At 37.2% G+C, this 288,358-nt stretch overlaps 1 protein-coding gene and 1 pseudogene across 3 annotated transcripts; one reads left to right on the plus strand and one right to left on the minus strand.

Annotated features, from left to right (window-relative positions):
• The first annotated feature begins 34,750 nt into the window (after window positions 1-34,750).
• Window positions 34,751-235,570, plus strand: NEK7 (NIMA related kinase 7). 3 transcript variants are annotated; one of them, XM_036756146.1, is made up of 11 exons: window positions 34,847-35,120; window positions 57,376-57,430; window positions 105,399-105,483; window positions 146,152-146,292; window positions 158,534-158,596; window positions 168,102-168,212; window positions 191,706-191,814; window positions 192,788-192,895; window positions 211,313-211,407; window positions 215,546-215,659; window positions 232,535-235,570. In XM_036756146.1, the coding sequence occupies exons 3-11, from the start codon at window positions 105,427-105,429 to the stop codon at window positions 232,643-232,645; spliced, it is 909 nt and encodes a 302-aa protein (XP_036612041.1). In that variant the 5' UTR covers window positions 34,847-35,120; window positions 57,376-57,430; window positions 105,399-105,426; the 3' UTR covers window positions 232,646-235,570. The 3 variants fall into 3 exon arrangements, with proteins under 3 accessions (XP_036612040.1, XP_036612041.1, XP_036612042.1); XM_036756145.1 differs by lacking the exon at window positions 57,376-57,430 and having other exon boundaries at window positions 34,751-35,120; XM_036756147.1 differs by lacking the exons at window positions 57,376-57,430; window positions 168,102-168,212.
• Window positions 235,571-273,755: 38,185 nt separating this feature from the next.
• LOC118849019 lies at window positions 273,756-274,195 on the minus strand (annotated as a pseudogene).
• Between the last annotated feature and the right edge of the window lie 14,163 nt (window positions 274,196-288,358).

Genomic DNA, 288,358 nt, shown 5'->3' on the forward strand with positions numbered 1-288,358 from the left:
ATGCACTGCTGGTGAAGTTGTGGACTAATCTAACCCTTCTGGAGAGCAATTTGGAACTATGCACAAAGGGCAACCAAACTATGTGTACCCTTTGATCCAGCAATGCCACTACTAGGTCCGTATCCCAAAGAGATCATAAAAAAGGGGAAAGAACCTACATGTACAAAAATATCTATAGCAGCCCTTTTTGTGGTGGCAGAATATTAGAAATTGAGGGGATGCCCATCAATTGGGGAATGGCTGAACAAGCTGTGGTACATGAATGTAATGGAATACTATTGTGCAATTAAAAATGATGAACAGTCAGATTTCAGAAAAACCTGGAAAGTCTTGTATGAACTGATGCAAAGTGAAATGAGCAGAACCAGCAAAACACTATACACAGTATCAGCAACATTGTGTGATGATCAACTATGAATGATTCAGCAACTCTCAACAACACAATGATCCATGACAAGTTACAAAGGACTCACGAAGGAAAATAATTTCCACATCCAGATAAAGAACTGATGGACTCTGAATGCAGGTCAAAGCATATTTTTTTCACTTACTTTATTCTTTTCTGTGCTTTTTTTTCCTTTTTGATCTGTTTCTTCTTTCACAACTACGACTAATATGAAAATATGTTTAGAGGATAGCACATTTATAACCTATATCAAAATGCCTACTGTTTTTGGAAGAGAGGAGCCAATAAGGGTGCTCTTACCATCTCTCGATCAGGATCATAAGAATTTGTAAAAAATAATACAAGAGAGAATAAGTTACATAAGAACATAGAGAAGAGACCATTTCTAAGTAGGAATCAGTTAAGAATTCAGAGTAGTGGCATTTGAAGGTTAGTTAAGCTCATGAAAGCAAGAAAGAGAGAGGCTATCGCAAAGAGTAAAGAACAGTATAAACTACTTGTGGTATAGCAAAAAGGGGACTGGCATTGGAGTCAAAAGATACCTGCTGTGTGCCCAAGAACCTACTAGAAGCAGCAAGACAGAGTAGATACAGTGCTGGTCTTGATGCCAGAAATAACTAGATTCAAGTCCTTCCTCTGATACTGACTGTGTGATCTTAGGAGAAGTCACTTAATCCCTCAGTTTTCTAGGCAACTATCCAAAACTACAGAGTGACCCAAAAGTTTGAGTCCATAACTAAGTTTTAATAGTTTAAATGGTTCTGACAGCTTAAAACACTAAGACTTTCGGCACATGCCATATAAATTGCAAAGATGGTGATGAACTCTATTGATAGAAGGAGTTTCTTCACTTGGAAGTTCTATGAATGAAATCACAGGTATAGTCTAAATTCCTTTTATGCAACACTTATATAGATTTTAACTATTTCCTAAAGACAGCTAATAGATGTAAATCAGTCATCATAATAAGAACAAAAAAAAATTTAAGAACTGCTTTAGAAAGCAAACACTTGACCTCTTTGACAAGTAGAGATATATGACATCCAAAGGCTACATAAGCTTAGAATATAAATCATTTCTAAAATGTTGTGGAGAAAAATGATGGGAGATTACAAGTAGTACTTGTACAACAGAAAGAAGCAGCAGAGAGGAAAAATTAATTTATAGAAACTTTAGTGGTCTGACTTAGTCATCAAAAGTTTTTTTAAGGATGAAACTGGAAAGAGGACAATAAAGGAACAAAATATGGAAAAGATTTATAGTTTAATAAAAGTTGCTTTCACTATAAAGAAAAAGAAAAGCTAAACTACCACACTGAGACTCTAATATAGTCTTAGATATGCTCCCCAAGGAGAAGGAAATGTCACGAAAGAAAATACAACTGGGAAAAGCAGAAGAGGTTGGTGGCAACACAATTGAGAGGGTATAAAGCGATTGATTTTCAAGCTATCTGAAAGAGAGGAAGATACCAATGTCACAAAACTAGACTTATTTGCAAAAAGTGACCTAGGTTATATAATAACCACATCTATATCACTGGTATCATTGCTGACTCTATGTGAAGGGAATAATTAGGTTTGGTAAACCAATGCAGCTGGTTGGTACAGTAGATAGAATACTGGTTCTGGAATTAGGAACACCTGAGGTCAAATTCATCCTCTGACATGGACTAGCAGTGTGACCCTGGACAAGTCACTTAATCTCTGTTTACCTCAATTTCCTTATCTAAAAATAGTACCCACCTCCTAGGGTTGTAGTAAGGATCAAGTGAAATAACATTTGTAAAGCACTTTGCAAACCTTAAAACCCTATATAAATGCCAATTGTTATCACAGCCACATGTTTATATATTATTGATTGACTGAAAGTTGTGGGAAGTACAGGAATCAAAAAAAAGTAGTGGCATCACTGTGCTTACTGTGTGTTGACTCTAAGAAAACATTTGATTCAGTAGAAACCCCATGTTAAATATTCTCCCCCAAGGTGTCTCCCATGCATAAGCCTATTAAGATTCCTTGAAAGGTATAATAGCAGACAATATTATTTGATAATCCTCTGATTATTAATATCAAATGAGGCAGAAAATAAGGGGACATATGTTCACCAAAGCATTTTGCCATTGTCATGGAAGATGTGCAACCGAGAGTCCAAATCAAAAAGACAGATCTACCACAGGTCTTCCTGAGGCTGCTGTTGGCATGTGGTATTGTGCTGATTGTATCAAGCCCCAGAACATGGCAGTGTCTCCTAGATTTGATCCATAATGACTCAAAAGCCTTTGACCTGCAGCAGCTCTCCCCACAGGAAAGAACAAAGTGGATGAAGAATGCCTACTACCTCAAGTTTCTTTCCTCTTCTATCTATCCTCCACCCAGCTTTTACAATGATTTTCCTAATGGTCAAATGTGGCCATGTCATTCTTCTACCCAAAAACTCCTCGTCAATGGCTGACTCTCTATTGCCTCTAGGATCAAATATAAGATGCTTCATTTAGCTGTTAAGGAGCTTTACGAGCTAGACTCAACCCTCTCCAACCTTGTCATTTATTATTCTACTTCCTGCATTTTATGGTCTGGCCAAACTGGTCTTCTCACAATTCCTCACACTCAAAACTTCATCTCCCATCTCTCCACTTTTGCAATGGCTGTCTTATATCCCTGCAATGCATTCCCACCTCACCCCTGCCTCTTAGAATCCCTTGTTTCCTTTAACACCTACAAAAAGCCTTTCCTATCCCCCTAAGTGCAAATGCCTTCTCCTCCCCCACCAACTTACCTAGCAATACTTTTCCTAAGGGTAACCTTGAGGAGTTGAGGTTTCTAGTGCTCTATCTCTTTATTCCCTATCTGATGTCCTTTCTGTTATCAATTGGAATCAGTTGAACTACTAGCTTTTACAAATGGAATTTACTGAGGAGGTATAACAAGAATAGTTAAATATAAAGCAAGTCCTCCTCTTCCAGAGGGTGCATTCTCTTCTTGCACACACAAGGTATCTGGACAGAATAGGCTCTAACTTAAAATACAAAAGCAGTCAGGTACAGAAAACACATGGGGCTGAGGGCTAGCTTGGGACTCCTGGACTCCTGGCCTTGGAAGTCCTTTTCTCCCTTTGTGGGGTCCTCATGATATTGCCCCTTAGTTGTAGCTGTCAACTAGGCTCTGAGGATGGATGTCTTTTTAGAATTCACAGCCAGCACTTTTTTCATGAAGGATCAAAATCCCTGATACTGCTGCCATCTTCCAGAGACTATCTTGCTACCCCTGTCTTAGGAACTTCCTCCGTTGTTGGCCACTGTTGCTCCAGAGATCTCTACTGCCTATTCTGGTTTCCAATGGAATTTCTGATGGTTCTAATGGATTTCCTGGTCACCTGGAAACCTCTTTTCCCACTGCTTATTCATCTAAAATCAGGAAAGGACAATCTCAAAAGAAAAAAAAAGAGGTGCCATATGTTTATGAACAAATGGTGCTAAGCTCAAGTGTGCAGTTTGTTGTCACTCCCTCACTTGGCGTCTTACCCAAATTCTGCTTTACTCATCTCCAGGAAGTACAAATGTAAAGAGCCAATGGGGGAATCACTTCTCTTGTATGCAGACCCAGTTTCAGCTCAACAACTCCTTGATCAAGAATTCTGCTAGCTCCTCAGCCTACTAGAAGACTCTGTCACCACACAGTACCAGCCCTCTAGTTATTCATGGTTGGAGGAAAGCTCATCAAATTGTTGATTTGGAAGTTGAATTGGAAGTAAGAAGAGAATATCTGTCTATCCTCAAAGTATTGAAACCAGGGCATATTTACCCCTTCTTCAAGGACTGGCCTACCATTGGCCAATTAACTATTATACTTTATTTTGTATATAATTATTTAGGTACAGGCTATTTCCCTGATAGTAAGCTCCCTGAAGACAGGGACTATCATATTTTTGGTTTTGTTTTAGCACAGTGCCTGGTAGATTGTAGACACTTTATAAGTGCTTGTTTGATTGATTGTCTAACCCCAGTAGTCTTCAAAGTGGAACCCTAGGGGGATGCAGCATGACCCAAATTGGTGCATGATCAAACAGCTGGAGGGTGGGAAGATGGGTTATATACCTTTATCATAACAGCCAATTGCACAGCTTGTCAGCACAACTATACCCACACTCCACACCCTTCACTCATTATTGCCTATTACTCCACTGCTCCACACTCTCCTACTGCTTGCCTCCTGTGGCTGGGCAAGCTCCTAACTTCTTCCCTTCTTCATCTGATAGTCCTTCAGGGTGACTACAATCTAATCATAAACCAGGCATACAGCCATGCAAACAAAATTCCTCCCAACCTCTAATCCATACTCACACCGTACAGATTACTTTATGGCTATATCCCTCAGAGGCGTGGATTCTATGCTCTGATTCAGTGTATGGTAAAAGCAATACCTTCCCCCTTTTAGTTTTTGATGAACCTGTCATGCAGGATGAGCATCCATGGATAGGTTGCAATCTGCATCACAGATCTCATTATTTTATCTTTTCCCCTAAACCAATTGCATTTTCATTTCTTTTGAGGGCCTCACCACTCTTCCAATCTCTCAGATTCTAAACCTTGGCTTTTTCCCTGACTACTCACTCAGTTACCCCAAACATTCAACCAGTTGCCAGAACTTATTTCTACCTTCACAATATCTCTTTCCTCTGTTTCCTCTTCTCTATTAACACAACCATCACTCTAGTTCAAACTCTCATTAACTCTTGTCTAGACTATAGCAATAGTCTACTAATTGGTCTTCCTGCCTTATCTCTTTCCAGTTCAATCCATCCTTCACACAACTGCCAAGCAGGTTTTCCAAAAGTGCAGATCTGAACACATCAATCTCCCACTCAACAAACTTCAGTGAATTCTTATTGTCTCTAAGATGAAATATTATCTCATTTTAAAGTTCTATTTTGTGTAAGTTTTATAATGTATATACACTTTCTAGTACAGTAGAACACACACAAAATTAACAGATGAGTAATCTCTCTCTACAAACAGGGTGGTCCCAAAAGTCTTAGGCAGTTTTGCACTTTAATAGTTTAAAACTACACTAAGACTTTTGGTATACTCTCTATGTATGTATGTATGTACGTATATATGCATATACATATATATATATATATACACATATATGCAGAGAGAGAGAGAGGAAGGATACTTTTAACTTTTTTTTCTTATTAATAAGGAATGGATGTGTGATCAAAAAAGTTTGTAGACCACTGGTCTATATTATAATATGTTAGACCCATAACCCATAGAGTTCAACCATCAGACATTGCAAGTAGGCATTAATTTGTACTGAAAATTCAATTGGAAGAAAGTAGGTTGAATTGACTTTGGGAAATTGCCCAAATTTTTTGGCTTCTCCTAAAAAAGAGTTATCTATTTAACATTAATATTCTTCTGATGCTAATATGACTGTGAGTCATGGAATACCAATCTCTGAAGAATTAAAGTTGTGGGTCACCCAGAGGGCAACAGAAAGGCATATGGAGGGCATGAATAGTCAGCAATATATTACTAGTGAAGAAATACACAGAAAAACTAATGCTAAGAATGCAATCACAGAAATGTATGGATCAGTAAAGTCAGGAGAGTGAGGGGTAACAGCCCACGAGCTTTATAAGCCTCCCTGCAATGTTAAGAGAACTTGAGGAGGGCCTCCACTATTTGGAGTGGACCAGCTATGGCAGAATTACAAGAGAACATAGACAAAATTTGTATGGGATGGGCAGGCATAGATGTGTTGAGGTTGGCATTGTTGGAAATAGTAGGAATATCAGTGAAATTTGTTATTCTTCATTCTCATGATATGACTGACCCATACATTTCTGTGACAACATCCTTAACAATGCTTTTTCCTTGTACAATTTTTTTTATTTGTAATAGAACATTTGGAACACAGAAGTACTTGTTGAATTTTTTCATAACATGATGAATTTGTCATTGAAACCATATTCAGTGGAATACTGATAAATTAACAACCAACTCTCTGAAAGAAAGAAAAGTGTATATGACACACTTCTAATTTCAACTTACATTATTAATATTTTCTCCATTACTTTCTTAAGTCTAGACAATCAGCAAAACAATAAATCAAGATCTGGTTTCTAACAAACTTTTGAGGCATAAATGCTCATGCTGAAAATTTAACAATTGGCTCTTGCAAGCCTATGTGAGCTGGGTCTACAACATACCACTACATATAAGCATTTGTCCAGTGACAAAAAATTAGAAGAAAAAAAGTTAGGCAACAATCCAAAGAGAAATACTTTCCAGTTTGTTTTTTTACATTCCTATTTGTAGGAAAATTTATTTTTCTGTGCTACTTTGTTTTAGGCATATGCTTGTGTTTTCATAAATCGTTTGTGTACAAAACAGTAGGAGATAGTAATGGCAACCAAAGAACTACTGGTAATTGTGAATGGGAAAAAATACAAATTAATGATCTAGGGAGGGCGCAATTTGTGGCCCTAAAGGTTTTTGTTGTTTTAAATGATTTCCCTATAGAGATAGTAGTCAGTGGATATGAGATAATAGCGAATTGTTAGTCATCTAGCTTAAAATTATGCCCAATTTTTTTAAAAAAAACTTGATAACATAAATATGTTATTAAGCATTTCATTGTATAGTAAAACCTAATGCAATCAATGGCCATGAATTGAAATTCTATTAAACATAACTTCTACATATTTGTGGTACAAATGTAATCTGGGGAAACTTTTGCTTCCTATTCTCTGCTTTTTCTGCATCAAGGACCTGGTCAATTGAGAGGGTGGAACAAGAAAGGTAGGTTCTGGGGCATTTCTACTGTTAAAGAGAACTGCCCAGAGAATCATGCTAATGCCCCCTATAACAAAGGACATTATGAAAAGAAGGATGGATTTGATTTATAGCAAGGTTTTTAGGGGGTAGAGAGGTCAACATGCCTTCAGGAGGTCAAGATGACAGCAGGACTGCAGGGCAGAACCCTGCCTCATGGGAAAAGATGTGTAGATCAGACATTACCCAGGGCTTGTTGAGAATTGTGAACAGCTGCAAGGAGTTCTGTCTAATGGTTGACTAGCATCAAACTATATGAGACCATAGAGATTTTGCTGCTCTTCCACCTTTCTTTCATTTGGGAATGCTTCTGGCATTACCTTACCACTGCCACCATCTCCAAATCACCCAGTCACTAGGCATTAAGAAGATTAGTCATAATGGTGTGAAGGGAGATTTGCAAGGAGGAGAAGGCATGAGTTAGTAGGCTATTGCAATATTCATTGAATTCTAGAGTTAGAAGGAACCTCAGAGATTATCTAGGCAAGAATTAATAAAGGTCTGAATTAGAGTTGTGGCAGTAGAAAGAGAAAAGAGGCATTTAAAAAAACCCTCCAGCACAAAAGAATGAGTAGGGGTGAAACAAAGCTAGAGAAAGATGTGCTTATTTCAGCTAGAGTCTTTTTTGGCCTTCTGGGAGTAGGAGAATGTGCTTGTTTTAATTTCATATTTAGTTCAACTCAAAATGTAATAACCTCTATATTGCTTGCCTGAATACTCTGTGGTTACAAAGTGAGATAAATTGAGAAAAAAGAATATGCCAAGGGAAATGGGTGGGGAGGAGTGCTGAACAAAGGCAATTGAAGCTTTTACTATGTTTATATTTTATTAATCATCCTTTAGATATTGAATTCAAGAAGTAGCTGCCATCGAGCAGAATAATTTAGATGTTAAACACCCTTTAATAGACAGAGGGGATACTATGACTCATTGAAAGACTGAGAGCCTTGGATATGTATAAATCAGGGAGGGAACTTCTCAAGCAGAGTACCCCCAGTGAGTCACTGCAATCCCCCTTAGCTAGACATTCACCCATCTAAGAATAGTTTCCTTGTAGCTTTAAGGGAGGTAGCACCAAGTTGTGTCATGTAGTGATGGTGTTTATTCATTCATTCATTCATTTATTCAACCAGCATTTAAATGACTATGCAATCTAAAAATGTGACGTGAGAAACTGTGGTGCTATAAGCCTAAGATAATACATGAGTCTTGCTCTCAAAGAGCTTATAGTACTCTATAGCAATGAAGTTAATACATATAGATAAATAACTTGAAAACAAAATGGAACATAAGTGCATAAAGGAAGTACAAAGTGCTTCTGAGACCAGAGTTATAATTTCTGACTAGGGGAAGGGGTCAAAGAAGACTTCAGAGATGAGTTGCAAGATAGTTCAATGTCTTGAAGGATAAGTAGAATCTCAGTAGTTGCAGATGGAGAATGGAGAAGGCAGAGGAATATGAAGAAACACACAATCAAAGTTACAGAAGAGGAAAACTGAAATGTAGTAATGGAATAGCAATGGATGTAACCAGTTTGACTGAATAATATGAATGCAGAGGGATAGAGTAAGGGATAAGGCTGAAAAGCCAATTTGGAGACAGACAATGGAAAACTTCAAAATCCAGTTTAAGGCATTTGGATTTGATTTAACAGAAAATAGAGAGGCATAAAATAGATTTTGAGTATTAAAGTTATAATCAGATCCAGCCATTAAGAAGATTAGTCTTGTAATGGTGTGAAGGGAGGTTTGCAAGGAAAAGAGGACATGAGTTAGTAGACTATTGCAATATTCATTGAATTCCATAGTTGGAAGGAACCTCAGAGATTATCTAGGCAAGAATTAATGAAGGTCTGAAGTAGGAATAGAAAAGAGATGATTTTTTTGTTTTAGAAATAGATTATCTTTTAGATGCTCTATTCTTAAGACCTTTATTTCTATTTCAAATTTAAGTAGAAAATCTGGGTGGCAATCTACACTAGGCCATTGGAAAATCCAAGAATGGAGCTCAGAATCAGACACAGAAATTTGGTACTGGTATAGGAGTAATAGTTGACACTGTAAAAATGAATGAGAATGCTGAGAGTGAATATAGAAAGAGAAGAGAAGAGAACCTTGAGGAGTACCTGCAACCTAAATTAAGGGGGCTGGAAGTAGAAGAAGAGTCAGGGATGGAGACAGAGGAGTTTAACAGAGATCCAAGAAAGAAAGAGTAGCAAGTAGGAGGGGTGATCAACAGAGTAAAATGTTGCACAGAAAAAAAGGAGAGTAAGGATTGAAGAAAGGCTATTAAATTTGGCAAATAGTCCCTGGTGACATTTGGGATGATTTTCAGTGGAGCTATAGAAAGCCAAATTGCAACAGGTTGAGAAACGAACGAATTAGTAAGTGAAGACATCACAGAAGAATTCTTTCTTAAAGAATAATTAGTACCCCTACTACAGAAATTATTCTCAAAAAGTGTTAGCATATAACTATATATAATATGAATAATAAATTTTATTAATCTTTTCAAGGAACTAGCTTTTCAGGTTTCTCTGTCACCATCTCCTTCATGAACATAATAGTATTCCATTACATTCACATACCATAATTCATTCAGTCATTCTTCAATTGATGGGTATCCCTTTCAAGAAGTTTTATGCAAAAATTAATAAACAAAGTGCAACAGAGTCTTGGTGAAGTCTTTTGTTTTCAAGGATAGGGAAGAAATAAGCATATTTGTAGGTAGAAGCAAAAGTATAAAAAAATACCCCAGGCCGGAAGAAAATACAACCTTCATAGCTGTACCTTTTACCACCCTTCCTGAGTAATTCTCTTATTGCAATGATCTGTGGTTTCTTCAGAATGGCTTTCCCTCCCTATGGGCATAGATCACAACTCTTCAACCATTAAATATTGAATATTGGAGAATTATTGTAGCTGAGGCATTCCTTACTTCTATTAGGCTTATGCCTAATAACAGTATTGGGTGGAAACGTTAAGCCACAATCCTTGCCTGTTCTCCAGGATGTTCCTTCTCCATATTTCTTGGACTAGGCATTTTTCCCATAGGTTCATCCAAGATTAACCTCTAGCTGGAGGGAATTTCGCTGACAGAAACAAGATGTCTCTAATCAGCTATACTTCTGCCTAACTTGAAAAGTAAGTTTTAAATACAGTAAATTCTGCTTCATCTACATTCATTTTTAAGGGGAAAAATTCTATGTTTTGTTTTGACACAACAGACCTCTCCCAATAAAATAACCAAATACTGCCTCGTTAGGCAGTTAGTTGATTGATTAGTGAAAAGGAGGGCTATGTACTTTAGTTTTGGTAATAAGACACTGACATTGATCATTGAATTTGACCAGAGTTTTAATAGTTATCAGTGTTAACATTATTTGCATGGTTGTAGTAATTGTATCTATAGTTCTTTTGGCTCAACTTTCTTGTCTTTGTATCATTTTATAGAAGTCTTTCTAAGTTTTTTCCCCTGAATTCTATATATTAATAATTCCTTATGACACAGAAATGTTCTACTACACTCATCAATAATTTGTCAGCCATTTCTCAACTGTTGGGCAAATATTTGGTTTCGAGCTTTTCATTATTACAAATAATGTTTTGAGCAATTTTGTATATAGGTCTTATCTTCCAGTATTAGATTGTAAGCTCACTCTAAATGGATATATGACCTAGACATAAAAGATTACATCATAAACAAATTAGAAGCAAGGAAGAAATTGCCTTTCCAATCCATGGACAGGGGAAGAGCTCATGACTAAACAAGGGATAAAGGAGATCATAGAATATAAAATGGACAATTTTGATTACTTAAAATTAAAAAGATCTTTTTTGCACAAACAAATCCAAAGTAACTAAGATTAGAAGAGAATCGACTGGGAAAAAATTTATAGTACTTTTCTCTGATAAAGGCATCATTTATTAGAAATATAATAGAAATGATTCACATTCATAAATGTATCATTCCTTAATTGCTAAATGGGCAGAGGATGTAAATAGTCAGTTTCTAGAGGAAGAAATCCAAGCCATTGCATTGATAACTAAGGTGGGACTTTCTTACTGTTTTAGAATGATAAATTAATTAAGTCCCTTTGATTGAGCCTTACTAGGTGCTAAGCCTACGTGGGCATGAAGCCCTCAGGGTCCTAAGGGGAGTTGCTAAGAACAGAGCCTACAGTAGGAGCCTAAGTTCTGGTCTCTCAGATGACATTTGATGGCAGCTAAAGAGCATATAAAAAAAGGGAACAGAGCTATTTGCTCAGGGCTCTGAGCCACAGGAGTAGTGGTTCATGACTCTGGGCCAACCATTGTTATGAGCCTCTCTGCTCATGCAGATGTTGATGGTTTCTTGGTAACTACAAATTGTATTTGGTCTGTTTATAATGTATGTTTGTAATTTGTTTGTATTTGCTCTGAAGTTCAGGGTGCTGGCTTTTCCCCCTGAACTAAGTGAATGATATATGTATATGTTGGATTAAAGTAAAATTGTTAACCCCTTAACATTACTTTCCTTAGTAAAGCAGATGAAAAGAACCTGTACTGGCAGCGTTCTTGTTATTGGGTTTCTGTTGGTCTTTCACTCCCACAGCAGCTGCTAGCCGGATTGTTGCAACAGCCATCTATAGCCATATGAAAAAATGCTCCATCACTAATTATGAGAGGAACACAAATTAAAGTAACTCTAAGATTCCACTTTATATGTATAAGATTGGCAAAATAGACCAATAAAAGAAAATGGCAAATGTTGGAGAAGTTGTGGTATCTGATAACAGGTACATTAACGCAATGCAACTTTGAATTGGTCCAGTTATTCTGGAAAGAAATTTAGAACTCTCTTTGTTTTATGGTGGCAAAGAACTGGAAATTAAAGGGGTACTAATCAATTGAAGAATGACTGAAGAATTATGGTTACAGAAAAACGTCAGAAGTTTTTTTTCCACACTTTATAATTTAATATTTTTTTAGTTTTCAGCATTGATTTCCACAAGATTTTGAGTTACAAATTTTCTCCCCATTTCTACCCTCCCCCCCACTCTAAGATGGCATATATTCTGATTGCCCCATTCCCTAGTCAGCCCTCCCTTCTGTCTCCCCACTACCCCTCCCCCCTCCATTTTCCCCTTACTTTCTTGTATGGCAAGATAGATTTCTATGCCCCATTGCCTGTATATCTTATTTCCCAGTTGCATGAAAAAACAACTTTTTTTGATCATCTGCTTTTAAAACTTTGAGTTCCAAATTCTCTCCCCTCTTCCTTCCCCACCCACTCTCCCTAAGAAGGCAAGCAATTCAACATAGGCCACACATATTATTATGCAAAACACTTTCATAAATAGTCATGTTGTGAAAGGCTATCTTTCCCTCCATCCTATCCTGTCCCCCTTTATTCAATGTTCTCCCTTGACCCTGTCCCTTTACAAAAGTGTTTGCTTTTGATCATTTCTTCTCCCATCTGCCCTCCCTTCTATTGTCCCCCTTTTTTATCCCCTTCCCCCTACTTTCATGTGGGGTAAGATACCCAATTGAGTGTGTATGTTATTCCCTCTTCAAGTCAAATCTGATGACAGCAAGATTCACTCATTCCCCCTCACCTGCCCCTCTTCCCTTCCAATGAACTACTTTTTCTTGCCACTTTTATGTGAGATAATTTAACCCATTCTATTTCTCCCTTTCTCTATCTCTCTCAATATATTCCTCTCTCATCCCTTAATTTTATTTTATTATTATTTTTTAGATATCATCCCTTCATATTCAACTCACCCTGTGTCCTCTGTGTGTGTGTGTGTATGTATGTATGTATGTATATTCCCTTCAACTACCTTAATCCTAACAAAGGTCTCATAAATTACACACATCATCTTTCCATGTAGGAATGTAAGCAAAACGGTTCCATTTTAGTAAGTCCCTTATGATTTCTCTTTCTTGTTTACCTTTTCATGCTTCTCTTGATTCTTGTGTTTGAAAGTCAAATTTTCTATTCAGCTCTGGTCTTTTCACTGAGAAAACTTGAAAGTCCTCTATTTTATTGAAAATCCATATTTTTCCGTGGAGCATTATACTCAGTTTTGCTGGGTAGGTGATTCTTGGTTTTAATTCTAACTTCTTTGACCTCCAGAATATCAAGCCCTTTGATCCCTTAATGTAGAAGCTGCTAGATCTTGTATTATCCTGATTATGTTTCCACAATACTCAAATTGTTTCTTTCTGGCTGCTTGCAGTATTTTCTCCTTGATCTGGAAACTCTGGAATTTGGTGACAATATTCCTAGGAATTTTCTTTTTCAGATCTTTTTAAAGAGGTGATCATTAGATTCTTTCAATTTCTATTTTACCCTCTTGCTCTAGAATATCAGGGCAATTTTCCTCAATAATTTCTTGAAAGATGATGTCTAGGCTCTTTTTTTGATCATGGCTTTCAGGTAGTCCAATAATTTTTAAATTATCTCTCCTGGATCTATTTTCCAGGTCAGTGGTTTTTCCAATGAGATATTTCACATTGTCTTCCATTTTTTCATTACCTTGGTTCTGTTTTATAATATCTTGATTTCTCATAAAGTCACTAGCTTCCAGTTGCTCCAATCTAATTTTAAAAGTAGTATTTTCTTCAGTGGTCTTTTGGACCTCTTTTTCCATTTGGCTAATTCTGCCTTTCAAGGCATTCTTCTCCTCATTGGCTTTTTGGAGCTCTTTTGCCATTTGAGTTAGTCTATTTTTTAAGGTTTTCTTCAGTATATTTTTTTCAGTGTTTTTTTTGGGTTTCCTTTAGCAAGTCATTGACTTGTTTTTCATGGTTTTCTCGCATCACTCTCATTTCTCCTCCCAATTTTTCCTCTACTTCTCTAACTTGCTTTTCCAAATCCTTTTTGAGCTCTTCCATGGCCTGAGACCAGTTCATGTATTTCTTGGAGACTTTTGATGTAGCTCTTTGACTTTGTTGACTTCTTCTGGCTGTATGTTTTGATCTTCTTTCTCACCAAAAAAAATTCCAAAGTCTGAGTCTGAATCTGAGTCTGCATTCTTTTTCGCTGCCCGGCCAACTACTTGACCCTTGAGCTTTCTGTCAGTGTATGACTGCTTTATAGATTAGAGAGTACTTTGTCCCAAACTTTAGGGGCCAAGCACTGCTCTTCTCAGAGCTACTTCTACACACCAAACTCTACCACACCAGCACTCCTCCTCCCCCAAGAACCACTAACCTGGATTGCAACCTAGATCCACTGCACTGCCACTGTGATCCACCACTTAATTCCTCCCACCAGGTGGGCCTGGGTCCAGCAGCAATCACAGCTGGTGCTCTGGAAGCAGCCCCAGAGCTGCACCACTTCTTCGCCCCTGGGGCTGGGGCCGGGGCTGACCACACACTCTATTTACTCCTTTCCAGTAGTCTTTCTGCTAACCTGCTCTGTTGCCTTTGGTGTCTGTGGGTTGAGAAGTCTGGTAACTGCCACAGCTCACTGATATAGGGCGCTATGCCCTGTTCCGGCCGGCTCCTGGTCTGGTTGGTCCTGGCACAGCCCACATTGTGCTCTGCTCTGCCCCCAGCTTCCGTCAATAGACCCTTCCCAGTGACCATCTAGGCTTTCCTGGGCTGCAGCCTTGCTTCCCTCTGCTATTTTGTGGGTTCTGAAGCTCTAGAATTTGTTCAGATCCATTTTTATAGGTGTTTGGAGGGATCTGGGGGCCAGCTTAAGCAACTCCCTGCTTTCCAGCTGCCATCTTGGCTCCGCCCCCCTGAGAAGTTATTTTTTTTAAAAAAGATTAATAACATTTATTATTTACATTATGCATAGTTATAGGTTAACAGTTTTTAAGAATAATTTCTGTTGTAAGGGTACTAATTGTTCTTTAAGATAGAATTCTCCTATAAATCTATGAGGACCAGGAGTTGTTTTGTTTTGCAGCACCTTCATAGCTAGTGCTATTTCTTTTCTATTGGTTTATTTAAGATCTCTGTCTGTTTTTTTTTTATCAGTTTGTGTATTTATATTTTTAAGGTATTCCTCTATTTCTTTTATATATTTAGGTTTCTTAGCATAGAACTAAGTATAATGTGTATAATAAAGTCTAATTAATTAGTGTTTTTTGTTTCATTGTGATTTCACCTTGCTCATTTGCTAGCTCACTGATTTGATTGCCTTATTTTCAATCAGATTAGTTGAAGGTTTATTAATTTTACTAGTCTTTTCAAATAACTAGCTGTTATTTATATTTATCATTTCTATAGTTTATGTATTTGTCCTCTGATTTTTAATATCACTTCTTTTGTGCTTATTTTAGGTTTGTTTGTTAGCTTTCTTATTTTTAAAAATGAATATATAGTTTGTTAATCCTCTCTTCTTTCTTTTTGTTAATGTATTTTTGTATGTTAATGTATGTTTTTCCCAAGCAGTACATTAGCAGTATCCCAGATATTTTGTATGTTGTTTCAACATTACCATTTTGTTTTGCATGACTATTAATTATTTCTAGTTTTTGTTCTTTGACTCATTCATTATTTAGTATTTCATTGCTAATTTTCTATTTGGGTCTGTGTACAGTTCGTAGTTCCTGAACAAATGAATATTTTGTTTATATTATGATCTGTAAATGATGAACTTAAAATTTCTGCCCTTTTCACATTTATTTGCAATGTCTTTGTGCCCTAATACATGTCCAACTTTTGCCCAAGTTCCATGTGTACTGTGAAATATTTGTGAGTGTATGTGTGTGTATGTGTATTTTGCACTCCCATTTAGAAGATGCTTAACTCTTTTAGCTCTAATTTCTCTGTAATTTGATCAGGTCTATATTTCCATTTGATTATCTTTTGTTAGACCTGTCTACAACTGAGAGATATTGAAAGCTGTCACAATTGTGTTACTCTGTATTCTTATACCTCATTTAATGTTTCCTTTATGAATTTCAATGCTAGGGCTTATGGAGCATATAAATTTAATATTGATATTGGTTTATTATCTGTGGTCCCTTTCAGCATAATGTAGTTTCCTTGTTTATCCCTCTTATTGTTTCGAATGTTTGTTTTTGGTTTGTCTGATAGCATGATTGCTGCTCTTGCTTTTAAAAAAAAATTTACTGAGGCATAGTACATTTTGTTTCTAGTCCCTCATTTTTATTCTATTTATGTGTTTGTTTTTAAATTGAGTTTCTTGTAAGCAACAGACTTCTTTTAAAAAGATCCAATCTGTTGCTCTTTTTTACTTCATTGAATTGTAGGGGAAGGGTATAAATATATATTTGCCAAGCACTGGGCTAAGATCTTTACAAATATTATCTCTTTGTATCCTTATAACTACCCTGTGAGGTAGATGCTATTACTAACCCTATTTTACAGTTGAAGAAACTGAGACAAATAGAGTTTAAGTGACTTACCCAGGGTTATACACCTGGTAAGTGACTGAGGCCACATTTGAGCTCAGGTCTTCCTGAATTCCAGGCCCAGTGCCACCAAGCTGCTTCGTTTGTTGACTACATTCTCATTTAGTTATAAGAGTTAGATTTATATTTTACTCTATTTCTCCCTAATATTGGTCCCCATCCCTGGAAATTCATGATTTTTCCCCCTCTTCCACTATAAACACAATATCATATCTCTTCAGTAATTTTAGCTTAATCTTATTTAAAGTGGTCCTATTCCTACTGGCTCTCTTCCTCTTACCCTCTTACCCTCCCTCCAACTTATTGCCCCTTTCCCCAGTTTTGGAGTTTGCTTGTTTTTGCTTGCTTTTATCTGGTTATTTAATTCTTCCCCTCTTTTTTCTCCTCCCTTTCAATTTGTTTCCTTTATTAGTTTTAAATATTTTTCTTTGCTCTTTTCAAGAAAGGATTTCTTTTACTCTCTTCATTAGTTGTCTTCCTTTTCTGTCTATTCTATACTTTTATTCTTTGGTTCATGGCCCTTATACTTTTGAAGTCCCTACATGGGGTTCTCTTTTCTAAAAAGTTTCTCTCATTGTCTTGTAGAGCTTGCCCCTGGTCCCTTTTCTGTTGTGCCTCTCACACTTAGAAAAATTCTAATTTCTGTAGATGATAGGATACTGATGCTTGGTAGGATTCTTTCTATGTCCCTGATGGGGTAGTTTATGATTATGTAGTAGACAGAATACTGATCCTGGAGTCTGGAAGACCTAAGTTCAAATCTGGCCTCAAATACTATCCGTGTGACCCTGGGCAAGTCACATAACCTATTTTTTTCTTCTTTCCCAACTGTAAAATGGGGGTAATAATAGCACCTACATACCAGGGTTGTTGTGAGGATCAAATGAGATAATATTTGTACAGTAACTGGTACATAGTACATGCTATGTAAATGTTGTTATTACTGTTATTGTTACTAACCTCTGTACTCTTCTTGGTCATTCTCTCCCCACCCCCACCCCCCCACCATTTGCCTAAAAATCTTTTCCCTGGGTCCATGCCCTCCCACTCTTCTGGTTATTGGTTGCTCCCAGGAGATTTGATGCTCTTTCTCCTGAGACAGCATGAGTGAACTCTGTAAGCATCAAATCTCTGTAGATAATATCCATTGTCAGGTCCCCATTTGCCTTTATGAAATATCTCTTTTTCCCACAGGGCATTCATCAGTGATAACGTCTTCCACCGCTGAAACAATGTTTTACCATTGCTTGTCCCATTTTTGAATCCCTACCTTTGCCTCCTTGCCCATTTTCCTGAAAGCACTCTTCTTCCAAAGAGAATATAGAAGTTATTTTCTCTTCATTGTCAACCTTTGACTTGATTAGGGTACCTCACACATTCCTCTCTGTCTTCTTCCCTTTCCCTTTCTCCTTTCCCTTTTTATGCTTGCTTCCATATTGTAATTTACTCCTGCAAAAAGAAAAAATACTGATTTACCTGTATATGGGAATTTGTGAGACTTGTTTCTTCCTCATCACTTCTGTCACTTCTGCTTTCATTCTTGTCTCCTCATGCGTCTTTAAAAAGAAGTCTAAATTGTCACTCTGTTGTTATTTCGTCATTGTTGTTGTCCTTGGTTGCTGTGTTTGTTTGTCCTTCTTGAATTTCTGTTGTCAGTGGCATTTGAAGAATAAATAATCTCTTCAGGTCAAGTTTTTTTCTAAGAATATTTTAATGCTTTTTTATGGTTAGGCTCAGATTTGCAGAGTAGATCATGTTAGTCTGCATCATGAGCTTCATTTCTCTTTGGGACCCAATATTCCATTCCTTTCTATATTTTCTGGTGGGTACAGAATAATCTGATATTAGTAAACTTTCCTTTTTTTTTAATATTTGAAAGTTTTTCTCCTGGTTGCTTGCAGAACTTGTTTCTTAATGGAATTTTGAAATTTAACCACTATATACATTGGAGTATGCAGACTTGTATTTTTTTTTCCCTGAAGGTAATCCATGGATTCTTTCAAATGACACTTTGTTTTCTGTGTTCAGAAGTTCTGGGAAGCTTTGTTGTATTATTTCTTGCATTGTGGTGTTCAGGTGTTTTGACTTGTCACGTTCTTCTGGGAGACCTATAATCCTTAAATTGTCTTTATACATCCTGTCTTTGAGATCATTATGTTTTGTTTCTATGGAGAACATGCATTCTCTTAATGCTATGGCTATATTTTTTTGCTTTCTTTTCTTTCAGATTGTCCTTCACTTCTGTGTAATTGCATTTGCAATCACTTATCCTCTCTTTTGCCACCATGGATTCATGTTTTTCTGTTTTGCCAATTATTTCTGCTGTGAAGGTCCTAAATTCCAATCTTATAATTCTTATTTCTCTTTTAAACCATTCAAGAACAGTATGGTTCCCTTCTCCTCAAAACCCACAGAGTTGTCTACCTCATCAAATATTGAATCATTTTCGTTTGTTTTGCAGTATTATTCATAAATTCATAAGCTCTTTAAGTTGATCTGGCAGTTATATTTCCTTCTACTGCTAATGTCTTTGCTGTTGGCTTTGAGTTTTCTTTCTATGAGATCTTTGGGTATTTCAGTCTTTACTCCCTCCTCCCTATTTCCCTCTATTCATTACTTTCTGACTCTTTCGCTTCTCACAATAAATTCTCTGTGGTCTGAATCTCAAAGGGTCTCAGCCTCCTCCTACACTGAGCAATTTGTTGTTTTCTAGCCTAGATCTCTGCCTTAAAGGACTTGGGGTGGGGGGAGAGCAAACTGGCTTCAGCTAGATGCTGGGTTCTTTCCCTCAGGCTTAGCAGAGTGAGGCAGTGTTTCTGATCCCATCATTCATCTAAAACTTCTTTCTGTAAGGTTACTAATAATCCCTTAACAGTTAGATTAAGTGGCCTCTCTTAGTCCTCCAGAGCTTCATTCAGCTTTTGATATTTCCCACAATTTATTCCTCCTGGATACTCTTCCTGCCCTTGACTTCTGTGACACTGCTGTGTCTTGATACTCCTCTTATATGTCTGAGTACTTCTTAGGCTCCTTCCTGGATCATCATCCATTGCCCACCTGGGCAGAGCTGTCCCCCCAAAACTCTATCTTAGTCCTCTTCTCTTTATATCCTGTCTTGTTGCTATCACCAACTTCCATGTGTTCAGTGATCATTTCTAGATATACAACTCACAAATCTATACCTCTAGCTTAGTGTCTCTTCTGAACTATTTTCTCATCCTGCAAATTGCCTGCTAGACATTTCTCTCTGTGACGGGTAATGGACCCTGGGAACTTCCCCCCACCCCCAACTCTGAACTTTCCTTGAACTTTCCCACATGGCCTAGTCTCTGGTGTTCACCTGAGGCTTTGACCCATCCCAGTAATCCTTTCACCTGGCCTTTCTTTGTGGCCTACACCCAGATCTCCAATTCTCTCTTAACTCTAACCTTGCCCAGCCCTTCAAGGTCTGGATGGCCCCCAGGTCAATTCCCACCCTTAATTCCTTCTAGACTCCTTCCACATGGCCACCCATCCTAGGTATTTGCCCGGGGTACCTGGCCCTTCCTGGTCCTTTTCTGTTACCTCCCAGTCACCCCAGCCAACTGGCCACTCCCGTCCAGATCTTTCCACAAAACTTTTTTCTATAAAAAGAGTTAGTCTCATCTACAAAAGGGTGGATTCTTAAAATCTCACCCAACCAAAGGTTGTTCTAATAAAACCTATCTCTGGCTGAAAGAAGGCTTGAGTCAAATTCATTGGAGGCAGGACCTGCATTGCATGCCCTTGAATTTGGGGGTCCCAGCGCCATTACACCTCAACATCTGGATGTTTTATTTACACCTCAAACTCAATATGTATATAAAATAGAACTCATTACATTTCCTCTCTAACCCATCCTTCATCACAACTTCCCCCTTCTACTGAAAACACATCTATCCTTCTAGGTCTGAAAACTCAGTCATTCTCTCCACTCTTCCTCTCCAGATCCAGTCAATACCAAATATTTTAGATTCTACTTTTATGATATCTCTTGCATCCATCTCCTTCTCTCCACTCACATACTCATAATGGTAATTCATATCTTCATCACCTAATCCATTACCTGGACTACTGCACTTTCTTCTTGTCTTCTCAGCTTCTAGTCTTCTCTTTCTCACTTTTATTTTTCTTTGTTGGTTGATTGATTCATCCTTCACATACTAATATTCCTAAAACTATTTTGCATAAAATTAATTAATATTCCTAAAAACAGATCTGCTAAAAAAAAAAACTTCAATGGCTCATCACTTCTTTTAAGATAAAATACGCACTATTCACCTGGCACTTATATCCTGACACAACTTGATTCCTACCTCCCTTTCTAGATTTTTTTTTCATATTACTTCCTTTCATGCATACTTGCTCTTGTCAAATTGCTCTACTGGTTGGTCTCTGAACTCAATATGCCATCTCCCATCTTCATACTTTTGAAGAGGCTGTGCCCCATGCCTAGAACATTTTTCTGTCCTCTCCTTTTCTTAGAATCTCAGACTTCCTTTAAAGCTTACCTTATGTCACATGTAGCCTTTCATGATCCCCCAGTTTATTAGTGCTCTCTCCTGAATTTGCTTTATATTTAGTTATTGGTGTGCTTATTGTATTTCCAAGAACCATGAGAATGGGGACTGTTTCATTTTTGTCTTTGTGCTTCTACTGCCTTGAACAATGTGCCTTCTACATAGCTAATGTTTAATAAATATTTGTTGAATTGAATTTAAACTTGAAATCTTCTAAGCTTCAAATGTATAGGACATCAGATACAATGTGTTGTCACATGGCTGAATTCAAACTGACAGCTGTTTTGTACCTGCTCACTGCTGAAAGGAACTATTAGTGGGGGGAGAGTGCAAAAGACACATTATATAATAAGATCAAAGGAAAAAAAGTAATGTTTGTACTTGAGATACGTGCCTCCTGGTTTCATACGTAGTTTTAGCATCAAAGTTGAGAAATACAAACATATCAGATTATGACTTGGTCCAAGTTTACCAATATACATCAATTAGTTTGTAGTGTACATATACTGCCTAAAAATAATTACTGATTATATCTATTTAAAATCACTCATGTTTCCCTTGGAGCCAGATTTTTTTCTTTCTTCAATGGAGATGGAAAACAGCTGTTAGTCTATGAGCTCTAGTCTCCACTTGGTGTCTGGGAGGGCAGTAACTTGGAAGTGTTCAGGGGCCCAGGGCCTTTGATACAGCTGCTGCCCTAGAAGGAGGGGAATACCTCAGTCAGTGTCTTCACACACATGGTAGACAGCTGAGTATGTAGCCACTTTTATTGCCCTAGGTCCCTGGATTGAGCACTTCTGCAGTTTTGGAAAGACAAGATCATTGATGAATCCTGGCAACTACTCTTCACAGGGATCAAAGACTAGGCATAATCCCTGCGAGGCCAGTTGAACGTAGCTCTCAGGATCTTGCTTCCAGCAAGTACAGAGGGGAAAGAGTTTCCAAGAGAACTGGGTAATGTGTATGGTGGGAAGTTGGAGGGGGAATGGTAGTCTTTCTGCCAAAGTGGAGTAACTTCTATCTAAGGTCTAAGTGTTAACCAGTGCATGTCATAAGAGAGAAGGCAAAGTGACTCAAAGAACATCTCTGTACTCTCCAGATTATCATGGAAATGAGGTACTTGTTCCTTAAAAAAAATGAGGAAGGGCCTCAAGGGAAAAAATTTAAAAGTAAAGGATGTGACAAGGCAAGAGTGAATCCAGGGTACTGGCAAATGGAAGAATTTGACACAGAGGTGAAGGTCCACTGAACGCTTGGAGTTAAGTATTAGATATGAGGCTTTTGCCACAGAGGGGTAACTGAACCCTCTGGAAACGAAGCAGGTGCTTATGCACTAAGGAAAAAAGGTCCTGGGGCAGTTATTTGCTGCCTGACATTAACAACAGATCTTTTGTCTTCTTGGGGCCGGTATCCTACAGGTGAAGGATAACCTCCCCAAACCTGTCAAAAGTGATCATTTGCTTTTATTGATTTGTATGGGGATAAATGACACTTACTCAAAGAATCTAGAAAGCATTGTTAGGGATCATGAAGCTCTAAGAAATTGAAGGCTTTAGGGACGTTGTGCTACCTAGCCATCTCATGGATATAGTTTGTAGGTAAATGCAAGAGAAAAATTTGTAGCACCATATGTTTCAAAATCTTATTGTGTGAGAAAATTGAGCACCTATTTGTTACTGTTAAGAACCTGGCTATTTCCCCTGAGGGTGATGTTAAGAGTAGTAACTAGAAATTCTGGCACCTGAGGAAAGCTTTACAAAACATGCCTAGGAAAAGCAGCCTGAAAGGCCAATTGACTTTTAAAGACAAATCCAGCCGAACTGTGTGTAAAAAAGACCATGGAACACAAAGCCTCATTATAGGTAGAGACCAGAATCATAACTAAAAAGTTTTTCATTTGTGGCAAATTGGAGGCTGGGGTTTGGAGTGGAAGCAGCATTCACCTCTGGGGTGGCCTGGGGTGAATAGGAAGCACAATTTGAGTCACCTTTAATTTCTACCTTCTTGAGAATGTGGCTGCCTAGATGCATATTGCAACTACCAGGGTATTTTTGGGAAGGAGAAGGATGGAGGTGGATCAGGTTGAAAGTGAGGCAGACAGGACTGTCCCTATTAGGGAGAGGGATGGGAGAGAATATAAAGGGTTGCCAGTGCTTTGCCACTACCAGGAGCTCTGCTGCCACCACCAGGAGCAGGGTGAGCACTCTAAAGAAGGTGATACCTATACAATCAAATTACCTGTTCTGGGGCAAAGCCTTGGCTTCCCTGCTCTGGGAGAAGGAGAGGGAGAGGGAGAGAAACTGCTACTAGAGAAGATATTGGTTGAAGGTTGGGGAGGGGCAGTGCCTGGACATGTCAGATCAGGAAGGCCTGGACCACGATAGCTGGCGGATGGTAGGAAAGCTTATCATCTGTCAGCTTCCAATTGCAACTAATTATTTGTGTTAAGTAAGTACTAAACTCAGTAGTTTTTATGTGAAAGGAGTATAAGCTCCGTCAGTGTCCTCTAAATTGTGGCACCCTAGGGCAAAATTCTAGTTATACCAAGCCCTAGTTACCTCTCTAATGTTATTGTTCATAGTGATGGTGAACTTTCTAGCTGATGCTTTTTTTTTTCTTCCAGAGAGCTGAAAGGCTAAGTAATTGTTTCCTGCCTGGCCCTAAAAAAACCATATCCCATGAGATCTTGACTGATACCAATGGTCTTGGACTTATTGAAACTCAAACCAGCACTTAACAGCACATAACACACAGTAGGCACTTAATAAATGTGTGTCTCGCCCCTCCTCAGTCTCTTGATATCTTAACTTTCTGCTTATGTGAGAAGATGTGAGTTAACATCCCAGCTTTGTCATTTTATCTGTGCCATCGTGGGCAAGTCATTTTGCCTTCTTGGACCTCACTTTACTCACATGCAAAAAGATGGGGTTGGTTGAGGGATCCTCTGAGATCACCTTTAGCACTAAATCTATGACTTGAACCAAGTGTTTTCATTTCTTCCCTGATCATTGTAATGCTCTGGTATTGACTCAAACTTTTGATACAGATCCCTGCTCCCTGTCTCTAGCTCCTTGATTTACTATCACATCTCTGCTAACCTGCCCTGATGTTTTGTGACCCAAACTGGGTTTTCTCCAGCTCATTTTACAGATGGGGAAACTTAGGCAAACAGGGTTAAATGATTTACTCAGGATCAGGATAGTGTCTGAGGTCACATCGGAACTCTGGTCTTTCTGACTCCAGGCCCAGCACCCTATCCAGTGTGTCACCTTTCATCACCTAGCTGACCCCCACATAACTAGCCTCTGCCCCAAAAGGCATTCTCCTGGTAGTGGCTTTTCCCAGTATTTTGAAATAGGTGGAATATATTCTGTTGAGATTTCTAACATGAACATTTGTAGCTAATCAAAAAACTATTAGAAAGATGAAACTATTTGAAAATATTCACAGACTTGAGAATAGCAGGAAAGGATAGGAAGTTAAAAAAAATACCATGAGTGATTTCTCAGCTCCTTTATTAACTTTATTCAATAGTGTTCATGTATGACTTAGTGCCAGTCTCTTACCTCAACTAAGGGAAAGTATTAAGGTTTTGTTCCTTTGATTTTGTCTTCCCTAGGAAAGGTATGATTATTTTTTTTTAAAAAGATGATCCCTCTGCTTAGACTTGAGATTATATGGTAAATTCTTAGCATGGACTAGGGAATAGGGAGGAAGAGGGTGGGAACAGATTAAAGAAATTGGGAAATATCTTTATAGCTGTTCATATTTTTTTCACAGAACAGGTTCCATATTTGAAGTAGCTATGAATTGTCAGAATGAGACAAGTTCTTAGGCAAATAAAAATGTAAGGGAGAGGATCCCCTCTGCTTCAGTTTCAAGAGTGATATGGTATGGTATGGTATGATATGACATAATATGGGTATGGTATGGTATAATAGAGTATACTTTAAAATGCTATTGATATAAAAGTAGAAGGTCCATAATGTAGTCACAAGGTACTGATGAGATGTTAAACTAACTGTAGAGATGTTATTAACTGCACTGCATTCCACCCCCCCCCCACCCCCATCCCTTTATGAGGTAACTTGACTCTGTGATTAAGTTAAAAAGGGAACAACTTTATTGGTTAAACGAACAAATTATCCAATTATCTGGCAGTATTGAATAGCTAGGCCCTGAGGATCTACAGGAAGTCAAGAAGCAGTTGAGTGAAAGCCCTCTAGGAAGGGAAAAGGTGTTTTTTTTTTCCTCTCTTTTCCCTTCTACACCAGACATATAGCTTTGAAGGGGACTACTAGATCAGTAGGTGATACTGTATCCAACAGGGAGCAGAGAGACACATTCCACATAGATATGGATGCAGAGAGGAAGGGGAGGAAGCAGCTTCAAGGGAAGGATTCCTTGGTAGTAGAGAAAAGAGTCAGAAGAGCAGACCCTTGGAACCCAGCATGAGGATGCTACGAAGTTAAAAAATGTCTTCCAGGCTCTGTAGTGCCAGGACTTGCAAGTTGCTTTTGCTACACATGAATCCTATATGGATTATCACTATTATTGATACAGTATCTTAGAGATCCTGTATTTGTGTCAGAGTGTGGCCCAAGTTTATGATGGGAATGTTTTCTAGACTCTTCTTATCATTTCATTTCAGTAAATACTGTAGCACAGAGTAATTGTATCTATTGGATGATTGTTATTGGGAAGTACATGATGGGGGCTCATGACTTATAGTGATAGTAGGAGTGTAGGCCATAGGTTACTTTTACAACCTGAGGTAGCAAGTTTCCCCACCCCTCCTTCCCTGAGGACCTAACCCACCAGTGTGAGGATACCTCTGAGGTGCTGCAACATAGACATGTTTAAAAAATTTCAGAATCACATATACCTGTTCAGATTGTTTTAGACTCTTATCGTGACTACTCCTGATTAGTTTGCAGCATTGAGACTTACCTAAATAAAAAGCTGAAGAAAGTAAACATAGGTAAAACACATCCAATCTATAGTATCTATAGCTAAGAGGAAGCTTAGAGAAATCCAATTCCTTCATTTTAAAGAAAGTAAACCTTTGCTCAGAGATGTTAAGTGATGGCCCAAGGTCACATAGTCAGTCAGTATCAGAGCTAAGATTTGCACTCTGTCCTCAGCTTCACAAACTCTTGGAATCCCCGGTTTTCTTCAAGACTTCTCTGAATGAGGCTGTCCTCAGTTTCCTCAGTTGCTAGTCTTTCCCTATACCCACTAGGTTACCTTGTATCTGCTTACATTTGTGCATGCAATTTATTCCATTAAAATATGTCAGGGACTCTCACTTTTTTCTTTGGATGCCCAGAGCTCAATACAGTGCCTACTAGAAGTACTTAATTAATGACTGTTGATTAATTGATTGAACACAGGTCTTCTGACTCTCCATCAAGCCAGGCAAACTTATAGTATAGTATGTGTTATTCATGTACCTGAACTGAAAAACAATGCCTTGAAAAATTTTTATTTTCAAACAATTTTATAACTAGTCCAAAAAGTGATATTTCTTGATATATCATTTTAAAGGAAATAGCAAAGTTATGACTACGTTACCATGCTTAGGTAGTGAAAAGTGTCCTTTGAAAAGAGTTAACTGCAACTAGGAAAGTAATGAGGCAGTGTGAGGCAGTGTGACATTAAAAGATTTGATGTAAAAAGCTTATTCATGTTGAATTTCCTGCTTTGTAAACTAACTTTTGTGATTCATAAAAGAAATAAAGGCAAATTCCTATTCCATGTATGACAGAATAACTTATTAGTGTTCCTCTTAAGCATTTTCAAAATTCAAGATTTATTTTCTAATACTGTTCATTGATCACAGTCAGAGCCAGGCTAAAATGATAACCTTCTAACTGTCCACAGGCTACATTTTGGCTTCTTTCTCTTGACTCAGTTCAGGCTAGACATTTCAATAACTTTACAGAACTCTATTGCTGTAAGCTGCTGCCAACCTCAATGACTTGCCAATAGCAGAAGCAGCTTCTTAAATACACAGTTGCCAGTTTCCTATGTTTAAATCAACAGAAATGGACTCTTCCTTCTCACCATAGCACTTAGGATTCTTTTCAAAGAGTTATCTTTAAAAGTACTTATTTTACCAGGGTACATGATTTTCCAATAAGATTTCTCATTCTAAATGCCATTTAAAGTTCTAGGAGTAGGTAAATGATTTTTTTTTTCACTAGAAAAGGTCTTGTCTAAGGTGATACAAAGAGGAAAAATGTGGGTAATCAGTATTCTCCACAATATTTTTAAAGCTGTAAGTTTGCAAGTATGTTATCTGGACATCATACTACGAGGACTTAAGCATATATGAGTAGTAGTATTCTAAACTTACAAAAAAGGTATCTAATATCATGTACAAACCTATTATATGACAGCTAGGAACAAATAAATTATAAGCATTTCAGGGGTGGCTAGAGGGGGAATTAGGGTGGGAATTTGGCAGGTAGGTGGACAGGTCATACTAGCTATGTAACTCTAGGCAAGTCACTTAATTTCTGTTTGCCTCAGTTTCCTCATCTGTAAAATAGGAATAATAATAATAGCATTTACCTGTGAAGGTTGAGATATTTGTAAATACATATCCGTAAAGTGCTTAGCACAGTGCTTGGCACATGGTAGGTGTTATATAAATGCTCGTTCTCTCTCTTCTTTTCCCTTTCGTTTGATATTTTTTGTGGCCAGGTCACACTGTTGCCTTATTTTGAGCTTGTAGTACACTACAACCCCCATGTCAAGTCTTCCCCCCCACTCCCCCATCCCCAATGTAAGAAAAAATTGAGGAAGAATCCCTAACTTAGAAGGTACCACTAAAGTTAGAAGAAAAGCATGCATAAGCCAAGAAGCCAGTTGAGACTGTTTTCTGGGTATCCTATAGAATAAAGAAATCCAAATGACTAAGATGAGTAGGAAAGTTACTTTAACCATCTAGCATCATGAATTTTAGCTTGCCTATACTACTCATACAGTACTTGCCACTTTACCTTGCCTTCCATTTCTATGCCTTTGCATAAGCCATCCCTCATTTCTGGAATGCTCTTCCTCTTCCCTTCTACTCCTTTGAATTCTCTTCTTTCAAAGTTCAGCTCAAGTGCTATCTTCCATGATGGCTTTTTGTCTCCAGCTTTTTAGTGTCTCATCTAAATTATTATTTACTTAATATGTAATTTGATTTTACTTGTATGCATGTTTTTCTTTTGTAGGCACTAAGCTGTTTTAGGGGAAAAACTTTTATTTTTGTCTTTGTCCTCAGTTCTTGGCACATAAGAAGTACGTAATAAATGCTTGTTGATTGATTTATCTTCAGTTAGCTATTTCTCTTCTATAAATGTCTTTTAAAAATCTAAGAAATACATCCCAAAGAGATCCAAAAAAGAGGGAAAAGACCCATAGGTATATAAATATTTATAGGTGCTCTTTTCATAGAAGACCAAAACTGGAAACCAAGGGGGGGTCCACTTATTGGGAAAAGTCTAAACAAATTGTGGCATAAGAATGTACTGGAATACTATTGTGCCATAAGAAATGATGAAATGCAGTTTCACAGAAAACTGGGAAGATCTCAGTGAATTGATGCAGACTGAAGTGAGCAGAACTAGAATAATTTACACAGTGACATCATAGAAAAAAAATTTATACTCTGGAACTGAATAATGAGATAATAAATCATGTATTCAGAGGACTGAAGATGAATCCTGCTATCCACTTCCCGCCAGAGAGGTGATGAACTTCAATCTAGGAGACATGCATTTTAAAATTTATTTTCCCTAATTACATGTATTTGTTGTGTGGACTTTGTTTTTCTTTTTTTATTGTTCAACGAGGGGTAATAAGCGGTAGAGATGATAAATGCTTAGGGAAAAAATCTATGGAGAGGTGGCATGGTGTAATACAGTGGTTTGCATCCTTTGAGTGTAAGTGCCATTTTTAATTAAAAAAAAATTAACAGACCACATTCCTTCATAATAGTAGCAGTTAATTGTAGCAGTTCTTGGTTCTCCCACCTTTTATTTTCCTCTTTTTGCAAAAGCCCTGGCTTTCTTTAGGATTATACCTTTTAAAAACAAGATGTTCCGCCTATAGTTTATTTAAACCCACCCACCCCACTCCCCACTCTAATAACACGAGCTTGGATATTAATTCAATTAGTTCAGGGTTGTGAGGAGAATCCTCGCTAAACTTTAAAAGTGGTAAAATGAATAATAAACTTAAGGGTGTTTTCAGGAATTGGTCTTTGGGAAAAGCTCCCAAAATTTGATAATGGGGCAATCTGAGCTGACGCCAAAGAAACCAGGGTACCTAGCAGGAGCAGCTGAGTGTCCCTGTCTCTAAACCATACTCCACGCAGGAGTCTTTACACTAGGTCAGTTTCTTTAGTTTACCCTACTGATGAGGGCACAGTCTCTGGGAACCCCTTGAACCCTTGAACTCTCCTTGAATCTTCCCACTCTACCTGGCCTTGGCCTGAGGCTATAACCATTAAGCCCAAATGCCTACCTTGCCCAGTCCTCTATTGTCAGCTGTTTCCCACCCTTAATCCTGTTTCCCATCCTTAATCCTGATCAAAATATCTATACCCTAGCTCTGCTACCCCAGCCCTTGATGGGTTGTCATTTCCATATAGCCTTCAGCTATTTCCCCCACCCTGCAGTCTGACCTCATCCTTAAGTCCCTCCCTAGACCCCTCTTCTGGTCACCCCAGACCACCCCTCAATCCCTCCCACAACCTTTGTGTATATAATCTCCATCTTGCCTCCATGAAGGTGGTCAGATCCAATCTAGCTCAGATTGGTCTGGCCCGCTTTCCTTACAGGCGTCGCAAGGGATGGGATCTCTGGGGGCAGGCCTATGTGGCTAACTCTTAATAAACTTTCTTTTCCCTTGGCTGAGAAGGCTTGAGTCGAATTCTTTCGGCAGGACCCGGTGTTTCTGTACTTTGGGGTGTCGAGCACCTCTCACCCCAAACCCTCATCATTTATGGTTCCCTGAACCGGGAAGCACTGCTAATCTCAAGTTCTTCTCCAGCCAAGACTGAAGGTATGTGAGCCTCCCCCTCTCACAATCCCCCTCCTCGCTCTCCAAACATTTTGGATGTGCTTCTCGGGCCTGACCTCAGCAGGTCCCAGTGGGTTGGACAGCTTGGTCCAGTGGTCTCAGTGAGTCGGACAGTCACGCTGTCCTGGTCAACCTGACGCTATCAGGTGGTTCTCGGTCCAGTCGGACAGCTCGGTCCAGTGGTCTCAGTGGGTCGGACAGTCACGCTGTCCTGGTCAACCTGATGCTATCAGGTGGTTCTCGGTCCAGTCGGACAGCTCGGTCCAGTGGTCTCAGTGGGTCGGACAGTCACGCTGTCCTGGTCAACCTGACGCTATCAGGTGGTTCTCGGTGGGTCGGACAGCTTGGTCCAATGGTCTCAGTGAGTCGGACAGCCACGCTGTCCTGGTCAACCTGACGCTATCAGGTGGTTCTTGGTCCAGTCGGACAGCTCAGTCCAGTGGTCTCAGTGGGTTGGACAGCCACGCTGTCCTGGTCAACTCAACCTGACACTATCAGGTGGTTCTCCGTCCAGTGGTCATGTCGAAGGACATGGACGGATGCCCCATCTGGAAGCATGTGCCAGATCCTTTCAATTGTTTCGGCGCTGGGAATTTGGGAAAGTTTCAGGTATCTTCTGTATATTTTGTCTTCTTGTTTATTTTGTTTGTCCCCCGACAATTACTCCCAACTTCTCCTTTACTAAGGAGGAAGGAATTTCCAGCCTCGGGCCCTGCCCCCACGGCAATATCTCCTCCTCTAGCCCCTCTCTCTGAGGTAGCACCCACTTGGGTCTCTGGGGTATCTTCCCCTCTGACCTCTACCCCTCCTCAGGTACTAGCTGATCTCCCTTGCCAGGCAGATGCCCTGGCCTTGCAGTCTAATCTACCTCAGCCCCAAGCTCCAGGTCCCACAGCGCCTTCAAGGCTTTTTCCCCTGAGGGAAATGCCTGCCTCCCCTGCTGGGACAAGGAGAGTGCATGTTCCATTCTACATTTCAGATCTCATCCAAATCAAAGAAAAACTGGGGAGATACTCAGAAGATCCAACTAAGTTTACTGAGGGTTTTAGGGATCTGTTCCTGCAATTTGAACTTTCTTGGTGTGATTTGCATATCCTCTTCTCTACCTGTTGTACCACTGAGGAGAAGAGGAGAATATGGGAACACGCTCAAAAATTTGGGGACAGTTTGGCTAGCAATAACCCCATAAAATATCCCCCAGGAACAGCTGCTGTTCCCACTAGTGACCCAGGATGGAATTATCAAAGGAGTGAGGCTAGAGAAAAGAGAGACCATATGGTAATTTGCCTGTTAGAAGGCCTAAGAACTGCATTTCAAAAGCAAATAAATTTTCAAAAAATTAGGGAGATTACTCAGGGAGAAAAAGAAAACCTTGCCCTTTTCCAAGCCCGGCTAGTAGAAGCTATTAAGAAGTATACAAATTTAGATCCTGATTCTATTGAAGGGACGGCAATAGTTAACATGTATTTCATTAATCAGTCTGCCCCAGATATTAGGAGGAAACTGCAGAAATTGGCCATGGGACCCCAAGCACCTCAGGTCCAATTGCCGGAGATGGCCTTTGGAGTTTTCGACAATAGAGACCTGGTTGCAGCAGAGGAAAGAAAATGCAAGGGAAGAGCTAGAGGCAGAGAACACACTCAATTCTTAGCTGGTACCATGCCCAGGAAAAGACCCAAGGAGCGCCCCTCCAGGGAGCCCCCTTGGAAGCCCATTGGCTTGGGCAGTGGGGAAACCTGCTTTCGATGCCACAAGGAGGGTCACTGGTCTAAGGAGTGCCCCTCTAGGGCGCCCCCCTGGAAGAAGCCTCCGGGATCCAGGCCTCTAGGACTGTGTGCAGCATGTAACCAGGAGGGACATTGGAGGTGTCCCCGAGGCTGGAAAAGTGGTAGAGCCTCCTCCCAGCACCCTGTCCTCCAGTCTTCTCAAGACTCGGAAGGAGGGGAAAGCCTGGGACTTGGCTGTGCTCCCACTTTCTCCACCTCTCTCGTGGAGCCCTGGGCAAAATCGAGGCAGAAGGTAAGGTTACCCACTTTATCATGGCTATGTTCTCTTGCTTTAACTAGTGGCTCTGGCCCCACATGCCCCTCGACCTATCAGGTCATGGGCATCAAGGATCTGTTGTCTGAACACTCCTTCTCTGGCCCTGCCCCCTTGGGAAGGGACCTGATGGTGAAATTGGGAAGCCAATTTTCTATAGTTGAACCTCCCATCTCCCTTCTCCCCCTGCTTAGCAGGCCTCCCCACGTTCCTCCAGAAGTGTGGGAGACGGTCAAGCCAATTGCTTGGGATCAGGGAATTCCCAGGAAAGCTACTCATGCCACCCCAGTCCTTATTCGCCTTAGAGACCCTAATGTGTTTCCCAACCGAGGTCCATATCCAATTAAGCCTGAGGCTTGGGAAGGACTACAACCACTAATTGAAAAATTCCTTAAGCATGAGATCCCGCCCCTATTAAAGGAAGTTATACTTCGTTTTGGCTTACCTGGTTCCTTAAGGAGTGACAATGGCCCAGCTTTTATTTCACAGATAACACAGGCTGTGGCAAGGACACTTAAAATCACTTATCACCTCCACTCAGCCTGGAATCCAAAATCCTCAGGTAAAGTAGAGAAGATGAATCATACCCTTCAATGGGTCCTTACTAAGCTGTGCATAGAAACTCAAGAAGATTGGATTAAGAATCTTCCAATTGGCCTTCTCAGAGTGCGTATCATGCCTCGGGAAAATATCAAGCTTAGTCCTTTCGAACTTCTCTATGGGAGGCCCTTTCTAACCTCTGACATCCTCGTAGACCCAGAACAGCATTTAATCACCCAATTTGCAACTCAGTTAGGGGCTGTCAGGAATGCTCTAACCGAACATACCAAGAAGTGTCTTCCGAGACCTGAGGACAATGAAAAAGAGTGTCCTGCTACAGTACAACCAGGAGATTGGGTTTATTTAAAATCATGGAAAACCCAAAAGGGAGAACAGCTAGATGTCTCCTGGAAGGGACCCTACCTAGTCATATTCACCACTCCCACAGCAGTAAAACTCGAAGGCCTCCCCAGCTGGACTCATAATTCTAGGATTAAACCAATGTCACCTCTTGCCTTTCCTCCAGAAACTCCAGAATATACTTGTGAGCCCTTGGAGGACCTCAAGCTACTGTTTCAAAAAGACTCCAGCACCCTCCAGGGAAAGGGAGATAAAAGGAGACTCCAAGCCATCAACTTCCAGAAGACTGCCCAGCCCCTGTACCCCTTGAATGGAACCCATCCAGATAGGGACAGCTCTACGCCCCTTTGCCAGCAGGAAGCAATTTCAGAAGCTGAGACCTTCGTCCCTGACCCCAAAAGAATTTGGGTCCCATTTGTTTGAGGGGGGAATGATGAGGGCACAGTCTCTGGGAACCCCTTGAACCCTTGAACTCTCCTTGAATCTTCCCACTCTACCTGGCCTTGGCCTGAGGCTATAACCATTAAGCCCAAATGCCTACCTTGCCCAGTCCTCTATTGTCAGCTGTTTCCCACCCTTAATCCTGATCAAAATATCTATACCCTAGCTCTGCTACCCCAGCCCTTGATGGGTTGTCATTTCCATATAGCCTTCAGCTATTTCCCCCACCCTGCAGTCTGACCTCATCCTTAAGTCCCTCCCTAGACCCCTCTTCTGGTCACCCCAGACCACCCCTCAATCCCTCCCACAACCTTTGTGTATATAATCTCCATCTTGCCTCCATGAAGGTGGTCAGATCCAATCTAGCTCAGATTGGTCTGGCCCGCTTTCCTTACAGGCGTTGCAAGGGGTGGGATCTCTCGGGGCAGGCTTATTTGGCTAACTCTTAATAAACTTTATCCCTTCCCTTGGCTGAGAAGGCTTGAGTCGAATTCTTTCGGCAGGACCCGGCGTGTCGGTACTTTGGGGTGTTGAGCACCTCTCACCCCAAACCCTCATCACTACCCTTGGAAGGCTGCTCTCTATCCCTTCTTTCCCAGCGGAAATATCAACTCAGGAGGTGTAGCTTAACCAGCCCAGTAAAAGGTCCATGGTTCTGTAAAGGAAAGGGTGTGCCGCCAACTCGGTTTACCTCAAGTAAGCTGTGGGGAATTTAAATGAAAACGATGAAAACCCCAAGTCTTAAGACGCAGCCCGTCCGTAATGCAGTGGGGAACTGACTAGCCTTCAGCAAATTGAGGGTATCCAAGCGCACAGGAACAAGCGTCCGGCGCCTGTGTGGAGCGAAGTTAGAAAAGTTGTTGCAGGTTTCCTGAACTCCATCCCTCGTTTGATTTTCTCGTTCGTACGAGCAGGGAGAGACTGAGGGTGGGGTGGGGACAAGCTTAAACGAAGATGGGTGCTGTGGCTGGCATCCGGAGTGCAGCACCCCATCCGGCCCTTGCCCCCAGTGCTGTCCCAGCTTCTGCAGGTGGGGCACGTGAGCCAGATGGACCCAGGTTGGATTAGGGTACCGAGGTGAGGCGCGTGCGCGCGCGGGGATCCTGCGAAGCGGGGCGGGGCGCGCGCGGGGGGAGGGGCGGGGATCCCGCGGCCTCGAGGGGCGGTGGGGAGGAGGGGCCGAAGCGCCGGCCCCGCCTCTCTCCTCGGGGATGCCGGGATGTTTACACTGCTGACAGCGGCAGCAGGGGCAGGACGAGGGAGATGGGCCGCCGCTAGTCTCGCCCTCGGGACGCTTCTCTCGGTGTGCCGGGCGGGTGCCCCAGCCTGCAGCATCCAGAAGGGGCCGGCGGGGAGTGAGGAGGCGGATCGGCTCCGGAACTCGCAGCCACAGCCCCCGGCCCCAGCGGGCCCTTCTCGGGCCGCACCCCGCAGAGCCGCCGCCACCCACTGGTGTCGGGTCCCACACAGGTGGGAGGAGGGAAAACTCTGAACTTACTGGTAAGAGAGCGGCGAGGGAGCGAGGAGGCCCGGGCCCGGGAGGGGAAGGGCTGAAGCCGGGGGCAGAGGGGATAATAGGACACGGCCCCCTCACGCCGGGGCGGGGCGCGACCACCCCCCTCTGGGGGCTGCCTCTTTTTTTTTTTTTGTGAGGGCCACGGGAGGAGGAGTTGTGGGCCTCGGTAACGGTCACGGACCTCGGAGGCAGCCGCCGTAACCAAGAAACTTCGCGGCTGCCGCAGCTGCAGAGGAGGCGGTGGCAGCGACGGCCGCAACAGGTCGATTGGTTTCCAGACCGAAGGAACTTGAGCGAGGTCCCGCCTCCCGCCACTCAGCCGGCCTCCTCTCATTGGCCGCATCGCTTATGTTTCCTTCGCGGATTGGTTAGAGCCAGCTGTCAGGGTTTCGCCGCAGCCAAGTCTTGAAAGTGAAGTTTGTTGGCGGGGGAGGGGAGGGGGGCGGCCTGCGGGGGAGGAGAGTGGAAGACGAGAGAGAGAACTCGGGCTCCGGGTGAGGGGAGAGAGGGGCCGCGAGGGTTAAAGTAGTGGTGGGTTCTGGACTCCAAGTATAAGTTAGGTGTGGGAGAGGGGCAAAAGAGGGGGAGGTGGAAGGGCAAAGGCGGAGCTGAGGCCCCAGCCTGAGGGATAGAGGAGGGCCAGGAGCCGGACCAAAACTGGACGCACTCGGGATCTAGGGCTGGTTCAGAAATAGGGGGTACGTAGCCCGGAGGAGGCGGCCCAGAGGTGGGTCCCTCCCTGCCACCCACTGCCAGCACCTTCTTCCTTCGTACAGTACTTTTGGAGTTCCAGATGTAGAAGCAGTTCTTTTCTTTGTTATAAATATAGCAAGGCTATATTTAATATATAGAAGTGTGTGTATGTACATATATACATACATATATACATATATAAGAATTCATATAATTCCTGTATAGGAAGAATATGTATTCCTATATATATGAAGAATATCCCCCCTCTGAATATATAGGAATATACATTTCTGTGTATATGAAGAATTCCTTATATAATACATATATATAGGCATACTAGGGAGAATGTGTATTCCTAATATTTCTAATATGGAGGCCATATTCCTATAGCCTATGTCAGGGTGGAAAGGTTAAACATATTCTCTTTCTGTAAAGCCATGTTTCCAGCTGCTTTTCCAAACCTCACTGATTTCAAGATATATTGGTGATTAAGGGTTAGGAATGTCCTAGAGAAATGAAAAGGTGGTTGGTTATTCAAGTTCTGAGAAGACTTCTATGAAGGGTTCAAATGCCCATTCATATGTAGAGGATTATATAGGGTGGCCTCCAAATCTTAGTGTACTTTTAAGCTTTAATAACCCAAGAATCGAAATTTCAAGTGTTAATGGCCCCAAAGTCTTTATTGTAGTTTTAGGTTATAGTAACTTAGGCTTTATTAGTTTAAAATGCCATGAGTCTTTTGGGGCATCCTGTGTAAGCTATTAAAACCTAGAACTGCCATGAGACTCTTGGGCCACCCTGTGTACACAACGAGCCTGCAAAGACCTTTCATTTTAGAGGAGGCAGCATATTGTGGTAGGTGTAGAGGGCAAGGTATCTTGTTTGGATGACTGTAGGGGTAATAAGTGTAAAGTACTGAATGTAAATCATGTATGTTTTTAAAAGCATATAAATTGATCAATAAATATGCCACTTTATGTTGTGTAAGGCAGTGTTTTCCATACTTTATGAGATACAGAGACTGATCGATGAATTCAGGCATCTGAACCAATTTAGTCGAAGAGCACAATGCCCTCCCTGTACGTAGTAGGCACTTTAGTAGATACTTTATAAATCTATATTGAATTGATCAGACAAACGTGCAAAATGTTAAATATTATGAGATTAAAGCCCTGCTAGTTTAGTTCAAGCTAATAAATGACACAAGTTATAAATATTCAGTTGAATTGAATAAAAGAATTGCTATAATCTTCTTGACTTAAGAGGAAGGAAAGGGGAAGGACACAGTGTGTCCGAGGAGAGGACCTATCAGGGAGTTAGGGGGAGGTGTTACTAAAAAATATGGGAACAATTGACCATGCAAAACCGAAGTTAATTTGTGTCTTCCGGGTCGAAGGGACCCCCCCCCCTTTCTGTCTCCAGTGGGCTCCAAAGAATGCATAGTTTCTCTTTCAGTTCTCTAAATAGGGCATCTCCTATTTAATATAAATCTCATTGTATATTGGGGTACATGTGGGAAGTATGATTCAGCAGCTTGGAGGGGAGAGGAAAGGAGGGACACACGTCTAAAGAGTCCAAGAAATCCCATTCTGAAAATGTTTCCTTGCTTTGCGGAAGAGCAAGTCAGTAGGACTACATCTCCCACAGACCCCTGGGGCTGTCTGGTATTGGCTCCACCTATCTTTAGCATTGACGGGTTTTGCAGTCAGAGAAACCAAAACTAAGATGTAACAATGTAAAAGGCCTGAAACTTTCTGGTTTAGGGGGAAAAAAATGGGATAGATGGCATGCCCTAAAAGGTTCCTTAGGATGACCTGATGTATAGCTGAAGACCTGATAGAGACCTAAAAACAAATTGAAAAGAGAGGATAGGACCACCTAGGGAGTCAGTCATTTTGTCCGTGCTTTTTATCATGGTACATTAACTTCCTATGGTTGCATTAAAACAAAATTGAGGTTTTTTTTTTTTCTGTTAAGAAAAATAGTCTACTGTATAGTCCGTATACCATATTTATGTATGATTAAAGTTATCATTTTAAAAAATGACATAAGCAGAATGTTAGAGTGTATATCCCAATTGTATTTTGTATGTTTAAGAAACTTACTTTTAAATATGACTTTAAGAAAACCAATGTTTTGTTTTAAAGCAGGATATAGGTTCATGTGAAATAGTTTAAAATGATCTTGAATAATCATCAAATTTCATTTTTATTTGCATTTTAAAACAAAATCTGAATTACTCTTTTGATTTGTTCAATTCACGCAGTTTCTGAACCCTTTCCCTCTCTCCCCATTTTTCTCCTTTACCCATTATCCAGGATGGTGAATTTTAAATACCTTTCCCCCCCATCTCAATAAAATAACTTTTGCTACAAGAATAAGCAAAGCATCTCTGGTACCCATAGTGGCAGGGAGCTGTGGGGGAGGATCTAGAGACTGAATTGGACTAATTTATGAACTTGTTTGTCCTTAGTGCCTTTTATATAGTATTACATTTTTGAATGTATATTTTAATATTTGAGCCAAACTGTTGTTACCATTTAACTGTATGATTCCCTCTCCCCCTACCCCCTTGGTTCAGTTGGCAACACTGAGTGCAACCAAAGACCAACCTTTATACAGATGATGAAACTAAGGGTCAGAGAAATTGGTTTGCTCAAAGTCATTATAGGTAGGGAGTCATACAGCCAGAATTTGTAGTCAGATCCTTGGATGTTTGATGTGGGCACTCTTTCTCTATACTATATATACTATATCACTAGTCAGTAATTTGTAATAATAGCAAAATATTACTACTAGTAGAACTTCTTGTCTTTTGCCATTATATATTTTCTGAGAAGGAGATAGATACTTGAGTAATGTGATCAGAGATCAGGATGTTTGTGGGTTAGGAAGGTTTTACTATGTTTCCACTGCAAAATAAAGTTTTTTTTGCTATTCTGTAGTGTTGGGAACTGCCACTTTTTACTAGGATGAATCCTTCCAAATTTTTTGTTCTTGTTTTAAATAAATACTGTTATTTTCCTGGAAAATAATTTCTTATTATAAAGATGTGCTAGAAGAGATAAAAGTGATTATTATATTGATTGAAATATAGGAGTGTAGCAACAATTCCACTAGCCCCTGTTGTGGGGGTGAAAGACCAACACAAGCCCAACAACAAGAACTCTGTCAGCACAGGTTCTTTTGATCTGCTTTACTAAGGAAAGTAATGTTAAGGGGTTAGCAGTCTCACTTTAATCCAACATACAAATATCATTCACTTAGTTCAGGAGGAATAGTCAGCAACCTGAACTTCAGAGCAAATACAAACAAATTATAAACATACACAATCTAAACAGACCAAATCACAATTCGTAGTTACCAAAAAGGATCAACATCAGAGTTCATGAGCTGGGGAGCTCTTAACAAGGCTGGCCCAGAGTGAGGCACCACTCCTACAGTGGCTCAGAGCCCCAAGCAAACAACTCTCTTCTCTCTTTTTATACAGTCTTTGGAAGTCATCAAATGTCATCTGAGGGACCAGAATTTAGGCTCATACTATTGGCTGTGGTCTTAGCAACTCTCCTTAGGGCCCTGGGGGCTTCCTGCCTCTCTCAAACTAGTGAACTAGTTTGCTAACCAGTCTGGGGCTTTGCACCTAGTAAGACTCAATCAAAGACAATTAATTTAGCATTCTAAAACTGTAAGAAAGTCCCACCTTAATTACCAATACAGAAGGCTCTGAATAGAAGCCATAATACTAACATTCTGTCTCTTTAAATGGGGAAAAATACTGAAAAAATGGGGATTGGTACAGAGCCTGTGATTTTATTGATATTCCAGATGAAGAAACTCCTACCAATGCAGAGCAACATGTTCTCTGCAATTTAAGTTCAGTGACTTGCCTTGGGTCAGAAAGCCACTATGCATTCAAGACAGCATTTGAATCTAGGTGTTCCAGGTTTGAAAGGCAGTTCCCTATCTAGTATGCCATAATGTCTCTAACTGAAAAAAAAATTATACAGTATTAAAATATGTAAAGTAAAAATTTTTGTACTTCTTTCCATTAAAAATGTTTTCATTATCATTGCCTGCTTCATATTCCTACTTTTGTCTTTTTGTTCTTGTTCAGTCTTTTAGTCTTGTCCTGTTCTTTATGATCTTGTGGACTATAGCATGCCAGGCCCTTCTATCCTCCAAGCTCTCCAAGTCTGTCCAAGTTCATGTGTGTTGGTTCTACGATGCTCTCCATCAATCTCATCCTCTGCCATCCCCTTTTCCTTTTGCTTTCAGTTTTTCCCAGCATTAGGGTCTTTTCTAGTGAGTCCTATCTTTTTCTTATGTGGCCAAAGTATTTAAGCTTTAGCTTCAGTATTTGACTTTCCATTAGCCTGAATACTCTGAACTAATTTCTTTAAGTATTGACCCATGTGATCTCTTTGCTGTCCAAGGGACTCTCAAAAATCTTTTCCAGCACCATGATTCCAAAATGTCTGTTCTGTGGTGCTCAGTTTTCCTTATAGTCCAACTTTTGCAGCCATACACTGCTGCTGGAAAAACCATAGTTTTGACTATATGGACCTTATTTTTAGCAGGGTGTCATCTTTGCTTTCTAGTATGCAGTCCAGATTTGCCACAGTTTTCCTTCCAAGGAGCAAACATCTTTTACTTTCATGGCCTGTAATCACCATCTCCAGTGAACTTTGAGGCTAAGAATGTAAAGTCTGACTACTGTTTCCACTTCTCCCCCTGTTTGCCAGGAAGTGATGGAAGCAGTTGTTAAGACCTTAGTTTTTTTTCTTTTAGTATACTTTTGAAAAGGAATTTTCAGTGTAATGTAAATTTATGACTCTAGCCCTTTCAGTTTCTGTAGAAGTCAGATTTAGGTTTAAAAAAAAAGTAGTCTAAATTCTGATCAATTACAGTAGTCACTTCGGAAGCAAGCTTGTCAAAATGGTTCCCGAATTTCTTTCAGGCTTTGTTCCTCTTGATTGTTTTTAGCTTTTGCTATTTCAAAAATGTAGAGTGTAACTACAGCTGCCCAAAGCTGCACAAACATCTTGTCAGCCCTCCCACTTTTATCCAACTCCAAATATTTATCCCTTGGAATATCAATTTTACAAAACAGGTTGTGTTTAAATTTGCTACATCAGATATTCTTAATATTTCTTTAGTGTGATACTAAAATGAGGTTGCAAACAGTATATAATATTATAACATGTTTTATAAATGAGATGTATGACTAGAGTTCAGCCTGAATTGATTTCTCATTGATTCCTTTTGGTTTTACAGAGTAGATGCTTTTGAGCAGGCACCAACTACCATACTCTGCCAGTAAAATTTCTCCAAAACAGTTAAGCAAAATTACCCACGATAATTGTGAGTTTGTACTGATTGTTTTTGGAAAAGAAGAATTGTGTCATAACTTCAGTTATTTGATACCAGCATTGACTTGTATTTGACCTGAGTTTTTGCCTTTTAATGCATGTTGAAATTTATAAATTATTTTTTCTGGCTCTGCTTTATTCACTCTGCCTTACATCATATTAGACTTACTCTGTTTCCCTGAATTTTTAATACTCTTCTTTCCTTGTGGCACAATAATATTTCCATTATATTCATATTCAACATTTTGTTCCATTCCCCAATCTTTGGGCACATTTTTCTTGTAATAGTGTTTTAGTATTATAAATAATATTATGAATTTTTTTTTATGCTTTCATTAAACTCTTTTAGCGGGTGAGCCCAGGTAAGCAGGGTCTCTTGGTCTAAGGGTATGATTTAGTATCTTTCCTCGAATACTAAAATTTAAAAATCAGTATTTCTGCAAAAATATTATATTTGTATAATATTTTGTATTATATTCTTAAATAATATTTGCCATGTTTTAAGAATTAGTTTTTTTTAGGATACATTAAATTTCTGTATTATTCATCTCATTTTTTTCTTTAGGATGTTTGAATGAAATGAATCAGATTATGTGTACTTTATCTGATTGACCCTCTTGCAGACTAAAGGTATAGATTAGAATTAAAAATTTAGTATAGAACAGCTCAATTCACAGTATCACAACTATGGCACTACTAAAACTCTGAGAACTGCTTAATCTGCTTGAGGTGATTGTCATCCTCAAGCATTTTTCATCTTTCATATTCATTCATTCAGTTATTTCTGATTCAAAGAGGGTACTTTGAATGTAGAGAATATATTTCATGAATGTTAGTTGGGGAGAGTACAAATGGCCAAGAAGTATCCCTTAATTTTTAAGCAGTTTGACTTTTTTTCTCTTTGTGGTAAATCAAAGCTCCCTGCCACAAACTGTTTATGTAGTCAGATTAGAAAATTTTTGCCTTTGCAGCAATCTAAAATGTTAAGTACTGCAGTTTGTAAGTGAATAAAACAGAATTTAAGCACTTTATCTTTAGGTAAATCTTAATTTCCTATCTTCTAATGGAAAGTGCCTTTTCATAATGCTATTAGTTTTCATGTGACTTTTAATAAAAATTAGTTGTTGGGGTTTACTTCCAAATACTAGTAATAAAACAGTAACAGGTCTAAATATCTTCCTCTTTGGTGTTTGACTTTACTTAGGGTCTGTAGTCTTTCTTGGGGCAGCTGGGCCTGGAGTCTGGAGGACAAGTTCAAATCTGGCCTAGGCACTTAACTAGCTGTGTGACTCTGGGCAAGTCACTTAACCCTGTTTGTCTCAGTTTCCTCATTTGCAAAATGAGCTGAAGGAAATGGCAAGCCATTCCAGTATCTTTGCCAAGAAAACCCTAAATGTTGAAAAGTCAAAGAAAACTTGAAAAAATAGGCTTTCTTTCTTTCTTTTTCTTTTGTTAAATAAGGACTTTATAGAGCTCTGTTCCTAAAAGTAGAACTAATCATTGCCAAGAGAACTGAGTTTAGAAGAAGGGATTAGATTCGTTTCTGGTGCAACATTGTGCATGCTATTCGCCATTTTTAACCACTTTCCTTCTACTTTCCTGATTTTGGCAATTTATCAATGTAGTCACTCAAGATCATTAGTTATCTAGTTTCTTTTGTTTACAAGCTATTTAAATATTGGTTGAAGTTAGTTATAGAAAATCAGGATGAATATCATCCTGGATATTTAAAGCTTAGAGACAAGTTTATGAAGTAAAATTCATCATTCCTGGTGTCCTACCTATTCTCTGTTTTTAAAATGATTGTAGTACCTAATTTGTCTTTAGTCATCTAGTAATATTATGATTCCTTAATTTACAAATCATCTGAGGAAGAATCTTTGTTACAGCAGTTTAAAAACCACCTCCCCAATCATGATGACTTTGCCTCCCCCCAGCCCCAACCATTTTAAAATTACATTGAGGTGGTGATGAATTCATTATACAACACCATGGCAGTGGCCTTACCAAACGATATGTTTATTCACTGTACAGAAATACCGCTCTCCACAGTTTCTATTATTTGAGCACAGTTGAAGATAAATTGTACCTATCATTCACAAAATTTTAAAATTCATAGGATCATAAATTTAGAGCTGGAGGGGACCTTCAAGGCTAACTACCTCATTTTACAGTTGACTGAGACATAGAGAGGTTAAGTGACTTGCTTAGGGGGTCACACAGCTAAGTGAGTATCTGAGGCAGGATTCAACTGAGGTCTTCCAGACTCCAGATCCAGTGCCCTACCTACAGATGGTCTTTCAGCTTCCCTGTCCTTCTCTTTTTCTCCTCATTCATGTATAATTGCATACTTTGATCCCCTTCCCTTTTTCAGGGACCCAAATGCCTCACTGATAAACACATGCTGTCAAAATAAGAAGGGGCCTGGTATCAATACTCATTTGAATGCTTGTACTCTACTATGAATAAGTTTCGGTCTATATTCTACTTTAGTTATTTGCATTTTAAGCTTTCTCTCTCTACTGTAATGGAAAGCTTTGTTTAATGTTCAAAGATTATTGATTTTTCAGTACTAACTGGTAAGTCTCTCTTTTTGGGGGGGTATGGGTGGGGGGAGTACAGTAATAATTTGCTTACTTTTAAGACCAAAGGTGAGCTGATGGTTAGGGAAGGAGAGTCAAAATGGACATTTGTAGGTCTCCAGAGTCTCTCTTTACTGAAGGCCTTCTGGCTTCCCTGGAAATTGGTGGTGGTTGAGGGTTGAAGAAATAGGCAGGAGTTGAGTGGCTGGACTACTAGTCTCTGGAGATGCTGGGGAATGAAAAATCTTTTGTTGTGTTAACAGCTGCCTATTGCATAATTTACATCACTCACCTTGTCTCAGGTAGGTTAGCATAGGCTAATTCTTGGAGGACCTTCTCTTGCCCCTTTTTCCCTCCCTGAGCAGAGGACAGGGGAGGGTGGGGATGGGGTGGGGGAACCTCTTGTAACCCTTTCTGCCTCTCTGCTCCAGGATTCAGATGCACAATTTGATGTTTTCTGATACATTTGAAATTATTTTAGCTAGTACTTAATATATTCTTCTTCTTCCTTGGAGAACAACCTCTTTATCTTCTAAATCATTTTCACCTCCTGATTCACAGTTTCTGAAAGTCTATCATTGGAACACAGCCTCTTCGTTAATAAAGTTCCTTCCACATCTGTTTCACATTAAATTATAGTATGTTTCAAAATACCCTTTTTATTCTGTAAGATATTTCTCACCCCCACCCCCACTCACTAAATATTTAGTCTGACTGGTAATGTGTTAAATTCTGTGAAGGATTTGATGGACTTAGGAGGAAGCAGCATGTTACAGTGTAAGTGGCACCTCCCATCCCTCTTTCCCGCTACACACTATTGCCTAATGTCTTGAGACAAAATCTCTACCAATGATGAATCTCTATGTACAATGATAACCTACCGGAACTTATTTGTCAATGATTAACATTAACATATTGCCCCACCCCCCCACAATTTTTTTTCTCTCCCTATCTAGGTGATTTTGAACACCTGGCAGACGTTATTCAAACTCCCTTCTTGGCAATTACACTGAACATTCCCTCTTTTTCCCATCCCCTTTTAACTCATCCCTACGAATATCTCACTTCAAAGCTATCTACCATTTCCACTGTACTCTTTGGAGTGCTTGGTCCATGAATAGCTAGCTTTCATCTTAAACTTTTTCCTTTTTTGTTTTTTGCATCTTATATTTACTGAGACCTGCTCACTTCTGATGATAATGCACTGTACTTGGAGTCAGGGAGGCCTCAGTTCAATAGCAACCCCAGGCACTTACTAGCTGTGTGCCCATGGGCAAATGACTTAACCTCTGTCTGCCTCAGTTTCTTCAACTGTAAAATGGGGATAATGGTATCTACCCCCTAGGGTTGTGCTGGGGAATCAAATAAGATAATATTTGTGAAGTACTTGGCACAGCACATGGCCCATGGTATGATGCTTATTAAATCTTTTCCTTTATTCCTTCCTTTTCTTCCTCTCTTCTCTTTTTCTGTCTCTCCCTTCCTTCCCTATCCTTTCTAGTATTTTCACTCTTGTTTTTCACTCTTAACCCCACATTGGTCCTGATGGGGGAGTTGAACTACCTCCTTGCTTCTTGTTGCCATTTTCAGTCTCTCCCTCTACCACCATCTTCCATTAACCTCTCTTCCTCTGAGGTTCATACAATCCATACTTATCATGATTCTGGTAGCTGCTGTCTACTTATCTAATGAGTTCATTGCCTAGCTCACAGTCATTCTCTCTTTCCCACTTCTTGCCCTGATGCTAGGGGACTTTACTATACTCCTTCAAACATCATAACTATACTCCCTCAAAGGTCATAACTTCCTAGTTCCTCAACTTGGTCATTTCCCACAACCAATATATTCCTCCACCTCAGCTATACACAGAGAGTCATACTCCTTATATTTGTGTTGTCCACAAATGTTTCAGCTCCATGTTTATAAACTTTGAAATTCCTTTATTAGATCACAGTCTTGTCATTTTATCTCTCCCTCTGGCTTGTAACCCTCAAAACTATTTTTCATCCTCATCATGATCACCAATAGACCAAACACCTTAGTTCTTTCCCAGGCCATCACTTCTGCATTGGCTACATTCTCTTCCCTTCTCTATCTTAGCACCTTAGTGAACCAGTTCAGTGCTTCTTCCTTTGAATCCCTTGTCCCCTTATCCCATTGAGGAATTTACCCTGCCAAGGTTCAGCTATACATCACTCCTACCATCCATTGCCTTCACTCTTATGCATACACTGCTGAATAAAGCTAGAGAAAATCACAAAATTATGTTGACTTGATCCACTGAAAATTTGTTTCATAATCTCAACCAGGCTTGCTGCAAGGCAATTTTTTTTCATCTCCCTAATTGACTCACTATTCCACTCACTGCAGCTGTTATTACAAACCTGTTTATCCCTCTTTAAACTTTCCACAGCTTCCTGTCCCCTCACGTCTCAGCTGAGAACCTTGCCTCATACTTCACTGAAAAAATTGATGCCATTGATTGAGAGCAGTCTCTTCCCTTCTCCACATATCATGTTTCCCAGATGCCTTCTGCAACTTTCTCCTTTACCCCTGTTTCACATAAAGTGGTGGCCCTACTCCTTACTAAGGCAAACCACTCTATAACAGATTTTCCCCTCTGTAATCCCTACTACATTCCTTAACTTCAATTATCCCTGACTACTGGCTGATTCCCTACTGCCTACAAATATGCCTATTTCTCCTTCATCCTCAAAAATCTTTACTTAATCCATCTGTCCTCCCTAGCTAGAGTATTTCTCCCTTTTTGGGCTAACTTTCTTGAGAAGATCATCTATAATCAATGATTCCACTTTTCCTTTTATTCTCTTAAAACTCTCTTCAGTCTGGCTTCTGATCTCATAATTTAACTGAAACAACTCACTCTAAAGTTATCAGTGATCTCTTAATTGCCAAATCTAGCAGCTTTTTCTCAATCCTCATCCTTATGACTCTTTTGCAACCTTTGACAGTATTGATTTTCCTCTTTTCCTTGATACTTTTTTCTATCTGGGTTCTCATGATGCTATTGTCTTCTGATTCTTCTGTCAGAGCACTCTTCATTTTCCTTTGCTAAATCTTTTTCTAGGTCACATCTGATAAGTATGGCTATCCTACAGGACTCTTCTTCTTCTGTACTATTTTGATGATCCAACTTCCATGGATTCATCTATGTGAATGATTCTCATTTTCTTTTTCCAGTCCTAATTTCTCTCCTGACCACCAGATTTGGACTGCAATTTTCTGTCTGACTTTGAGGAAGTTACTCCTCCCTGGCCTCATTTTGCCCATATGTAAAATGAAGGGGTTGGACTAAATGACCTCTAAGATTCTTTACAGCTGTAACTTTATTATCCTAATATCCTATTAATTTGAAAATTATTTTTGTTTTTAAGTGACAAACCCACAAATTTAGTATTATTTTTGACACCCTTGTTAAGTCAGAATCAGTCCATTCATTTCAAAGTTTTTGTGAAATAAAGAGAAGAAACTGCTACTGCTACTAGCTAACATGCCAGACACTTGTGCATTTTACATTTATCTCATTGAATTCTCACAACAACCCTGGGAGGGATAGGTGCTAGTATTTTATTATTTTACAGTTGAGGAAGCTGAGGCAAACAGAGATTAAGTGATTTGCACACAGCTAGTTAGTGTCAAAGTCTGGACCGAGGCCAGATTTTAATTTCAGTCTCTCTGAATTCAGGCCTGGTCCTCTATTCACTGAAGTACCTAGCTAGCAATAAAAAGCTGAGTTGTTGAGTTAGAAATTTGATGCAAAATTATTTCCCTTATTTGATCCTAGATTGATTGTAGTAACAATAAATATTAGGAGTAAATAAAATCCACAGATAACTTGAATAAAGGGAATGATAACAGTTTCATTCTTTTATCACAACATAGATAAATGAGGAATATTAATGTATTCGAGATTATTTCCTTTTTCTTTCTGTGCATAGGTACCTAATAGGTGTTGAAATATTTTAAAAGCTGTGCAATGAAAAGTCATTGGCATGGTCCCTGAGTAATTGACTTTTACATTGTTTATTGTAATAAAAGTTGATTATAAGTCTGTATCAGCAAATTTTTATGGTTTAGGTAATAATATTTAATTTTCACTTTTCTGGAAATGGATTTTTTTGCTTTGTAAATAATCAGTATTCCAATTATTCTAGATTTTAAAAAACCCTTCATATGTAGATTAGACTAAGTAGTGATACTGTCAGTTATATCTCTTGAATTTTAGGACCTTTTTGTGTATTTTATTTGTATACATTGCCATATCTGTTATTGCCTAATATTATCATAAGGAGAAATTTATTTATTTAGGATTTTATTTTTTCACAGTTACACGTAAAAACGATTTTAACATCCATTTTTAAAACTTCGAGCTCCAAATTTTCTCCCTTCTTCCCTCTCCACCCCCTCTCATTGCAAAGGCAAGTAATTCCATATAGGTTATACATGTGTAGCTGCTCAAAACATTTTCATAATAGTCATGTTGTGAAAGAAAACATAGACCAAAAAAAAACCCTCAAGAAAAATAAAGTAAAAACATATGATTCAATCTGTATTCAGACTCCATCAGTTCTTTCTCTTGGGATGAATAGCATTTTTCATCATAAGTCCTTCAGAGTTGTCTTGGATCATTGTATTGCTGAAAATAGCTAAGCCAATCATCTTACAGTATTGCTGTTACTTTGTACACAGTATTTCACTTTATACATACATACATATATACACATATACACACAAATATGTATATACACACATACATCTACATATACTTAGAGACATATACAGTCATATGCATCTATGTAAGACTATACTATACTTATTTGTCCTCTGTTTCTCTGAGGGAAGATAATCTCTTCCTTCATCAGTCTGAGTCTTTCCCTATTTTTCTAAGTCCACCAGCTCAATGTTTCCTACACCACAGCAATATTCCAACATTATACTGTCTAAAAGAGTATTGATTAATATGGCTGATATAGAGTGTAGTCGACCGTACATTTCACTTTGCATCAGCTTATGTAAGTCTTTCAAGGTTTTTCTGAGACTATCGTGCTCAGCATTTCTTATAGCATAATAGTATTCTATGACAACCACATACCACAGTTTGTCATGCCACTCCCCAATTGATGGGCATCCTCTCAATTTGCAGTTCTTTGCCCTCCAGAAAAGAGCTGCTATAAATATTTTTGTATATATAGGTCCTTTTCCTTTTTATTTTATTTTTTATGTCTTTTGGGATACAGACCTAGTAGTGATATTGCTAGGTAAAAGGGTATATATATATGGTTTTATAGTCCTTCGGGCATAGTTCCAAATTATACAGAATGGTTGAAACAGTTCAAAGCTCCACCAACAGTGCATTAATGTCTCATTTTTCCCACATTCTCTGGAACATTTGTCATTTACCTTTTCTGTCCTACTAGCCAATCTGATAGGTATTAAGTTGTACCTCAGAATTGTTTTAACTTGAATTTCTTCAATCAGTAGTGAGTTAGGGCATTTTTTTCATATGGCTATAGATAGCTTTGATTATCTGAAAATTGTTCATTTTTTGATCATCTATCAATTCAAGAATGGCTCTTATTTTTATAAATTTGACTCAGTTCTCTATATGTTTAAGAAATGAGGCCTTTATGAGAGAAACATCAAAAATTTTTTTTTCAGTTATTATCACTGACTGTATTTTCCTTGATTCTATCTCCCCCTTCCTCCCATTTATTCTATTCTCTCTTTTCTTTTACTCTGTCCCTCCTCAAAAGTGTTTTACTTCTGACTATCCACTCCCCCAATCTGTCCTCCTTTCTATGGCACCCTCCCCCCTTCTCTTATCCTCTTCCCCTCCTACTTTCCTGTAAGGTAAGATAGATTTCTATACCTAGTTGAGTGTGTATGTAGAGATATAAAGAAGAATTTAAATTGATTATTTCAGATGGTGATCTTGCAGTCAGCCCTTTCTGCTCTGACCTACGCTTTCATAAAGATATTACTGAGTAGTTTGAAGAATGGTTTGTTTTGTGGAGAGAGACATTTTAGAACATGTGCTATTTTTAGCTTACTTTTTTTCTTTGTGTTAAATTAAGCTCCCTCCATCTTTGTGTTTTTACAGATCCTTTATATACCCCATGTCAAGTGTAAATAATTTAATTGCCAAATATTGCTTGAGTGTCTGCTATGCATAAGGCATGGAAGGAGAACACTTAGATAAGATAAGCCTTGACTTTAGTGACATTTATAGTCTGGTAAGGGAAAATGATAAATACAGAAATAGATATAGAATAATATGTGGTCTGTATAGAAAAAAGTTATTACCAAAGTGTGCTATGTGAAATTTCAGAAGAAACTGCTTCTGGTGCCTGGTTACCAATAGGCACTGAGGATACAAAGAAAGGCAAGAACAAGGAACTTGGATTCTAATGGGGGAGATAATGACATAATTAGGGGTGAATATACATATATATATATGTATATATATATATATATAAATATATATGTGTGTGCATATATATAATATATAGAAAGTAATCTCAGAGGGAAAGACACTAGCAGCTGCAGAATTGGAAAAGAATTTTTGTGGAAGGAAGCAAAGCAAACCAAGAGGTGGAAATTGGAGGGAAGATACTGCAGACCTTAGAGACAGCCAGTGCAGAGGCATGTGTGAGAACAGCAAGCAGACCCTTGTAGCTAGATTGTAGTGTTGAAGGAAGTAAAGTGGAAGTCTGGAAAGGTAGGACCAGAGCAGGTTGTGAAGAGATTGCAGGTCCTGAAACAAGACTTTATATTTGGTCCTGGAAATAAGAGTGAGCCACCAAATTGATAAGTTTGGAAAGGTATTTTGGTATCAGATAGTGGAGGGCCTTGGATGCCAGTCTGAGTTAGAACTTTTAATGTTATTATTATTTTTAGCTAGTATTTACATAATGTTTTAAGCCTTTCAAAGCACTTTATAAATATTATTCTGTTTGATTTTCACAACAACCCTGGGAGGTAGGTGCTATTAATATCTACATTTTGCAGATGAGGAAACTGAAGCAATGAGAAGTTAAGTGACTTGACCAGGGTCACACAGCTTGTAAATGCTTGAAGCAGAATTCAAACTCAGAGCTTACTAACTCCAGGCCAGTGTGCTGTCTATTCTGCTACCTAGCTGCCATATGAATAACTGATAGGCAATAGGGAGCAACTGAAGGGTTTTGAACAGAGGACCACCATGACCTAATCTGAACATAAAGAATGTTTTTCTGGCAGTGTTATAAAGGGTGGTTTGGAAGGCGGAGAGACTAAAGGTTGGAGAATTTGTTAGTTGGTTGTAGCAGCTGCCTAAATGGGTGATAATGAAGGCTTTTTCTACAGTGTTGGTAGTGGGAATAGAGGAAGGTGTGAGAGATGTTGCAGAGATGGAATTCATAGGGTTTAGTAATTGATTAGACATGAGAGTTAAGAGAGCATGAAGAGTCAGTTACCACCAAGATTTTCAATTCTGAACACTCTTTAAATGGTATTATAGAGTTGAGAGGAGGAATCAAATTCAAGAATAAGATTTTATTAGACTAGAGTAACCATTGAAAGCCTAAAGGAGAGGTGGGTTATGGGTAAGACCTTGATAGATGATTATGCTTTCCTTAAGTGGGGAAATGGCTTTCAAGTCAGGGACTGTAGTTTGAACGAAAGGACATTGGTGGGAAAATACAAGGGGTGTTTGAGGAGTGTGAGTAAATTGTAGTCTATAATACTTGGTTATCCTAGGTCATTAGTGGTGTATAAAGCTAGAAATCTGCCTTCGGAAAAAACAGTACTTTTTGTTCTAGGCTAAGATCATGCTTGAGATTCTGTAAGCTAGCCTTCGGCAATATGTAAATTGAGAATTATCAGAAAAGCAGGCTAATTTTCAAAAAGAGAGACTGCACTGCCAACATTTGCTGGATTATGGAGAAAGCAAGGGAGCTCCAGAAAAACACCTACTTCTGCTTCCTTGACTGTAGTAAAAGCCTTGGATGTTGTGGATCACAACAAAATGTGTCAAGTCCTCAAAGAGATGGAAATACCAGATCATCTTACATATCTGAGGAACATGTATGTGGGCCAAGAAGTAACAGAACTAAACATGGAACAACTGATTGGTTTAAGATTGGAAAAGGGGTACAAGGCTGTATATTGTCACCTCATTTATTAAACTTATATGCAGAGTACGGCATGTGAAATCCCAGGCTGGATGAGTAAAAAGCTGGAAGTAAGGTTGCTGGGAGAAATAACAACAATCTCAGATATTCAGATAAGACCCCTTTGATGGCAAAAAGTAAAGAATTAAGAAGCTTCTTGACAAGGGTGAAGAGGAGAGTATAAAAGCTGGCTTGAGGATTATCATCAAAAAAACTAAGATCCTGTCAACTGGTCCCATCACTTCCTGGCAAATAGAGGGAGAAGAAATGGAAGCAGTGTCCGATTTTATATTCTTGGGCTCAAAGATCATTGCAGGTGGCAACTGCAGCCATGAAATTAAAAGACACTTGCTCCTTGGAAGGAAAGCTATGACAAATCTAAATAGTATACTAAAAAGCAGAGACAGCAGAGACCGCAGAGACCTGAATAAGGTCCATATAGTCAAAACTACGGTTTTTCCAGTAGCAATGTATGGCTGTGAGAGGTGGACTATAAGGAAAGCTGAGCACCACAGAATTGTTGCTTTGGAGTCATGGTGCAAGAGAAGAGTTTTGAGAGTCCTCTGGGCAGCAAGGAAATCAAATCAATCAATACTTAAAGAAATTATTTCAGACTTTTGGAAGGTTAAATATTGAAGCTGAAGCTTAAATACTTTGGCCACATAAGAAGAAGATGAGACCCACTGGAAAAGACCCTAATGTTGGGAAAAATTGAAGGCAAAAGGAAAAGGGGTTGGCAGAGGATGGTATTGATAGAGTGTGTCAGGGAAACAACAAACATGAACTTGGACAGACTTGAAGAGCTAGTGGAGGATAGAAGGGCCTGGCATGCTATGGATCATGATACCACCTCCTGCGGGGTGCTGGAACAATTCAGGGGATTGGTAGTAATTTGAAATGATGCAAATTAAAAAAAACAAACAACTCTGAAAGGGTAAAAGAAAGTAGATTTCCAGGGAGGTGCCAAGTAATTTTTTTTCTTTAGAAAAGACCATAGGCCAAAAAAGTTTGGGAACCTCTGCAAGTATGGACCATGGGTTCATAAAGAGTTGGACATAACTGAATGACTGAACAATAACAACTGTGTTCCATGAAAAGTGGGCTAGGAAACTCTTTTGAAAAAAGGACTGACAAAAAAGAGTGTTCAGGAAGATGAATCAGAATTGTGAAATTGTCTTAAGGAATAATGGCTGTCTTAGTGTTTGTCTAATAAACAATTTGGTATCATATGACCATATCTTAATTACATTAATTCTACTTTCCAAGTAGATTGTAATGTGCTTGAGGACATAGTTTAGGTTTTTTTTTTTAATGTTAACTTCAGTGCCTCAGACACAGTAGGCATTTAGTGAATATTTATTTTATTCTTGAACTTTTTAGTGATCATTAATTAAACACATGAAAAGCAGACCCTCAAATGAGAGTTTATGCATGATTGGATATTTGTAAACTGCTCATTTCATTACCATTTAGCAATTATTGATTTTCCACACTTTGATAAATGCTGCCATATTATATGCTGGATATTTCGGGCAATTTTCACAGGTCAAGATGCTGTAAATCTGTGTGTGTGTGTATTATTTCCATAAATATATTATTTGCGATTCCATTTATTCTTTGATTATTGCCTTTCTTTGAAGAAATAGACCTGAAAGTAATTTATGGTCCTGAATTTTTTCTTCAGGTGTTATTGAAATATATTATGTTAGTGTATTTGGCTAAAATGTGAATTTTATATGTTTTTTGTCTTGGTGGAAAATTCAGAAGTATTTTTCATTTTAAATAGCCAACCTTTATATTTTTCCTTATTTTCCTACATTATCTTAAATCTCAAACTGGTTCTCCTTATAACTTAAGGTTTCTTAAATTAGATTTAGTTCATGATTAAAAAAGGATTATTCGCTTGCCATTTGAAAGAAATACAAATCACCCTTTTCATCACTAGAAATTAAATAAGTGAATGTGTAAAATATAAAATAACATAAAATATAAAATAAGAGGAATCCTTACTAGTTCTGGGAAAGTGCCCTTAGAAAAGCTATCTTAGAAGTTGATAGAAAGGTAAATTTGCATTGAAAACCATGTCCTAATTATTAGCTTTGCTGAATGCAAACAACCTGGGTAACATTGACACAGAAGGCATTGTTGTCAAATATATTTTACTTCATCAAATATACCTTTACTTTCCACTGCAGGTTGACTAATGTTATCCTTCAGCATAATTTTGGCTAGTGACTTTTTCCTACTTCCTCCCATGGCTAATGAAAACTGACATTTCTCTTCTTCCTTTTTGTAACCTCTTAATTTGATGGCTCTCAAGGATCATAAGAAAAGAGCTGGCAGAGATCTCAGGGACCATTTGGTCCAGTCTCATCATTTTACATATGAGAAATGAATACCAGGGAAGTTGTGCCTTGATCAGAGTCACACAGGTAATAAGCCAGTGAAAGGATTTAATCTTAAATCCTTTAATTCCAGTTATTGTGCTTTCCACTCTACCATACTCCCTATCCATCCTGAGCCTTTCCTTGCCTCTTTTGGTGATTTTATTCACTTGTGAAGTTTTAGGTATCACCTCCTTGATCACAGTTTCTAAAACTACATCTGTAGTGCTGAATTCTCCCTCCCACTCCAGATTTGTATTTCAAATTGCCTACTTGATGAATGTATCTTTTCCACCATAAATGGTAGGTGAGTAACTCTTCAGAACTGTTTAGGTATAAACTAACTTTTATTTAAGAATCTTAAGTTGTAGGGAGAAATAGTTCAAAACACTGAAGAGGATACAGGAAAAAAGAACATGTTTTAAATTTGGCTATTGAAAATGAAAATATTTCTAATTTTTCTTCTAACAAAAGAGAAAAATAACATAAAATTTGTCTTTTGTCACTCGGAAAGATAAGTTTCAGGACTATAAAGTGCTTTCAGTGTTTCTTCAAGGAATAGAAAGTAATCAGAACCCTTGGCTAAAATGTAAAGTCATACCCTAATTTAAAGTATATTCAAAATTGAGATCATTGTTTTTCTCCTAAATCATGTCTTGACTTCCGTAACTCTGTCAGTGGTACTGTAATTCTTTCTAGTCATCAATGTGCTCTTAACATGGGAGTCATCCTTCTTGATTTCTCTGTAGCTGTTGACCTGCTCTCTTCATCTGGATACACTCTTTGTCCTGGGTTTTGATTATATTTCTGTCATGGTTTCCTGTCTGCCTACCTGACCAGTCTTTCTGAGTCTTCTTTGTAGGATCATTATCCATGTCCTGCTCCCTGTTATTGATACATTTCTTAAGGTGCTTTCCAGAACCTTCTCCTTTCTGAATACTCTAATTAGCTCCCATGAATTCAACCTTCATCTCAATGTAGCTGATTTCCAAATCTACATAGAGTTCATGAGAACTCTAGTCCTACATTTCTAGCTGTTTATTGGACATCAGTACTTGGATGCTTCACACATAATTCTAGACACAACATGTCCAAGACTTGGCATCTTTCCCCTTAAATCTTCCCTCTTTTCCCTTACCCCCACTACATTGAGTGTCACTCAGGTCCATGACCATTCATCTTTGACTTCATTCCAGCTCATCTTTCTTATCCAATCACTTGTCAGTTCTTTTTAATTCTGCTTCCTCAACATCTTTCACATCCTTCTACTTTTGTTTACTCATGGCACAACCATTCAAGTTCAGGTGCTCTTCCTTTACTATTAAAATAGCCTCCTAATTTGGCTCCCTGAATCCAGGCTTTATCCCTTCTCCATTCTGTCCTCTATTCAATTGCCAAACTGACATTCCTAAAAAGCAGGTATGAACATGTTATTTTACTCCTTAAAAAATGTCAGTTGCTCATTCTTGCCTCTAAGATACAATGAAAATGTTAGTTTTGTATTTTAAGCCCTTCACAATCTGGCTCCAGTTTATCTTTCAAGCTGATTATATATTACTCCTCGTGTTCTGTATGCTATAATCAAATTGCCTTCCTCTTTTACACATTTCATTTCTTGTCTACTTGCCTTTGTAGCATTTATCTTTCGTATCTCTAATGCTCATTGTCCTCACTTCTATCTTTTAAAACCCTTAGGTTTTTTCAAGGCTTAGCTCAAGGCTGCCTTCTTCAAGAAACCTTTACTGATTCTCCCAGTTATTAGTTACCCTTCCTCTTCTCAAACCTCATCACTGTGTATGTGTGTATCTATATATATTTCATATTTACTGACCTGTGGACATAATTGTATTCCCCATGTAAGCTCATTAAGCATGCTATCTCACTTTTGCTTTTATATTTCTATTACCTTGCTTACAGTAGGCCCTTAAATGCTTATTGATTGATGGAGCATTAACTTCTCCTTTCTCCTTGTTCAAATATAGTTTATGGTACTTCTTCAATCTCTGGAATTATCTCCTCTCATAAAAACATATATATAAATATATATATATATATGCACATATGTATATATTTACATATATACAGATATATACACACATACATATATATGTATAGAATATCGATTTAGGTCTAGTTTTTATTTTAAATTTACTCTTTGTTCCCACTTAGTATCTGATAAAGGTCTTATTTTAAAGATATATAAGGGTTTGCATTTTCACAATTCACATTTATAAGAATAAGAGCCATTTTCGAAATGATAAATGCTCTAAGACTATGAATAGGCAGTTTTTCAAGGAAAGTATCAAATTGCTAATATTTATAGAAATGCAAACTAACACAATTCTGAAGTTTCATCTCATACCTATTAGATTGAAAATATGACAAAGAAAGAAATGACAAGTGTTCAAAGGGCTGTGGGAAAACTGGAACATTGATGCATTGTTGGTGTATCTAAAATTTGTATTTTTGTTATCACTTGGAAAGAGAGAAGTTTCAGGACTATAAAATGCTTTCAGGTCTGTTTCTTCAAGGAATAGAGAGTCATCAAAACGCTTGGCTAAAATGTAAAGTCATACCTTAAGTCAGAGTATGTCCAAAATTGAGATCATTGTTTTTCTTTTGTTTACTGCTTTTTGCAGTGGCATTATGGATGTTTTCTTAGCTGTGGGAATAGTTTTTGTTTTTGGTGTAGATATAACAGCAGAACATAACCCTTACAAAGCTTGCTTTTTTGTCTTTGTCTTAAATACTTTAATATCTTTTAAAATTGATACTTAGCTAATTTGAAAGCAGAAATATTCTTTCCAAGATCATTTCCATGCTAGTAAAGATGTTGGAACAAAGTTGGTTGTTCATGTCACTTAAAATATACTATGAATATAACCATTTTGGAAAGCCATCTGGAATCATATGCAAAAAAGTTACTAACATTGCTTGCCCTTTGACCATTGCTAGGACTTTACCAAAAAAGGGATTAAAGAAAGAGGGAGGGGTGCTAAATGTATAGAAATATTTACAGTAGTGCTTTTTGTGATTACAGAAAACCTGGAAAGAAAGAGTTGCTTATCAGTTGTGGAATGGATGAACAACTCATGGTCTGTAAATGTGATGGAATACTACTGTGCTATAAGAAATAAGGAAACAGGTGATTTCAAAGGAACATGGGAAAATTTGTATGAACTGATGCAGGGTGAAATAAGCAGAGCCAGGAGAACAATTTATATTATAACAAAAGTATTAGAAAAATGAAAACAAATGGAAGGCTTTTGCGAATGGATAAAAAATGAAAGGAGCAGAACCAGGGAAAAAAATTATATGGTAACAACATTGTAAAGACAAACATCTTAGAAAGCATTTAAGAACTATGATCACACAGTGACCATATCTGTGAGAGACCAATGATAAATCATGTCACTCCACTCGATAGGTGGTGGATTTAGCATTCAGAATGAGACATATGTTTTTGGAACACAACCCAATGAGGGAATTTGTTTTGCTTGACTGCATATTTGTTGATTTGTTTTCTTTTTTCTTTTTTTCTCCCAATGGGGCAGGAAGTAGGAGAGAGAGAGAGAACAGATTTCTATTAAATAAAAAAGTTTTCCACATAGCAGAAACTAATGGTTTTTAAACATCAAAGGGAATCATTATATAATGTAAGAATTATTGCATCAATAGATCAAATTTAGAACATTACAAAAAAATTTGTGTGTAAGTCAGGTCAGTCAAAACTATGTGAATCTTAAATACTCAGACACTATGACAAAATTATATGTACTTCAGAGTCATGATAGTCAGTACTTCAATATTCTTTAATGCTACTTTCTTAATTTCAATAATTCACTTAAATTAAACTGATCATCAGGCATTTTCTTAGTTTTAGCTGTCATTCTTCTTGTCTTTAATGGTCTTGAAACCTGTCTTGACCTGTTAAAAGTTTGTGTAGATAAGAGCATTCCCCCTCTAGTCTTGGGGCTATTGGTTTTTATTATCTGTAATTTTGCTTTCTTTGGGGGGGAGGGTCACATTATATTTGGAATTTGAAACTAACATGATGACTGACTTTGGTTCGTTTTCCTCTTGGCAAACATTGATTTTTATTCTGTTTTTCTAATGGGTTTGAAATAAATAGCTTTTGTTTGCTGCTTTTTGCAGTGGCATTATGGATGTTTTCTTAGCTGTGGGATTAGCTTTTGTTGTTGCAGTAGATATAAAGGCAGAACATATCCTTACAAAGCTTGCGTTTTTGTTTTTGTCTTAAACGAGTGCTTTAATATCTTTTAAAATTGATACTCAGCTAATTTGAAAGCAGAAATATTCTTTCCAAGATCATTTCCATGCTAGTAAAGATGCTGGAACAAAGTTGGTTGTTCATGTTACTTAAATATACTATTCAGTGATACATACTTAAAAATAAATTAGTGTCAGTGCATGTACTTTCTTTTGTTCTTATGTTGAGACTGATTCTAAGAGAATGTAACCTGTCTTTTTGACCATGGAGTGTCACCCAAGAGGAATAGTCTTAGAAAGTTATGAGTGTGATAAATAGATACTTGTTTATGATATTCTGAGTTACAATGCTGAATTCTGAACCTTATATGATATCTCCTAAAAAATCAGTTACAACTGGTGAGGGAGTAAAAAATTGGATGAAAAAGCTGTGGTGCATAGTGCTTTTATCAGGGATCCAAATAGTTCATTATATATTGATCTGGGTCAAATGAAAAGGGAATACTTGTTTAGTTTAATCGGTGTTTTTTGGGGGGAGTGGGTGGGAGGGTAATGGGAATAGTTGTCCTCTACTTTTGTAACTTCTCTTTAAATTTGTCTCTGAAGCTCCAGCAGCTAATATGTGCAAGGCACTCTGCTGGACTCTAGGGATCCAAAGACAAAAATAAGAGTCCTTGCCCTTGAGTTTATGTTCTTCTAGGGTTGAATACAATATATACACAGCTGGGTACATTTCCAAGAAAATTTAGGAAGGCAAAAGAACTACTACTAGGTTGATCAGCAAGGTTTCCTAGAAAAAGTGGAACCTGAATTGAGCCTTGAAAGAAGTTGTGAATTCTGAGAGGCATTTTAGACAAGGTGTTGGCTGTGGGAAAATTCAGGATATAAGGTATTGAGTTCAGAGAATGACTAATAGTGCAGAAATCTCATTTATATTGTTAATTTTCTTAGCAAATAGATTGGTAGTGAACTTTTGACTAGTTTATGTATGAGTTGTTACAGTGTTTGAATTAGTGGAATATAAATTAGTAAGGTCTTAGTGCACTGAATTCATCAGAAAAAGAAAGTTAAAAGAAGTGAATTGGTCAAGTCAAGAGAATTACTTGTTGGTCCTGGATGTAACATTATAGTATCCAGACAAGTTGGTCAGGCTTTCCATTATTAATCCTTCTTTTGTTGTTTATACCTTTGGCTGGAAATTGTTTCCAGGGAACAATTTGTACACAACTTTTCAGCCTGGGAAAGAACACCCCTTTCCCTACACCCCTACGCCCTCACACCCTTTCTAGCTGTTGAATGAATGGCTGGCATTTTCTTACTTTATATTCAGCATACTTTCACTATATTACTCTGCCTTAATTATTGTATTTAATGACTCATGTATAAAATATTATATAAATGCAAGATATTAGAAGCAGCTGGTGGTTACAGTAGATAAAGTACTGGGCCTGGAGTCAGGAAGACCTGAGTTCAAATTTAACTTTAAATAGTTAGTAGCAATGTGACTCTAGGCAAATCACTCAACCTCTGTTTGCCTCAAATTCCCTCAACTATAAAATGGAAATACTAATAGCACCTACCTCCTAGGGTTGTGAGGATCAAATGAGATAATATTTGTAAAAAGTGCTTAGCACAATGCCTGGCACGTAGTAGGCATTATATAAATGCTTATTTCCCCCTTCTCACTCCTTCCCAAACCCATCAGGCCAACGTGTACATTTATTATATTTTTAAAATTGTCAGTATAGTTGGTTAGATTTCATTTGTAGACTACTGTATCAATGTTTGATTATAGAAATCTAACGGACTTTTTAATGCTGTCTTAGCACTTGATAGTAATGTTTTTTTAAAAAAAAATAACGTTTTTAGGTTAGCATTTTCCATATAGTGCTTTAAAAATAATAGACTTAGAAAGCATAAATAGCCTTTATAATTATTTTAAGTTGTGAGTTCCCAAAATATGTAATTGCAAAACAATTACATGTTTTGGGAACTCACAGCTTAAAATAAACATTACAGTGTTTCAAAACATTTATGATACATAAAATTCACCCTTCTCCCTTTGAAAACGCCCAATGTAATTTTATTTTGAAAACATAGGGCTTTTTTTGGGGGGGGGCTTTCTTATTACTGAAAGTTTATAAAAATTGGCACTTTAGCCAAATGAGTTTTTTTGAAGATACATTAAATACAGTACAAAACATGATAAGGTAGTGGTACTAGACCTCTGATTAGGAACTCTCTGGGGCGTATATCCCCCCAAAGCAGATCAGTATCTTTTCTACCATTCAACACCTTAGAGAGTTGTTGCACAGCTGTTACTTGTCAGAGGTGGACTTGAACCCAGATCTTCTGCTTTTGAGGTCAGCTCAGTAAGTACTGCCACTCTTTAGAAATTCATTTCAGTCTAGTTTGCCTTATTTGTGTATTTGTACTATTTGAAATGTACAAATTTATAGTGCATTTTTATAGTAGTATTCCTTTAAAGAACAAATTATGGAAGCTACTTGTAGTTATTTTTTATTCCTGGAAGAGTTTCTTTTTAAATTATTCATTCACTCATTTGCAGTAGATTAGTTAATTTATTCATTTGTTTGCCAATGGAATAACCAAAAGAGAGGGCTGATGAGAATTTTGTTGCTTTCTTTTAATGTATGGGATGGATGATCTAGCACATGTAGTTCTAACTTAATTTTCTCTTGACTGTTAAGCAGTTTCTTTAATGGAGAGGTTTTATAATTGGGACCATGGATTTTAAATTTTTTATGACATTATTTTTGGTGTCTTTAATTCTGTTATTGACTCATAATTTAATTTTTTACACTGTCACATTTTGAAATGCTATGAGGTAACCATTTATAACAGCAGGCTCTGGGGATTGGCATGTGTGCTTTTCATCCCATTGCTACCACCTGTTGTTTCTGATCTGTATTTCTCACATTCTGTGGCCCACTATAGAACAGGAGGAAGTCTAACAGCTTCTTCCCTACTCTCCTGTCTCTGAAGCAAACACAATTTAAAAAAAAATTATTATTACTAGTAACAAAGGAAGAACCAAGGGGACTAGGAAGAGGGAGGAGGCCTCATATCTTGATTCTTTACTTCTCCTCTTCTCTTTTTATTCTGCCTTGGGAAAGATAGATTTTTCTCAAAGGTGATGATGGTTGAATCTTTATACAAAAAAGGATTGAGTATATATTTCAGAAGAAAAACAGATTTCGGTTTCTTTAATCCTCACTGTTACTAATTGTCTTATAATTTTGAAGAAGTTGATGCTTCTTTTCCTAACACCTTATGACTGAAGACTTGATTGTGGATTGGAATCTTCATGTTCCTCTGGTGATTTGACTTGACTTGAAGGAACAAGGATTACTTAGCCTGTAGAAGAGAAAATTTAGGAAGGGTATGATTTCTATCATGAAGTATTTGAATGGGTATCATATAGAAGAGAGATTAGACTTCTTTTGCTTATCCTCAGAGGGTAATAGAATCAGGAGTAATGGGTGGAAGTGGAGAGAGGCAAATTTCGGTTTAATGGAAGGAAAAATTTCCTAACATTAGAGTTATCCAAAAGTTGGTTGAATTGTTATGGTTGATGGTGGATTATCTTTACTGGACTGTACTAAATAACCACCTTTCAGGCTGGGTATTATGTAGAAGGGATTCTTGATTAGGTACAGTGTGTTGTATAGACTCCAAAATCCTTTCTAACTCTTTAAGATTCTGTGGTTAACTGTTGCCAGGTGTTTTGAAAGTTTGTGTGTAAATTATATTTTAGTAAATCTTAAATAAATTAGAACTGAGTACTGTTTTATAGATGTTAAATCTGTGGATGGTGCCATAGAAGGTGCCCTATCCTTTCTGTTTCCCCTTCTGGAGAGGATAAAGCTTACCTTACTCTGGCAAACCAACCTGCCTCCCTTCCTTTCTAATGGAGGATAGAAATTTAATCCGGCACACTCTGTTTCAACAATTAGCTTACTTTAAGCCTAGAGGTAATATAATGACTCTCACTGAGTTCCTTTCTTTGCTATTTTATGGAGTTGGTATCAGATGATTTTTATTAATCACAATAGCTTGGAGGCCCTGGTTGGGAATATTCTGAACACTTGAATAGAAAGTTTGGCCATCTTGCCCTAATTTAAAATTTGTGTTATTTACTGATAACCTAGGTCTTTATATTTGATGCAAAATCAGGATATAGGAAACACTTAGAAGCACAAATGCTATTATTAGACAGGTATGAGAAGAGGAAATTGAGGAAAGTGTAGGCATTTTGAAACTTTCTTCAATCCTTGATGAGGCAATTATAACTGGCAGCTTCCATCTGAATTCTCTGTTTCAAGATAACCATAGGAGTTAGACAGTACCCCTTGGTCTCTTCTCTTGTCTGCCAAAGTTCAACTCTTTTTGCAAATTTTCCTTTCAACAGCCCACCTAACTCCTCTTGCTGCTAATATTTTCCATTTAAGTGCTGGGTAGGGCAATTGACTTTGTTTCTCCACTGTTGCTGCTGCTCAGCTTGTGCAGTCCCTATTCCATCCTTTCAATATGCTTTTTGGAGACTGTATATCTCTTTAAAAACTCTCAGTCATGAAGTTTGTCTTCTGGAGCCAAGATTTTGATAGTCCAAAATCATTCTCAGGCCTGTGAGGGTATTCTTGTCCATTATAAGCTACAAATCCAAGATGCCTGTCAGTTCTCAAATGCCTATTGACATATATGTATGTGTGTGTACAAGATATACACACATAGGTATATACATGTATGTATGTGTATACATAGACATATGTAATGTATATGTATATATTACACTATATTTATACTTTAGTTCACATCATCATCTCTTTTCTGGATTATTGCAAGTCTCATAATTTTTCTTTCTGCCTCTAGTCTCTCTCTATTCCAATCCATCCTTCAAATAGCTGCCGAAGTGATTGTCTTAAACTGTATGTCTAACTATTTAAGCCCCTTATCCAGTAAACTCCAGGGAACCTTGTTACCTCTAGGATTAAATATGCACCCCTCTGTTTGGCACATCCTGTCTTCTTACAGATTATCTTCCCTATGCTTTCCAGTTTCATACTCACAGTGCTCCATTTTCTTAGGTCTTTTGTCTTTGCACTGGCTGTTCTCTATGTCTAGAATCCAATTACTTCTCACTTTGTCCTCTTAAAGGCTTCCTTCAGGACAGCTTAAGCACCTTGTTCTATAAGCTTTTTGTTCCACCTGCCCCCCCCCCCCCCCCAGCCATATTAATGCCTTCTGCTCTAAGGTTGCCTTTATTTTCTTTGTACATATCCTATATATACCGATTTTTATTTTTTTTTCTAAACCGTTACAATGTAAGCTTCTTGGGGTAAGGGATTGTTTTCTCTTTTTCTTTTTATCTCCAAGGCTTCGATCATCACCTAAAAAACAATAGGTGCTTAATAAATTCTTATATGTATACAATGTTATCTTATTCTATAGATAAACTATACATATTATAATGTAGCATCTTTATCTTTGTCAAGTAGTCTGTATTACTTTTCCAACAATTAAATGTATATGTTAATTATTCCAATTTAGTGAATAATTTTTCTCTTTGAGCAGTTGGGTTCTTCACTTCCTGCCAAAGCAGTGAACCAAAAATCCAGAGTATGACTAACATATTTTGGACATAGCCAGTGTAGGAATTTTATTTATTTATTTTTGCGATGCTTGTGTGTATTATCGTGATGGTTTCTTTTTTCTAAACAATTTCTGTTTTGGGGTCATTGGAAAGAAGAGATAATAAAAGTCTGTAAAAATAGATTAAAAAGAAACTTTAAAAAGCTTTCTTTAAAATTTTTGTTTTAAACTATATTTTTAAAAATAATCAATGTATTGTGATAATATTAGGCCACTGTAAGTTTTAACAGCTGGTTCCAGTTGCTAGAACTATAGTAATTTTGAAACCAGCAAAATCATGGGCCCTGATCTGGGAAAAAAAATTTGGTAAAATATTAGATGTGATAAATTTACAAAGTTCTGGAGAGAATTGCTTTAGAAGGAGGTCATTAAAGAGACTTTTAATGAAGAGAACTGGCAAAATACTGTTGATTGAACTAATTGAATATTACACTTCAATTTAAATATATGCTTTCAATTCAAAATAAACATTAGTTTGAAAAGAAACTGTGTATGTGTATACATATGTATGTACTTAAATACATAAAACAGGATCTTTTCATATTCTTGCAGTAAGCATTCATCAAGCATCTACAGTGTACTGGGCACTATGGTAGGAGCTTGAGATTACAAGGACAAAAATGAAATAATTCCCACTTAAAAGGAGCTTCCAGTCTTGGGGAAGAGACATTATAAATACAGATAAATAGAAAATACATTCAAAGTAAATGCAAACTCATTCCTAAATGGTTAAGATACTCCCATGACATCATGCTGACCCCATCCCAATGATTCTATACCTCTGCTATTATTGTATAGACGTAATTTCCCATCCCCCTGTCTGTTCCCTTATTTTCATTCCTCCATGTCCAACTCACAAAATATCCTACCCCAGATCAACCTGCTTCTTCTGCAGTGCCCTCTGAATTGCCTGTTCCATAGTCAACAAATTTACTTTCATATTATATCTTGACTTTTTCTACTTTCTTCACCATCTGGTTCTCACTGATACCTGGCTCCCTGATGACACCACATCCCTGGTGACCTTTCCAGTTACTGGTTGTACTTTTACTCATAACCTTTGACTCTAGTTAGGGTGGTGAAGTCAAAATACTTGTTCCCGATTTCCACTTATACACTCTCCATCATCACTATCACTCAGGAACCTCTCCTAGTGTTTTCCAGGCAGGGACTGGTGAGAGGAAAGGAGCAAGCCTTTGTAGACACTGACACCTACTATGTGCTGAATCACTGTGCTAAGCATCTGACAGATATTATCTCATTTGGTCCTCTCCTTCCTCTCTTCGAGTAGTTCAGTTCCTGACTCATGGTCTTTCTTTCCACCCCATTTCCTCCCTTTATACTAAGAGACTTCCACATGCATATTGATATTCTCTCAAAAAAAAAAAAAACCTAACTGTAACTCTAACTCACCTTCCTGAGTTCAAATTTAGCCTCAGACACTTATTATCTATGTGACTCTGGACAAGTCACTTACCCTTCCTTTGCCCCAGGCTCCTTATCTGTAAAATGAGCTGGAGAAGAAAATGGCAAGCCACTATAGGATGTTTGCCTAGAAAACCCCAAATGGGATCACGAAGATTCAGACATGGATGAAAATGACAACAAAATCTTTCATCATTCTATTTTTCCCTCATCCTTATGACACTTAAACCTGTTCTTCATCCTTACTGTGATTTCCAATTCTTCCACCCTTTAATTGTTTCTCAGACTATCACCCCTGCATTGGCTACCCTCTACACCATATCGTAACTCATTGGTGAACCAACTCTATTCTACGTCGTCCTCCACACTCGAGTCCCTTTCTCCTTTATCCTATCCCTGATCATCCCTTCTCACTATCTGCCTTCACTTCTATTTATTTGCTGAACAAAGCTGGTGAAAGTCACCAAACCATGCTGACTAGGTTAGCTATGTTACATAATCTTACTGTAGTAAGGCAGTCTTTTTACAACTTCCTGATAATTCACTATCCACACAGCAGCTATTGCAAACCTTTTCATCCTTCCTCAGGCCTCCCAAGGCACATTTTCCCCTGCCCTGTCTGAGAAACTTGCATAGTACTTCACTGAAAAAATTGAGGCCATTTCCTGAGAGTTTCCTCTCCGCCCTCTAATCTCATATCACTTTGATGTCTTCCCTATCTCTTTCTCCACCTCTGTCTCACATGTAGATGTGGCTCCTCTTGCCAAAACAAACCCCTCTACATTCAACCTTGATACCATCCTCTATTTCAGCAGATCCCCACTCAGTTACCTAGTAATCCCCACTCTCACCTAGTAATCTAATTTCTCCTTATCTACTAGCTGCTTCCCTGCTGCCTAGAAACATGCTTATGCCTTGCCATCCTTAAAAACCCTGACTTGAACTGACCATCCCTGTTACCTGTCTTCCTATATCTATCCTCTATTTTTTGGCTAAATTCTTTCAGAAAACCATCTATAATCTGTGCCTCTACTTCCTCTCTTCTCACTTTCTTCTAAATTCTAAGCAGTCTGGCCTCTATCCTCATCATTTAACTGAAACTATCTCCAGAGATACCTGTGATCTCTTAAACTCTCGTATCTTTTCTCAATCTTCAGTCTTTTTTTTTTTTTTAAACTCTGCAACCATTACACTGTTGATCACCCACTTCTAGATATTTTCTCATCTCTAGGCTTTTTGTAAAACTGCTTTCCTTTGGTTTCTTTTTTACCTTTCTTACCATTCTTAGTCTCCTTTGCTGAATATTTATCTAGGCCACACCCACTAACAATGTATGTCATTCAAAGCTGTATCCTTGGTCCTCTTCTTTTTGCCCTCTATACCATCTCACTTGACAATCTTATTAGCTCTCATGGACTCAATTATAATTTCTCTGTAGGTTATTCTTAGATCTGTTAGTCCAGCTCTAACCTCTCCTCTGACCTCCAGTTTCACATCTTTAGCTGCCTATTGGACTTCTGCAACTGGATGTCTCGTAGGTATCTTAACCTTAACATTTCCAAAACTAAACTCATTATCCCAAGCCTTGCTGTCTTGTATACTTTCCTATTATTCTTCGGGACACCATCATCCTCCCAAGCACCCAAGATTCAGAACCTAGGTGTCATACTAGACTCCTCATTCACCCCATATATCCAGTCTCTTGTTAAGTGTCATTGTTTTTATCTTCAAAACATCCCTTGTGTTCATCCTGTTCTCTCCTCTGAAACAGTTGTGACCCTGGTACGGATCTTAATCACTTTTTGCCTAGACTATTGCAATAGCCTTCTAGTTGGTTTCCCTGCTTCAATTCTCTCCCTACTCTAGGCCAGCCTCTACGCAGCTACCAAAGTGATCTTAAAGTGGATGACCATGCCAAACCTCTACTCAGTTAATGACAGTGCTCTGAATTACTTTCAGAATAATTATAAAATCCTCTGTTTAGCTTTTAAATCCCTTCACAATCCGACCTCTTTCTGTCTTTCCTATCTTCTTAAACTTAACTCTCTTCTAGGTACTCTTACCATTCAGGTAGGTCGTATCCTACACATCTCAGTGATCCTGAACTTCTGTAGGCTATCAATACGAATCTCATTCCTTATCCCTCAGTACCAAATTCATTATTCCTGTCCCCTTGAGCCCACTTAACCCAAAGTTCCAACTAGGTGCTTCCCATCCCTTCCACTGTACCCTCTGAAATGCCTGTTCCATGGACAACAAACTTACTTTCATCTTAAGTCTTCTCCTTTCCCAGTCTAGCTTCTGGATCTTACTGACACCTGACTCCTCCCTGATTACACAGCTGCCCTGGCCACCCTTTCTAGCACTGGCTGTACTTTCAGTCTTTCACTTCTACTCAGTCGTTGAGGTGGGGAGGTTGAAATATTCTGTCCTCCCCATTGTGACTTTTAAGCTCTCCTCTGCTGGAATGTTCTCTGCTCCCCATTGTGGCTTCCAGACTCTCCTCTATACCATCATTCAAGAACCTCTCCTCCTTTGAGGTCCATACAACCTATATCTTTCATCCAATCAAAATCTTTGTAGCTTTTGTCTATAGACCTCTAGGAAACTCCCTTTCCCTAATGAATTTAGTACCTGGCTTATAATCTTTGTTGCCTAACTCCTGCCTTTATACTAGGGGGCTTCAGTATATATATCTACATATCTATATACATATAGATATAGATATATACACACATATATATACACACATATACATATATATATATTTGTGTGTATATGTATATATATGTGTGTGTATATGTGTATACATATATATATAAATATATATAAAATATCATCTCAAACATCCCTAACCTCCTGGTTCCTTAACTAAATCATTTCCCATTGAACTACCACACCTCAGTCACACAAAAAGATATTAATACCTTTGATTTTGTTGTCACCCACAAATGTACCACCTCTGTGTTCCAGAACTCTGAAATTCCCTCATCTAATGATAAACTTTTGGCTTCTTGCCTCCCCTTTTGCTTTCCTATACCAAACCCTGCTCTTTGTTCACATAGTGACTGCCATTACCTTGACCCTTCAGTTCTTTCAAAGGCCATCACTCCTTCACCCTCTTCCCCTTTCTCCATCTTGACCCATACATGATCTAGTTCACACCTACCCTGCCTTTTGTCTTGAGTCCCTAATCCCCTCATCATATTGCCATTTGCACCCTGCCAAGCATTAGCCATTATTCATCACCTTTGCCCCTTTACACGTGCTGCTGACCTGAGGTGGAGAAAAATCACACAACTGTTATGATGGGGTTCCCTACAAATTTATGTTACATAATGTCAACTGGGCTATCATTGTGGCAGGGCACTCTTTTTATACTTCTCTTATTGATATGCTATCCTACTGTCCAGAGCAACTCTTCTGAACCTTTTTATCCTTCCTCAAACCTCCCATGGCTCCTTATCCCCCAACTCACTCAGCTGAGAACTTTGCCTCATATTTTACTGAAAGAATTTAGGTCACTTGCCCTGAGCTTCCTCTCCTCCCCTCCTCGTCTCATGTCACTCAGGTACCTTCTGCCATGATTTTCTCCGTCGTCTTCATGTGAAGAAGTGGCTGTACTCCTTGCCAAGGCTAATCCTTCTACCCTCGCAAGTTGTTCCATTCTGTGGCCTTTCTGCAACAGGTTGCCTCCTTTGTTGTCCACACTTTTCGCTTATCTTCAATCTTTTCTTGTAAACTGGCTGTTTCTCAACTGCCTACAAACATAGCCATGTCTCCTAAAAAAAAACCTCACTTTTTCTTTGATCCATGCTAGCTGCTGTCTTATCTCTCTTCTGCCTGCCTTTTGTAGTTTAAACACTTTGAGCAGTCATTATACAAATAGGTGTTTCTACTTCCTCTCCTTTCACTGTGCTTTCCACAGTCTGGCTTCTGAACCTCACCATTTAAAGTTACTAATGTCTTTTAATTGCCAAACCTAGTAGATGTCTTAAACTCAAGAGGGCCAAAATTAAACTCATTCTCTCTTTCCTTCCCCCAAATCCTTCCCTCTTCCAAACTCTGTATTACTAATGAGGGCACCACCATTCTCCCAGTCTCCCAGGCTTACAACTCAGATGCCATCCTTGACTCCTCACTATTTCTTACCTCCTGTGCCCAATCTTTTGCCAAGGCCTGTCGATTTCACCCTTGCAACATCACTTGAAAACACCCCTTTCTCTCCTCTAATATTGCTGCTACTGTGGTGCAGAACCTCATCTCCTCATGCCTGGATTATTGTAGAGGCCTGCTGATTGGTCTTCTAACCGTAAGTATCTCCCCTCTCTAGTCCATCTTCTATTCATAACCACCAAAATGATAATCCTAAAGCATAGGTCTATGTCATTCCCCTCTCCCCTCCACTAAACACTAGTGACTCTCCATGACATACAGGATCAAATACAAATTCTTCTGTTTGACATTCAAAGCCCTTCATAATGTCCCTCCTCCCTTTACCTTTCTAATCTTCTTAGACCTTATACTATCTTCCCTTTTTCTCCTGCTCCTCCAACCTCCTATACTCTGTAATCCAATGACACTGACCTAGAACAAGACATTTTATCTCTAGGCTTTGGATGTTTTCTCTGGCAGTCCTCCATGCTCTCCCTTCTCATCTATGCCTCCTGGCTTCCTTCAAGTCCCAGCTAAGGGCGTACTTTCTACTGGAAACCTTTCCTAATCCTTCTTTATTCTAGCCTTCTGTCTATTGATTATTTGCTATTTATCTTGTATGTAACTTGTTTGTGCATATTTGCATGTTGTCTTCCCCAGTAGATTGGGAGTTCCTTGAGGGAAGAGACTAACTTTTTCCTCTTTTTGTATCCTCCATGCTTAGCACAGTGCCTGCCACTTTGTTCAGTCCTGTCTACTCTTCATGACCTCATGGATCATAGTGTGCTGCTATTGTCCATGGGGTTTTCTTGGCAAAGAGCATGCAGTGGTTTGCCATTTCCTTCTTCTACAGGAAGCTTTCTTGATCTCTGTTGTTGTTATTGTTCTTCCCCACCTCAAATTATCTTGTATGTATTTATCTGCTTAGGGCTCTTTTCCACCCAAAGTTATCACCAATACATACATCAAAAATCAAGTTCTTTGAAAGATTTGACATAAACAACCCTGTTAAATGACCTGACCATAAACATCAAATGAAGCATGAAACAGATGGTTTAGTATGCTCATCAAAGGTGATTACCTCTATGGTGATAAAGATGAAGTGTAAAGTTCAGGGTGAAGACACATTCCCTGTGAATGATGAGATAGACCTTCCAGAAGCTTTTGTTTGCAGATGAGCTGTTTGTATCAAGACACATGTTTAGGGATATTCGCAGTTAGTGGTTCTAGAACAGATGACGATGATGATGGTAGCTGGCGTTTATATAGCATTTTAAGATTTGTAAAGCTTTATCCATAAAGACCTTTGGGGAAAAAAAGAATAATCGGAGATGACAAGGAGAGATTAGTGTTAAGATGGAACTAAGGAAGAAAGGAACCAAGCATTTATTAAATGTTTACTGTGTGCCAGGCACTGTGTTAAGCACCTTACAAATTTATCTCATTTGATCCTCAAAACAATGCTGGGAGGTAGGTGCCATTATTATTTACATTTTGCAGTTGAGGAAACTGAGGCAGACAAGTTGAGTGACTTTCTCAGGGTCACACAGCCAATAAGTTTCTAAAGACAGATTTGAACTCAGATCTTCCTCATTCCAGGCCCAGCACTCTTATCTACTGTACTACCTGGCTGCCTGGATGCCAAGGGAGGAAAGTGTGTCCAGGAAGTTAACAGTTTCAGAAGCTGCAGATAGATCATGTAGAATGAGTACTGAGAAAGGGCCTCTGTTTGACTTTTATAGATTTCTTCCCAACCTGGTGTCTTCCTACCTATCTAGTGTTTTTACGCTTTATTCCTGCCACATAATTTATGGTCCAGCGACACTAGCCTCTCTGTGTTTCCTCTCACATGACATTATTTCTCCCAACTCCAGGCCTTTTCACTGGTTGTTTTTATGCTTGGAATGCTGTCCCTTCTTGCTTATGCTTCCTGGCTTCCTTCAAGGCTCAGTTTAGATCTTACCTTTTCTAAGAGACCTTTCCTGGTTTCTCTTCCTCTCTTTCTCTCCTCTCCATGCCTTTCTTCTGAGACTGCCTCTGAGATGAATGAAAAGGCCAAGAGACAGAGTTTCTTGATAATTAATAATCAGTTTATTAGTTAGACTAACAAATAATAAATTGATGATCAGTGGTTTCTCTCAGCAACTGAAGACAAAACCATGGAGATTCCTGAATGCTTAAATATCTTTGTAAAAGGAGGGGTGCCCCTGACAGGTGAAAATCAATCCTGATTGGTGAAAAATTAATGAGGGGGTAGACTTTCAAATGAGGAGGTGGGCTAAACTTCAGTTCCTCTTGCTGAGAATGTGGTTTGATCATGAGACTCAGATGCCTTCAGCAATCTGGACAAAAGATCCACCTCTATCCAGACCACTCTGGTTGGTTTTCTACTTTACAAGCTACGTTCCCCTAGACTCTAATAGAGGGCCATAGACTTATTTCCTAAGGTCAAGAATTCACCTAGATTAGATTCTGTTTGTAAGGTCTTCTAGTTGAGTGGGGTCCTGCCCAAGATTGCATGTACCCAGAGCATTTGGGCAATCTCATCTATCAGCAGTGTCTTTCTGAACTGACTGACTGATCTTCGGGCACTGGTCCCTGAATGAAGAAAGAAAGGGAAAAACCTTAATCCTAATTAAACAATTGGTTATCAATTTATTAGAAAACAATAATTTCTCTCACCACCCATTTATGTTTTATCTGTGTCTATATATCTCTATCTCTAGATCATATATATATACATATATGTATATATATGTATATAGTTGGTTGCATGTTTCTTCCCTATTTGAATGTCAGTTCCTTGAGAGCAGGTTTTTGCCTTTTGACCTCATGCAAATGTAAGCTCCTTGAGGATCACATTTTTTGCCTTTTTTTGTATCCCCCACGTTTAGCACAGTGCCTGGCACTTAATAAATGCTTGTTGATTGACAGGCTTTTAGATTTAGCAGTGAGGAGATCTAGAGAACCTTGGTGACCTTCAACCGAGTCATTTAAGTAGGATGGTGGGATCATAAACCAGGTTACAAGGGATCTAGAAGGAAAGTGGCAAGTAAGCAAATGGAGGCAGAGAATATAGATAATTCTTTCTAGATTATTTGGCTGTCAGAATAAGAAGAGAAATAGGATAATGGCTTGAGAGGATCAAAAGTCAAATGAAAGATTTTGAAGGATGGTGGAGACTTGTTCACATTGATTATTGCTTGTCCTTTGCTTTTGAAGAAGACCAATGACATCACAATGTAGGAACCTGTACTCTGTGTTCAGCTGTAGCTGATCAGTCCATTATGAGTTTGGGAGACACTATTACAGACTGGGCACAGGTGGTCCATTAGAACATTTAGACTGGAAGTGTCCTGGCAGGTGGCCTTTACTTTCATTATGCAACTGGAGAGGGGAGGGATAATCCTCTCCTTAGTGGGAGGGGGCAAGAGTAGAGGTAGAAAGTTTGAGAAGAGAGATTTGAAATTAATTGCTGAGCAGAGTACAATAGAAAGCCAATTAGGGAAGAATAAAAGGATTGCCTAGTAGCTGTTTATCTAGTTGAGATTAGGTAACAGGAATTTGTAGTGTTGATTTTCTGCAGAAGCAATTATCAGCCTGAGTAGGAGCTGCTAAGGTGGATATGGAGGTAACCCTAGGTTAGTATTTTGCAAGGTATAACTAGAAAGAGGCCAAAGCAGGAAAGTAGCTTATACTATAGGTTGAATTGTTCAACCATGAGTTAAAGCTGTGAGTAGAAGGAAGTGAGCCCCGAGTAGGGGTAATGGACTAGAATAACAGGTATGCTTAGAGGTTATGGTGAGGATTAAGAATAGATTTAGGAGAAATTAAATAGTGAGAGATACTGAATGATAGGACTTTGTGATAGGAGAGAAGAATTTCTGAGTTCTGTATCATAGAGGCAGAAGAATTATGGGTGAGGGAATCAATGTATCACCATCTTAATAGGTACTGTACTTCAGGGAAGAAGGAAAGAAGGGAGGGAGGAAGAAAAAAAAGGTAGGAAACAAGTATTTATTAAGCTCCTACTGTATGCTAGACACTGTGCCAAGCACTTTACAAATATTATCTCATTATATCCTCATCATACCCCTAGGAGGTAGTTTTTATTCTCATTTTGTAGTTGAGGAAACTGATAGTTAAGTGACTTGTGCAGGGTCACATAGGTAATAAATATCTAAGGTCAGATTTGAACTTAGGTCTTCCTCATTCCAGGACCACCTATCTGCCACCTAGCTGCCTCCAGTCGAGAGATAATGTATGTTATGGAAATCTTTTTGTAATAAGTTTCTTTTTTTGTTTGTTTTTTTAATTTTATTTTAGACTCAAGGGCCAGAACACAAATACAGGATAGAGAAAAGAAACAAAAACATATCATAAACTTAAATATTGGAACTTAAATACAAAGTAAAAAAGAAAAAAAAAGCATGTCATGTGCATAGCATAAGAGAGGATTCAATATATGTAACAATAAATTTTCATTTCAAGAAAGCCTGTAAGATAGATAATATACCTGGTGTTGAGAATTGTCCATCTTTTCTTTGCTTCATTGTGAGTTTTCTTTTGTTCTCTGCTGTGCACTTTTTTACTTTGTTCTTTTTTTCTACTTCCCCTGCCCACCCTGGAGGCTACAATATAGTTTAGATATGTTTCTCGATAGCTATATATAATACATACACATGTAGACATATGTTTTCCCAAACATACTCTACTCCTGATCTTTATTTTTATATTTGTTGATATTTCTTGTTTTCTATCCCTCCTGCCTCCTCTACTTTACTTGTACCTGTTACCTTGCCCTCCTATTACTTGCCTACCCTCCTCTTCTACTAACTGCCTTACCCTCTTATTACTTGCCTCCTCCCTCCAAGTATCTCTTCCCTATCCTCCCATTCCTGTATCCCTAAACATCCTTTTATACTCCTGTTTTACTTAATCCCTCATTCTCCCTTCTAAATATCCCTCCCTTGCCCTCTTCCCCCTCTTCTATGCCCCTACCATTTTATTTCTTCTAAATTTAGAAGACTTTTATATTCTTCTAAATATATACGTATTGTTCCCTCTTAAACCCATTCCTGATGAAAGTAGGTTACCAGAACTACCAGCCCTCCTCCCCCTTCTAATTCCTCTGTACCTTTCTTCCTCTTGCATCTCATTTGTATAAAATTACTCTTTTTAGATGTTCCTAAATGGTTTTACTTTTTAAATTCATATCATAGTCAGGTTTACCCCAATCTTTCTTATGAGCTCACCAGTTATTAATAAGAATCTTAGACATACATTTCATATTATATAAAAGGTAAACCGTCTGTCCTCATGAATCCCTTATAATCAGTCTTTGGTATATACTTTATGTTTCTGTTGGTTCTTGTATGTCGAATCTTTTATTAAGTTCAGAATTTTTTTTTTTTGCAAAGCCTTGAAAGTCTGAGAGTTTATCAAATGTCCATTTTTTTCATTCAAAATAATATTTAACTTTGCAGGGTTTGATTTTTCAGCCCGAGCTCCAGGTCTTTTGCTGTTCGATAAATTGTGTTCTAAGACCTGTTGTCCTTGCTGTCTCTGCTGCTAGCTCTTGTGTAATTCTAATTGTGGCACCCTCATATTTAAGTTGTTTTAATCTTGATGCTTTTAATATTTCATTCTTGAGCTGGGGGTTTTGGGATTTAACTATGATATTCCTATAAGTTTTCTTCATAGGATCTCTTTTAAGTAGTGTTTGATGGATTTTTTCTATTTCTACTTCCCTGCCTTGTTCTAATGCTTCAGGACAATTTTCTTTAACTATTTCTTGTATTATTGTATCAAGGTTCTTTTTTTGATCATGACTTTCAGTTAGTCTGATTATTTTTATATTTTCTCTTCTTGATCTATTTTCCAAATCTGTTGTTTTTCTTAAAAGATGTTTTACTTTCTCTTCTATTTTTTCATTTTTCATGTTTTGTTTAATTATTTCTTGATGTCTTATAATTTTGCTGGCTTCACTTTGCCCAATTCTAATTTTCAAGGTATCATTTTCCTCCTTTAAATTCTGGATCTCCTTTTCTAATTGGCTAACTTTTCTTTCATAACCTTGTTTTTCTTGGATTATTCTCATTTTTTTTTTTAGTTTTTCCTCCATCTCATTTGATTTTTAAGGTCTTTTTTAAACATCTTCTATAAATTCTTTTTGGGCAAGTGTAACAACAGTGCTGCTAACAGCTGCTGTCGGGGTGTAAGAACCAACAAGACCAGCAACAAGAGCTGCCAGGACAGGTTCTTTGATCTGCTTTTCTAAGGAAAGCAACTTCAAGGGGTTAACAATCTCACTTTAATTAAACATCTGTATATATATATATATATATATATGTATATATATATATATATGTATACACACACACACACACACACACACGCACACACACACACATATATATATGTATGTATGTATACACACCATCCACTTAGTTTAGGGGGAAAAGCCAGCATCCTGAACTTCAGAGCAAATATAAATAAAAATCATAAACAGAAAATATTGACAGATCAAATAACACAATTCAACAGATAGGCTTTGTCTGATCAAGACATCACATACATAGTTACCAAAAAGAGAAGCACCAACATCTGGGTTTTTTTCAAAGCCAGCAGTCTCCAGGGGCTACCCAGTCTCCACATCAACACTCTTCCAGTGAGTGAGAGCCCCACACAAAATGCTAACCTCAGAGTTTATATACCCTTTTTCCGGGCCTGAAGGGTTCACATCTAATCAGCAAAAGGGTGTGAGCCTGGGGCTTTAAACCTAGTAAGGCTTAATCAAAGGCACTTGATTACTTTAGCATTCTATTTTTTTCCTTTTTTTTTTTAAGAGGAGGGAAAGCAGGGCAATCGGGGTCAAGTGACTTGCCCAAGGGTCACACAGCTAGTAAGTGTGTCAAGTGTCTGAGGCTAGCTTTGAACTCAGGTCCTCCTGACTCCAGGGCCAGTTCTCTACTCACTGTGCTACCTAGCTGCCCCCTACTTTGGTATTCTGAAAGAGAAAACAGTAAAAAAAAAAAAAAAAAAGTCCCACCTTAATTAATATTACAGCAAGTGACCATTTGACTCTTTGGAGGTTTCTTTACTTCAACATCCTCCTCTGAAGATGAACTCCGATCATCCCTATTCCTGTAATAGTTTTCTATGGTTGTATTCTTTCTCTTTTGCCTGTGCATTTTTTTGTGGTAATAGCTTGATTTTTGTAATCACCTCTAACCCTGGGATATGGGAAATGGTGTCTCTTGCCCCAGATCTTCAGTTCTCCCCTCTAGCCTGGAACCAAAGCCAAACCTCCAACCTCCTGTAAGTGCTCACAGCCAGGCGCTTTCTGCACCACTGCTTCTGCACTCACCAGGAGAGCACTGGTTCCTTCTTGCCCCCTCCGCTCTTCAAAGCACAGCTGAGTCTATTGTTCCTCATCAGCAGAGGTTTCTTCAATCTTCCCTGCTTCAAACACTCAACTCCCCTCACTATCCCAGGGTGAAAAGTTCCTGTGTCTGGGACCAAGGCAGCCTCTCAAACCAAGTTGTTAAGCTGCTTGCCTCTAGTTGTTAAAAGGAATCTAGCCTGGAGGGAAGTAGCCTAGTCTTGGGATTTTTCTTTGCATCTTCTCAAGTTGTCCCAGAAAGACCCTGGTTGTGCCCTTATTCTTCTTTGTCTCCACACACACATTTTTCGCCCTAAGGTGCTATTTTAACTCTTGTGGGGGAAAATCTTGAGAGCTTGGAATTTTCTGACCTGCTCTGCCATCTACTCAGAATCCTCTTCTTTGTTTTGGAAATTTAAGAGGTTGGTGAAATGAGAGATGATGGTGTTTGAAGGGACATCAATGCACTGGAGCGCACACGCAAACTTGCACACTATGCATACTCTTATATTGAAGTCCACAAGTAGTAGAGAGGAAGACTTAACAAGGAGAAAGAATGAGATTGATCTGGATATTAGTAGATGATTGTGATGCAGTGGATAAAGAGAGTTGAATTTGTTCTCAGAGGAGAACTTCAGAATCACTGAGTGGTAAAGTCAGAAAGACAGTTGGAAGTGAGAAAGAAGAGCAAGGAGAAAGCCTTCTGGCTTGGCATGTTGAAAGGAATAAGAGAAAGAAAAAACAACTAGTACTAGAGAGGGAGGCCATGGATAGTTTTATTTGAGGAGAGCCAGGCTTCTGTTAGCACAGGAAAGTAGAAAAAGTGTGAAGTAAAAGGATTCAGTCTTAAAGGGAAGTTTGTTAAGAATAAAGGCATAGTAGAAATGGGGGTGCAGGACTGTAACCAGTTGTGGAGAAGTGTAGGGCTGAGGTGGATAGGGAAAGAGTATGCAGAGAGATAGCTGGGAAAGGGGTTTTTTGCATCAGCAAATATTGACTCTTAGTCATGGTGAATTGTGTGGAATACTGGTATTCTATGTAGTAAGAATATAAATATTATGAGAGAATTTAAATGATGCCAAAATTTTCCCTAGAAATAATATATATGAATTTTTATGAAGATTGTTCATGTTTACAACTTTATACTGTCTTATCAGATCAACCAGAGTTTAGTTTTAGTGGCTATTAATTCTTACGAGATTGTATGGACAAGACATTAAATTTAGCCAAAGCCTTCTACACCTTGCAGGAACGTTGTAGAAATTGCTCTCCTCTGTTGTGGTCCTCCTGTTTGCTCCTTCTTGCTGACTCTTACAGTTCTTCTGCTAAATTTCTTTATTGAATTTTCCTGCTGCTGCCCCTGATCTCAAACACTGCCCCCAAACTCCCCCTTTTGGGTTGAGAGCAGATGCTTCAGTGTAGGCATGTACTTTAGATTCACTTTATTCTGCAGTATTCCTTTTCTTAACCTCTAGCAGTACCTATTCATTATTTTCTTCTTCTGAAGTATATTTCCTCCTTTCTACCCTATTCCCAGAAACCAATAATCACTTCTTTGTGTTGTATGTTTATCCTTTGTTCTCAAAGAGGACCATGACATCAGGGAAATGATGACACGACTTGCAGTTGACTTTGATTTGAGTGAGGGAGGGCTATGCAAGGTCACCAGCCTCACATTCTCCTCCAGAGCCATCTGGGTCCAGTGGCCTGATATTCACCAGGAAGACTGGAGATGGCCCAGGATGCATTGGGAGACCCAGGCCCTTTCAGGCTCAGATCTTTACTGGTTCTCACTTTGAGTGATGTAATGCCCATTCAGTGAATAGGCCTCTTTAAGAAGTTAATCAAGGGATGGCCCCTTTAATCAAAACTCAAGGAAAAAAAAATCAAACTGGGAGGGGAAGACCCTCAGGGTTCCTGGCCAAAAGAGAAACAGTTACTATTTGGTATTTACATTCACTCTGTGCTAGGAGTGCTGGGACTAATTGTCCAATCTATGAGCTCCAGATTTCTTTCTCAAAAAAATCACTTCCTAGAATGTTGTCATATCACTATCAATTCAGCTTGAGGAAAAGAGTCTCATGTTTTCCCTCTAGCAACCAAATTTGTTAATACTCTTGTATCCTTGCATCTGAACTGATTTTTGCCTGGGTCTCTCTTGCCAATTCTGGCCTTCTAACCAGTTTAATTCCTTGGCTACCAAAAGAAATTATTCAGTTACTCAAAATACTTATTATAGCATTTTTGGAGGTATGAACAAAGAATGTCTTCTACTCCATTTAGCCCAAAAGTAGTTTCTCCCTTTCAAAGTTAAACTTCTCACTCCTCCTTTCCTCCCAAAACCTATTAGATTCCTTCACCAGAAGTAAGGTTTTACTCCTTTCACCACATACCTACCAGAAATATTTCCATAATGCCATTCGTTGCAAATGCTCTGTGTTATAACTAATTGTTGCCCTCATCAGTTCCTTTCTCTCACTTTAAAAATTGCAAAAAACATAGTTCTTTGCTAAATTGCCTGCTTATTCTCAGGGATAGACCAACTCTGTGTTCATTTTATTCTTTCACATTTAATATCTGGTGTGCTCCCATATGATAGGGGCATTAATAAGTAGACATTTATCAATGAGTTTTAAAATTAATTTTCAATTTAACACTTTTAAAATTTCTACTTTGTGCAAGGTATTATGCTAGATAGTAGAGACAAAGACAAAAATGAATATATAGGTGATATATGCAAAGCAAACACAAAGTAATTTTGGTAGGGAGTGCATTGGAAATGTGTGTATGTGTATGTGGGAATCAGGAAAGACTCCATGGAGAAGGGGGTGCTTTAGCTGAATCTTGAAGGAAATCCAAGAGGTTCAGTTGAGGAGAAGGTATATTTTAGGCATGGTGAGATAGCCAATGCCAAGGCAGGGAGATGGGAGATAAAGTGTTGTGTGCTCAGAACAGCAATAAAGCAAGTGTGGCTGGGCTGCAGAGGACAAGGAAGGTAGCCATGTAGAAAAAGACAAGAAAGGTCCCATGTCCTAGGAAGTGGCAAACTCAAGAATCTGCAGGAAAAGTTAAAGGGAGTAGGTATGGCTTCACTATTTTAAAAAGAGTTCTGTTTTTCTAGGTAGAAGGAGTCTGTAGAAATGTGTCCTACTGTTTGAGATTTCATTAACTATGTATGTCTATTCTAAGGCATGATTTAAAGGTAGAAGGGACCTCAGAGACCATTTTGTCGAACCCTTTCAATTTATAGATTATCAAACAGAGATGCAGAATATGTGACCTACCCAAGGTCACACAAGTAGTAATTTTAAGAGGTAGGATTTGAACTTATTTAGGTACTTTGCTACTAAAAGTTAGTATTCTCTCTTTTATACTAATTGACATCTTACAGTATTTGGGAACCTATTTGCCTGCCAGCATCTACCGGTACTGTGAACAGAAGAGGACTTAAGCAGCTTCCTATGGAATCTACAAAGTGACATCTATCATCAAGAAGCCAGGGGAATGAAAATGTCCTTATAGTTTGTGTTTCTGTCCTGAGTTATTGTTATCTTCAGTTATTCCTCTGACTTTCTCTATTCCAAGAGAGCAATAATTCCTTTTTTTGTAGAAACCACAACTTAATGAAACTATGTATTTTCCCCCCAATGTGCATACAGGTACAAAGTATAGTCACCTTTTTAGACAGGTGTTTCAAGAGCTTAAAATAACAAGTAGATAGGAGGAAAAAGAATAATGCCAACTTTTGACACCTGTTCTTTCCTTTTTCTTCTCTCTTTACCTTGGGAGAAAGGCACTGTATCACATAGGGAAATCATTTCAAACTATGATAATCTGAGAAAAAGGAGAAATAAATTTATCAAGTAAAAATGCTTTGAAAAGTTCAAAATACAGTGTGGGATGATATTAGTCCTTTATAAATTTCTTTAGTTTGAGTGAAGTCTATAAGCTTACCTTCTCCTCCCTTCATTCCCCCACAAGTACAAGGTTGTTGAAATACTAAAACTTATTTATATAGTGCTTTAATATGTATACAACTCCTTTTCCTCCAACTATGCCCTAAGGTAGGTAGTATACCTATTTTGATTGAAAAAGAAAATGAGGCTGTGGAAATAAATGATTTTCCCATATTCACACATCTAGTAAAGTGTCAGAGCTGGCATAGTCTCCTGCTGATCAGTCCAGTGTCAATGCTGCATCCTGCCTCTCTGATGGAGAGCAGTCTTCTAACCAGATCTTACTACTTTCTCACCAAAGTCTTACTCAAAAACTAGCAAAGGAAGTTTTGATAATTCCTTCAAAAAGGAAAGATAGCTGTAGAATATGCTCTCACCTGTGTTCTACCCAATTAACAGGGACGATTTTTATAATTAATTTGTTTTTGTTTGGATTTGTGATTTCAAGATAGGGAACTGCCTGTGAGGAAATTCCCTCCACCCATACTTATGAGCAACTGTTCTGCCACTTGAAGCTTTTGAGAATTGCCTAAGGCCCTGCTAAATGAGGGTATTAATGCCTACCTCCCCAGGTTGTCTGGGAGATCAAAGAATATAATGGCTGTGAAAGTTCTTTGAAAAATTAAAGCTCTATAGCAACGTAAGGTAGTATATTGAAAAGGTAAACTTGAGATTTTGACAGATTTAGAAGGATAAGCTCTGAATTATCTCACTATTTAAAAGAGCTTGAAAAAAATTTCTTTTACACTTCTTTAAAAGTTGAATTCCTTTCTCCCTTTATGTACCCTCCTTCCCCTGGCCAGATGTAGAAGAAAGAGTGGTGACCCTGGATTCTCAAGTCCGAAGATCTGGGTTCCAGTCCCATCTCTGGTGCTCACTACATGTGTGATGTGGGGCAAATCAAAGAACCTTTCTGGTTCTCATTTTGCTCATCAATAAAATGAGGGGCTCAGACTAGATGACCTTTGAAGTCCCCTCCATCTCTTAATCTGTGATCCTAAGGAAAGATAGGCAGAGAGGGGAGTAATTTTTAATAATATTTTCCGACATTGATTTTGGAAACAAAGATGTTAGCTTGCCTTTTTGTTTTGAGTAGTGGTTATGTGTAGTTTCATCACTGAATTAGTGACAAAGTACTGAAATTCAAGTCTAAAATGGACTATAGCAGATGTTCATTGATTAGTGGGTCCAAGTTGCATTCTTTGGTTTTCATGTTGGTATCATTTCTCTGAAGGGCCAGTGATTTTACTAAAACGATGTATACTTTAGCCAAATTCCTATTAGGGATGGGGGGGATTTCTTCCCCAAATTTTCAAAACAGATGCATTTGAAAACCCTTGAGCCTCCCAAATGTTATAAAAGCTATTATCTTCAAAACAGAGCCCAACTACTGAATTGTTGCCATGTAGAGATGAGAAAATCACTAGAGTTTTTTAGTGATAAGAGAGTGATAATGGTTTCTGGACTTAAAGATTTCTGAAAGAGGTTACTGTATTTGATTTGGTCTATAGGAATCTGAGGGGATTTTATGGCACCTGATAATTAGTATATGTACATTTCATATTATCACTGAAGTCATAGTAAATAAGCAGTATTGCTGATGTCAGAATAATTGGTACTACTTTTATATGTCGTAATTCAAAAAGTCTTTGAGAGAAAAAAACAATTAACAGCAGAGTCAGAGAACCTGTCTTAGTGTCCTAGCTCTGTTGTCTAATAATACCTTTGTGACTTTGGATAGGTCAATTAATTTAATGAACCTGAATTTCCTAATTGGGGGGTTGGACTTGAATGCTCTCTTAGGCTCCTTTCAATTCTGTGTTTGAGGAAGGCTTTGAATCTTAATCAGTAGTATTCCTTTGTTTATGAATTAAAGAATTCATCTGTTTACCTAATGACTTTGTTTTGACAATTTCTAGATAGTCCTCTATCAAACTTGTGATAGCATCCTAGTAATTATAATTTTACTATTGTTGCCAGGTGGTACTATTATAAAGAAAATTACTAATCAGATGAGCCAGCTTCGGATTGTTAGTTGTTCTATTTTTCCCATGAATATTCCAAATGTTGTATATTTTGGCCTCTTAATAATCTTTACTAATTAAGTGATAGAGAATTAATATAAGTAATAGATTTTAGTACAAATTTTTTTTATGGTAACATTTTGTATTTTAGTGGAATGTGTTGCAATTTAGAGCCAGACAAATATAAGGCTGTCTTTTGGGGAAATCTCATGAAAGTGTCTGACTCTTTATTGCAAACTTTTATCAGGGTGACCCCAAAAGGAGCCTTTCATGTTTCTTCCTTACTAAGGAAACATCTTGATACTTTGAGTGTAGTGAGGTGCTCCTTTTGATTCATTGATTTATTCATTTGATTCAGCAAAACATTTACACTGTGTAAGACACTATGCCAGGTGTTGGGCAACATTGAATGATAAAAGAGGTGTCGTCTCTGTCACCAGTAGTCAATATATTCTGCTACAGATGGGTAAAAAACTTAAATTTTAAATTGATTGAATATGTAATTTCATTGGTTATAGAGAACTCCCTGTGAGGAACCTCCTGCTACTAATGCATATTGGCAACTACTTTGTAATTTATGACCTTGCCTGGGGGGCACTGAACAGTTAAGTGATTTGTCTAAGTCACAAAGCCATTATGTATAAGAAGAGAAACTTGAACCCCTATCTTCTTTGGAGGCCAGCTTTTTATCCAGTGCTCCTCACTGCCTCTCACATACATTTGGAATAAGGATGTGACCAGAGAGTAATGAATGATCAAGTTTCAATGGCAGAAAACAAATCAATGAATGTCTTCCATCCGATCTAGTAAGATTGAAATGTTGCAGGGGCAAACGTAAGGCCTTATACTTGGATTAAAACAATTTCACAGATTTAAGGTGGGGAAGGAAAGTGAGGATGCAAAAGCTTTTATTTATTTATTTTTAAAACTTTAATACCTTATTTTCCCCCAGTTACGTGCAAAAACAGTTTATAACGTTCATTCTTAAAATGTTGAGTTCCAAATTCTCTCCCTTCCTGCTTCCCCCCTCCCCCCATTCTGTATAGGTTATACATGTGTAGTCATTCAAAACACTTCCATAAAGTCATGTTGTGAAAAAAAAAAGATAAAAAACCCAAACCTCAAGAAAAAGTCAAAAAAAGTATGTTTCAGTCTGCATTCAAACACCATCAGATCTTTGTCTGGGGATGGATAGCATTTTTCATCATAAGTCCTTCAAAACTGTCTTGGATCATTGTATTGCTGAAAATAGTTCACTTATTCACAGCTGATCATCCTACAATATTGCTGTTACTTTGTACACAATACATTTCACTTTGTATCAGCTTATAAAAGTCTTTCCAGGTTTCTCTGAGAAGCATCCTGATCATCATTTCCTATAGTACAAAAGTATTCCATCATAATCACAGTGTGGTCAGCCATTCCCCCAATTGATGGGCATCACCTTAATTTATAATTCTAGAAGAGAGGTGCTATAAATATTTTTGTATATATAGGTCCTTTTCTTTTTTTTTAAACGCCTTTTGGGATACAGACCTAGTAGTGGTATTGCTAGCTCAAAGGGTATGCATGGTTTTATATCCCTTTGGGCATAGTTCCAAACTGCTCTCCAGAATGGTTGAATCAGTACACAACTCCACCAGCAGTGCATTAATATCTCATTTTCCCCACATCCCCTTCAACATTTGTCATTTGCCTTTTCTGTCCTATTAGCCAGTCTAATAGGTATGAAGTAGTACCTCAGAATTGTTTTAATTTGCATTTCTCTAATCAGTAGTGAGAGTATTTTTTTCATATGTCTATGATAACTTTGATTACTTTATCTGAAAACTGATCATATCTTTTGATCATTTATCAGTTGGGGAATGGCTCTCATTTTTATAAATTTGACTCAGTTCTCTATGTGTTTGAGAAATGAGGCCTTGATCAGAGAAACCTGCCTCAAAATTTTTTCTGTTGCTATTGTTAACTGTATTTCCCTCCATCTTATCCCTCCCCTACCCCATTTATTCTGTTCTTCTCTCCTTTCACCCTGTCCCTCCTCCAAAGTGTTTTATCTCTGACTACTCCCTCCCTGAGTCTGCCCTCCTTCCCCCCCCACTTCTCTTATCACTTTCCCTTCCTACTTTCTGTAGGGTAAGATAGATTTCTATAACCAATTGAGTATGTATATCATTCTGTCTTTGAGCCGATTCTGATTAGAGTAAGGTTCACTCACTACACCTCACATCCTCCACTATGAAAGCTTTTTTTTTTTTGCCTCTTGAAACAAGCTTTTATTAAGAACCTGCTGTGCCAGGCACTGTTTTATGTACTTTACAGATATGCTCTCATTTGATCCTTTCAACAATCCTCTGAGGTGAGTATATCATTATCCTGTTTTACAGATGAGGAAACTGAAGCAGGCAAAGGTTAAATGATTTGCCCAGGGTCATACAGCTAGTTAATGTCTGAGGCTAGATTTAGGTCTTCTAGGCTCAGTACTCTGAGACACCTAACAGATGAGTCTACAAAGCTGTACCACTGAAAAAGATATGGGAGATTTAGTAAACTGTTAACTTTAAGTGAGTAAGCTTTTTGATAGGGCAGTCAAGAAAATTTGTGTATTTCTAGGCTGCATTAAGAGAGACAGAGTATCTCAGGACTAGTGGGGATATAATACCACTGTATCATGCCTTAGTCAGATCATATCTGGTATATTGTAGTCTCTTTTGGCACCACATTTTTTAGGAAGAAATTATTTCAGTAAGCTAGAGGAACAACCAGGATATTGAAGGGATTTGAATTCTTGTCAGGTGAGAATTGTTAGAAGGAACGGAGGATACTTAGGCTACAGGAGAAAAGTCACCTCTATTTTTCTTTTTAAAATTTTTATTCATTTTGAACTTAAATATAAAAAGACAAAAGAAGAACATTTCTGTCTACACAGCACAAATAAAAAGAGCTTACAATATAAAACCATGAATTTCCATTTCACTCCATTTACTTTTTTTCCTTTTGAAAACTATATAATAGTTTGCCTCATTTTCAAAGCTACCCTGCTTTTCTGTGCTTTCTTCTAAGTTTTCTTTTGTTCTCTGCTGTGTACTTTTTATTTTTATTCTTTCCCTCCTCACCCTGCCCCAGAGAAGGGTACCATTAGATGTGTGTGTGTGTGTTTGGGTACAGACCTGTTTTCCTGTGTGTGTAAAACAATACATGCTTACTTTAATATCAGGTGTTTCTTTGGATGTGGATAGCATCTTCCTTCACAGGTCCCTTGTAGTTGTATAATTTATATTTTGTATATAATTTTGTAGTATTTATAATACTAAAAATGACTTAATCATTCAAAGTTGTTCTTAGAACAATATTGTTGTTACTGTGTACAGCATTCTCTTGTTTCTGCTCATTTAACTCTTCATTATTTCATGCAAGTCCTTCCATGTTTTCTAAAATCAGCCAGCTCATCATTTATTGTAACACAGTAGTATTCCATCACAATCATATACCACAGCTTATTTAGCCATTCCCAAATTGACAGGCATTCCCCCAAATTCTAGTTCTTTGTCACCACAGAGAGAGTTGTTAACTACATTTTAGAACATTTCTTTTTTCCCTAATCAACTTGAGAAACAGATCTAATAGTGGTATTGCTGGGTCAAAGAGTATAGGGAGTTTTATACCTCTTTGGGCATAATTCCAGGTTGCTCTACAAAATAGTTGGATCAGTTCACCAACGGTGAATTAATGTCCTAATTTTTCCATACCCCTTCCAACATTTGTAGCTTTACCTTCCATCATTTTAACCAGTCTGATAGGTGCAATATCTTAAAGTTGTTTTAATTTGCTTTTCTCTCATCAATAGTGATTTAGAGCACTTTTTCATATGACTGTAGTTTTGGTTTCTTTATCAAAAAACTGTCTTCATATATCCTTTGACGATTTATCAATTAGGGAATCAGACATATTCTTATACATTTGACAGAGTTCTTTATATGTTTGAGATATGCGACCTTTATCTGAGAAACTCTCTATAAAATTTTTCTCCCAATTTTAAAGTTTTTATTCCCAAATTTATGGTCAGCTTTTACAAAGATAACATGTACCTCTGAGAAAAAGGAGGTGTATTTATTTTTGCTCTCAATTTTCTCCAGATATCTATCATATCCAGCTAATCTAAGATTCAATTCACCTCCCTACTTCTTTCTAATTTGTTTTTTTTGGTTAGATTTATCTAATTCTGAGAGGGGAAGGTTAAAGTCCCATACTAACATAGAATTTTTATTTATTTCCACCTGTAATTCATTTAACTTTTCTTTTAAAAATTTTGATGCTATAGCATTTGGTGTATATAGGTTTAATATTGATATTGCTTCATTTTTATGGTATCTTTCATGATAATATAGTTTCCCTGTTTATCTCTTCCCTTACCCTATTATTCCTTAATCTGTCCTCGCCTCTATGAATCCCTCATTTATCCTCTCCCTCTTTCCTCCTTTTTGATCTACATACCCTTCTAAAAGGCCCTCCCTTATCCTGTCCCCTCACTTTCTTACTTCTTTATAAATTTAGAAGACTTTTAAACCTGTCTAGATGTATATATTATTCCCCCTTTAACCTAGTTCCAATGAGAATCAGTTTCTAGCCCTATAGGCACTCCACCCCCACTTGCTTCCACTGTAACAATTTTTCCATTCTTGCCTCATTTGTTGAGATGATTGTCCTATTTTTCCACCCCCCCCACCCAGTTTTATTTTTTAGACTCATCCCATCATACTCAATTCAACTCCAAGTCTTTTATCTTTAAAACATTCTTAAGAGTACAGATAACATTTTCCTGTGTAAGAAGTGAAGAGACCTATTGAGTCCTTTATAGTTTGTCTTTAATGTTTACCTTATATTTCTCCTGTATCTTATATGTCAGATTTTCCATTGAGTTCTGGACTTTTTGTCACGAATTCCTGAAAGCCGATTCATTGAATGCCCATTTTTTTTTCCATTCAAGATTATACTCAGCTTTGCTGGGTAAATTATTCTTGATTGCAAATCCAGTTTCTTTGATCTTTGAAGTAGAATTTTCTAAGCCTTTCGGTCTTTTAATGTAGAACTTGCTATATCTTTGTTGTCCTGACCCTAACTCCACAGTATTTAAATTGTTTTTTTCTTGTGGAATATAATATTTTTTCCTTAACCTGGGAGCTTCAAAACTTGGCTATGATATTCCTGTGATTTTTCATCTTTGGTTCTCTTTCAGATGGTGATAGATGGATTTTTTTTTCTATTTCTATTTTACTCTCTTATACTTGAAATTCAGGAGAGTTTTCCTTAATGATTTCTTGTAATATCATATCGAGACTATTTTTTTGTATCATAACTTTCAGGTAGTCCAATAATTCTGCGGGATCCCAATTGGGGAAAAGCTATAAAATATAGTAATGAGTGAAAAGCCATAAAAACTTAAACTCTGTGAAAGGTAGAAGCCTGAACATGGTGACCTATTAACAAATCATAACTTAGATACTGAATATACTGAGTCTTAACTTAAGATATTATGACCTGTGAAAGCCGTAACAAAAACATTGTGAGCAGCACATGATCAATATACAAACTCATGTTTGGATTTAACGTTGACATAATGCCCAAGCTCATTAATAAGCAGAAAACCAAAAATATCCACCATTCAGTTGTGATGTACTCTCTACCTCCTCCTCCATTTGTATGTTTTCTATAATTACCATGGGGATTTTTGGGGTTCTGAGCAGAGATCCTCTAAACACTCTGGCCACCAACCCAGACTGAATATTGCCTTATTTGTAAGTATTCATAATGATTGGTTAAACTACCACCTATAATCAGTCTGGGGATACTTGGCCTCTTCCTTTGGTATCAAAAGAACAGCCCATGGTTATGGGGGAGGTACAGGGCTCCCCAGCCAAGGGAATTCTGGACCTTACAAATTCGTATATTGTTTCCCCTTGATCTATTTTCATTATCAGTTGCTTTTCTAATGAGATGTTTCACATTCTCTTCTATTTTTCCACTTTTGATTTTGTTTTATTATTTCTTGGTGTCTTATAATGTCATTAGCTTCCCCTTGCCCAATTCTAGTTTTAAAGGAGTTATTTTCTTAAGTTTTTTGATCTTTTTGTCCCAATTGGTTGTTTTTCTTTTCATAATTTTCTTGGATTGCTCTTATTTTTTTCCCCTAATTTTTCCTCAACCTCTCTTATTTGATTTTTAAATTCCTTTTTAAGCTCTTCCAAGAACTTTTTGGATTTGTGACCATTTGACATTTTTCTTTAAAGTAGGAGTGGCTTTTAAAACTTTACTCTCATCTTTTGAGTATAAACTCAGATCTTCTCTATCCCCATAGTAACTATCAATTGTTGGGTTCTTTCTCCTTTGCTTACTCATCATCCTTATTTATTTTTTTTAGCAGCTTATTATTATAGGCAGATTCTAGTCCCTGAGGTGTGGGGGATGCTGTGCCTCAGGCTTCAGGTTTTTCTTACTGTTTTTTTCTAACCACTGTCTAGGGGCCCCACCTTGGGTCCTTCTCTCTGCCCCTGAGTCATGGCTAGGGCCCCCCGGCAAGCTGTCACTGCAAACATTCTTGTTCTCTGCCGTCCCTCTGATGACTGCAGACTTCTGCTCACCCCCCTGCCCTGGAACTGAAATCAGGTACTCTCCTCTCCTGCAGTTGCCCACAGCCAGTAAGGTCCCTGATCCTCTGCCACAGCACTCACTGAGCATGTGGTTACTCCTCCTTAGCCACAGAGCAGCCTGGGCCCATGTCTGGTTAGTACAACTGGACTTGGCATTTTGTGACAAGAAGGTCCTTCAGTCTTCCCCTACTCAGCTCTCTGACTCCCATACTTTCTGTGAGGTGAAAGTTCCTGAAGCCGGGGAGGGGGGGTGGGGGGGCCAGGGGGCCGGGTGTTGCTGCGCAAAACCATCTGCCTCCAGGGCTTGTTGATTGTTAATTCAGGGGATTCTGCCTGGAGATGTTTGCCCCTCAGTCAAGCCAAATCTCTGCCTTGGGTGGTAAGGTCTTTCCTAAGGTCCTACCAAGTTCTCTTAGAAAGACAATTGCTTTCCCCTAACTTTTAATTATTTCCGGTAGTCCAAGTTCACTTTGAGTTGTTGGTTTATCTTGTTCAAGGGAGAAATTTGGAGAGCTTGATATTTCCTATCTTATCCTGCCATCATTCCAGAATCCTCTCTGTACTTTTCTTAGCATCATAGGATCATATTTTAAGATTTTGAAGGGACTTCAAAGGCCATCTAGTCCAACCCTCATTTTACAGAAGAGGAAACTGAGGCTCAAGGAGATTAAGTGATTTGCCCAAGGTCATGCATTTAGTGAACACCAGAGGTTGGACTTGCATCCAGATCCTTTGACTGCAGACTGCAGAGCTAACATTTTTTCTTTCTACTGGACTGTTCTGCCTCTCTTAGTCTGGCCATGTTGTGGGGAGGAGAAGGAGAGGGAGAAAGAATGAGAATGAATATATAATACAACTTGTAGTAGAGTGCTGCTTCCTTAAAAAGACAACTACTGTCATTAATCCAATTCTTCTACGTCAGAAGAAGAGAAGGGGAAAGACCAGTACTGTTAGGCAGATAATATCTGGACCAGATCATAAATCATTATTGAACTGCAAATCGTGGAATACTTATTAAAGGATCAGATCCCAGTAAATATATCTTGGTAGAATCACAATTAATCATATAATCATTAAGTCCCATTAGGGTGAGGGTGGGGAGGAATCCTGACTGTGACAGTTGCTCACCAGTATGACCCTAAGCAAAATCACTTACTTGCCCAGGCTTCAGTTTCCTCATTTCTAAAATGAAGAGGTTGCTCTGGTCACTGAAGTCTATTCCTACTCTATATCTATTCTCCCATGAGATAAAGATAAAAACATTCTTACTCTCAAGATCTGTACAGAATAAATATTTTTTATGCTTGTAAATGAATTTCTCTTTTGAATAGTTTGACCAACTTAGCAAAAAATGTAATTTCAAGATTCCAGAAAGGGAGTTCAACTTAAAAATTCAATCCATTGAACATTTATTTAGTGCCAGCTATGAATAAAAAATGGAAAACATCCAGGTTTTTAATCTAATGGTGGGAAGGGGGTGAGGAGGGGAGGACAAGAGATGTGATATAGGGGCCAGTGTGATAACTGCAGAGGAGGGTCCAGGTAGTGGAGGATGTGCAATTCAAGGAGTCCCTAAACACTGAGTTCACTGTCCTGGAAGCCAGTGGCAAAGAGAAAAGCAAGAATTAAGACTGAGTGGGGCTGTTAGGTGGTACAGTGAATAGAGCACCAGCCCTGAAGTCAGGAGGACCTTAGTTCAAATGCAACCTCAGGCACTTACAAGCTGTGTGACCCTGGGCTAGTCACATAACCCCAATTGCCTCCAAAAAAAAAAAGGGAATTAGAATTGATGCATCATGGTAGATGCTATACAGAGGTCCAGGGAGGATGAAGACCTGAAAATGTGATTATATTTAGTGGGGGGTCTTGGTGACCTTGGAGAGAATAGTTTTAGTAGACTGGTATGTAGTAGCCAAATCAATGACTCAAGGGAGTCATTTAGATATTTTTTAGAGTGAATCACAGTGTACATTGCTAAATAGATTCATTTTCCTGTGAAGCATTCAGTGGAATTACCTCAAAACCATTGTTTTCAGCAGAAATCAGTGAACAAGGAAATAATTTATGTAAACCAGTTTCTTAAAATATTCTTGTTTAATTTCTGGGTTATAGGTGTTTGAAATAAAGACTATGGATTTTCTGTGATACGCCAAAACCTTTTCTATCCTATTATTAATAAGCATAATAAACTCTGACTTTAGTAAAGATAAAACTAAACCAGCAGGTGTCAGCAAGAACCATAGTAAGATTAATAGTCTTGATAATCTCAACCTTGTTTGTTACTCTCATACAATGCTTCAATTTGAACAACTTAAAAAAAAAGGTTAGATTGCAGTGGACATTTCTCTTCTAGATTAGAATTCTTCTTTCACAGCATGTTTCTTTAAAAGGAAGAGATCAGATGTTTAGGAGATCGTGTCTAAAGTATTGGAATAGCTCTAAAAAAGAATCTATTAGGAAGAATTTTAGTTCAAAGCAAATGTTTGCCATCTGTTATCTACTTTTTTTCCTTTTCTTACCTTAACACTGGCTCTCCCACCAATATACCTACATAACTAAAAAATTCATGTTCAACAGTAAATATTTTTCTGGTTACAAGAATATTTTCACAAAAGGATGTCTAATCTTAAATTAACAAGTTAATTCAGTCTCATACACATAAGAAATTTAGTTAATTTTGATTTTTAAAACAATGTAGGTTTGTGCTTTCGGTTTAATTTTACTAACATCTATTCATCTCCTACTATGTGCAAGACACTTTTAAGAAATAGATTAATTCTATTGGTGGAACAATAAGGTAGTCATTTGCTTTCAGGGAATTAACTATGATGACAGTAATCTTTTTTATAAATAACCTTTACTAGCTCAAGAAAGTGGGCAAGAAAAAATAATTCATGTCTTTCTATTAAATTGATTAGGACTATTGTGTACTACATATTACTGGATAATTGTTATAGTTAGGTAGTAGTTCATAATGTTTAGAAATCCTTATGTTTTAGTTTCTCCTTTCCTTGTGAATTGATTGAAATGTAGACTCTAAAATCTTTGGATAAAGTTGGATTGATGACAAACATTTTAAGGAGGAGGTAAAGAAAAGATTGAAGAGACAAACTAGTGTGATGCTGTGGGAGGGTTCTAGTTTCAAATTTGGTATTTTATTTATGCTAAGTAAAAAGCTTCCATTTCCATAGTGTTCAAACAGACCAAATTATGTAGATAACTGGTGATGGTGTCAGTTCAGATTTGGATTGAAGAAGAAGTCAAATTAAGGAGAAAAACCAGAGACCCAAGAGCCTTTTTTTTAAATGGAGAACTCCAATTTTCAAAAGACTACTTATTTTAGTGGAAAAAAATATCTATATAAGATATTGCAACATATAAAATTAAGGTGGATAAAATCTTATTTAAACTCTACCACAACCCCCTGTGGGGTATTACAAATATTATTATCCCCATTTTACAAATGAGGAAACAGAATTTGAGAAAGGTTGTAGTATGCTTATATGTCATAACAGCTAATAAGTGGCAGATTTTATTTTCAGGTTGTTTTCTCACTGACTTTAAATGTCAGATGTCTCAGTAGATGTATTGCTAGACTTGGAAGCAGGAAGACCTAAGTTCAGATTCTGCCTCAGACATTAACTGGTTATGAGATCTTGTGCAAATCAGAAAACCTCTCTGGGCTTGTTTCCATGTCTCTAAAATTACAGGATTGGACCTGACGGCTTCCAAAGTCCTTTCCAGCTCTAAACCTATAATCCTGTGGTCTCACTGACTTCATCTTTCTTTTCCATGACATTGCAGTATGACATGATCTATGTTTCTATGACATTGATTTAAGGAAGTGCTAATGTGACTTTAGTCTTTAGACTTTTTTTAAGTTTCTGAAATAGGTTCTGTTATATTACAATTTACAGAACAGTCTTATTTGGTCTGTTTGGCTCAAGAAAGAATTTTCCCCATTTTAAAAAAGAATTAATAGTCAAATATTAGTTTACTGATGATGTTGTATTTATCAGTTTAGTAAAAGATTCAGCCATTGTATTGCTTATGTATTTAAACTGTGATTAGAATTATAAATGTTGTTTCTTTATTTGTGTACTATTTGGTATATAAAGGAAGATGTTGATTTTTGGGGTTCTTAAAATATGATGCAATGGATAGTGATAAAAACATTGAACTCTGTCTTCCAAATACAAAGTTTTTATGTTACTAGGTGTCAGATAATTATAAAATGTTATGCTATGAAATAGTATTAAGCCTTATTTACAATAATTTTCTGCTGGGAGTGATTACATAGCATCTGATTGTTTTTCAAAACAAACAAACAAACAAACAAAAAACTTGATTCAGCCTAAGTGTATGTGGAGGTGTTTAGTTTTGTATATGGAATATATTCCTTACCCAAACCATTTTGAACAAGGAATATTCTACTAGGGTAAGAAGCAGCAGGAAAATAGGAGTAGTTTCTCATTTGCTTTTTCTCAGGTAACCTAAGTTAGAATAATCATGAAGATTCCTGGATTGTGGTTATGATTAGACAGTTTTAAAAAACAAGAATGCTATAGGAGGTAATCAGTCTTTGGTAAAAAAAACTTTGGTAAAGGGATTTTGCTTGTTTATATGCTAACCTTGCCCTAGTATAACTCATTCTCCTTAAATAAAATACACATTTTCCACAGAAAGATATTAGGGGAATGTATGCACAAGTTTTCATTGTTTCTGCCTCCCCTTGTCTTCCATAATGAATATAGCTTGATGGAGGATGTACAAAAGATGTTACAGATCTTAAGAGAGTTCCTAGTGTTGGCCTTATCAGGCTTCCTAATAAACAAGGTCTGACTGCCAAGTGTTTTGGAACAAATAGCAGCTGTAGCATTTTCCCAGTTTTATTCCCATAGTGATAACATTTTTAGAAATCTTTATAATTTTGCAATGTTTTCTCCTGGCCCTAGGCCAGAGTTACCTATAACATTTTAGATAAAATGGTAAAGACTTGATCACTGACCTAGTCTTCTCCTAGCAATTTTTACTTGATATCTAAGGTGTTCCATATTTAAAAGGTGGAAACTTTTATTTTTTTCTTTCCTTTTTTTAAAGGGATGATCATATTGACTTATTTAGCCAACTGTAGAAACTCATTAATAATGTTGTAGAAGTACAATTTCATTAAGCATTTTTGTTTAAATTTTTTGAGTTTTCATTTATGGAAATGTTGTCATCTATAGGTGGATGTTGGGGAAATACTGGCTGACTCAGTCATGTAGACATGAGGGTGAGGTCAGGAACATATCATTCCTCCTGGACTACTTTAGGGCCAAGAATAATGTTTAATTTTGCTCTTGAGATTTCAGATTTTGCCAAGTATCAGTCACCTTAGACTTAGCATAGTTTCCTTTCATTTTCTTAGGAATATACATATGCATGTAGCTGAGCTAGTGTCTTCTATTTGATTAATGACTAGTATCTTTCTATTAAAATAGCAGTCTCTTCTTTCTCTCTTATCCTTTGTAGACTTTAATTGCATGACCAACAAAAGATACCTGGTTTAGTTTGAGGTAAAAGTTCTCTAGCAGAACTAAAATTGAATCCTTTATAAAGACCTTTAAGAATAATAAGTATTTTTGAGAATACAGAAAGGACTGCATCCCTCCCCACCTCCTGCTCCTTTCAAAAAAGGAATCAGCTAGAATTGGATTAACTTCTAAACATTTCATATTTTACCCCCAAAATAGTTTCTCATATTGTCTATATGTCATCTAGTATGTTTCTTTTCTTTTAAAATGTTTTATCTTTTGTTTCTACATCTTGTTTACATCTTTTTTTATATGCCCTGTTACATTTTTGTTTTGTTGTCTTAATTTCCAAATATACCTTGACCTCCTCCCCTTTCCAATGAGCAAAGAATTGTAAAAATGTGGGGTGGGAGGTCAGCTCCAAACCTAACCAATATATCAATGACATCTGACCCCAGAGGTGGGGAGCCTATGGCCTCAAGGCCACATGTGGCCCTCTAGGTCCTCAAGTGCAGCCCTTTGACTGAATCCAAACTTCACAGAACAAATTTTGATTCATTCAAAGGGCCACACTTGGGTATATAGCATTTTATCAGTACTGACGAGTACAAGAAGTTATGTAGAAGATAGGTTAGTTCATATGTGTACATGCCTGTGGCAAGTTCTGCAGACAGCTTGGGTCCAGAACTAAATACCAGAAGGAGGTTGAGCTGGATCATGTTTAAGAAAGTGTGAAATCCTTTTAATGATCCTAAATTGCTTGCTGTTGTATTAAGCCCATCTTTTGAAAACCAGCATTCTCCCAGTCTTTCTATATGCCTATGAATTGTTGTAACACCATAATTTTAGAAGGAATATAAGCACAGGTTGTTTGGAGGATAATAGAAAGGTGCATCTTGGGTATATAGCATTTTATCAGTACTGACAAGTACAGGAAGTGATGTAGAAGAGATGGACATCTAGGACAAGAAAAGGAGATGAACCAGTCTTATAGGGAGAGTGAGAGAAAATAGGCAGTCCAAATGCTATACTAGTACACCTGAAAATAGTAAAAGAACTGCAGTTAGAACCACTAACAAGCAGGGTGGATCCTCTGGAGGACTTATGTGAAGTCATGGATGAGATGTTGCAAAAGATAGATGTAGGCTGTTGGTGATCTCTCTTGTAGAGGGAATATGTCAATAATGAAATTCATGTATGTTCAATTAACATATTTCAATTTAGCTTCTTTATTAGATAGATTTGGTATATTGAGGAGAAAAAACACTTGATTTGAAGTCAGAGATTCTGCTTCTGCCACCACCATTATAATCTTATTAAAGTCTTTTCACCTCTCTCCTTATTTAAGAAAAAGGGAGTGTTGGATTAGCTGTCCTCTGAGGACCCTTCCCATTATAAAAAAGAGCATGATTTTCATCATTCAAGACCCTTTACAATCTGGTTCCAGTCAGTAGATCAAATAAGATATTTGTAAAGCATATGACATATAAAGGAACTTTGAGTCAGAAGATGAGGACTTGGGATCAAATTCCAACTCTACCAGGTCTTGAATGCCTAAATTTATATTCTTTTATAATGAGAAGGGTCCTATAATGAGAAGAGGTCCTTTAGTGTAACACTCCCCTTTTGCTGACTAAATAAACATATAGGGGAAGAGACTTGACTAAGATTATAATGGCAGAGAGTCACTGACTTCCAATCAAGTGTTCTTTCTCCGCATGATACCATATCTGCATGTCTACATCTTCACATCTTTTAATGTCTCTGGAGTTTAGTTTCTTTCTCTGTTAAATGAAGTTGGACAGATGGTATCTCTAAGGTATCTTGCAACTCTGTAGTTGCAAGATACAATTGATTCTGTGTTGATCCAGTTGATTCTGTGTTGATTCTCTGTTGATACAGTTGATTCTGTGAACTTCCTTTTCCAGCCTTGTGCAACACCATTTTTTGTTACATTACATTTCAGCTAAATTGTATAACTTGATGTCTGATCTTTTCTTGCCTCCATATTATTAGAATTGAGGGTCATTACTAACTAAAAAAGAGTCAAATACAGACAGAGGTTGCCATTTGGCATAATGGAAAGGACACTGGATTTTTATTTATCATTTATGAGAAAGTAAAAAACTCATGTAGTCTCTTTTAGTCTGTTTTCTTATCTATAAAATATGGATATAAATCCCTGTACTTCCTGTCTCATAGTTTGTTGTTCTTAAGAGAGTGCTTTGCAAACCTCAAAGGTCTATCTCAACATGAGTTATTTTAGTAACTCTGGTGACATACGGACCAGAAATAGGATAGCTACAAAGTGACTGGACAGTGATATCCAGGATGTAAGCTAAGAAAGATATTTTGTAATATGCATGTTAGAGTTTATATCTAGTCTTACCTCACCATTACATGTATTTGTGATTTCATTACTATGGATACTCCCACCACCAATGTGGATTTAGAGTGATTAATGTCAATGCAATACCTGTCTTAACAATACTTTTGGTAAAGTAAAATCGATGACGGTGGATATAGAAGATGTTCAAAAAAACTCCTTGCTGTTCAGTCATTTTTCAGTTGTATCTGACTCTTCATGACCCCATTTGGGATTTTCTTGACAAAGATACTGGAATGGTTTGCCATTTCCTTCTCCAGCTCATTTTACAGATGAAAAAACTGAGTTAAACATAATTAAGTGACTTGTCCAGGGTCACACAGGCATTTCTGGGCTGGATTTGAACTCAGATTTTCCTGAGTCCAGGCCTGGCACTTTATCCATTGTGACACCTAGCTGCCCAAAACCCCCAATACAAATGTTAATGAAATGTGGGACTCATCACAAGACACCTTTGGAAAGATTTACACTTCCTCAACAAAAGGACAGAAGAAGATTGATAGATATTCTCACAGAACAGCTTGAAATTTACAGAAATACTTTTGGAACTAACATCTCCCTTCACAAAGTAAAGGATTCCAAAGAATGCCATTATTTATCTGTTTGTATCTGACCCCTCATCAAAAAAAGAGGATAGACCCCTATCATTATTATAGTGGGAGGGAGGATGGGCAAACTTGATCTGTGATTTCATAGCTTTAGGAAGCTCCCTGCTGAAGAAACTCCCTCTACCAATGAAGATCCCTGGGTGCAGAGAAAGGTTAAGTAACTTGCCTGGGGTCATATGTGCCAGAAGCAGCATTTGAACCAAGATCTTCTTGATTCCAAGTTTGGCCTTTTCCCCCATCATGCTGTATCTCCTGTCAGGGCAGTGTTAAGATATTAAATAAGTACTTTTTTTTTTTTTACTGACACTTTGGCATATTTCTTGATACTGTTCATATGTTTGATTTTCTAATTTGTAAAGGAATAGAGAAAGAGCAAAATATTTTTATCTTGGTCCTTAAAAGATGCTTTAAAAATAGTATAGAATTATATCAACTATTAAAATAGTCTCATAATAAAATAGTTTTTATTAAATATGGTTCTAAAAAAATCTAGTCCTGTTTTTCTAAGGATGCAGAAGTTCATCACCGACAGACACTTAGTAATGAATTCTTTGACTTTTTCAACCCATTGTAAAAAAATGTCCTTTGGTCCTGTGTGACCCATTTCTGCTTCTGCAGTGGTAGTTAAGGAATGGTGCAACAGAAGAGACTAAGAATATCTACAAACATTAATGTAACTGATGGTAATCTCAGTATGAATCAGCATGACATAGAGGAGAAAGAGCACTGGACTTCTTCTAATCAGGAAGAACTGAGTTCAAATCCTGCCCCAAACATTTATTAACTGTGTGACCCTGGCAAATCACCTAACATCTCCTAGCCTCAGTTTCCTCATCTGTAAAATGGGGAGAGTAATAGTATCTACTCTGTGGAGTTATGAGGATCAAATGTGCTTTACAAATCTTAAAGTATTATTTCGATAACTATTAGCTGTTTCTGTCTAGTGGCCAATTAGTGGGCATACTAAAGAAACTGGATCATATCAGTTTCACTGTGAATGAAATCAGAGGCAAAAGGAACTTGCAGATAAATTGAAAGATTACTCATCAGATTCTCCTTCAAAATGCAAATAAAGGAGTTGGTCACTTCTTTTTTTCACATATTCAAGGGTACCAAACATAGTTCCTAGGTTATCTCCTATTATCGTAAGCATTTGCAGAAAGACTACCATGAAAATGATTGCAACTTATGCAGCATCTGGTACAGAAGATCAGGAGGTAGATTTTTAAAAATTTATATTTTTATTGAGATCTTCTGTTTTTACATCTCTGTCATTTCCTAACATGCCTCTCTCCTTTCCCTCTCCCGGAGAGACATTCCTTATGACAAAGACTAAGAGAAGAAACACATTTCAGCAAAACTAGCCAATATATCAATCAAATCTACCCTAAGCTACATTCTGTAGTCATAATTTCCCCATCTCTGCAAAGAAGGGATGGAGGTGCATATTTTCTTTGAGCTTAAGTTTGGTGATTATATTTTCACAGTATGTAGTTTCTGGCATTTATTTCTGGTGGTAGGCATTTGCATTTTCATTGCTGTAATGGTGTGTATTATTCCTGGCTCTGCTTTTTTTCATTTTGAATTAGTTCATGCAAATCTTTCTTTGCTTCCCTCTGTTTGTCATATTTACCATTTTTTACTGCTCAGTAATCTGTTACACAGCATTCCTCTACCACAGTTTATTTAGTCATTCCCAAGTCATAGGATCATAGATAATAGAGTCTGCCCCTCTCATTCTACAGAAGAGTAAACTAAAGCACAGAGAGTTTAAAGTCATAGCAATGAGCTGCATTGCTTTTGAGAAATTTCTCAGTTCTTGATTACCTGAAGTTTCTCCCTGAAACTAAGGCCTATCTTTAAACAACATTCTTCTGTTTATACTGTGTGGCTGCAAGTCATGGAATTACTAGTTGACTTGTTCAGTGTCACACAAGGATTAAGTAGCACAGTTGGGATTCTAACCCAGGTGGTCTGACTCTAAATCCTAGTATTCTTTCCACTACCCAACACCACTACTTTGTTTCTAGTTCACTGCTACTTTAAGATGTGATGCTGTCAGTATTTTATTTATGTAGAATTATCTGTATGAAAATCAAGAACATCTTTGTCGAGAAATGAGGAAAGAATGGGTAGTTTTTTGCAAATGATATTCTGTTGCAGACTATATCTTCAGTTGCATAATTGATTGGAAGTTGTAAAGAATAAAAGAACCCACTGTACTTATTGTTTGTTGCGTATTTTTAAAAATAACATTTATTTCAGTAAAAATAGAGCTTTAAAAGTTCTCTTCCATAAGTTGTTTGCCATGCATAAATCAGAATCACTCAAGATTCTTTAATACACATAACAGAGATGATTTTATTCCATAACTCTCTGATTATGACTATCAAGGAAGGCATAAAATATGGTGACTTATGTTGTGAAAGTATTTGCTGCTATTGTGGAGGGTAATCAGTGAAAGAGTTCAAGTAGAAGAATTTTTATGGATGATGAGAACTTCCAGATGATCCTGTTTGTAGATGACATTGTGCTGACTGCAATAAGCCCTAGGTGTTGTAACACTCCTTAAATCAGTTTCATAATCACTCAAGCATTTGATCTAACTATATTGGACAGAGAATATTTGGTGTTCCTACTCTAATATACAGTTATATGCTCACATTGTGAAGTTGATCAGTATGTAGATAGTGAGCAGGAGGAGGAAAAGAGGAAGAGAATAAGCTGCATTGCTTTTGAGAAATTTCTCAGTTCTTGATTACATGAAGCTTCTCCCTGAACCAAAGGACTGTCTTTAAACAACAGTTTTCTATTTATACTGTGTGGCTTCAAGTCATAGAATTACTACAGTTTCTTTTTTTTTAAATTATTTGTTTTTAGTTTTCAACATTCACTTCCATAAGTTTTAAATTTTCTACATCTCCTTCCTTTCCCCAAGACAGTGTGCAATCTGATATAGGCTCTACATATACATTCTTATTAAATATTTTCACATCAGTCATGTTGTATAGAAGAATTAGAATGAATGGGAGGAACCGGGAGAAAGAAAAAACAAAACAAATAAAAAAAGAGAGCAAATAGTATGCTTCGATCTGCATTCAGACTCTATATTTCTTTCTCTGGATGTGGATGGCATTTTCCATCATGAGTCTTTTGGAGTTGTTAGGTCCTTGCATTGCTGAGAAGAGCTAAATCTATCAAAGTAAGTCATCATACAATGTTGCTGTTACTGTGTACAGTGTTCTCCTGGTCGTGCTCACTTCACTCAGCATCAGTTCATGTAAGTCTTGCCAGGTTTTTCCGAAGTCTGCCTGCTCATCATTTCTTATAGCACAATAGTATTCCATTACATTCATATACCATAGCTTATTAGCCACTCACCAATTGATGGGCATCCCTTCAATTTCCAGTTCTTGACCACCACAAAAAGAGCTGCTCTAAATATTTTTGTACATGTGGGTCCTTTTCCCATTTTTATGATATCTTTTGGATACAGCCCTAGAAGCAGTATTGCTGGGTCAAAGGGTATAGCCTTTTGGGCATATTTAAATTATTGCAGTTTCTAAAGAATTAAAGTTAACGTTCACTCAGAGGACAATGTAAAGGCAAAGGTGACCATGAGTAGACATATATATGTATATGTGTGTGTGTATGTGTATATATGTATGTGTGTACACACACACACACACACACACACACACACACACACACGCACGCACATTATCAACCAAGAACTGAAGAGAATTCAGTTCACTATGTTTCTTTAGCATCTTCTTTGTTCTGGTAACTGTGTTAGGTTTTGTTGATACACACAAATGAAATATATACTTTGTATATATCCTCCAGGAGCTGACATTCTGCTGGATGGATACAATAGAATGCATACAAAGTAACTCATAACAATTTCAACAGAGAAAGAGCACAGTTGAGGAGATCCTGGAAGAGACTGTGTACTAGGTGGAATTTAAGTCTTGAAGACAGCTGAAGCTTTTTTGAGGTGGAAGGAAGGAGGAGAGAGTGTTACAGATATGGAGTATCACCTGTGCAAAGGAATGGAGACAGGAGATGATTCCTGTGGAAGAAGAGCTAATGGTCTAGTTTGGTAGAGAGATGGCTTCAAGACTATCACCCCAAAGATAATTCCTGGAAAATAAGATGAGCCAGTCAGGTGGCAAAGATGGAAGCCTCGTTGTTGTCTAGGCAACATTAGGTAATAGAGGAATGTCCCCAGGATATTAGTTGAGGAGATGAAGGAAACTTATATGGCTTTATAGAGAAGACTTTTACTGGGTGAGAAAGCATGGATAAGTTGCTTTTTGCACTGTTAGTGGGGGAGTGCTTATCAATTAATCAGTAAATATTTATTAAGTTTCTCCTGTATTCCAAGCACTATGATAAGTGAGGATAGGAAATATAAACAAGCTAAATATAGGATAAATAGGAAATAATTAATAGAGGGAAGGCACTAGAATTAGGAGGGATTGGGAAAGGTTTCCTTTATAAAATATGAGATTTTAATTGGGAATTAAAGGCAGCCAGAGATGTGAGGAGGGGTGGTGTTCCAGGTATGGGTCTGAGGGGACAGCCAGAGAAAATGCCCAGAGCTGGTGTCTATGACAGTGACATCCTAAATCCATAGAAGGATTACCATATGTTACCTACTTTCCCGTTGTACTTAATTTTGCTGTGTCAGGTTCCACGCAAGGAGAACTTTTTAGATCTGCCCCCCGTACCCCACCACCAAACTTACTAAGCTGTAGGTAGTATGATAATTTTGTAGAAATTTTAACGTCATCAATGTTAGGCAGCATAATGCAGGGGAAAGTGTACTCAATTTGGAGTTAGAACACTTGGGTTCCATTCCTTAATCTGCCACTTACTTGTTGTGTGGTGTTTGGCAAATTAATTAACTTCTTTAGTCCTCACTTTCATTATCTGTAAAATGAAGGAATTTAGAATAGTTTTGAATCTATGAGCTAATGCTTCATTGAAAGCCTCAGCCTTGGATCATTCCTACCATCCTTTGCCTTTCTTCCTACACGTGTACTGCTGCATGAAGGAAAAAATTATGCGACTATTCTGACTGGGTCCATTATAAATTTATGCTACATGACCTCAACTAGGCCCTCACTGCTGCTAGGCAGTCCTTCTACACTTCTCACCCCCAGTGGTGCTTCTAAACCTTTTCATCCTTCTTAAAACCTCCCTTGCCTTCCCCTACCCTTGCCTTTTCTGCTGAGAACCTTGCCTCTTATTTTATTGAAAAAATTGAGGCCATTTGTCAAAGGCTCCCTGTTGTCTACGCTTCCTCATTTTATATCACTCGACTACTATCTTCTCCTTTACTTTTCTTACTCCTCCTTTATCCCTGCTAAATCCAATCGCATTTTTTCCCAGATCTCAGCTGATCTCTCAGTACCCTTTGACAGTGACCATCACTTTTTTCTCCTTGATAACTCTCTTCTCTCTCAGTTTTGATTGCACTACTCTCTCCTCATCTCCTCATCTCCTCACACCTAGACTGTTGTAATGGCCTACTGGTTGGTCTGCAGGACATGAATCTCTTCTCGCTCTAGTCCATCCTCCATTTAGGCATCAAAGTGATTTTCCTGAAGTATATATAGCTTGTTTGTACATAGCCGTTTGCATGTTGTTCCCCATTATTAGATTGTTAGGTCCTTGAGGGCAGGGACTGTATTTTGTCTTTCTTTGTATTCCCCAGAGCTTAGCACAATGCCTGGCACATAGTATGTGCTTAATAAATGTTTATTGACTGATTCTGTATTTAGATTAGATTAGATGATCTCTAATATTTCTTTGTGGTGTGACGTGTTTCTTCTCTCTTCTATCTTACCTTGCTGTTAAAAGCATATATGCTTATATGAATACATGTATGCATGTGGTGAAACCACTTTTATTGCTGTTTAAAAACCTTATTATGTGCACTTTATTATGTTTGTAAAATTATATTTTGGTAAACAGTTTCATGCTAGTAAGTGTAAGATGCACCTTGGGATCTTTTTCCTTTTTGTTTGGCTTTTACTAGAAGGATGAAGTATCTCATAGTCTTCAGTGTTAGTTGGAAAGCAATTCTTAGTTTAGAAATAGTCAGCTTTCTCTTACTAGAAGTGATTAAAAGCTGAAGAAAAGCTTCTGGTAGAAGAGGAAACTTGCTTGCCTTAACTTGACCAGGTCTTTGGGGATATGAATTATTCCAAGATAGTTTTAACTTTAAGTTTAGAGATTTAAGATGAGCTATAGCAATGCTCTGTAATAGCTTGTAAATATTGATAGATGAGAGTTATGTTTCGGTAAAAAGGAATGTTTATAACTAGCTGTTTATATTTCCATAAATCTTATTGTAATTGCATAATTAAAAAATAGCAACTAATAACTGATTCATGCTTGTTTTAATGAGTTCTATTTTTAAGTCATAATTTAGTATTTCCAACATTTCTCCTTCAGTCAAGCATAGCTCTGGTTGGACTGACTTTTTGAACTATCAGGCCGCAGCCATGTCAGACTAGTGGCACGGTATCCTAATTGAAGTTTTAAATACTTGAGAAAATAAACAGTTTCATTATGGCAATCCTTTGAACCTAAAGTTATGAAATGACAAATGTTACACAAAATATTACACAAATTCTTAAAGACAGATAAACAAAAACATGAAAGTAGTATGTTAGTGTTGGTGTCTGAATCATATTCTCATATATAGAAGACCTTCATGGGGAAATTCCACAAAAGGTTACCATTGATTCTTTTGTTTAGTAAGACTTAATCTAGAGTAGGTGGAGTTTCATTAAGGGGTTGATTAGACTGGAGAATGACTTTACCGAGAATAAGGAAGTTGAATGAAAAAGAATGATGTGCCTGAAATTAGAGGATCTAGGGGATAGGAAAGGATGAAGGTTAGATTTTCTGGGATTCCTTAGTGAAAATTCTCTGAAGCCCAGGATGAAACTCTTTCACTTAAATCCACACTTTAAATGTATTTCTGAATTATAGTATAATCAGTGAATGAATATAGCAATTTAATCTTTCTATTTTTTTCCTCAGAATTTCAAACTTCTTTTTACTTTGTACAATGGATGAACAGTCACAAAGCATGCAAGGGCCTCCTGTTCCACAGTTTCAGCCACAGGTAATAGGGGAGGGATTAAATATTAAATATAAGAAGTACATTTACTTTTGTTTTTACTAACATAAAGCAGCCTAAGCCATTATTTATTGTTACTTTTGCTTGTAATTTTAAAGATTTATTGTCCATATTTAATTTCTATGTAGAGGCATGAGAAAATGTTAATTTTCAGGAAATGCTGGTGTTATTTCATAAATAAAAAATAAAATAAAAAAATTTTAAAAAGAAAAATAAGTAGACTTAGAGAGGCTTTTAAAGATGCTTTTAGAAATTTTTAAAAGGGGTTAGGGTTATATCCTGTGATTCACAATGCTTTAAGAATTTATTTCTCCTTTGATTGCTGTTGTGGTCAAAAGGGTATACTTGCCTTATGTTTCTCCTTTTGCAGTCTTGCATTGCTTTCGTTTTTTCTTCCAACATAAAATATCCCTTGCCCATTTAAGTTGTAGATTGCAAAAAATCATGAGAAAGTCACTTGGCTTTAATCAGTATTGCCTTTTTTGTACAGAAAAACTTGAGGGTACAGAAGAGAGTATTTAGTATCTTATATTCAAGGTGCCTCTTAAAGGTGTAAATATACCAGTTCAAAGTAGCATTTTTGCCCTCAGTAGGGCTTGACCCTTCATTTTTTTTTTTTTTTTTTTGCTAAATTCAGATCATATGGAACTAGGGACTCTTTAAAGTTTGTAAAAACAAGATAACACTTGAACCATTTTCTACGTCTAGTATTTTACCTAGTATATATAGTTTTTTTTTTTAAACTGAGGGAAAGGGCAGCATAAATCTCTAGTTTTAAATAGAGCCAGTATTTGAAATTAAACATGATTTATTTATTTTTAACATGAAATTTCCATTTTGTGTCACCATCATGAGTGATGCCATTGGCATTATCCTATATTATTGTATCCATCAGACAGAAACAGATTTCTGTGCTTGCCATTTGAGGCCATTGGTGTTTTGGACATTCCATTGCTTCATGGGACTGTTTAGTAGAACGTAATGGAAAAGGAAACCATAACAATTATGTAGTTGATGTTATGATTTTTTGAAATTCACAGTTTTTCACAGCCCTATGTTTCAAAGGAAAAAAACCACTTTCATTTTTGCCTCCTACTGACTCACCACCTGGGAAAGGTCGGAGAGGCAGTAGGGGGCAAAAATGAAAGTAATTGTTTTCCTGTGAGACAGTGGGCTGCCACACACTCTACATTTCACAATTAGAGGAGCAGCTCTGCATTTCTTTTTCCACTGTTCCTTTGGTTTGCACCCCCTGCTGTTGCTCCTGTGCGGGTAGGCCTAGTTCCCTGTTGGAGATAGGCAAGTGTCATCCTAGGCTCTAGCTGCCCTCTGGCAAGTGGGGGAGGGAGGAGGAGTCTCAGCCCTTCAGTGTTCATGCTGATGGTAGGAGACTGTGAAAGAAAGATTTCCTGACAAGAGATACTGGAGTTATTTTTATTATGTCTTTGAAAAATGTTACTGTCCTCAGTAGCATTATTTTAAAAGCCCATGACAGAACAGCCTCTGCTCTTGGTTGACAATCATCTCTCGTTTTGTTCCACACCATTGGCCTGAATAATGGAGGTGATGTGGCAACATATGGTTAGCTGAGTGACTTTTTTCACTTTTGTAATGTGAATATATCTGACCATAAACAGAAAACTAAGAAAAGAATTGTATTTTAAGTATCAAACATCAGTTGTTTGCTGTGATAATGAGTGATGTGTATTTTGGTGTATCCTTTATTTTTCTTATTCCAAGATCTAGTAATTCTGTCACTCTATACATAACGTAGGTAACCTAATCTGTAATGAAGACCTAGAGTTTCACTTCTGCCACATTTAGAAAGTGAGATTTATTTACCTATCCTAGCATTTTCCCTGCATTGTCTTGAATTTAACTTATGAAGAGTTCATCTTGGAACATACACAAACACACACACACACACACACACACAGACACAAATATACACATATATAAAATTTAAGAATTTACTATAGATAGACTATCTTGACTGATTTTTTTTTTGTTTTTGTTTTCAAACCTTAAAGCCAGGTGTACACTAAAGCCAACTCATGCTGGCTCTTTGTTAAATTTTTAGTGTGAGCACTTACACCTTGGAAATAGGCAAATGCTACGAATCAGGATTTGATTCAATATTTTGTTCACTGTCTGGAAGAAAATGTTAGTAATGCAGATTAAACTTAAAAGGGTACTCTCCCCCTTCGCCCCCCCCCCCCCACCCCAGTTAAGCATTTACTAGCATACTGCTTTAAGTTCTATATAAATGCTAGTTACTCCTACACACCACACACACAAACACACACACACACACACACACACACACACACACACACACACCATGTGCCACCCCATTACCTTAGGAATACTTATTTGTGGAATCATGACTTCAGTGGTACTTGCCCTGCTTAGCAAACAAATGCTCAAATACATTTTTGGAGACATTTTTTACTGTTTGGAGTCAAGATTTTTGAATTAGGAGTACTATTTCACAATCTTTATCCTAACAAAATTTTTTGTTTTGACTAGCCAGGTGATTTCATTGGTGGAGGGAGTTCCAATGCAAATAAGTTACTTGTTTACTATTTCTAGTCTTAGAAAATTGCCCAAGGCACTAAGAGGTTAAGTGACTTGTCCAGAGGCAGAACTTGAATCCAGGTCATAGAGTTCACTTTTTAGTTGAAATAACTGAGTCCCATAGAGATTAGGTAATTTACCTGTAATCACTTTCATAGTCAATCCGTATCCAAACCTGAGAGCCCTGAGATTCTGTGAAGCTAGCTTCCTATCCATTATCACATTCTTCCTTTAACATAATGCTAAATTTAATATAACTCTCAACTTCCTTTAACTCGCTTCTAAATATTTTATAACTATAATCTAAGTGCTATTAAAAGAAATTTATATGAATGGATTGGAGAATTCTTATTTTTTTTTTAAATTAGAGACTTTGATTAAGCTGTCTCATTAGAGCTTGGGATATTTTATCATTATGCTAGTTTCCTGGAGTGAAGGCAGTATCCCAGAGCAGTGCACAGATAATATTTCCTACTATTTACTATATCTTTCTCCAAAATTTCTTCAGAATTTAGAAGTAGTGAGAATCCTATCCTTTCCCTTACCCCATGAAGCTTTCGGTTGCTGTGAACAGCATTAAGTTCAAAGAAGCAGAGGCCCTACTCTCTCTCTGCTTTCATACACCTCTAAAGCATACGAAGGGGGAGGGCCAGAAATATGGCACTCATTTCATGTCTTATATATTGTGTAAGAAAACAGAGCCCTAAAGTCAGTCAGGAGACATTTAGTTTGCACCTGCTAAGTATCAGGTACTGAAGTAAATTCTGGGGTTACAAAGAAAGGTAAAAGATAGTTCCTGCCCTCAAGGATCACATGGTCTAATGGGGAGACAACGTGTAAACACTAAGTATAAACAAGATGTGAAGGATAAATAAGAAATAATCAACAGAGGGAAGACACTAGAATTAACAGGTATTGGGAAATGTTTCCTGTAGAAGATAGGAATTTAGCTGGAACCTGAAGGAAGACAGAGAAGCCATGAGGCAGAGATGAGGAAGGAAGACATTCCAGACATGGAGGAATGGAGGATAGCCAGTGAAAATGCTTAGAGTTGGGAAGGAGTTTCTTGTTCAAGGAATAGCAAGGAGGCCAGCGTCGCTGGATCAAAGAGTGTGAGTGTGTGTGTGTGTGCCTGTGTCTGTGTGTATCTGTGTCTGTCTGTTCTGTCTGTGTCTGTGTCTGTGTCAGGGCCAGGGCAGGGTAGTATAAGAAGATATAAGAAATTGGAAAGTTAGGAAGGGGCCATTTTATAAAGGACTTTGAATGCCAAATATTTGATCTTGGGGGTGATAAGGAGCCACTGAAGTTTATTGAATAGCAAGGGTGACATGGTCAGACCTGTACTTTAGGAAGATCACTTTGGCAGCTGAGGCAAAGATGAACTGGAAAGGTGGAAAGATTTGTGGCAGGTAGACCAAGCAGCAGGCTACTGAAGTAGTTCAGGAGTGAGCTGGTGAGGGCCTGCACCTGGTAGAAGCAGTATCAGAGGAAAGAAGGGGACACATGCAAGAGATGTTGCAAAGACAGAACTGACAGGTCTTAGCAACAGATTGGATATGGGGAGTGAGAGAGTGAGGAGTCGAGGATGACATTGAGTTTGCAAGCCTGGGGGTAGGATGGTGGAGTCTTTTACAGTAATAGAGAAGTTTGGAAGGGAAGAGAATTTGGGAGGAAAGATAATGAGTTTTGGAGTTTTGGACATCTTGAATATAATAATGTTTATGTGATAAGTTGTTTGAGATGTCCAATAGACAGTTGGAAATGTGAGACTGCAGGTCAGCAAAGAGGTTAGGGCTGGATAGGTAGATTTGAGAATCAGCAGCATTTAGATGATCATTGAATCCATGGGAGTTGAGATTACCAAATATATATGTAATATAGAAGGAGAAGAGAAGAGGCCAGGTCAGAGCTATGTGGGACACTCATGGTTAGTAGATATGACTTAGATGAAGATCTAGCAAAGGAGATGCAGAAGCATAATCACATAGGTAGGAAGAGAACCAGGATATAGTAGTTTCACAAACACTTAGAGAAAAGTGAATACTAGGAAGTATTGATAGTATAAATGCAAAGAGGTACAGTAGAATTAGAACTGAGGAAAGGCCATTGGGTTTGGCAGTTAAGAGATCAGTGTTAACTTTGGAGAGATCTGTTTTGGTTAAATGACAAATGTTGCTTGCCATACTAGAGGAAGGTGGTGGTGAAAGGAAAGGAAGTGGAGGCCCCTGTTGTAAAAGGCTTTCTCAAGGAGTTTAGTCACAAAAGGGAAGAGAGATATGAGATGATGGTAGGTTTGTGTGGAGTAAGTGAAGTTATTTTGAGAATGGAGGAGACACAGGCATTTTTACAGTCAGTAGGAAAGTGAGAGAGTGGGGGTGATAGAGGATTCAATCTTCTGCAAAGGACAGGAGGGGTTGGGGTCACTTGTATATGTAAGAGGGTTTACTTTGGCAAGGAGAAAGTCTTCCTCTTCATGCGAGACAGGGATAAAGGTGGAAATAATAGGCATCTGGAACAATGTGAGGTGAAGAGGAGGGAAAATGATGGAGCTGCTGCAAATGGCCTAAATTTTTTGAATAAAATATGAGACAAGTTTCTCAGCTGAAAAAGGAATTATGGGAGGTTTTGGAAGGATAAAAAGGTTTGGAAAAGCCACTTTGGTAAGTGGGATAGAATTAATTGAGGAGGTATAAAAGGATTGCCTTGCAGCAGTGAAGGCCTAGTTGAGGTTATCTAACATAAATTTGTAGTGGACCCAGTCAGTTTGATTTTGTGATTTTACAGCTGCCTTCCGCAGCATGTGTGTTGAAGTGAAGACACGGATGGTGGGAGTGAGCAATTGGCTGAGGCTTGCAAGGCAAGATTGGCAGTATGATAAAGGAGCAGGGATCTTAGAGAAGAGGACAGTATAGAGTGGAAATGTATCTCCAAGGGTTCAGGAGGGTCAAAATAGGAGAGTGTAGCTAGTGAAGGAGTGAGATCCTGGGAAAGACCTGATAGGTTGAGGAATTGAAGGTCATAGTGTGGATGAAGAGCAGAGTTTGGAGTTGTAAGACAAGAGGGTGACATAGATTGCAATCTGCTTAAGGAGATTTTTGGAGTTTGTGAACGTAGTAGTGGTTTACTTGTGATTGTTGGACAGAGTATGGCCATATTGGTATGTGACTGATATGAAGTTAATAAGCTGAACATTGAAGTTAGGGTATTTGAGGAATTATTGGTACCTTTGTTACTAAGGATGAAAGCATTGAGAAAGAAAGGGGAGTATCCTGGAGATGCATAAATACCAACTACCAGTATCATCAGCTGAGTGATGATAGTGAGGGGAGAACTTGGAAGTCACAGTGGGAGTCACACAACTGAATACTGTACCTGGTAGAATGCTAAATAGAACAGAAAAAAAATTGAAGGTAAAACCCATGCCATTTGTCTCCTTTACTCTTATTTATACACTATTGAACAGAACTGGAGGGCAAGCAGACTGGGTCCACTATAAATTTGTTAAATAATCTCACCTAAGCTGGTGTTCTAGGACTTTTCCAAATCTCCCACATGACCATGGAGTTGTGTGAAATGAGTGAAAGTACAGAGAATGTTAGAAAGGGTGACCAAGGTGGGTTTTACTTGGGAGGGAGCCAGGGCTCAGTGAGATCTAGAGATTCCTTCTTCTGACACATACTAGCTCCAAGTCCTGAGGCAATTTAATTAACCTCTCAGTGCCTTAGTCAACTAAAACCTTAAGTTGCTCAACAGATACCAATTTGCATTGGTAGCTGGAGTTTTCTCATTCTGGAGATCTGTTTACCAGTGAGATCACAGTTCCAAATAAGCCATCATTATTTGAAACTCTTACTATGCACTAGGCCCTATGGCAAAAGCTAGGTTTACAAATATAAGCAAAAAGAAAGGCCCTGCCCTCAAATTGCTTAATTCTAATGGGGGAACACAACACATAAAAGAGACTAAAAAGTATGGAGTCTGTGGGGTATGAAGGGAGTACATCTGTGTGAGGGCATAGTGACAAGGTTTGGAAGGTCAGAAAAGCCAGGAGAGGAATGAAGAGTGGCTGCCTTGGGCCTCTTACCAAAATGAAAATCCAGGGAGAAACTCATCCAGAGGAGAAGGGGGCCACAAGGACAGAAGTATGTTCTGAAATGGGAAGCCCACAGAACCTGAAAGGCAGGTCCAGGGTGAGAAGGAAACTGTGTTGTGGTGATGAAATCTGGAGTCACAAGCAGAGCCAGAAGAGAAACAAGGGTCCAGTCCCAATTTCCTTTTATAAAATAATTTTGAAAATAAGAACGAAAACGAACCAGCTTACTTACATTTTCTCTAAGTGTTGTATCTCCTGGAGGTTGTCCAGATTCCTTTGAACTTAAACCACTGGATTTAATTTCCTGGATATTTTAAGGCAAGGCTCTTAAGTGTGACTTTGTGATACTCTTCGATAATATAATTAATGGAAGAAGGCTGTATTTCTTTATTTGCTTCCTGTCTCTCTCTCTCTCTCTCACCATATTGGAAAATTGCAGTTTTGGAAATTTGCTCAAATGCCCTCTAAATTACTATAATTCTGGAGATTAATAAAGTTAAAATGAAATCTTCTTTCATTTTTTTCCAGCCAACTACAGAGGAACTTTTATATATAATACCATTAACTACTGATTATAATGTTGCTCTGCTATTTAGATCTCATATATGGAAATTTAGGTACTTTTGAACCAAAAGGACTTATTTACAAGGTTGTCTTACTTTTATTCCGTAGTAGGTAGAGATACAGTATAGTGGAGGGAAGTGAGTGTCAGACTTAAGGATACTTGGGTTTGTATCCAACCTCTGGCACTGCCTGTGTGACCATGAATAAATTATCTAACCTTTCTGAAACTTAGATTCCTTACTTGTAAAATGAAGATTGTAGTACTTACCTCAAGAGGATCAAAAGAAATAATGTATATAAAACACTTTGTAAGCCTTAAAGCCCTATAAAAAGTCTACTATGGCATGACTTCAGAGAAAATATAATAAGGGTAATGTGTATTTGGAAATGTATCCTTACAAATAGTTCAAAATATCTACTGCCTCACAAAAATTTTTAAATTTCCTCAATTGTTTCTTTACTGGATTTCACTTTGCTATCAAAGCCAGTATTCTCCTAGTGAAGAAATCAAAATTTATGAAGCATCTATTATACAATATTGGATGCTAAGAAAATATAAAAATACCTCTCATCTCAAGGAACTTAAAATCTAGTTGGATGATGATACATATAGAAATAACTATTGTACACAGTAGAATACAAAAGAGAAGAAAATCAAAGGTAAAAACCCATGCTGTCTCCTTCACCTCTATCACATACTATTGAATAGAACTTGGAGGGAATCATAAAACTATGCTGACTAGGTCCACTACATATTTGTTAGGTAGTCTCAACTAAGTCCTCATGACAGCAAGACAGTACTTTTGCACCTCCCTAATTAATTTGCCATCCCATTCACACGAGCCCCCTCCATAGCACCCTCTAGCCTCACCTTTTCAGCTGAGGATCTCACTTCATATTGTATCTCCCACTGCATCTCCCACTCCCTCTTCCTTCTCCTGTCTCACATGATGAGGTGACCCTTCTTGCCAAGGCAAACTTTTCAGCATGAACCCTTGATCCCATCCCCTCCTGTCTGCTCTAGTAGATGGCCCCCTCTGTCATCCCCATTTTATTCTTCAGTCTCTTCTTATCTACCAGCTACTTCCCTGCTGCCTAAAAGTACACCTATGTCTTTCCCATATTCAAAAACTCCTCACTAGATTCATACATTCACACTTCTAGCATCCTTTATCTCTCCTTTCTTTTGTAGCTCAACTCCTTGAGGTTCTCAATGATAGATGCCACGGTTAACTCTGTTATAAAGCCTCTGAGTCTAGCTTCCTACCTCATTATTAAATTGAAACTGCTCTCTTTGAAGTTACCAGTGATCTCTTAATGCTCAAATCTAATGGCCTTTTCTCAGTCCTGGTCCACCTTGATCTCTCTGCAGCATTGAACATCTTCTTCATGCACTTTTCTTTTGATTTTCATCACTGCTCTTTTGCAGTAAGTCTTTCAGTAAGCTAGCATTTATTAAATGCCTGCTACGTATCAGGCATTGTGCTAAGGGTTAGGGATACAAAGAATCTGCTTCTTCATGGTCTCTTTCGCTGGTTCTTTATCCTGGGCACACCCACCAACCTTGGGTTAGTTTGAGTTCTCCCAAATCTCCATCCTGGGCCTTTTTCTCCTAATATGTGGTTTTACTTGCTGATCTCCTCAAGTCCTATGAATTCAGTTATCATTACCATATAATTATTTCCCAGATGAACGTTTACAACCCCAGTCTTTTTCCTTGCCTCCAGCCATGTGTCATCAATTGCCTTTTGGATATCTCAAACTTAACCTGTAAAAAACAGAATTAATTTTCTCTCTCCCAAAATCCTCCATTCTTCCCAATTTTCTAATATTATCTGAGGTATCACTGTTCTTGGATAATTGAACCTTTTTTTCTTCTCTAAAGGCCTAAAGTCTTCCCCACCATTCCTTCCCCATCAGTCTTTATCCTGAGAACCTCATCAAGTTACCAAAAAAATTGAGATGGTTTGCTGAGAGCTCTTTATTTTCCCTTCCTCATCTCATATTCCTCTGATAGTATTCCCTGTCATTTTCTCCTCATTCTAGTCTCTAATGATGAAGTGGCTTGTCTGTTTGCCAGGGTAAATCCCTTTATGCTTACAATTCATTCCTATCCTTTCCAGGAGATTTCCCCTGCCAATATCCCTACTCTTATTGTCATTTTCATCTGATATCCTGGCTCCTTTCCTGCTTTCTACAAAATTTCCCTTATCCTTAGAAAAACCCTCACTAGCTACTTCCGTGACTATTAGTTATAAGCCTATATCTTTCCTTCTCTCCTCAGCTAAACTCCAAATCCACAATTAATGCCTCCACTTCCTCTCCTCTTGTTGTCTTCTAAACCTTCATCCTTTTGCCTGATGATCTTATTCAGCTAGTCTTGTCAGTTGCCAAAGATCTAATAGCCAAATATGATGGCTTCTCATCCTTCATTCTTTTAGATCTGTCTACAGCATTTGATACAGTTGATCATCTTCTTTTGGATACTCTATTTTCCCTGAGTTTTTCCAACACTTTTCGGTTTTCCTGCCTCCCTGAGCATTCCTTTTCATTCTCTTTTGGTGGTTCTTCATCCAGGTAATACTGCTAACCATAAGTATCCCCTAAAGCTCTGTCCTGGGCTTTCTTCTCTTTTCCCTCTATATTAACTCACTTGGGATCTCATCAGCTCCTGTGGGTTCAGTATCACCATGCAGGTAATCCCCAAATCTATTTATCTGGCCTATATACTTCTGAACTCTGCTCTGGTTTCCTGTCATTGATTGTCTGTTGGGCATTTTGAATTAGATACCTTAAATGCATCTCAGACTCATCACTTCTAAAAACAGGACTTAATATTGCCCCTCCCCTGCCCTGGCCCAAGAGTCTCCTTCCCTTCTCTGAACTAACCTATTATTTTCCAAGGTACCACTATCTTCCCAGTTATCCAGGCTTGAAATCTTGGTATCATTCTTGATTCCTCGCTTGCACTGTTGTTTTACAGTTGAGGAAACTGAGGGTCAGAGAGGTTAATTTACACCACTGGAGGCAATATACGTATTGATGAGATCACAAATTCACTGAAGTATTGAAGTCTATAAAGTATTAAGCTGATTTTATTGAGGAGTTTATAAACTGAGTTCTTAGAAGAGTCATTCCAAAAGTGTTGCAAATGATGAAAGCATCACTGAGATAAGCTTATATAGCTCATAGTTTTTGATGCCAGACTTGTATTTTCTTAGAGTACTATATTTGTTTTTTAGGTATATATATGTATATATATATGCATATATATTCCTTTTAAAATTTAATTAGGATATTTCCTATAGTTATGACTTTATAAGTCACATAGGTTCTAATTTTAATAATCATAAAATAAAGAGCCATTGTGAAAAAATACTAGTGTTGTATTTTATCAGATGTCTAATCTAGTACTCTTGATTTTACAGATGAAGAAACCAAGGCATAAAGAAGTGCGTTTTCCATTTTAGTTAATGCCATAGATAGTACATGAGCTCAAGTTTACTGATTCTTTATCTGTTTCACTATCATAAAAAAACTTTCTCCACATTTTAAATTATGATAAATGTTCCATGAAATTTTTTTCTTTGCTGTGAAATACCCTAAGGTGAATACCATAGGATCATAGATTAAGAACTGTTATCTTAGCGACCATCTTGTCCAGTTTCTCTATTTTAGAGATGGAAAAACTCCACCAGAGAAGTGACATGACTCACCCAAAGTTGCACAGGTATTAAGAGACAGATCTGGAATTAGAATCCAGGTCCTCTGATTGCAAATCCAGTTGTTTTGTCCCTCTCTATGGCAAACTTTTTCTTTACACACTCTATCTTTTGTCAGAGTCTTGATTCCCTACCCTGCCCTAAGATTTTCCATTTGAAAGAGAGAGTTGGTGGAATGGGACTTAGTAATAAAGAGAGTTTCATGCCCCTAGAGCCTGGAGAACTCTACTCTGAAAGTGTCCTCTGCCTTCTGACTCAGAGTCCTCTTAAGGAAAGGAAGCTGAAGATGCCACTGTAAACCTTTTAAGACCAAGGCTGATCTCTTATGTACCAGTATTCCTGGAGCAAAACTGCAGCTGGTCAGAAATCAGTTTAATAGATATACTTCCCAGAGAGAGTTAGAAAATATAACTTATCCTCCTCTGTGGTGGTCTTCCAGCTACTGGAAGGATCTATTGGCACTCCTTGCTACTTTCTGCTTATTTGCTCATTATTGAGCTTGCTGACCAGACAGAACACTGACAGTAACTTGGAATCAACATTGATGATGATGAACTTGTTTCGGCCTTGTCTCACCATAGATCTGTCTGTACTTCTCCAGAGCACCAGTCCCATATTTCTAACAGTTTACTAGATATCTTGGATATCTCAGCGCCTCACTTCAACATGTTTAAAATTTAACTTATCATTTTACTCTCACCCGAAACCTGCTCCTGCACCTGGCCTTCCTGTATATGTTAATAGCATCATCATCTTCCCACTCTCCTAAATTAATAATCCTGGTTGGAGTTATTCATGCCTCTTCCCTTCTTGCTGAGTCCTAGTATTCAAACTTTGACCATGTAACATGTCTTATATATAAGCCTCTTTTTTCCCCACTCCTTCTGCATCTACCCTAGTTCAGATACTCATCTTTTCCCACCTAGAATATCTTAGCGTCATCTCTAGTCTTCCTACTTTCTAAGTCTTCCTTCATGTGCCTGACTGAATAATTTACCTAATACGATGGCTGTTCCATTTTTCTACTCACAAACCTTATTGGCTTCCTTTTTTTCTCCTTTGTATTTACATCCTTCCACAATCTGACACCTGTTTACCTAGCCAAGTTCACTTTATACTAATCCCTTTCATGTCTTTTCTGCTCTCATCTTGTGTTTTACTCATGTATTCAGGTTTGCTGATTAAATGAGTCAGGACCCCAGAAATTATTGACAGGAAAGAATGCTGGGCCTCTGGTTTATTATGGTTAAATATAAAAAATCTTATACTTGCTCAGAAAAACCTTTATGTACAAGAAGAGGGAAGAATAGCTAGATTCTATTCTGAAAAAGATGGAGAAGTTTTAGTGTGTGGCTAATATGTTGTGGTAGCCAAAAAGATAATGAAATTTTAGACTCTATTAAGAAAGGCATGATGTACAGGAATTAGGGAGCTGACAGTCCTGTACATACTTTGTCATTATTTGACCACATAAGAATATTATGTTTTGGGACACCATATTTTAGGAAGGAGATTGCCCAGACTGAGGGCAATCATGATGGTGAAGGGCCATGCCGTCTGAGAATTAGTTGAATGAATTTGAGCCTCAGTAAGAGCTTATTTGGGAGTGGTAGTAATCTATAGTGGATATCTTCAGATTTCTTTGGACGGGTTGTCATATGAAAGAGAGGATAGAAGAGACTTGGTCTTTTTGTCCCCAAAAGTAAGAACCAGGAACAATGAGTAAAAGTTTCAGGCACTAATTTATTAGTAGTTAGAGTTATCTAAAAGTTAAGTGGAGTCCCATATAGAGATCTTAAGTTAAGGCTCAGCCCTTACTTTTTGGATCTCTTTTAGACGGGGTTCCTGTACAGGTGTGCTCTTGGTGGGATGGAATCTGATGACTCTTCTAATTCTGAGATTATGGTATTTTGAATTCCATTTTTTTTGTAATCTGTTCTATTGCCAGGTTCTTATTCAATACCTGATCATAGTGATTCAGGACCACAAAATTATAGATTTAGAGTATAAATGAATTTAGAAGCTATCAAATACAACTGCCTCATTTTACAGATGAAGAAACTTGAGATCCAGAGAGGTTGATTGAGTGACATGCTCAATTATATAACTAGTAAGTGTTTGATGTAGGATTTGAACTCAGGTCTTCTTGACTCCAAGACCAATGCCATATGCATTATACCATCCTATTTCAGAGAGTAGGATAGGAATATCAGATTGGGAAGGAAGTATGCTTTGGTGCTCCTGAGGTTAGACATTTAATTCTGCCTGTCACAGCCACTAAATGGGGTACTGCAGTTTCTTTGTGATGTATGCTATGTATATACATTTTTCTCACTCCTTTTCCACAAGTTCGAATTGTCAATTGGATTCTTATGAATGCATCCCTATGGCTAAGCAGAATTACTGATCATGTAAGAGAAGTCGTTTATTCCAGGTGGCAACAACTTACTTATTGAACTTACTTTTCTTCCACATTAACCACCTGTACTCTGCTTTTTCCCAGGCTGCTTGCTTTTATCACCACATTCCATATTATCAGCATTATCACCTTGTTCTTTTGCTATTTAGTCAGTTACTATTCCCTTTCCAACACCTTAGAAATTATGTGTTTTTATTTTGGTGGAGGAATGTTGTAGGAATCTGTCAAGGGTAAGGGAATAGTGATCAGGAGATATCTCTACATCTATGTATCTATACATATCTATATAACATACATATATGTATGGGTATGTATGTTTTTTGAAAACTACTGCTTTCTATGATTATATCTGAAAAAACTTCTGAGACTTCAGGCATCATTCCTGCAACAAACTTTTACCCAAATAAAGATATAAAATAGGCTTGGGACACCTAGCCATGACTATATTTAAAAAAAAAAGTAAACCTTACCTATTTATTGATTCAGCTCCTATCATTCATTGTCTTCCTCATACAAATTAAAAATACCATTAAAACATTACATGGGATGAATGAGTTTAAATAGCTATGAGACAAAAGTGCTAAAGTGGAAATTGTTTCCAAAGCATTTATTAATTTTCTGGTGCTTATTATATTTAGAAACTGCTCTAAAAAGTTCTGACTACTATACAATTTCCATCTTAAAAGATAACAATAATAATTCAGTTCAACAACTAGAAAAGTGGGATGTAAACTTCTTCAGGGTGGGGACTGGTTCATTTTTGTCTTTGTATCCCTAGTACATAACAGTAACTGGTGTAGAGTAGGCACTTAATGCATGTTTGTTCAATTGTATTAAATGCTTATTATACAATACACTATGCTAGGCATACAAAAATGAAAATGATAGTCATAATGATAGTAAATGATGATGATGGTGAAGAAGAAAAGATATTTATGAAGGAATTTACATTTACATAGTGGTTTAAGTATTACAAAGCCCTTGACATTATCTCCTTTGTTCACTGCAACAACCCTTTGAGTTAAGTATAGGTTTTAGTATACCCATTTTATAGTAGAAGAAACTGAGAGGATTTAAAGGATTTAGTGAAAGTTGTGCAATTAGGGGCCAAATTTGAACCCAGGACTCCATCCAGCACACTATACTGCCTCCTATTCCCTTCAGGAAGCTTATTAGAAAGGGTTGAGGCTTGTATATAGTTGATTATAAGTGAGAATTTGATAAATAACTTAGGAATATCAAATAGGGATAAGAAACTGGGGAGGGAAGGGTCACATTTAGCTGTTGGAATTAGGAGAGGCTTCATGAAGGAGGAGGTGCTTGAATTGAGAATTCAAGGAAAAAATGTTTTTTTTAACTTTGCATTTAATTTTTTTCTCAATTACATGTAAACAAAAATTTTAAACATTTGTTTTTTAAGTTTTAAGTTCCAAATTCTCTGCCTCCTTCCTTCCTCTTACTTGTCCTTAAGAAGACAAGCAGTTTGATAGAGATTATCCATGTGCAGCCATGCACAACATTTCCATGTTAGCCACGTTACAAAAGAAAATGTAGACCAAAAGAAACAAGAATAATAAAGGAAAAAAAAATTATGTTTTGGTCTGCATTCAGACTCCATCAGTTCTTTCTGTGGAGGTGGGTAGCATTTTTCCTTATAACTTCTTCATAATTATTTTGGATCATGGTATTGCTGAGAATAGCTAAGTTATTCACAATTGATCAACATGCAATATTGTTGTTACTGTGTACATTGTTCTCCTGATTATGCTTATTTCACTTTGCATCAGTCCATGTAAGTCCTGGTTTTGAAAGCTATGCCACTAATGCCTATAAGTTTAGCATTAATATTATTTCATTGTCTCTGGTACCTTTTAGGAAAATGTAGTTTACCTGTTTATTTTTTAAATTAGGTCTATTTTTGCATTTGCCTTGTCTGAGTTCATGATTGCTACCCCTCCTTTTTTCCCTCCTCAGTTAAAGCATGATAGAGTTGACTTGAGCCCCTTATTTTTGCTCTTTGTGTTTCTTTCTGTTACAATGTTTCAAGTGTGTTTCTTGTAAAGAACATGTTGTTGGATTCTGGTTTTTGATCCATTCTGCCATTTCCATTTTATGGGTAAGTTTCTTGAAATTTAGTCTCTGCCCACCTAGGACCAGTAACTGTTGAAGTTTCATAATGTATTGTGGTAGAACCATCTCAAAGAATTCAGTCAGACCACCTCTAATCCAAGTATAGGCATTTATTGAGATTGACACCTCTCATGGAACCACCTAAGTTCCAAGAGGAACCAGCAGCCACAGAGAAAGCAAGATGTATTTTTATAGGGTAAAGATGCAATTACATAACAGAAATTTACATAGAATACAGGAATATGATTAATATTAAGAAGGCAGGAGGAGTTTGTTAAGTGATTAGCTAATGGAGGAGGGGTCCTAGCCTCAATAGGGTGGGCCCCTTCTGCTGTTTGGTGGTCAAGCATCCTGGTCATGCCACCCTCCAATTGGCTAGCTATTGAGGTCTAGATAGTTGATGTGATTGTGATTGCACACACCTGTTTCATGGGATGGATCTGTGGGACAATGCTGGGTTTCTGTTTCTGTGGGAACTAAAAGTTCAGGGACATAACCTGTTGTTCTAGTGAGCAGTGAGGCATAAGTTAGGATGTTGTGTGTGTGGGGCCTGAGTGGCTAGGTACAGTGGGGAATGAAGTTAGAATATTGGGGCTGGGGGCAGCTCTATTAGGACTCCATCAAGTTTATCTTGTTTACATTCACAGTTATGATTATTAATTATGTATTACCATCCATCTTATTTTTTTCCCTGTTAATCTTTCTCTCCCTCTCTGAAAGTTTTCTAATAGAGCTGTGGAAATAGTCTCTTTCAGGAATTGAAGATGGGCTTAAAAATGATAGTGATAACAATAATAACAGCATTTATATCATACTTTAAGATTTGTGAAATGCTTTATAAGTATATGATTCTCACCACAAAATGGGCATAGGTGCTATTATTATCCTTATTACAGATGAGGAAACTGAGACAGATAAAGGCTGCCTTGCCTGGGATCACACAGGTAGTGAGTTTCTAGAAAGCATGATTTGAACTCAAGTATTCCTGATTCCAGGTTCAGCCCTCTATCCATTCCACTACCTGTCTTAGCAATTCATGGAGTATAGGAGAAAACAAGCCAAGATTGAGGGAATGGCTAGTAGTATAGTATTGTATTGAAGGGACACTATTATTAAATGTGACTAGAAAGTCAAGATGAAGATAAATAAGGCCTTGAGATGTAGGATAAAGCATTAAAAAAATTCTGTATATAGTGGGAAACAATTAAAGGTCTTTGAGAAGTAGAATGATATGAATAGACCTGTATATTTAGTGTGATATGAAAATGGATTTAAGAGAAGTAAGAACTGGAAGTACGAAAGTCCGTAATAATCCATGTGAGGTATACCCTGGGCATAAGAGAGGCTGAAGGGATGGGAACACTTCCTGTTTGTGAATTTCAGAGTAGAAATAAGGCTTCAAAATGAAGAGTTAGATTTGTAGGAGTCTCAACAAATACATTCTTACCAACCCTTGATGCTGTCCTATTCAGGCTGTATTCGAGAATTATAAATTTTGTTCTTAAAAACCATCTTCATGGAGAGGAAATATAATTGTGGAGGGTGTTCGTTTTGGAGTCAAAGGACCTATGCTTGAATCCTAGCTCAGACACTTGTTGCTTATGTGACTTGGGCAAGTCTAGGCCTTAGTTTTCCCATTTGTCAATTAAAGGAGCTTTAGCTTGCTTTCAAGTGTGCCTTCAATTCTTAATTTATGGATCCTAAGTTGGGGATCAGGAAAGAAAATGTAGAAATTACTGCTTAGCTGCATCTTGAAGGAATAGAAGAATTCTATGAGGCAGAAGTAAGGAGGAAGTACATTTCAGGCATGTTGAATGGCCAGTCCAAAGACCTTAAGAGACGAGGTCAAGTACAGTATATCAGGAATAGAGAGTTTACTTTGGCTGCATTGCAGGGTATAGCAGGGGTATTGATGTACAATGAAACGAGAAAGATAAGTTGGGGCCAGGTTGTGAAGGGCTTTATTATTTTATTTTTTAAATACATTTTTATTGATTTTTTTTATATATCACCTATATTTCCCCATGTATACCACCCCCCATCATGAAGAGTAAGTAGAGGAAAAAAGGGAAAAAAAGTTCATTAAGGCTAACTGAGACACTGAAAAGAGCCTGATGTTACATATGCACCATTCTACAACCATAGCGTACTACCTCTGCAATTAAGCAAGGAAATGTACTTTGTGAAAGGCTTTAGAAATTACATAAAGAGGGTATATATTTTACCTCAGAATCGGGCATTAGGGAACCACTAGAGGTTATTGAAGAAAGAATCACATGGTCAGAACTTCCCTTAAGGAAAATCACCTTGCTTGCTTTGGGAAAGATGGACTAATGTGGAGAGAGACCAGTTAGAAGGTCATTGCAATATTCTAGACAAGAAATCATAAGGGTCTGATTTCAATTGGTGGCTGTGTGAATGGGTGCAAAGGGTTCGATGTGAGAGTTATTGTGGAGGTAGAAATAGCCAGATTTGCAACTGGTTGATATGTGGGGTGAGGGAGCATGAAGAGTTGAGAATAATACTAAAGTTACAAACTTGGGAGACTAAAAATATGATGGTAACTTTGAACAAAAATAGGGAAGTTTGGAAGAGTGGGTGAGTTGTGGTGAGCTCTGTTTTGGACATGTTAAGTTTAAGATATTTCCAGGATGTTTAGTTTGTCAGGCCCTATAGGTGGTTGGCAATATAGGACTGAAGCTCTTGATCGAGAAGCTCTTGATTGAGATTATGTTAGATCTTTGAGTCATCAACATCAAGATGTTGGGTGTTAATGAGGTCACCAAGAGAAAGAATACAGAGAAGAGAAGGGAAGACCAGACTAGACCAAGGGCAGAGTCTTAGGGAACATCTTCAATTGGGGGCCATGATATGGATGATGATTCAGCAAAAGAGGCTATGGAGGAGTACTCAGAGAGGAGGAGAACCAAAAGTGAGTATTGTCATTAAAACTCAGAGTGGAGATATTATCCCGAAGGAGAGGGTGGTCAACAGAATCAAATGCTATGAGAGGTTAAGAAGGATGAGGACTATAAAAAGGCCATCAAATTTGCCTATTATTTATATCTTTGGAGAGAGCAATTTAAGCTGAAATGAGGTAAGAAGCCAGATTACAAAGGACTAAGTAATGAAAAGAAAGGAACTAGATTTGATGGAAGTAGACACATTTTCCCCCTAGGAGTTTGTCTGAGAAAGGGAAGAGAAATGTAGAATAGTAGCATGAGGGATTGGTGAGTTTGAGATTTTGTAAGGATAGAGGAGGCTTGAGCATGTTTGAAGGCAGTAGGTAAAGAACCTGTACATAAAGAGACATGAAAGGAATGAGATGCAAGTAGATGGAAGGAATATGAGAGGAACAGGTTTAGAATATAGGTAAGTTGGGGGTGGGGGGGAGAGCCAAGATAGTAGCTGGAAAGCAGGGACTTGCTTAAGTTCTCCCCCAGGTCCTTCCGAACACCTGTGAAAAATGGCTCTGAACAAATTCTATAGCTGCAGAACTGTCGAAATAGCAGAGGGAAGCAGGGCTCCAGCCCAGGAAAGCCTGGATGGTGGCTGGGAAGGGTCTATTGCATGAAGCTGGGAGTGGAGCAGAGCACAGCCCAGTGTGGGCTGTACAAAGACCAACAAGACCAGGAGTCGGGCGGAAGAGATGGTAGGACCCTGAATCATTGAGCTGTGGCAGTTACCAGACTTCTCAACCTGCAAACACCAAAGAGAAGGTTAGAAGGAAAAACTGCTGGATGGAAGTGAAAGGAGTGTGTGGTCGAACCCAGCCCCAGGGGCACAGAAGTGGTGCAGCTCTGGGGCTGCTTCCAGAGCTCCAGCTACAGTCGCTTCTGGCCCCAGTCCCACTCGGTGGGAGGAATTGAGTGGGGGATCAGAGCGGGAGGGCAGAGCCTGCTTGGATCTGGGTCACGATCCAGGTTAGTGGTTCTTGGGGGAGGAGGAGCGTTAGTGTGGCAGAGCTTGCTGTGTAGAAGTAGCTATGAAAACAGCAGTGCAGCCCCAAAAGCTTGAGACAAAGTACGCTCTACTCTACAAGCAGGCATACACTGACAAAAAACTCAAGGGTCAAGTAGTTGTCTGGGAACCTGAACAGGCAGCAAAAACAGACTCAGATTCAGACGCAGACTTTGGAATCTTTCTTTGGTGACAAAGAAGAGCAAAACATACACCCAGAAGAAGTCAACAAAGTCAAAGAGCCTATGTCAAAAGCCTCCAATAAAAATATGAATTGGTCTCAGGCCGTGGAAGAGCTCAAAAAGGATTTGGAAAAGCAAGTAAGAAAGTAGAGGAAAAATTGGGAAGAGAAATGAGAGTGATAGGAGAAAACCATGAAAAAAAAGACAATGACTTGCTAAAGGAGACCCAAAAAAATACTGAAGAAAATAACACCTTAAAAAATAGACTAACTCAAATGGCAAAAGAGCTCCAAAAAGCCAATGAGGAGAGGAATGCCTTGAAAGGCAGAATTAGCCAAATGGAAAAGGAGGTCCAAAAGACCACTGAAGAAAATACTACCTTAAAAATTAGATTGGAGCAAGTGGAAGCTAGCGACTTGATGAGAAATCAAGATATTATAAAACAGAACCAAAGCAATGAAAAAAATGGAAGGCAGTGTGAATTATCCCACTGGAAAAACCACTGACCTAGAGAATAGATCCAGGAGAGATAACTTAAAAATTATTGGACTACCTGAAAGCCACGATCAAAAAAGAGCCTACACATCATCTTTCAAGAAATTATCAAGGAAAATTGCCCTGATATTCTAGAGCCAGAGGGTAAAATAGAAATTGAAAGAATCCACCAATCGCCTCCTGAAAAAGACCCCAAAAAGAAAACTTCTAGGAATATTGTTGCTAAATTCCAGTATTCCCAGGTCAAGGAGAAAATACCACAAGCATCCAGAAGGAAACAATTTGAGTATTGTGGAAACATAATCAGGATAATACAAGATCTAGCAGTTTCTGCATTAAGGGATCGAAGGGCTTGATATTCTGGAGGTCAAAGAAATTAGAATTAAAACCAAGAATCACCTACCCAGAAAAACTGAGTATAATGCTCCAAGGCAAAATATGGATTTTTAACAAAATAGAGGACTTCCAAGCTTTCTCAGTGAAAAGACCAGAACTGAATAGAAAATTTGACTTTCAAACACAAGAATCAAGAGAAGCATGAAAAGGTAAACAAGAAAGAGAAATCATAAGGGACTTACTAAAGTGGAACTGTTTTGCTTACATTCCTACATAGAAAGATGATGTGTGTAATAAATGAGACCTTTCTCAGTATTTGGGTAGTTGAAGGGAATATGTATATACATAGGCAGAGGGCAAAGGGTGACTTGAATATGAAGGGATGGCATCTAAAAAAATAAAGTAAAATTAAGGGATGAGAGAGGAATACTTTGAGAGAGGGAGAAAGGGAGAGATAGTAAAGGGATAAATTATCTCACATAAAAGTGGCAAGAAAAAGCAGTTCATTGGAAGGGAAGAAGGGGCAGGTGAGGGGGAATGAGTGAATCTTGCTCTTACCTGATTTGATGTGAGGAGGGAATAACATACACATCCAATTGGGTATCTTACCCCACATGAAAGTAGGGGGAAGGGGATAAAAAAAAGGGGACAATAGAAGGGAGGGCAAATGGGGGAAGAAGTAATCAAAAGCAAACACTTTTGTTTTTTGAAGGGGGAGGGCAGGGCAACTGGGGTTAAGTGACTTGTCTGAGTTCACTAGTACATGTGTCAAGTGTCTGAGGCGGCATTTGAACTAAGGTCCTCCTGACTCCAGGGCCAGTGCTCTACTGACTGCACCACCTAGCTGCCCTGAAAGCACACATTTGAAAGGGAAAGGGTCGAGGGAGAAAATTGAATAAAGGGGGACAGGATAGGAGGGAGGGAAATATAGTTAGTCTTTCACAACATGACCACTTATGGGAATGTTTTGCATAATGATACATGTGTGACCTGTGTTGAATTGCTTGCCTTCTTAGGGAGAGTAGGTGGGGAGGGAAGAAGGGAGAGAATTTGTAACTCAAAATTTTAAAGGCAGATGCTGAAAAAAAAAGTTGTTTTTGCGTGCAACTGGGAAATAAGATATACAGGCAATGGGGCATAGAAATCTATCTTGCCCTACAAGAAAGTAAGGGGTTGATAGAAGGGAGGGCTGACTGGGGAACGAGGCAATCAGAATATATGCCATATTGGAGTGGGGGGAGGGTAGAAATGGGGAGAAAATTTGTAACTCAAAATCTTGTGGAAATCAGTGCTGAAAACTAAAAAATATCAAATAATAAAGTATGGAAAAAAAGAATATAGATAAGTTTGGAGAGACATTGTAGAGAGCACAATTGAAGAGATGAACAGAGTTAGAGACAAGGTTGGGGATAATTTATTCCTTGGCAGCTGGTGATGAATTAACACAGGGGTAGGGATCATTTCCACCTTCTTGTGTTTTCGATCTTGTCCTATGACTATTTACAAAGTATGATGTACTATGTAAATGTGACCTTTGAAGTCTTTTTATTCAAATTATTATTCCTCTCTACTGGCTAAATACACACACACACATATACACACACATATATATGTATACATATATATATTGAGAGAGAGAGAGAGACAGACAGACAGACACATACACAGGTATATACCCAGTACTTTATTTTTTAAAAAGTCTTTTATTTTTTCCCCCAATTACATGTCAAAACAATTTTTAACAATCATTTTTACAAGTTTTTGAGTTCCAAATTTTTCTCTTTCCTTCCCCTCCCCTCTTGTGAGAATGGTAGAAAATTTAATATAGGTTACACATGTTCTATCATGTAAAACATTTCCATATTAGTCAGTTGTGAAAGATGAAACAGATCAAAAGAAAAAAATACTATGGAAAAGAATAAAGTAAGTGAAAAAAATATGCTTTGATCTGCATTCAGAGTCCATCAGTTCTTTATCTGGATGTGGATTGCATTTGGATCATTGTGTTGCTGAGAAGAGCTGAGCCATTTAGTTGGTCATTGCTCAGTGTTGCTGGCACTGTGTGAAGTGTTTTCCTGGTTCTGCTCATTTCACTTTCCATCAGTTAGTACTAATCTTTCCAGGCTTTTCTGAAATCTGCCTGTTCATCATTTCTTAGCGCACTATCATATTACATATACCACAGCTTGTTCAGCCATTGCCCAATTGATGGGTATCCCCTTAATTCCAGTATTTTGCCACCATGAAAAGAACTACTATAAATATTTTTGCACGTGTAGGTCCTTTTCTTTTTTTTTTTTTAATGATCTCTTTGGGATACAGACCTAGTAGTGATGTTGCTGGATCAAAGAGTATGCACAGCTTGGTTGTCTTTTGGGTATAGTTCCAAACTACTCTCCAGAATGGTTGGATCAGTTCACAACTCCACCAGCAGTGCATTAGTGTCCCAATTTTCCCATATCCTGTCCGACATTTATCATTTTTGTTTTTTGTCATATTGGCCAATCTCATAGGTGGTACCTCAGAGTTGTTTTAATTTGCATCATTTGCCTATAGATCTCTTTGATTTTTTTTTTATCTGAAAACTGTCCATATCCTTTGACCATTTGTCAGTTGGGGAATGGCTTATATTCTTTCAATTTTGACTCAGTTTTCTATGTATTTGAGAAATGAGGCCTTTATCAGGGACACTTGCTATAAAGATTGTTTACCAGTTTTCTGTTTTCCTTTTAATCTTGGTTACATTGGTTTTGTTTGTACAAAAGCTTTTTAATTTAATATAATCAAAAGTATCTATTTTACATTTCCTAATACTCTCTCTTGTTTGGTCATGAATGTTTCCTTTCCCCTTAAATCTGACAAGTAGACAATTCCTTGTTCTTCTGATTTGCTTATGGTGTCACCCTTTATGTCTAAATCATGTACCTGTTTTGACCTTATCTTATTATGTAGTGTGAGATGTTGATCTATACCTAGTTTGTGTCCTGTTGTTTTCCAGTTTTCCCAGCGGTTTTTGTCAAATAGTGAGTTCTTTTCTGAAAGCCTGGGGTCTTTGGGTTTATCAAACACTAGGTTACTATGGTCATCGACTACTATGTCTCATGTATCTAATCTATTCCACTGACCCACCACTCTATTTCATAGCCAGTACCAGAAAGTTTTGATGATTACTGCTTTATACTCTAATTTGAGATCTGGTATTGCTAGGCTACCTTCCTATGCAGTTTTTTCCATTAATTTCCTTTATATTCTTGACCTTTTGTTCTTTCAGATGAATTTTGTTGTTATTTTTTCTAGCTCTATCAGATAATTTTTTTGGTAGTTTGATATGGCACTGAATTAGTTTAGGCAGAATTGTCAATTTTATATATTGGTTTGGCCTACCTATGAGCCAACTGTTATTTTTCCAGTGTGAAAAGTGTTTTCTAATTGTGTTTAGACTCCCAAGTATTTTATATTGTTTACAGTTATTTTTTTTTTTTTTTTGCTTTTTGGCAGGGCAATCGGGGTTAAGTGACTTGCCCAAGGTCACACAGCTAGTACATGTGTCAAGTGTCTGAGGCCGGATTTGAACTCAGGTCCTCCTGACTTCAGGGCCGGTGCTCTACTCATTGCGCCACCTAGCTGCCCCTATTACAGTTATTTTAAATGCAAGTTCTCTTTCTGTCTCTTGCTGCTGGGCTTTGTTGGTTCTACAAAGAAATGCTGATGATTTATGTGGGTTTTCTTATATCCTGCAACTTTGCTCAAGTTGTTAATTATTTCAAGTAGTTTTTTAGTTGATTCTCTAGAGTTCTCTAAGTATATCATATCAACTGCAAAGCGTGATAGTTTTGTTTCCTCATTGCCTATTCTAATTCCTTCAACTTCTTTTTCTTCTATTGCTATAGCTAACATTTCTGCTACTATATTGAACAATATTTTATACCCAGCACTTCAAGAAAAAAAAGTTTCCCTCAATAATTATGTCTCTTAGCACTTTACTAAAAGTATCCTGTGATTACCTTTGACTTTCTTAGAAACAAGTCTCTTCATCTTAGTTGTCATAGTTCTTAGCCTCTCTTGCCTTTAATGCTGTTAACTACTTCCTGCTACATTGTTTCTTTTTCCTTGGATCCTATGGTTGGTTACTCTTGTACTGAATTTCATCCTGAGGTTGTTAAAAGGGTTCTCTTCCTACTATTTTACTGATGCTTTTTCTTTCTACAGCTGTTTTAAGCAAAGGAACTTTTAGTCATAGGATTATTACATTTAAAATAGTACTGACAGTGAAATTGAGGATGAGATTTCGAGGTGATATTTTTAAAACTAACATTAATCATTAGGTCTTTATGGAAAGTTTGATGGTCTTGGGTTTGTAAGGAAGGCTGATGCAACAATTAAATCTAAGGGAATATAGTACCGGATATTGCCACAAATCCTATACTGTCTAGTTTTTAAATTGCATTTTACCATATTTAAAGCAAATGGCCTATATTTTGATTGCTCAACAAATTACAGAATAAATTGGAGACTTTTAAAAAATTGTTGTTAAAATTTGCCAAACTAATATCAATTTTTACAAAGATCTAGTGAATGAAAAGAATAGGTAACATGAAAATTATACTTAAAATAGGTCAGTAAATGAATTAAAATCCTATTAATATTAATTTTATAGGCAGAGCACAGCTTACTGTAATATACCTAGGAATCATCAGGACAGAATTTTATCTCTGTATATCCTGTTGATATAGTGTTATGACTTTCTTATAATTTCCCCAAGGAGAATTTCATTATACCATTACCCTGAATTATTTTATTGCTCTGTAATAAATGTCCTTAACATTCAGATTTAAAACAAATTGCTTGTTAATTTAGTCATGGGAAATTGTTAATCATTTTAAGAAATTTTCAGTTATAAGAATATGGAGCATTACGATAATAATGAAATTTTAATCTAATTATCAAAAAGTGCTTAGGGTTAATAGAATAAGAAAAAGAGATGACCTGTGGAATTTAGTCCTAATTAATCTGAACTCCTTCAGATTAACTTGTTGATGAGTTAATGCTGCATAATCCTTAGGATATCATATGAAAGACTTAAGTTCCTAGAATTTGATTTCTCAATGTGGCCATAATCATATTCAATTAAAAAGCATTTATTAAGCATCTACCATATACAGGGCTCTGGGCTGAAATCTGATGATAGAAAGACAAGAAGTAGAACACTCATAGTCATATTCTACTAGGGAGAATCAATGTGTTATGAGGTGAGTGTCAGAGAAGAGAATGAGCATTTATCTAGTGCGTGCTATGTGTTGGGCATTGTGCTAAGCACTTTACAGATATTATGACATTTGATCATCACAACAACTCTTCAAGGTAAGTACTGTATTTTACAGTTGAGGAAACTGAGGGAAACAAACAGAGGTTAAGTGACCTGCACAAGATCATACAGCTGATAAGTTAATGAGGCTAGTTTGAACTCAGTTCTTCCTGAATCCAGGCCCAATGCTTTATCCACTGTACCACCTAGCAGCCTCTAGGTAAGGAGATTAAAAGTAGAGAGAAACAGGGCAAGGGGGAGATCAGACAAAGTTCTCTAAGGAACTTTAAGAGAGGAAGAGCACTAGCAGTGGAGGAAGGTAAATTAAGACTCCACAGAGGCATTAGCATCTGAGGTGAGTTTTGAAGGTGCCCCTAAGGATTTTGAAATGTAGAGATGAGGAAGGAATGCATTTTAAGCCTGTAGTTAAATCTTTGCCATGTTTATTAACAGCTTTATTTCAAAGATAATAATGTGAAAAAGCCTGCAAATATGTATAGAGGCAGATGATGTCCCCTTGGGTTCAAGGAGCTGTCTTTCCTAGTCACCCAGGTTTATAAACTTGGTGACCTGGGTGACTTGGGGGAGGGTGGTTACATTAAAAATGTTAGGAAAATTTATAAACTTTAAAACCTTGGTTTCTAACCTTGATAATCTCAGTTCTTCCCTCTCTGACTTTTGATAGTTGATTATACTTGTATATCCTTACTTCTGTTACATAGCCATCACCTCAGTTAAAGTCTTCATTTACCTCTTATCAGAACAACTCGAAAAGCTTCCTAATGGGTCTCCCTGCTTCCATGTTTTCTCCTACTCCAATCTGTCTCTACTCAACTGCACAAATCAGCTTCGTAATACCCTGCTCTGAACATGTCTCCTTTTCTCAAAAGCTCCATAGTCTGTAGCATAAGATACAATCTTCTCATCTTGAAGTTTCAGACTTTCCACAGTCTGGCTCTGTCCTTCATTATCTCACAGTCTTCTCCTTCAACTCATTCTGTCTTCCAGCCAAACTGGACTACAGCAAGAATATAAAACTGCATTTTGAGGTAATCAGATTGATCTCATCTAAGAAATTATTATTGTTCTTATAGTTAACCATCACCCTCTTCAAATAAACAGCCTAGCTTATTCAACTTTTAGCTATTTTTCCTGTGTTTTTTAGACATGAATTTGTTTCTTAAAAGCCCATTTTGCAGGTAAAGGAACTGGGCAGTGAAGTTTAACACTAAAACATGGGACAAAATTGAGAGATTTGTTTTAGTGTCATGTTGGATTTCTGAAAGGACAGAATCTTCAGCATTCTTTGGTAATGGTCTACTACTACTAGGTTGGACTTTATTAGCAGAACTCAAAGCCTTACCTTGTAAATCTTTAAATATTATACTTTCCTTTCTGCCATTTGCTAGGATTTCTCTCAGGGAAATAAGTGTGCTCAGAAGCAGCACCCTCTTTGCTGTGTAACAGACCAGTTGGTAATCTAGCTCCCCATGTAGCTAATCACAATGAAATGAAAAAGCTTTTTATTTTCAAAGTTTAACAATCTTCTGCATCCTTAGGGTGTTCAATAAATATTGACAACTGACTCTGGAAGAAAATCTGGAATAATGTGCTAGCAAATACTACCTGTCACTACTGACATTTTTTAAAGTTTCTGTCAAATACAATGTCATAGTGACAGTCCTGGCCATTGATACTGTAACAAAGGCAGTGAATCCCTCAGCATTGTCCCTATAGTGGAAGAGAGTATGCATGAAGTTGTTGATCAGAAATGGATTCTTTCGCTGGGAGAGGCTAAAGTTGGTAGATTGTTTGAGGTCAGGATTTCTGAGCTGCAATAAGACAAAGCCAATCAAGTATCTACACTAAGGGCAGTGTCAAGGTGATATGCCCTGGGAGTAGAAGACCACCACTTGAAGGTCGTCTTGGGCTACATACATATGGAACCAGGTTGTGTCTTGTGACTAATAGCAACACCCACTTTCCTTCCTTTGATGCTGGTGCTGATATTGCCCTCTTTGACCATTTTGTCAAACTCATTTCCTGGTTTGTAGATCTCATGATCTAAATGGTCTCCAAGAACTAAGGTAGAAAGTCATGGATCTTCATTCCCAGCAAAAAGAGAAGTTCTTCCATTGGGGAGCTCATATCCCTCACATCTTCCCCTGTACTGAGGAGTCTCATACTCTACACACAGTCTTTACCTCAGGTACACTTGTAACAGAAGAGAGAATCATAAACTCCTATAAAATGTATAATCAATAAAGTTGTCATATTCAGTGCAAAAAATCCTCAACTGTTTTAAAAAAAAGTTTATACAGGGTAAGTGTCTTCCTTGGGTTGAAACCAGCCTCCTTCCTTCCTTCCTTCCTTCCTTCATCCCTCCCTTCCTTCCTTCTTTCCTTCCTTTCCTTCCTCCCTCCCTTTCCCTCCCTCCCTTCTTTCCTTCTGTACTAGAATATGATTATTTGGTCTCTTGATCCACTACAACATGATTCTTCTCTTAACTCCTATTCTACTTGCATTCTGCCTAATTGCTACTAAAAACTGAAACCTTGTGAGTATATGAATGTAATGACAGTGATAATGATATTTATATAATGCTTTGAGTTTTGCAAAGCACATTATGTATGTTATCTCATTAGAGCTTCACAACAACCCTGTAAGGTATATTCTACAGGTAATATTATCTCCTTTTTATAGTTGAGGAAACTGAAGCTCAGAGATATTAAGGGACTTACCTTTGGTCACATACCTAGTCAAAGGTAGGACTCAAACTCAGGTCATGCCTAGCCCTTCATCTCCTACAGAAAGCTGTCTTCATCTATAAAAATAAAGGTAAATACAAACCCAGCCTAAGAAAAATCTGTTTTAGTAAAAGAACAAATTTCCTATTACATCTTACTATTCAAGAGAATAGTCTAGGTACAAGTGACATTGATGAGGAAGAATTCAAATTTAGTGATATTATTTGGTTTATATTTGACGTTAGAGTTTGACTATTTCTTTACTTTATCCTATCTGTTATAGTAAAGTGTTGCTTGTGAGAAGCTTAAAAAATTAAAAACACTTGAAAGTTGAAACTACTTATAAATAGAAAATTACTCATTTGTGATTTCTTGCTAAGTTCTTCTAAATTGATTAGGGATTTTATCTACCTTTATCAGCTTTAAACGAAGTGCTTGTATATAAACTAAATCTTCAGAATCAAATACTACATTGCATAAGGCTTAATGTAATCATTGTTAAAATGTTTGTAAAACCTCTCTGATGGTTTCAAATTAAGGGAGATCCTTACCCTTTACAAGCTTTTTTTTTTTTTAACAGTATGGTAGATAGGCCTGGTAGTAGTTGGAGATGTGCAGCTATGCTACTTCTCATGTCATCTCTCCACATCTAAATTGTGTGACAGAACAAGGGAGCAGATGAGACAAGCTGTCACTCATCCACACTGCCCCTTGAAGAAAGGCTATGGGGGGGGGAAAGGTGCCGCAAATGGGCTGTGAAGTTTACATACACTGCCCACTGTTAAACAGATTATGTCTAATGAAGTGTCTAATGCTCAGGCCATATCAACCTAATCCTTGGTGGCAGTTCATCCCTCAACTGCCAAAAAATACCGCCTTCTGGCCCTCTCTGGCCACTCTGGCCGCCAAACACAGGGAGGTGCCCAGTCTTAATAAACCAAGACAGTGTGTGATCTGACATGCAAATGTAGGTCATTGCATATGTAAATGTGTGATTACAAACCTGAATGCCAAAACACATTAGTGAGACTTTGCTCTCAGCATGTGGTTGTCACACTGCCTTAGTAGTTCACGCTAATATTTGTCAAGTTATTGTACAGATAGTAGATAATTCTCAATTCATATTGAAAATATATGGAACTTATATAAATTATTTGAGAGCTGTATTTTATTTTTTAAATTGACAAGTCACAATCTAAAGAATGTCTTTTAAGTCTTGAGTACTTAGTATGTGAAAAGATATCATTGCTTATGTGCTTATCTTGTTGAGTAAGTTGTGGCTTCTGAAGCTACTGGTCCAGTCTACCAAATTTTAAATATTTAATTTTCTTTTAATAGTTAAAGTGGGTTTTGAAAATTCATCCTTGACTTAATCATTTATTGTAAACTTTAAAAATTACACAAGCATGAGTAACTGTTGTGAAAACACATGTAGTAAATATTGTACCTGAAATGCTGTTGTTATTTATGGATCCCTCTTTCTTAAATATACAGTGGTTTGTTGTAGTGGAATTCATTAGCAATCTATCTTAATACCTATAAGTCCATTTTAAACAAAAGACATTTTCAATATATCATGTTTATGCTTACCATATTTTTGTATCATTATTATTTTCTACCAAGTTATAAAGTGTGACATGGAAGATAAAATGTTTATGAAAATCTTACAAGGCAGTGTACCAAAATAATAGGTAGAGGGCTGGCCCCAGAGTCAGTCAGACTTGGATTTAAATCCTGCCTCTGACACATACTGTCTGTGAATCTGTACTAATCATTTAACCTCTCAGTGTCCTAGGTATCTCTTAAGGACTCTGCAAAGAAAGCACTGATCTATATTAGTAGAGGGAGTTTTTCATCTAGGAGTTCCCTAGAGCTATTCCTTAATTCTATGAAAGTAAACAGTATGAGTAAGTATTTCAATAGTTGTTAGAAAGCATCAGATTTATATATCTCTGATGCCAAATGAAATCATACTTCACCCTTTTCTTATGATTAGCAGTTGAATTCAACAAGTATTAAGTAGCTGCTTATATGCTTAATAATGGCTCAGTGGATGGAGGTAGGTGACTCAGTGGATAGAGTGTTAGGCCTGGAGTCAGAAAGACCCGAGTCCAAATTCAGCTTCATACAGTTACTTGCTGTGTGACCCTGGGTGAGTCACTTAACTTCTGTTTGCTTCAGTTCACTGGAGGAGGAAATGGCAAACCACTCCAGTATCTTTTCCAAGAAAACCCCCATGGGCAGTATTAGTGTGTTATGGTCCATAGGGTCATTAAAAGTAGGACACAACCGAATGATTAAACAGCAATAACAACAATGTATAAGACATAACAAAATGCTGGCTCTGAGATTAAAATTCTACAATTCAAGCCATCATTAATGGTGACCTGATTTTTTTTTTACATAAATTTGAATTAATATTCAGGGATACTTGAATTACATACTTAGTTACATTTTTCAGATTTTTTTGTACTTACATTCATTTTCAAGGAAAAAATTTTTATTATTTTCCTATACTTTTAACTCTCAAAGGAAGAAAACCATTAAAGAAGTAATAAATAATAATTACTTTTGACCAATACTCTTGATATTTGTATTGGATTTGAAACCCTCCCCCTCCCCAAGTGTTTCATTAAGTTGGGAGCAATAGGCACAAATTTAAAAGACATGATTTAATGAGGACAAATATAAACTCTTACACTTTAATTCAAAATTTCATCTACATAAGTTTAGGCTAGGGAAGCCATCAAATTCACATTAGAATGTGATAAAAGATCTAGGAATTTCAGTTGACTACAAACTTAATCTGGGCCAATGCTGTGGCATGGTTACTAATGAAATACATGCAACCATAGGGTATATTAGTCAAGGGTTAATGTCCAGATCAAGATAAGAAAAAGTCCAAATATTCTAGGTACTGATCAGATTATATTTTTATTTTTTTTATCTTTTATATTGGGTTTAGTTCTCAGTGTGACATTTTAGGAAGGACACTGCAAAAATTGATCATATCCAGAAGTGTGTGATTCGGATAATTAAAGATTTGGAAATCAGATAATATATGGAATGGTTGAAAAAAAAACTGGGAGTGTTTGTTCTGTTAAAAGAGAAGATTAGAGGGATATTCCATGCTGAAGACTAATTTGAATTATGTATTGTACTTCCATACAATAGAAATGGAACTAATGAATAGAATTTATAGGGAAGCAGATGTCAGTTAAATATGAAGAAGAATTGTACATATAACATTACTAGTGATAAGAATTTACAAAAAAGACCAAAATAATTGCACTTATGAGCTGACTTTGGTTGCAGAGCATGAAGTAGAGAATGTCTGTGTGGACCTTGACAACAGTCTCCAAATCAAATCAGCATATACTGTGTCTGATACTTGATGATTTAAATGCAGTGGTGGGAAAAGAAACATTGGAAAGGCTGCAGACGTATGGCTCTATATCATAAATACTCTTGTTTTTCCAAAAAAAGAAAAAGAATTGGTAGGCACTGGATATGGCAACGGCCAAGCAATACATCCAAGAATGAAACTGATTGCATTTTAGCTTATTGATATGAGACTTAGCCATGCATCAACTGCTGTATAGTCAGATCATCACAGCAGACCAGAATTTGTGAAAAACCAGAAAGAATATGAATGAGAAAAAGATATACATTTAAGAAGATTTAAGCTGGGACTATTTTAACAAGTTATTAAAAATAAAAAGTGGGAAATGGATAAAAATGACATCAATACTGACTATAATAAGTTCATCCAGAAATTAAAATAATCTAAGTTAATTGCTACATGAAGGAGACCAAAAGAGGTCAAAGAATACTTTAATCAGAGAACATCTCACTTGCCAAATCGATAGAGATAGCTGCAAAAGGTAACACTGGATGTTAAACTATAAGGTATTCTGTAAAATCTTTTAAAGAATCAACCAAGAAGCTAAAGGCTTAAATGCCTACTATGTTCTAGGTGTGATATGCTAGGTATAGGGTATATAAATACAAAGAATGAAACAATTTTTACTATTACTTCTACTCCTGTTCTGACTACATATAGTGCTTTAAGGTTTGTATATAGTTTTACAAGTATTATCTCCTACCCTGGGAGATAGAAGCTATTATTATTACAGTTGAGGACACTAAGACTAACAGAAGCTAACCTTATATTTTAACAAGGTTGAATGATGATAATGAGCAATATCATCTCATAAAGCAGAGAGGGTAGAGCAAGTCTAAAGAAAATGACTCCTTGGTGAACCAATTTAACTCTATACTGTCCTCCTCTCTTGAATCCCTACCCCCTTAAATTACCAATTTTCCCAGCCAAGCCTCAGCCTTGAATCACTGCCACCATTCATTGCCTTTATTCCTACACATGTGCTGTTGAACAAAGGGAGAAAGTCATGCATCTGTTCTGACTGGGCCCCCTGTAAATTTATGTTACACAATTTTAACTGGGTCCTCACTGCTGCTAGGCAATCCTATAGTATTTCCTTTATCAACTCACTATACCACTCTCCACAATGGCTCTTCTGAGCCTTTTCATCCATCCTCAAAATGCCCATGATTCACCCTCCCCTCACTCTTGAGGCTGAGAACCTTGCCTCATATTTTACAGAAAAAAAATTGAGGCCATTTACCATGAACTCCCTCTTCAACTCTCCTTATCTCCAATGCCTTCTGCCATTATTCCTTCCTTCACCACTGTCTCATATCACAGGATGGCCTTACTCTTTACTGAAGTTAACCCCTTTCCTACCAGCACAAGCGGTCTCATTCTATCCTGTTCCCTCCAACAGATTGCCTCCTTTGTCATGCTCACTCTGTCATTTATTTTCTGTCTCCCTCTGCTGGCTCCTTTCCTACTGCCTACAAACATGCTCATTTCTTGCCCATCCTGGAAAAAAAAAAACCCTCACTCTATCTTTCCATTCCTGTTAATTGTTATCCTGGTTATCTTCTACCCGTTTGTGGCTGAACTCCTTGAAAAGGCAGCTACAATGGTGCCTCCACTTTCTCTACTTTCACTCTCTTCTTCACCCCTTAAAATATGTCTTTCAACCTTATCATTCCACTGAAACTGCTGTCTCTAAAGTTACTAATGATTTCTTAATTGCTAAATCCAATGGCCCTTTCTCAATCTGCATTCTCCTTGACCTCTCTGCAGCCTTTGACATTGTTGGTCACTTTCTCCTCCTTGATACTCTCTTTTATCTAGGTTTTTGGAACACTACTTTCTCCTAGTTTTCCTTCTACTTATCTGACTGCTCCTTCTGTTTCCTTTGCTTGATCCATCTCCACAGATCAGGCTGCCTAACTGGTTCTGTCCTGGATCCTTTTCTGTTCTCCCTCTATACTTGGTGATCTCATTAGCTCCCATGGATTTACCATCTCTATGCTGATGATTCTCAAATCTACCTTTTCTTCCCCAATTTCTCTGTTGACCTCTAGTCTCACATCTCCAACTGCTTTTCTGACATCTTGCACTGGATATCCAGTGGACATCTGAAACTCAGTATGTTGAAAGATATTATTTTTACCTTTCCCATTACTGTAGAAAGTAACACCATCCTCCTAGTCCCTCAGGCTCACAACCTAGGGAGTCATCCAGGATACCTCACTATCTCTTATACCCCAGCCCCCATTTCCAAGCTCTTACAGAGGCCTGTCGATTTCACCTTTGCGATATTTTCCTGAATATGCTTCCCTTTCTTCCCTGACCTGCCAGTAGGCTGGTGGGTCTGCCTGTCTTGAGTCTCTTCTTTACTCCAGTTCATTCTCCATTCAGCCACTAAAGTGATTTTCATAAAATTCATGTCTGAACATGTTATTCCCCTACTCAGTAAACTTCAGTGCTTCCTGTTGCCTCCAGTAACAAATTAAAAATGCTGTGTTTGGCATTCAAAGCCCTTCATAACCCAGCCCCTTCCTATCATACACCTTTTTTGTTGTTACTATTATTGTTCAGTGATTTAGTTGCGTCAGACTCTACGTAACCTCATGAACATTGTCTGTGGGGTTTTCTTGGAAAATATATGGAGGCAGTTTGCCATTTCCTTCTCTAGTGTGACCCCATTTTTTGCAGATGAGGAACTGAGGCAAATAAGGGCTAAGTGACTTGTCTACGGTCATACAGCTAGTGTCTGAGGCCAGATTTGAACTCAGATCTTCCTGACTCCAGACCCAGTGTTTACACCTTACTAATAATTACTTTATGGTTCAGTGACACTGATGTCTTGGCTATTCCATGAACAAGATACTCTGTCTCAGCTCCAGGCATTTTTTCTGGCCATCCCCAATGTGTAGAATTCTTTCCCTTCTCCATTCAGACTACTGACCTCCCTGGCTTCCATTAAGGCCCAACCAAAATCCCATCTCCTACAGGAAGCCTTCCCCAATCCTTCTTAATTCCAGTGCCTTCCCTTTGTTAATTACTCCCTTTTTAATAGTATATATGGCTTGCTTTGTATATATTTGTGTATGTGTTGTCTTTCCCCCATTAGATTGCGTAATGTTAATTGCATTATACCCATTAATAGGCCTCACGTGGATCCCATTAATGGAAGCTTGCTTAGGAGAAGTTTACTTGTAGGAAGGCTTTTATAGCTTTTGCTAATTTCTAATTAGGCACTGAGACAGGAGGGTTGTGATGCCTTTTGGTTCTGAGAAATGTGTATTTACTCTGAGTTGGTATTTTGCTTTGGGGGTTCATTTGGGGGGATTTTTTGATTCCCTGGTTGAGACTCTGAGTAGCCCTATGTTCAGTGGCCCCCCCTCCACCTCCCCTACTGAACTAGTTGATGTAATTAAAAGTAGGATTGTTAACCTCTTTTTGAACAGTCTTTTCTAGAAAAGCAGATTAAAGAACTTGTGCTAGCAGGCCATCCTGGGTAGGCTAGGGTTCTTGCTGCTACGGATTGTAAGCCCCTTGAAGACAGGAGGTACCTTTTGCCTTTTTTGTATCCCTAGCACTTAGCACAATGCCTGGCACATAGAAGACTCTTAATAAATGTTTATTGAATTGGACCGAAGTAATTCACTAATCAAAGTCATTCCAAGGGCATTCAAGGATAAAAATGGAAAGAGGACTACAAACGGAGAAAAAATGGAAAATATTTGCAAAGATTACTTCATAAATTTCCTCCATCAGGGATAGCAGAATCACAACATTTGAACTTTGACATCAGAGTTTGTAAGATGCTAATAGAGGGAGGGACTTCCGGGGGCAGAGCCAAGATGGCAGCTGGAAAGCAGTGAGCTCCCTGCCAAGTCCCTCCAAAAACCTATAAAAAATGGCTCTGAACCAATTCTAGAACTGCAGAACCCACAAAACAGCAGAGGGAAGGAGAGCTCCATCCCAGGACAGCCTTGATGGTCTCTGGGTGAGGTCTATCCCACACAGAGCTGGGAGCTGGGAGCAGAGCAGAGCCCAGAGTGAGCTGCTCGGACCAACCAGACCAGGAGCAGAGCGGGTCCTAGCTCCCTGAATCAGTGAGCTACAGCAGTTACCAGACTTCTCACCCCACAAACACCAAAGACAACAGAGAAGGTTAGTGGGAAAAGCTGCGGGAGTGGAAGGAGTTCACAGTTCGGCCACCTCCCCGGGGCAGCGGAGGTGGGGCAGCTACAGCTGCTGTTGCTTCTGGCCCCAGGCCCACCTAGTGGGAGGAATTAAGTGGCAGATCAGAGCAGGAGTGCACAGCCTGCTGAAGATCTAAGCCCAGTCCGGCTTGGGGGTTCTTGGGGAAGGAGTAGTGCTGGTGTGGCAGAGCTGGCTAATCCTCCCCCAAACGTGGAACATAGAACCCTTTAGTCTACAAGCAGTCATACCCTGCTGAAAAACTCAAGGGTCAAGTTAGTTGGTTGGGAATATGGCCAGGCAGCGAAAACACACCCAGATTCAGTCTCAGACTTTGGATTCTTTCATTGGTGACAAAGAAGACCAAAACATACAGCCTAAAGAAGTCAACAAAGTGCAAGAGCCTACACCAAAAGCCTCCAAGAAAAACATGAACTGGTCCCAAGCCATGGAAGAGCTCAAAAAGGATTTGGAAAAGCAAGTTAGAGAAGTAGAGGAAAAATTGGGAAGAGAAATGAGAAGGATGCGAGAAAATCATGAAAAACAAGTCAATGACTTGCTAAAGGAGACCCCAAAAAATACTGAAAAATACACTGAAGAAAACATCACCTTAAAAAACAGACTAACTCAAATGGCAAAAGAGCTCCAAAAAGCCAATGAGGAGAAGAGTGCCTTGAAAGGCAGAATTAGCCAAATGGAAAAGGAGGTCCAATGGACCACTGAAGGAAATACTACCTTAAAAATTAGACTGGAGCAAGTGGAAGCTAGTGACTTTATGAGAAATCAAGATATTATAAAACAGAACCAAAGGAATGAAAAAATGGAAGACAATGTAAAATATCTCATTGGAAAAACCACTGACCTGGAAAGTAGATCCAGGAGAGATAATTTAAAAATTATTGGACTACCTGAAAGCCATGATCAAAAAAAGAGCCTAGATATCATCTTTCAAGAAATTATCAAGGAGAACTGCCCTGATATTCTAGAGCCACAGGGCAAAATAGAAATTGAAAGAATCCGCCGATCGCCTCCTCAAATAGATCCCAAAAAGAAATCTCCTAGGAATATTGTCGCCAAATTCCAGAGCTGCCAGATCAAGAAGAAAATACTGCAAGCAGCCAGAAAGAAACAATTTGAGTATTGTGGAAACATAATCTGAATAACCTAAGATCTGGCAGCTTCTACATTAAGAAATCGAAGGGCTTGGAATACGATATTCCGGAGGTCAGTGGAGCTAGGATTAAAACCTAGAATCACCTACCCATCAAAACTGAGTATCATGCTCCAAGGCAAAATATGGATTTTCAATAAAATAGAGGACTTTCAAGCTTTCTCAGTGAAAAGACCAGAGCTGAATAGAAAATTTGACTTTCAAACACAAGAATCAAGAGAAGCATGAAAAGGTAAACAAGAAAGAGAAATCATAAGGGACTTACTAAAGTTGAACTGTTTTGTTTACATTCCTACATAGAAAGATGATGTGTATGATTCATGAGACCTCAATATCATAGTAGCTGAAAGGAATATGCATATATATATGTTTATGTATATATATATATAATAAGTGATTGTGCATGTATGTATATATGTATGTGTATAGATATATAAAGAGAGAGAGCAGACACAGGGTGAGTTGAAGATGAAGGGAAGATATCTAAAAGAAATAAAATCAAATTAAGGGATGAGAGAGGAATATATTCAGAGAGGGAGATAGGGAGAGATAGAATGGGGTAGATTATCTCGCATAAAGGTGGCAAGAGGAAGCAGTTCTGTGGGAGGAGGGGAGAGGGCAGGTGAGGGGGGAATGAGTGAATCTTGCTCTCATCAAATTTGGCCTGAGGAGGGAATACCATAGATACTCAATTGGGTATCTTACCCCACAAGAAAGAAGAGGGAAGAAGATTAAAAAAATGGGGGGGGGGGTTGATGGAGGGGAGGGCAGATGGGGGTGGAAGTAATCAAAAACAAACACTTTGGAAAGGGGACAGGGTCAAGGGAGAAAATTCAGTAAAGGGGGATGGGTTGGGAAGGAGCAAAATATAGTTAGTCTTTCACAACATGAGTATTGTGGAAGGGTTATACATAATGATACACATGTGGCCTATGTTGAATTGCTTGACTTCCTAGGGAGGGTGGGTGGGAAGGGAAGAGGGGAGAGAATTTGGAACTCAAAGTTTTAAAAACAGATGTTCAAAAACAAACAAAAAAAAGTTTTTGCATCCAACTAGAAAATAAGATACACAGGCAATGAGGTGTAGAAATTTATCTTGCCCTACAAGAAAGGAAGGGAACAGGGGATGGGAGGGGAGTGGGGTGACAGAAGGGAGGGCTGACTGGGGAACAGGGCAACCAGAATATACGTCATCTTGGAGTGGGGGGGGGGAGGGTAGAAATGGGAAGAAAATTTGTAATTCAAACTCTTGTGAAAATCAATGCTGAAAACTAAATATGTTAAATAAATTTAAAAAAATATTTTAAAAAAGATGCTTATAGAGGGATGTAAATGTAACTAGAGAGAACAAAGACATGAAAAATAACCAAATATATATGAGTTTTGGAAGGTACAAGCAAGCTTTTGCAAAGATTATTCAGTTGTAGACCACAACTTTACCATCTCAAAATTAACTGAAAGATATAGAAAAAATAAGGTCCCTTGATGGTATTTTCTTATTGATTAGGAAAAAGTTTTTGAATTGGAACAAAATACTTTCTTACAGGCTCTTTTATAATATAGATTCTCCTTTCTGTAATCAAGAATTTCAAAGGCTTTGAAAGACCTAATAATAGATTTAGTGACCATCTGATAAACATCAGGTAAGGTATAAAACAAGGTATTTGTTGTTCAGTTGTTTAGAATAGTTTTTGACCCTTTGTGACCCCATTTGGGGTTTTCTTGGCAGAGGTACTAGAGGGATTTGCCATTTCCTTCTCCAGCTCATTTTGCAGAAGAGGGAACTGAGCCAAACAGGGTTAAGTGACTTATTCAGTGTCACACAGCTAATAAGTATCTGAGACTGGATTGGAACTTTAGTCCTCCTGACTCCAGGGCTGGTACTCTATCCACAGTGGCACCTAGCAGCTCCTCAAAACAGGGAGCTATTTATTCTCTAAAGATATCAGCACTTGGCAGAGATACAATGCAGAGTCTAGGTCAGGAAAGGATTCTCTGTAAATGGTGACATCCTCCAGATGCTTCTGTTTTTTAGGTAATGATATGGCAGATTATATCAAGCCCCAAGACACTGAAGAACCTCTTTGGGGCAAGTGAGTGGCAAAGTGGATAGAGTGCTGGGCCTAGTGTCAGGAGGACCCGAGTTCAAATCCAGCCTCAGATACTTAATAGCTGTGTGACCCTGGACAAGTCCTTTAACATCTGCTGGCCTCATTTTCCTCATCTGCAAAATAGGGATAAAAGCACATGCCATCCAGGATTGTTGTGAAGATCAAATAAGAAAATATTTGTAAAGCACTTAGCACAGTGCCTGGCACACAGTAGGTGCTATGTAAATGTTAACTGTTATTAGCTATTATTATTATTTAGATCTATAATCATTGGAAGAATTTGGCCAATTCATCTACACAAGAAAAATTAAGTTTATGATTAATGACTATGGTCTAGATTTTAACATGTTTTTGGATAGGCTTCCTATAGAGATTGTCCAGCATGATGACAGACAGAACAGATAGACAGTTAACTAGGTCCAGAGTTGAAAAGGAAAATAGACTAGGTTGTTTTGAGGAAATTATAAATCTCTTTTACTGATGCCAAACTTCCCAAGAAAACAAAGACTCATTTTTTCAAGAGTAAGTCACTGTGTTTACTGGTATTGCTATATGGAAACAAGACATAGAACAGCACTGCCTCAGAAAAACTCTGCTATCACATGGAGGTCAGTGGAGTGGTTCTTGTGTCGTTAGCTGTAACAGATAAGCAAAAAGAACTTTGAAGAAGAATAGGAGTAAAGGAAATTATCAAAGAATTTTATTTCAGGAAAAGATGGGTCGATCATGTGACAAAAGCAAAGAATGACAGGTGGACAACCAGAGTGTTCTACTTGTGCGTTTAGTGATGTTGGGAGGAGAGCAAAGGAAGCCTGGAGAATCTAGAGTTAACCTGTATCAAGCTTTTTGGAAAATATGGACAAGAGATATACAGGATGGGTAGGCATGGATGGGTAATGATCAGTATATTTGAAGGGAACTTCTGAATCAGTGAGATTAGAGATTTTTGAGTAGTTGAGTATAAGGATGAAATATCAAGTAGAACTATCCAAAGATGAAATAGTACCTTCCTTGTGCAGTAGTCAACTGTCACTAGAGATGTTCATGTAAGAGCTTCAAGGTAATTTATCAAGGATCTCATAGAGGGAATTCCTGCATTTAATAGAATATTGGATTAGGTAACCTATAAATTTTCAATGTTATATGGGATACAATTGTTTTATATCCTTTGAATCAGGATATATCACTTTGATGATATGTTATGTGAGGCTATATCATTGAATTTTCCTTTTTCCACTTTTTAAAAACAATTACAGAAGGCCTTACGACCTGATATGGGCTATAATACATTAGCCAACTTTCGGATAGAAAAGAAGATTGGCCGTGGACAGTTCAGTGAAGTTTATAGAGCAGCCTGTCTCTTGGATGCAGTACCAGTGGCTTTAAAAAAGGTGCAGGTAAGAACATTTTTGTATATTAATATAATCTTATTACACGGAAATAAGAATTGAAATATAAACGTTGAAAGCTCCGGGTTGGACTTTATATATACTTAAAAAGGAAAACAAGCTATACAAAATAGATCTTCAGTTTCACATGCAGTCCTTTTCTCCATTTTATTATGTATATGCAAATACCCTTTTTATGGTTGGTGAATTCAGAATAAATATTAAAATTTAAAGATAATTAAAGTCTAGCTTTTTTGGAATAGTTGGGAATCTTATTTTCTCACAAAGGAACACATTATATTTAATTTGGAATGTTGAAAAAATATGAATGGCATGCTGGTACTTTGATAGAACCCCAATTTCTTTGGTATGCATGCTATTGCTCTTGCTGTAGAGTGCAGCCCATTTATGCCTTCTCTTGCTTTATAGTTCCTCTGCATGTTTTTCTTCCTAAATAAGTCTTCCATTAGGTATTTATTGATAGAGGGGAAGCCAACTTCTTACTTTTCTTGTCTCTCAGGACATTAAGGTATTGCCTTGGCTGACTGTCTTTTTTTTTTTTTTTTTGTCATTCTCATTATGTGATTGTTCTAGTCCTTTTTTTGGTCATGTATATCCTCATATCATTTACATTATTTCTTCCATTTAAATCTTTTTTGGCAACATGTTGCAGCCTACTTGAGCTTATTCTGTATCTTTCCACTAATGGTCTTTTGAGTTATCATTTCAACTATTCTCATCTCACTTAGCACAATGCTTAGCATGTAGTAGACACTTCATAAACTCTTGTTTCCCTCATCTTCTGAGATCGCCTTATGTCATGATTTGTGGTCCCATGATACTAGGAAAATGTTGCTGTTAAGAGTATGGGCTTTAGTTTAAGCAGCCTCTTTGGATCATTGAAATCACCTCACCTCACAGTTTTTCAAGTGTCATTTCCTCGATTCCTGGACGTAATATTAGTCATGTACAATACAACACACACACACACACACACACACCCTCTAATTTGATGGACTTCTCAACCAGCTGAATGACATGGTCTAAAGACCATTTTAAAAAAATCCAATTTGTTTTCAGGTGTGGGTGATTAATCTCTGACATTAATGAGAATTTCAATATAGTATTTTAGGGTTCGATGTAATCTTGATGATGTCATCAGTGAATAAGAACATTTTACTACAAATTTATATTATGTAATCTCAACTAGTCTCTCATTGCAACAAGGAAATCTTTTAATACTTCTATAATTGATTTACTATCCAACTTACAACAGAACCTTTTAATTCTGCATCAAGTCTCCCATGGTATCCACTTCCCTCTCAGCTGAGGTCCTCTCTTCATACTTTGCTTAAAAAAAATTGAGGCCATTAATCAAGAGCTCCTCTAGCCTCCTTCTCATTTCACATCACTAGGACATCATCCCTTACTGTCTCTTTCACTCCATCTCACAGGGAGAGGTGGCGCTTTTTCTTGCCAAGGGAAACCACTCTACATATACCATCAATCCCAACTTCTCCTGTATTTTGCAGCACATTGCCCCCACTATCATCTCCACTTTTAACTTCAGTCTCTCTCTGTCTACTGGTTCCTTCTCTGCTGCCTACAGACATATTCCATGTTTCTCCCACATCTTTGAAAAAAAAAAAAACAAACCTTCACTTGGTTCTATCATTCTTTATCTCTCCTCCCCCTCTTTGCTGAATGCCTTGAGAAAACTTTGTATGTCAGGTGCCTCAATTCCTATACTGTCACTCTGTTCTAAATATTCTGCAGTGTTGCTTCCAGTTTCACCATTCAACTGAAACTACTCACCAGAGGTATCAGTGCTCTCCTAATTGTCAAATTTAGTGACCTTTTCTTAATCCTCATCCTTCTTGACCTGTTTGCTGCACTGGACAAAGTTGATTGCCACCTTCTCCTGGATGTTAACTCTTCTCTAAGTTTTAATGACATTGCTCGCTTCAGGTTCTCCTGTTACCTGTCTAAAGCTCCTTCTCAGTGTCCTTTGATGGATCTTTATCCAGGTCATGCCAGCTAATGTGAATGTTCCCAAGCCTAGTTCTGTGCTCTTTTCTCCTTTTCCTTCTCTCCTGTCTTACTTGGTGATCTCATTAATTCCTGTGTGTTCAGTTATTATCTCTCTACATGTGATTCCTAGATACACATCTAAAATATGTATACGCATATATACATACGTAATTTTAGATACACACACACACACACACACACACACACACACACACACACACACACACATATATATATATTTATATATTTATATCAAGGCCTAATGTCTTCCCTGGCCTCCAGTACCTTATCACTAACTGCCTTTAGGATATCTTGAATTGGATGACACATAGATATTTCAAACTCAGCATTTTTAAAACAGAACTCATTAACTCATGTATGTGTGGGTGCACATAGGAGGTAATAATGAGTAATGGCCATGTGATGAGAAAAAAGGAATGGAGGTGAGAAAATTGATATTGTAGAAGTAGACAACTGATTAGATACTGGTGGGGGGAGGTGGTAGAAGCACGAGGGTGGGCAATGAGAGTAAAGAGTTAAAGAAGTTTTCTGGATTTGGAACCTGGGTGACTAGAGTGGTGATGACCCCAATAGAAAGAGAAAAGTTTGGAGAGAAGGGGAGAGGAAAATAATGAGTTTAACTTTGTGTTATATGTGTTTGCATATATATGTGTATTATAAGTTTATTAACATGTCTATATGATATATATGCAAGTATAAATTCATTCATATGTGTATATGATATGTGTATGAATTCATTCATGTATATTATATGTACGTGTGTGTGTGTACACAAAGTACCCGTGTTAGAGTCTTTTGCGATTATTAGAAGAGCATGACATTGACAATGATCCTACAAAGGAGATTGAGAAGCAACAGTTAAGTGGCTGGGCCATGAGAGCCATGAAAGCCAAGGGAGAGGAGGGAGTATCCAGGAGGTGGTCAAAAGGGTCTAAAGTTGAAAAGGTCAAGAAAAGAGAGAGGAAAGACAATTGGATTTAGCATTTAAGAGGTTGTCGATAACCTTGGAGGGAGCAGTTGACCAAGCACTGATAACTTTTAGAATCCTTCCATTTAACTATGACCTATTTTAAAAAAAGATGTATGTTGTATAAGGTAATGTTTCTTAAGAAACCTAATTAGGGAATAATATGTTTTGGGACGAAACATAGTCACTTTACAGGCATGTTGGTGATTGTTGTAAGATTCTAGGCTTCTATTGATTTTAAAAGTTCATTGCATTTTGTTTTTTCTGCCAAACAGAAAATGATATAAATACACTAGATCAAAATATTCTTCCATTGCAAAATAACAGCTGGCACATAAATGAAAAAAAAAAACAAAAAAAAAACAAATGCCTTTTAACTACTTGCATAAAGGATTCCCTATAGCAGACCACATCATATAATCATACAATTGACCAAAAGTTTGAGAGTACAAGATTTCACCACATTAATATTTGTTAATTATAAACAAGAAGCTTTTGATATATTAGAGCCAAATACAGCCTTTATGCCGCTCCTGTTCTATCTAGTGTCTTATGCATATTTTAAGCTCATATATGATTCCTTGATAAATACAACCACAAGGATAATTCCTTTCAGGAGCCTTCTGACTATTATCAAGTGAGGGATGGAGAAACAGGAAACTGTATGCAAAAAATAGCAGCATTGGTGTCAGAAGATCTAGATTTGGATCTTGCACCTAATACGTCCTATCTATGTTACCTTGGCCACTTATTCTTCTTGGGCTTCTGGTTCTTCCTGTAAAATGAGAATATTGAACTAGATGTCCTCTGAAGTCCTTTCCTTTTATAGAAATAGATTTATGATCCTATGAATTATCGTTGTTCTGCACAAAATTTCTTTCGGTAAGGTCTGAACAGAAGAGGAATCCCTTAGAGATGACGAGGCACTCTAGATGTTTCTCTTTGTAGATGATATTGTGCTGATATCATCAAGATCCAGAATAATAAACAATAACTAACATTTGTGCTGCGGTTGTTGTTGTTCAGTTGTGTCCTGCTCTGAAGGACCCCATTTAGGGTTTTCTTGCCAAAAATACTGGGATGGTTTGCCATTTTTTTCACTAGCTCATTTTACAGATTAGGAAAAAGAGGCAAATAGGGTCACACAGCTACTAAGTCTATGAGGCTGGATTTGAACTCAGGTCTTCCCGACTTCAGGCCTGGTGCTCTATCTGCCACCTAGGTATCCCAAATTGATTTTTATAGAGCACCTTAAAGTTAGCAAAGTACTCTTTCTATATCTAGCTCTATCTTATCTCTGGTTATGGCTCTTTGGTCAGAGAACCTGGACTTGACTCTTGGAACTTTCACTGACCACCTCGGTGATCTTGAGCAAATAACTTCTCTGTTTTTCAGTTTCTTCTCTATGAAATGAAGGCATGAAGATCTCCAGGGTACCTTGCAGCTCTAAATCTGTGATCCTGTGGTCTCATTTGATTGTCACAGCATCTTTGTGAATTGGTATTTTTATCCCCATCCAGCAGATGAGGAAATCAAGGCTCAGAGTTTTTAAAGTGGCTTTTCCATTGCCATATAGTTAGTTAATATCAGAGTCAGGATTTGGGGAGGTTTCTTCCTGACTAATAGGATCATAGAGAGCTAGAAAGGGCCTCGAAGGGCCAGCCATGTCTAACTTTTTGTTTCTTAACCCCATGCCACCTTATGACATGACAATAGGGCTTCCTCGATCAATAAGCATTTATTAAGCATTTGCCATGTGTAAGGCACTATGCTTAGGACTAGGGAAAGGAAAAACAGTCTCTGCCCTCAAGAAACTCACGGTCTGATAGAGACTACAGGCAGACAACTATGTACAAACAAAAGAGATAGATCGATCCAGATATCTGTATATGTATATGATAATAACTCTGATAATAGCCAGTGGTTATATAATACTTATGATGTGCCAGGCACCATGCTAAGCACTTTATAATTGTTCTTACATTTGGTTCGTACATCATCACTGGGAGGTATATGTTATTATTATCCACATTTTACAGAGGAGCAGACTGAGGCAAACAGGGGTTAAGTTATTTGCCCAGGGTCACATAGCTAATAGGTATCTGAGATGGGATTTGAACTCAGATCTTTCTGAGTCCAGGCCCTCTACCCTATCCACTGCACCACCTAGCTGCCCCATATACGATACAGCTATGTATGAGGAAGAGGGGTGTGTGGGGGGGGGAGGGGGCGCTAAATAGGAGGTAATCTCAGAGGGAAAGCACTAGCATTAAGGGAGTGGGAAAAAGCTTCTCATAGGAGGTAGATTTGTAGCTGTGATTTAAAGGAAGTCATTCATTCACTGGCAAAAGCCTTTGAGGTCCAAAGTCACCACTATGTCAAATGAGGTATGGAAATAGAATGTTGGTAGAGGACTGTATTATTAGAACGCACACGCACAGTGCTTTGATTTATTTTTGTACTCAGATCCTATATATTTTGTATTTAGTATCATGTTAAAGTTACCTTTGTATAGAAACTGTTAGGGGAAAATGTAAAACATTCAGAAAGAGAAATGATACTTTGATTTATAAGGAGGATAAATGCCACCACTATAACTACTTCCCTAACTTAAAGACATTCAGTCTCCATCTAGGTTTCAAGATAATGGACAGAGCTTGATTATAATGCTTTATAGATATCCTTGATATTTATTAAGGTTTACTTGAATTTGGGAATGTCAGAGCTAAATTTCTAAATTACAGTAAAAGTTGTATATTGGGTTTATTATGAGAGTCTTATTTCTGCATGTTTTCACATGTGATTAAAGAGAAGGAAATTATGGGTGCTAATTTCATGTATGACTCATAGTATTGCTTTAATTTGCTTATAAACTGCTGGTGACTTTACACAGCCTTCCTTCACTTAAATCCACTTCACTTGCGTGTCATGGCATCACCTCCTTGATGTCACACTCCTCTTCAAGAAGAAAGGACAATCAACAAACTGCAAAGCAAAGTATTCAGTTACTTAAAAAAAGATGTTTATAGTAATTACTAAGTCTGTCTCATAGCTTTTATCAGCCTCATCATTTAATTGTTATTGACTTCCTTTGGAACAATTTATTGTTATTTTAAGTACCTGAAAATTAGGAATATTTTTAATAGTGGTTCATAAATGACATGGTACTAGTGAGAAAAGTTGGGTTCTACTATTAAATTATAACAAACTCTGAAAGGTTTCATATCATTCTAAATAGATACCTTAGGTTTTGTCCAAAAAGTTTTTAAAAACCTCCTGACCTAATTCTTTTGTATCAGCTAATTGGTTTTTAATCATTTCTAAATGCCTGCAAATATAGTAAACTTGTTGATTTAGCTCTTTATTCCAAATGGATAAGGGTTAGATTTTTCTAATTAGTAGAAAATTACCATGCAAATCAGCGTGTGACATCCGGGTATAGGGGAAAGAATACTAAGCTTGAGAGTCAGGAGACCTGGATTTGACTCCTGTCTCTGATACTACCTTTGCTGTTAATCTTTCTGAGTCTCAGTTTATTTTCAGATTTATAATAAAGCTTTTTTGTAGCCACAGACTTGAAAAATTATTTCGTGGTTCTTTGTCATATTAAAGTTAATGTAAGTTCATATTAATACTATAAGTTCTTTGTGTACTTAAGCCCCTGCCCATATACTCTACAGTCCAGTGACTTTGTTCTCCTCTCACAAGATACTTTATCTCCCCAGTCTGTGCCTTTTCACTGGCTGTCCTCCATGCTTGAAACACTCTTCCTCCTTGTCTCTGCCTCCTCCTTTCCATGGCTTTCTTCAAGTCTCAGCTAAAATCCTACTTTCTGCAGGAAGTCTTTTCCGGATTATTTAGTTTAGCACGGTGCTTGACATTTAGTTGGCACTATGTAAATGTTTATTCCCTTCATGCGATGTAGCCTACATATATGTACATAGTTATTTGCATGCTGTTTCCCCCATTGGTTTGTGAGCTCCTTAAGAGCAGGAGTTGTTTTTATCTTTCTTTCTATGCTCAGCCCTTAGTATAGTATCTGGCACTTTGTAAGTGCTTAACAAATGCTTGTTGATGTGACTTGATTTAACATGTACTCTTTAGTTAATATTGTTAGAGAATCATTAATGATAATATCAAAACCCATCAATCATTAAATAAATATCAATAACAATTTCATTAAAGTAAAATCAAGATATACCTCTTCTTTGTAAAGGGTGAAGAGTTATTAAAAAGCTATATGTGAGGTGTAATAAATGCATTAGAAGGAAGAACAAAATGCTGTGAGTTGGCAGTTATGGAAAAAGTTAGAAGACCCTAGGCAACCAACTTGGTTTAAATCAGATAACTTTTGTGAGGGGTTGTTTATGAAGTTCTCACGTTGGAGGTGCTCCAAGTTTTATAGATCACAAAATCCCAATGGTTAATAAATGAAGCTTTTACTTATTTATGAAGGAAATTAGCTTAGAACCTTTAATTTATAGTTAGGAATGACGTGACCTAAAGATCCAGTCCTTTTTTTTGTCTTGACTCATTGGTAAGACAGGTAAAGAAAAGATATAATATGAAATGCCAATGAGAATCAATTTCAGAGGTCTTCAAATTTTAGTTTGATTCTACTTGTGATCAAATATTCTTGAATATAGTATTTAGGCCTGGAAGGAATCTTATAAATCATCTGGTCCAATACTTTGATTTTTTATGTAAGAAATACAAACCCCAGAATAGATGAAGTAACTTGCCTCAGTTCACAGACGTATTAAGTAGTGCAGCTGAGATTCAAACTGTGTCCTGACTGCAAAGTCACTATGACATGTCGCCGCTGCTCCAGTTGCGTCCACAGCCCTGCTTTTCTGAACAAATTTTATAAAATAGGTTCTGCAGCTTAAAAATAGAACCTGGTTGTGGTTAAAGGATGTGAACAAATAATTCTCAAAAGAATTAAAAACTATTAATTGTGTGAAATCTTGTTCTAGTAGCTAAAAAGCAAACTATAAATCAGAACACCCCAAGAATTTACCTCACGCCTATTCCCACACAAAAGGTGGGAATAGTCAGTGTTGAAGGGATAGTATAAAGATGGATACGTTAATGCATTGTTGAAAGTACTACGGATTAGTACAACCCTTCTGCAAAATAATTTGGAATAATGAAAATAAGGTGATTAAAATGTTCATATCTTTTGACCCAGAGATTCCACTGCCTGGTGTGTACACCAAAGCATTCCCAAGAGGATGATAAAAAGAAAGACTCCAAATACAACAAAATATTATAGCAGCCTTTTGGTTTTTGCAAATAAATAAATGAAAACAAAGTAGAGTCCATTGAGTAGGGAATGGCTAATTGTGATACATGAATGTAATATAATATAATATTACTGTTCTGTAAGAAGTAAATCTGATGAATATAGAGAAGCATGGAAAGACTTACATAAATTGATGAGAGTGAAGTAAGTAGAACCAAGAAAACAATATACACAATGAATATAACATTGTTAATGGAAAAAAAAATAAAACAATGAAAGTAAATGCTGCAGAATTACAAAGAACTAGCTTGGCTCCAAACACGAGACATGAGAAAGCACCTCCCTCTACTGTTTTGCCAAGGTGAAGGGGTCCACATAAATGCAATGTTGCTTATATGCCAGATTTTGTTTCTATGCTGATCAGTTTTGCTAATTTTTTTTCTTCTCTCCTTTTTTTTCTTTTTTAAATCTTTGTCATAAGGGATGAATGTCTGCAAGGAGGAAAGAAGCATAGGGGGAAATATAGAAGATGTAAGAACAAAAGATAATACAAATTTATTTTTTTAACGTAGAATAATACAGTAGTGGTACTGAAGACCCAAGTATCCATAGAATTTTTGTCAAAGAATGTGTTCTTGAGCTTTTTCTTGTTTTTTTTTCCCATTTCCATTAATCATTATGGTTTTTTTTTCCTGTTTCTGCTTATTTAACAGTAAATCAATGCACCTAAATCTTCATATCTGTTATTTCTTGCATTGTTTCTTGCTTCCAGAATGGTCGTTAACTAACTGCTTTTAATGTTTCTGTTTATGTTTGTTTTCTGTCTTTAATGTTTTCTAAAGAAGTGTTATTACAGTAATAATTTGACATCATTGGGGAATGAATTATTTCACTAAATTGATTTTCCAGGTAACTGAAATTTTCCCCTTTTAATACCAGAACTAATTCTATTTTGATAGGAATTATTTCCAAAATAAGTACTGCTTCCTGGATTTCATATAAATTGTTCTTCTTGATAAATTAGGAATATCCCCCTGAAAAGTTACTTTGTTATACTTTGTAATTATGATTTCCATATGGAGTTATTGAGCTATATAAGGTTATTTCTCTCTATATTAAATGGCACCAGATTTTTCTGCTGACATATAGCTCTTTCTTGTCCTGCTATTGCCTGTCACTTCTCCTTATATTTGATGTGTCTTCTAGTCTATTGCTACATTTCAGATAAAATTGACCAATCTGTAAGCCTAATAGTAACTTTACCTTTCTTTTGGAATAAATTGCATAGGTTTTGTGACAACTATATGCTATCATAAAACTTTTTTTATGTAATCTTGGGAGTTCTCAACCTGTGGCTCATGAACTTGTTTTGTTTTTGTTTTTGTTCTTGAAATTTTAGTAACTGTATTTCAGTGTAATTGGTTTACTTTATAACCTTATGTATTTTGCTATTTTATGCAGCTAGGTGGCATATCAGATAGAGCACTGGTCCTGGAGTTAGGAAGATCTGAGTTCAAATCCAGCCTCAGATACTTATTGGCTTTGTAACCTTAGGCAAATCACTTAACTTCTCAGTTTCTTCCTCTGTAAAATGAGGATAACAATAGCGCCTACCTCATAGAGTTGTTGAGAATCAAATGAGATAATTGTAAAGGGAATAACACAATGCCTGGTAGATAGTAAGTCCTATGTAAATTTTTATTGTTGTTATTGTTGTCATAATTATTATGCATTTAAAAACATTTTTCTGAGAAGGGATTCCATAGGTTTCACCAGACTGCCTGAGGGGTCCATGACACAAAAAATGTTAGGGAAAATACCTAATAACTTTTATTTCCTTGTGTGTGTTTGTGTTCAGGATTGTTGAGATAGCTGGATTCTGACCTCTGAATATTTAGAATATTATAATATTTAATGCTTTTGCTTCTTTTCCTCCTTTTTATATCATAAAACTATAAACCTAGAAGGCAATTTTAGTTCTTATATTTTACATAATCTTCCATACCATTTGCCATTTCCAGGCCCTTGTTCTGCCATGTTCACTAAGGAACTCAATTACATTCAACAGTCAGTTTAAGTGCCCGCTATCTACAAGGTGGTGTGCTTTGTGCCAGGGGCACAAGGATGATGCCATGAAGCTGCTTAATCGAATGGGATGAGATAATTAGGTACACAAATATATATCTACAAGGTGAAATGTAAAAAGGACAAACAGAGTGACTGGAAGAGTGCTCCTGAAACTATGGAGAAGGAGAGGTTATTTTGAGCTGCAGAGATTAACTGAGCCTTGAAGGAAGAAGAGATACCTATCAGTAGGCAGAGAGATGATTCTGCCATTGCATGACCTTGGGCAAGTCCCTGAACTTATTTTGGTCCTCACTTTCTGCGACTGAAAATGTTTGAACTGGTGGACTTTTACAATCCCTCCTATTTATAAACACATGCTCCTATAATTTCATGACATCTTACTATGTCCCCTTCTCCTGATCTTGTCATCTGTTAACATTTCTCCAACCTTCCTTCAGTGAGTTTTGGCACCTGACAGCCTTCCCATTCAGCCACTTCTCATAATCATTTCAGAGAATTCTATATCCATTTGAGTTCTCTGACTTCAGCTTCTGTTTCAGTCATCCACTGATGGACCTCACTATCACTTGAAAGTATTCCACCTTCAAGATTTCTGAATCTGAAGTTCTGCTCCATGTTCTCCTTCTTTGATTGCTTTAGATATGCTTTAGATTATTGCGGTAGCTTTCTCATTGTTTCCTTGCTTCAGGTCTCCCCTCGCTCCAATCTGTCCTCAGCTGTCAGGGTGATTTTCCTAAAGCATAGGTTTGACTATGTTATCCTACTGCTTAGTGGATTCCAGTGTTTTCCTATTTCTCCTAAAAGCAAGATAAAATCCCCTGGCATCTAAAGCTCTTTATAACCTGCCTCTGTCAGTTGTGCCTTATACTTGACTCGCCTCCAAGACTTCTATGATCCAGCCATGCTGGCCTTCTTCTGGCTCCTCCACATTCTGCTCATCTCCCATCCCCATGCCTGGAGTGCTCTCTGTCTTTACTAAGGTTCCTTTCATCTATATTATATGTCTCATGAGGAGTACTCTATGCAAATCTTCAGAATTTAAGACCTAAATAAAGAAAACTTTAACTTTGTTTTTCATTTTTACTATTGAATATCTTTAGGATTAAGCAATCTAGGATTATGAACTTGGAGGTGGAAAGTGCCTTCTTAGAAGTCATCTTGTCTAAATCTCTCATTTTACAGATAAAGGTATTAAGATATGGAGAGGTTAATGATTTACCCAAGTCACATAGGTGGTAAATGGCAGAACTGGGATTTGAATCTACACTGTGTCTTAAAATGATGAACTAATCAAAATAACTTAGTGGTAGGTGTAATTGCATATCAATTCAACAAACATTTACTGTGAATTGCTAGGTAAAGTACTAAGGCAAAAACTATACACTCCTTGTTGCTGAGGAACTGTTAAGAATTTTTTTGGGCATATATACAAATAAATATGCTACCAGATACAGTGTGATAGGGACAAAGAAGATATGCAATTTGTTCTGGGAAAATTTGAAAGAGATAAAACTTTTGCCTGGGGGATAAGAACAGAGATTAGGAAAGATTTATGGAGGAGACAGCAAGCTTTCAAGGAAGAAAAAGGACTTTATTGGGGAGAAATACACTTTACAGGCTTGGTAAGTGGCTTAAACATATATACAGCAGGGCAACATAGGATGATAATAAAGCAGTTAGCCTAGATGGGCTGGAATGTAGATTTCATGAAAAAGTCATACAAGGTAAAATTGGAAAGGTAGGTTAGAGCTGGATTGTGGAGAACAATAAATACCTAGTTAAGAAAAATATGCTGAAACAATCAGAATTATACATAGACTATAATTGCCTATGCATGTCATCTTTATTTATGTTTGGTTGCTATTCACTTAAAAATGTTTTCATGGATTTTTTAATAGATATTTGATTTAATGGATGCCAAGGCTCGTGCTGACTGCATCAAAGAAATAGATCTCCTTAAAGTAAGTACTACATAAAAATTTGAAAATGCTTTACTATATTGACAGCAAGGGCTAATTATAACATATTTGTAAGACAAGATTTGAAAAAAAATCCCATTATGCTAAATGTGATTATGGTAATAATTTTAAGATTGAAAGATGTAAGGAGAGATTACCTACACCAGTTCCTTTATTTTGTAGATGAGGAAAATGAGGCCTTAAAAGTTGTGACTTGCTTAGGTAGTAAGTAGCAGAGCTCATATTTGAACCCAGGTCCTTCCCACCCTCGCCCGAATCCAGTTTCATCTTTATATAATGAAAAGAATTCCAAGATATAACTAATAGCCTAATTGTTTCAAGGGTAGCTAGGTGGCACAGTGGATGGAGTGCTGGGTCTGGAGTCAGGAAGACTCATCTTCTGGCCTCAGACACTAACTATGTGAGTCTGCCCAAGTCACTTAATCCAGTGTGCCTCAGTTTCCTCTTCTGTAAAATGAGGTGGAGAAGGAATTGACAAACCACTCCAGTATCTTTGCCACAAAAATCCCAATGGGTCATGAAGAGTCAGACAACTGAAACGACTGAACACAAAAATTGTTTCAAGCAGTACTTGGTACTATTGAATCTCAGTAGAAAGAATGTTGGCACCTTGTATTAACTGTAAACATTTATTAAGTGTCGCTATGTGTCAGGCACTTTGCTAAGTGCTGGGGATACAAAAAGAAGCAAAAGACCATAAGGAATTTACAATCCAGTTATACAGATCTACAGAGCTGCATTTTAATGTAAAATTAGCATATGGCTACAAATGAGTAATTATGACTTGGAAAAAGGGTACATATATGGTTAGGGAAAGCAAGAGTTGAATATGGTTCAAATGACACAAGGAAAAGAGTGTGTGTGTGTGTGTGTGTGTGTGTGTGTGTGTGTGTGTGTGTGTTTGTGTTTTCATTCCTTTTGAAATTGGCTTCCAGGTATGTGCAGAACAGATATAGAGAGCACTTAAAGATTGTGTCTCATATACTAAGATTATGTACTCAAGACTTAAGTTATTATTCATCTGTTCTCAGGCATTTTTTGATTAGGCTACTTATGTTCCTAAGGCAGTATAGCTATAGAAGTTGCACAAGATTGAGTGTGGAGCATGTGGAGCTGGATCAAGGTTAGAAATGCTAAGACCAGGAACTGAAAGGTTTATACAACCAAGACCAGTTTTAAAAATTCTACCTTGCTATATATTGACCACTAGAGGTTTTGATTCTTTACTGTAATCATTGTGAATTAATTTATTACAAAATACTTATATTGCCTGTTAAGGGGAGTTTTTTTTTTTACGTTTCTAATATTTAAAAGTGTTTTCCGTTGTGTCTATCCTAGTCCACCCCATCAGCCTCCCATGTTGGCATTTCATGCTCTCCTTTGCCTACCTCTAGTCCTATCTTTGGTAGAATGTAATAACAACAACAATAACTAGCATTTATATACCACTTTCAAAGCACTTTACAAATATTTCATTTGATTTTCAGAACTACCGCAACAGGTAGGTATTGTTATTGTGCCTAGTTTACAAATGAGGCAATCGAGGCAGACAGACGTTAAATGATGTATCAGGCTGGATTTGAACTCAGGTCTTTCTGACTGCAGCTCTAACACGCTATTCACTGCAGCATATAACTGTCTTAAAGATCACCACCTTAAATATAGTGAAAGTTCAGAAGTTCTGGATTAGAAGTATTGCCTTTAGGTGTATGCCAGGTAATCTCCAGATATACTCTTAGGCTTTTCAGCCTGCACCTGGTTCCATTCTCTACTCCTAATTACATATCCATTCTTAACATATACCTTGACCGCTAGCTGTTCCTTTGTTCCTGTCTGCATCTAAACTGAGGGAAAGTTTTTTGATGGTAGGCACAAGCATAGCTACTTATTCCATGGTCTCTTGCCCTGGTGATTGTTTAGAATTTGTTTCAGGAAATATGCTTTTTCTAGAGGGAAGTTAGGTACCTTGCTTTGGAAAAAAATACCTCTCTGGTCAGTTTTAATGTGGGAAAAATTCAAATAGTGAGGGAAGCCAAGGGATAACTGCCATTCTATACCTGTTTATCAGCAACAAGAAGCTGGTCACTGAAATGGAAATAATGGGAATCTTATGTGGAATTGGCATTCCATCATACAATTTGTGATAGATGAGGAAAGTGTTGGACATAGTTTTGACATGTCTCATAGATTTTTGGAGAACAGATTTCAAAGGGTTCAAAGAAAAGGTAGGTCATATACCATAGTCTGAAATTCCATATAAAGAGAGAAAATAATTCTGATGAAGAAGAAAAGGAGGGACTTTAATGAAATACCAACTTAAATTAGATTAAAAAGAAGCTTGTTGTAGTTACTTATATTTTCTATATGTAGAAAATATCTATATCTCCTTTACTTGCAAGAACAGTTAATGGAGGACGAATAAAACTAAAATATTGCAGGGTCCTTTAAGAAAAATGTCAAGACCAAAGTCACTAAAAAAAAGTTACCTTTGTCATCAAGATAAAATGAGATAAAGGGCCATGGATATGAAACATTTCATATACTGTCAGATTTGGCTGATATGATGGTTAATTTTGCTGAACTGCTATTTTTTCTTTATTATTCTTTGTTTTAAAGAATGACTTGCTGGGTAGGGGAGAGAGAAGGGATCTATTCAGAAATGAAGGTGAAATTTAAAAAAGATAATTTTTTTTTTAGAAATAATGGCAGAAACACTAACTCTTAGAATAAGGTGAAATAGGTGGAGAATGGTTAAGACAACAGAAAGGCTTATTTTTCTTTTATGTTATTTTGGGACAAAGAAGAGAATCAGAAATTTAACAGAGCCATAACTTGGGCAAGGTAGAATAATGATAAGACAATATAGTGAAAGCAAAATTCCTTAACATTTATTTAGCTTCTGTTTTCCTCATCTAAGAGAATTACCTTCAGACAGGAAATAGTATAAAGATAATAGGGAGTTGAAATATCCCTACTGGAAGATGATGATGCAGGATTCAGGTTCAAAATTTAAGATGCCATAAGGTATAGTTAAAACCAGTTTGATTAAGAATCAATTTAGAAGGATACAAAGTTAAAACAAAACACTGCTCCCTTCGTTTTCCAGAGTCAGCTCAATAATTAGATCAGGAAAGCATTTCCTCAGGTTCTTATACAGTTCCTTTCTGCTACAACTCAAACTGAAAGACCAATTGCTGTTCCAGTCCAAACCGAATTGGCCTTCTTTCTATTTATTTCTCACATATGACGTTCCAGCTCCCATCTCCCTGACTTTTTATTGCTTGTCACCCATTTGTATAATGTCTTCCCTCTTCATACCTGCCTTTTAGAATTCTTACTTTTCCTTCAAGACTCAGCTGAAATGCTACCTCCCATTATATAAGGCCTTTCCTCATCCTCATCATAGACAAATACATCCATACACACGCACAATAGAGTAGAAATTCACATTTATTTTTAGTACTTCTCAATTTTTTCATGACAGTTTACCTCACAACAATTCTTTGATGCTATATACATATATAGTATTAACCGTATTTTCTCAATTAAAAACCTGAGCTCTTGAAAGGTTTAGGACTTATATAAGGTAAAATACATCAGACTTGCTATGGAACTTAATCCTAGATTTAGTCAACTTCCGTCTTCTTTCCAACCTCCCATGTTCTAGAGTTGACAAGATATTTTGTCTCTGCATATTCATTAGCCAAAACTTGATTGAGTTGACTCTTCAATTTCAGAAACTCGCAATTAAAAACATGAAGAAAAATAGCACTATGCTTTGCCTGTAGGTTATACCTAATAAGTGGTTGAAATTAAATTGAATGAAGAGATATCACATAAAAACTTTAACAGACCACCTAGTCCTTGTGGAGGTAGCTTATCTTCTATGAGTATATTATCCAGTGTTTCTTTTATTTAAAGATACAGCATGAATTGACCACTTGTCACTTAAAGATCTCAAGGAGAAAGCTTATTTTATTTTCTTATCAGATCTGCCAACTCCCTAACCTGTAAATAATTGGGAAGGGCAGATACTAGATACCGACTTAGGATCTTCTGATGATTGTGAAGGGTGACTTGCTTCCTTTCTCTAAGCAAAGTTTCCTTAGCCTTAAAGAGAAGGTCCCACTTTCTGCTTAAATGAGACCTTCCTTTTCCATATCATTGGCTCTCTCCAATTCTGGTGGCATCATGGGCTTCAAGTCAGATCAGGCCATGCATCCATTTCTACCTGTTCTGCTTTACCGGGTGTTGTCAGCACCTCACTCTGATCCATGAATCTTCCATCTATTTTATAATCTTATTCCCACCATTTTTTTAAAAAAATTATTATCCTAGTATGGGTTTCCTTTCTTCCTGGAATTTCTTTTTGAAATATCTAAACCTATTCTGAACAATCTGAAGTTCTGAACATACGATGTCTTGCAGAGTTAGACTGTTAGCACCTACTGGCTTCTTAAGTTATTCTTGAGAAATTATGGAGAATTGTAGAAGTGTCAGAAAAATATAGAGAGGCAAATGTGAGGATTTTCATAACAGGGAAAAAAAGATGATTTCTTCAAATCATAGACTAATGAGTTTGGCCTTGATTCCTCAGCAAAATTATGCAGTAGAATTCTAACAGATAGTTGGTGAGCCCTTTAAAAGGAGTCAATCATTACTGGGCACCCCCATGGATTTACTGAAAATAAGTTGTGTTAAACTCATTTCCTTTTTTTTTTTTTGACAGTTATTAGACTAGTAGAAATGCTGTAGGTACAATGTGCCTTGATTTCAGCAAGATTATTTACCAGTCTTTTTTGTTATCTTTCTGAATATGTGAGCTATTTAATAGTCCTTAGGTGGAGTCATAGCTGGTAAAACACACCCATATGCGAAGAATATTGAATTGGATATAGGAGAAAGGACTGAATGCAGTAGTGTCAGAACCTGGGTTTGAATCCTGGATCTGCTTAGTAGCTGTGAGACTGGGCAAATCTCAAACCCTCTCTGCCTCTGTTTTCTTATCTGTAAAATGAGGGAGTTGAACTTGTCTCTCATCCAATCAAACTGGCCTGCTAAGCTGTTCTCTATATGAAACATTCCATTATTCACCTGGGTACCTTTGTATAAGCAATGCCCCCTCTCCAGAACATCTGCTGTCTTCTTTTTCACCTTGTAGAATCCCTAGCTTCCATCAAAGTACAATTTAGGTATGCGCTCTTGCTCTTGAAATTACTTTGCATGACTTTATACTTCATGTTTATTTACTTATTTACATTTTTATACCCTCCAATAACATAAGCACCTTGAGTATTGGAACTGTTTTGTTTCTGGTTTTGTATTTTTTTTTATCTTAGCACTCTGCCTTCACTTAGCAGGTACTTAGTAAATGTCTGCTGCTTAGAATTGAATTGGATTGGATGAGTTCTGAGGTCTCTCCTGCCTCTAAAGCTTATATAGACCTTATTTTAATGAATCAGTATCTCAGCCTTTGGGGGGGGGTGAAGGGGATCTCCTGGTGGGTCTGTACTTGTGGGCATAGTTAATATTTTAATCAGTGACTTGGATGAAGACTCAAGAAGCGTGCTTATGAAATTTACAGATGATAACATTTGAAAGGGTTAATTAATAATACACGGACTCACAGAAATATGACAGTCATCTTGATGGACTAAAATGGACAAGGATAAATATGAATTGCCACATTTAGGGTTTTTTTTGGAGGGGGGTAATTGTAAATATGTAAAATGAAGGAAATCTAACCTAGCAGGAGTTTGTGTATATAAACATTTAGGAATTTTAGTTAGCTGCAAGTTTAGTATGATTTAATAATTGAGAAGTAGCTGCTAAGACAGCTAATGTAAACTTTACTAGCATCAATAGAAATATGATCAAATTAAGTGATAGTCCTACTGTACTCTGAATTTATTAGCTCACATCTTGAAAACTGTTAAGCTACAAGCATTATCTTTTAGGAGGAATAAATTGAAGAAACCCAGATGAGTGACCATGTTGGTAAGGGTCCTAGAAGCCTTAAAATATGAGAAACAAGGAAAAGAGTTGAGGATATTTAGCTGGGAGAAGAGAAGCTTTTGAAAGCTGAATATAATGTGAGTAACTTTTGTGTGCATTAGATTGTAAACTCCTCGATGGTAGGTAGGGATCTTTGTCTTTGTATATTACCCACCATGGTGGGTAATGTTTTATGAATTAATAGGGATTAGACTTAAAGAAAGATAACATTGCATCAAGAGCAGCTAGGTGGCATAGTGGATAGGGCATACTGGACTTGGATCAGGAAGACCTGGGTTCAAATATAGCTCTGTGACTTTGGGCAAGACACATGATCACTTTGTGTCTCAGTATTCTCATCTATAAAATGAAGAGGTTGTAGTCAGTAGCCTCCAAATTTCATTTATAATTCTATGTATCTATTATCCTATAACTTTAAATGTTGGTCATAATTGTGTTTAGCTCTAGTGTGCTAAACTCCAGAACCAAAGGTTGGAAATTAGGGGGGGATAGGTTTTGACTCACTGTAGGAAGAATCTTTGTAGCAATAAGAGCAGCAGGAAAGTTGAATAAGAGCAAAACAACTTTCACATTATAAAAATGAATGCCTTTGGAAAACTTAATTCTGATAAAGGCAGTGATCACCTGTATTTCCCAAGGACCCAGTGGTGAAGCATGTGACCCACCAACTGAGAGAAATTTGAAGGGGGACTGAACATCTAAAATGAAACATACATTTTTGTGCACAGTCATTATGGGAATTTGTTTTTCTTGACTATGCATATTTGTTAGAAAGGTTTTGTTTTCCATTTTTCCTCCCAGTGGAGATGATAGGGAGGAAGAAAAAAAAAATTGTGAATTGAAAAAAAATACTTTTTAAGCTTTTGTAATCTGATATATGCCCCCACTGCCCCTTTGACAGTCTCCCGAAGCAGACTCAGAATTTTTGAATACATAGGATTACAAAGGAAAACAAAAGTTTGTGAAAAGAAATGAATTTTTTCCCCATCCAAGTTACCAGACCCCTACATGGGCCCCGCATTAAAAATCTTGCTCTAGAAAGTAACTTCCTAATTGTCAAATTCAAGTCATTTGTCTAAGTTTTATTCCTGGATCTCACTGTAACATTGGACATTGTTTACTCTCTCCTTGAAATTTTTTTTCTACCTTTTTTTCTGTGGAACTATTCTATTTCTTATTACCTCTTTGATCATTCTTTTTTCCATTTCTTTCCTGGATTGTCTTCCCAATAATCCTTCATAAATTTGGGTGTTTCTCAATAATGTGTTTTCTTTTTCTTTCTCTATAGGCTCTTCTTAAATAATCTTGTCTTCTCCTAAGAATTTAATTACTCTCTTTATAAAAAATCTCCAACATTTATATCTTTAATCTTACTCTCTCTGTCAAGGTCTAGTCCTACGTTCTTTCAGTATATGAGACTACAAAACCAACATACCTAAAACCAATGCCACCATCCTTCCTGATTTCACTATCCTATTACCTTGAATCTCAGCTCTTCCTCTGAGTTCCCACTTTATATGTTGCTATTAATGACACCACCATTCTCCCAGTCATCCTGCCCCAAAATTTCACAATCGCTTTGATTCTTCCCTGTTCTTCCCCATTCCAATAGACTGCAGATTCCTGGTGAGTTTAGCTCCATCTTTTTCTTGAGCCTGCCTTCTTTCCATTTCTGTTGCCACAACCCTAGTTTAGGTTGCAATTATCTTTTGCCTGTGGTGTTCCTATAGCCCCTTAATTTGTCTCCCCACCTCTGTTTTTCCTCCAGTCTGTTTATATGCTGTTGCCAAATTAAACTTCCTAAATTTTGCCACTCCCATTTTTATCGTCTAGTACTGGGGTTCTTCAGATTTTCTATGTCCTGAATCCTTTTGGCAGACTAGTGAAATCTATGGTCACCTTCTTAAGTCAAGTCAATATGCATTTATTATACTGTTTATTATGTGCCAAGCCCTGTGCTAAGCATGGGGATTCAAAGAAAGGCAAAAAACAAAAACCAGTCCTTGCTTTCAAGGAGCTCACAGAATAATGGAGACATCATTTAAATGACCATATGGACAGGATAAATGAGAGATAATCATAAAGAGAAGGCCCTAGTTATAAGGGAATCAGGAAAAGGTTCTTGTAGAAAGTGAGATTTTGGCTGGGGCTTCAGGGAAGCCAGGAGATGAAGATGAGAAAGGATAGAATTCCAGGCATGGGGGACAACCAGTAAAAATGAAAAATTTGGAAGGTAGAGTATCTTGTGTGAGAAACAGCAAGGAGGCCAATACCATTGAATTGCAGATTATGTGGAAGAGAACAATGTGTAAGAAGACTGAAAAGACAGGAATAACTGGGTTATAAAGGGCTTTGAAAGCCAGCAGGATTTTCTGTTTTATTCTAGAAGTGATAGAGAACTACTAGAGTGAGAGGAGAGGAGAAAAGAGGGGGTGTATAGAAGAGATGTTCACAAGGTACAATCAATAAGATTTGGCAACTGATTGGATGTAGGTGGGGAAAGATTGTGAAGAGTTAAGGATGACACCTAGATTGTGATACACAAGATTATAAAGAAACCAATTATATTGAAATAGTTTTCAAAAATATGTTATATGTATAGATGGGGTGTATATGTGTGTATATATATATGCACATATATTGTATGTGTGTGTATATATATATGTGCATATCTATCTATATATATCTATATCTATCTAACAAGTTCATGGACCCCAGATTATGAACCCTAGTTGTAGGGATTAAGAAACGACCTAAATTCAAACCTTTCAAAACCTTTAACCCCTTCACAATATGACTGCTACTTAAACTTACAGCTTTGTGCCCTGTACTCCCTACCACATATACAGAGTTATAGCTAAATTGAATTATTTGTGTTCACTAAAGTTTTATTCCTCTTCCTTCATTGCTAATGTTATTCTTGCTATCTATGGTGTCTTCAAGGTACATCTCAGCTACTTTTTTATGAAGCTTTTTTCTGACTTTTCCCAACCGTAAATAATCTCTCCTTCCTCTAAATTCCTAGCACTTTGTATTTCTCATTTGACCTTTAGACAGCAATGTGTAGTGGTAAAAGTAATAGAATTAGAAGAGACCTGAATTCTGATCTTATTAATTTCTGAGACCTTTGAAAAGCCACTTAACCTACACTGTCTCAGTTGCCTCATCTGTAAAATGAGAGTGATAATTCTTGCCTTTATAAACTGTAAATCACTCCATAAATGTTAATTGTTGTTGCTATATTATTTTAACCTAGTTACTAGGTTGCAAATTCCTTCAAAGAATAATTTCTATCTTACTTGTCTTCATTTTACCCGTATTACCCCAAATGTAGGCAAAGCTCAATAAATATTTGAATTGTCAAGTAATAATATATTGTTACAAAATAAAATGCTCTATATAGGCTTTCATAAGCTGGGAAATTAATTTGTAGAATAAGGAAATATTAATTTTTGTCTGTTTTCTTTCTTAGCAACTGAATCATCCAAATGTAATTAAATATTATGCTTCATTCATTGAAGACAATGAACTAAACATAGTTCTGGAGTTAGCAGATGCTGGTGATCTCTCTAGAATGATAAAGGTAGGATTTTTTATTAGTAAATTTATTGCAAACTTCAACTTGTATTTTTATAAGTAAATATGGAAAGTTAATATAAATTTTATAAGTAAACATGGAAATCTGGAACAATTTATGTATTTAAAACCAAAATGTATCAGGTTTCAATGTTAAATAACAGGTGAAATCCAAGGGGCCTGCTACAAAGAGGTGTACTTAACTCCAGTACCAGGATAAAAATCCTTCAGAGCAAAAACTGCGGAATAGCAGGAAGCAGGAAAGCAGGAACTACCTCATTCTGATCTTGTCATCACTTCATTTTGTTGTCGTTGCCACTAGGCAGTGAGAGGCGAAGAGGAACAGAGACTCATTTTGCAAATGAGAATACTGAAGAAGAGAGACTGAAAGTAGCCTGCTCCTCCCATCTTTTTTTGTGTGAGGCAGTAGGGGTTAATTGACTTGCCCAGGGTCACACTGCTAGTAAGTGACAAGTGTCTGAGATTGGATTTGAACTCAGGACCTCCTGACTCCAGGTCTGGTGCTCTCTCTACTGTACCACCTCACTGCCCCACCTGTCCCCTTTTAAAGCAAAGAATCCTAAAGTATAGCTAGGAAGAACCTTGAAGAGGAGGAGGAATTGCTGTCCTAGATACTCTTGGGTAGAGAGATAAGAGATCCTTCACAGGGGAACCATTGGTTTGGGAATGTATGATGTTGGAACTGCCTGATTTTAGTTTTAAAAAGGCATTCTGCACCAGTCTCTGCATGCAGCAGCTTCAGAGGCTTAGGGCTATATAATATCAGCTTATCCTTAGAACCTACCTCATTTATTGTGACCTAATCATTATTCATCTATAGGTAATAATGTCTGGGAATATAGATCTCATATGGGAGAGAAAAGGCTTGTTCTTGCTGATCTGCTTTAATTATTTTCTTTATCCCTAATCATAACCATATCTAGGTGACAATGGAACGAGGAGCTCCATTAACTTTACTTATATGAATACTTTAATTTTCAGTCAGATACATGATATTACTGATGTGTATGTGCACATCATAGTCTCTCCAAACTTTCTTATCCTATGTAGTTCTTATCTGTTTCATCCCATAAATACAACATAAAAATTTATGCAATGCTCTGAACACTTTACTCCAGATAGTTTGATATTTGATATTGACTTACATAGAACTCAGACTGTCTTGTTATCCTATACTCTGGTTACCCATGGTATTGATGGCACTTTTGTAACACTTCTCATGTACAGCTCATCATTGTTAATATGCTGCAGCCTACCTCCATCTACCATGCATCTTCACATTGCCCCCTAGGTCACCTGAATTGTTGAGTATTCAGAAGATTGTTACATCCCATGATTTTTAGCTATATAACATCACTGCAAGGCCACATGGATGAAGTGGATCAATCTTTATTTAAATGCCATCTTTGCTTCTTATTTATTGTCTTTCGACCTTGGAAAAGTTTCTTAATCTCTATGAACCATAATTTCCTCATCATCCTGTATATTTTTGGTCTCGATCTTGTGAAGAGGAGAAGGCAGAGGAAGAGGGGGAGGAGTATGATGATGACACAGCCATTACCACAGATGACTATAAAGGTGAATTCTACCCAGTAATGTTGTATAGCTTTGTAGTTTGAAACAGCTACTTCCCAAGTCATTGAATCTCAGAGTTGGAAGGAATTTCAGAAGCCGTCTAATATTTCTAGGAAAGAATCCCATCTACAACATCCCTAATAGGCGATCATTTAGCATTTGCTTGAATCAAGACCTCAAGTGAGATTCACTCACAAGGCAGTCAATTCCAGTTTTGATAGCTCCAATTGCAGCACACCTGTCTGCCCCTCTGAATCTTCTTCCTGTTGTTCCAACTTCTGCAGCAGAACACAGCTAATCTGTCTTCCACCTGATAGCCCTACAGATTATTGAAGAATATCTTTCTTTGTCCTCTCAGGTTAAAGATCTCCAATTCTTTCATGAATCCCCATGTGATCTTGAAGTCCTTCAATATTCTCTTCACTCCTTCTGGATCTGAGTTGGTTGATGAGTTCCCCATATGTTCACATTGATCTTTTTAGATAAATTTCCCTTTTCCTCCACATTAGAACTGCTTCATATAAAACAATATTTGGAGGAGATATTTTTTTTTCTGTTTTTACATCACCTTCGTTTCACAGTATATCCCTCTCCCGTCCACACCAAGAACCATCATTTAAACAAATAATAAGAAAGATGAGAGAGGAAAAGCAGTTCAGTCAAACTAATGAACACATTAATCGGTTAATAATAAAGTTTATATAGTGATTTATATAGATTTATATTTATTATATTATGTTATAATATACGTTTATATGGTGATTTAAAGTTTACAAAACAATTTACCTATATCATTTGATTTTCACAACAGCTCTATGAAACACGTACTATTGTTAACATTTACAGTTGTATAAACTGAGATTGAGACAGGTTGAGTCAACCAGTAAGTATGTATGTATGATGTAGGATTTGAATTCAAGTCTTCTTGATTCCAGTTTCATCTCTCTATCCAGCATGACACTAGAAGTACATGCAGTGTTATCCACCCATATTTCTCCACATCTGTAAAAAAGAGAAGAGGTACATTCTCATATTTCTTTTTTGAAATCAGGCTTGGTCATAATTACACAGTTTCCATTTTTTATTGTTATTCTTTCTACTTTAATATTTATTTCTTAGTTCTTCTTACTTTATTTTTAAACATTTTATATGTCTTCTTATGCCTCCCTGTATTCTTTATATTCACCATTTTTTATAATGCACTAATATTTCATCACATTGATGTATGGCGATTTGCTTATTCAATGGACATCTACTTCTTTGCTATTACAAAAAAATGCTGCTTCTATGTTCACGAACTCTGACATTCCTTTATCTGATGATAATCAGTTGTTGTTCCACCACTCTTTCTGCCCTACAGCTCCATACCCCATTCTTTGTTTCCACCATGGCCTCCCCTCCCTCTATTCCTCAGTTCTTTCCCAGGCTGTCACCCCTATATTGGCTAGACTTCATCCCTTTTCTCATCTTGCTATGGTGAACCACTTCAGCTCTATAGTGTACTCTTCTCTTGAGACCTTTGCTTCTTTAGCCTATTGAAGATCTTTCCCTGCCAAACCTCAGTCTTGGATTACTCTTGCTATGCACTGCCTTCGCATACTCCTGTGCTGGTGGATGAAACTGGAGAAAATCACAAAACCATACTGATGAGACTCACTACAAATTTGTTACAGTAATCTCAGTTGGGCCCTCCCTATTGCTACGTTATTGATATCCCCATTGACCACAGTGACTTTTCTAAACCTTTTCATCTTTCCTCAAATATCCTTCCACTGTCTCAACTGAGAATGCTGCTTTATATTTCACTGAAAAAATTCAGGCCATCTAGAAGAACTCACTCTTCTCCCTTCCTCCTTGTCTCATATCATTCGATTCCTTTCAGTACTACCTCTTCATCCCTGTCTTGCACAAAGAGGTGACCCTTCTCCTTGCCAAAGGAAAAACCACTTTGTGCACAAGTGGTCCCTCTTCATCCAGTCTACTTCAGCAAAATGACCCCCCTTTATCATCCCTATTTAACTAATCTTCAATCTTCCAGTCTACTGACTGCTATCCTGTCACCTATAAACATGTCCACCTCTCTTCTCTCCTTAAAAAGCCCTTACTTGATCCATCCATGCCTGCTAGCTCTCATCCCATATCTCTCTCCCTTTGTGGCTAAACTCTTTGAGAAGGCTGTCTGTTGTAAGTCTTTCTCTATCTCCTTTCTTCTTACTCTTTGCAGTTTGCCTTTTGACCTCATCATTCAACTGAAATTGCTTTCTCCAAAGTTACCAACCATTTCCCAATTGCCAAATCTAATGGGCTTTTCTCAATCCTCATCCTTCTTGATTCTCTGCAACCTTTGATATTGTTGATCACCCTTTCCTCCTTAATACTTGTTTCTATCTATCATTTTGTGACATTGCTCTCTTTTGCTTCTCCCCTTACTTACTGGACTCCTCCTTTCCTAAATCTTCATCTAGGTCATGACTACTAGCCATATGTGTTCCTCAAGGATTATTATAGAGGGAGAATGCAATTGACTTTTTTCCTGAGCTTATTTCCAACTTATTGCATCTGCATCTTGTTTGTATGTAGAGTGTGAGCTTCTTGAGAACAGGGTCTGTTCTTTTGCTTTTTGTTATATTGCCTTCTCTTAGCACAGTGCCTGGCATATAGTAGTCAGTCAGTCAGTGAGCATATACTAAGTGCCTACTGTGTTCCAGGCACTGTGTAAAGTGCTGGGGATTCAAAAAGAGACAAAAGACAGTCTCAGTCCTCAAGGAACTGACAATATAATAGAGGATACAACAAGCAAATGGATATTTATAAACAATATACAAAATAAAGGAAGTAATTAAAAGAAGGAAGGTATTAGAAGATTTAGGAGAGCTGCAAAAGGCTGCCTGTAAAACTGTGATTTTAGTTGGAAATTAAATGAAGTCAAGGAAGCCAGTAGGTGGAGATGAAAAGGAAGAGCACTTCAGACAAGGGAGATAGCTAGAGAAAATGCTTGGACCTGAGAGGATTGTCTTCTTCACTGGACACCAAGGAGGCCAGTGTCATTAGATTTTGAATATGTGCCGGAGGGTAAAGTATAAGAACTCCTGAAGGTGGAGGATAGGTTGTGAAGGGCTTTGAATGCCAAATAGAACATTTTGTGTCTGATTGTGGAAGTAATTGGGAGCCACTGGAGCTTATGGAGTAGGAGAGTGACATAATCACACCTGTACTTTAGGAAAATAACTTTGATAACTGAATGGAGGATGGATTGAAGTGGGAAAAAAACCTGAGGTAGCTAGGCAGACTCACCAAGAGGCTAATGCAGTAGTACAGGAATGAGGTGATAAGGGCCTACAACAGAGTGATGGCAGTATTAGAGGGGAGGAGGAAGTATATTCGAGAGATATTGCAAAGGTGAAATCGATAGGACTTGGCAGCAGTGGTTGCAAGATCAAGGGTATAACCGTCTTTATATGTGGCTGAGGTGGGGTGGAGGAATAAGTCATGGAAAATGAGTAGGTTGAGAAACTGAGTGGTTAGCATGATGAAAAGTTATTATAAATGATGACGTCTCCAAATTTGAGGAAGGAAAATTTTACCTTATTCATTAAGGAAGGAAGAGAAATGACCTGGATTGCTGCCAGGATTTTGATTGAATGGTAGATATAAGTTGTATGACCCTCAAAGGAGGAGAGGTCACTGAATGATGGAAGTTGGGCAAGAACCTGGAAGTGTCACTGGGGAGCAAGGAGTATCTCAACTCCCTCACCTCAACCAGTGAGCCAAGGGGAATGAGTGAAGGTACAGGCAGTAATAGAGTAAGAGAAGAAAAGATTTTAGGGTGAAGGAAAGTTTGTTGCCTATGTAACAGGCATTCCAGATGGCAGAGTGAAAAGGGTAGGTGGTGTTTGTGAATTTGGAATGCCAGGGTTGAGGGGGATTGGAATAAGGAACTGAGTAGTGAGGTTAGGGATGAGTTTTGGATGATGATATACAGGAGTTCAGAATAACTGAGATGTGAATATTCATTATTGAGTGGAAGCATCACTTTTCAGATGAGGGCAGAGGTGAGGCTAGAGACAAGTGCCAACATGAGATGGAAGACACACTAGTCAGATGGTCAGTTGGGAGGCCCTATTTCACTATTCTTCTTGCCTCTGAAGGCTGGAAATTAGGCAAGAAAGAACACAGCAGGAGATGTCAAACCTGCCTAGCAGGAGTTGGAGGTCCCATTCCCCTCTGACTTTCCTCATCTTCCCTCAGGGGATTCCTATGGAGCAGGAAATGGAAGAACTAAGTTCAAAGCAAAGGTTGTTCTTTTTTGTACCAGAGGTTCTCCAAATCACGATTGGGAGATCAGGCTGGCAGAGGTAGAAATTACCTTGTAATGGTACAGATGGAAGTCATTCAGCCAATCTTTAGCAGCCCCTCAGGGGGGCACATGGCAAGAAATTGAAGAGGCATATTGAGAGGAAGGCCTTGCTTCTTTTTCCACTTGAGGCTGGAGATCAGATAGTAGCAGGAGGAAATAGTCTCTGAGCACAGAAGGAGGCCATTTTGAGGCAGATCTGAGTCACCCTCCTTGTCCCTTGCTGCTTTCCCTTAGGAACACACATAGAGGATGGAAGGCTCTCAGAGGATGGCCTCACTCTTCTCATCTGAGATCAGAGAGCCTACATAGGAAGTAGTTAATACATGCTTGTTGACTGAATGACTTAACTATTTTGGTTTATTGCAAACCCTTTTCTTTGTCTTTGACTTTCTTGGGGTGTATGCTCTGTAGTAAGAACTCTTGGTCAAAGGATATGAACAGGTGAGTGAGTTCTCTCATAATTTGAGATTGTTTTCTAGAATTGTTGAAACAAACAGCTCCACCAAAAGTATATTGATGTGCCTATCTTTCCTCAGTCCGTCTATCACTTCCCTTTTCCATATTTTGTCATCTTTGCTAATTTTCTGAGTGTGAAATGAAATGTGTGAGGTGTTTTCATTTTCATTTCTTTAGTGATTTGGAACAATCTTACAGTTATTCTTTATCCTCTGACCACTTACACGGGAAATTGCTTTTGGTGTTACGTATTTGTATTAGTTCTCTAGATGTGGAAAAAGCACTTTACTTGAAATTTCATTGGTATAGAGAACTCTCAGATAAGGAATATCCTCTAACACTCCCTCTCTAACTCCCCCTACATTTTCCATGAGATATTTAGACTGGGGGATCTGCCATATCAGAGGTATTTGATGCAAAGATTTCCCTTCAGTTGACTACTTCTTTTCTTATCGTAGTTAATTTTGTTTGTGCAAAGTGAATGAGTGAATGGAAAAGCATGTGTTAGATGCTTGCTGTGTTCTAAGCACTATACTAAGCCCTGGGGATATTTTAAAAAAAAAAAGGTTCCTGCCATTAAGAAGTTGGCATTTGAATCGGGGAGAGAAGTAGAAGGCAGGTGTCTAAGGTGGCAACGCTTGAGTGTGGCCATAGAAGAATAGTTGATATGTCCCTTTTTGGAATTATGTTCAAGTTGACTTGAATATGAGTCTAGGACTGAATGGGGGGGAATGGAGGACATGATAAGGTGGTTATGCTGCTAGAGAAATTGTCCAGAATGTGGCCTGAGAGTAAGGAGTGCAGCGGAGCATGATTGGTGTCTACCAATCTACTTTATCTTTTGTGACTGGCTCCATTCCTTGCTTAATTAAAATTATTCCCTTAGCCATAGCTTTTAATGGTAATAGTAACAACAACAACAATAATAACTAACATTTGTGTAGCACTTGACTAGGTAAAAGAGGCCATTCTTTGCCTCATTTCTTACCTAGCTTTAATCACTAAATAGGCGTTGCCTCAGACGAACTAAGACCTGAAAAAGACCTTAGCTTAAAAAGGCCAGGATCTCGTGCTGCATCTGGAGCCATCTCCACTTGTCCTGATCTCTTGCCACTGGACCCAGATGGCTTCAGAGGAACTAGTGAGGCTGATGACCTTGCACTCCTGCCTCACTTAAAATCCAATTCATTTGCAAGTCATGACATCACTTTCCTGATATCATGTCAGGCAGTATGCTAAGTGCTTTACAAATATTACTTTGTTTTAATGGTACCTGACTTTCCGATAGTCTGTTAATTCTTAAATTCTCTCTCCTGGATCTCTTTTCCAGGTCAGTTATTTTTCTAATGAGGTATTTTACATTTTTTCCCCTATTTTCTCATTCTTTTGATTTTGTTTAAATGATTCTTGATGTCTCCTAGAGTCATTAGTTTCTACTTGCCCAATGCTAATTTTTAGGGAATAATTTTTTCCAGTGAGCTTTTGTACCTCCTTTTCCATTTGGCCAAGTCTACTTCTGTAGCAACAATGTTACTAGCAGGTGCTGTGTCTGTGTGAGGCCGACAACACCTGCGCACAGGAGGGCTGCCAGCACAGGTTCTTTGATCTGCTTTTCTAAGGAAAGCAACTTTAAGGGGTTTACAGTCTCACTTTAATTAAACATACATAGATCATTTACTTAGTTCAGAGGAAAAAGTCAGCACCCTGAACTTCAGAGAAAACACAAACAGAAATTACAAGTAGAATTTATATAAACAGAGCAAATAATGCAGATCAGCAGACAGGGCTTCTGTCTGTCCATAGCAGTACATACACAGTACCAGAGAGAGAAGCACCAACATGTGGGTTTTCAAAGCCGAAAAGCTCCTTAATGGCTACCCAGAATCTCATCTGGCGAAATCACAGAAACGCTCTTCCAATGAGTGAGCCCCAAGCAAAATGCTAACCTCACAGTATATATATGCTTCTTCAGGGTCAGAGGGCATCACAACCATGTGGCTCAAACTCATGTGACTTAGGCTCTCTTATGACTTAAGCAGGCCGTCAAAGAGTCTTGATTCAAACAAAGGCAAGGCTCAAAGACACCTGATTACCTTGGTGCTGGAAAGCACACCAAAAGAAAAAATAGCAAAAAGCCCTCACTTTGCTTGACATTGCAACTCTTTAAGGACTTGTTTTCTTCAGTGGATTTTTGTACCTCCTTTTCCATTTTATGTGCTTCCTTTACCAAGCTGTCCACTCTTTTTCATAGTTCTTTTGCATAACTCTCATTTGTTTTCCCATTTTTTCTTCTCTTTCCCTCTCTCTCTCATTTGATTTTTAGAATCCTCTTTGAGCTCTTCCAGGATGATTTTTTGGGCCAGAAACCAATTCTCATTTCTCTTTGAGGCGTCACATATAGGTGTCTTGATATTGTTGTCTTCTTCTGAGTTTGTTTTGATGTTCCCTATCACCATAGTAACTTTTTATGCTCAGAGCTTTTTGTTTGTTTTTTGCTCATTTTCCAGCCTGTTTCATAACTTTTAAAGTTGAACTCTGCTCCTGGGGCACAGGGGACACTGTCTCTTTCTTCTTGGCCTGGAGGCAGGACTCTGGTCATTGGCTTACTGCACTGGGCCTCTGGGGCTGGTGGCTTGCCTCTTGCACTGGAGCTGCCTGGTCTGTTTGTGTCTATTCTGGCCCTGCCAGGGTCGCCACTAATCTGCTACTCTAGGGCTGGAGACCTCACAGCTCCCCTGCTGAGCTGGGACCAGGGGCCCTTGAGTTGCTGATCTTTGCTGGGCTAGGGGTCTCTTGCTAGCTTATCTGGACATTGCCTGCTCTAGGCTGTGTTTCTGTTATACTCAAGTATGATAAACCTTTCCTACAGTCCTAAATTATCTTGAGCTGGAAAATTGTTTCAACCCATCGTTTTGTGGGTTCTGTTGCTCCAGAATTAATTTTGAGGCTTGATTTAAAGTTGCTCCAAGAGAAATTGGAGAGAGCTCAGGCAACTTCCTGCCTTTTCTTTGCCATCTTGGCTCCATCTCAAGAACCATTGCGTTGTTAGTTTATAATCTCTTGTGAAGCTTTTATTCTTTCTGTGGAATGAAGTAGAGTCTGTCCCATATCTAATTATTTGGTAACCTGAATGCTTATACAGAAGGTGAAGGCTCTTTTTCGTTGAGATTTAAACACAAAACATATTCCTAACAGAGAGCCCATTTGGCAAAATAGGCCAAATACCAAGGTTCTCAAGGAAGCATCAAGTTGGGCACACGCCAAAAGGAATGATTTATGGGACACTTTGAATATTGAACTTGATCTTATAAAACCAGGGCAAGGGATTCTGGAATACGGGTTACATTTAGGAACTTAAGACATTCATAGCAGCCATCAGTTCTGAACAGGTCTCAAAAGGTTCTGCAGTTTTGCAACCTTGGAGTCATCTTTGTCTCTTCAGTCTTCCCCTCAGCTCTCGCTGAGAGGAATAATACCTCTACAACATCTCAGTATTCTCCTACAGCTACCACTGTAATTCAGGCCTCATTATCTTTTGCTGGGAATATTGTAGTAAGCTACTAATGGGTCTCACTGCTCTTTCTTTTTCCGTTCTTTAATACATTCTCCACTCAACTGCCAAATTCCTATTCCCAAGACATGGATCTTTTCACTTTCCTGCTCAGAAATTTTCAGTGGTCTCCTTTAGGATAAAATCCAAAGTTATCAGAATGCCATTTAAACCTCTCCGAAACCTAGCCCCTATCTACCTTTCAAGACTTATTCCAGATTATTCCTCTTCTCCTCTTTTAATTGTACCCAAATTTGTTTACTAATTGTTCCTTGAATACACTATTCATTTCTCACTTCCATGCTCTTGCATAGGCCATCCCACATGCTTGGAATGTACTTCTTTCTTACCTCTTCCTCTTAGAATCTTTCTTAGAAGCTTTCTTCAAATTTCAGCTTAGTTGTTGAAGCAATTTCCAGAAGCTTTTCCTGAGCCTTTTTCTCCAAATTGTTGGTGTTGTCTTCCCCCTCAAATTATCTTGAATTCACTTGTGGACATATATGTAAGCTCCTCAAGAGACTGTTTTTGCTCAAAAGACTAATACTGAATACTCTATAAAAGTTTCCTTACTTCAAAATTCTTTTTGCTCTCCATACTTTATTGATGTGAAATCCTAGGCCATTTGTTGTTCTTGCCAGTAATTCATTTCCACTTTTTAGGAACTGCTTAATCTTGACATACATAAATCATGATCTGAAAATGATGAGGACTTTACCTTGACATTCATTCTAAGTCCCACAGAAAGTGAGTTATCTCAGTTATCTGATTTCCGTTTTAGGGACTTCCCGTCACTGTCCAAACAACTAACCATTGAAATGAAGAAAGTTTAATGCATAAGTGTTCTGCCTAAAACTTCAGGACTAAGATTAACAGGACTTATCAATTACTTAGGAGGGTTTTGGATGGACAAATTATTATCAGGCAAAGTTTTGCAGATACATGAATTTTAAAAAGTCATTTCCACATATATTTTTTCAGTATTAACTGAATGTGAAGACAGTCGATATATGAAGTCTTATTTCTGTCTAATTAGACTAGATGACTATCTGATTTCAAGATTTGGGCTTTTGGTCTGACATCTTTTATTCTTGCCTATACTGTTTTCTCTCTGAGCTACTCCCACTCCCAGCCACGTAATTGTTGTAATTGGCCACTTACCCTGTGCATACTTGAATATTTATTATTTACTACTGCTCTTTGGCTTTTGAGAAACTAAGACCAGTGGCCTTAATGATACCTCCACCCTTGGCAGACTCAACTCTCCCAGGCAGTTGAGGGAAAAGAAGCTTTCATTATTTTGGTCTGATGAATTCTTTAAAGACAATGCTATAATAGATATAGTTAAGTAGTTGCAGAGGAACATTATGCTGTATTTGGTTACCAAGTGGGAGACTTACTGTAGACATATAGTGTAAAGATAAAGTTGTTTAGCCACATCCTCTTAGTTTCGCTGCAATTTGGAATTTACCTTGTCAAAAGCTACAAATAAGTTTTAAAAAAATTTGTCTTTCTCTTTTCTTCTTTTGTTTTTTTTCTTACCTTTTCTTTCCTTTTTTGATTTTATACTAGTCATTTCCTCTTAATTCCCTTGCAGTTGAACACTACCTTATAACATTTAAGCAAAAGCACGATGTATAGTGAATGTCTGACAGCTTATACCACATTCTTCTTCCATAAATTCCCACCTTTTCATTGAGAAGAGGGAGGGGAATTTCTTCGTTAATTTTCTAGAACTGAAATGTCATAGTTAATTAGCATTTGATTGCCTTTTAATATGGTTTTTGTTTACATTGTCATAGCTATTGTATAAATTGTTTGCATTACTTTAGTCTTCATCTGTTCATACAAGTCTTCCCAAGTGTCTCTGAATTCCTCATATTTTTAATACTCTTAATATACCATACTTTGTTTAGCCATTCCTCCATTAATGGGCACCTACTCAATTTCTTGATTTTTGTTGCCACAAAAAATGCTGCTATTAGTGTGTGTGTGTGTGTGTGTGTGTGTAAACTTATGTATGTGCAACCTTAAGGTATATATATGCCCCAGAGTGGAATCTCTAGGTCAAAGGGTATGAACAGTTTAGTGACTTTTCTTTCATTGGAAATGTTTTTCAGAACACTTGGACCAATTTACAGTGTCTGTCTTCACATAGGCCCTCCTACATTGACTATTTCCATCTTTTAACATCTTTAGCACTTTAAGGGGAATGAAGTCATACCTCAATGTTGTTTTGATTTGTATTTCTTTATTAATGATTTGGAACATTCATACGATTGTTGGTATTTTATAGTTCTTTTGATAATTGTTATATCTTTAAATCATTAATCTGTAGAGGGATGCTTCTTGTTCTTGTATATTTGTGTTAATTCTCTATACTTTGTATATCAGATCATTATTCCCTAATTATCTTTTTTCCCTAATTATTTTTTGTTTTAGTTCTAGTGCATTTATTTTGTTGGTTAAAAAAATGCTTTCTAATTTCATATGTAATCCATACAAGCTCAGAGGATCCCTCTCTCAACTCTTACTGTCTCAGATGAGTACTGGGTCCTGGAATAAGGCTGTACATCTCCCCTTAAGTGTTTTTACACATGTATTTTTCTCACTAAAATTTCTTACTAAAATTTCACATATATGGATAAGTAGGCATATGGATCTATGGTTAGTGATGCTGAGTGGTAATAAGATATGAGGGTTTTCCCTACGCCTTTACTTTCCATATCATCTATAGATACTCCAAGACATTCTCTTGTCAAAACTCTCCTCCAATACAACCTCCTCTAACTTCTTTGCCCATATTTGTTTTCTTCAGAGCTTATTATTTTCTTTTGAGATTTGATTTCATTTTCCTCATGCTAGAAGTACAGTAGCCACTCACAAGCCTGATCCTATTGTTTATTGGAATGGAGCTTTGAACTGCACCATTTTTGTGATCTGGGCCTGTGTGCCCCTCCTTATGTAGCCCAGTGGCCCTCCAATTGCCAGGGGGCTCACCATATTTGTTCTATACTACTACAGCTCAGAACTTAGTCCTCTACTATAGCTTGGGATTGAACCCAAGCAATCCATCAGGTTTAGCCTTCCCCAGTAGCAGGAATTACAGGTGTGTACCACCATGACTGATGCTCCTTCCATTTTTGGGGTTTTTTTTATTTAAATGTATTTAATATTTTAGTTTTCAACATTAATTTCCACAAGATTTTGAGTTACAAATTTTCTCCCCATTTCTACCCTCCTCCCCATTCCAAGATGGCATATATTCTAATTACCTGGTTCCCCAGTCAGCCCTCCCCTCTTTCACCCCACTCCCCCTCCCCCCCATCCCTTTTCTTCTTATTTTCTTGCAGGGCAGGATAGCTTTTAAAACTTTGAGTTCCAAATTCTCTCCCCTCTTCCCTTCCCACCCACCCTCCCTAGGAAGGCAAGCAATTCCACATAGATCACATGTGTATCATTATGTAAAACACATCCACAATGCTCATGTTGTGAAAGGCTAACTATATTTCCTTCCATCCTTTCCTGTCCCCCTTTATTCAATTTTCTCCCTTGACCCATCTCTTTTCAAAGGTGTTTGCTTTTGATTTTCTCCTCTCCCTATCTGCCCTCCCTTCTATCATCCCCCCTTTTTTTATACCCTTCCCCTTACTTTCCGGTGGAGTAAGATACCCAATTGGGTGTATATGTTATTCCCTCCTCAAGTTGGATCCGATGACAGTATGATTCACTCATTCCCCTTCACCTGCCACCTCTTCCCTTCCAACAGAACTGCTTTTTCTTGCCACTTTTATGTGAGATAATTTACCCCCTTCTATCTCTCCCTTTCTCCCTCTCTCAATATATTCCTTTCTCACCTCTTAAGTTTATTTCATTTTTTTAGATATCGTCCCTTCATATTCAACTCATCCTGTGCCCTCTGTCTATATTCCCTACAACTCCCCTAATACTGAGAAAGGTCTCATGAATTACACACATCATCTGTCCATGTAGGAATGTAAACAAAACAGTTCAACTTTAGTAAGTCCCTTATGAATTCTCTTTCTTGTTTACTTTTTCATGCTTCTCTTGATTCTTGTATTTGAAAGTCAGATTTTCTGTTCAGCTCTGGTCTTTTCATTGAGAAAAGCTTGAAAGTCTTCTATTTTATTGAAAGTCTATATTTTGCTTGGAGCATTATACTCAGTTTTACCGTGTAGGGGATTCTTGTTTTTAATCCTAGCTCCTTTGACCTCTAGAATATCATATTCCAAGCCCTTGGATCCCTTAATGTAGAAGCTGCTAGATCTTGTGTTATCCTGATTGTGTTTCCACAGTATTCAAATTGTTTATTTCTGGGCTGCTTGCAGTATTTTCTCTTTGACCTGGAAACTCTGGAATTTGGCAACAATATTCCTAGGAGTTTTCTTTTTGGGATCTTTTTTGATAGGCAATCGGTGGATTCCTTCCATTTCTATTTTACCCTCTGGTTCTAGAATATCAGGGCAGTTTTCTTTGATAATTTCTTGAAAGATGATGTCTAGGCTCTTTTTTTTGATCATGGATTTCAGGTGGTCCAGTAATTTTAAAATTATGTCTCCTGGACCTATTCTCCAGGTCAGTGGTTTTTCCAATGACATATTTCACATTGTCTTCCATTTTTTCATTCCTTTGGTTCTGTTTTATAATATCTTGATTTCTCATAAAGTCACTAGCTTCCACTTGCTCCAATCTAATTTTTAAGGTGGGATTTTCTTCAGTGGTCTTTTGGACCTCCTTTTCCATTTGACTAATTCTGCCTTTCAAGGCATTCTTCTCCTCATTGGCTTTTTGGAGCTCCTTTGCCATTTGGGTTAGTCTACTCTTTAAGGTATTATTTTCTTCAGTAATTTTTGTGTCTCCTTTAGCAAGTCATTGACTTGCTTTTCATGGTTTTCTCGCATCCTTCTCATTTCTCTTCCCAATTTTTTCTCTGTTTCTCTTACTTGCTTTCCCAATTTCTTTTTGAGCTCTCCCATGGCCTGCGGCCAATTCATATTTTTCTTTGAGCCTTTTGATGTAGGCTCTTTGACTTTGTTGACTTCTTCTAACTGTATGTTTTGCTCTTCTTTGTCACCAAAAAAGGAATCTAGAGTTTGAGTTTGAGTCTGAGTTCATTTTCACTGCCTATTCATGCTCTCAGCCAACTACTTGACCCTTGAGCTTTTTATCAGGATATGACTGCTTGTAGAGTAGAGAGTACTTTTTCCCAAGCTTTAGGGTCCAAGCACTGGTGTTTTCAGAGATACTTCTACTCCACCATCACCCCAGGCTCTGTCCCAGTAGCACTCCTCCTCCCCCAAGAACCACCAACCAGGACCGCAATGCAGATCCAGGCAGGGCACAGCAAGAGAATCTGCCTTTGTGCCCACAAAGCGCTCCTTGCCCTCCCACTCTGACCTGCTGCTAGATTCCTCCCCAGGTGTCAGTTGGGGATTTGGCAAGTGGCTGACACTGCACCACCTCCTCCACCCCTGGAGCTGGCAGCTGGACTGCTTTGAACTCTGTCCTGCAGCTTCCCCCTAACCTGCTCTTTGGCATTTGTGGGTTGAGAAATCTGGTAACTGCCACAGCTCACTATTTCATGGCCCCAAGGCCTGTTCTGGCTGGCTGATTCCAGGTCTGGTCTGTCCAGTCCCGGCACGGCCCACGCTGGGCTGCCCTCCGCTCTCAGCGCTGTGGGATAGACCCCCTTCCCAGTGACCATCCAGGCTCTCCTGAGCTGGAGACCTGTTTCCCTCTGCTATTTCGTGGGTTCTGCAGCTTTAGGTTTCGTTCAGAGCATTCAGGCGTTTGGAGGGATTTGGGGGAGAGCTTTCCAGCTGCCATCTTGGCTCCCCCCGCCTTCCATTTTTTAAAGAAGCACATCTAGTACTATGATGAGACTAAGTGTAGGAGCTTCAGTGTCCTTAATGGCAAAAAGAATTTGCTATAAAAATCTTTAAGATCTTTTCTATCTTTCATCTATTTGTTGTCTTTTTTCTTGTTTCATTTAATTAGCTGAATATCTTGACAAGACTTCTTGATAGTACCCTGTATATTATTGATATAATAGAGAAGAAACATAAGAATCATGTGATGGAGGAGAATGATAGTAGATATTTAACATTTAAAAGGAAAAGCAACAAATTGCTGGATTTTGAAGGGTACAGTTTCATTACTTTAGTGGGAGTCTTACTTATAAATAATTATGTATCAAGATAATAAATATGATGTCCTCCCTCAAATCTTTAGTTTAATTGAGCGAGGAGAGGAAACATAGCGGCTATTCTGTATTCCTGAATTAAAGTAGGGTATAACATTGCCTCAAAGATCTTATAAGTAAATAATTGGTTTAGAGGCTACTGACAAATATAACTTAGTAACTCCTAGTTGTTCATTCTGTATTTCCCCCCTTGGGTACCACACTTCTTAAAAGTACTTCCCAAATAAGTGTTGGGAGAAAATCTGGAACTTCATATCATATACTTCATTTTAACCATAAATTCAAAATCTAAACAACACAAAGGTTCTTTTCAAAATGTTGACCTTTGTTTACAGAAATATTTTACATTATGCCACAATTGTTTTTATTATTCCTTAAATGAAGTAATGTAGTAAAAAAAAAACCCCACTTTTTAAAAACTGTAAGGCTCTTTATAAATCTGAGATATTATTAAACTCATAAGGGCCATATTTTATAACTTTTGTAATTAGGTCACAACTTCTGTTCATTGAGGACTAGGAGAAGGGAGTAAAGGATTTCAGATCCCTATTGGAACAAATATTTTGATGTGAAAGTAGTCCAGAAATTATGTGAAAATACTTTGGCAATTTTAAAAAATTCTAAAGGTATTTTAGAGTACTACATTTTATAAAAATCATTCCTTTATTCATAATGCAAAGTCAGAGTTTAAGAGGTATGAAATAGAATCAGATTCCTTTAATTCTTTTTGTGTATCATGCTGTTTTTAAAAGTGCATTCTAATAACATACTGCAATTTCTTTTAAGAGGAAACTCACAAGTTACTGTGGAATCAGTCAGTAGTTAACAAAAATTATTAAGCATTTACTGTGTGCCATGCACTGTGCTAAACACTGGCGATAAAAATATGAAAAAGACAATCTGTGACTTCAAGGAGTTATAATCTAGTGTAGGAAGGTAACACACAAAAGAATACTGAAAATAGGGGAAGGGGGAAAGATACCGGGCATGAAGTCAAAGAAATCCAAAATGAGTGCAGCCAGGTTAGAAATGAGAAGATATCTGAGGCCATCTATTTTTTTACATTAAGGAGATTAATGTATTCTTCTTAAACAGTCGTTTTCAGTGAAACATACAACAGAAGTCACTAAAAGGGACATTTATTGTTTGTCAGGGTATTGTCATAAATCCAGGTTACTAATTAATGCATTCTGTTCTTAATCTAAAAAGAATTATACATAAGGTATCCACTTATCGCATTCACTTTTTAATCTTTTCTAGTTAAAAGGTAAAATATACGTTTATAACTCCATTATTTATGTCTTTCCTTAGTTCTAATTAGTTGATAATAGAATGGCATAAAACTTTGTTTTGAGGAATTTATGTAATTTCACTCTGTGATAATGATCTTATGTCTTTGTGATGCTGGGGGAACTTGGGTTTAGTGTTTTGTGAAATATTTTTATTTCATTAAGAAGGGGGATATATTGTCCCAAGGTTTTTGGTGCATTTGATAAGGAAAAGCTAGTCTAAGAGATACTTTTTAAGAGTATATCTTCTCTACCATCTTTCAGTTAACAATCTCCCGCCTCCTTCTCCCTTTTCCTCTGTAATCTGTTTATACTTCTCCTTAAGTATTTATTACGTATTACTGTAATTGTTGTCATTTGTGTCATATTTGTGTATTTGTTTTATCTCTCATACTAGAGTATAAACTTCTGGAGGCCAGAGTTTGTGTATTGGCAAACTATAAAGAATTCACTTGAGGAGGAAGGTCTGGGTGGTAGAAAACTTTTGGAAACCATACTGAATGAGGATCAGTTTCAGAAAATGAAGACTTTTAGCCTGAGGAAGAAAAGTTTAGAGACTGCCTGATTGGCACTTTCCAGTATTTGATGGGCAATTGTTAAGTAGAAGTAAGATTAGATTTATTTTGTAGGGAACCTAACTAGGAGCAGTGGGTGGCCATTGCAGAGGTAGATTTTTACTGTGAGGAAAAGGTTCTTAAAAATTAGAGCTCTCCAAAAGTTACAAGAGTGACCTCTATGAATTCCCTATCACTAGAGATCTTCAGATGGAAGTTGGGTAGCCATTTGCTAAGTGATACTGCAGAGGCTTTTTTATCTTCATATTTGCAGTTTCTAGCACTGGGAATTTGCCCATAATATGGTCTTAATCGATGCTGACTTAAATTGTGAGTTCACTAACTGAATTAGCCTCATGGGAATGCTTTCCAACTAGAATTCAGTACTGAAGTAGGGCTTTAGGTTTTTTTTTTGTTTGTTTTTTTTTTGTTTGTTTTTTTAGTGAAGGTATATATTTTTAAGGATGAAAGGCTCTTCTAGCTAGACTTAAAAGAGCATAGGATTTTTATCAGCAAATGTTTAACTTGTTAACAGAAAGTTTCTAATTACCTAGCATGTACCTCAGGAGAACATGCGTGGTTTGTATGAGTCAGCAGTGATCTGGCCCCTTATTCTTGAATTCATGATAAAGTTTCCAAGGAAGCAAGTGAAATGAATTTTTCCTTTAAGCATAACTTCATACAGTCATCCATTTTTAGAGTTGGAAGGTATTTTTAACTCTAATTCCCTCATGGTAATGAGGAAACTGAGGCCTTGTAGTGGACAAGATCTAACAACTAATTAGTGACAAAACCAGTTCTACAGAAGCCAGACTTTTCTAGAAAGTTATTTTAAAGTATTAAGTAAATACATATTACAATGTTCCATTCAGGAACTAACTCTTTGTTTTTAACTGAAACTCTTTTTCTTATAATGGCCTCAATGGAAATGGCCAATGGTTAGTGATTGATCATTCAATGTATGAGAGTAATTCATATGTTAGAAAGTCTTTTCAACCTTTTCTTCATGTTTTTAGATATTAGTTAATATAGGCATCCAGCATGTTATATTGGAAATGAATTTGAAAATCCAATACAAAAATATTATATAGTGTTCATTTTAAGATTTACAAGGAATGAGATGCAAAAAAAGATGCCAATGTGAGCCTTATATAGCACTGTCTTTCTGATTTTTCAGTTGTCTTTCTCCTTGGATTTCTAAAACTTCTCTCTACTTTAGTCTGGCAGTCATAAAAACCAAGTAAAGTACTATACTAAAGATTTGATATGTTCTTAGAACAGTAGGAACATTACTTTCCAGCTAAAGCCTAGATGGCTCTGGAGGAGAAGGTGAAGCTGGTGACTTTGCATAGCCCTCCCTCACTTAAATCCAATACACTTGCAAGTCATCACCTTCCTGAGGCCAGGGTCCTCTTTGAGAAGAAAAGAAAAACAACAACAACTCAATGTTAATATCATGAATATTGATTACAATTAAAAGTTTGAAAGTTATTTTCTGTTCATTCTCTGTGGACTGATTATTTTCCTGAGTAATAAAGTTATCAATTCTTATAAAAATTCCACTCCATGAAGTGAATGCTAGAATTGCATGACAATAAAACTTGGAGAAGTGTGATTATATCTTAGAGTTGTGTTGTGTATGTGACTGAAGGACTAGGTTCATAGAATTGATCGAACCAGGCTAATAGTAATATTTAGAGTTTAGAATTTTGTTGTCCAGGCAAATAATGTATAGTGAGTATTTTAATTGAGCGTATTTGGAAACTTAAAAGAAAAATACATTCCCCCCCCCAAAAAAGCTTTGAATGGATGAAGCTTGTAACAGTTAATGTTTTATTAAGACAATTTACTTAGGTGATATTTGTATTATGTATAATGTACTCTGGTCACTTTTTAAACTCTAGGTGATAATACTATTTATAGAATGAAATCTGCTATCATCAGGTATTTCAAATGAACTATAATGATACAATCTTCTATTTTTTTTTTTGGTATAACAGTCTTGGAAGCAAATTTTGAAAATATGCAGAAAAAGACATCTCTGCATTCACATGAGCCACTTTTTTGATTATCAAAACATGACTTTTTAAAAATATACCAAATAACCAATATTTATTAAACATTTAGTTGCCAGCTGTTGTGACAGGCCCAAGATACACAAAAACAAAGAGTGAAATAGCATTCAGGTGTAATAATACTATTCATAGTTTTGATACTTCCATGGATGTTCTTACTCTTATTCAGAGGGTCTCAAACAGGTATCAAGTATTGTTTTGACATGCAAATTCGAGTATTGGGATATCACTTATAACAATTAAATCAAATACATCTGACAATTCTGTGTTCACTGGATAGCAGTTTTATCAGTATAATGATTCAGTCATCTTCTCTAAATGTTACCTTATAATTTTTTAAAATTTCTGTCATCTAACAGATTGCCTATCTAGATGTGTTTATTTGTGAATATAACATAGAATCAGATTTGGTTATTCTAATTTGTGTCATTTTGCTAGAGAAATTGTCTTTCATGCCTATAATATCAACTATGTCTCTCTAGAAAGTTTTTTTTTCCCGTACTTCAGTTGATATATAAAATTTGCTATTTTTTCGGGCTTGATATAAATTTTACAAATAATGCAAATAGATTTTTTTCTTTCTATTATTTTTATGTTCTTTGCCCTCTTCCTAAGAGGTAGCCAACAGTGCCACCATCAGAAACAGTTAGGCTTTCTTACTGTGTTAGGTATTCTCATAAGTAAAAGTCCTGAAAGACTCATCAGTGTTCCATGATTTTAATATCACATTTTATACTTAATGTAAATAGCTACTTTAAATAGTATCTGTTTAATATGACAACAGATAGTGATGCCATAATGACATTAAATTTTAAAATGTTTTACCTTTGAAACTGAATGTAAAACTGAAGCCCGTTCTCTCATTAAATTTTTGAGTAATCAAGTTCCAGTGTTATTATTGCTTAAGTACCGACTACTAATTTGTACAAATGATCCTTTCCGAGTTATTCTTCCTTGACATTGGTTATGCTTACTTAATGTCAGTGGTTTTTTTATTTTGTCTTATTTATGTATTTCCACAAGGAGCAATCCCCAAAAAAGAAAAGAAAAAAAATTTAACCAAGCGATACATACCCCTTTCATAGTGTACATCCCTGAGTTTCCTAAATAGGTAAAAAGTCATTGTGTGTCCCTGTTCAAAATTTAAGCTTTATTTACTAAATACTTTAAGCTCTTATTTGTTACCTTGCTTTGAATTTTTAATAATTTTAATGTCTGTGACAGTTTGATGAATGTTCAAATGTCCTTGTGTACAGGTTTCAAGCTTCCAATAATTTCAGAGTATTTCCTCTCCCTTCCTCTCTCCCCCTAACATTAATATAAAAATGTTACTTTTATAGAAACATTTCTATGAATTTCTGATTTCAAAATGTAAAAGTTGTGGAAACTTGCTGAAATTATTTCAACTCTTTGTTTGTACATGTTATGTTGGGAAGAAATGAAAGCACTAAAGAAAAATGCAAAAATATTATGCATTATTCTTTTTAAGATTTGTAAGAAATAGATGCAGAAAAGATGCCTGCTTTAGACATGTTATGGACAGTTTTTCATTATCATTTGTACTTCAAGTTATTTACAACATTGAAGGTTTTTATAAACTGCAAAGTTAGTATAATTATGATAATTTAAAAATCTGTATTAAAGCACCAAAGTATGCTTTCATGCCCCTACACATGATATTGTGTATTTATTTTTAAATGAAAAGAAACCTGGTCTCCATCTTCCTGTTGACATCAAACAGTCCTCTGATATGCTAATCCTGCTATGGGGAGAACCCATACATAGGATTTATTTGGATTCATTCCAAGTCTGAGTGAAAATAATATGTAAAGAACTGATTTTGCAGTATTGCCTCATTTGAATGAAAACTGATGTTAAAATATTCTGGAATTAAAAGTAGTCAGAATAGACAACCTGACATGTAATTTTCTAATATTTTAATAATATTTTATATTGCATAGAAATAATTTATATTGCTTTTTGACTCTGGAAATATTTTTATCAGTATTTTTGTTGTCTTCATCAACTTAATATTATTAGTCATTATAACATTTTGGTGATGTAGCATGTCATTTGAGTATTTGGTACAAGTGAATTTTATTAATATAGCTGATAAGGATTTTTAAACATTGGGAAACCTAACAAAAATTATCCTGGGTCATTTGTCTTTCTTTCCATATTTTCTTTAGTTTCTCTGAGTCCTCAAACAAAAATAATATTTTATCTTCCCATATGAAAGGTGGATAACCAGTACATATCCCAGCAATAATTTTCATTTCATCCTGCCCTCATCTGGTAACACTGCAGAAAAACTGACCAACTTGCTTATTCTTAAAATCTCTGATATTTAGGGTCTCAGTATTAAATAACAAACAAACAATTATGTAACATTTAAGGCTTTATAACATATGGAATATGTAGGGATTATGTGGATGTTTCCAAATTTAACTTTAAATATTATAGTCCTTATGATGGATGACTTTGTTTAAAGGGACAAAAATAGGGATTGACTAAATCTATATGAAAACATTTTAATAAGGGGGGGTCAGTGTTTTATGTGTAAAATATTTTTTCTGTATAACAAGTTTTAATGTTATAAATCTTACATTAGTTTTGATATTATTATTTTCTCCTCTTGTAAAATGATTGAAGGATAGACTAGAGAGCTCAATTTTTTAAGATCTACAGAAACTTTCCTGATTTTAAAATTGTTTATGATATACTGATATTTTAAGATTTGCTTGACCTGACTTGGGAGTGAAGTTCTAAGATATGATTTAGTAAGACTTAAGTTGTTGGTATATGTTTTTTGTATCTAACACTTGTGGTAGAAATATTCATGGTTTCATGTTAACTGAATTCTTGTAAATAGAATTATATTTTAGAAGCACAAAATGCAACTCATTACTAAAGGAGTCCTATATTTGTAATGAGAATTGTTTCATAATGCAAATGATCACTTCTAATTTATAATTTAGATTTTTTTTTGTAAAATGAGGCAGACCTGTAGATGTATAAGATGTAAATGATATCTACAAGATATCTTTTGACTGTACAATAACTAACAGTATACCTTGGCATTACCTGGATTAGTATATTAATTAAGTAGGGAAGAAATTGACGTATCAATATCAAGTTTTACTACTCCTGTGGCTGTAATGAATACATTAGCTGGTTTTATATCTGTAAAATAAATAAATAAAATTATCAGGAAAGACGTATCAAATAAAATTCTTGTAAATATGTCAACAAGTAAAATGTTCTCAAGAGCTGCTTCAGTTTATCATATATAAAATACTATCTCTGATTTGCAGATCATTTTTTTTTATTGTGTCAAATTAGGTTCCTGCAATTGAATTTTAAGAAATTTTCATTATTCTTTTCCATTCTGTTTGTTTTATAGCATTTTAAGAAACAGAAAAGGTTGATTCCTGAAAGGACAGTTTGGAAGTACTTCGTTCAACTCTGCAGTGCGTTGGAACATATGCATTCCCGGCGAGTTATGCATAGAGGTATATAAAGATCCTGCATATTTGAGTAATAGTAGTTTAAGACAGATGCTTGGCAGTTTTGGGATAAATTATATCAAACTCAAATGAAAGAGAATAATTTTTGGTGGGTAATTATTTTCCAGATACTGTAATTTTATTAGAATGTAATTTCTTCTAACAAAAGTAGTTTGGGTTTACATAAAAATAAAAACAACTTAGCAGATCTTTAACTCTTCAAAGCATTTTGTTGCATTAAATAATTTGTTAAATCAGGAAGGGAACAATAATAAGAGATGGGGAGCTCAGGAAAGAAATATTCTATGTGAGAAAAGGAATATTTTATTAAATGAACAATGTTTGTTACAGCAGCCTAAACATTTAGGTATTAGTATTGATTCTTAGAGTGCTGATAATGTTGTCTGGTTGGCCAGAGACTAAGATTTTTCCCCATCGTTAAGTGGTTAAATCATAGACTTTGGAAAGAAATCTTTCATTTTGTTTGAGCATTTTAGAGTTGTAGTTTCTGAAGTAGCCCAAGTTTAATTTTGAAGTTATATGTAGTAAAAATAAACATTCTTATTTTACGTAATGCTAATAAGTTAAAAAATAGAAGAATGGGCAACATTCTATGACATCTAGTTTTTCAGTATAGAAAACAGATTATAGCTTGAACAAAAGCTAGTAGCATATTAAAGTTATGTCATTTATATTTACTGCCTGGTACATGTTTATTTTGTGTTTTATCCGCCCATATGAATACTGAGAGAATTAAAAAATGTTGATATAGGTGATTTTAAAGGAACAGCTAAATATAACAAGAAAATGGTTTAAAATTCTGAAACCTATTTTTCTAGTAAGGTACATTCAGTAAGAATATTTCATTCTTTGCCGTACAACCCCGCCCCCCCCCCCCCCCAAAAAAAAAGTTTTCAAAACTTATCCCTTTGAAAATACTATAGCTCTTTCCTGATAATTTTATTTATTTATTTTACAGATATAAAACCAGCTAATGTATTCATTACAGCCACAGGAGTAGTAAAACTTGGAGATCTTGGACTGGGCCGATTTTTCAGCTCTAAAACCACAGCTGCACATTCTTTAGGTAGGAATTGTTAAACAATTTCAAGCAAGTATTTTATTACAAATAAAAGTTCATGTGCATAAATACTTGATGTAGTTTCCTTGCAGGTGCCGAATAAAATCATTTTTAAAAATTAAGTCATCAGTTTCATAAACATATTAAAAATTATCAGTTGGAGATTTACTATCTTGTTTCAGTAGAATAGTTTAATATTATTTCCTTGACTGCAATCATTTTGGTAGACCGATGTCTGCTAAGAGCAAGTATGATTTTCCTATTACCATGGGTATTCATTTTATAATAGTGTAATGAAATCTAGTGAATCAACTGCTTTCCTAGATAAGGACTGCACTCTCTCTGGAGAAATACCATAATAGTTTGTAAATGTTTATTTATAATGGGAAAGCATATGAAGGTGATAACTATATTGAGGAGATGAATATTTTTTAAAGATTATGAATCATTAACAAGATACGTTTTTTTACAAATTATAAATTATAAAATTTTAGCATCTAATAAATATATTCTCATTTTTATATTCAAAATGGAATTTAGTATAGGTTTTGAAATGTTAAGAATAGGAAGAAAATACTATTTGACATGAAAGTAATTTAAAAATTGCTAGGCAGAATAAATTATTTTGAATTGGGTATCCATATTGAAGTTTTGCAGATTCTCTTAAAATATTTTTTTCTTTTATGTGCTTGAAGAACTAGCTGTTAGCAGAGAAAATGGGTAAAAATTCAATTATTAGAACCTAAGTAAAGTTATTTTTCAGAATTAGTAATGACTCTCTAGCTTCATGCTTGGACTATGTTTTATTTTTTCTTTTGAGATGAAAGATAATTTTAGTTTGTAAATTTGATATTCCATCTTTTTGTGTTGAAAAAATTTAAATATTGAAAATAAAATTAGGTATCAAAATTTATAATTAGATAAGAAATAGAGAAGCATATTAGGACAATGGAAAGCACATTGAACTAAGAATTAGGCTTATTGACTTACAGCTGGACAAGAACTCTTCTAGTCTACAGTCTCATTTTACAAGTAAGGAAATTAAGGCTCAGAGATGTTTAGTAATATTCCAGAGGTAAACAGGTAACAAGTAACAGAGCTGGGATTTGAGGCTAGGCTCTCTGATTTCAAATCAGACATGCTTTCCACTACACTATATTGCCTTTACAATATAATAAATATATGCCCATTTTCCCCTAAAGAGATATGGTAAGGACCAAATGAGATAACAGGTGACAATGTTTTGAAAAGTGTTAAGAAGTATGCAGTTGCCAGATGATACTCTTATTTCTTACTATAGCTCTTTTATATTTATTTTTATTGAGAAATTGGAAAAGTTCCAAACCCTAACAGGGAATTAAGTAAGAATATTCACAGGAAGATAAGAGGGAACCTCACATTGTTTATCTAATACTAGTGATAATTAATTACATAAGTTTAACAACACTAAAAATAAATCCTTCCTTTTTGGAAAGTCACAATTTTAGTCATAAAATGCAAAGGTTGGGGAGCAAAGGAATCCACATAGGAAATCTTATACCATTTCAGTAGGATGGCCTTTTAAATTTTTGAATTCAAAGAAAATGATCATATAACTTGTTCTAGAGAAATGTTAGCACATCTTTTCAGAATATGCCTTTCTCACTAGTAAATTGGGTTTAATACTTGTTGCTATTTTTTTGTGGGTTTCTTTGTGTTTTCCCTTTAAAAACATGTACAGAGATAAAACTGCTTATCTCAAAACTATTAGCTCTGGAAAGAATACAAATTGTCGCATTTCTTCATCTTCTGAATTACTCAAGACTTTTGAAGAATTTAGTCATATTTTAATCTGAAGCATCATAACTAGCACATTTATAAACAGTAGACCTCTCCCAATACAGTCATGTATTTTGACAACCTCTAAATATCAGATTTTGTTGATATCCATTGAAAATACAGAAAATACATTCATTTCAAAGGTCTAACATGGGCTTTTTTTTTTTAAAGATAGATGACTAAGGCACAGAATCAAATAAATGTATAGCTTTATACTTTTGAATAGTGTGCCAAATTGTGTCAAAAATCTGTGAATTTCTTTAAAATTATCTTGGGACTAATTGACGAACACTAAATACCAAGGCTTTGCTTTACTTTAAACAAAAAACTTACCTCATTATTAAAAAATAATTCATATTTTCTGTTGAGAATATAAAAGTTTTACAAAGTATAATTTTAGCATTTTACTTAGTTCTTAGGTATTCATATATCTGTTGAGATGTACTTTTTCACTTATATATTTCTTCAGAAAATATTCTTAATAGATTCAGTTTTGCCAAGAGTACTCACATAAATTCCTGGTGGGGTAATAAAAACAGTCAAGATTCTATCACCAAACAAGTTATCACAGAACCCCAGATAGGAAAGGAGCCTCAGCGGCTGTCTACTGCACAACCCTTACATGAATAGAAATCCCCTCTATGTCATACCCCACAGGTGGTCATGTAGTCTTCACTGAAATATTTCCAATGAGGGACAAACGGTTGCTTCCTGAGGCATCACATTTTACTTTTGAATACCTGTGATTGTTAGAAAATTTTCCTGTACTTTAGTCAGTCATTTAGTAAGCATTTCCTAATGTGTCAGGAAGTGTAATAGGAACTGAGAATGTAAGATAAATATTCGTTCAGTTCAACAAATGGTCTGAAAATATTTTGAGGTTTTGTCCACACATTAAGTTTTCATTGAATTTTGGAGTCTCATTATATAACTACACAATTAACATGACACCAAAGTCTCTTTGATTTCCCTTACTCTGGAGATAATAGGTTAAACTATAGTTATGATTGAAATGGTTCTTTTGGTTTTTGTATAGACCTGATTGAATTATCTCTTCTAGCAGATTGTATTTAAAAACAAAACAGGAATTTGCTATATTAATAAATCTGTGAGCTTTAAGACAATGTGATTAAGAAAGTGTATTATACATCATAAACAAGTAAATAGTACATATGTATATTAGAATCATATTGTATAAATACTGATTTGTAGGCTACATTGCTCTCACTATTCAATTGTAGTCAACAAGCTGTGGTCAGGGACGATGTATAAAACAGAACAAGACAGTACCTAGGAAGGTCGTGACAGTCATTAGGACACAATATTGTTGATCTTGCTTTATCTAAATACTCTTTATAACCAGAGTTCTTTAAAACTAGGACTTTTCCAGTCACATATGCATACATAACTTGAGATTTCAAGAGAAGCATTTGTTCATTTTGTCCTGTGGAAAATCTGCTCTCCCACCAGTAGAATGAATGGTGAAGGTAGGGACTATTTCTTTAGCAAACACTGTTCTCTTTTTTGCCATTCTGCCACTGTCACTTCAGATACAGAGGAGAGGCCACACAGCACTGAGGGCCTTTTTGAATTTTACTTTGTTTGATGAATTGGCCGTTAATTATGGCCATAGAATTCATCACCAAATAAATACCTTGCTAGAAGTCAAGACTTTTCCAAAAGATAGTGAAGAAAGATTCACTGTGGAAATGAACCAACTGTATAAATAATTGATTTCACATTGGATGTCATATAAAAGTTGGTATGAAAGAAATGTGTGATAGAAAATAACATGAATGGGTTGGTCACATATCTAGAGTTAAGGATAATCAATAAACAGCCCATATGTTCCATTAGTATCTTAATGATGTGAATGTGCTCAAGGAAGGCCGTTAGTATGTTGAGTGGTCGCCTATAAATGAATGAATGAATGATCATTACTCTATATAAATCACTGTACTAAGTACTGAGAATGAAATGTACCAAAAAAAAGTAAGACAGTCTCTGATTTGAAGGAGATCACATGCTAATTGAGGGATGGAATGAGGAAGACCAATATAGGAGAGACTTCAGTTGCAAGTCAGATAGAAAGGCCCAGTGGGTCTTCCACTGCTGCAGCATAACAGGTGTAATTCATCTTCTTTAATATGATTTCCATTGTCAGTAAGTAAAGATTTATTAAGTACCTACTATGTGCCAGGTACTATGCTAAGCCCTGAAGATAGAAAAAGAGGCTCTGCCCTTGAGGAGCTAACAAACATGTAGAAGCACCTTACAGAGCCTGGGATGAATAGGAAATAAGAGAGAGAAGGCACTAGGATTAAGAAATGTTGGGAAAGCCTTCCTATAGAAGATGGGATTTTAGTTGAGACTTAAAGAAAGCCAGGCTAGCTGGTAGGCAGAGAGGAGGAGGGAGAGCATTCCAAGGGACAATCCAGAGTATATATCCAGAACTAAGAGGAGAGTCTTGTTTTGTGGAAGTCAGGAGGCCAGTGTCACTGGATCAAAGAGTGTGTGGCAGGGAGAAGGATAAAAGACAACTAGAAAAGTGGGAGGGGGCTAGGTTATGAAGGACTTTGAACACCAAACTGAGAATTTTGTATGTGCTCCTGGAGGCGATGGGAAGCCACTGGAGTTTATTGAGTGAGGGAGGGATGTGATCAGATCTGTGCTTTAGGAAAATCACTTTGGTGGCTGAGTAGAGGATGGATTGGAGGACAGAACTGAATCAGACAGACCCACCAGAAGGCTATTGTAATGGTTCAGGAGAGGCGGCCGTGCGAGGGGAGAGAAGAAAGACTATCTGAGAGATGTTTCAGAGGTTAAATCGGCAAGCCCCAGCAAGTTTGGATATGGGAGGTGAGAGAGAGTGAGGAATCCAGTAATCTCTAAAATTATAGCTGTTTCAGATGTTAACTATTTGACAGTATTGAGGACTTTGGGCTAGAAGCAGGACCAGTGGTCTGGGGGGCATTTGGGGTTTATTGGCTGGTAAGTATCATTTAGTTGACATTTGGTATCCTTGGTGGGGAGGATGGTTGGCTCCTTCTTCACAAACTCTCTGATGACTTCAGGGTCTGGATTGTAAGCAGAGTAGAAAGGTCAGAAACAGGGAGGGAGAAAGAAGGGGACACTTCTACTCCCAGGGCTGTTAGCTCTGCACTGTATCCATCAGGATCTGAGAGAGGCTGATAGGAAGGTGTTTGACCCATCAGATACATTCTACCTACTATCTCAACCCAGGGTTCCTTGTTGCTTCAACTAGACTGACCTGCCTGAGAAGATGTGGACAAGAGCCTCACAGGATAGGTGTGTGTGGATAGGTTTTCAATCTGTTAGAGGAATGACTCTCATCACTGGAGCTCATTGCCCATTAAATTGCTCCCCAGCATGTAGGAAGCCTTGTATAAGTGTTTCTTTGTTGAATAAACAAAAATTGAATTTAGTCAGTCATTTTCATTGACCATCTAATACTAGTTTGTTAATATGGACACCTGGTGATATTCAAAATCAAAGAATTTTAGAGTTGGAAGGGTCCTCAGAGCTATTTGATCTATCCTGTATTGGAAAAAGAATTCCTTCTTCTCAGTACTTGACATGTAGACAGCATTTGCTTGAGTACTTCCAAAACGGTAGCACACTATCATGATACTTTTAGATAACTCTAATTGTTAGCATATTTCTCCTTATATCAAGCCTAAATCTTTCTTTCTGCAACTTCCACCCATTGCTTCTAGTTCTCCCCTCTGGAGCCAGGCAGAACAAGTCTGATCCCTCTCTCCTATGACAGCTCTTCAGGTATTTGGAGACAGCTATACCTATTAAGAATCACCTCTAGGAACTTTCTGTTCCTTCTCTAGATTTTCCTCATGTCTGCCAAATAAGCTTCTCAACTTCAGTTTTGTCTTTGTCACATGGGGATGGTAAAACATGATACTGTGAAAAGAGGGTTGAATTTAGAAGTGTAGAATGTGGGTTTGAATCCTGGCTCTGCCACTTGTTACTTAGGTGACTTTGGGCAAATCATTTCCCTTATCCAGGCCTCAGTGTCTTGGCCTGTAAAAAGAGGAGGATGATCAAGATGGTCTTTCAGGTTCCTAAGAGCTCTAAATTGAAAAGCTGAAGTAAATTTCCTCTTTGGACTCTTCAAAGAATGTTAGCAGTGGAAGGACTTTCCATAGTCTTTTGGTCAGACCTGTACCCAAGGGGTAGTCCTGTCTATGGTATCCCTGAATATTGATAAGCATCATGAAGCCTAGCCTGACCTAAATGGTGATCAGAATGGAAATAGGGGGAGAAGCAGGAAAAAGGTAGAGGAAAGGAAATCTGCATTGCTTGGGTTAAACCCCACTGAGGCACCCTGAACGTCAAACCTAGTTACGTTTAGATGTGCAGAGAGCTTTCACAGTGGAATGACCAGCCTGCAGTGCCTGGCTCTTTTCCTGAACCATGGATCCAGAAGCAGCAGCATGATACAATGGGAAGAACATAGACTCTGGAATCCAAGACCTTTGTTCAAAACTTGTCTTTGATTCTAACTAGTTGTGTGCTCTCAGGCAAGTCACTAGACCTCCCTGGGTTCTTTCTCATCTATACAATGAGGGAGTTTAGCTAAATGGTCTGCAAGGTCCTTTCCAGCTCTCATTGCTGAAAGATCTGGATGAGGTCCTTTCTAATTTCTCAATGATGCAGAGTCTAAATGAGGTCCTTTCCAGCTCTTTCTGGCTCTGTAATCTTGTGACCTTAAGCAAGTCACTTAATTTTTCTGGGCCTCAGTGTCCTCATTTGTAAAATGAAGGAGTTGGACTCATTGGCCTCTGATGATCCTTCTAGCTCTGAATCTGTGATCCTATATTCCTTGTCTTTGAATTGTGGAAAGTGACTTGTGTTCCTAGAGAAAAGGTGCTATAATAGAGAGAAGACTGGAGTTGGAGTCAGAAGTCTTGGTTTTGAGGTCTGGTTCCAAAACTTCCTAGTTGTGTGACCTGGGTCAAGTCACCTCTTCCTCCATAGTCCTCAGTTTGCTCATCTGTAATGGGAATCATATTCCTTGCACTGCCTCCCTCAAAGGGTTTTTTCGGGGGTTATTAGAAGTGAAGAAAAAAATATCTTTTCTTTATACCATACACAAGAGTAAAAAAAAAACATTTTTATTATTACATTTGGTATTAAATTACTATATTGCTTAAGAATAAAGAAATAAAGACTACTGTTAATTTAATTTGAATTCACTTGACAATCTGCAGAATCACAATAGGAATCTTATTACTACTCTTGTTTTTTCTTTGACTAAATCTGAACATGTATCAATATATAATGAAATGTGTAATTGTCATATCTTCTGGGCAAAAAAGACTGTCATAAAGGAAAGCCTTTCACTTTTTAAAGTAGATTTCCAGACCTATTTCTAAAGGTTAAGTCCTAGAGCTTTTTTTGAATACTAGTAGCACCTATATTGCAGGATTGTTGTGAGGATCAGTATTTAGAAGGTAATAATTATAAAGCACTTAACACAGTGCCTGGGACTTAAGTGATATGCTAATGGTAGTTTTTATTATTGTTATTATTATTAATTTTACCAGTGAAGTCACAGATTAAGTCCCTATAGTCAAGGAATAATCTACTAATAGAATTAAATACTATTTACTACTTTGTCTATCCACTGTGCTTTCTAGAAGCCCTACTCTGTTTTTAACAAACTCTCCTTCTTAAATGAGTTTCTTTCACATATTTGACAGTTCGCAAACTTTGAAGTACTAAATAAGTATCAACTATTATTATTATCCTTTTGTACTCATGGTGACTAGACTTGTTCTGGGAGCTATCTCATCCCTGGCCACCAATTCTGCTGCTGATTGTTCTTTTTCTCATCCCTTCTTCCCCCTCAGAAAGCAAAAAGTCACAGATACAGCACATACTCCTTTTATCCTACCTTGTCACTTCCAAATGTTTTGTCCACCACTGTTGTTCATAAATTTCTTCTGTGAAGTTCGTTCTGTCTATATTACTCTGATCAAATCTCAGTTGCAATTTTTTTTTCTGACCTGCAGACTACTCTCTCCCTCTTTTAAGGCTTTCAGTGTTTAGCTCATAGTCCTCATTCCTTCCCTTATTTCGACTGTCATCCTTATAGACTTCAGTATATTCATATTGACGTTCCTTCCAATATATTGACCTCATGGTGCATTAACCTCCTCAACGTTCTTGACCTTTATCTTCATTCTAAAGCAGGATGCCCACAGGGGTAGTGGCTATACCAAAGGTCTCACTATTACCCAAAGCTATATTACCTTTCTTAAATCTTGAACTCTGAAATTATTCTAATAACAATCTCCTAGAAGAGGAAACCCACTTCTTCCCAAGGCTCCTGTTTTTCTTTGGCAATGCCTTTAGATATTTTAAGAAATTTTTCCTTACGTCTAAATTTCTCTTTCCTTAATGCCCTCTTATTGTTTCTAGTTATGTATCCTGGGGCTAAGCAAAACAAGTGTAATATCTCTTCTGAAAGCATAATACTTTATATAGAGAAGGCATTTAATAAGTATTTGTTGTATGGAATTGAATTCTGTATAACAGCTCTTCAAATACTTGATGACTGCTGTCATGGCAGTCTTCTCTGAGATAAAAGTCCCCAGTCCTGTCAGTTGAATCTTCTTTTAGCATGTTCTTAATTAATTTCATCATTCTGGTCTCCTTCTTTTAGATAATCTCCAGTTTGTCTATATCTTTCCTGATATGTGGTGCCCAGAATTAAACATTGTACTTTAGATGTGGCCTCACTAGGTAGAATATGGTGGAACTGTCATTTAACTTGCTCTGGACATTAGGCTTCTCTTGTATCACCTCCTCTGTTGCCTGCCATGTCACACTATTAACATATGTGCGTTTTCAATCCACTAAAATTCCAATATCTTCTTTACAGGAAGTCTCAAATCACTTCTCATCCTGTACTTACAGAATTGAACTTCAAATTTGTCCCAATTAAGTTTCATCTTACTTAACTTGATTAATTTTTCTAGCCTGTCAAGATCTTTTTGACCCAGCATCTATCATTTAGAATATTAGCTGTCCCTTCAAGCTTTGTACCATCCTCCAATTGAGAGCATGTCATCTAGACCTCCATCTAGCATCATTGGTAAAGGATGGGTGTCTGGAGGTACTCATATTAAGCCTAACTAAAAACCCCAGGTATTTTTTCAAAATATTTCTTTCCTCATATGATTGTGTAGTTGAAATTGCATAAGTTTGCCTTTATCCTTGTTCAGTTGTTTTGTTTTACTCATTTCTTCCAGCAAATATTTCTCAAGTGCATTCTGTATACACAAAGTAGCTCCTTGGGGGGAGATATAAAAATAAGTAGATAAATTTCCTGCTCTTAAGAAATCTGTGATTTAGTGGGGGGGGTGTGGGTAGAGAAATGATGGAGAGAAAAGAAATGATGGAGAAATAACTATATGGCAGAATCTGAATCTATGTTCCTTTGTGGCAAGTACCATCAGGATCATAGAATCGGGGATCTGGAAGAGACTTCATCAGTCATCTAATCTAACCTAATCAGATAGGAATCCTAGCTACAACTTACTTAGTACCTCCGAAGATGGTAATGTGCTCCTTTTGAGGCAGCTCCAACTTTTGGATAGCTCTGTTTGGAAGTTTTTCGTGATATCATCCCCAAATTTGCCTTTTTGCAACTTCCGTTATTGTTTTCTAGAGCCAAGCAGAACAAGTCTATTCCCTCTTCCACATGTCAGACCTTCAAATACTTGAATTATGCCCTTCCTGTGTCTTCTTTTCTACAGGCTAAACATGCCTGTAGTTAAAGAAGGAAATGGCCAACCCCTCCAGTATCTTTGCCAAAAAAAACCCCAAATGGAGTCATGAAGAGTCAAACTGAAATGACTCAACAACCACAACAACAGCAGCAATAAAAAATGCCTCAAGAGCCAGTCTACATATGTCATGGACTCAGAGCCCTTCACCTTCCTGGTTGCCCTTATCTTGATATTCTCCAGCTTATCAATATCCTTCTTAAACTTGAACAACCCAGAACTGACCAGGTAAGGGATGATGAAGGCAAAGTACAGCATTGTATCATCGATCTAGAGCTGGAAGGCCATTAATAAATTTAGTGTCCTTATTTTTCAGATGAGGAAACTGAGGCACTGAGAAATTAGGTGATTTGTCTAGGGTTGCAGAGCTAATTTCATAGGTGAGATTTGAACCCAAGTTTTCCTGATTACAAGTCAAGTGCCACATCCTCTAACCTGTATTGTATCTCCACTGTGCCATGTGACTTTCCTGAAATCTGTGTCCTTCTTAATCTATCCCAAGATCAGATCTTTTTTGGGGGGGCTGTTATATTGTATTCCCAACTCATATTATTCTTGCAGTGCACTGAAACCTCTTTTTTCAGAATAACACAATATCCATACCTTAGTGCAAGACTACATTTATCACTACTGAATTTTATTTTATTAGGTCCATCTCAGTGTTTTTTTCCCAACAAGATCCTTTAGGATACTGATTCTTCCATTCATTGTGTTAGGTGACACCCTCTCAGCTTTATGTCATTTCCATGTTTGATGAGAAGTATAATATGTTTTGAGAGAAGAGAAACTTTAATGAAATGCCTCTGATTTGGGCTTTGAAACATGAGTAGAATTTGAACAAGAAGTATGGAAAGAACAACATTCTAAAGAATGGAACATAAACAAAGGCAAGATGTGTTCAGGGAACTTCAAGTAGCCCAGTTTGTATGAAGTATAGTAAAGCTCTATCCCTTCATAATCTGTATTGAACTCCCTAACTGATATAGCCATACCCTTTAAAATACTAATAGGTTCATTCCCCCCGGTCAACCTTCAAAAGATCTCTGCCCTGCTCTCTTGTTGTTGGGTCTACTTGGAGAATGATCCCTGACCTCTAGTCCACTTCTTAATCAACTAACTGGCCTCTAAGTTCTTTGGGGGTTGATCTTTGGCCCTGGTAGATAAGTCATCCTGGTTTCCTTCTACTTTTGGTATAGAACTCTAAATTCCTGTTTTGTGTTGTTCAGTGGTTTCAGTCATGTCTGACTTTTTGTGACCCTGTTTGAAGTTTTCTTGGAAAACATACTGGAGTAGTTTGCCTTTTATTTCTCCAGTTCATTCTATATATGAGGAAACAGGAGCAGGGTTAAGTGACTTGTCCATGGTCACACAGCTATTTAGAGTCTGAGGCCATATTTTAACTCATATCTTCTTGACTCCAGCCCCCGGCTCTATCCACTGAGCTACCTAGTTTGCCTAGTCTTCTGCCCTTACCCTGAATTAACTGTACTGATTAGTAGGTTTCAGTCCTTTGGTGTCTTTCTGTCAGTTTAGCTAACTTGCCTATACCTCTCACCACCTCTAACTCTACCATCCATTACCTTGGATATACAAATTGTGGAATGAAACCTTTATTATCCAAGGTCACTTGACACGTTAAAATGCTATTCCAGCCCCATTAAATGAAGAAGCTATTATACAGAGATTTCTACAAAATAATTAAAGTTTGTGAGGTAAAGGCAAGTGACTAGTACTGATGAGAGCAAAAGTACGGATTCTGTCCAATTCCTTTTGTCCTCTGGAAGAAAAATTACCATATATTACAATCAGTCTCTCCTCCAGAATGTCTCCCATTGGACATTTTTCTACCATATGACTGTATTCCTTAAGGTTTTGCTCTTTTTCCACCTCTAAAGCAAAAACACCCAGGAGAGGGAGGCTCAGCTCAGCTCTCCTTGATCTAGTCACCTTCTCCTGTTAGGATCCAATTAAGCCAACAAGCCAAAACTTTCACTAAGAGTTGGATGTCTGGAATTGCCCATATCCATGATTTTTTTTTATCCAAAAGACCTTAAATAGGTCCATCTTCCCTATAATTGAATTTGATTTTTTAAGTGAATTGTACAGGATCTAGAGAACTGGTTGAACAGTAGTTCATATGAAAAAATATTAATTTACCATGGACTTGTTATTATAAGCCATTAGCATGACTGGGATAAATTATTTCTGCAAAATTGAATTTAATTTTTGTTGCATTACTCAAGTATCTTGTCTGGTTACATAGGATATTGACCAAAAGTGTATGCAGAGGAGGGTGACCAAAATGGTAAGAGTCATATATCATTTGGATAATTCTTGAAGGAGGTATCAGTATTTAAACAGGGGCAAAAAACTAGGTAGAAACACAATAGTTGCCTTCAGATGTTTAGAGGACTATCGTGTCATTAGAGCACATGCATGAGCATGATTAAAAAATAATTAATTTTCACACTGCATTCTCTTGAGTGTACAATTGATGGTCTCCACACTGTTTACAAGTGTGATACATTATCTGTAAATATATAGCTCCAGAACTAAGACACTGGGTAGAAGTTACAGGAGACAGATTTTGGCTTAATATAAAGCAAAACATTCTCATTTTCCCTATAAAATATGAGTCAAGGTTCTTAGCTAAGGTTGAGGGGTGAAGGGGAACCATGGTAGTCTTAAAATGAAAATGTTTGAAAGAGTCTCTGTGGAGAGTTGGATAGTGAGTTAATGAGGGAGATATAGTAGGATGGCCTAGCAGCAGTGAAAGCCCAGTTGAGGTTGTGTAACATAAATACATAGTGGACCCAATCAGAATGGTGACGTGATTTTCTCCCTCTCCATTCAACAGCAGGCAGTAGATATGGGAGTTATCCAAAGCTGAGGCTTGGCAGTGCTCACTCAGAGGAATGATGAGGAGGCTAGGACTCCCTTCTCACCTCTGCCTTTTAGTTTCTCCAACTTTCCTCACTGCTTATTTCAAATCCTACCTTCTTCAGGAGGCTTTTTCTGGTCCCTCCAGCCTTCTAATGTCTTCCTCTCTCAGATTGTTTCCATTGCCTCTGTATATATTTTGTAAATTCCTAGCTATTTACATATTTTATTTCTCATTAGAATATAATCCCCTTGCGGGCAGAGACTGTTTTTGCCTTTCACTGTGTCCCTAGCGCTTAGCAAATTGCCTGGCACATTGTAAGTACTCAACAAATAACTGACTTAATACAGGGCATAGCATAAAACATGTACTTAATAAATGCTTACTGATTGAACAGATACCAGACATAACTTTTAAAAATGGAATAGGATCATTTGCTATGAACAGATTATCTAAATTCTTGGAGAAAAAAATTATCATAATCGCTCTAAATTCTTTTTAACTTTGAAAAGGAAAGATTAGTGATGATAGTGAGAAAAGCCCTTCACTATGATAGACAACACAATTGGCAGACGTGTTTTTTTTTTATGTTGGTCCGAGTTTGTGACATTGCCAATAGAGCCACATGCATGAACACCATTCGAAAATAGATACCCAAATTTTCACACTGCATTCTCTTGAGTGTACAATTTGTGGTCCCTACACTATTTCCAAGTGTGATATATTATCTGATTTCAGCTTGAAAAATTATTGTTCTTGAAGCAGCATCAAACAGCTTCATTTTCTGTGCCAGGTGCCACCTGTGGTCACATGCTTGTTTTCCCCACACCTTCCACTAGCACCTTTCTCCTACTCCATAGATGTTCCTTTGGCTTATACACCATCATAGTTCAGTATGCTTTTTGGCCTCAAAAGGCAGCATATGTTTCCTGTCAACACTGTTAGCAACCCCTACTGAGCCTGGTTCACCACTTCTGATTTATTTTTGCCTTTCCATCTTCTCTCAACTTGTATAATTGTGCAATGTATTTTTAACCTTTGGAACAAGATTTTACCTCATTTTAAACCATGTAAATCTTACCTTGAAAGCCTGATTGTAAATATGCTTTTTTTGACATCTTAATGAAAACAGTCTGTTTCATGCCATATATTATATTAGTATATTTACATTCATTATTTATGTAATATTCTATGTATTATACCCTATCTGTGTATTATATGTATAATATAGAATATATAATGCATAATAGATCATAAATTTATTATGCTTATCCCACTGAATTGTATGTGCCCTTATGCTTTTAGACTAGCTGTGTAATATTTAGAAAGTTTCTTAGATTCTTAATTATAAAAGAATGAATGAATAAAATTTATGTATTAAGCACTTACTGTCTGCTAAGCACTATGCTAATCACTGGAGATACAAATACAAAAAAAGAGATAATCCCTTCCCTCAAGGAACTTACATTTAATTGGGGGAAACCACAGCTATGTCACTGGGATAGCTAATGAAACATTAAGTCAGTCTTTGGACAAACAGGTGAAGGTAGGGTTGCTTTGATTACTTTTGAACTCTAGGGGCAGGACAGAAAGCGGGGTTGGGGGTGGAGTGAATGACAAGGTTGAGCTAAGTTACATACGTGGTGAAACAGCAGCAGGATAGAAAATGACCAGAGGGAAGATGACGCATGACCCAGAGAGTTCAAAGCTGCGTACTTCATCTCCTTCCAGACATGATCTAAGAGAAAGAAACAATATTTGCTATTCACTGATCTTTAGCAATAGCTGGACTCAGTGATATAAGGAACTTAGAATATGTTCCAAAATAAAACATTTTATTTGATAATATTCATTCCCATTGTGTCACTGTTGCCTTTACTGAGAACACTATGGAAACAGGCAGAGCGTTTTAGAATAGCAGCCTGCTGCTAGTTACTAACTGGCTACACCTACTTTCCTACACATTAGCATAGAAATTCACAAGCCCTCTCAGCCCACTTGGCTTAAGAGATTGTGGCAAACATTTTGTACAAGCTCAGTGCTTATTTTGTAATTACTGATTATTATAATCAACATTTTGTTCTTTGCTTTAGTCTTGATATGTAGATTCAATTCAGCAAACAGTTGAACTCAGTTCAACAAGCATTCGTTACATGCCTATTATTCACTCTTTAGTAGGTATAAAGAACAATAAAGATAGAGATTCTGAATAGGAAAGTAGATTGTCAGGCCTAGCACAGAAGGGATGGGAATGTTCTATTGATTTGATTATCCATTTCTGACCAAAAGGTAGAAAGTGGAAATAAGAATGGACACCCCAACATAGCTGAGTAGTTCCTGCTTGGTTGTCAGGGAGACCTAGAGCCTCACGTGTTATAAAAGAATGCATCTAACATGCCTTGTCTTGTAATCACCAACCGGCTTAGCTCTGCCCAACGTTTACTTTGCTGTTAAATAGATTATCTCCCCATGGATCTCTCAGAGGGTCAGAGATTCAGTCTCTTGCTCCAGATTCTGCTGCTTCATCTTCTTTTCAGGAGGCAGCCTGGTGGGACAATGTACAGAGTGCTGGGCCTACAATTAGGAAGACCCAAGTTAAAACTTGCCCTCACACTTTAGCTGCATGACCCTGGGCAGGTCACTTAACCTCTGCCTACCTCAGTTTTCTCAACTAAGAGTGATGATAAAAATAACACCTACCTCCTAGGGTTGTGAGGACCAAATGAGATGACATTTGTAACGTACTTGGCAAAGTGCCTGGCATGTTGTTTAATAAATTCTCCTTCCTTCCTTCCTCTCTCCCTCCCTCCCTACTTCCCTTCCTTCCTCCCTTTTTTCCTTGTTTCCTTTCTTCCTTTCCTCTTTCCCTTTATGGGCATATACTTCGTTTAAAGTTCTTTGTATACTGCTACCTATATTATTGTTTGAAAGGACAAAATAATTTGCTCGTAGCTAAATTTGCAATCCCGTTTGGTTTTCCATTAACTGCAAATTCATATAATAGCCAAACAAAGGTTTAACTAGATGACAGTGGATTTCTTTTTGGCTAATTTCCTTCCTGCTTAATAAGCACATGATAATGTGCATGACTGCTTTAATTTCTATTCATATTCCCCAACATACTCTCCCTTTTCTTATTTAGTTGGATACTAGTTAAAGAAGTTAAATATCAGAACTGTGGTAATGGACTTTTTTTGCACAGCCAGTTGGCCATAGCTCCATAGTCTAGAACTCCTCAAGTACAGTTTTGTAGCCATTAAAAGGAATAAAATGGCAGAAGAGGGAATCCTTCTTTAAACTGATTCCTCGCCATTCTTCCTTTGTCCCTGTTCAATACCATCCTTTCCTTCAAATCCACGCTTTGTCCCCAACAGCGTACTTGTTTCAGTAAAGATTTACTTATATAAGTAACCTATTTTGTATTGAGTCATCTCACTTATTAATACCATTTTGTAAATATATTTCAAATATATTGAGCAAGAAAAGATACCTTATGATTTTAATATGCAAAAGAGACTAGTATTGATGTTTACAGTTGAATAGTAAAGGCTTTTTGCAAGTTTTTGAAATATCGTCAGACTTTTCTTCATGGGAGATAAGAGTTTTGTTTTTGTTTTTAGTTTAGCTAGGCAAAATTCCTAATCATTTTTTCTTTGCTTCTTCACTTCTGGGTCATCGGAGGGTTCAGTTTGTATTGCAGTTAAGGTGCTATACTAAGGCTAAACTCTGTAAAATGCTAGCATTTGTTCTTCTTTTTCCCTATCATCAATCTTTCACACTCATATCAAACCCCTAATGTATCAGCAGGTTTCCCAGAGCTACTGGTTAAAATTACCTTTGCTTTTGGTAAACTATGAACCTTCAAACCTCAGTGTTTTCAGCTGCCCCCTGTGGATTCTGTGAAGCCTCTTTCTGGCACATTACTCACTGCCAGTTACTAGCTTTATGTCTTGAAACGAGTAACCTGTTCGGAGCCAGTTTACTATTAAACCTGTTCTACCTTGCTTAAAAGGAGGAGGAAAGTAAATCTGAAGACTAAACTCTGTGGTTCATGTAAAATATAAATAAAACTTCCGTTAAGAAATCACAAGATGTGATACCTCTTAATTTCTTAGGATAATCTAAGGCTGAAAAGTATTTTAAATAAAGCTATTGTAAGTTTGCTTTCTGTCAGGCTTTTTTAAGTTGACAATTTTGCATGACATCTTAAAACTCCAAACAACATATTCTATATGTCATAAAAATGATTGATTTAATGATTATTCTCTTTTTAATGTATCCTAAAATATTAAAAATTACATCTCCCTTGCTTTTCTATCTGCACATCCATTTGTCCTATTTTAATGTGAAAAATAACCATCCTTTGTTCATTCATATAAAGAGTGGGATATCTTAATGACATTATTAGTGAAAGTGGATTCCAATAAATTTTTACCATAATTGTAAGCACTCTTAAAGTAATCAAAATTGTGCATTTACCTTGTAACTATTAGGCCTGTTTTTTGTTTGTTTCTCCTTTTGGAATAAAAAAAATTGAATGCTAATCTTTGAAGTTTTCTTTAAGAGTATATAATGGTTGGTAAGATTGTCTCCCTTTCTCCCCTAATGAAGATCTCCTTCTGTAGTGTTGAGGTTCAGTGCTCATTAGGATTTGTAGTAAATACCTAAGAAAACTCTTTAAAAACTAAAAGAAAAGAAAAACATCCTACTTTGAATAAGTAGCCTAGTCTGCCAAACATTTAAGTAGACTTTGCCCCAAGCAAGAAGGTCTCACAGATGTTCTCACCCTAGGATCTTCTTCTGGCAAACCCTTAGGCCAGCGAGGGTGAGATAATTGCCATCTCAGTTTGAGCTTTAAAATACTCACTTTGGAAATTACTTAAGTGATTCACTTTTGAGACCTAGTGATGTATGTTCCTCTGGTTTGGGCACTGTTGTTTACCAAGTGTTAAAATACACCAAAGGAAGGAAACATGTGGACTTCAATAAGGAAAACTATTCAACTATCGCATCTTTTAAAATAAGTCTTTGTAAAAATAGTATTTTTTTGTGTTTTTCTCCAAAGACTTCGGAGAGTTTTGACATATGTCATCACATACCCCTATAAAGTACATATATTCAGCTTCCTAAAATAGAGCAACTGAGGCTGTTGTTGTTGTTGTTTGTCCTTCGTTCTTGAAGAGGACCATGACATCAGGAAGGTGATGCCATGCTTGCAAATGAATTGGATTTAAGTGAGGGTGGACTATGCAAAGTCATTAACCTCACTTTCTACTCCAGAGCCATCTGCAACTGAGGCACAGAACATTTAAATGAGTTGCTCAGTAGCCCAGTTTTTCATTAGAGTGAAGGCCGCTCTGTCTTTTGGTAAAAATTAAGAAACAGGATTTATTTTTGCAACTCCTATTATTTGATTTAGTACATTTTGCTATCTTTAATTTGATAAATTAAATTTAAATTACTTCAAAATAGCTTTAAATTACTATTGACTGTTCCAGATGTGCAAACCAAATGTCTATTCAATGAAAAAATAAAGACGATTTGAAATGAATCTGTTTCCTTATTCAGCATTTTGTTTACTCCATTTTTAGTTTTACTCACTAGAGTTAAGCCTAGACCAATCAAAAGCAAGTAAATTGAAATAACTGCCACCCAAAAAAACATATGTGTTTTATATGCTATAGTTTTCCACATGGTGTTTCCTTTGTGGGTTGAGGAAGAAAAGAGGAAAAATAAGAATTTAGCTAAGGGAAATCTTATAAAACAATGGTCTGAGTTTCTTTAGATCATAGTTTTAGAGTCATTATGTAAATAGTAAATTGGTGCATATGCTTTAAATATATCTGCATCTTTATTTTTAAATCTTACTCGTTTTTATGGACATTTTTCCTCCAGTGGGTACACCTTACTACATGTCTCCAGAAAGGATACATGAAAATGGATACAACTTCAAATCTGACATCTGGTCTCTTGGCTGTCTGCTATATGAGGTAACCCTGATAAATACAGTAAGCCTGATATATTGATGTGCTTTTACTTTTTGCAAGTCCCTTATAGTGGGATACTTATTTAATATTTTGTTTATGGGTATTAGCTGCCAGTTAGCCATTTAATCATCAAGAAACAGTTTTATAAACGGCCATAAGAATGAAATGTACTATTTCACACTTTCTATTTAATTTTGAACTCTTAACTTCAAAGTATGTTGAAAATATAAATACCTCTTAAAACTTGATTCTTTTTCGTAAAGGGCTTTACCTCTTAAAGTTATAAACATTCTGTACATTTTTGTTCCTTACGGAATTTATACTTGAGCATTCACTACATACTTTTTCTAAATAACACTAGTTTTGACTGTTGATGTTCATTTACTTAACAACTGAATTTGAGTTTAATTATACTAAGTGGATAAACTGTACAGGGAGTGCATTTTAGACACTTTATTGATATTTTTATTAGTAAAAACAGTTGAACTGCTTTCTTTCCAGTTCTTTCTTCCATCTAATATAAGATAGAATTATTAAAAGACTTTATAAAATATAGGGGGCAGTCACATAAACAAATACAGCCAAACATCTAAAATTGGAAGAGAAAGCAAGTTGAAACCACTCATATTATATGGCATGAAGTTTAAAACAATATATAAAAAAAATAATTGTATTTAAACACATGAATATTCTTAAAATATTTAACTTGAAAGATAAATGGAAAAATAACATTTCTTAATTTTTCTAATAAAACATGAGAGAAAATAATACAAGGATTTACTTTTATAATTTTAGATGTAAAAGAGAAAAAAAACTGTTAGCCATATGGACTTTAAAGTTGAGTTTTCTAAAAACAATTTTCTTAGTCTGTTGTATTCTATTTCATATAAAACTGATTTAGTATAATATATGGATATGATAATTTCAAGATTGTCTCACCAGTACTTTGAAATAGCTTTAAAATGGGCATTTGAAATTGTGCTCAAAACGTAAAATAGAAGTATGTGTAGTTTATCTTTATCATAGGGATTAAAAATTCCAATTTTAACTCTTTGTTTTTAGGGACCTGAAAAGTTTACTAATTTTGATTTTGCTTCTGTTAAAATTATTTTGAAGATATCCTAATAGTGTTTAAATAAAAGTTTCATGTGGTACTATTTAAATTTTTTCTAATGAAAAATAACTTTATGAAACAGGATAGAAAATAAATTATACTACTTTAAGAAACTTGATAAATTATACTAATTTTTAGATGGTTTTGGTATTTAATTTAACAGACTGGGTCAGTTTTTAAAACCAGTTATGAAAATGATATATAGCTTAGCAAATTATTCAAGATAGTATTTAGATAACTTGTCATACTTTAAAGCCATAGTATGATGTTATACAACATTTTAATTTTGAATAGCATTGCTCTACAATGTCTAAAACCATCTAATCCTACAAGTATGTTTCAGGTAGATGTTTACCTCCAAGGTGAGATTCTATTCTTTTATGAAATTGAAAATAAAATAGAACTTTAACAATTGTTTTCTGGAAGTTTCAGATAATGTTTTATATTCAATGAACCCCGCCCCCCTTTCAGAACTGAAATAGACCCTTCATACTTTGCCTTGGTTTTTCCGAGGCACTGACCCATTTTTAGTACATGCTCTAATTAAAATGCTCATCAAAATGAAAACATGGTATCCTTAAGACAACCAGGTCTCTCTACCTCCTCCCATCTATGTGTTACATATTGTATGTACCACTTACAGTTTGAAGTATTTATTGTGTTAATTTTATTTTTGCGTTTTGTATTACTTTTATATTTTCTCCAAATAAAAGTAGTTTAGAGTTGTGGCATTTTAATAAAGATCTAATTGACCTTTACATTGTACTTTCTCTTCAGATATGTTTTAATATGACTTTAATTAACATTATCCAGAGATTTAATTTGAAAAAAAAAAAGCAGTGAATATAGCATCATGTTGATAACATTTTATACCAGATCTCACTAAGGATTGACTGTTAACAATTTAAAGCTAGGAAGCCTTTTTTACAAACTGTACCTTAAACTCAAAAAATTAGACTTTCAAATATTCCCGAAACCTCAAAAAAAGCTAGCTGTGCAGTTTTAATTGATATGCAACAAAGTAGACTTTACTAATTAAAATCAAGATGCTGTGCTTTTGCTACACGGACCTTTACATGGAAAAGTAGGTTTTACACATTTCCTTTATTGTTCAGCGCAGCAATTGCATCCTTACAGGGTTGTAGGTTGGTGGCTTACAGTTCAAAAAAAAAGAGAGCTGCCACCAGCCCCGAAGACAGACAGTGGGCTTTCGTCCCTCAGACACCCCCAGAATACTAATCAGGAAAGTCAGACCCTGGAGGTCAGGGAGCAAGTCAATCATTCTAGCGATCGTCTCAGTGTGGAGGATCAAATTAGCCTGAAAAATTCAGCTGCTGGGAGGAGAGGGCGAGCAGCTGTCAGGGGCAGCATCGAGATGCACTAATGAACCAGATGAATAGTGCAAAAGCTTGAAAATAAAAACAGGACAGTTGACATTTTTCATCTGTCAAAGCAGGAGATGCATGAAAATATAGTATTCCTGTTTTAACTCCTTAGGGGACATTCAGACTTTTTTTTTTTAACACTGCAGTATTCAGACAAAAATACCATAATGAACTCCTAGCATATGATAATGACTATATATACATTTTACTTAAAATTCATACATACATCCAAATTCTTTAATTTTTACCTTTCTTTTGCTTTCGGAAGGCATTTTTAGTTTTTATTTTATGATAAGGCGTGCCATCACATAAACCAAAAGTTGGGACTGCTAGTGTACTTTAGCTTTGAGAGAATTCTCGAGTTCAATGTTCATGTTTTAGGACATCTCAATAGCTTCCTATTTTCTTAAATTAATATGAAAGTATTCATCATTACATTATGAATTAAGCTCAGGGAACACCTATTAGGGGAAATATTTCTTAATTTATTTCACGTTTTATGACCAACCTAGCTACCCTTCATGCTGAGGCTCTGAAGGAGTTAAAGCTGATTCTAGAGGACCACAAGACAGATGAGAGCCATTTTCAGCTTGTCCTGTCCCTGCTGAAGCTCACTGAGTAGCACAGCGTGGACTAGCGTGTTTCACACACACTCTGCCTGTCTGGGGAATGTACACATTGTCCTTCCAAAATCAAACTTATTAGCACATGTAGAAAAGGGTGACTGACTTTGGGGCAGCATGGCACACTGTATTGCATTCATGCTGCTGCGGTTCAAAGATTTAGAAGCTTTTGAACAGGATAGGAACATTTTAAATTGAATTTTAGTTTGTAATCCTACTTACTTGAGTACTTGTTTGCACTTTAAATGTCAAGTTAGAACATGGTCTTAAAATAAATGTTATATTCAATAGTGTCTTCTTTAAAGTTTGGCATTCTTCAAGTAGATTTCTTCTGAAGAGAATACTTGTCTTTTCTGTAGTGGGCACTGAGATTGCCACTGTGCTTCTAAATTGAGTTTCCATATATTGTTTGGTGTTTTTTGACATATTACCAAGAGAAAGATGGGAGAGATTTTGAAATTATTTCAAACTGGGTTTCTCGTTATGCTTTCATAAGCCACACATTTTTAAGGCCACATGTGTGTATGTGTGTGGGGGCTCATTTTTCATCCAGGGTCACCTTGTGTAAAAATTAATTTCTTCTTAGTCTTTAAACTTAATCATATTTTGATTAAATTTTACTGTAACTTTATTATAATTTGAACATATGCTTCAAATACACCATAGTAATCTAGTTGTGAATAGCTTGTATAGTGTTGTTAAATCATTGTATTTGCCAGAGAGGCACTTTAAAATGTTAATAATTTTCCTTTTCTAAAAATTGCTAGGTACTAATTGAAAAATGTACTTTTTGTCAGATGAGAAAATGTCTGGTAAAATTTAATTGTTGGGGAAAAGAGAAGTATATCTGTATTACCTAACTTTGAAATAAATTAAGATTTGAGACATAAGCAATTCTCAGGACAGTCAATATATTGAGTCCGTATTACAGTTTTCCACCACTGTTTTAAATCTGTTTGATTATACATACCTTTAAATTACCATCTTAACATATGAGTTTTATTGGGGAATTTTCACAGATGGCTGCATTGCAGAGTCCCTTCTATGGAGACAAAATGAATTTGTATTCTCTGTGTAAGAAGATAGAACAATGTGACTACCCACCTCTTCCTTCAGATCACTATTCAGAGGAAGTAAGTCATTTTCAAATCCACGTGTTCTCCTGCTATTCCTTTTGCTAACTTTTCCATTTTATTAAGAAGTTGTACTTTCTCTAGAGATAAAAATGAATGGCATAAGTGGTAGAAGCAGCACTTTTCACAGCTTTCATTCTTTCTCAGACTCACTGGTTAAAGAGTTGACTCTGCAATTCATAAAGTGATGCATAACACAGCATGCAGTCTAGTATATATTGGCTACTTCCTAGGTATGGCTAGAATAGTAGCTTTCTTCACACCACACTATGCATAGCAAAGGCTAAAATTAATATTAGATCCTTGTCCTTTAACAGACAGCCTTCACCAGTCTTGTCATCCCTTTTAAGAGGGCTTATTCCACCTCTTCTATATCTCAAACAATAGTAGTTTAAGAAGATTGTAGCAAAGAAAAGTAACTTTTTTTGTCTTTGTGCTCCCCTAACCCCCTCCCCCCACCTTTTGAAGAGATTGACTTATCTCCTTTTCTCTATATACCCCACACATACATTCTTGCATTCTCCTTTGATGACAGTCATACCACTGGTCCTTCTTCTTAGTCAGATTTCTTTTGTGAGATGTTGTGATGTTATTGTAAGAGACAAATTCCATATGATTGTTGGAATAGAATCGAAACATGTAGTCATTTCTCTCATGTCAAATCTTGTGTTAGTATCCGTGTTTTAGAGACCTTAAAATAACTTATTTTAGGTTTTATTCAACATCCTATGTTTTAACATAATTAAACATGATTTTACCATTGTTCAAAAAACTAACATTGTTCCGAGTCAAGACTAAAGTATAGTTGGCTAAGTCTTTGAGGGAGCACTTCAAAGTAATAGGTGCATGGGATGTATTTAGAAAACTTAAGGAGTCTTATTGCGTGTTCTGATTAGCAATATAGATCTTTGACAAAAGAAGTAGAAAATAACAAAGTTTAAATTTGAAGTTATCATCATGTTCAGTTGTGATATAATCTTGTCATTTTTTCCATTAAGAAATGAATAGCTGCCTATTGTACTTTTTGTACAGTGCAGAAAATCAAGACTGTATGTGTATAATCAGAAATCAGAAACTCTAAAATACCTTTACCATCACTGAAGCTTTGTGCTCTTGAAATAGACCTTGTGCTTCTATGCAGTAAATCCCTCTCAAAACACACCCCCATTCAATTTATATTAAAGATCGCTGTTCAGTTTTTATAGCATTCTTAGTGATAATTTCCCCTATACTTAAAAAATTGATAAGGGGTTGTTTTAGTGATTTTTTACTGTGAATCTAAAAATAATTTAGAAGTAACATGTCTTTATGTGATTTTTTCCAGCTAATGTTATATTAGCCACTTTTAATTATTATTTTGAGGGTAGAATACAAATATGGCATTTCACATAACCAACTTCAGAACTGTAGGCCTAGAAATACAGTAGAGTGTGAACAATAATGCAGAATGATAGCGAGAATGTCAGGGGCCGTTCTTTGTTGTGTCATTCATGCTGTCTTCTTTTTTCCATGAAGCCCATGAATATTTCACATATCTGCATCCTCATCCCCTATTCTTCTTGACTAATTTTCAGACTGTCTGAATTTGCATTTCACATGGTAGCTGATTAGGAGATGCCGAGTGCAGCAGTGAAGCCTCAGCAGGCGGTTACCATGGTGACCTTCAGCAGGATTTTAATGATGATACCACTAGTGGTTCGTTGAAGTCGGCCTGCCTGCAGGGCTACTTCACTGGAGCTAAGTGTGAAGTTGGATATACGGATTCTCAGCCAAGGGGCAAATATCAAAGTCTGGCCCAGATAGAAGGTCTTAGAGTTAGGAAAGGGAAATAGATTCCACTTTTTACTTCACTCTATATAGTTTCCAGTTTGGGGGAAAAAGATACAAAGCAAAACATGTTATATTTTGTTCTTCCAGAATGACAGTGTGATCACTCATATTGGATAAATCAGTTTTTATACCTAGAAAAAAGAAAACTTATCATATATCTAGGTATATATGTAAAATATTGTATATATAAGAAATGGCATATATAAAATATTGCAGGCTATGTAATAATGTTCCTTTCATTCATTTAGATTTCTGAATCAGTTTCCAGGATAAGGGAGCATATGTGCATATGTGTTTTTTGTATAAAAATATAAGTATTTTTTCTTTGAATATGAACAGTTGTAGTTTTTAATCTTTAAGATTTTAAAAAATCATTCAAGATTACAATTAGCAAAGAACCGAATAGAACTAGTGCTGAGTTGTTAGAGTAATATCATAAGCATTTTGTTCACTGTACTCAGTTTAAAACTGCACTTAGTTTGGCACTATTAAGTTAGTAAATGGTAAAGTTAGGCATCGTTCAGTAGTGAGCCCGAATAATGATCTTTAAGGATGAATTTAAAGAATAAATTCACTGTGTACCATCAGTCTGTATAAATGAGTAGTCCCAAAGCTCAACAAAACTGTGTACTATTTGAAAATTGTGGATTATAAGCAAAGTAATTTTCTACAAATGTTCTATGGTGTTGTTAAATCACTATATTTACCAGTTAATATAAATGTAATATAACACATGCTTATAAAATTGACTTTTATATAGACCTGCCACCCAGATTAGATTTGAAGTTGTCCATTGAAGCATGGCAGAGAATAGCAACAAATATCAAAGTATAGAGACCACTTGAATTGGAAATAATTTAATGTGGATAGGCTAAATTTTTCATACCCTAGTGATAGAAAGCTTTAAAAGTTAGAAGCCCCCAAATATTTATTACATAGTTGTCACTGTTTTGAAGACTCTCAGGTATAAAATTCCTATTTGTTTCTTTTGGGTTTCTTATAGCAATATTATGTATTAAAATATATAGTCATACAAATAAAAATGAGCAAAGATTTTATAGATAATTAACTGATATGTCCGATCTTTGGTTTTAAAAATACTGACACTTTTCATGTTGTAGGCAGATGACAAGCCTCTTGTATAATTATTTTAAATTAAACCTCCTTATTTAAAATGTTAGAAAATTCATGCTTTATAGTTTTTTAAAGATGCCTTTAAAGTGTCATTCTTAGAGAATAAAATTCTTTCTTTCCCCAAAAATGTTGGGCTAATATGTGAAACTGAAGAATTGCTCTACTTTTTAAAAAAATTCTCCTATTGATAGGTCACAGAGAATGTTTTTTTTTTTTTTTACCTCAACTGGCTCCTAGTTTAATTTGAATTTGGTCATGCAAGAGTTCTTGAAATTGAAATTACTAGAAACTGGCTAGCGAAGAGCAGAAGGTAAAGGTAGAGGAAGTAACAGCATTAAAACTATTTTCTTAAATCTTCCAAAAGGAAGCATCTTCATGCATGAAACATCTGGTGTCCATGTACTGAAAAAATAAAAATCGACTTTTTTCTCAATAGCATTTTAAATTTCTTTTATAAGCTATTTTGAACACCAAAATGATACAAACCACTCTTCCCCCCCCCCCCAAAAAAAGTTATTCATTAAATTACATAGCATTTTAAAAAAACATGAGTAATTAGATTGTAAACAAATTTAAAAACAAAGTCTGGCAAAGATCACCTCACTTATGAGGTGACAGTATGATATAGCTGCTAATGTATTACTTTACTTAACAAATATGAAATACATAATTTAATATCTTAACATTTTAATACTAGACATTATGCAGGCTATACAATTCATGGTTTCAATAAATACTTGTAAATTGATTTTTCAGCATTCATTAATACTAGGTTTGTTGAGAAGATACAAGAAAGGTTAAGTAAATACATTTCTTTCTTTAGTTGCCTTCAGTAATTCTGTTTCAGCCTTGGAGCTTGAAGAAGTATGTTCAAGAGTATGGAGGGTATCAGTGAAAGTGGAAAGAAGTGGAAAATTGGAATGAAAGGGCCCATCAGGAGGTGAACTTGGTATTAGTAAATAGAATGGTTAAAGTTTGAGGACTGGAAGAAATTAAATGGAGAGGAGTGATAATAAACCAAAGAACTTCACAAAAAGAGGCTGAAATTTACTTCAGAAAGTATTGGCTGTCTATTTTTCAGTGTACTCCCTTTTGAAGAAATAGATTATATTATTGTAATATGAGAGGAACTTATTCTTTCTTCATTTTTGCCAATTGTGAAATGCATCATACATCTCCAATCAGATATCACCTCCATGAATCCTTTCTTCATTCCACTAGTCAAAAGCATTTTTTGCCTTCTGCAGATTTTCTTAGCACATTTTGTTTGGCTCTCTCTCTACTCTGTATTATACCTGTTTGCATAAATATATCCATTTTCCTTCTCTACTTATTGAATTGTAAGTTCCTAAGATGTCAGAAACAGTATTTTTCATCTGCGCATCCTAACACCAAGCTCAGTGTCTAGTACATAATATATGCTTAATCATATTTGATTAATTATTCAACAGTTCAAATTAATTGAGAGGAAATTTTATATTTTTATAGTAGCTTTAAATTTACTAAAACAGAGATAAACATTTCATGGAGAATTATATATTTCTAGTATACCTTGCCTGTAATTATTTATCTTCACAAAATTATTATTAAATTACTCAGAATCATTAGCCCTATTTTTTTAAAAGAAAAAAATGAAGCTTAGTGATTTAATTTAGAAGCTCAAAGTTTTATTGCTTTGATTAGGATTTGAAGACTTGTTGCTCAGAGTCATAGTATGTTATTATCTACAGAAATTTATTCTTTATCTGGGCTTAATTGTACCATAATCACAAAGAAAGTAGTATTAATTTTATAATGATTTAGACTCATTTCCCAAAAGCAAATTAACTTTTATAACATTGACTTTTTAAAAGGTTACTTTCTTTCAAATAGCTGTCTAAGGCCTCAAAAAGTTTAATCTTAAATAAATATTTAAAAACTTATAAAAACATTGTTTTGCAATGCCATTATTACTACATTTTAACCATGTCCCTATATTTTGGACAAGTAATGGTACCAGTATTCCACTGTAACATCATTGTCATCATAATAGCTGATTTTTATAGAATGCATTAAAATTATCAAAGTATAATATTGCCTTGTTTCAACCACACAAAAATCCTCTAAAGTAAGTACTATGGTTATTGTTATGAGGAAATTGAAACTAAGAGAGTCCATGGTCATGTCACTAATAATTATCAGCTACAAACCAGCCCCTCCTACCTTCAAATCCAGTACCCGACTCATCACATTCATACTGCCTCCTTATTACACTTAGGCTATTTATGTTATTGTTTATGTGGGGATTGTCAATGATAGTATTTCACCTAAAACATTTTTATGAACACAGATTGCTTTTATTAAGAATATGCCTTCATATACTTCTACCATCTAGTAATTATTTACTTTTCTGTGGCCTTTGGAGAGATGAGAAACTAAAAGTTATGCATATCATATTGTAAACGCTTTAAGGGTCAAGAACTGATTATCGTTTTTCATCTTTGCATCCTGAAGACCTAGGAAAGGCCTTGCAGATAGTAGGTGCTTCAAAAGGAGGTGCTCTCTTGAATTGAATTAGGAGAGAGGTTTGTGTTTTTGTTGAAATGACTTGTTCATGTAGTACCTTCCTTGGTTCTTTAGTTTCATTTCAGTAGGAAAAATCAGTAACTTTTTTAGTTTTATACTATGTAGTGAAAATCTTTGAATTTCCCAAGTGTTTAAAATAAAACCTAATGCAAATTGTGCAAAAGACTGGCATGTTCTGTGGTTCAGCTGTGGAGAATAAACCAATTCATATATGTACACCATACTTTTTCTTAAATGTCATACAGAATATTGACGTATATAAACTGTGAGTGTGGCCTATAAGAATCATGCTCTTTAGATAAAGAAAATGAAAGTAAAAGATCAGTAATTATAATGTAAATAAAAGAACTTAATTTGCATCCAAAAGAAATGTTTTTCAAACCAAGTGTGTCCACTATTCTGCCTCTCTCAAAGTGCTATAGTTTACAATTTTTTATATTTTTTGTCCTTTGTTTGATTGAGTTCCCTGTAAGTTGTTGTCTGTTTTCTATTTCTTTTTTAAAAATTTGCTATATAATTAACTTGAATATCCATTTGGAGCTTACTGTGGTGTGTATCAGATAATGTTCTAAAAATTTTTTTTTGCTATATCACTTTTAGTTTTTCATAGAAATTGTGGTCAGATAGCAAGTCCTTCCCTAGTAACTTGTGTTCTTGGGTATATCAAACACTGGGTAGCCATGTGTGATTGCTTCTGGGTCTTATTTATCTAATCTGTTCCATTGCAATACTCTTTAAAAATAATGTCCAGCAGTTTTTATGAGTTCTACTTTGTAATCTCATTTAAGATCTGACAGTGATAGGTCCTCTTCATTCCTACTTTTTTTTTCTTTATTATTTCCCTTGAGATTCTAGCCACTTTATTTCGAATTTTGTAATGATTTTATCCAGTTCTGTAAAGTAACTCTTTTGTAGTTCGTTTGGTGTGGACCATAAATAGAAGTTAGTAAGTATATGCTTTAGTAGAAGCTACATTAATTTTGGGAGACATTGTGGCACAGAGGAAGGAGCTACTGGCTATAGAGTCAGAGCTGGGTTCAGATCTTGCCTCTGGTCACAGTGTGAATTTGGGGAAATCACTGAACTTTTCTTGGTCCTCAGTTTCTCTTAACTATAAAATTTAGATATTGGACTAGAGAATCCCTAAGGTGCCTCCAAAGCTGAATCCATCATGTTATGGTCACTTCACCAGAAGTACCTCATAGAGGGAAAAAATAGTCACAGTCATAGAGTGAGAAAGAATAATTTACCACCCCAAATTTTTAGTTACTAATATCTTTCAGTTATTTAAGTAAATAACAGAATAAGGGAATTGCAAAGTGTATTAAAATTATTTGCAACTGATTACACATACACCTGACATGCTGTTTTCTATAGTATGAGAAATTTCTTCATTGTAATAGGTGCTCTGAAGGATGGGAAATAGAATGTAAGCCACTTGAGATCAGGGAGCATTTTATGGTTTTGATTTTGTATCCATAACACCTAGGGCAAGTGCCTTGCAAATAGTAAGTTTATTGAGCTGAGTTGCTTGAATGCTGGACTTGGAGTCAGAAAGACTCCTCTTTCTGAGTTCAAATCTAGCATCAGACACTAGCTGTGTGACCCTGGACAAGTCACTTAACCCTGTTTGCCTCAGCTTCCTCATCTGTAAAATGAGCTGGAGAAGGAAATGGCAAACCACTCCAATATCTACCAAGGAAACCTCAAACAGGGTCACAAAGATTCAGACATGACTGAATAACAATAACAAAAAAAAAAAACTTCTGGTTCTCTCGCTACTGTAGAAGCATATTAAAAACCTGCTTTTGGTTTTTTTAAGAAAGCATTAGGGGATTTGGTTTACTGACCAGTAATCTTTTTTTTTTTTTGGCCCCAACGTATGATTTCTTCCAATGCAAATTGGAATTTAACCAGTGTAAATCAGCAACTGCTCTATAACTCAGTACCTTAGAAAGTCACTAGAATACAAAGAGTTAATGACTTGGCCAAGGTCACACAGTGAGTAAATGTCAAAGTACCCTGCTCTGAGGCCAGTTCTGTCTGCTACATCATGCTGTTTCTATCCCATTAACTAGCAGAATGAAACTGGATAACTCATTAAACCTCTCTGTCTTCAGTTTCCTCATATGTAAAATGAGTTATTTGGACTGATAGAGCTCTAAAATTACTTCTGGATGTAGACCAATTATATAACGGTTTTTAGAGGTGAAGTTTTTTTTTTTTTTTAACATCCTTATGTCCAAATGACTGGAATAAAGTTGGAAAATATGAGTTTTAAAGTATGGCATACTTCAAGTTCATTTTTAAAAATGTAGCTTATCAATCCAGTTTTCATAAGTAAGACTACATAACATACACACTTACATGTATTTATGTGCGTATGTATGTCCCCTACTCCTGAGGCATGAACAGGTTTTTTTTAAAGAAAAATTGAAGAATTGAAAAAGGCACCTGACCTTTGTTTTATCTCATATCAAAGAACTATTATGGAAAGGAGAGAAGAGAAGAAAAAAGTCACATGTGTTGTTTTGTATATTTTTAAATGAAATTAAACTAAATTTATAAAATTGTATTTCATCTGGAGACTCTCCATATATCCTTTTTTTAACACCTATCTGAATAACTGCTTAACAACATGTATGTGCATGTATTCACAGGAGTAATTGAAATTAAACCCTATCATGTTAATTGCCATTTATGAATTCTTCCCAAGAGATTCTCTGTAGAGTGTTTAAATATGTGTATGCTAATCATATTCTGTGGCCTACTCATCTTTTAGAAGTAGATCTATATATCTGTAGTTTTTATCATAATTGAGCTTAGACATGGAAATATTAACTGAAAATGAGAATTTTCTGAATTCTAGAAAGGAAAAAATATATAGTAGTGTTGCAGCAGCTATGTAACTGAACCCTTATTCACATGTTACTATTACTTTTAACATTTGATGTTTTTTAATAAATTTAAATTTTTCAAAAATTTTCCCTAAAAGTTATTTTTATGTGTATGAACTCTTGAATCCTTTGTAGCATGGACTGACCACGTTATTGAAATCTGCCATGTTGAATTAAATCTCTAAAGATCTCTGAAAGGCCTATTTTTGCTTTAAAAAGCATAGTTAAGTAGGGTCTCTGTTCACATATCCTTCTGAAGTGGCCCTGGAGACTTTCTTCTTGAAGAAATGAATCCAAATTGGTGCCCTGTTTTAGATATCATATGGGATCATGCAAAACCTTCTAACTTGTCCTGCAGGTCTTCCAGAGTTTTCAAATGGCATGGAATTATCCAATTCCTATGAAATATACATATTATATAGCTTTGTAATATTAGTTGCTTTCCTATTGGTCAGTCATTAGTGTATTGCCAATACAAGTTAGCAATATCTAATGATTTTGTGTATATATTTAAATCAAAAGGGGTGTTAACACCCACTTTGGAACACTAAAATATTTGTCCTTGGGTTGATGGAAATTGGGAATATCTGGGAGGCTGACATAACATAATTGGTCTCAGAGAGATTAGGTGGGAGTGGGAAAGGGAACAGTACCAATAATACCACTTTTTAGTATTCTATTGAGAAATGTATAGTGACCTGAAGTCATATTTACACAAAAAGCTCTATTGTTATTATCTGGACAAGACTGAAATTGATAGATAATGGTCTATTACCTTGGCAAGGATTTATTGGAGTTCTTTTTCTTTTAGTGTATTTAATACAGTCCCTTTTGCTGTTATATTAATATTAGAACTGATGCCCCTTGACAAAAATACATAAACATTTCCCTCTACTTTGAAAAGATAAATTCTTAGAAAATTATCTTACTGTCTTACAATTTAAATATAAATAGATCTATATACTAGGCATTAGAAGTTTTACTTTGTTTTAACTTTGGAATCCTTTTTTAAAAAATTTCCTTTCTGGATTTCCATATTTCTTATGAATTCTTAAACTGTCTCTTTTGTTCAGTTTTTATATGCTAAAAATAGTTTATCAGACTATTTATTTCAATGTAGTATTTGATTATGCAATGGTATTCTGCAGTTCATTGTTATCCTGTGTTTAACAGAATGAACTTTAAAAAAATACATAAGTAATACATATTATATGACAGTATTTGGTGGAGGAGGTACATAGAAATCATGAGACTGACTTTATCTCTACTTGCTTTTGGCAGGATTTATGTTATAGCGTACATTTATTTTAGAGAAGAATATTAACATCTTAAAAGTAGTAACTTGGTATTGAAGAAGAAAATGTTCTCTTTTATGAAGTCATATTTGCCCAGAGTGTTCCACAGATGCTTCTAATTTTTTTTTTTGTTAATTTCAGCATTTTAAGAAAACTCAACCTGAAATGCATTTGTACTTTTGGCCTCGCTCTTCATGTATGATCCCTGTGATTCTCCCTCTTTAGGTGTAGTATCTTTGCTGGGCATATTGCCTATCTGGTTTCCCTGAGTTGTTCTTTGCCTTAGCTCATTTCTTGAGTGCTTAGGAGGACTGGTTCTCTCTTGAATTTGTAGTTAGTTCTCTTTTATATTTTCAGGACTGCACCCCTCCCTCCCAAAAAAACCTTTTTCTACTCTGACTACATCAGCAATTTCTCTCTGCTCCCTGCTGGATGGGGTGTCTCCTTTTAGTCCGCTAGCTTCACTGAAAATTGCTATGGCCTTTGGGAAGGAAGAAAGAGAGGGCAATCCCCTACCCCTTCCTGCTACCCTCTGGTGGAGGGCCAGTGGTCATTTACATTCCATATTCTACAAAGTTGCTTCCTGCCTGGACTGTTGATTACCACCTCAATTCATGGCAGAGTTGGCAAGCTACCTTTTTAAGAGCCACCAGGGATGAGGCTAGTCTTTGGCAACTTTGGCAGATTGGTTCTCCCCCATCCATTGCAATCAGGGAAACTTTTTTCATGCTTCTTAAGGAATATGAAACATAGACACTTTGCACTTAGTTTTATTAAAAAAAATTAATGTTTTATTATCTTCCCCTTAACTTTATGTGATTACATCCTGGGCTTGGGGGAGTCATATATATCCCTCTCTTCCTCACCATGTGTTTGTTAAATGGAATTGGATTAAAAATAATTTTATTGCAAAGAATTTGTAGTATTCCTTTAAACATAAAACTCCTTTGGTGCACTAAAATATGAGTCCATTTACAAAACTCAGTTTACACACTGCCTTGAGTAACAGATTTGTGTTCCTTGTACTCTGTGAGGTACTTATTTGTATTATTTTAAATTAGGATTTTTTGGAAAGAAAATACTTGCTCTACGTGGATACAATGAAGCAAATAGAAATTTTAAAATTGGTACTGAAGAGTATTTTTAAATAATTTCTGTTTATTTCTTCAACATAACCAACAGATACCAATCAATGATTAAACATTTATTAAATGTCTACTATATGCCAGGCACTCTGTTAAGCTCTGGGAATACAAAAAGAAAGAGAAAAGACAGTCTTTGCCCTCAGAGACCTTACAATCTAATGGGGGAGACAACATGCAAACAAATATATACAAAGCAAGTGTATATACAGGCTAAATAATTATTGAAAAAGGGAAAGCACTAGAATGGAGAGATATTGGATGAGGCTTCTAATAGAAGGTGGGATTTTAGTTGGGACTTAAAGAAAGGCAGTGAGGTCAGCAGTGGGAGCAGAAGGAGGGGAGAGTTCCAGCTGTGGAGGACAGCCAGAGAAAATGCCCTACTTATCACATCCTGCTTGTCTCCTAGAGAGAAATATTCACATGACACCTGTAGTAGTTTAGGAAACTTGTAGATATAACTGACAAGATCTTGTAGTTGATAAAATTTTAAAGGCAGCCTTGACTATCCCTTATTTATTCCCTAGAACATTACCCAAGTTGTCAAGGCCGCTATCCAAATTATAAACTTATTGTTCAGTCATTCAGTAGTGTCTGACTTTTTATGACCCCCATATGGGGTTTTATTCGCAAAGTTACTAAAGTGGTTTGCCATTTCCTTCTCCAGTGGATTAAGGCAAACAGAGGTTAAGCGACTTGCCCAGGATCTCACAGCTAGTAAGTGTCTGAGCCTAGATTTGAAATTGGTTATAAATATCTAAGTTCAAAATGTCCCAAATTACTCTTCCACATCCAGGCAAAATTTGCTCCTAAGGCCTTCGTCTTTGTCCCTCTTCTTTCTACCCATGTGCTGAGGTCAGACTACTCAAGTTATCCCAAACACCTTCCACTGTATAGAGATGAACAGAGAGTCAGTCTGTCCTAAAATATCTCCCCCAAATTCTTCCTTTCTCCTACCTCAAAGGATATCATGCTTTGCTCCATTTTCTTAAACAGGTCATTCAATCCCTAATCTCTGAGCTTCCGTTTTCTCATGAAAAAAGAAGATTGAACTATATTGCTGTTTACGGAATATTAAAGCTGGAAGTTCTCAGAAGCCATCTAGTCCAGACCTAGGCAGGAATGCTCTCGACACTTCCTAGTATATTCCGTGTTACTTGATGTTTTCTTCCTCCTTCCCAGGGATCTCATGCCACTCATTTATAGCTCTGATGTTTTTCCTTATGTTTTCCCCCTGCACAAGGCTTTAAAGAGGAAGGTGCTTTGTAAACTTTAAAGTGAGTAATTGTTATTTGAAATAATGTCATAATTTTGTAGTAATCCTAAACCTTCAGCCTTTCCATATTGCTCCTGGTTCTGCACCCTGGGACCAAGGAGATCAGATCTGATTTTTCTTTCAGAAAACAGCCATCCGAATATTTGAAATATCTTTACATTTATTTTGTGTATGCTTTGAATCTACTTATTTGTGTACATGTGTTTTCCCTGATAGAATGTAAGCCCCTTGAAGGAAGGGACTCCTTTATTCTTGTCTTTATAGCCCCATAAACTCATGGATATATGAGGCATTTCAGAGACACATTGAATTTAATTATTCTTGTGAAAGAGCAAAAAACAACATACACAGAACCTTGAGACCCCTTAGGAAGCTGGGCCCTTTGAAGGTTCAAGCATTCTGCCTTAGCATGGTGTGGGGCTGCCCTGGAAAGCCCTTAGCTACCAATTCTCAAGGAAACTATTCAGAAAACTCATAATTATTGTATGTGAACTTGTACCTGTCTTACTGCCCCTGCTCAGCTCACTGAGTGGTTCTGTTATTCATTTGCTCCCTCATGTCATCCATTTCAGTGTTCTTCCTGTCCTTTGCCTGCCCAGTTCAGACTCCCCTCTCTCCTGTCTTTGGCTTAAAGCCATCCTTGACTGAGCTGTACAGTTAGTAGTTGTCTTCAACACTGGAATTCTGACTCAGTCTATATGAATAACTGCCAGATTCACCTTATCTCTGTTATAGATTATAGTTAAAAGAGGGCTTTTGTGGCCTAGCCAGAGAACCTAGCCACCAAATTTAACTTTGTTTTTGTGTGAATTTATCCTCCACATTTCAAATAACTGACTTATATTCAACCTTTTGGAAAACAGCATATTTATAAATTAGGGATTCACTATATTTACTTTAGAGAAGAACTAAATATAAAGTAGGTCAATCTTGGACCACAGATATAGGATTTAGTTACTGAAATACCAAAAACCTTTAATTTATTATGCAGTTCGTACTTAAAGTGGTACCATAACGGGAAGAGCCTAAGGACAAAATTATGATGTCTTCAGTGTATAAATTTTTCTTTTTGCCTTTTATTTTTTTTTATCTGAATGCCTATCATATGGGATTCATGTTAATCCCCTATTAAAGACTGAATTGAGGAAGGGATTTCAATAAGGAAGTATGGATTATTTTCCAGATATAATGGATGGTAAGAAATATACCACTTCTGTGTGGGAAATGAATTGAGATCCAGTGGTCTGGTGGAGGAAGTGTTGCATTTGAAATTTGAGCACCTGGTTTTGAATTCTGATTCTGCTACTTATTATGTCTATGACTTTTGGCAAAGTATTTATCCTCTCTGGGCTTAGTTCTCATCTTTTAAAATGAAGGGGATTAGATTAGATAATTATAAACAGATTCAAAATTGACCTTAGACATTTTCTAGTCAATATAATGCATATATGAGATAGGTTCACAGATATACAATCATTTAATTGGTTTTGTTTGGGAGTGTTTTTTTAGTCAATCAGAATAAAAAAGTAACAAAAAACTCAACTCCCATAACCAAACAAAACAGCATTTTAAAAAAGAAAATGCAGCTGTAATATTGAAGCAAAAGATTGATGAAGAAAAGACTACGCATAGAGGTCGTAATGCAAGGAGAAAATTTTTAGCTGATAGATATCAATGAAACTTAGTGGATGAAACCTTTGACTGAAATATGGCTTTGGATAGGTACACTTTATTCAAAAGAAATAGCAGTAAGGTGTGGGAGTGTAAGGAGCTTATTAAGAAGCTATATTCGTGGAAAAATCCAAGAGCTAGAAGGAAAAAGCATGATGGAGATCGTTGGTTGAATATCAGTTGAGGGAGAAACAGAAGCAGTTTTGTCATCAGAGTTTACAGTAGACCACCTGGAAGTAGGTAATAAGTTTGGGAAATAGATAACAAGCGTGACACAGAGAGGAAAGAGAGAGTGTGAAACAGAGGAAAGAGAGGCAAATAGAGATTAAGTGACTTGCGCAGGGTCACACAGCTAGCAGGTATCTTTGGCTGGATTTCATTTCAGGTCTTTCTGACTCTGGGTCCAGTGTTCTATCCACTGTACCACCTAGTTGCCTTTCAAAGACAGAGACTAGAATCTGCAAGCTAATGGCAATTTCCTTGACCTTAATTTTTGGCAGAATTCTAAAATGGGTTATTAAAGAGGTGATTAATGAACATCTAGAAAAGGAAGTGGCAATCACGGAGAATCAGCATGACTTTGGCAAGAACAGGTCATGCCAACCAAACCTTATTTCCTTTTATTTTAAACAGTTACCAAGCAATAGGTCAGGAGAATGATGTAGATACCCTTTGACTAAGATTTTAGCAAGGCATTGGTTAAATTAAGTTGTTCTTTTGAAATTTCATAGGGATGAATATACTCTAATGTTTATTGAGTTCAGAAATAAGTTTCATAACAGTTGGTTGGTTGTTGTCCCTTGTTCTCGAAGACGACCAAAATGATATCACTATGCTTGAGTCAAGATTCAGTGTGTCCGACTGGCTGATCAGGCCCGTATGAACTCAGAATGCTCTACCAAAGGTCGGGCACAAAGATGCTCCAAACTTGCACATCCTGTATTTCCTTTGAGCTGTTTCAATTCTGCTTCGCTTATAGAGCACAGCACTTTCTCTGATGTGAGCATGCCATGCTGAGTGGTCCTGTGCCAATGTCTCCCTTGTCACACAATCAATTCCAAAGTTCTTGAGAGAGACCTCGAGAGTGTCCTTGTATCGCTTCTTCTGTCCACCATGTGAATGTTTGCCCTCTGTGAGTTCTCCATCAAATAGTCTTTTTGACAAGCATACATTGTGCATTTGAACAACGTGGCCAGCCCATCAGAGTTGTGCTCTCTGAAGCAGAGTTTGAATGCTTGGGGGTTTAGGTCGAGTTAAGGACCTCAGTGTCTGGTACCTTATCCTGCCAGATGATCTTCAGAATCTTCCTAAGACAATTCAAATAGAAGTGCTTCAGTTTCCTGCATGGCACTGGTAGACTGTCCAGGTTTCACAGGTGTACGGCAATAAGGTCTGTAGACCTTCAGTCTGATAATCTGTCTAATACCTCTTCTCTCCCATACTTTCCTTTGGAGCTTCCCAAACACTGAGCTAGCTCTGGCAATGTGTGCTTCAACTTCATTATCAGCGCATACATCCCTGGAAGGTATACTACCAAGGTAAAAAGTAAAGTACAAGCAAAGCTTAGAGAGATGAAGGATTCTTAAGTCAGTAAGAAAGCAGATGAAATTCAGTTTTATCTGATAGTAATAATCCAAAGCGCTTTTATGGTGCCCTGAAGGCTATTTGTGGGCCAAAGACCTATGGTGCATCTCTACTACTCAGTGCCGATGGAGCCACATTGATTAGTGATAAGGACATGATCCTACGGAGACGGGCTGAACGCTTCCATAGTGTTCTCAGCAGACCAGCATCAATCAATGCTGAAGCCGTTGACCATTTACCTCAGCTTGAAGTCAATCCCTCCCTAGCTGAAGCTCCAACTGAAGAAGAGGTTTTGAAGGTCATTGGCTCCTTTTCTGTGGCAAAGCACCTGGTGCTGATTCTATTCCAGCTGAGATTTACAAGGTAGGGTGTCCATCACTCGTACAAAGCTTCACAAATATAAGATAAGGAATGCGTAGTTAAAGACCTGTTTGAAAAAATGCCAAGGGTTATAGTGGACCACAAACTCAATATGAATCAACAGTGTGACATGACTGCCAAAAAAAGTGAAGGAGCTTTCTACTGAGAGATACAGAGCTTACAGGAATGAGGAGGTGATACTCATGGTGATATTCAGCCCTGATCTGACTGACTACATGTGCAGTATTGCATTGAGTTTGAAGGAAAGAAATTGATAAGATGAAGAACATCCAGAGGAGAGCAACCTGTGTAGTGAAGGATCTTGAGTCTGTGTCGTAAGAGAACCATTTGAAAAAATTAGTGATGTTTCGTCTAGAGAAGAAGCCAAAAAGAGTCAAATTTAAGTTTGATTTCTTGAAAGCTATTTAACAATGAAGGCTATCCAGAAGTGAAATATGAGCTGTCTGACACCTCACTGGATGTCTTCAGGCAAAGCTTAGATGACAACTTATTGGTTCATTATAGTGGGGGTGTTTTTGTGTATATGTGTTCAAGATTCTAAAATTCTTTGACTAATTTAACAAGGTTGTACCAAAGTTGTCAACTGACTTTTTATGAGTTTTGTTCATGTTTGATATTACTTTCCTTTACATAGTTGAAATCATTGTATATCATTTCCTTTTGATTCTGAGCTTATTAACATTCATCTTATACAGGTATTTAGTCATATGTTCTAATAAATCTTGTATGACTTTTAAACCTCATAAATGTTTTCAAGTGTTCAATATAGAGCATGGTACTTAAAAATCGAAAGTTTCTAGTGATTATGCCTTAAGGCTCAAACTTCTTTGAGAAATATTTATTTTAGTAAAGGTATCTAGTCTGCATTTAAAAAATATGCACTTTACATGTTTACAAGTTTTTCTCGTATAAGTGTAAAATGCCATTAAATGAAACTCTAGAATTTTATATACTTACTCAAATGTCTGTCCTTTGGCATAGTGCATTTTTAGAATAAAAATGTAAGTATACATAGTTTCTCTCAATAAGCATCTCACCACTATAGTACTGGTATCTAATGTGGTTTTGGTATTAAGATTTTTTTATTGTTTTTTTTCCAGCTACGACAGTTAGTAAATATGTGCATCAACCCAGATCCAGAGAAGCGACCAGATATAACCTATGTTTATGATGTAGCCAAACGGATGCATGCATGTACTGCAAGCAGCTGAGCACATGGCAGATCATGAAGAATAGAACCAGAAAATGTTCAAGTATTTTTGTGCAGATCATACCTCCCCCTCTGTTCTCTGTGTGCTAAGTATAGTTTTTCAGAGCTGACTGATGTGCTTTGAATCCTTAACCAATTTTCATATCAGCTTCATTTTGTACCAATTCAAATTTTCCTTTACCTATACAAAAAGCATTTTGGGAATAAGGAAATTTTAATATTAGAATTTGGAAAGTAATAGAACTTTACAGTTTGGCATGGTTAAGTGTTTTCAAAACATCTTTGATTTTTCCTACTGATAAAATTGTGTTCAGATACACATCAAGTGCCAAAATAATGATGGTGGAGCTTGGCACATGTCATATTAACTCTCTAAGCATGTGTTTCATCTATTGTTTCATCATTCATGGATAAGCACGATTGTGAACTTTTAAATAATTGTATAATTTTTAAAAGTTGGAGGTGTCTGTATTAGTCCTTAATGTATTGCAGTTTTGAAATTAACTTCTGAGTGTAGACAAAACTATTTGAACATTTGTAATTTCTCAGCTTATGTATTAAAAATTAGCTCTGAAATGTGAAAGTTTTGGGGGGAACATGTGAGTCGGACACTGATGAGTTTATGTATATTTTATATTTTCCTTTAGTTGAAATGGTATAAATGAATCCATAAAAAATGGTTAAGGATTTGTTTGGCTGGTGTGATATTCATTTTAAAATTTGCACGTTGCCCAAGGCTTCCTGTGTGTTTTTATCATTGTTTGTACATTTTAAAACTTTTTCTTTGAATGACTTTGCAGTACTATATTTGAATTCCTTTATCAATTTAAATACATTTAATCCATAAGCCCAGTGATAAGATATAACTGTGCACTATAATGTAAGCATATGTTTTTATTCTTATATTTCCTGATGTGTAAGATCTGTCCCTTTCAGAAATATTTTTTATATTCTGCAGCAGTTGCTTTCTTATTTATATTTTTAAAAGTTCATTTTATTCATTGATGTTTCAATTGTGCAGAGTACATGCTGATGATACCCTTTTTAAGTACATTGAGTTTATTAGTAATTTTCTTGAATCGAATAGCAAGTTCAGTATATGTTCTTTTACTTTTTAAGATATTGGTCACTGTGTATGCATAGATGATTGTTTTGTTTTGATGGTGAGGAAGAAAGGACATGTTTTATAAAGCACCTGTGGATGTTGATGCAAACAGCTTCAATTATTTGAATACTGAGATAGTGTTTTAGCATATGTTTAAAGCTATAAAAGAGGTCATTACTTCAACCCAAGTTTTTATGAGATCATCATTTTTGTTGAAAAGATTCAAGAGAAGTCCTGTGTTCTGGCCTTCACATATGAAGATAATACACAATTTAAAGCTTCTTTCAGGTTAAAGAAATCTACAGAGTACAAAGCACCTGCAGTTAAATATTGTTTTGGTATGTCTTTGATCTAATGTGCATTTGACAGTTGTACCCAGTGCCTTGAATAGAATTTTTGAGCCAAAAGAGAATGTTAAGTTTAGTCATCACAAAGAGACACAGTTCTACTGTAAAATATTGGAGTAGGTTATATTAACACAGAAGCTTCATGTGCAATAAGGAAATACACTAGAGGACAATCTTGCCCATCATTTTTAATATGCTTTACCTTACAAGTATGTGAAAATCTGAACCTTGAATATACAGACAGGTTTTCAATCAATTCTTAAACTTCAAAATTCATAAAGTATTCATGATATAAAATGATTTTATCTTTCTAAAAATTAATCTACGGCATTTGGGGTTCTGATATATTAATTTTAATGTGAAAAAACTGCTTGTCTTTTACCCTGAAACTAAATGTAATTTATTTCTTTTGCCCTGACTACACTTTTAAGCATACATAGAAATTTATCTGCAGAATTATGAACTGAATCATTTTAGTTGACCATTGATGTCATATTCATTTTAATGTTGCTGTAAAAGTGATTGAGATGAAGTGTTCTCTTGTAGGAACAGAATGCTCTTCCCTTCCTGCGGTCTTTTAAAAACACACAGTTCTAAAATTCATTAGCTTGACTATCCACTGTGCCTTGTACAGAAAAATTTGGCCATTCTTAATATATCGTCTGCTAGCAGACCATATGGGGGTAGAAGATAATGCTTGAGGAAGACCCTCACCACACTTTATATGTTGAAGCTATATGTTTCATAGATTGTATAATTATTTTAACTTAAATGTGCATATTATTTTTCTGAATAAACCACTGTGTTAAGTCAAATTTTAATTTTCAAAGGGATCATTTCAAAGAAATTATGGAGATGATTATGAGTTGGTTGACTTTCTAAACACACCTACAAAATGTTCTCTTTATATTTCAGTTTATGATTGACTAAACTAAGCTCTTAAATTGATTTCAGAAGCAATAAAATGGAAGGTACATCTGAGTCTAACACTTAGATGTGGTAGGTTACCCAAAGAATAAAAATTTGGTGTAACTTTTTTCATATACAAAAGTTTACGAAAGGTGAATGAAGCATGCCCCTATTTAAATAAAGTGCTCAATAGTATGTGATGATTGTCAATTTAGTAAAAATTATTAAAAAACCATTTCATGAATGCCTTACCATTCTAAATAGTATCTATTACAAAACACCTTTCTGGTATCCATATACTGTAGGTGTTGCTGTTAACATTTACCATGATATTTATTTTAACCAAAATGTTATTTGCATTAAATGTTTATTCTTCAAATGAATGTATTATGTTTATAACCTACAAATGTATAATTATTCTATGCCTCATTTCAGTAGTACTGTAACATTGACTTCTTTTGTGAAATACTTTTGTTAATGCTTTAAATACACATGCTAAAATGATTCTCTTAGTGGCTTGAAGACTATACAATTTCCTGATATAAATAAAAATATAAAAAATTAAGAATAATGTGGTAAGATTGTGTAATGATTACTATTCCAAGAGTCTTTCATCTTTTTTTTGTAAATAATGTCTAATACTCATTTTTCACATTGACTTTGTCGCATTGTTGAAATCTAAAATTTAATAATACACTTGTAGCTGATAGCTAAGTGGGACCAAGTTCAGCCCTAGTTCACTAGGAGGAGACTCAAGATTTGTTTTTATCCCACACTTAGACTTCCTTACTGCATTCTTGCCTATTTAAGCACAGAAGAGCCACTGCTTGTTAGAAAAATGCCTAGACCATGTTAGATTTCAAGACACTATACCACCCATCTGATACTCATTGTATGGAAATGTTTTATTGAGTGCACTCCATCCCTTTCTAGTTGCTCTTTTGCAGTTTGTCTCTCAAATCATAAGTGGGTTCTAGTACTAAGCCTTGGAGCTATAGAGCTTAGTAGCACATCCTGCCTCTTATGTGCCTTATAGAAGGAGAGGGGAAATATAGCACCTTACTGCCATGATAATAGCATAGTAGTATGCAGTATATGTCCTAGCATACCAGATATTCAACTCTTTTTCCTGCAGAGGACGGGAATGACTTGAGTCATTGTTTCTAGCTTTCGTAGATACAGGAAAAGATTAAGAGGAATGGCAAGTAGCCACTGAAGAAATCTTTTGGGGAATGGCATATGCAGAAATGACTGATGTTAAAACAATAAGGCCCAGTAAAACTTATTTTAAAAATGAAATGTCGTTTTAGTTATATGAAGAAAATAGATTGATTTTGATACTTTTATGAAATTTACAAAGTACTTTATGATAATTTTTATTTACTTGTAACAAAATTAGCAATAATAAACGTGCATGAGATTACACAAAATTCAAGGAGATATATGTGTGGGAGTGTATGATAACTAGAAAAGGAGATGGGTCAGAATGAGAAATGACAGATACCCCAAGTGATACACTTGTACTCTAGAGAGTAAAAGAAGACCTTGAGAATGTTGGAAAGACCCTTTTTTGGAGAAGCTATATGAAAAGAATCATTGCATGGGTGGGTATGAAGTAGAGTGCCAGAGGGATAAAGTAACACATCCATTAAATTCTAAATATTAGCTTAAAAGTTTACTTTGTCAGTTTAAGGTTCAATATAAAATTTAAGTCATATGTGAAATAACAGCTGTAAGTACAGTAGATAGAGCACTGACACTGTCCCAATTCCCCCATTGTTGATTTAAATGTTCTTTTGTATCAAAGGGAGAAAAACAAAGTCAGCTCATACAGTGATTAGTCTGACAGTGTATATAATCTGCCTTCCTATTCTCCAGCTTGTGTGAGAAGAGGATTCAACTTCATTGTAGTGATCTCAAAAATTTTATTTTAATTGGAGCTACCATATTGTTAGAGGCTTTCAAGAAGTGGAAAGTTTCCTTGGACAGTAGTTTGGAACAAAACTTTTTTCTAGTAGTAGTTGTTTGTCCTTTGTTCTCAAAGAGGACCAAGGACATCAGAAAGGTGATGTCATCACTTGCAAGTGAACTGGATTTAAATTTATACAAAGAAGTTGGAAGTAGTGGGGGAGAGGAGAATACATGGCAATTTCAGTGTTATTGCACGGTGCTCAACCATGTAGCTTAGAGCCCCCCACCTGTGTGCTGAAAATCCACATCTGGAAGAGAACCTCAGTCCCCATGTAGCTTTCCAATAGCAATATTTATTCCTAACAATGCTATGTGGTTGATAGTGCCAGTATTACTATCTCCATTTTGTAGGTGAGATAAAAGTCAGTAGTTAGGTGACTTTCCTTGATACTCACACAACTAAATAACCTGGATTGTAATTTAGGTCTCTTCACTCCAAGTCCTGGGTGCTTTCCATTGTATCCCATTGCCTTTCAGTGTGACTTTGTATAGCCTGACTAAGGGAAGCAAGAACTTTTTTTATCTTTTCAATCCCATGGAGGGCTTTAAAATATGAAAGAAATATTTATATTTATTGTTTAAAAACATTTATAGCCAACCTTCCAAATAAATGATTGTAGAAATAAGTTGTGTAAAAATACACTGCCCCATGAAACAATAATATAGATTACAGAAGAAAATAAGTAGCAACTTCTGCCCAAAGACTCATTTCCTTATTTACTTAGCCTATTCAAACAAAGGCTTCTTTATGCTGCAGAGTACAGGATTCACTTTTCTTTCATTTTGCTGGGAATGTGTTCATACTGAGATTTATTAGATAATTTATTACAGTGATGATTCAGAGTAGTTATAAATTTCATAGGAATGTATCCAAACATAGGGAGAAAGAATCATTTTTGGTGAATTTCCTTTGATGGTATTTATAGAATACAATTTAGTTAAAATTATTTTTACTTTTATTTGTTTTTCTCTCATCTGTCACAGTGGAGAATATATTTTGGATACAGAATTTTCCATGTTAAACACCACTACAGTGTTAAAAAGAAGTTAAATAGAAAGCAAAACTTTAAGTTGAAAATATTAACCAAGGTCTTCCTGACTGTAAGGCCAGTTCTTTGTCATTGTTCCACAATACCTTCCCTGCATAAGCGATAAGTTAGCTCATCTGAAAGAATAGGCTTTGTAAGGTATTTGTTTTCTTCACAGAATCTTCTGCTGACCAGTTTGCTTCACTGTCTAAATCAGATATGTTGGCTTATCTACCAAGTGAAATTAGACTTAAATTGCTTGGTGGTATTAGTTCAAGAGCTTTCTGCCCCACCTCTGGATTTCATTAAAGTAGTTCATTGGTGGTGAACTTGCAAAATCCTTTTTTTTTTTTTTTTTAGAAATTAAGGTTAGAAAATTATAAGTTTTAAGCATTTTAAAGGTTTGCACAGCATTCATCTCAATTGATTCTGCTAACAGCCTCATGAGATTGGTATAAGAGGTCCACCCTACCCCCCCAAAAGATGAACTCTGCCCTAATTCTCCCAGAGAATTATGGTAGGATGCACGAGTAATCAACTACTCAAATATTTATTAGTTTGCCTACTATGTGCTTAATGTTTTGTTAAATGCTATAATGGATACAGATGCATATATACAGAGCCCCACCCTCCTACACATGAAACCAATGATAAATTGTTTAGTATTAATTTCAGTTTTGTTAGGTATACAGGGATAAGAGGGATCTCTGTGGACTTGAATAGTTAGAAAAGGCATCACAGAGAAGGTACAATTTGAGATGGACCTTAAAGGCTAATTTGAATTTATTTTTTTAAATTGATTTTGTTTTTCAGTTCTGAATTCTCTCCCTCCTACCTTCCTATTCTCCACTCATTGATGAAGAAAACAAAATCCAATGCAAATATGTATAATCACGCAAAATAAATTCCCTCATTACTATACTATAACATAACTATACATAACAATACTCATAACTATGTTCAAATATATAAATGTGTGTGTAACATGCATACATGTATACATGTGTAATTCAATCTGTACTCTGAGTCTATCACATAATTGATCTGGAGGTGCTTAACATGTTTCAGCATGAGTTTGTGAGTCCTCTAGAATGGTGAATGGTCATTGTGTTGAAAAGAGTTCCTAAGTTTTTCAAAGTTATTTGAATATTGCTATTATTTATATTGTATTATATTAATTATAATATTTAATATTGCTATTATTGTATAAATTGTTCTGGTTTGCTCACTTTACTTTGCCTCAGTACATGCATATCATCCTAGATTTCTGCGAAAGCATCCCCTTCCTCATTTATTATAGTGCAATAGTATTCCATCACATTCGTCATATACCATAACTTCTTGAGCCATTTCCCAATTGATGGGCACCCTCTTGGTTTTGAATTCTTTGCCACTATGATAGGTAGAATTTGTATAAATTGAATATAGCAGGGAAGGTATTTCAGACAAGGAAAGTGAGATCTACAAAATCAGAGATAGGAACGAGTATGAGGCAGTAATATGATCTACTTGATTCCCATCAAAGCAAAGTGAGTGTTGAAATGTAGTTGGGAGGAAGAGGTGGATCTTCAGTACTTAGAGTGGAGGTAGGTAGGACCTTATTATAGAGGACCTTGAAAGCCAGGAGGGACAGTTTAGATGATCTAGTCTTAGACAATATAGATAATAGTTTCTTGGTCAGAAGACTGACATTAAGAATGTGTTGTTTTGGGGCAGCTAGTTGGCACTGTGGACAGAGCACTGGCCCTGGAGTCAGGAGGACCTGAGTTTAAATCTGGCCTCAGACGCTTACTAGTTGTGTGACCCTGGGCAAGTCACTTAACCCCAATTGCCTCAAAAAAAGGAGGGGGAAGTTGTTTTACAGAATCTTGCACTATTCAAAATGGATTGGAGAAATGAGAGATTGAGAGTAGGGAGTCTCTACCTGGTTTTAGCTAGAAGGCTAGCATAGTAATCAGATCCAAACAAGAAGTGGTAAGGTGGTAGCAGTGAAAATAGAAAGCAAAGGGTGAATCCAGGAGTCATTTCAAAAAATAATAAGACTTTGGTGATATTGCAGATAGGAACTAAAGGAAAAGTGGAAGATGGCTTCTAGCTTTCTGGATTGAGAAACTGGAAGAATGGGCATGCCCCTCATGAAAATGGGATGGTTAGGTAAGGAAACCAACATGAAAGCAAAGAGATTCAATATTAACCATGTTGCGTTGAGCATTACCTCATGTGACCTTGGGCCAGTCACTGTTTACCTCTCTGGGTCTCAGTTCCTTCATCTTTAAAATTAAGAGTTTGGACTAAATGACCTCCAAGATCTCTTCCAGCTATAAATTTATGATCCTATGAGGGAGGGGTGTGTGTGTCTGTGAGAGAGACAGAGAGAGACAGAGGAGGAGGGGAGGGGAGGATTTACTTATTAAGCATTATGTGTCAGAGGTACAAATATAGGTAGTCAAAGTGTCGACAGTCCCTATCCTCAGAATTTACGTCCTAATGGGATAAGCTGGAAACAGTGGAACTGGTGTAGAGATGCCTGAGAAGTGTCATGGAATCCTGGTTTTGAGTAACATCAAGCAAATGCTCACAAAACAGAACCTAGTGTGGAGTGGGGTGAAGTGTGGCCAAAATGGAGACAGTAAGATGTGAAGGTGGTCAGGAAGATCAAGGTGGAAATGTCCTCTAGGCAGTTAAAATACAGGAGGAGAACAAAGGTAAGAAGTCAAAAGTCAAAGAAGTGCCCTTTAGGATCACCACCGAGATGTCATTTCAAAGCAAGAGACTGGATGAATGCTGCTGCTGCTGAGCTTTGCTGGAGACAATCATGAAATTGAGTCAACCTTAATACTTTGATATTTTCATGGATCTGATATCTCAATTATGTCAGTATTCTTTCCAGTGGTACAGATCTTGTTCATGCCCTGCCCTATAGCATTTTTGTGCTCTCTAGGTCTCTGGACACGAGTACCAATGAGGCACAAAGATTGTTCTTTTACTCTGCTTTAACCACCACATATCTGTCATATGGCCTCATGTTCTCTTCTGGCTGGTCAGTAATTCTTTTACTCTCCCCATATTGACTCCCCAACTTGCTTCTTAAAACCCCAACCTCCCACCCCCACCCCACCTATAGCAACCAGTATATCTTAGTTTACTGCAAAGATTGAGGCCATTTAATCAGGTCTATTGAGGTCTATTGAGGGCCTTCTCACCCTGAAACATCCCTCTATCATGGCAGTCCCCTTCTCTCACTAGTGAATTCCTCCTGGGACCTCTGTTTTGGAGAGGGACCCAGCCTAGCCCAGCCCAGCCCAGCCAACCTTCATTCTCCTTGCTCTGCTTTTGACTTTCTGGACTTTGATACCACATCCATGACCTGTACTTTTCCCCAGCTCCCTTTTCAACTCCTTGTATGTTGTCTTCTCCCATTAGAATGTAAACTCCTTGAGGGAAGGGAAGAAAAGACTTTACTTTTTCTTTTGTGTAAAGTCAGTAAGCTCTTAATGAATGCTTGCTGCCCTGCTTCACCTCTGAAGTGACTAGTGACCTCCAATTTGATAAATCCATTGACTTTTTTTTGGCTCTTCATCCTCCTCAACCTCTGTAACTTTTTATGTTGTTGAATAATCTCTATTACTAGGTACTGTCTCCTACCTCGACTTCAAAAACACTACAATTCCACCTTTCTCCTACTCTGTCACTTTTACTGGCTTCTATTCCTGACCCTTATGTTGCCCAAGAATATGTTCTAGGCCCTCTTTTCTTCTCTTTTGACATTTTACTCATTTACTCCAACAGCATGAATCTTTGCTTTCACACTGATTGCTCAGGAATCATGTAAGAGAACCTCAAAGCTGAAAACAATTTACTGGTGCATATACATATGGAAGGCCCTGAATGTAGCTAGGTAGAAGATAGATGACCTTATCTTGGGCTTTGCTTTGTTATGAATGTTATTATTTCACTGTTTTTCTCCCTCCACTCATTTGCATGGGAGAGACAAAGTTGTAGAATTGAGATACTTTAGGACCCTAAATGCTAGAGCCCTTGGCAATTATGTTGGCGTAAATAGATGATGATGTATAGTTTTTATGTGAGAAATTCAACAGAGAACCATGTAGACTCCCTAATAATAAGCTAGAGATAGTGGAAATATTTCTCAAAGGGTTCTCAGTTACCAGAAAATGTGTCTCCAAAAATAAAATTAAGCCTTCTAGTTTGCTAGAAACAGTTTTCCCCTGTATTGCGAAGAGATTGGTACCTGGAGCAAGGAATCTTCTGGAAAAGAAAGCCTATCTTGGCATAAGATCTGGAAAACAACAACTTTCAGGATTGAAAAAGATAACTAGGGAGGGCTTTTCTTTCAGAATTTTTTTTCTGTATCCCACTGGTGAGGTATGTTAAGTGCTTCTGCTTTCTAAAATTATAGAAAGTGTCAGAACTTGACATTTTTTAAGTATGGCATAGCCTACTCAGCCTCCTTTGTGAAAGAGAGTATCCTAGCTAAGCACTCCAGTTGAAATTAGAAGCTAGAAGCAGAGAAGCAATCCAGAATCTTGTGGCCAGTGGAACAACAGCCACTGGAGATGTGTAGAGACTGTATCACATAACATGAATGGGGAGATGGCCATGTGGCAGCAACATGATAACATTTCCAGAAGACATCAGCAGCTCTGACTACTACACTGAAAATGTAGCTACTTCCTCCTTATTGGCTCCCAGGCCATACATGTTTCTATAAATGTATACCCCTACACTTGCACCCTGGCCGCCATATTCCCTATGTATGTGCCTCTCCATGTAGGTCCCTATATATTTTCTCTCTTCTTACTAATAATGTGTGCATTTGTAGAAGACTGTGCCAAAGTTTATGATGAAAAAAATGTTGATGTTATTGCTGCTATGCTGCCTAATTAGATGCTTTGGATTTGAACTAATGTTCTCTCCTGACCAGTGGTAATCACGTTGGTGAGTGCTTTTCAACCTGGGATACCCTTATCTAGAAGACCCATTTTTCCAATTGGACTTGCTCTCAAGTGCTACATTTATCTCTAGACCTGATTTCTCTTCTTAGCTCCAGACCCACAACATTAGCTACCTACAGGATATCTCCACCTTGATGCCCCACTCAAACTGTCCAATACAGAGCGTAGTGCTTTTCTCCCTAAACCCACTCCTCTTTCTGACTTCATAGTTTCCATCTGTAGCACAACCATTGATCCATCCTCCTATGTTCATAACCTTGATATTATCTTTGACTCTTGTGTCTTATAGTTAATCAGTCACCAAGTAGTCATGTTGTATCTCATGTAACTATTCTCTTCTCTTTAGTCCCATGCTCGTAAACCTTGTATAGAGACTGATTACCACCCAACTAAGCTGCTATGTTAACCTCTGGAAAGATCTTCCTGTATCCACTCTCTCCTTCAATTCATCATTCATTCTACTTTCAGAATAATTTTTCTTATGCAGAAATCTGGTCATTCCATTCCTTTTATTCAAAAACAAAAATTGTCAGTAAAAGTCAGACTTCTCTGCCTTTCAAGGGCCTCCACAATCTGCCATTCACTTACCACTGCAGCCTTATATTAATCTCCTAAATCTAATCTCCTGTTCTATACTCCAGGCAAGCTGGAATGCTTTCTGTCCCCAAACACACATTGTAATCTCCTGTCCCCTTAACTTTGCTCATGCTTTAGCCTGTTTATAATGTTCTCTTTTCACGTCTGATGAGTTCCATTGTAATTCAAATGCTGCCTCCTCCTTGGTTCCCTTATATTGCCCATAGTACTTGTATAACATGATGTAATATAGCTTTAATTAGTATAGTATCCCTATTATACTCCATCCATGAGGGCAAGGGACTAAATCTTATCTAGACTTTGTATGTCCCCCAACACCAAGCACAGTATTCTGTTCATAGGGATTGTGATAAAAATAGGGACTGGGCCTATGTTTTCATTGATATTAGAAACTCCTACATGAGGAAATAAGGTTGGCACCTTCTCTGGAGCTCTAGATCACCGAGAAGTTGAGGGATTGCTCAGCGTTACACATCTAGTACGTATCGGAGGTGAGGTATTCCTGGAGAACTGAGGCCAGTTCTTTATTCACTACAGTCATAGGCATATAAGAAATGTTTGAATGAATGACAGATTCAAGAGCTCATCCAAAGATATTAGCTTTAATGAATAATAGGGTTATCTCTTACGTGACCAGAGGGAGGGAGGAGAGAGCTCATGGTGCTATGGAGATGTTGCTTTGAGGAATGTTTTTGAAGAATACATCATAGATGGCCTCATTCTTCTCAGTGAAGTGACCCACCCCCATCCCCAGTCATCTGCTTTACTCATGAGGGTGGGGGAATGGTTAGTCATAAGATTTAAAGCTAGAGGGAATCTTACAAATTATCTAGTTTACCCCATGTCGTCATTTATAGATGAAGAAATTGAGTCCCAGATAGGGGAAGCAACTTGGCCAAAGCCACATAATAAGACAGAGATAGGATTCCATCACCAACTCCAAATCTCATGCTAGCTACATATACCATGTCCCAATGCCACCTAAAGAAAGAATTTGGAATAATTGCTATTGGGAATGAGATAGGAAGACCAGAGGGTTAGAACTTGAATTATTGAGAAGCAAATAGAGCCCAGCTGAGGTTCTCTATATAAATGTGTACTGAGTAGCATAAGCATAATTCTGTGACCTTTTTTATAATGCTCAACATCTCTGGAATGGTTGTAGAGAACTCTATCCATAGAAACAAGGGTTTAAGGGATTCTAGGCCAATAAGAATGACTCAATATTGCAGATCAAGAAATCGAGGCTAAGTCTGAAGATGAACGAACTCAAAGTTGGATTGAGGAACTGGGAGACGTAGGGATCTGGCAAAGAGACTGGGAATCACAGGAAGTTAAATTCAAAAATAAGAAACAGTTTGAAGAATTTATTTCAGTGTTCTGGATTCAATTCAGAGATAATAGCCTCTGAGATATTGCCATTCTGGTTTGTTGGCAAAGTGGAGTAGAGAAGACCTTCAGAGGAGTTGAGAGATAGAGCTATGTGGGCACATTGTTGGAGAGGACGAATAGAAATTTGTTGTTGTTGAGTTGTTTCAGTCATGTCCAATTCTTTGTGACCCCCATTTGGGATTTACTGGGCAAAGATATGGGAGTGGTTTTGCCATTTCCTTCTCCAGCTCATTTTACAGATGAGTAAACTGAAGCAAACAGGGTTAAATGACTTGCCCAGAGTCACATGGCTAGTGTGTGAGACTGGATTTGAACTCCGGTTGACGTGACTGCAGGCCCTGTGCTCTATCCATTGCACCATCTAGATAGAAATGGGGACAGTAATATTGATTTGAAGATGTGACTATAGGAGGGTGCAAGCAGGATGGTCTGAATCTTATTTGTAGAGTAAGAAATGAGAGCATCTTCTTCAGGGATGCAAGTGGGATGAAAGGGCTTAAAATTTCTATCAATATAGTCAAATCTGCAAATGTTAATAAAAATGAAGGCTTAAACATAATCTTTGCTTTCATTTTCCTGAAGCTTCAAATTAAATTATAAGTATATTTTATCAGTTTAATAAAAAGTGTTTTGAAACTCTTGTGTATATGCTTCATATAAAGAAATGATTGAATGTGAGTTACCTGCACACAAAAGGCTTTTGATTGACACATTTTCATGTATTAAACATATTTCATATTTTTAAACAACTTTGTGGAAGATTGTCAGTAGGACTTGAATATAAGGATCAATTTATTTTTTTTCATAGACATAAGTTCATTCCCATAGCTCTTAAGGAAAGAGCCATTGTTTTTATTTTAATTGTATATTTTAGATATTGACTCCAAAAGTCTATGGACATTTATCAGGCCATCTCTTTCTCACCTAACTGAAACTTTGGCAGGAAGCTTATGTCATGTTTTGGTTTAATCTAATTTATCAGTTAGGAAAGTACTAAATAACTTGCTTGATGGAAACAAAATGTAAGTCAAATTGACAAATTTCTGTCAATAGAATACATTTTGCATATTCTCTTTCCTAGTTTTCTTAGGAAAGTTGATAATTGTTGCTGGTGCCAAACAATGCCCTTTAACTCCTTATTACCTGGAATCATCTATTCTCCTGCATGACAGTTGCTCCATTGCATGCACTAGTACTGTTGTTAGAGTTCTTAAAAATCAATCTTCATTATTTTCCACAAACTCAAAATTAATTCTCTCAACTAATATTTGTTATTTCAACCTCATCTGTGAGCTGAGATCATATTGTATGAATTTAAGTGAACTGTGACCATCAGGGTTAAGTGACTTGCGTAGGGTTATACAGCTAGTAGGTGTCTGAGGCCAGATTTGAACTCAGGAAGATGAATCTTTCTGACTTCAAGGCCAGCATTCTAGCCACTGAGACAGCAAATAGTAGCTGATCTCCAAACTGAGCTATCTTTCCACTCTATGCAGTTGCTTTCTTCTAAATGAGATTCATTCTGTCTGAGAGAAGTCAATTCAATTCAGCCACATTTATTCAATGCCTGCATGCTGAGCACATAGGCCATAGTGGTGACTTTTGCTGGGTACAAGGGATAGAGAATTCTGAAGCGTTAGGCACTTCAGGGAAGCATAGATCCACATGAGGAAAGGGGGCCAGGGGAGTAATGAGGACACTGGGCACATGACAAACATGGGAGAGAGGTACAGAAAGGAGCTCCCCCTCTGACTCAGACAACCCTTTCCCCCTCCCCACTTCGGTTCATTTCTCTACTTATTTTATTCTGCTTCTATTGCTGTCATTCTTTTGTTTTAAAATCTTCCTTTGACCAACCCATGTAAGAGTCCATCTTATCCCCGTTGGTTAGTTATGTGTTTGTGACCTTCACCAGTGGTACCCAACTTTCAAGAAATACAGAGTCCCTTCATCCCAGTCTTATTACCTCCTCTAGGTGCTTTTTGAATACACAAGCCCAGAGCTTGTCTTTCTTTTGTCCCTCAATGATTTTTAGGTAGGGTCCCTAATGGATAATGTCTTGCGTCCCCTTTTCAGTATAAATTATATCATGACCATGTCCTTTTAAGCTTTTAAAATCTGTTTGCCTTCCTTTAGTTTCTTTTACTCACTGATTTGAATTGCTTTTCTAATACTATGGAAAACTAGTTTTTTTTAAAAGAATACTTATAAATCATTTTAAAGCCTTTTTTATATTTGTAGGATTATACTTAATTTTGCAGGATAAACTATCCTCGAGTGCAAAACATATTCCTTTGCTTTTCATTATCTCATATTCCATTTATTTTTCATTTCTCATTGTTGGTGAGTAATCCTAGGTGGTGATGACTGGAGTAGATATTTGTCCCTTAATGGACATTCGCAATATTTTCTCTTTCACTTGGAAGTTCTAGAACATTTCTCATTTAGAGAAGTGCTGAGATTTCTCTATAATAGTGTATTGCAGACTCTGTAGATCTCTGGGATATATATATATATATATATATATACACACACACACACACACACATATATATACATATACATACACACACACACACACACACACACACACACATATATATATACATACACGCATATGTGTATATCTATATGCCTGAATATATATTCAGGGAAGTATAGATCCAACAGAACGACACATGGAGGACATATATAGGTATAGACACATATGTGTGTGTGTATACACATGTATGTATACATATATGCACATGTGAGAAAGAATATGTATATGTATGTATGCATGCATGATGTGCAGCTAGGTAGTGCACTGGGCTTGGAATCAGGAAGACTCATCTTTATGAGTTCAAATTTTATTTCAGATACTAGCTGTATGGCAGTGGGCAAATCACTTAACCCTTAACCCTTTTTGCCTCAGTTTCCTCATCTGTAAAATGAATTGCGGAAGGAAATGGCAAACCAAAAATGGGGTCATGAAGAGTCGGATATGACCGAAAACAACTGAACAACAGCAACAAAACAACAACAAAGTGTGTACGTATGTATTATATATGTATGTATTGGGTATGTATGTGTTTTAAAGACAAGATGTCCCCTCCTTGCTTAGGCTAAAATCATGGGGGCTACTCATAGGAAACCTTCCGCTACCACTTAGCACGAGAGTTTTGACATGCTCTGTTTAAGACATTAATCAGTTCCCCTCTCCTTAGTTAATCCTAACCCTTCACCTTTACTATCAGGGGCTCACCATATTAATGCCAAGCTTAGTGTAGACCGGATCAGCACAGACTACAATTCAGAACTCCCAAGCTCAAGAGATCCACCAGCCTCGGCCTCCCCAGTAGCTAGGCTTACTGTCACTGCAGTTAATAGTTTACATTCCTTTAGGACATCCTGTCACATGACATTCTGGGGATTTGTTTCGTCGTGGTTTTCTGCAGTAAATCTTTGATTATCTCTCAGCTCCCTGTTTTCCAGTTCATTTTTTTTTTTGTGGATATATCTTCTGTTTTTCTAATTTCCCTGGGTTTGTTTTGGTTTTGGCCTTTATCTAAGATTTTGTTTTCTCTCCTCTGTTTTTTGACCTTTGGTTGTAGGTCACAGATTATCCTTCAGTGCTTTTTGGTAAGAACTTTAATTTTACTCCTTATCTTTATCCCGGGCAGGCTTAAACTAGGCCAATCCAATGATTCAGCTCAAGGCTTAAAATACATAAAAGCCAATTTCATTAAACATGCAAAAAAATTAAAAGAATAGAATTTCTAGTTTAAAAATGACATAAAATACTACTTTTCTCTCCTTTATTCACCATGGCAACTGGCCACCCACTACAGTCACTAAGTTCTGATAAAATTTCTGATACCAATTTTCCCCTAAGTTAGGCCCTTTATACTTCAGGTGGCAAGAAAGCAAAATGGTTTCTACATCCCCTTAACAGAACAGCCTAGCCTTCATCCTCAGAGACTCCATCCAGTACATAGGAAATTGGGAAGGTCTACCAAGGAGTAAAGGAGAGAATGAGTAGGCAGAGGGCAAGGGAAAGGAGGATGAGGAGGAGCAGTGTGAAGGCAGCAGCCAGGCCTCTCCTCATTATTGAACGCTTCATTGCCTCTCTTGCTGGTAGTCCAAAATGTGCTCTTCCCTCGGTCCTTTATGTCTTCCAACTACTCTTGGAGGTCCTATGGCCCATTGATATTCTTTTGGAGGCATTCTAGTTGTATTTATTACGGAATTTTCTTCCTCTGGAATTTTCCTCTGATTTTCTCATACCCTTTATTATCTGACTTCAGAGGTTTACTCTGTCTTTTAATTAGTTCAGTGTCTCTGCTAGAAACATCTTTCCTTTTCTTTCTTTTAGTTGTTTCTATTTTCTTTTTATTTATCTGGTGCATTTTTAGTTATTCTGAGGTCACAAGGGGAGCTGGACTTCTGAACACCATCTCGTTTAGTGTCTGTGCTGCTAATATTCTTAATTCTCTGGCTAGTCTTCTGTTCATTCCATTCGGATATATAAATTGGCCTTTTTTGTTATTGTAGTATTCTTCTGAAGATTACTCTTTTTTCCCCATTTAGCAAATTTTTATTTAGAGACAATATACCATAAGCAGAGAACTGTTAGAGATACAAAGAATAAGGCAATGGTGTTGCCCTCTGAAATCATGCCAGTTCTGAAGATTACTCTTAACTGCCATTACCCCACATTATTTATTTATTGTAGTAGGGCCTCTTTTTGCTTACTCATTTCATGAGTTACTTCACTGTGCATTTTGGGTAAGGTTTTCCCTGTGAAAACTTTTCCTTTCCTCCCTTTTTGGTTGTTGTTCTTTTATTTTCTTTGGCACATAATGAAAAGCAGCTAGGTGGAAGAATGGATAGACAGCTGGACCTAGAGTCAGGAAAACCTGAATTCAAATTAGACCTCAGACTAGCTGTGTGACTCTAGGCAGGCCACTTAACCCCTGCCTTGCTTCAGTTTCCTCATCTGTAAAATGGAGAGAATAATGGAAAAGAATAGTACGTATCTCCGATTTTTGTACTGATGAGACAAATCTTTTCTCGCTGAGCCATCTTGCTATAAATATCACAAAGGTATATTTAGGCAATTCCCTTTTTTCCTTTTAAGAAAGAGTTATGTTCATGTCTTCTGATTTCATCCCTCAAAGTTCCCTGCTTCTCTTGGGATAAGTTCCCCTGTAAAATGTCAGACCATGACATCCTACCTATCTTTCCTCTGAACCCTTTGAAATCTGCTCTTCTCAAATCAGGTATGTTACACATCAGGCTATGCTGTCCTCTCCTCAATCATGAATTCTATGATGCGATGTTCATTTGAATAGAAAAGATCTGATGTCATTTCTACATCAGCAGCCAGTTCTCTCCAGAGAGAGAGGGAGAGAGAGAGAGAGAGAGAGAGAGAGAGAGAGAGAGAGGGAGAGAGAGAGAGAGAGAGAGACAGAAACAGAGACAGAGGGAGAGAGAGACCCAATAAATTTACCGAGAGTTCAAATCCCTTATTAATATATTGGCATATCTCCTGACAGGTATATTGTATTTTTCCCAAATTCCTCACCTAATTCCTCCTTCTGTCTAGATGGTCTGTGTTATACTCTTTGGTAAAGTGTCTTTACAAAATTATTTCTCCTGTTTTTATCTTAGTTAATCCTCATGAAAATACTTCGCACCATATTTTTAAAAATCTCAATTAATTAGATTTCCTCACCTGAGAATATATTCTTAATATACAATGCTAATCCATATTCCCCTCTCTTAGTCTTTTCATTTTTAATAATGTCTATCTTTCTACAACCAAATTGCACTCATATTCTGTCCCATCAAATTTCAGAGATTCATCTGAGGTCAAATTTATCTCCTTGCTTCTTTATCATCTCTAGTTCCACCACCATCCTCCCCCTCCCCCATGTTACATATAACTCTGTAGACATCTGAGGCTGTGGTTTTCTTGCTGTCTCTCTTTTTGAATATTGTCTCCCGCTAATTACTGCTTTCTGCTATTCTTCCTTCTGTATTGTATCTGTCACTTTCTGTAGAGCTGGGCTTATCAGATCAATGTGAGAAGTTTTCTCCTCCCCCTTCATTTTCAGTTTAAAGTCATCTTGTTTGGATTTATAAGACTTCAAGGATATCTTTTAGCTGACTGTTATTAGGGGAAGTTGATCCCTTGTCAAGAGCCTATCATTCTTATACTTTACATCAAATCCAATTTTCAGATTCCATCTTCTTAGTCATCTATTCACTTATAAATTCTGGTGTTCTATTTCTATCTCCTTCCTTCAATCAGTGCAAATAATGAAGTGGTTTTGATTTTTTTTCACCTTTGGTTTTGCTTTCTAGGATTTTCTTGGCACTGTGACTGGCGCATAGTGGGTCCTTAATTAAGTCTAGTTGGTTGAATACATAAAAGTCAGTAATGATAATTAGCTTTGGAATTTCTTGGGAGCCTCTTCATCACGTCCTGAATTACATATCCTAGAATATCTGTCCTTTTCTCTCAATGTGGAAATTGTCATCCCTATTATATAGATAAAGAAATTGTCCTAGAGAAGTAAAGTGACTAGCCCAAAGTCATATAATCAGATATTGGCAGGTCCAGGACTAGAATTCAGTTCTTCTGACCTTCAGTGCTCTAAGTCCAATGCTCTTTCTACTCTGCTTCTTGTGGGGAAAACTATTTAGGGAACTTTAGAAATAGAAAAGGCAATTATTAACTACCAAGAGAAGAAGACTCACAAAGGACTCAAGAGGACAATGAGAGAGTTAAGAAAAAACCCAACAGGGGTCTAAAAGGAGATTGTAGAAACATTAACATAATAAATAATTGTGGTCTTTTACCCTTTAACTGGATTTTTTGATTTTTGGACAGCATAAATACCTATTTGGTGGTGTTTCCTTGAAAGGGAATAGACATTGAAAAAAAGCTGGATTTGGAGTCACAGGACCTGAGTTCAGGTCCCAGTTTTGCCATTTACAACCTGTGTAATCCTGAGCAAAGTCACTATACTTTTTTGGGTGTTGGTTTTTTAATCTTTAAAATGGGGATAAGAGGAGTTGACCTAGGTGACCTTCAAAGTCTTTTCCAATTCTAAATCTATGATACTGTAATCCTGAGTGTTGATAGGAAAGGCCGTGACATATGTAGTTAATTTTTTTTAAACTATTATGACTATTCATGAAAAGTGGCATGGAGTTGTGGGTGGAGAGCCAGCCTTGAATCAAGGAAGACCTGGGTACACATCCTTCCTATAGTACTTACCAGCTATGTGATCCAAGTAAAATCACTTAATCACTCAATGCTCTAGGCCAGAGGTGTCAAACATGGTGGCCTCAAGGAGGCCTGCAACATCCCCAAGACATCTAGAACCAGACTAAAATCTAATTAGCAAATATTTAACAAAATAAATAAGAATACAATGGAACATAGATAATATTAATTTTGGTCTTCCAAGTCAATAGCCAGAGGGCAGTAATCCAATCTGTTTCTATTTGAGTATAACACTACTAAGCTTATCAACTTTCTAAGACTATAAATTGCCAGGAAGGTAGCAACCCTGGACCTGGCTGGAAGATTGTGATTGCTGGGGGTCTCCTATGCCAATGAATTCATAGGTTCATAACTTTTGTTGCTGTTGTCATTGAGTTGTTCAGTCATGTCTGACTCTCTGTGACCCCATGGACCATATTGTCTATGGGGTTTTCTTGGCAAAGATATTGGAGTGGTTTGCCACTTCCTTCTGCAATAGAGTAAGACAAACAGAGGTTAAGAAATTTGCCCAGGGTCATACAACTAGTAAGTGTTTGAGGCTGGATTTGAACTCAGATTTTTCTGACTCTAGGCCCAGTACTCTATCCACTGAGTCAGGTAGCTGCTTCCTCCATAACCTTTGCCCATGAATATTAAGAGTTCCCTTTTGGTTCACTTAGAAAGGTCCTCATGTTCAGGGTATGGAGACATCTGCTAGCCCAAACTGTATTACAATGGATCTGCTTTGGAGCAAGGCTGGGTATGGAATAAAGAGGCAGTTGGCCATTTTAAAGGAATTATTGGGTTTAACACTAATCTCTCATTAGATATTTAAGCTATTGGAGGGAATCGAATTAACTAGACTTTCAAGTAGCCTGCAGAGATCAATCAACTAAGATGGCCCTGTCACTAAAGTGTGAGTGACGTTCAGGATTCTTTGCTGAGCGATAGTGCTTTGTGAACCTGTCATCAGCAAATTTTGCACCTGGGACAAGTGGGGACAGTTGGGGGTGGAATGTAGCAGGGATATAGATAAGTGGGTAAACTACCCAGGGGGAAGAATCATACCTTGGACCACAATGAGTTGTCTAAACTGCAGAGGAGTAGAGAATCCTTCCCTGAATTATGCCTTCATTATGGGCTGGGGCTGAGCAACAGAGAAAATGCACCCTGGTGTGGTGCTCTCTGAGCCCTCCAACTTTCCCTGCCTTTGGGCAAAACTCCAAGCACCCTGGCCTATTTATAGATCTGGGATTTGGGACAGGATGAGCCTTGAGTTGAATTTTTATAACAATCAGAAATTATATCCCTTTACTGTGCTCATTTCTCTTTATTTGCTGGCACACAAATGGATAAGGAAAATTAGAAGGAATTTAACCATAACATGATAAATCCTGACTTAGGTCTGGCACCTGCATTTTCTCTTTAACTCACAATTGTGGGCCAGATCCAGCACTGGTAAAGGGCACCCCACTGATAATCCCCATAGTAATGAGACAATAATGAGATATATTATGTGAAAATCACATCAGTGGGTCCTCCCCACCCCCTGTTTTTATTGATTTGTCAAAACACTTTATAGTGGAAAAATATAAATGAAAACAATTCTCTTCTTTCTCTGGATAAGAGAGCATGCTGATGGGTGAGTGTTTACCCACAGAGCTGATGAGCTATGCATATATACTCCACTCAAAGCCATTCTCCTGTAGAAGGATAGAACAGGATTGCCTCACACAATATCTCCTGATCATGTTATACCCTGTGTATAATGTGTGAAGGGCTTTCTTCCTGTTAAGGATTTAAAGGTTGCTCTTATGTACACAAAACATCGAATTTCTGTCTTTGTGCCACAGAATGAAACCATTATTTTGTTTTCCAATAGACTTGGTTTTCCTGTGTACTTGGCACCAGTGCTACCCACTGTTGTTAGCAAGACTCAGACTCTGGGGTAAGCTTCATTAAATAGGGCCCTGCTGATACCGGCCATTGATCCAACGACTAGCTCAGGTGCATTTGACCACAATATTTTCTCCCTCTACTCTTTACTTCCCTCCGGGGATAACCAATCAGAAGAAATGACCCTCATGCCTAGTGTTTGGAGACGCTGAGTACAGTTTGATTTCAATTGCCAAGCTGCCCACTAGCCCCGTAAATCAGACTTCAATCTTCCCAGGGCAAAAAGATCATGTAGCCTGCTTGTCTCTATTTTTTTTTTGAAGGGGGGAGGGGAGGGAGGAAGATTGCTGTGGGAGGGTTGTTCCTGTGGTATTGTATTGTAAGATCTGATCTTTCCATAAGTCAAGCCACAGGAAACTCATCTCAACACAAAAACAAGGTATTCAAAAAAATATTCACTCGCTATGAGATAGGCTTAGTATTCTTAAAAAAAAAAAAACCTGTCATGTGAGGACAGGGATTACTAGCCAAGTTCCAGCTTTGTGAAATGAGCAAACAAAAATGACATGCCTACCCTTAGCTCCCAGAGAGACCTCCCTTCCTTGATGTAGATTTGTACCTGCTTGAGCACTTACAGTCTTAGAGACACTGGAACTTCAGGTGACTTATCCAGGGTTCCATGGTCAGTATGTGTCAGAGCTAGAATTTAAACTCAGGTCTTCCTAACTCCAAGGCCAGCTCTCTATGCGTTATGCTATGCCTCTGTAATGGAGATTGCATTGTCTTTGTTACGTATTCAGTGGCCATATAGTAGGGAGAGATTTTCTTTTTTCTCCCTTGGTGTCCCTACTGCAATGTAGGTCCAGGGTTTCCAATTAAAAAAGAAATTATGTGCCAAAAAATCAGTCTTCTTAACCCTATGTGTACCTGGAGGCAGGGGTGTGCTGGTGAATGTTTAACAACTGGCTTTACAAAAAAAAAAATTTGCAACACAATTTTAAGTTTAAAAGTGATACTAACATTTTCTCCATCACTTTCCTAAATCTGGACAATCAGTAAAACAATAAATCAAGCTTTGATTTGTAGCATTTGCTGATTTTTAATGTGTAAAATGTCCTTACTGAAAACTTAACCATCAGCTCTCCTTAGCCAATCTGAGCTGGCTCCAGTACACCCCTGCTTGGAGGAATGAAATATGATGCAAGGCATGTGGTGTCATTGGAAGGGGCACTGTATCCAGAGATAGGAGACCTGGACTTTGGTCTGGGCACTGCCAATTAAGCTGATCTCTCTCGACCTTGGTTTCTTATCTGTTGGAGGTGAGACTAGATGATCTCTGAAGCCCATTTCAGCTTGAAGTGTTCTCCAGATGTTTGAGAACTGATTTCTTTGCAATGCAGGAAGCTTATATCGCCAGGTCTTGGTATTTCCACAGAACATCAGAGATGCGACTTTTCTTAATACAATGAACAGATAAGAAGTATAATAATAAAAGTAAAGCTTGTCATGCAGCTCCTTTGAAAATATTAACCTACTAGGCCCTCTGACAAGCACAGTTCTTTAGAGAGTGAGCTAATTTTAAACTCCAAATTGTATGTTTCAAGATGAATTATCCCATATTTTTAAAAATAGCATTTGAATAACTTATCTTCAAAACCCCAAATATGGCACAATTCAAAACCTTTGTCAATATTTTACATGGTAAACAAATCTCAAAATGATTATGAATGTTGAAAAAGTAGAAATGATATAAATGAATTTTTTCTCTTTAAGGCATCCTAACCTCTCCCTCCCACTAAACAATTTGTGATTCAGTTCAATACACTTCAAATCAACAAACATGTATCAAGCATCTGCTGCTCTTCCTGAAAAGGAATAAGTAGAGAAGGGACTAAAGTGAATACTTGGTCACTGAAAAAGAAACCCCAGAAACTCAGAGTGGAAGGACTGTCTACATTGAAAAAATTACAGATCTTTGAAGTATTATAATTGTTGCATTAAACACTGGAGGATATATTTTAAAGACAGTAGAGAGAATATTGGTTCCCAATTTTTCTTTTTCCTTTAATCCAATATTTCTCACCATCTGATAAAAGTTGTTTGGGTGAAAGTAGCTGTTTTGGGCTTTTTCTGTTTTTTTCTTTGTTGTAACAGATAGTTTCCTGAGTAGGGGAGGAGGGAGAGATGAATTCAGAAATGAAGGGGATATAAAAACAAAAAGGAGCAATAGAAATTTTTTTTCTAAAAGAAACTATGTATTGGTTAATGGATGTTTAAGTGCCATTCTATGTTTCCATCCCCTTGGCCTATCGTGTGTAATGTATTGGGGCTGGGAAATGAATGAATCAGTACACCATTCTCTGATGTTGAGGTTCTGGGCAGAATCCCTCTGAACAAGATGCATAGAAACAAGAGCAAATCAATCAAAATAGGCTAGAACTTGGGGGAGGAGGGAAGAACTTTTCTATATGTGAATGACGTAATTTGCTGAATAGGTAAAAGTATACAAATTTCTCCAGCAGGCCGTGGTTGAAGGAAATTGGGCTTTATAGGGAATGGAATAGAAACATTAGAGGCTGAGTTTGTGGGTATATATTATGAGGGGAGATATACCTCAGGCTACATAAAAAAGAATTCACAGTCTAGAAAGGGGTTTTAGGTTTAACTGTGTGCAATGCAAGAAATTGAAGAATAAGAATGACTCCAAACTACTATAGTGTAAGAAAACAAAGTCTTCTGATATCTAGTATTTTCTAGTGTCTGTCACTGTTCTATTTTGTTGCTGTTTTAGAAATATGGAACTATGGCATGTGAGAAAATAAGCATTCTACTTTTGTGCTCCATTGGGAATGCCTTTTAATGCCTCAGAACCTCCTTGCCTCCTTTAGTGAAAACTGCAGAAGCTATCAAAAGTGTTTAAGGCTACAAAAAAATTGTTTGTCCCATCAAATCTGGTTCTGCCTTGCCCATATTTATCCAATCTGACCATCTCTGTCTCCTTCATAAATGTTTCACTAATGTGATTCAGTGTTAATTTGCAAGGCTGTATGGGAGGATTGAAATTCTGAAGAAAGGGCTTGATAAATATACTATAGGATCACAGACTTCCAGCTGGAAAGTATCTTATAGGTAGTCCTAGTCCAACCCCTTTCACTTTTCAGGATCGGAAAGAGCCCCAGTGAGATTAATTGACTCATCTGAGGCCACAGTGGTATCAAATGGCAGATACAGGATTTGAACCAAGGCCCTCTTACTCCAAAGTCAACAATTTTTCCATGTACCACATCACTTCTCATGAATACTCAGGTTATTCAATACCTTTTTGCTCTATATGAGATCTGCCTAAGTGAGGAATAAGATTTGTGGAGGATAAGATTTGGAGCATAAGATTTTTGTCCATACTCTTTTGAAACCAGTGTTTTGATTCCCTTTTCTTTAATATACGTAAGTCACAAAAGGCACATTTTTTAGAGCACTTTACTTTTAACAATGTAATGACCAAATTATATGTCATGTACAATAATATTCAATCATATGTTAATATGCAACTTTAGACTAGAGAGCTGGCTAATGTTTACTGTAGACAATCTTTCTGGCAGAAAATTCAACTTGTAGGATGTATATCCATCCATTGATCATAGCCTCTCAGAGCAGAAGAAGACCTTGAAAATTATCTGGTCCAATCTTTTTCATTTTGCAGCTGAAGAAACGAAGTCCTGGAGAAGTTTTGTACAGACTTCATGCAATATTTGCTACTTAATTGAGTGCTTCCTAGCATTTTAATTTTCATTGAACAGTAGCCAGCACTTAGCCTTAAGTTTGATTCTGGCCTGCTAACAGCGATTAGCTAGATCCTGAATACTACCTTAAACAAATATGCGATTTTGTGTACTAAAGTGTATACATTCCATCCATCACTTAGTCAATATGTTTGTAAATTACTTCATAGAGCTTCCCTATCCCCCACCCCAAGGAGAACTAATGGCTGTTTGGTTCCATTTTTCATTTTGGCATATTGAACTTTTACTCTGAATGAGCTAGCACACTAATATTTGGTACTTATGAATGTTGTTTTTTGTTCTTGTTCAGTCATTCAGTCGTGTCTGACTCTGTAAGCCCACAGACCACAGCACGCCAAGGCCCTTCCATCCTCCACTATCTCTCAAGGTCCGTCCAAGTTCATGTTCATTGTTTCCATGACATCGTCTATCCATCTCATCCTCTGCCATCCCCTTTTCCTTTTGTTTTCAATCTTTCCCAACATCAGGGTCTTTTCCAATGAGTACCATCCTCTCATCATGTGGCCAAAGCATTTTAGCTGCAGCTTCAGTATTTGACTTCTAGTGAATAGCCTGAATTAATTTCTTTAAGTATTGACTTATGAATACTAAGGTTAAATTGTGTAAAGCAAACTCTCTCTGGAACTTCGAAGAATCTGATTACTTATTTTGTAATAAGATGGTGGTTAGTGCATCAACCAAACCTTCAGGCTATGGCAACTCTTTTCTTCTCTTAATGTGGATTTCTTCCGTCCCTTGTTCCCTCTATGTAAATGAAAGGAGTTTAAGCGAGGGATTATGGCATGGTTAACAATTATGACCTTTGGCAAAAAGCTAAATTAGGAATCATCTATCATTTAAACTGTTTAGAGCCTAGTTGATCCAATTTAATAAGCAATGACAGCCATGTTAATTTAAGGGTCATTTTTGGTAGAGAGATTCCAACAGTAAGTACCAATAAGGAAACTTTTATTTCCAGAAAAATTAAAGTTGTATGTGAATGAATGCTATGTATGCTGAAGTTTAACCCAAATTCTTTCTCTGAATTCTGAAAAATAAAATCCCCCTTTTTGTTAGAGTCTGCTACCTGTTATCCAATATCTGTTTTATTTTTCTGACCAAAATTCAAATTCAAGATATAATTCTTAGAGAAAAATTCAAAATGGATCTGATTCCCTAAAAGCTATGTGATATAGAATCTGGTAGTATATCCTATATCATTATATGACTACTAAGGCATGTGTGTGGTGATCCACAAACAACTGATTTAACTAAAGGGAATTATCATCATCATCATCATCATCATCGTCGTCATCTTCATGATCATCACATGGCCAGAATTCACGTAAAGCTTTAAGGCTTGCAAAGCATTTTACAAATATTATCTCATTAGATCCTCACAACAATGCAATGAGTAGGTGCTATTATCATCTCATTTTACAGTTGAAGAAACCAAGGAAGACAGAGGCTAAGTGGCTTGTCCAAGGCCTTTTAGCTACTAAGGCTGAATTTGAACTTAAGTTTTTCTGATTACAGGTCCAACACTTTATCTACTGTGCCACCTAGGTGCCTGGCATATAAAACTGGAACATCACTCATTTAACTGAGTAATGGAGGAGAATCTCCTTTCCATCACATCTGTCTTGCCTGACTCAGACAAAGCCATGGTAGCCTATTTTCCTGAGGAAGTATTATATTAGTAACTATGCCATTTTGCTAGTGCCTTTCTTTCAGTGTTATGATACAGCATGGTCTAATGACAAGAGCCTTGGACTTGGATTTAGGACAGACCTTGCTTCAAAGTCTACCTGTGATGTCTGCGTGACCAGGGCCAAGTTGCTTAACCTCTCTGTGCCTCAGTTTCCTATCTGTCAAATGGGGATAATAATAGTACCTGCCACACAGAGCTGTTGAGAGAAAATGTATATAAAGTGCTTTGAAAACCTTAAAGTGCTTTATAAATTGTAAGCCAAAATCACAATTGGTGATCACCTCAGTATAACTCCCTCCATCCTGTGAATGACTCATTAAACAAATAAAAATACAACCTTACAATAGAGTCTAGAAAGTCATTAGAGGGATGTATATTATTTCACTGAATAGTACTTATCATATTTGGAGAAACTGGTCATTGATTGGAACCAACCAAATTATGATAGACGCAGCCCTAATAGGTTATAGTTTGCATTTGGCTACAGCATGAAGACTGGAAATTTGAGCTGTTTTCCTGGAATTTTAAGCATATTTATACCATAAAGTCATTACAATTTGTAATGATCTGGCAGTTTGGCTTTGAATTGTTCAGCCACATATAAGGTTATGGTCTTCAAAGAAGTAGCTACAATGAATACACGATATAGTCAAGAATGAAAATGTTTTTACTTTATGAATGGGCTGGGAAAGTTCATCTACTTAATGTATATCTTCCCAGATTGTTCTTGTTGTTTGTCCTTCGTTCTCGAAGAGGACCAATGACATCAGGAGGATGACATCTTGACTTGCAAATGAATTGGATTTAATTGAGGCAGAACTGTGTAAAGTCACTAGCCTCACTCTCTCCTCCAAAGTCATTGGAGTCCATTGGCAAGACATGGCTCAGGATGACTAGCAATGGCCCAGGATACAGTGGGAGAAGATGAATGACCTTTAATCCTCCTACGTCTGCGATGCCAGTTCTAAAGCTTCCAGTGGTAACCATCTGAAATGATCTCCTCTAACTCCTACTCACTCCAAAACCTATCTCTTCTAATCCTTTCTTCCTACTCTCTAGTTTTTAGATTACAAGCTTCAGAGAAGGCATCGATCTAAATTAGTGGAGGTAATTTCCTTGTTCAATAATTCCCTATATTAGTGGAACCACGTTTAGTCTTTGTCCCTATACTTTCCATCCAGGAAAAAAAAAAAGCTTTGTTTCTCAAACCATCTTCTTATTTTTTCCTTATTTTTTGTTAAACTTATAAGACAAGGTAATAGGCCAGTGGGGCCTAACTATCAGTCCTCTGCCATTGCTAGATGTTATGCTAGCAGGCTTGTATTAATTAGTAACTGAAGCTAAATATAATTAATTATGTTATTGAATTCTTGAGGCCCCAGACTTATAGACTTGTGGTCACATGGACCCTGTATTATTAAAGAAACTTCGATGCTACTTATATAGAGGCAAATGACCCATGTACTCCAAGGGTATCACTGTACCACACAGCTAAGTATACTAATCAGTCTTCATTATGATAATGTCAAAAAGGTTAAATATCAAATATTCCACAAGCTCTAAGAAGACAGGAAATGTGGAAATGTAGAAACATTTGAATTAAAATGGCTAAAATGAGCCATGGTATTTAAACAAGAAGCTTCAATTATCTGAATAATTTACTTATGTGGAACACGTTGTTTCCCAGACCATCCAAGATGAATGAACTGTTACTCAATTTTACTTTCTGATGGTCCAGGGAAAGTGCATCGGACCTCTAGAGGAAGGGGTGGGGGTGAGGGCTCATATCTCCTCTGGGCATTCCACCAAGTGGGAAATTTAATTGATTTAATAATTTCCTCTCAAAATTGTAAATGCCTCTTGGACATTTGTTTCATTCATAATTTCATGTGAATTACTCCAATTGAATAGTCTTAGTAAATATTCAGAAAATGAGAGCTTCATTTAAGATTGGGCTTTCTCATATTCTAATTCTGGTTAAACTGGCTTATTTGATAATACCCCTACAACACATTCCATCTCTAGCCTCAGTGACTTCGCCCAGCCTGTTCCCGTACCCAAACTGTTCTTCCTTGTTGTCTTCACCTCTTGGAATCTCTACCTCCTTTCAAGGTTCAATTCAAGTGACATCTGACGTGTCCCATCCTTGATAGTACACCCCCATTACTCTGTATATTTTTTGTACTTTTCTATATACCTGTTGTTTCACCCTGTATTGATTAATCCAAAAGCACTTATTAAGCATGTACTATGTGCCAAGCTTTGTGCCAGAATGTAAGCTCCTTGAAGACGAGAATTATAAATCCACCACTTAGCACAGTGCCTAACACATAGTAGGAGCTTAATAAATGTTTGCTGAACTGAATCGTATTGCATTGAGAAGGAACCCTTGAAGAAAGGTACATTCTGACTGAGTAAGAGACTTACACAACCTGAGGGTAACATAAGGACGTTGGTTATCTTTGGATGGGATTCAGGAGCTAAGAATGAGTTTCAGAAACAGAAATGGGAGAAAAATAATGATGTGATTTACCCTTTTGTTCGATCTTTTAAGGGTCCTCGGTGTGCTACTATGACACTTCAGCTTCCTCTGGTTCAACCTAATCTCCCTAATACAAACTTTCTTGTTGGGACCTAGTGTCTACTCCATTTATTTACTGCCCTGCTGGAAGAAGGAATAGAAAAAGTGGGGGGTGGGGAAGAAGGGATGAAATATATGCATCGATCACCCTGATATCAGTAAGACACAACAGAGTATTACCAGGATTTCAACAAATTTGTCCTTTATAAAAATATCTTTTTTTGAATTCTAAGGATCTCCTTTAGTCATCCTGATAACTAATCTCACAAGCTACATAGTTTGGTCAGACATAAAATTTACTCCTTGCTATTCATTCTGGAAGCCAAGAGCTTTATAGATGTGTCGAAGGAATATCATCCTGCCTTTCTGAAGGAAGTGCTAGGGTCCAAGCTAACCTTTGATCTTCAGATTCTTTTAGCACGGCTCACCGCTGCTGGTCTATTCGAGGTTTCTTCTCCAGGCTAAGGAGAAGTAGCAGCACCTAGTCCTCAAATTGCTAATCCCAAGGTCATTATCGTCCATGCAAAAAATAATGAAGCCGCTATATTCTTTGTCCCAAATAGGCAAAGCTAAATTTTCTCATTCTTCAGCTTGACAATTACACCTTCTCATTTTATACCAACCCCTTCTTTTTATTTTTTTAGAATTTGCATATAGCAGAGGAACTTCCTTGGTAACTAGGACCAACCATACTCACTAGTATGTTTTAGGACAAACCATATTGCTACCAGTGAAATTGCCCAGGAATTTGGATAACTCTGGCTAGGGTGGGAGAGAGGGGAGGGAGAGGAAAGGGACAGAAAGGGAAAGGGGAGAAAGTAGATTAGGAGGATTTTAGAAGAGAAATGAGAATGTATTTTGGTCACTGACATTGTGATGTCAGTGAAGAAGAGCAATCTTTACAGACTAATAAACATAGTGATGGTTGTATTATTTTCCCCCAAATTATTTGCAAATTTTGTAAAACCCAATTTCTCTTGGTTTTTGAAGAGGCAAAGGAGAGACTATCACCATGTTCTGTAGTAACAGTAATACTAGCTAATGTTTGTATAACGCTTTAAGGCTTACAAAGTGCTTCACACACATCATTTGTGTTATATTTCATTATCTGTAAAGTATTTCTTCAAAATCCTGGAGTGGGAATATTGCAATACTTTCACGAGGAGACAAATGAGATCTGGATCTGGAGTGTGAATCGTAGCTCTTAATAATACCTAGGTTACCTTAGGTAAGTCACTTCTCTTCTGAAAAATCCAGAGATTGTACTAAATGATTTTTTTCAAATTCCTTTCCAGTTCTATGATTCTTTGTGTTGGACAAGAGAGGTTAAGTTGCCTTCTTTGTTTCTCCTCCAGAGATTTAGTCTCAGGAGATTAAGTTTATTTAGTCTTCTTTTCTTTAAGGTCTAACCTTTTGTTATTAATGATGATGCTGACATCAGCTTCCATAGAACTTTAAGGTTTACACGTTAACTTTACAGCAAGCCTGTGAAATAGTTACCACAAATATCTCCATTTTACAGATGATTCATAAGTTCAAAGCTGGTGTCATTCACTTCCTAGCTGTGTGACCCTGGGCAAGACACTTAACCCTGTTTGCCTCAGTTTCCTCATCTGTAAAATGAGCTGGAGAAAGAAAGGGCAACCCATTCCAGTATCTTTGCCAAGAAAACCCCAAATAGTGTCACAAAAGGTTGGACACAACTGAAATGATTGAACAAGAACAACAAAGCACAGCTTATCTTTGTAGAACCTTTTAAGCTGGTTTACAAAGCGCTTTGCATATATTATCTTATTTGATCAGGTGAGGTAGGTGTTATTACCATCCCTATTTTGGAGATCAGGAAACCTAAAACTGAGTTGCCACAGGTAGCAGCAAGTGTGTCTGAGGTGGATTTGTCTCCATGTCCAGAGCTCTAGCCAGTACATCATCTACTTCCCTTTAGACTTGCCTGTGGTCACATAGCTAGTAAATGTTGGAGCTGGAATTAGAATCCAGAACTCCTGACTCCAAACCCAGCGCTATGAGGGAGCTAGGTGGCACAATAGCTAGTATGTTGGACCTAGAGTCAGGAAGATCTCAGTTCATATCTGGCCTTAGAGTCTTACTATGTGACCCAGAGCAAGTCACTTAACATAGAGCTCTAGGTCTCAGTTTTCTCCTCTGTATAATGGGGACAATAATGGTACGTACCTTCTAGGGTTGATGTGAGAATCAAATGACCTAATGTTTTCAAAGTGCTTTGCAAACCTTAAGGGACTATATAAATGGTAGTTATTACTATTATTATTATGTGACTTCTATTTGGATTGTTATATTTTCTGCATTAAGTTATAGAGTACAGAACTACACACATAGATAACAGTGTTTTGCACATAGCCACTTAATGTTTGTTCATTTGGATTTGATTATACTCAATGGAATAATATTGGATGTTATCAGAAAAAAATTCATTCTTGACATTCAAACAATAGAACTGTTATTTTGGCCAATGCATGTTTACTTTCTGGTCTACATAGACCCTAGGATCCATTTTGTAAGCAGTTATTTCTTATTCTATATTTCATTTCATTTCATTCCTTTTTCATACTACTTGACTCATCCCTTTAGGACATTGTTTTGTTAGTTTCTGACCACTTTAATCTACCATAGTTATTTTTATTTTTTGGAGGCAATTGGGGTTAAGTGACTTGCCCAGGGCCACACAGCTAGTAAGTGTCTGAGGCCAAATTTGAACTCAGGTCCCCTGACTCCAAGGCCAGTGCTGTGCCACTTATCTGCCTGTCTACCATAGTTATTTTTAATTAACTAATTCAACAAATACTTATTGAATGTTTATTGTGCACTTTACAATATTTTAGGCATTAGGGATATAAAGATAAAACTAAAACATTTTCTGAATTCCAATCAATTATTCTAAGATGCTGGCCACTTTTACCCATTTGGAGTCATTTGGAGTCAACTTCATATTTGGTAAACATTTATCTGTTGTCAAGATAGATATTGTCAAGATAACTGAGGAAATGAAGAGTCGAATATAAACTTCTTAAAAGGAGGGAATTTATAGTCTTTGTCACACATAGTAGGTTCTATATTTTGTTTGTTGGATTAAAAAATGTGAAATTATATAGCATCTTTATATCAACTTTCCCACTCATGTGTTTTTATTTTTTTTTTTTGTCAGAGTGATGAAGGAGTGAGGTTCTAGTCCTATGATTTCCTTGATACAGGGAATTCCAGTTCAGAAATTCTCCACAAATGTAGATCGGCATTTTGTCTGGGACTGTCAGAGCTGCCCAGAACACTGAGGTTAACTAACTTGCCCAGGGTCACAGAACTATTATTTGTTTCTGAAGTAGGAACTAAATCCAGGCCTTCCTGACTTCAAGCCTGCCCTCTAATCCCCCAGGCCATGGTACCTCTCCCCTCTTGGTTGATATTGAACTATCGATCCTGGGTCCAGTCCTCTGGCTATTCTTCTTCCCCAACAGTTCTATGTTCTAGCGTTCTTAGTTTGTGAAAGTGTTGAACTGGGAAGAAAAGCCTTGCCATATCTTCCCTCACCCAAGTGGAGAATTAAGGAAGAACAACCACAAGTGGATTATCTGAAGGGATATCTGCACTGAGATGAATCTGTAGCTCGTCATTCAGCTCAACTGATCCCTCGGGGCTAGAAAAAGGGTGACCATTTCTTCAAAGGTTGGAGCATGTTACTTAGAATATGATTTGAGCAATTTAAAATGAAGTGAGTCCCCTAAAATCTTTAAAAATACCAATAATAATTATAGCTGTCATTTATATGGGGTGTACCAAAAGCCTTAGTGCAGTTTTAAGTTATTAAAGCATAATGTTTAAGCTATTAAAGCTTAAAATGGCATTAAGACTTCAGGGATACCCAGGATGGTGCCTTAAGTTTTGCTAAGGGCTTTACAAATATTTATAAATATCTTATTTGATCCTCACGCCAACCGGAGAAGGTCGCTGCTATTACTGTCCTCATTTTATATGTGAGGAAACTAAGACTGAAAGAGGTTAAGTGACTTGCTCAGGGTCACACAGCTCACAAGTATCTGAGGCTGGATTTGAAATCAGGCCTTTCTTATTCCAGGGAAAATGTTCGCTATCCACCACGCTTCGAAAAGAAAAAGCCAATATTGTCTTTTTTTCTTTTTAAGTCAAAATGAAAAATGGAGAAGGGACAGTGTTCATAGCATTCTAGAAGAAAGCATATTGATCCAGTTTGTTCCTTTACTTTTTTAAGGTGACTGTCACTTTATTGGGTCAGAGGCTTCTTTTAGGAAACCTTTGTATGGTTGCCACAGGCAAGATCAGTGTTTAGTAATTGTTGGAAAAAATCCCTTTTCTCATCCACCATCCTCCTAGTTTGAATGAGAGCCCTAACTAGACATAATATATGCAAAATCAACACTGCTAGGATCTGCATTTCTTCTCCATTTGCAACATAGCTGCTCCTGTTCCCTAACGACGGCTAAAGGGTTGAGATTATTAAGCGCCCCTATCCCGGTGTATCAGCGATCATCAGTGGCTTTGCTCCTCACTATTCATCCCAGGCATACAATGTCAGTGTCCATCATGACATACCACTCACTGGGCCATGCTGCTAAATCATCATGTGCTCAGCCAGGGGGAATAGGAAAGAAAATAACGGAGAAACGGAAGAAAAAAGCCCGGCTCTGTTTGCCACCCCCTCCCTCAGCTGGTAGAAGCAGCATGGAAAGGAGGGTTTGAAGTGACTGTATACAGGATCGCAATAAACAAACTGGAGAAACTTTATTGATTTCCTCATTCTTTGAAGGGCTAAGAAGCAGCATAGGAAATTGTGAAACAGCAATATGACAGAGCTCAATAAGGCTGCTCTTAGAGCAGAACCAAATAGACTAGGGAATTTACAGATCTCCTGCTGCCCACATACTGTCGTGCTTTGTGTATTATTTCTGAATACTGAAAACTTGGGTAAACAAGCATTAATCTTTTGCAGTTAGGCTGGAGATTGGAGGGGACACATTTCACCTCGGACCCCGTCACCCATTTATATCTGAAACACTCTGCAGGAGACTGGTGTTCTGCAGTGCAGCCCACGAGCTAAAATCAACATTTGCTTTATTATGAAGCACTCTTGTTTTTTTGGTTTTTTTTTTTTTTAAGCACTGGTGCTCAGAGAATTAAGAGTTTGAGTCTAAATTGTGTTCTCGATTTTTTTTTTTTTTACAAACTGCATTTCTGAAGGATGGAGAATCCTAATGTGATTAAAGCCACGGAAGTAAATCCTTTAAGGTTCACAAATGAAAACTAATTACTTGTTGCATAGCCATTATGTGGCATGAGATAAGAACCCATACTTCATCTTGGCTGCTACCGGATACATTTTTTAAAACAATTAAATTGTTAGTGGGAAATGACTAGTCTTTGGAATTGCTGTAAAATAAATTGCACTTTTCCAAAGCTCTCAATTATTGTCTTCACATTCACTCCAAAATCCTTTCCCAAGTTGAAATGCAATATTTCACCACTGACACTTAATCCATGAGGATGCCCTTGGAGATCTATTACTCCTTTAAAATAATTTACGTATGTTCCAGAATGATTGTGTTGTGTTGAAGGCCCTAGCAACATCCTTGGGGTTTTGTATCCATTTCAGGAGTAAATGTAATGGAAAACTTTGACATTTTGGTTTTGCTTTTGGACTACTATTTATTAGGAAAAAGATGTACTCCTTCAGTGTCCTTAAAAAAACAAGTATGCCATCCACATGGTTAATGCTATGCATAGATTGTTAGAATTGGAAGCAAAGTTAGAGATCACTTATTCCACCCTTCCATCCTTTCCTTCTCTCTACCTCCCCCAGGATTTTACAAATAAGGAGGCAGAGACCAAGGGTTCTGACTGGAACCCAGGTTTCTTCTCTGCCCTCCCCCTATAAGTTAATAGAGCTGGAGCTGGAAGGGACCTTAGAGATCATCTAGGCCAATTTCTTCATTTTTCAGATGGGAAAACTGAGGCCCAGAGAGATGAAAATGTTACACAGAGATTAAGTTATAGAGCTGGGACTGTAATTCTAAAGCTAATGTTATTTTCCTTTTAGCACACTGCAAAGGAGTCAAGGAAAACTGACTATTGTTTGAGCACTTTTCATTTTGCTGGTATTTTGGGAGTTGCTTTTCCAAGATCAGAGATTAAGAGATGAAATGGGATGGGTAGGGGGAGGTCATCTCATTTTACAGTTGAGGAAACTGAGGCCTAGAGAAGTTAAGTGACTTGTCCCCAAGGTCACACAAATAGCAAGCTGCACATCTGAATCTAGTTGCTCTGACTTTTTCCCACACACTGTCCCAACTTACAGTAAGATGGTGGAAAGTAAGATGTTTTCCTCCCATCCTCCAACCCCAGGTGTGGCAGATAGCAGTTCCAAGCAATTTGAATAACCCTGGTCATTTGCCTCCAGAGATATTTGCATGGATTTGAGACAACTAGGGAAAAATTAGTATTCCATTCTAGTCCCGGAGGGAGACACACTGTCCTGGTCAGTACCTTGGCCCTAGAAAAAAAGGACACTAGGCTTGGAGAGAGAGACAGCAAAGTACAATGGAAATGATACCTATTTGACTCCCTGCTTAGCCTCTCTGGGCTCTGCTTTGTTCATCCATGAAATGAGGGCATTGGACTGGATGAGCTCTAGTTCTAGAACCTGCTGGTCCTAAATAGAGGATCCTATGAATACAAAGGGTTACTCTGGAAAAGCCATTCTAGAATACTCAAACTGCAGTTTAGTTTCTCCATCCCTGCCTAAAGTGTGTGGGGGTGGGGAAGGGAGCTGTCTAGGTTTTACTTTGATGTGAAGTTATTTTAATTCAGCATTGAGTAAAGCCCTATGCAAGTAGGTGATTTTCAAGTCAGTATCTCAGGGAAAGAAGCATAGTGTAGGGGAAGCAGTGTCGTGGGTGGGTAGGGGGCTGGGGAAGGATACTGTCCTTAGTCAGATGACTTGGGTTTAAATCTCAGCACTTCCTGCCTGCAGACTTCGAATGAGTCACTTCATCTCTCTGGGCCTATCTTCTTATCTGTAAAATGAAAGAGTTAGTTCTGATCAGTGGTTGTCAGAATGTGGTTCAGAGATCCCTGGATGCCCCCAAGATCCTTTCAGAGGGTCTGTTAGGTCAAAAGTATTTTCATAATAATACTAATATGATATTAATTTTTAAATTTTTAATTTTTTTGTTGTTTTTCAATTGTGTCTGATTCTTTGATTCCCCATTTGGGGTTTTCTTATAGAGATACTGGAGTGATCTGCCATTTCCTTCTCCATTTCATTTTACAAATGAGAAACAGAGGCAAAGAGGGTTAAGTGACTTGCCTGGGCTCACACATCTAGTAATGTCTGAGGCCGGATTTGAACTCAGGAAGATTCATCTTCCTGAGTTTAGGCTGAGTACTCTATCCACTTCACCATCTAGCTCTCACTCTCTCTCTCTCTCAATACACACACACATACATACATACACACACACACACACACACACACACACACACACATACATACAATAGGATATTTTAATTGTTAATACCGTATAGTGACAGAACAGTGTGGGGTGTCCAGGGAGGACTAGCACTTCTGGTGTGAGATGCCACTGAGCCCTTTTCAGGGCCGCTCATCCACCTGTGGTGCCCACCTTTCACTCAACTCTCACCTGCGGTTCCAAGAAACTGTAGTACACATAGCAGCTATACCCTGGTAAAACCATCTTGTTAGATAGACTAAACCAGGTTAAGGGTAACTGACAGGCATCAAACCCAGTTGGTGAGTTAGGGGAGATGTTTACCCCAAGCTTGTGAAGAATTTCCCCAGTGGAATGGGTGGATTAGAACGATTTGTTCCAATGGCCATGAAGGGGACTGAAGCAGGCTCTGTGGAATGCTTAGAGCTTGGTCAGCAGTCACCATTTCAAAGCACAAAAAAGAGTGTGGGGGTAAATTATAGAATGAAAATATTTTGCTTGATTTGCAGAATGGTTGGTGGTGGAGTGATCAGTGTGGATGTGTGTTAAAAAAAAAATGGCAACTTGCTGACTGACAGATTGCTCCTGTACATTTAGAAATTTTTCTAGTCAGTTTTCCCTCTGGATGGAAATTAAGTATAAACAATAAACAAAAATATGCACCTTTCTTAAAATATAAAGCACAAGTCTGACCATGAATCCTCTTTACCCAAGAAAGCTTCATTGGCTCTTTATCTCTTCTCCACTTGACATTTCAAGTCCTTCACAAATTGGCTCCAATCTATTCTTCCAAAATAACTTCAAATTACTCTCTCTACACACTATGTTCTAGTGAACCTTGCTGTTACCCATACACAGTGGTGTTCTGGAGCCAGCTTTTACCAGCTTTATGTTTGGTAAATTTTCAGTGGAATAATTTACACCTTGGAAATCAGTAAACCCTACAAATTAGGGCTTGATTTATTTTCTTGTTGATTATCTAGACTTAAGAAAGTGCTGAATAAAATGTTAGTAACACAGATTAAACTTAAACATGTGCAATGCATACTTTTTCCCCCTCTGGAGAACATGTCATTGAACATTTACCAGTATACTCCTGTCCATGCAGGACATTTATTAAGCACTTACAATGTTCCAGACATTGTACTAAGCTCTGGGGATACGATGAGAGGCATGAGACAGTGCCTGCCTTCAAGGAGGTCTCAGTCTAATGGAGGAAGTCAACACATATCAAGACGCTGAACAGTGAGAGCAGATTGGGAAGGAGATTACCCAGGTGTGGGGTATGATGAAGTCCTTCAGCCATGGTGGAAAATGATCTGAGTTGGGGTGAGTTTCCCAGTTGATTTCATCTTGCGGAATAATAAGAGCTAACATTTATATATGTGTCAGGGCAGCTAGGTGTCAAAGCGCCTAGAGGGCCATCCCTGGAGGACCTGACTTTAGTTTCAGCCTCAGACACTTACTAGTTCTGTGACCCTGGGCAAGTCACCTAACCCTGTTTGTCTCAGTTTCCTCATCCATAAAATAAGTTGGAGAAGGAAATGGCAAACTACTCCAGTATCTCTACCAAGAAAACCCCACATGGGGTCACAGAGAGTCAGAAATGACTAAAACAATACAACTATGTATCAGGCATTGTGCTAAGTGTTTTATAAATATTATCTCATTTGATCCTAAAAACAAGCCTGGGAGGTAGGTGCTAGTATCATTCGCATTTTACAGATAAGGAAACAAAGGTTAAATGACTTGCCTAGGGTCACATAGCCAGTAAGTGTCTGAGGTCAAATTTGAACTCAAGACTTTGTCACTCCAGGCCCAACACTCTATCTACTGTACCACTTAGCTGCCCGATGGAGGTAAGGATGATGGAAGATGATAAGAAGTTTCTGGAGATGACGAATTCCAGGAAAGTAGCTGTGTGGGAAATGGTGAGAATTCCCTGGAGAGGCCCCAAAGTCAGAGGATAAATATGGAAATGGTTATCCCTTCCACATTGCAGCTTTCCCCATCGTGGTTTCCATACATTGCGGGTCAGCAAAGGAAATTAAATGGGAATTTTGGGAGGAGTTTTGGGGATGCCACAGATGACACAGGAAGGCCAGCAGACAACACAGAAAAAATTCTTTTTCATACCGTATTTTTACTTAACATTCACCTATATGTAGCCTATGACCAAATTGTTAACCTAAATTTTACAAGCATATACCATAAAAGCCCCATAAAAAAAAGAAAAAATCCAGACTTTGGTGGTATGAAGGGAGGGCCAACAAATTTTAAATGGATTTTCTAGATTGTGGGGGCGCTGTGCCCCTAACCTCTGTGATGTGGAAGGGATAATTGTATGTCATATGGCTGAAGAGAGAAGAGAGTGTGTGACCTGTTAGGCTATAACAAAATAGATCCTCCAGTAGGTCTGCTCATTGTTCTTGTTCCGGTGAAAGCCTAAGCTTTTGCATGGCTTAAAATCCTTTCCCTTTCCCATTCTGCTTGATGTGATCCTCTGGGCTTGCGGCTGCAAGTTGCCTCTTAAATCTCCACTGGTGAACGATCCCTGCTGTTTGTCAGCTTTTCTTCTTCTTGTACCGGCCTGGTGCCTAGTCCCTGGATAAGAATAATAATCCTGTACAAATGCTAATCCAAATAAGAATTTTCTGTCTTTTTTTTTAAACTAGCTCATATTTTTTTAAAAAATCTTATGTTTTCACACCATATATAGGAGAAGTGAGCCACAGAGAGGTCAAATAACCTGCCTAATGCCAAATAGCTGGCCTGAACAGGTGATACCAGTCAGGGAAGAAAGGATCTTGACACTTGGCAGCCTTACATTAAGGCCCATGCTGTATTGTAGGCACAAGTTGTGAGACAGGCTATAGCTATTTTCTGGTGTGGTGGAACAATGTCCATGATTCAGAGGCAGAAAAAGTAAGTTTAAATCTTGACTGTTACTTAATACTTGTGTGACTTTGGACAAGTCACTTTCCCCTAAGAGCCTTAATTTTCTTACTTGTAAAATATTGAGGATTAGCCTAGATTTCTATTGGTCCTTTCTGGCTTTAAGTCTTTTTATCCCATTTCAAGGCTTCAAATTTGGGGCGGGGGGAGGTATATTTCTTTAATGTTTATAATTCTCTAGCCCCTTTGGATTCTTACTTCAAAATAAGTATAGTGAACCTCAGGGTCCCTTTGATATACATGGAACCTTAGTACCAAAGTCCATTGGTATGGGCATTGATAGAGGGGGAGAGAGAGCCCTATACAAGTGGTCTTTGGGACTCAGGTTACATAGTTAGGTCACAGGGTCAGACCTGCCCTAAGAGAAATTAGATAAGCCCTTCCTCCATTTTGGGTCTTTTTGAAAAGGTGTGAATTCCTTACGCAATATGATTTTTTCCCCTTTTCCTCACTTCATATTGTCTCTGGGATTAGACCTTTGTTCTGGCATTTGGTCAGATTCATAGTTAATTCACTTATGTGTGGGAGGAGCTGGGAAGGGTCATCACATAGTTATCAGAAAAGACCAGAGAGAAAGATCAGACAGAGAACATGCAGTATGTCTAGATTCAAACAAGGACTACCCAGGGTAGTACTGTAAATCGGAGCATCTGGGTGGGATTTTTAGAAAGAATATCTTATTTTTGGTATGTTAACAATCAGAATGAGGTTTATTTTAAATTTAAGATTAGGGAGAATGTAGTCTTTTCTCCCTCCCTCACCTCCCACAAAGTTCTGCTGACTACCCTAGATTTACATCTGAAAAAGATATTCTGTTACAACGAAAGATATAGCAATGGTGTAGAGAGTTGGAAAAGAAAAACTATAGCACCAGACAGAGTGGGCCCAGCCCCTATCCATCTTTCTTGATTCTAAGGAATCTACCATTACTTGTACAGGGGAGTCATCCTACCCCATCTCCAAATTCACCTCCCTGGAGTTGGCAAAAAAGGTCAGTTGATCTTCAGGTCTTCAGTAGCTATAGGGAAGGAGGATAGAACCACCCCATGTTCTGTGTCCTTCCCTATTCTGTACCTAAGTGATCATTGTCAGATCTTAGTACTTATTGATGTCAAAGAGACAGACACCATGGAACTGAGCATGTAGTACACATAGGCAGTAGTACACTGAGTAGTGAAACTATATTGTTGATAAAGTAAGCAGCATCGTATTTGGTGTAGAAGCTGGCCAGGAGGTAGAGCACAATGGGAGAAAGACCGAGGAACTTTCTGGAGAAGGTGAACTGGACCCCATAGTCCATCTGCTCCCAGTGTATAAGAAGGTGGGCCTTGCCTTGGTTGGGGGTCTCAAAGGGTGACCCCTTCACAGTGTGCAGAAAGGTTATGGATGATGTGGGTCAAGGTCCAGACAGCTGGGATGCTGAGTAGAACCATGTACAGAAGCCCTACCAGGATGATATAGGCTAGCCAGAAACCTTGGCTGTTCATCATCCTTATGTTGGGGTTCATCTGGCTGTGGGCTACCCCTATGTTCATCCTGCCACAATAGTGAGTGACTTCTCTTTCCTTTGGTCTGTCTCCCTCAGTTACTGGTAGGGTGACTGCAATGAACCTTGAGCTTGTGAGGAGGAGGAAGGGAAGGCACTTCCCTGGTATACTGAAGCCTGAAAGATAAAAAAATGGGTTTTCTGGGATGAGGGTAATCAATAACTTTTCTTTGGCCTGAAGGGAATGGCCTTGTGCTAAGGATAGCAGCCCTAAGGGGACCTGGCAGGGGAAGGGGCCTTAAGAAGAAGAGGCAAAAGGGGGGAAATTGTGCACTTCACTTCCTTTCTACCGAGGAGGATTTCGGGCAGTCCACCCTTAGTACTCCTTGGGGCTGGGCAGGAGAGTCAGACAAGGCTCGAACAAGGGGAGGTGTACTAGAGAACCACACCTCTCCCCTTCCCTTCTCCAGTCTGGGGCAGCCAAGGACGACAATCTCCTTGCGGGGATCTGCTACTGGCCCCATTCTTTCTGGAAAACATAGGAAGCTGAGTGAACGTTTTGGGCCTTCTGCCCCCGGGGTAGGTGAGGAAGGAAGAGCTGGTGCTTGGGACACCCATTCTCTACTCTGGGGGCAATCTGCGGGAGGGGCATTCAGAACTCCTCCCTCCAGCTGAGCCTGCAGCCCACGCCTGAACCTAGCCAAGCTTCGAGTCCCAGAAACCCTTTGGCAGTAGCCGGGGGCCCCATCCCTGGGGCTCAAAGTTTGCTTCCACAGCCTTCCACCCCTCTTGGTGTGGTCCTCTCACTCCCCAAAAGAATATCTTGACAATGTGTGGTAGACTTCAGTGTGAGTACTTAAGAAAATATGCTTAAAATTTGATATTTTGTTAGCCCAAGGACTTGTAGTAGAACTAAGGATCTTTAGAGAAATACCATTCAAGTTCTGAATTTCCTAGAGGAAACCCAGGGTGGGGGCCCAAATCAAAGAGTGTGATTATTATGAACCTGGTGTTTTCAATATTTTTTATATTTCTTATGTCAGAGTTTCCATCCTCAAGATGAAGAGTCTGGTTCCATTTTGAGGGCCTCTCACTTCTCTAGCTCACCCAGATAACCTAAGAATTTCAGTATTTCACAAGGGTAATCATCAGCACCTCTTACAAGCACATAAGCTAACAAGACTCAAAAACATGGTTACATCTAAGCCCAAAGAAAGTAGTAATATTTCCCAATGAGCAGATCTCTCTTAGAAACCTCTTTAGTTTCTATGATTTGTAGTATTTCCACAAGTAGGTCACTAATTGGAGGATGCTGTTGCTTTCCCCCATAGATCCTTTGTCTTTACTACATTACAGATTTCCAGTAGCTCGTTCACCATTATTCTCCATATCCACCAGAGATTGCTGCTCCCTGACAGTGTTTCTTTCTATTCTTCTCCTCCACTGTTCTACTGAAGCTATCTTTAGCTTCCAGCAGGTGGAAGTCATCTCACCATATCTTTTGCAGTCCTTCCTTACTGAAGCTCAGATTGCATTCCATTTAGTTGTCTCTGCTTTTGGCTCTGGTTGCTACCTTCTCCAGTTTGGTAGCTCTTCTTTCCTCCAACAGATTGTGCTCATTACCCTTACTTTTCACTGCATAGCCCATGCTTTGCTCACTGCTTTCCATAGCTCTACTTTGTCCCAGCAGATAGTACTCCCCTCCTTTCCCAGGGAACCAGCTCCTTAACCTAGGCAGAAAGACAATAGGATTATCAGGAATGTATCTGCTACATCTCTCTCTCTCTCTCTCTCTTTCTCTCTCTCTCTCTCTCTCTGTATGTATGTATGTGTGTGTGTATATATCTGTCATTCTCATTCTCTTTTTTTGTAGATAGTCCCCAGAACACTAGACTTCACATAATAGGCTATTTGGGAGTATTCTAGAAACCCTTGCTCTTATATAGCACAAGCTGGCAAATGAATCTTTGTGTCTAAGATCATACAAGCTTATGGTGAATCACTACACACACACACACACACACACACACACACACACACGATCATTCAACAGGCATTTATATGAGCAACACACAGACAACCCTTACATTTGACTAGTTCAAGTAAAGACAATTTTGTGATTTGTATCACTTAGTGATACACTACAGTATTTTGAGTAAAACTTTCAGTCTCCTAGTTTGGGCTTGAGAATTATCCTATGAAAAGAAGCATTGTAGGCTTCAATTGCTTTGAAAATAGGTATTGCAGTCTTTCTAGAGAGTTGTTGATGATAATCACATTTATTTTAAAATCTACAATAAATTTATCCTGAGGGTTGCAGGGTATGACTTCTCTATGACCCAAACATAACTTCCCTTTATGATGTTCCTACAAGAAATCATAATTTATTAATTTCTGGTAGTTGTTTCTCTTTCTAAGCCCAGATTTTTGTAAACCCAACAGTTTCATAGGATCACATGTTATAGGATCACAGTATTAAAAGACAGAGTTCCAACTCAGGTCCTATGACTCCAAGGTCAGTGCTCTTCCCATTCTTTCATTAAGACATGATTTTCTCTCACATAACTAATTCTCAGAATTGGCAGATGTGTGTATTAAGATATTGAATGTGACCATCATCTTGGTCCTAGGAAGGCCAGGAAGTAAAAGTTTCATTTTTTCCCCAAGTTTTATGAACCACTTAGCCCTCTCCATCAAAGTTGTTTTTTTTTTTTTCACAGCTTTTATTTTTTTACAGTTTGCCTTGCCTTGCCTTTTTTTGGGGGGGAGGGGATGGGTAACTGTGAGGCCAGTCAGTAAGTGAAAGATCTTTGCTGCCATTCAATAGGCCTCAGGTGGAGCCAACAAAGAGAGGCTTGATTAGAGGCAGGCCCACACCTTTATGATGCCAATAAGTGATTAAAGACCTTTCCCACCCACTCAATAGACCTCAGGTGGGGCCAGTTAAGGGAAGCTTGATTAGAGGTTTGTTTGTAGGCAAGCCTACTCCCTTTACTTACTAGGCAATAAGCCTCAGGCCCACACTCTTTTGCTGATTGGATGTGAAGCCCTCAGGCCCTCAAAAGAATATATACACCCAGAAGGTAGCCATTGAGAACAGAGAGCAGCAGAACTGAGAATTCAGAAGTCAGAAGAGAAACCAGAATTCAGAACTCAGCCCAAGAAGAAAGAGTAAGAACTCTGAGTTGACAGAGCTGCAGAAGAGAGTGCTGAGCAGAGAGTGGAAATCAGGGAGCTTTGGAGACCAGAGAACTGAGTGGGGAGAGAAGGTAGGCAAGCAGACAGGATGCGTGAGTGATTGTTCACAGGAAGGTCCAAGCAAGGGGGAAGGTTACAGGATGACTTAATTCCTTGCTATATTACTGTGTTATAATTTCTTTTTTGCTACACTGAGGTGGGCTTACTGGTTTTGGAATATAATTACTGCTATATTGAATTGGAGTCATTGGTCTTGGGATTGGATTCTCTGGTGTCTAAATAAATGTTATACTTCCTCTGCCTTCTACCTAGAGAGTTTTTAATACTTTGCGATTCTGAACCATTCAGGTATGTTCATTCATCCTTGAGGTCATGAATCTTGCCTTACTGATACAGTAATTTAAAAGCCTTCTTTCCACAAAGAGAAAAAAAATTGATCATAGGTGTGTGTATTTGTGCATAGTTGTTTGCATGTTGTATCTCTTTTAGACTGTAAGTTCCTTGAGTGCAGAGCATGTTGTTTTGTATGTGTTTTTTTTTTTAAATCTTTTTACTCCCAGCATTTAGCACAGTGCCTGGCACATAGTAGGCCTATAATAAATACTTACTGACTTGACTTGATATCTTAATTTAAAGCACCAACAACTTCAAGATTGAGTTTTAAAAAGTGTTTTTCCCTTTAGGTTTGTGTTGGTAGGGGAGAATTCAGAAAAGGATAGGGCCTCACACTCCGGATCTCAAATACCACAATGTTAACAAGCCTCTCCCAACTAGAAAACTAACTAGTGATGTATATAAAAGTTGAAGTCAATGTCTGTGATGTATCGGTTTTTCTCAGGGAAATACAGGCAAGAATCACCATTTGTTAACAAAGACAGACATTTTACTTTGTTTCAAAGACGTCTTCTTTGTATGACCATTAGTTGTGAGATGTGCATAGAAGAGAATTTATTAATTGAACTCAGAACTTTTTGGTAGGAATTCCTGCATCAAATGCTGAAATATGTATTTTCTCTGTACTTTTTATTTCTACCTTCTCCCAATTATCCTTGCTATTTTTATTCATTTCTTTTAAGTGAAAGATTTTGAACCTACACTCTCACCTTTCATCAGGCTGCTGCTGAATTCAGCTTTCTCCACTCCCCACCCACTTGAGCAAGTTCAAACATTAGCCTTACTTACATCTTTTATTCTTCAAATCCGACATCAACAAATGAAAAAGTTTCTCTGGGTAATGTTTATTAGTTACCAAAAATGCACAGGTGTCAATACTACTTTTATAAAAAGGATGCTTGGATTACACTGACTAATTGAATATCATCCAAATGTTATGCTGTTGTAAAGTGTATTTTTGTTGTTGTGAGGGTCTATTTCCATGTACTTTGAGTGCCCATTTTCAGAAGAATTCTCTGTCCGAATGTTTGAATTCATTGGTCCTTCAGTTCAAGCCAAAGCTATGTAGATGGTAGCTCTTTTTGGAGCTGGGCTAGATTTGGTACTTTAGTCGTTTTCCTAGCCAGCATTGGCTATTGAATTTTAAGTGTCCCTTGTCCCAAATACCATTCAATACCTCAGAACAGGCTAGAGATGAGATCATCTATGTAAACTTTAAAGCTTATGTAAACATCAGTTATTGGTATCTCACTAGAAGAGTGATCTGTACAGAACAGATATTTAATAATTTTTGTTAAATTGAATTTAATAATCCATTGATCGACTAGCACATTATAGCCAATACTTGAAGAAAGTGGTCGGTGGGTGTCACTTGGTTATAATTTCAACTAGTACAAAAGAAAATGTAATGGTTTATCCATAGGCAACAATGAAAGATAATGAGCTCTCCTAATAAGTGGGATGGTGAATTGCTTCACTGTATTCTAAGCATTAATTATGATTATTAGTGGTATGAGTAAGCTAGGATTGTGATCCCAAGAAGAACATGGGCATTTCAGGGCCAATGCTTATGATTCCTGTTTATTTCTAGGGTGGCTCACAGGCCCTGAACCCAAATGGACTCTTGTACTCACCTGCTAGCTTGGCCATAAAATCAAACTGTTTTCCCAGACCTTAATCAGCCCTATGAGGGATATGCAGCGGATTTCCTTATCATCTGAAATGACTGAAAACAGATAGGGAAATGAAATGAAAGTGTAGCTGTTCTGTCTCCTGGAACATCCATTTTTTCTTTCTGTGTTTTGTCAGAAGAGATTTGTCTTTGGAGGGGGTACAGACTGGGGAAAAAAAAAGGCAAAGGTCATTGTTAGTCCAAGAGAGCCAAGAGTTAAGGCAGAGATTCCCCATAGGAAGTGAGGCTAACTTGGTCAGGTCATAATTAATCTATGTGGTTATTTCCTTGGTGCCCGTTTGCACTGAAGCCAATCAATACTCTGAAGAACAGAGGTCTGAATTTATTGTGCAGTGTTACAGTAAATGTTTATTGCCCTTTTAAAAATAAAATACACATTTTCCCTTTAGTTAAAGGCAGTTTAAGGTTTGGGGTGCCACATCTACAGAAGGCCTTTCCCGATCTCACCTCCCAACCCTATTCCTCAATTGTTTGTAGCCTCTTTCTCTTGAAATTACTTTGTATTATTTTGCACATGCTTTGTAGTTACACAGAAACATGTATCCTATATCATTCTCCATTCCTCCCTCAAACTCCACAATTCCAAAGGAGATAACTAGAGCTCAGGAATTGTTTTTCTTTTTCTTATGTTTTCCCAGCACCCTGAACACAGGTGTTTCTTAAATGTTTATTAAATTAATTTTAATTCTTTCAAATAGCTTTAGTTTCAAAGTTCATTACTAAGAAACTCCCATAATCCTTCCTGAATGGATTTGTTGGGGGAGTGAGGACAAATGGTTAAGATAAGCTGTGGTTATGATGGTGAGACAGTGAGGATTGTGTTTGATGCTAAGTTTACAGTTTAAGGTGAATTTATTCTACTCACCCCTCTGTGCTCCAGGTTTGAAATATGTACTCTTTCCAACTTTGTGTTGTGAAATTAGTGAAATGTGGTTTCCTGGTTGTTGTAACTTATGAAATTTGTCAGTGTGGAAGAGGTGGTATTGCAAAGCTTTAGGTTTATCTCATGCCATTCCCCTGCTGTGACAGTCTGACTGTATGTCTTACCCTGTTTATCACCTGTCTCCACCTTTAGTGAAGTGAACCTTTGGGGTGAGGGTTATATAAAGTATGTGAAGTACTTAGAGAAAGGTGCTCAATAAATCAAAGATTTTATTACAACCTCACTGTCTGACATGTTTACAGATTTACTGTTCTATAAAAGATGTTTGAGGTTTGTTTGTTTTTCTCTTCTATAGTTTTAAACATTAATCTCTGCCTGGGTCAACAATGGCGAATGAAGAATTATGGGGAGACCAAACTATTTTGAAGAACTTTCAGGAAGGCTGTAAGGCAATTCCTCTGCCCCCGAGTCTTTCTGAACCTTTGAGTCTCAGTTTCTTCATCTGTAAAATGAAGGTTGGAATGGATAAGGTCGCTTCCAGTCCTTAGATCCTACACGCCCATATAGAGATTTATTAAAACTATCCTAATTGCCCAAATGTTTGGGCAATTAAAAATTATTTTACAAAGTAATTACTAAAACAGATGTTCTGTAGAGAAATTCTCCCTATTATAAACAGGAACTTCTTAATCAGGTTTCCTTGTTATTTCACCTAAGAAATGCACTTAAAATTTTATTGATAATGACATTTTTATACAATTGTTTCTTCATAACTACCTGGTTTAATTTTCCTTTATGCTCTGATATGCTCAGATTACCTTCAAATATTATATTTTCCCATCCATCCCAAAGCTGCGTATCCTTCAAACTTCTCTATAGCTGTTGAGGGCACCTCTATCTCTCTAGTGACTAAGGTTTGTGACTTTGGGGTGATTGTTGACTATTCCCTTTCCCTCCCTCCTCATATCCTAGCAGATACTGAGTCTTGCTCATTATATTTCTACCATACCTCTCACATTTGTCCTCTTCTTTCCAGTCATATAACCTTTACCAAAGTTTAGGTCTTCATCCCTTCCTGCCTGGATTATTGCAATAGCCTTTCAATTGGTCTCCCTACTTCCAATCCATCCTTGACACAATTGCCAAATTTATATTTCTAAAACAGACAGATCTGACCATGTCACTCCCCAAATGAAAAAAGATTCAATGAATGAATAAAAAAGCATTTATTAAGTATTTGCTGTGTACAAAGCACTAAGAGCTAGGGATACCAATAGAAAAGACAATCCATCTCTCAAGGAACTCATACTCTAACAAGTGAAGACAACACCTATGGAATCTTTCAGCTGCAAGTCAGATGGAAAGGCCGCAGGGTGCTTAGGGTACAGAGGCAAGCAGTTGTTAATGTATTGTCTTTAATGTTATTCCTGCTGATAAAGCTATACAGTTCTAACATTGAACTATTTTCTAGAGCTAAGAACTTTCTTTTCCAGGTCTTTAGTAGCTATCACTGCTAAGAAAGGGACTGAAACACCTGTAGAAGAAATTGCCAGGTCTCTTCTCCACAAGTGTGGCTTTCCTAGATGATAGTTGTGTAGGCAAGGCGGGACACATGACTAGTGGTCTGGTGGGGTTGGGGAGCTCCATCTTCCCATTATGATAAAATACATGGAGCCCCCTCTCATTCTTTTGCTGCCCCTCTAACTTGGAATATAGGTGACTAGGGCTGGAAGTTGCCAGAGGAAATAAATAGGAGAACTGTACCTTAGAAACAGAAGAGAGAGGTGGGGTTAAGCTCGAGAACTGGATGTGAGGAAGATGACAACATTGCTCCTTGTCTGGGTTAGCTTTTAATTCTGCTAACCCTGCTCCATAATAACCATGTTCTTAACTGTAGCTAAGACATCCTCACCAGTCACCAGATAAACCACCAGCCCTCTTTATTTACCTTACTAAGAGTAAAACTACTACATGTAGCATTCCTATATGGGCACTGCTTCTGAGAGGAGGGAAATGATGACATTATACCAAGACAATGTGATGAGAACTCATTGAAATATAGTTTGTTCAGAAGGAGGTGGGGTTAACCATTGGGTAGAGGCTTAAAGCCAAATTCTAATTGGCAGGTCCTTAAATTCACTCAGTAGAAACCAGATCCAGTAGAAAGATGGTGAGGTATTTCCAGGTCATGTAAAAAAAAAACCAAGATGAAGGGTGAGGCATTTTTCCAGTCCCCTCAAACCCTTAAAACTCCCCCAAATAAGAATTATATGCAAGAAGTAAAGTAATTGCAGCAGTCTCCATAGGCCAAGAAGTAGAACAAGGTAACAACATCATGAATTAATAGCAGAGAAGGCTAATGCCCAAAATCATTAGCATCTCCACATAATAATAATGCCAAGAAGCGATAAGAAAAAATGAAAATCTATTCTAAATAACTGCAAATGCATAAAATATTTGGCAGTCAATCAAGGCACAAAAATACTTGTATAGATTCAATTACAAAGTGTTCTTAAGGAAAATAAAGAACAACTTAAATAGCTAGAATAATCTTCAGGGCTCATGGTTGAGCTGTGCCAACATAATAAAACTGAAAATGGTACCAAAATTAATTCACAATTTTAATGCTATACAAATCAAACTATCAAAGGGACACTTTACATGGTTTGATCAAATAATTACAAAATTCATTTGGAGAAACAAAAGACCTAGAGTATCAATGGAAATAATGGACATGGAAGGATTAAGACTTTAAAATAGACTAAAATGCTGTAGCTTAAAGAAGTATTTGGTATTGGTTAAAAAAAGAAGCAGATCAAAGGAACATAGTAGACAAGGGAGTATCAGAAATAATAGAATGCAATAATCCAATGTTCTATAACCTCAAAAATACAAATTACTTAAGAAAAGAACTCCCTAGTTATAAAACTGAAAATTAATCCAGAAGAAATTAGGCATAGATGAACAGTTTATGCAGTATTCCACATAAATTTAAAATGGATATGAATATTTAATATCAATTGCTTTACAAGAAAAGACAGAAGCAGCTCACATACTTTTCACAGCTATAGATAGGAAATGTATTCTTTTTCTAAAATAGTATTTTATTTTTTCCAATTACATGTAAAGACAATTTAACGTTCATTTTAAAAGAAATTTGGAGTTCCAGATTTTTCTCACTCCCTCCCCTTCCTCCTTCCCTTTCCTCCTCCCTAAAATTGTAAACAATTTGATATAGATTATATATGTGCAATCATGTAAAACATATTTCCACATTAGTCATGCTGTGAAAGAAGAAATAGACCAAAAGGAAAAAAAAACTAGGAAAAAAATGAAGTGAAAATATTATGCTTTGATCTGTATCCAGATTCCATCAATGCCTTCTCTGCATGTGGATAGCATTTTCTATAATGAGTCCTTTGGAGTTGTCTTGGATTATTGTATTGCTGAGAAGAGCTTAATCACTCATAGTCGTTTATTGCACAATGTTGCTGTTACTGTGTGTGATTCATTTCACTTTGCATCAGTTCGTTTAAGTCTTTCCAGGTTTTTCTGAAATCTGCCTGCTCATCATTTCTTATAGAACAATACTATCAGGAGGTGTAGTCTTAATGAAACAACATTTAAAGGCAATTACAAATGGAAAAAATGGATAATTTTGATTGCATGAAATTGGAAAGTTTCAGCACAAACAATACCAATGCATCTAAAGAAAGTAATTAAATGGGGAAAAGCAACTTTGTATCAAATTCTTAAGATAATAGGCCACTATTCATAGACAGCTAAGCAAGATGCATACACACATATAGGTTTAGATAGACTATACATATATGAATCAATTAATAAATAAAAGCCATTCCCAATAGATATTTGGTCAAAGGATAAGGACAGGCAGTTCTCAAAAGAATTGCAAATGATTAACACACATGTGTAAAAAGTGCCCCAAATCATTTTTCATATGAGACATAAAAGTCAGAACCATCCTGAAGTTTTACCTCACACCCTTGAAATGGGCAAGGATGACAAATGATAGCAGTAGCCCATGTTGGCGGGGTTGTATATTATTACATTATTGGTAGAGCTGTGAATCAGTATTACCATTTGGGAAAATAATTTGAAATTATGCAAGTGAAATAGTTAAAATGGCTTCCCTTAAGGAAGCCATGGATAAGGAGAAAGTCCCCACATAAACCAAAATATTGATAGCCAAATTCTTTGTGGTAACTAAGACTTGGAAACAAAGTAGATGTCTATCAATTTGGGAATGGCTGAACAAATTGTGACTCATAAATTAATGGGATATAGTATTAGCATGCTGTAATAGTGTAATATTGTTACATTATTATTACATAAAATTATTACATTATAATAATGCTATGAGAAATGACAAATATGATGTAGACAGAGAAGCATGGAAAGACTCACATGAATTGATGTAAAGTAAGCAGAGCAAAGAAAAATAGACACAAGGACCACAATAGTGTAAGTGGAAAGAACAACCACCACAAAACAATTGAAAATGAATTACGGAATTACAAAGTTTCTTGAGTGCAGGGACTGTTTTTGCTTCTTTATATCCACAGACCTTAGCATTATACCTGGCTTATTGAAAGCACTTAATAAGTGCTTGTGGGATGACTAAGAACAAGCATGATTCCAAAGAGGAGATGTAAATAGATACCCACCCCACATATCCTACTCCTTCACAGAGGTGGATACTCCACAGGTGTGGAAAAATGCATTTATCTTCAGAATTTTCCGTTTTACTGTTTTTCCAACACCCCTCCCCACCCACTTTTTCTCTGCTAGGTGGTCCAGTGGTTATAATACTGAGCCTTAAGTCAGGAAAGACCTGAGCTCAAATCTGGCCTCAGACACATGGGGTGACTCACTTAACTTTTCTGCCTGCTTCAATATCTTCAGCTGCAAAAAAGGGGATAATAATAGCCCTACCTCCCAAGATTGTTGAGAGGATCAAATGCAGTACTTGTTAAACATTTAGCTCAGTGACTGACACGTAGTAGATGCTTAATAAATGCTTCTTTCCTTCCTTCCTCCTTTCCTCTCCTGTCCTCCCTTTTCCTTTCTTTTTCTGTCCTCCTTTACTTTTCCTTTAAAAACATTTATGCTATACAGGAAAGTTCTCAGGGAGGCAGTAAAGGAAGTGATGATGGGAGAAAATGAGTCAATGCAAAAACAAAAGATAGCAGTAAAAGTTATTTAAAAATATGAAAATTATTTTTAAAAAGAGGATCCAAGACAAAAGGTCACTATCTCTCTGGTAACCATGGAGAGCATGGGGTTTGCTCTGCATTTCTGTCCAAGCCAAGCATACACAGACTATCAATGCAAGACTTCCCAGTGAGCGGCCATCAGTGCCACTTGGTGATTAAATACAAAATCCTTAATCTGGCATTTAACAGCCTCCACAATTGGTTTCACACCTTCTTTTCAAGTGTAATTTTATGCTACCATCCCCAGTCAAAAGGGTCTATTGGCTATTCCCCGTGCTGAATCTTCTGGCTCTTTGCCTCTCCTCCTACTGCATCCCCCCCACCCCCAGATGTATAATTCACTGCATCCTTCCTCATCTCTTCCTCTTAGAATCCCTAGCCCAGGTACCACCTCCTGCACAAGGCCTCATTGATGATCCCTATTGAAACCTCTTTATTACTTTGCATATGCTTTGTTTGTGCTTGTGTACGTATGTCTCATATTCCCCATGTAGACCGTCAGCTTCTTGAGGATATAGATGCTTTGGGATCTGTTTGTCTGTCTATCTCCAGTGCCTTGCCCAGTGTCTTGTATAAAGGGAGCTTAACAAATATTTTCTGCTTTAATTTTTTGTGAATCATGCTATTCCTATATCTAATGAAACTTCTAGTCATCAATTTAAAATATAACTAACCAAAATTTTACTTGTGAATTTTTGAGGGAGTGGTAGTATTGGTTTATTCAAAAGATTTACCAATCCTCTAACTCGGCTGTAGGCAGTTGTATTACCACAGCCAAATTAGATCAGGACAAAATCAGTAAGTCAGATCAATATTTAGATAGTTTTCTTTGGCCAAGGGTCTTTGATGGGGGTCTGTGCACTTGTTTGTTTTTAAAAAATATTTCAATGACTGTATTTCAGTATAATTAGTTTCCTTTGTAATCCTATGTTTTATGTTATGCATTTAGAAGCATCGTTCTGAGAATGGATGAAGAGGCTTCACCAAACTATCTCATAGGTCCGTGAAACAAAAAAAGTTACAAATTCCTGGCTTGAACATACATACTGGAGACAGTGTCTAAGAGAGTAAACATGATATGGTTGGAAAACTAAGGGATTTAGAGCTAGAAGACCTGGGTTCAAGATATTAGGTAAATAATTTTCCTTTTCTAGGCCTTAGTTTCTTTGTCATGGGATAAGGGGGTTGTAGGTGATCTCTAAAGTACTTTCCACTTCTAAATTAAAATAGTCCTAAATCTCTATGGAGCAACTTGTTTGTATGGACAATCTATAAAGAACTGAATGAATTGAATTTTTTAGCTGTATACAATTCATTCATAATCATGTAAATCAATTCTATGTGTCTACTTCCAGTATTATCTTTTCATTCTCACTCAAAATTGTACATGTTCTGGGATGCCAGATGCTAGATATACCTTCCTCTCATTTGAGTGCCCTAGTGGGAAAAATCACTTCCATGAAAAACATATAAAACAATCAACATTTTACATCTCAAAATGACTTCCCTCCTAATGGCCCCACTGAATTTTTCTTTCTTTTACTTTGGGAAAAAAAAAACACTGAAATTCTTATTTCTTTTTTCCCATTTTTAAGAAAATAGTAATTTGCTAAAAATGAGAAATATTTAAAAATTAAGTTCATGAATGGTACCCAAATGTCAACATAATGGATATAATAAGAAATTCACAAGAAATAGTAAGATATACATATTGTTTCTCACAGCTAAAGCATTATAAAAGACCAGATTTTCTCCACACAATACTTTAGTGGAATGTAATAGCAGTATCTAATGCTTTCACATTAAATCCTTTATAAATTAATTCCAAAAAATATTGTTTCTTTGAGAAATTATAGGCAAATTGCATATTCCCAGCAGTGCTTTTCTTATGTTGCAAGATAAGGATTAGAAAACCCTGTGGCCCAGTAAGAAACCAATTTTGTAGTCTCTTTGTACTGATAAAATTTCTTCTGGCACTGAACTCCCACTGTCAGAAATACTATAACATTTTACTAGTTTGCAAAAGATGAAAATGTTACCAGATGTTAAATTCAAGAAGCCAGTTAACAACTTCTGTTTTCAAATGGATTGGTTTCCACCTTTAAAAAAAAAAAGATTCAGTTCACCAGCCACTGTGAAAGAAATTTAGTCATCTCTCACTTGAGTTTTGTATAGTCTCTCAGGATAAAGGTTTCTGAATAATGGGATTGTGCTAATTATCTTAGTTCCCAATGGGCTTGCCTAATGCCTCTTTTGAACCCAAAATGGCTTGAGTTCCTGGAAGAAAGTAATTAAATAACTTTCACCTGGTGAAATGATGGCCGCAGAGAACACGTGCCTTAATCAAGGTAATTTCACTATTGTTAGTGCATCAGCGATCCCGTGCTCTGCTTCCTGGCTCCCACTCTGTCTCCCACTCTGCCCTAGCTCCTTGGCATAAAAAGGTTTATTGAAATGAAAGCATTTCAGAGGTCACTTCTTCCCCTGACTCACTAATCGAGCCTGGCATTTTTACATATACTTGGTCCTCTCCAATGTGAGTAAGATTAGTAGATGAGAGCTACGTGGAATATTCAGAAGAATAATAGAAATGAGAACATGTATCAAGTAAGTGTGGACCAATATTTTTTACAATCCTTTTGATTGATTGCAATGGCTTGTTCTGGGTACCACGCACGTGGCATTTTTCATCTGTATCCCAGGATTTCTCTGGGGCTTCACCTTCATTTCTTTGCAGAATATTACTTTGATTCTGTAATAGCTATAGAAAACCTCTCCTTTTATGTCCAAGGGTGGTATGGAACTGTTCTT

This window comes from Trichosurus vulpecula, chromosome 4 (assembly GCF_011100635.1).
Source record: "Trichosurus vulpecula isolate mTriVul1 chromosome 4, mTriVul1.pri, whole genome shotgun sequence".
In the NCBI taxonomy this organism is placed as follows: Eukaryota; Metazoa; Chordata; class Mammalia; order Diprotodontia; family Phalangeridae; genus Trichosurus; species Trichosurus vulpecula.

What these genes read in the sequence shown, in the direction of transcription:
- NEK7 (XM_036756145.1), top strand. Translation starts at nt 105,427, where the DNA reads ATGGATGAACAGTCACAAAGCATGCAAGGGCCTCCTGTTCCACAGTTT. An exon ending in CACAGCTGCACATTCTTTAG is followed by an intron (nt 192,896 to 211,312) that starts GTAGGAATTGTT and finishes TTTTTCCTCCAG; the next exon opens with TGGGTACACCTTACTACATG. An exon ending in TTGGCTGTCTGCTATATGAG is followed by an intron (nt 211,408 to 215,545) that starts GTAACCCTGATA and finishes GAATTTTCACAG; the next exon opens with ATGGCTGCATTGCAGAGTCC.